The following is a 288,358-nucleotide window of genomic DNA, read 5'->3' as shown; positions in this document are numbered from 1 at the left end:
TTGTCATTCAATGAATTCTCTAAAATCCTGTCTTTTAAGTAACATGGAGTTTAATCTCCATCTATACATTCTTGGTGGGATGTCCTCTAGCTCTATTGCCAATAACTGGGGTGAGTGGTCCGATAATAGTCTAGCTTTATATTCCGTTTTCCTAACTCTCCCTTGAATGTGGGCTGATAACAGGAATAGATCTATCCTTGAGTATGTTTTATGTCTACCCGAATAATATGAATATTCCTTTTCCTTTGGGTGTTGTTTCCTCCATATATCCAAAAGTTGCATTTCTTGCATCGATTTAATTATAAATTTGGTTACTTTGTTCTTTCTGTTAGTTTTTTTTCCAGTTTTATCCATGTTTGAGTCCAAATTAAGGTTAAAATCCCCTCCTATTAGTATGTTCCCTTGCGTATCTGCTATCTTCAAAAAGATATCTTGCATAAATTTTTGATCTTCTTCATTAGGTGAATATACATTGAGTAAATTCCAAAATTCTGAATATATCTGACATTTTATCATTACATATCTCCCTGCTGGATCTATTATTTCCTCTTCTATTTTGATTGGTACATTTTTATTGATTAATATAGCTACTCCTCTGGCTTTTGAATTATATGATGCTGCTGTTACATGTCCTATCCAATCTCTCTTTAATTTCTTGTGTTCCATTTCAGTTAGATGTGTTTCTTGTACGAATGCTATATCAATTTTTTCTTTTTTCAGTAAATTTAACAGTTTCTTCCTTTTGATTTGGTTATGTATTCCATTAATATTTAAAGTCATATAGTTCAACATAGCCATTTCATACTTTGTTTATCTTTCCTTTCCGTTTCCTCATCACCACCTTCCCTTCTTATCCATTTCTGCTTTTTTTTTTGAACACATAAGACAACATTTCTAAAACATAAAATATTTCCACTATTCTCATATCTAAAATTCCTTTAACCCCAATAGTCCCTCCCCTTTCTGAGTTGCCCTTTGTCCCTTGTCGGGCAACCACATCTCCCCTCTCCATTTGGATTTGCGAATTCACTTGCAAGCGTCAACTGATTTCACAGTGACTGTTATTCTTCCCCACCCAGCCCCCCCCACAAAAGATTTTAATCTTCATATATAACAAAGGTCACTCTCTTAATTCCCTCCTTACTTCCTTTCTTCCCTTTCTTTCCCTTCTTAGTTCTTACTTATACTCTATTTTTTATATATATAGTTTGTTGTCATTTTTGTTCTTGTTACATCTCTTCATCTCTCTGTCTGTTTTGTAGTTGTTCTGAAAATTTTCGTGCTTTTTCCGGATCCGAGAATAACTATTTTAAGTACCGCTGGGTATTATAACATAAATTTATAACCTTTTTTCCATAGGGTCCATAGGGTTGTTTTTGCTGCATTAAACTCCTTCCTCTTCTTCAGGAGTTCAAAACTTATATCTGGGTAGAAAAAATTTTTTTGACCCTTGTATTCCAGTGGTTTTTTTGTCTTCTCTTATTATTTTCATTGCCTTCTCCAATATATTTTCTCTTGTTGTATATCTTAGGAATTTTACTAGAATGGATCTTGGTTTTTGTTGTGGTTGTGGTTTAGGGGCTAATGTTCTGTGTGCCCTTTCTATTTCCATTTCTTCCTGTAATTCTGGTCTTCCTAGGACTCTGGGGATCCATTCCTTTATAAATTCTTTCATATTCTTGCTTTCTTCATCTTCCTTAAGGCCCACTATCATTATATTGTTTCTTCTATTATAATTTTCCATTATATCTATCTTCTGAGCTAACAGCTCCTGTGTTTCTTTAACTTTTTTATCAGATTCTTCTAATTTCTTTTTTAAGTCATCTACTTCCATTTCTATGGCTGTTTCTCGTTCCACCTTGTCTACTCTTTTTCCTGTATCTGTCATGATCATCTCTAATCTATTCACTTTTTCTTCTGTACTTTTTATTCTTCTTTTTATTTCACTGAATTCTTGTGACTGCCATTCTTTTACTGATTCCATATATTCTTTAAAAAAAAATATCCATGTACTTTCCCTTCCCTTCATCTTCCTTTTCTCTGTGTTCTTCCTCCTCTTCTTCTGAGTCCACTCCAGGATCTGTGTCCTTTACCTCTGTCTCTTCTGGTTTTCTTGTTGGGTTGGTTATTTTATTTTGTTGGGTATTTTTGTTCTTCTTATTTTTATTAAAAGTGTCTTGATGTTGGTCTTCTTCCTCTGGGTTAGTCATCTGTTGTTTATTTTATTTTCTATTTTTATTCTCTTCCTTCTTCTCGTTATTTTCTATGTTTTCCTGTTGAGAGTCTTGGTGTTGTGTTGTAGTTGTCTGTTTCAGCTGTGGAGATTTACTCCTCAGCTGGTCCCCCCTCCCATCGGTGTTGTTTTTGTCTCACGCATGTGCGGTGGCGCACTTTTGTTTGGCTCCGTGAGCCATTTTTGTAGTCCTGAGTTTGGGGTTTCCACTGACCTCAGGGAGCGGGCTTCTCTCTCCACGGCGGGCCTCCTCGTACCGGTAAGGCCTTCACCTTCCTCCTCCGACGTCCTTCCTCCTTCTTTTCTTCCCGTTGTTTTTGGTTTTTTCTTTGCTGCCATTTTCTCCACACTTTCACTTTCATTTTGTTATGGTTTCTATGTTTGTGCCTTTGTTTTTTCTCTATCTTTTTTTCACTTTTCTGGAGAGGGCTGAAGTTCCCCTACCGGCCACTACTCCATCACGTGACTCCCGGCAGAAGTTATAGTTGATGCATTGGTGATCATATACCAAAATTCCTTGGATTCTGGGCAGGTCCCGGCACACTGGAAGACAGCAAATGTCACGCTACTTTTTAAGAAGGGATGTAGGCAGAAGACTGGAAATTATCGGCTAATTAGCTTGACGTCTATGGTTGGAAAAATGCTTGAAGCCGTCATTAAAGATGAAATAGAGAAACTTTTGGAACGCAAGGGTTCAATCAGGCAGACGCAGCATGGTTTTAGAAAGGGAAGATCTTGTTTGACAAACTTGTTAGGATTCTTTGAGGATATAATGGGTGCGGTGGATAGAGGAGAATAGGTTGATGTTGTATATTTGGATTTCCAGAAAGCGTTTGATAAGGTGCCGCACAAGAGACTTATCAGTAAGTTACAGGAAAGTGGAGTCTGGGGAAGTATATTGGCCTGGATTGAAAATTGGTTGTCTGACAGGAGGCAGAGAGTCGGGATAAATGGGAGTTTTTCAGGTTGGCAGAGAGTGGTAAGTGGGGTGCCGCAGGGGTCAGTGTTAGGCCCACAACTGTTCATCATTTACATTGATGACTTGGAGGAGGGGACAAAATGTGGTGTAGCCAAGTTTGCAGATGACACCAAATTGAGTGGAAGAGCAAATTGTAATGAGGATGTGGAGAGTCTGCAGAGGGATATAGTTAAGCTGGATGAGTGGGCAAAGGTCTGGCAGATGGAGTACAATGTTAGTAAGTGTGAGGTTATCCACTTTGGCAAGAAAAATAAAAGAGCTGAATATTATTTAAAGGGTGAAAAACTACAGCATGCTGTTGTGCAGAGGGACTTGGGAGTGCTTGTGCATGAATCACAAAAAGTTAGGTTGTAGGTGCAGCAGGTTATTAAGAAGGAAAATGGAATGTTGGCCTTCATCGCTAGAGGAATTGAATTCAGGAGTAGGGAGGTAATGTTGCAACTGTATAAGGTACTGGTGAGACCGCACCTGGAGTACTGTGTCCAGTTCTGGTCTCCATATTTGAGGAAGGATATACTGGCTTTGGAGACGGTCCAGAGGAGGTTTACTAGGTTGATCCCTGGGATGAAGGGATTGACTTATGATGAAAGATTAAATCATCTAGGATTATATTCGCTTGAGTTCAGAAGAATGAGAGGAGATCTTAAAGAAACATTTAGGATTATGAAGGGTATGGATAGGATAGATGTAGGAAGGTTTTTTGAGCTGGCCGGGGAAACTAAAATGAGAGGACACAGTCTCAAGATTCAGGGGAGTAGATTTAGGACAGAGATGATGAAAAATAGTTTTTCCCAGAGAGTAGTGAATGTTTGGAATTCTCTAACCAGGGAAGTGGTTGAGGCTGCCTCATTAAACATATTTAAAATTCGGTTAGATAAATTTTTACATGATAGAGGAATTAGGGGATATGGGGAGAAGGCAGGTAGGTGGAGTTGTCATAAATTAGATCAGCCATGATCGTATTGAATGGCGGAGCAGGCTCGATGGGCCATTTTTGGCCTACTCCTGTTCCTACTTCCTATGTTCCTATGCCTTGGCCCCATGCTGCTTGTCAATGGCTGGTTTAAGAAACCTAATATAATATTTATAAGTTTGCCAACAAGACAAGTGTATGGAGGATACAAGCTTCAAGACAATTTGGATGTGAATACACAGAACAGGCCCTTTATTCACAATGTTGTGCTGACCTTTTATCTCACCTACACAATAAATCCAAGCTTTCCCTCCTTCGGAGCCCACATCCCCCCATTTTTCCATCCATGAGCCCATCAAGGAGACTCTTAAATTCCCCTATTGTATCAACTGCAAGCACTACTCCTGACAGTGCATTCCAGACACCCTCCACTCTCTGCAAATAAAACAACATAGCTCTGACATCTCACTTCAACGCTCCTCCACTACCCTTAAACCAGTGTCTTCTGGTATTGATCATTGCTGCCCTGGGGAAAAAGGTATTGGCTTTCCCCCCTATCTATGCCACTCATAATCTTATAAACCTCTATTAAGTCGTCTCTTATTTTCTATCACTCCAAAGAAATGAGCCCCAGTTCTCCAATCCAGGCAGCATCTTGGTAAATCTCTGCACCCTCTCTAAAGTTTCCACGTCCTTCCTGTAACGAGGTGACCAGAACTCAATGTTCTAAGTGTGATCTAACCAGAGTTTTATAGAGCTGCAACATTACCTCGCAACTCTTGAACTTAATGCCCAAGTAACTTCTTAACTACCCTATCAACTTTTGATAGGTTTTGAGGAATCTATGGGCTTAGCTCCCAAGATCCCTCTGTTCTTCCACGCTACTAAGAATTCTGCCATTAGCCTTGTACTCTGGCTTCAGGTTTGATCTTCCAAAGTGTGTCACCTCACACTCTTCTGGATTGAACTCCATCTGTCACTTCTCTCCCCATCTTTGCATCTTGTCTCTATCCCATTATAGCCTATGACGGCCCCACTGTGCTATCCACAGTACCTCCAACCTTCATGTCGTCGGCAAACATACTAACCCACCCCTCCACTTACTCATACAAGTCATTTATAAAGATCACAAAGGACAAGGGTTCAACGTATTGTCAGAGAGCTTACATTACATCATATTATAACCTTGAGATTCTTTTTCCTGCTGCCCAGGCAGAATTTCTACTTATCAATAGTGTAAATTGTATGGAAGAGAAAGATACGCATACAAAAGAGAGAAATGTAAACCAAGAAATAAATGCAAACAAACTGCAAATACAGAAAATAAATATTCAGTATTTTTATATTCAGTGGAAAGTAAGTCTTTAAATGAGTCTGAGTCTTGTTGAGGAGTCTGATGGTGGAGGGGTAGCAGCTGTTCCTGAACCTGATGGTGCGAGTCTTGTGGTACCTACACCTCTTTCCTGATGGCAGCAGTGAGAATAGGGCATGTCCTGGGTGGCATGGATCCTTGATTGCTGCTGCTCTCCTGCAGTAGTGTTCCACATTGATTTTCACAATGGTAAGGAGAGTTTTGCCTCTGATATCCTGGGCTGTGTTTGTTATCTTTTGCAGGGTTTTCTGCTCAGGAGTATCAGTGGCTCATACCAGGCCATGATGCAGCTGGTCAACACACGTTCCACTACACAACTGTAGACATTTGCCGAGGTTTCTGATGTCATACTGAACCTCCGCCAACTCCTAAGGAAGTAGAGGCACTGACATGCTTTCTTCATGATGCCTTTAGTGTGTTGGATCCAGGAAAGATCCACCGAGAGAGTGACTCCCAGGAACCTAAGCTCTTTCTCTCCACCTCTGATCCCTCAATGATTACTGGATTGTACACCTCTGGTTTTTTCCTTCCTAAAACCTCCAGTCAGCTTCTTGGCTTTGGTGACGTTGAATGAGAAAAGCCACATTTTCAGTCTCTCTCCTATATTCTGACTTATTGTCCCTTTTCATATAGTTCCCTACTGTGGTATCATCAGGAATTTGTAAATGGCGTGGCTGTTGTAGTGAGCCACACAGTCGTTGGTGTAAAGGAAGTAGAACAGAGCACCACAAGTCACCAACCGTCAGTCAGAATACTCTTCATCTACAACCACCCTTGCCCTCTGAATCCACACAGTCACATTTCCATGGATCCCATGCCTCAAGATTTTCTGGATGAGCCTACCAAGGGGAACCTTGTCAAATTCCTTACTGAAATCCATATACAGCACATCCACTCCTCTACCTTCACCAAACTGTTGTCACCTGCTTGAAGAACTCAATTAGTTTCATGGGGCATGGCCTACCCCTGACAAAGCCATGTAGGCTTTCTCTAAGAAGACGATGTTTCTTCAAATACTCATAAATCTTGTCCCCAAAAATCCTCTCCAATAGTTTGCTGACATAAAGCTCACTGGTCTATAATTCATCGAATTCTCCCCATTACCTTTCTTGAAACACAGAGCAACATTTGCCACCGTTCACTCATCTTGCCAGGGAGGGCGCAGATCATCGTTAACACCTCAGCAGCCTCTTCTCTCATTTCCTGTAGTAACCTGGAATGCATCATGTCCAGCTCTGAGAACTACATATCCTTTTTCAGAAGCTCCAACATTACTGCTTTGGTTGAGAGGGCAAATACATGGCAGATGCAGTATAACATGGATAATTAGGAACATGTCCACTTGGAGAGGGAAACCAACAAGACAAATAGCTCTTGAATAAATTGGGAAACATCGATGCACAAAGTGGCCATAAGACATAGAAGAGGAATTAGCCAATTCTGAAGATGCACCCAATATTTACCTGGGTGTCCATTTGCACGAGTCAAAATGCAGATGAAGCAAGCAGTTGAGATGGCAAAAGGTATTTTGACTTTCATTGAAAGAGGATCGAAGCATCTGATCAAAATTATTCTAAGACCAACGCCTAAACAATGCAGTTTTAGGCGCTTTCCTAAGATGTTTGTCACAGTGAGTGTAAGGATTGCAGGACTGCCATCAGGACAGATTGGTTCGACTGGACCTGTATGTTCTGGGGTTTAGGGAATCCGAGGTGAATTTGCCACAGGGCTTGGACTGGCGCAGCGTGGAGAGCACGTTTACTGTGTCTGGGATGTCAGGACAAGTGGTAAGATACTTAGGAATGAGACGAAAATTTTTTTTCATCTCGAGAGTGGTCCACCTATGGAATTCTCTGCCAGATGCAGAGTTAAAAGGAGGCAGACGGATTTGTAGGTATGAAAGCATCTGGGGTATGAGCAGGAACAGTGTGGAGTGGTGAGTGCAGTGGTTAGCACAATGCTATTACAGCGCCAGTGACCCTGGTTCGAACCGCATGCTGTCTGTGAGGAGTTTTATGTTCGCCCCATGACCTGTGTGGGTTTCATTGCAGAGATGTACAGAGGTAGAAGGTTAATTGGTCGCAAGGGTGGCATGGGCCAGAAGGGCCTGTTACTGTGCTGTATCTCTAAAATTAAATAAATGAAAGCATATGGCATTAAGACAGCTGATGATCTACTATTTTGTTCAATGATGGAGCAAACTCAAAGACATGAATCAGCTACTCCAGCTTGATGTGTGGTTTGCATTGGTTTGCTCATTAAAGAAAGGGTGTAAATTAATTGAAAGCAGTTCAAGGAGCGGGTGGGGGAGTGGGTGGTGAGACTGAGGGGACAGTTGATGACAAGGTGGAGACGTTTTATATTTGAAGCATTGATTAATGTGGAGCCACTGCAGCTCATCAGCACCCAGATTTGGACAGTGTCGCTCGAGCCGAACAGTGGGGAAACACGTTTGATCCTGACCTCAGGTGCTGGCTGGGTGAAGTGTATTTTCCCTGCCTCGGAATGGATTTCTTCTGGGTGGTCCAATTTCCTCCCATATCCCAAAGGTTGACTAGTGACGATCAATTACCCTGAGCGTGTAGGTGGATGGCAGCAGATTCGAGAGGAGTTGAGGACGTGAGAGGCTATGGAATACAGGGAAATTTGGGGAATGAGCTTCATGAAATTTCACTGAGCTGGCATAGACGATTAAAGAATGGCCTCCTTCTGTGTCATCAGGAAATATAAAACGCAAAGTGTACTTGAGTGGTTGATACCATTTGCAGTGTCCAAACAATGTGGAAGATGGTGTAGGATCTTGCTCTCCATTTACTTTCTTTTTTGTTTGTTGTTGTAGCTGGAATGTGAAAACTATCAACTCAAGGTGACCACCCAGAAGCAAGCTGAACAAATTCAAGCCCTGCAAAGTAAAATTCAAGGTACTGAGGATTAAAATTGGCTTTTCAAGTTGGAAAATTCTTGCTGATCGAGGAAGCAGGTACATTTTTGGAAGTTCAGGCCTTTGAGGGCCATGGGGAACTGGCACAGAAGCCTGGGGCAGGTGAGCCATGGTCACGTTGAATGGCAGGCTGCACTTGAGGGGGCAGAGTAATCTATATTTTTCTTGTGGACTGATGGCCAAATCTCTCTGACCATTAACATTTTTAACTAATTTTCTCACTTAATGAAAAACTCCCCCTCCCTCTGCTATTTCTCTTGCCGAAGCAAACTCTCAAATTTCATATTTTACTCCTTGAGCTATCTCCATGTTCGTTTGTGTAACCAGTCTATATTTATTTGAAATATTGAGTCTCTATCACAACTCATGGCTACCTGGCAGTGCATTGTCACCCAGCTTGGCTATATGGGACTTGGTTCCTTGATGTAAGCCACTAAACTGGATTGTTAATAGTCACAGTGGTACACCACAGACTGAAGAGTCCTTCAGCTCCTCTGAGTCTGCATCAATCACCAATTTACATCAATCCTATTTTGTTTTCATCCTTGTCAAATCTCTCCCCCAGTTTCCATTGCTCACCCACACACCAGGGGTGATTTACAATGGCTGCTCAACCCACCAACTGGCACGTTTCCAGGATGTGGGATGAAACCGAAGCACTGGGAGGAGCCCCATGCAGTCAGAGAGGGAAGATGTGAACTCCACATCGTGCCAGAGGCTGGGATTGAGCCCAGCACATTGGTCTGTGAGGCAATAACTATACTGGCTGCAGCACGGTGCTGCCAGAAGCTGAGATTTCAGCTCTAGTTCCTGCCTCTCCAAAGTGGTACACATTCCCAACCCAAAAACAAGCTCTTTCCCATCTCTAATCTTTCCCTTCATGCTCCAATGATCTTTCTCCCACCCAATCTTGGTTAACAATCTTTAGCTATCACCTTAACATCTAAATACACCAGTTCACTCTTATCCATTCTGTTAATCACACTGAATATAAAATGGTCAAACACAATTTCCATTGCATAAAAATGTGGAGAAGTTATCTTTAACATGTTTTTGAGTGTCCTCTTATTTTTTTCTGCAATATGAAATGTGTTTTCAACAACTGATTTGTGACATTGATGTAGTGGAACCAAGTGCGTTACCTATATTTTATCCGACCGTATAAAGTGAAGAAAGTAAATCACAAAAATCGGCAGACGCTGTGGTCGAAGTAAAAGTCACCAAATGCTGGAGAAGCTCAGCAGGTCCAACAGTGTCCGTCATGTAGCAAAGGCAGGGATACATCACCGACGTTTCAGGCTGAGCCCTTCATCAGAGTATGGGAAAATGCAGGCAGGTATCCGAATAAAAAAAGTGGGGGGGGGGGTGGCAAAGGCAGGAGATGATGGGTGGAGAAAGGAGGGAGGGAACAGCAGCGATGAAAGGGAGGAGGGATGGCTGGGTTGGTAGAAGAACTGGAGACAGGAAAAGGAGGAGGAAAGAAAAACAAGCAGGATTAATGGAAAGGAGTTTAGTCAACGGTCATGCCATCTGGCTGGAGGAAGCCCAGACGGAAAATAAGGTGGTGTTCCTCCAATTTGCAGGTGGTCAGGGTGGGACAGTACACAAGGGCCGTGGACAGACATGTGAGTGTGGGAGTGTGACCCAGAATTGAAATGGTTGGCCACTGGTTGGCAAACGGAGTGGAGGTGCTGAGCAAAGCGCTCTCCCAGTCTGCGACCAGTCTCTCCAATGCCAGAAAGGATGCACCAGATGCAGGAAATAAGTTCTCTGGATATGCAAGTGAAGTGTTGCTTCACTTGAAAGGCCTATTTGGGTCCCCGAACTGTAGTGAGGGAGGAGGTCTGGGTGCAAGTGTTGCACCTCCTGCGGACACAGGGGAAGGTGTCAGGGGGTGATGGGTGGGGGGAATGAGGACACGAGGGAATCAGGGAGGGTGCGATTCCTGCGGAAGGCCGGGAGGGGAGGAGAAGGAAAAATGTGTCTTGTGGTGGGATCCAGTGGATAGTGCCAGAAATTTCAGTGGATAATATGTTGGATGCGGAGGCTGGTGGGGTGATAGGTGAAGATGAGGGGGATTCTATTTTTGTTGTGTCTGGGGGAAAAGGGGGCCAGGGCAGATGAGCACGAAATGCAGGTGAGGGCTGAGTTGATAGTGGTGGAGGAGAAGCCACATTTGTGGAAGAAGGTAGACATTTCATAAGATCTGGACTGGAAGACCTCATCTTAGGAACAGATGCGATGGAAATGGAGAAATTGAGAGAAGGGAATAGAATCCTTGCAGGGGACAGGATGTGAGCAAGTGTAGTCTGGGCAATTGTGGGAGTTGGAGGGCTTGTAGTATATGTAGGTGGACCGATCAGGTTTTGAGGTGGAGAGGCAGAAAGGCATGTTGGTGGGGCTTTTTATGATGTCCAGAGGTCTATTCTTCACTTCCTCTGCCCAGTTGGAGTGGAGATTGAACTCTTCCACCATCCGATTCACAGCCCCTGAAGCTTCAGTTCTCAATAACAGGATCTCAACTTAGTTAATAAAGTACCAAAGAATATCAATGTATGTCAGCTGACATGAACATTGCTGCATTTGGTTGATCTAAGAAATGTTTAATCTTGGGGTTTAATATTTGACTGCTTTCCATAATATATCACTGTTTCACTAAATGACTCATGGACAACCAGTGATCGATTTACAACTCTGAAATGTAATTCAGTAACTAGGGATTAACAGGCAGGAATGTTAATTTTAAATTGGTCTAATCAGATATTGTTGACCTATTAGATGAGTTGAAGGCCGAGACAGATAATGTTTTTTTTTATTTTGCAAAAAGGAAAATGAGCTAAGGGTCGGATTTCCCTTCACCTGTCAGATTACAAGAATCATGGCCAGGAATTCCTCTCCCCACTTTTGCAAACCCAAACAAGTTTGTTTTTAAACCGTTGCTAATTCCGGACTGATGCCATCAAAATTAGCTTTGCCCCAATTTAGGATTAAATGTACCAGTCCTATCTTATTCCATAATTATTCTAAAAGTATAGAATTCTTGTCACTGGTCCCAAAATGTTTCCCTTACTACACTTCAATCACTTTCCTTGCCTCCTTTCTCAATAGGAGGTCTAGTGTTGCCCCTTCTCTGGTAGGACCATCTACATATTTCCTGAATACACTGGCTGCCATATCACCTAATCCCTTAGCTCTGTGGCAGTCCCAGTCAGTGTTAGGGACAGTCCCAGACTATTAGAATCCTCCCAGACTGATAAGGTATCTGTGATCTCCCTACATATTTGCTCCTCTGAATGCCACTGGCTAGTTGGGGATCCTACAGTAGAATTCCATCAAAGTGAAAGTCCCCTTCTTATTTCCTACATTCCACCATTTAGCCTTGTTGAATATCTCCAGGAATAACCTCTTTCAGTCCTTCCTCACCCAAATTGAAACCCAGTCCTCCAACCCACTCCTACTACCGTCACCTCTATCTTGTCTGAAACACATGTACCCATCGCTCAACCATGTTTCTGCAATAGCTAGAATATCCCATGTGGGTGTTCTGTTTGCTGAGTTCATCTGCCTAACCTGACAGGCTTCCTGCATTAAAATGAATGCTGTTTCATCTATCAAGCCTCCCTCACTTCCTGTCCTGCCTTCTGAACTTATTTGTTCTACCTTCTATATTTACCTCAACATTCTCATCCACTTCAATAGTGCTTTGGTCCTTCTCCCACCCCTGCTCCCCACACCCCCCCAAAACCCTTCGCAAGTTAGTGCAATCAAAATTCTTGCAAGAATTCTTAGACTCAATCATCCAAGTAATACCTCCAATCAACGGTGAAGGAGGAACTGCCAAAGTCCCAATGCAAGAAAGTGGCATTGCCAATGGGTACTCTTGTCAGTAATGGCATTGTTTTTGTGTTGAACAGACTTCCAGTGCAAAAGGCCGGTGACTGATATGGTTGAAGTTTCTGGGGCCTCTCCCCTGCCACCAACTCCTCGGCCCCTCACTTCACTCGAGAAGCCTGACCAGGCTGTGAAGTTGACAGCGGAAGGCGGGAAGGAGCCACATCAAGAGGGGAGCAACCAGCCACTGTGCAGGGCACCAGCTGAAGGAGGCAGCCCAGGCAGGGCAGTACATCGAGGCGCCTGCACCCCCACCCAAGCAGCAGCAGTCCCTTGTGGTGGGGAGCAGGGGATCTGGCTCCTCGAAAGCGAGCTTCGGGCATTGGCAGACAACTCGGAGTTTGAAGGAGCAAGGATCGAGCACCTTGAGCTGCAGAGGGGAGCTAAAGAGACCCAGAAGTCGACATGGGTCCACCAGAGTGGGTGGGTCCCATCATGTGCCACTCAGAAGGTTTTGTCCGAACTCGACGCCAGGTTCACCTCTAACAAGAGGAATGTACCGAACCTCCAGCTCCCCACTGGATTGGCTTCCAAACTGCCCTCACCTCCCTTGTCCAGAGCCAAGCCCACTGCACCCACTTTACTGACCTTGGCAGCCAAGGAAGGCAGTGCAGGCACGAGTATGACCCTGCCCAAGGTCAGGACACCTCGGGGACCAAGGGACAGCATCCAGCTGGCAAAGAAGCACTACAGTCAGCCACAAGCTGGCACCGAGGTCTTCAACCATGTGGTTTCCATTGACATCTCTTCCTTCAAGCCTGTGGTCTCCCCACCACAAGCTGTTCAGGTGCAGGAGACAGACATTGACGAGGTGCCCGAACAGATGGAGACAGAAGATTGCGAGGCCACTCCCCAGAAGGAGCTCTCCCATCCTGACCCACCTTGTGTGTTGAGGAAGGCACTTGATACTGAGTGTGCCAAGCATGTCTCTGCCAGCAGTCCACCACCACCACCGCTCCATCGCTTCCCTTCGTGGGTAAGATTAAGGTTACTCTTGTGCAACCTTCATGAACTCTCCCCATAAAATAGTCCCCTCACTATCTCAGGCTATCAAGGCCTACCAGGATAAACTCTCTCTAATTTTACCATTACCCAGTGTAATATTACTCTGTTTATTTTTTCGACAGGTATAAGAGAGCCTTATCGTCCATATTTTATATTTTCTGAAAACAGAGGCCATTCAGCCCATTGAGTCTATTGTTGACTCTGACCATCCCATCAGTCCAATTCCCCCACTTCTTAATAACTTCTTCTCCCTCACATCTCATTAACCTCCCAGATTCTACATCTCACCAATACCCTGGGAGCAATTAACAACAGCCAATTATCCTACCAATTCACAGCCTTTGGGATGTATGAGGAAACCTCAGTCCCTGAGGAAGCTCGCACAGTAACAGGGAGAATGTGCAAATTCCAGAGGGACCCAGACCACTGGAGTTAGGACACAGTGGTATGAACAGTGGGCCATCCTTGAATCCCCTGCAACCTTGTGGGGCTTTATTTACCCTTTCACCCCAGTGCAACAGGTCCATGTTTACCATCCTAGCTAATGGCAATCTTTTGCCCATCCTCTCTGGGTAACAGGGCTCAACATCTCAATCCCATTTATCTCCTCTTCCCCACATCTTCCCAGTTAAATAGGGCACTAATCCCCATCTGCAAACCAATAAATTAAATTCTCTTCACCGCACACCCCGACTACAGAAAGACTAATAATCTGGCATGCTCTGAACCTTGGAGGTACCAGGCTAGCAGATTTTTTAGATTAACAGATGATATTTTATTAATACTCCAAAAAAACTCTTAAATTCACAATTTTCCATAATGTTATACAGTACCATTTCAGTGTCTTTCAACCAGGTGAATTTAAAGGGCATGGGGAACCAGGGTCCTGGCAAGAGGTCAGAAAATGGGGTGCAGGAACCCGGTGAGTGTTGCAGGAACTGGGGTTGGGGTGGGGGAACTGGGGTCCTGTAAAGCGGTTAGAGTGGGGGAACCTGCTAACCCACAGCAACACAGGCAATGAGTTCCAAAGTTGAAGACCTTCACAACAGCCCACCCACATCATTATCAGGACCAGGGGGTCAGTGATCTGGTTCCTTGGTTTAAACAACTATCTGGATCCACGAATGTAAACCGCTTCTTCCAAAAAGCAGGAAAAGAACAATTTGTGGAATGACATGTCTGAGCTTTCTATTTTGTTCCTGTCAAGGCTCATTATTATGCCGATGATCCAAGGTTTCCGGCTCACAACAGCACAGCCAGTCCAGGCAAGCCTCACTTGTACTTAATGAGCAGAGTCAGCTCAAAGAACAAGAGAGCTTACACATACATGAGACACTGAATGCAGAATGGTGTATCTTGCAAAGCAAAAGCAAGCGTCAACAAACGCGACATGGTTTGCTCCTATCTGGAGAGTAATTTCACTCTGCACACAGACGGGGTGCAGAATAGTGAAATTGTGGAACTTGGAGTGACTGACAAGCAGCAGAAAAATGAAAAATTGCTCCTCCAGCTTGTATTTATGTGTAAAAAAAAAGGGCAGGGACATGTGAGGCTGCGAAGGGGTGATCTGCTGGGGCAAGTTAAGCAGCATCTATGGAGGCAACAGGATGTGGAAAGGCCCAGTTTCGTACAGAGTACCTGGTCTTTTCGGTTGCGTTTCAGTTGTTGGAATGACCTTTCTCTGTGAACACACGGTGTCATTCTCAGCAAATAGAATGGAATTCCTACCTTCCTGCAGACGATAGCTGTCTCCCCATCTGCAGAGTGTAGATGTCATCTCTCCTATTTGGGCAGCAGGGGGGCTACTGTCTCTGCCCTTCCAACCCCCAGCTACAGAGCAGAGCGGGGAGCCCTCTCCCACCCCAGCTGCGGAGTGGGGGCTAGTTTTTCCCACCCCCTACAGGGTGTGGAATCCCCTCTGTGGGATTCTGTCTGTAAAGTGACAGGTTCCAGTGATTGGGATAGCTATTCCCTGCTGACTCAAGGACCACCTCACGGCATATGGACTGCTTTGTCTACATTTGTGGAACAGTTTATACAGATTGAAAATCCTATGTCTATATCCTGAGTCCACATAGGACTGTGGTGACTGTGCATGCAGGCAGTGTGGGATGACTTCTCTGAAAGTGTAATGTCTTATCTCAGCAGGTAGAACACCGTGCCACTCTTTGTGCATTGGCTTGTCTTTGCATGTAGAATAGATTAAATGTATCATGTTGCATTTATCTTGCCTTGTTGCATACTGAATGGTTGTTTCTCTGGACAGAATCTTTCTTAGAATTGAGGCCTTGATTGTGTGGATGGCCAGAGGCTTTTTCCCAGGGGTGAAATGACCAACGCAAGGAGGGTATAGTTTTAAGGTGCTTGGGTAAGCATGGGATATAAGAGGTACGTTTTTCCACACAGAGCTGGGAGCATGGAATGCGCTGCCGGCTGCAGTGGTGGAGACAGGTACAATGGGATCTTTCAAGAGACTGTTAGGTTCGTGGAACTGAGCAAAACGGAGGGAAATTCTAGGCAATTGTTAGAGGAGGTTATTAGGTTGGCATGACCCTGTAGGCCAAAGGGCCTGCACTGTGCAGTAGATTTCTATGTTTGGCTCAGTGTGGAGAATGGTGTAATTTTGTATGTGGCATAGCTTTATCCTGTGGGTTGTATCCCTGTAAAATGTAATGCATTGCATTTAAACAGTGACTGGCATCTCTCTGTGTTGTGTAACATCCCTTGATATGGAGCCGCCCATCTCTGATGAGGGATGTGTTTACCTTTCAAAGCTGATGTAAAGCGATCTCCCCTGACCCAGTTCACTGTGTATTGTGTGTCTGTGCGCTGGGGAAAATGCTGGGGAGTGCCTGACTCGTGTTGAGCTGCCCAGCTTGCTATGTTGACAACATTATAGACTCCCTGGCTCTCCTGGGGCATTCAGAGTGCCTCACTGCCCCGTGGATGGGCCAAGGGAGTGATTGTGGAGAAGATTCCAAGGTTGGTGTCTCCCTTTGAGCTTGATGGTGCCTAAATAGCTAGTTTGCTCATTGTGAACTCCAATGAATATAATGTTAAAGTGGCCAAATAATCTGCTGTTGTAATTTAGAGATACAGCACAGTAACAGACCCTTCTGGTCCATGTCATCCAAATACACCCATGTGTATGCATTTTGAGGGTGGGAAGACACCGGAGAACCTGGAGAAATCCCACGCAGGTCACAGGGAGAACGTACAAACTCAGTGACAGTCACAGATTTGAAATGGGGTCGTTGGCACTATGATACCTTGGTACTAACCACCACACTAACGGTATCACCTTACCCTGCCCTGGTGTGAGATAATAGGCATTTTACAATCACTGGCTAGGGCAAATGAGGGCTATGTTTAAAATGGCACCTCTGACAGTCTGGCATTCATTTGGTATCAAGTAGCGAGCAAGCAGGTCTCATGATGGCTCTGCAGATACTCCTCTTCGCTCACACTGTGCTAGTTTAGGTGAGTCGTTTCACTGGGGATGGAGGATGGAGCCCCAATATTTGTTCTCACATGTGAGCCTTTCCCTTGCCTTTGCAGGAGGGTCGAATCTATGCCCTGGCAAAGTCGGGGATGAGGATGTCAGAAGTGACCTTTGGAGCTGGTTCCTTGAAGAGATGTAAGTGTGTTTGTCTATGTCTGTGTGATGTTGCACACACAGCGTTGTGGTGGTTTCCTGGAGGGCAGCTTCGACTGTGGTTCAGTCCTTTATCATAAAGGCCAGTCTTTTTTTTTGTCTTTAATGAAGCCTACCTTTGAGCCCCAACCTACAAGCATAGGGGATGTAATATAGGAATGGATGAGTTCAGAGCTGCTCACAACCTTAAGATACTCCAAAGAGCTCAGCAGCTAATAAATTGCTTTTAAACTGTGACCACTGGAGATGCAGCAACAAGTCACCTGATAGACCGTATTTAGGAACAACTAAGTAATGGGCATGAGAGATGGTCTGCTTGATTATTTACAAATAATCTGACAGGATCTTTGTCATTTATGTGGCAGGGTTGTCGATGCCTCAGAATGCCTCGTCTGAGATTTGGCTTGAAATAGTGCACAGAGTTCAGCCTCGTGTATTTTCTGGCATGTCTGGAGCAGGGCTCAAACAGACTCTACCCAGTGAGCCACAGCAGGTCCTGATTTCACACATGCTCAAAGTCAGCAATGTACTTACTAGTCAGGATGGTGTGCTGAAGCAAACAAAAGCTGACGTGTTTGTGCTTCACTCATTTCATCCATGTGCCCCTATACCTGGGTACATGAACTCGCTCTGTCTCTCAGTATGTTGGCGTCACCCTAATGCATGTACCTATGAGTTTCCCTTGGGTAGAACATCTGAGATTGACCTAGGGTCCTCAGTAGTTAAAAACTAACTTACCAGAAACTACGAGACAAACCCAGGAGAAAAATCTGTTCAGACATATTCTTTGAAAACTTGTTTATTATCCATTCTGGAAATGTTTAAAGGAACAGTTGAATTTGAGATGCTATATGATTGGACCTCAAGGTCTGTATCCAGGCAGAGTTGGTGTTGGGGAAGTCTAGATCAAGGGGTCAAAGTCAAAGGTGAAGGGTAAGGGGAAGTCATTTAAGACTGAGATGAGGAGAATTTTCTTCAATCAGAGAGTTATGAACTTGTGGAACTCCCTGCCACAGAAAGTTGTTGGGGCCACTTCATTGGATGTATTCAAAAGGGAATTAGATGTGGTGCTTTGGCTAAAATGAGCAAGAGGTATGGAGAGGGCAGGAGTAGGGTACTGAGATTTCATGACCAGATAGTATTGAAGAATGGTGCAAGGTTGAAGGGCTGAATGGCCTTCTCCAGCTATTTTCAATGATTCTATGTGACCAGATGCAGAGGCCTCCTTTGAATGGGGTTGCAGAATGAAGGGCCTGCACTTGTCTGGCCAGGATCATTTGTTTGGTTAAATGGAAGACCACTTTGGCCGTGTGCGTCCCGGACAGTACTGGAGCTATCCCGGGGAGCAGGAGGTCTCTGCTCGTCAGGGCTCCACTCGAGCGCTGCGGCCTACGTCCCAGATCAGAGGGAAAGCTTTCCCCCTCTGATTAACCCAAGGTATGCAGGTAGCACTCACTGGTAAATCCTCACTGACTTAGTTTCAAAGCCCTGAATAAACAGAAGGATGAGAGATGGGAACTGGAACTGCATGGAAAATAGGAGACAGCAGTAAAAGATCAAGGGCTGTGCGACCCAACCCACATTTTCATTGGGTGTTATTTCTGTCCTGCGGCTATTTTCAGCTGGAATAGATAATTTTGTGGTATGTTATGCTCTCCACCCAGTTTGGGAGGGAAGAGCCTTTATAATCCAAGATCAACTTCCATCATGTGTAGATGTTGCTGTCATTATCCCAGTTCACAACCATGATGGAGAGGGATGATTACACCCCCTTGGAAGGTACTAAATGAATGGGAATATACAATCCTCCAGCTAATGTGCCTTTCTCCAAGCCTCCCAGCTTCCTGTGGTTTCAATTCAACCTTTGAAATAGCCAGTGAGTCCTTTCTTGAATGCTGACAGGATGGGGTCCAATGACAGCATCTAACCTTGACTGGGATTTTAACTCTGGGTTGGTCGGGAAAGGACCTACAGCAGAAAGAGTTCACCCCACTCGTGAGGGCATAGGGGTCCAAACAATAGATTTATTTTTACTTTCTTTCATCTGTGTCAGGAACAGCAAGAAAAGTAAGAAAGCTTTTTGCTCCCAAGTGCTGTGTCTCCCTCTACTGGAGGTTCATATTTCCTGCTGTAGGAGAACTAAGGTTTCCTCTTTCAAAATGAGGGGCAGCCCATTTAAGACAGAGTTGAGAATTTCCTTCAATTCAAGTAATTTCACCTCTGGCACTCTTCTTCGAAGGACAGTGGAAGCAGTCTTCGAGTGTTGAGGCGGCAGGAGTGCTCGAAGCGAATCCACAGACGCTCAATGACTCTGAAGGAACTCTTTTGCTTTTCTTTTTCTTGCTGTAAAGGGCACCGGGCAATGCTAATAGCAACTCTTTGTCTGCCTTGCGGAAATTTCCTGTAATATTACATTATTACGACAATAAATGAATCTTGAAAAGGTCCCACTTCAGCCTCATCATGATCCCTTCTCACTGCTCCCTTCAGGAATAAGGTGCAGAACCTCCAGGTTCATGATCTGCCTGTGTTATCCAAACCATACACTATTCCAAGAGCACCTGACTCAGTGTATTTTTTTGCGATTATCTATTGAATAACTATCTACCCTTTTTTCTCTTGTGGCACAGTGTGATAATTTAATTTGTGTAGTTTGGTAATGTATCTTGCAGATTCAGCAAGGTACTTGTGCATATGTTAATAAACTCATTGTCATCAAATAAACTTTCATAGCAAGAGTAGATAGAACTACTCAAAGGTTGAAAGGTCACAGGAGGTAGGTGGGAACATGTTTATTTAAAAATGGGCAGGTTTGAGGAGCAGTGTAGTCTACCCCGGCAGCTCTCTTCTTGTGCTCTGGCTGGTGTGTTAGTATGTCCTTGCTCAAGGGTCCTACAGAATGCCAGCAGTTCCGACACTGCTGGATGTGACTTGCCTTCCTTTCGGACTGCATTGCCACTCTTGCCCCCCAAATGGAACTCACAAAACACCAGCCTGCCTTTCCCTGCCCAGGTTTACTTTTTAAAAATGGCAGTTTGCTTTACACTGCTCTTGCCTGGTATGGAAGTTTGGGAATTGGATTGGAGACCTTACCACCTGTCCCATTCCTCCCTAATTAGCACTAGTGATGAGACCAAGCCCACTTTTATTTTAGGGGTGTCTCCTGAATGTTAAAAAGCACTCACCTAGTCCTGGCTTTGTCCTTGCTTCATTGTGGGAACTATGTTGCCATCACTGTAAATTGGACCCAAGTTTGAGTCATGATTGAGGCTACCCCACCCACCTTCTGACTTCTCCACAGGCAAAGGGGCCAAAGAAACTTTGCAAAAGGCCCTTGGAGCAGTAGGGATGAACTTGATAGCTTGCAAATTTGTTCAGGGTGCCCACCTTGCCCGCCCTCAGAGCATGCCAAACTTCAAGGCTCCCCAGTGGGGCTGCTTGGCTCAGTAATTCGATGAGCCTGTATCCATGTAAACGCAAAGGGGCCCTGGCAGGGCGCCTATTGACTGATGGATCAAAATAAGTTGGTCAGGTGTTCAGGTCATGTCAGCAAGTAGGACGAACCTGGCCCGGGCATGCAGCTCCTTATTCTTGTATTAACCTCCTCCATGTTTCATTTTCCAGTGTCAAACCTTCCTGCAAGTATCACATCTGGCCCCTTTACTCACCTCATCTACAAGAACGTGACTGTTCCTGTCTACAGCACTTTGAAAGGGGTAAGAATGATGATTGATTTTGATTAAGCTGTAGGTCAGGTACAAGCCTCAGAACTGAGTGGTCTTTCCCAAGCCCATATCCTTTGCACCGTGGAAATGTGCAGCACACAGGAGCAGCTTTGTGAGGCCAAATGTTGTTTCAATTTGTAGGGGTCCCTAAACTTTTCAAACCATCAACCCCTTCATGGAATCTGTGCTACCTCATCGACCCCCAGGCATGGACTCCTTGGGGTAGTTGTGAAGTGACAGTGGTGGGGGGAGGGTGGGGGGGAGAGAGGTTGGTGGGGGTGCCATGCCGGATTTCTTTTGGGGGTGGAGTAGCTCCATCAGTCCTTTGCTCTCTAAGAGGCCGAAGCCAAATACAACGTGGCAGCCACCAAGGCCACATCTGCCATAGGCACTATTTTCAAAAGTTTAATCGCCCCCCCCAGACCCTGCCGTTTATCAACTCCCTTTCGACCCCCTGGGTTGTCCCATCGACCTCCAGGAATCATTATCGACCACTTTGGATACCCTTAACTTAGAGGTACAGACCAGAAGGCCCTTATGGTCCACAAGCCTGCACTGCCCAAATACATCATGACCAATTGACCCACTAACCTCATACGTCTTGAGAAAGTGAAAGGAAACCAGATAACCTGGAGGAAACCTATGCAGACATGGGGATAACATACAAACTCCCTACAGTGGTGGATTCAAACCTGGGTCACTGGTGCAGTAATAGTCTTGCTCTGAGTGCTATGCTTTCTCACTTATAAGCAGAAAATGCTGGGAAACACTTAGCAGGTCTGACAGCATCTGTGGACTGCAAACTTTTGTCAGAATTGGGAAAAGGAAGACACAAGTTATAGGCAGTGATGGATCGGAAAATGAGAATGTCAGTGGGCGAGGCAGGGTTTCTGTATAAAGCCACCGTCGATGAGACATTCTGATGGATAGGTCATGAGGGTATTGGAGGGATAGAGAACACCACCAAAAGGATGAGCATTTGAGAGCATCCAGCTGGCTGGGCCGTGTCAGTGAAGAGTTGTTCTCACAGGTGACCAACACTGGTCAGTTCTGATTCCTCAGTGAAAGTGAATTGTTGGAAATAGTTGAATGTGATTTCAAGAAGGTGGTTTCTTGCTCAGACTGTGTCATTACCACAGTGCAGGTGGTCATGGGAAGGCCAGAGTAGATTGGCTCTCTCAATTAACGGCATTCCAGGCAAGGTTGTCGACCACTGCTGCTGATTGTATAGGTGGCTGTCTTCTACATCTGCTGTTGTCCTTGTGGCTGAGAAAAGAGTTAACATGGGCCACACACCTGAAACACCCATGGAGTTGATTTGTTCGTTGCTACATCTACCAAGATATAATGAGAAGCTTTGATTTGCATGTTATCCAGACAAGACAACTTGTACAGTACAGCATTACGCAAGCCCTTTGGCCCTTAACGTTATGTAAACTTACGAGAAAATCTAACCCTTTTTTCTCTCACAGCCCATAACCCCCTATTTTTCTAACATCGATGAACCTATCTAAGATGCTTTTACATGTCTCTATTGTACCAGCCTCCACACCACTCCAGGCAATGCATTCCAGGCATCTACCACTCCCCGTATTTATTTTTAAAAAAACCTACTCACTTTAAATAGAGATCTTCTGGTATTGGCCACTGCCACTCTGGGGGAAAAAGGTGCTAGCTGTCCACACTATCTAGGTCTCTCATAACCTCTATGAAGTTGCCTCTCATCCTTCATCACTCCAAAGAGAAAAGCCCCAGCTTATTGAACCTTTCAATAATAAACAAAAATGCAGGGATTTGTGTTACAATAAATGAATCCTCATGGTCCTAGTGCTTGTCATCCCAAGGCCAGGAGCCAAGGCCCAGACAAGTTGATGGGTCATCCCAAGGCCAGGAGCTAAAGCCCAGACAAGTCAGTGTGTCATCTCAAGGCCAGGAGCTAAGGCCCAGACAAGTCAGTGTGTCATCCCAAGGTCAGGAGCTAAGGCTCAGACAAGTCAGTGTGTCATCCCAAGGTCAGGAGCTAAGGCTCAGACAAGTCGGTGTGTCATCCCAAGGCCAAGGAGCTAAGGCCCAGACAAGTTGGTGTGTGATAGACATCATTGTTGTTGAAAGTAGTGTTGTCTTTATCTCGATGGAATTTTACAGAAAGCCACGCTGATCAGCAACATTCCCTTCCCTGATGAGTCCTCGGGATCTGACGATGACAGCAGTTCCCAAGCCAGTTTCCGGACATCCACTGCAGGATCTGAGTCAAGGAAAACCAATGGCCCTGGGAGCCCCCGAGCCGTGAAAAGAGGTGGGTGATCGACAAGAACTGGAGTCCTTGGTGAATGAGATTTCTTTCTTTATCATTGTCTTCCTTGAGGTGTTGCAGCAAATCAGAAAACTCAAGTGCAACACCTGCACCCATGTCTCCTCCCTCGCCATCATTCAGGGTCCCAGTCAGTCATTCCAAGTGAGGCAACACTTTATCTGCAAATCTGTATGGGTCATTTACTGCATCCAGTATTACTGGTATAAACTCCTCTATCAGGGAGAGTGGACACAGATTGAGGGATCGCTTTGTGGAGTACCTTCCCTCCATCCACCACAACAGCCACAATCTCTCACTGACCAGCAACTTAATTGCAATTCCCATTTCCACATCATCATGTCTGTCATCAACTGCCAGGTTGAAACCACACACAAATTGGAAGAACAGTTCCTTCTACAGTGGCTCCCCTCTTATTCACCGTTTCAGTCAACCACGGTCCAAAACTGATCTGACTGCCCCGGTCTCTCCTCACAGCCCTGTAACAGACCCAACTAATCCCACTGCTTAGCACTCTCCCCACAGCCTGTATTGGTCCCCACACTGATCGCACTGCCCGCTCTCTCCCCACAGCCCATATCGGTCCCCACACTGATCGCAATGCCCCGCTCTCTTCCTTCAGCCCCGTGTCAGTCTCCACACTGATCCCACTGCCCCACTCTCTGCCCACAGCTCTGTGTCAGTCCCCAAACTGATCCCACTGCCCCACTCTCTGTCCACAGCCCCGTGTCGGTCCCCACACTGATCCCACTGCTCCACTTTCTGCCCACAGCCCTGAGTCGGTCCCCAAGCTGATCCCACTGCCTGCCCCACTCTCTGCCCACAGCTCTGTGTCGGTCTCCATACTGATCCCACTGCCCCGTTCTCTGCCCACAGCCCCATGTTGGTGCCCACAGCCTCGTGTTGGTCCCCACACTGATCCCTACTTAAATAAAAGTTTACAGCTACACTATAATATCCCATATAGCTTTTCTAAGCATGTAATATGGTGTTCACATAACATCCATATCACATAACACCCAATTTCACAGAACGTAGAATGGATGTTAAGTGGCACGTACCCTGTATAGGGTTTGGTACTATCTGTGGTTTCAGGCATCTGCTGGGGGTCTTGGAACATACCCCCCCAGATAAGGGGGGGAACTACTATATTCTGTCTTGGCAGTCTGCAACTAGGCAGTATCAACATCGACTTGTCCAACATCCAGTAATCTTCCCCGTTGTTTTCTCAACCACCCTCCCTCCCATCTTGCTTTCTCTTAAATTTAGACCAATTCTTCCTCCTTCCCTTTCCCCTCCCGCACCCTCTCTACCTGCCCATCACCCACACCTTTCTTCCTACTCCTCCCCACCCCCTTCCCTTCCTCCTTCAGAGTGCACCTTCCTCAGCCCTCTGCCTCTTCCTCCTATCACCTCCTAGCTTCTTGGTTTTATTCCCTTCATCCATCCCTCCCCACTAGCTATATTCGCCTATCACTAGCCTGCTCATGCTCTTCCCCCTTCCTCCCCCCCATGGACCTTTTTATTTGGGCTTCTGCCTCTTGCTTGCTCTTCCTGATGAACAGTTTCAGCCTGCTATGTAAACTGTCCATTGTCTTCCACTAATGCTGCCTAACCCACTGAGTTCCTCCAGGCTTTTGTGCATTGGTTCAGAAAATGCATTAACCAGTCTGTAAAACAGGGACATCTGGATGACCTAACGCAATGCAAGATAGGGAGCACAAACCTTCAACCAGTACAAGACTGTATAATTTCCTACATCAGTTATATCTTACACCACAAAAATTGAATAGGTTGAAATCAGACTTATCAGATCAATGTTTCAGATGTGGTGAAGAAATAGGAGCTTTTTTTACATTCAACTTGGTCCTGTTCCAAGGTAAGACCTTTTCAATTGGCATTACCAAATTTTTTGGAACAAGTTACAGGTGTTGTATTTCTGCAAAATCTAGATTTATTTTTATTAGGAAATACTAAAGGAACAAAACCTAAATTAAAATTGTCAATATATCAATTAGATTTTGTTAAAATTGCATCAGCGGTGACAAGAAAGTGTATTGCAGTTACTTGGCAATCAGATATGCATTTGAGTATGGAATGATGGAATGTAGAAATTCAAAATCGTATCCCTTTAGAAAAAAATTATATGTAATTTAAGAAATAAAAATGTGTGTTTCTACAAATTTGGCACCCATATACCCAAACATTATGTTAGCTTCCTGTACCTACAAACCCATGAGAAATCTCCTCTAGAGTGTATTAAAAGATTTTGGTAAAGTAGGTATGTTGGAAGACATTTCTATGTGCAATGCTGAAAGCATCTTTTTTTCCTTCGATATAATTGTAGCGAGGTCACTATGGCTACAGGTAGGTTATAGCTCTTGGTTATAGCCCCAAGGCTGTAGCTCAAATAGATTGTATTCAACACTGAGTTTGTTCAGTGGCAGCTCTGCCTTTTATAGTCTGCTTGGCCGCGTCACCACCAGGGCGTGGCTTGAACAGGTCAGCTGCCGATTGGTTATATAGTTGCCCGGGCCCTGAGTGGGCCCCCTGAAATCCACCGACAGTGATTGAACAGTTTCACCACTCTGCCGGCAACCTATGGAAACAGACTTTTCAGCTCGCACGATGCTTTGCCGGTCACTGCGTTCGAAAGCCATTTCCTGTGTTGCCTCGAGACGTGGGCCGCTACATAACTATATTTTATTCTCATAATGATTATTCTGAGGGTGGGGAGGTGATTTTTCAGGAGGGGAGGGCTTTATTATCATCATGTCTGTACTTTTAGATTGTTAGTTGTTTCTCTTTTGTATTAATATGTTGGGAATTGATCATACATGTTTGGGAAAATTTTTTAACTAAAATATCTTTTTAAAAAGCCAGTACAAGACCACTGCTCTGGTGGATCATGGGTGTTGTTAGATAATGTCGGAGGGCAGGTTGGGAAAGTGTTTAAAAAGGCAAACAGCATCCTGGCCTTCATAAACGCTGCATTTGCCTTTTAACTCTGTACCCTGCAGGAAGTGCACAGAAGGCATGGTGTTCATTAAGTACTGTTAGGGTCACAAGTAGAGTAATGTCTCCAGCACTTTCGAGAAACTAAAACATTTTGATGAGGATGCAGAAAAACAAATACTGAAATAATTTCAAGTGCTGTGGAACTTCTGTTATGTGGGTCTGCTTCCTGAACTGCTGTCGTTCATGTGACCAAGGACTGAACTATCCCAAAGGAAGTTGAACATTGTAGGGTATTGTGTAATAAGTGCAGCGTTTAGACTCCACCCCCCATTCCCAGGACTGGAAACACTGGGATGGTTCTTCTTGGTACAGAAGAAGTTGAGTGGGTGAGTAATACTTGCAATCAAGAAGGATGGAGGTCAAATGGACAGAAACTGTTCCTACTGGTGGACAAAGAATGAGGTGACTGGCAAAAAAGAGTCTAAAGTTACAAGAAGGGATGTTTAATGCACAACACCCCAGTTAAGAAACGGATTATACTGGCTGAGATATGATGAAGGGAGACTCTATGGGAGCATGCCAAAGGCAGCTGGATTAGTGACTAACATAGCAATGGGGAAAGGTGGATAAGAATGTGGGACTAGCTGAATACCACCTGCTTAGAGCCAGGGGGGACACAATGGGCTGAATGTTCATTTTCTATGCTATAATCTGTGATTCCTGAACCAAGCTGATTGCTGGGTTGCCTGGGAAACATCACAGAAGCTCCAAGAGATGAATGGTGGGCATACCTTTTATGGCAGAAGATGGTCCAGTAATGGAGAGACTCCTGCAAGAAGGATATGGTTATGAGAGGAGGTGAATGTGAAACTGCTCTAACAATCTTTGGACAGGACGAATCCTCTTCATACGTTGCTATCCCTGCAATAGCTTCCCAAACCCTTGGGTCCCTCTGTGTGTACCTGGATAGGATACAAGAAATAGGTGCAGGAGTCGGCTATCGAGCCCATCAAGCATATTCTGCCATTCATCAAGACCATGGCTGATCTGATTGTAGGCTCAGCCCCACCTACCTGCCTTTTCCCCACAACCATTAATTCCCCCACTATGCAAAAAATCTTATCTATCTGTGTCTTAAATATATTTAATGAAGTGGCCTTTATTGCTTCCTTGGGCAGAGAATTTCAGATTCACTGCTCTAGGAAATGTAGTTCCTCCTCAGCTCCATCCTAATTATTTCCCTGAATCTTGAGGCTATGTCCCCTAGTTCTGGTCTCACCCACCAGTGGATACAACTCTTCTGCCTCTATCTCACCTATTACTTTCATTACTTTATATGTTTCCATAAGATCCCCACTCATTCTTCTAAACTCCAATGAGTATAGTTCCAGGAGACTTACTGTCTCCTCATTGGCTAATCCCCTCAACACATTGAACCTTCTCTGCTCTGCCTCCAAGGGCAGTAAGTAAGATGGGGATTCACACTGTCTCTCTCCCCACAGGTGTCTCCATGTCCTCTGTTAGCTCAGAAAGTGATTACGCCATCCCTCCAGATGCCTGTTCCGTGGACAGCGATTATTCCGAGCCCGAGCACAAGCTCCTCAGAACCTGTTCGGTCTACTCCACGGAGAGCAACTGCAATGTAAGTGTGTGGACTTCTCTCTCCCAGTGCAATGGGGACCCTGAATGGAGAATCAATGATTAGCTGAAATTATCACATAATCATAATATTAATCCACTTGTCCATGCATCATCTATGGTCCTTCTCAGTCCCGATAAGTCACTTCACTAGGAACTTTATCGTGGCTGTTCCAAACCTGAATACACCCTAACAGATGAAAATGAAAGCCATTTTGCATACAGACTGTAACTTTTTTTTATAATTTTTTATTTTTCACACCATAAATCACATTAACCATGATACACATTTTTTCCTTTTCACACATATACAATGTCATTTTCTCCCCCCCCCTCCCCACCTCCCCCCTCCCGTCCATTTAAGGTATAAAATCTAGGATACATTAAACCAGTCAGACAATGTTGTCATTCAATAAAAATACACCAGAAATTCCACTGAGTCCATTCTTTTCATTTCCTTTTCCCTCCGTTAACTTAGGTAGTGATTGTCCCCGGTAGGTTTTCGCTATTGTGTTTAATATAAGGCTCCCATATTTGTTCGAATATTTCAATATTATTTCTTAAACTATATGTTATTTTTTCTAATGGAATACATTTATTCATTTCTATATACCATTGTTGTATTTTCAAATTATCTTCCAATTTCCAGGTTGACATAATACATTTTTTTGCTACGGCTAGAGCTATCTTAACAAATCTTTTTTGTGCATCCTCCAAATCAATTCCAAATTCTTTGTTTTTTATGTTACTTAGGAGAAAGATCTCTGGATTCTTTTGTATATTGTTTTCTGTTATTTTATTTAATATCTGATTGAGATCTTCCCAAAATTTTTCTACTTTTTCACATGTCCAGATTGCATGAATTGTTGTTCCCATTTCTTTTTTACATCGAAAACATCTATCAGATACTGTTGGGTCCCATTTATTTAACTTTTGAGGTGTAATGTATAGCCTGTGTATCCAATTATATTGTATCATGCGTAACCTCGTATTTATTGTATTTCTCATCGTTCCAGAGCATAACTTCTCCCATGTTTCCTTTTTTATCTTTATATTTAAATCCTGTTCCCATTTTTGTTTAGTTTTACCATTTGTTTCCTCATTCTCCTTTTCTTGCAGTTTAATATACATATTTGTTATAAATCTTTTGATTATCATTGTATCTGTAATCACATATTCAAAGTTACTTCCCTCTGGCAAACTCAAACTGCTTCCTAATTTATCCTTCAAGTAGGATCTCAATTGGTAATATGCCAGTGCTGTATCTTGAGTTATATTGTATTTATCTTTCATTTGTTCAAAGGATAATAATCTATTTCCTGAAAAACAATTTTCTATTCTTTTAATCCCTTTTTTCTCCCATTCTCTAAAGAAAAGGTTATCTATTGTAAAAGGGAGTAACTTGTTTTGCGTCAATATTAGTTTTGGTAATTGATAATTTGTTTTATTTCTTTCTACATGAATCTTCTTCCAAATATTGAGTAGATGATGTGATACTGGAGAACTTCTATGTTGTACCAATTTTTCATCCCATTTATATAATATGTGTTCAGGTGTCTTTTCCCCTATTTTATCTAATTCTAATCTAGTCCAATCTGGCTTTTCCCTTGTTTGATAAAAATCTGATAGGTATCTTAATTGTGCGGCTCTATAATAATTTTTAAAGTTTGGCAGTTGTAAGCCTCCTTGTTTATACCATTCTGTTAATTTATCTAGTGCTATCCTCGGTTTCCCCCCTCTCCATAAAAATTTCCTTATTATTTTCTTTAACTCCTTGAAGAATTTCTCTGTCAGTTGTATTGGCAATGCCTGAAATAGGTATAATATCCTTGGAAAAATGTTCATTTTAATACAGTTTATCCTTCCTATTAGTGTTAATGGTAAATCTTTCCAATGCTCTAAATCATCCTGTAATTTTTTCATTAGAGGATAATAATTGAGTTTATATAGTTGGCCGAGATTTTTGTTTATTTGTACACCTAGGTATCTTATTGCTTGCATTTGCCATCTAAATGGTGATTCTTTCTTAAATTTTGAGAAATCCGCATCATTCATAGGCATTGCTTCACTTTTATTTATGTTGATCTTGTAACCCGACACTTCTCCGTATTCCTTCAATTTCTTATATAATTCTTTTATTGATAGTTCTGGTTCTGTTAAGTATACTATAAGATCATCCGCAAATAAACTGATTTCAGTTTATTTCTACTCTGTCTAAGACCTTCTCTGTGTCTAAAGCAACTGCTACTGTAGGTGCTTTATTCCCTTCTACTGCATGAATTAAGTTAATAAATTTACAAATATTGTCTGTTGTGCGTCTTTTTTTGATAAATCCAGTTTGGTCTAGATTTACCATTTTCGGTACATACTCTGCTAATCTGTTTGCTAATAATTTAGCTATTATCTTATAATCTGTGTTAAGTAAAGATATTGGTCTATATGACGCTGGATGAGTGGATCTTTCCCTTGCTTTAGTATTACTGTAATTATTGCTGTTTTACATGAATCTGGTAAGCTTTGCGTTTTATCAATCTGGTTGATTACTTCCAGGAGGGGCGGAATTAATAAGTCTTTAAATGTTTTATAGAATTCTATTGGGAATCCATCCTCTCCTGGTGTCTTATTATTTGGTAATTTTTTTATTATCTCTTGTATTTCTACTATTCCAAATGGCTCTGTTAATTTATTTTGTTCCTCTATTTGTAGTTTTGGTAGTTCAATTTTAGTTAGAAATTCATCTATATTCCCTTATTTCCCTTCGTTTTCAGTTCGGTATAATTGTTCATAGAATTCTCTAAAGTTTTCCTTAATTTCTTTTGGATTATATGTAATTTGTTTATCTTTTTTCCTTGATGCCAATACCATTTTCTTAGCTTGTTCTGTCTTAAGCTGCCATGCTAGGATTTTGTGCGTTTTTTCACCTAGTTCATAATATTTCTGTTTTGTCTTCATTATATTTTTCTCCACCTTATATGTTTGTAGTGTTTCATATTTTATTTTTTTATCCGCCAATTCTCTTTTAGTTATATCTTCCTTCATTACTAATTCTTTTTCTATATTTACTATTTCCCTTTCCAACTGCTCTGTTTCCTGATTATAGTCCTTCTTCATCTTGGTTACATAACTTATTATTTGCCCTCTAATGAATGCTTTCATTGCATCCCATAGTATAAACTTATCTTTCACTGATTTCATATTTATTTCAAAGTACATTTTAATTTGTTTTTCAATAAATTCTCTAAAATCCTGCCTTTTAAGTAACATAGGGTTTAATCTCCATCTATACATTCTTGGAGGGATGTCCTCTAAATTTACTGTCAATATTAAGGGTGAATGGTCCGATAGTATTCTAGCTTTATATTCTGTTTTTTTTACTCTATCTTGTATACGAGCTGATAACAAAAATAGGTCTATTCTTGAGTATGTTTTATGTCTAGCCGAGTAATATGAATACTCCTTTTCCTTTGGGTGTTGTTTCCTCCATATATCCAAAAGTTGCATTTCTTCCATCGATTTAATTATAAATTTGATTACTTTGTTCTTTCTGTTAATTTTTTTCCCAGTTTTGTCCATATTTGAATCCAAATTCAGGTTGAAATCCCCTCCTATTAATATGTTCCCTTGCGTATCTGCTATCTTCAAAAAGATATCTTGCATAAACTTTTGATCATCTTCGTTAGGTGAATATACATTGAGTAGATTCTAAAACTCCGAATATATCTGACATTTTATCATTACATATCTCCCTGCTGGATCTATTATTCAGACTGTAACTTTAAGGGAGGTGGTGTGAATAGTGTGGTTTAAACCAAAGTGATGTGTTTCCCCATACTAATTACCAATGTGCTTCACAGCAGAGATAACAAACCACACTGATGCCCAGGTTCCAAAAGAGATTTTAGGCAGGTAATCAACACTACAGTCCTAGATATATTCAGGGGACAAAAGGCAGAGGGTTTTGGAAGGGAATTCTAGAGCTTGGTCCCCAGTCAACCAAAAGAACATCCAGCAATGGTGGAACAACCGGGACTAGATATGCTCACTATTGAAGTCATCTATGTGAGGCTCTGCCTCAAGAAGGCAGCTGGCATCATAAAGAGCCCCCATCACCCTGGTCACCTTCTCTTCTCACTGCTTCCTTCAGGTAGAAGGAACAGAAGCTTGAAGTTCAGTGAGGCACTGCCTCAAGAAGGCAGCTGGCATCATAAAGATCCCCATCACCCTGGTCACCTTCTCTTCTCACTGCTCCCTTTTTAATTTAAAAAAAATTTTTTCACATATGAACCATCTTAATCAAAATACACACAAACATTTCTCTCTTGAATATACAGTGTCATTTTCTCCTTCCCACTCCCCTCCAAACCCATCAAAGGTTCAACATATACAATACAATAAACCCATTAAACAATGTCATCACACAATGAAAATAAACAAGAAAATTGTGTCATCTACTTTTACACACTGGGTCAGTTCATTTCGTCTTCTTCTCATTCTATCCTTTTAGGGGGTGGAGGTCCGTGGTAGGCCCTCTCTGTTGTGTTCCATGTACGGTTCCCAAATTTGTTCAAATAATGTGACTTTATTTTTTTAATTATATGTTATTTTTTCCAATGGAATACATTTATTCATTTCCATGTACCATTGCTGTACTCTCAGGCTCTCTTCTGATTTCCAAGTTGACATTATACATTTTTTTGCTATAGCTAAGACTATCATAATAAATCTTTTTTGTGCTTCAGCCAGTTTGAGGCCTAATTCTTTACTTCTTATATTACTTAGAAGAAAGATCTCTGGATTTTTTGGTATGTTGCTTTATGTGATTTTATTTAATACCTGATTTAGATCTTGCCAAAACCTTTTCATTTTCTCACATGCCCAAATTGCATGTACTGTTGTTCCCGTTTCCTCCTTACAGCAAAACCATCTATCTGATAATGTTGGATCCCATTTATTTAACTTTTGGGGTGTGATATATAGCCTGTGTAACCAATTATATTGTATCATGTGTAACCTCGTATTTATTATATTTCTCATAGTTCCGGAACATAACTTTTCCCATATTTCATTTTTTATCTTTATGTTTAGATCTTTTTCCCACTTTTGTTTGGGTTTATAGCTTATTTCATCATTTTCTTTCTCTTGCAGCTTGATGTACATGTTTGTTATAAATCTTTTAATTATCATTGTGTCTGTAATCATATTCAAAGCTGCTTCCCTCTGGTAATCTCAGTCTGCTTCCCAATTTGTCCTTTAAGTAGGTTTTCAGTTGGTGGTATGCAAACATTGTATCATTAGTTATTCCATATTTGTACTTTATTTGTTTAAATGAAAATGAATTATTTCCCAAAAAACAATTTTCTATTCTTTTAATTCCTTTTCTCTCCCATTCTCTAAAGGAAAGGTTATCTATTGTGAAAGGGATTAGTTGTTTTTGCGTTAATAATAATTTTGGTAGTTGATAATTTCTTTTTTTCCTTTCTACGTGAATCTTCTTCCAAATGTTGAGCAGATGGTATAGTACTGGTGAACTTCAATATTGCACCAGTTTTTCATCCCACTTATAAAGTGTTCTGGTACCTTTGCCCCTATTTTATCTAGCTCTATCTTGGTCCAATCTGGTTTTTCCCTTGTTTGATAAAAATCTGATAGACATCTTAATTGTGTTGCTCTATAATAATTTTATAATCAGCCAGCTCCCCACCATGATTACCAGCCCCCCCACATCTCCATCGGGCACACAAAACTCAAAACGGTCAACCAGTTTACCTATCTCGGCTGCACCATTTCATCAGATGCAAGGATCGACAATGAGATAGACAACAGACTCGCCAAGGCAAATAGCGCCTTTGGAAGACTACACAAAAGAGTCTGGAAAAACAACCAACTGAAAAACCTCACAAAGATAAGCGTATACAGAGCCGTTGTCATACCCACACTCCTGTTCGGCTCCGAATCATGGGTCCTTTACCGACATCACCTACGGCTCCTAGAACGCATCCACCAGCGCTGTCTCCGCTCCATCCTCAACATCCATTGGAGCGCTTACATCCCTAACGTCGAAGTACTCGAGATGGCAGAGGTCGACAGCATCGAGTCCACGCTGCTGAAGATCCAGCTGCGCTGGATGGGTCACGTCTCCAGAATGGAGGACCATCGCCTTCCCAAGATCGTGTTATATGGCGAGCTCTCCACTGGCCACCGTGACAGTGGTGCACCAAAGAAAAGGTACAAGGACTGCCTAAAGAAATCTCTTGGTGCCTGCCACATTGACCACCGCCAGTGGGCTGATATCGCCTCAAACCGTGCATCTTGGCGCCTCACAGTTTGGCGGGCAGCAACCTCCTTTGAAGAAGACCGCAGAGCCTACCTCACTGACAAAAGGCAAAGGAGGAAAAACCCAACACCCAACCCCAACCCACCAATTTTCCCCTGCAACCGCTGCAATCGTGTCTGCCTGTCCCGCATCGGACTTGTCAGCCACAAACGAGCCTGCAGCTGACGTGGACTTTTTACCCCCTCCATAAATCTTCGTCCGCGAAGCCAAGCCAAAGATAATAATTTTTAAAGCTTGGTAGCTGCAAACCACCTTGTTTGTATCATTCTGTTAATTTCTCTAGTGCTATCCTCGGTTTCCCCCCTTTCCATAAGAATTTCCTTATTATTCTCTTTAGTTCATTGAAGAATTTCTCTGTTAAGGGAATTGGTAAAGATTGAAATAGGTATTGTATCCTTGGGAAGATATTCATTTTAATGCAATTTACCCTTCCTATCAATGTTAGTGGTAAATCTTTCCAATGTTCTAAGTCATCTTGTAATTTCTTCATTAATGTTTGATAATTTAATTTCTTTAAATGGCCTAGATTATTATCTAGTCTAATACCTAGGTATCGGATTGCTTGTGTTTGTCATTTAAATGGTGATTCTTTTTTAAACTTTGTGTAATCCGCATTATTCATTGGCATCGCTTCACTTTTATTTGCATTGATCTTGTACCCCGATATTTCTCCATATTCCTTTCATTTCTTATGTCATTCTTTTATTGATAATTCTGGTTCTGTTAAGTATATTATGATGTCATCTGCAAATAGACTGATTTTATATTCCTTCTCTTTTATTTTTATCCCTTTTATTTTATTTTCTGTTCTTATCAGTTCTGCCAATGGTTCTATTGCTAAAGCGAACAGTGAGGGAGATAGTGGACATCCCTGCCCAGTTCATCTGCTTAATTTAAATTGATTCGATGTATATCCATTTACTGTCACCTTCACCATTGGACCCTTGTATAATGCTTTAATCCAATTAATATATTTCTCTGGTAGGTTAAACCTCTGTAATACTTTGAATAAATAATTGCATTTTACCCTGTCAAAGGCTTTCTCTGCATCTAAAGCAGCCACTGTTGGTGTCTTATTTCCTTGTACTGCATGGATTTTATCTTCACATTATAATAAAGCTCCCCTTCTTCTCTTTTTCTTTCTTTTTAAACCCTCTTCTTTTTTTATCACCCCCCCCTTCTCCTTTACTTCCCTTTTCTTCCCTCTAGTTCTTACTTGTACATTATTTTTACATCTTTATATGTAGTTTGTTGTCATTCTTTGTTCTTGTTACATCTCTTCATCTCTCTTTCTGTCTTGGAGGCGTTCTGCAAATTCTCGTGCTTGCTCCAGATTCGAGAACAGTCTGTTTTGCTATTTTAAGCACCGCTGGATATTTTAACATAAATTTATAGCCTTTTTTCCATAGGATCAATTTTGCTGCGTTAAACTCCTTGCTCTTCTTTAGAAGCTCAAAACTTGTGTCTGGGTAGAAAAATTTTTTTTGACCTTTGTACTCCAGTGGTTTTTTGTCTTCTCTAATTTTATTCAATGCCTTCTCCAATATATTTTCTCTTGTCGTGTATCTCAGAAATTTTACGAAAAGGGATCTTGGTTTTTGTTGTGACTGTGGTTTTGGGGCTAATGTTCTGTGTGCCCTTTCTATTTCCATTCCTTCCTGCATTTCTGGCATTCCCAGGACCTTTGGGATCCATTCTTTTACAAATTCTTTCATATCTTTGCCTTCTTCATCCTCCTTAAGGCCCATTATCTTTATATTATTTCGCCTACTATAGTTTTCCATTATATCCATCTTCTGAGCTAACAACTCCTGTGTTTCTTGAACTTTTTTGTCACTTTCTTCCAATTTTCTTTTTAAGTCGTTCACTTCCATTTCTACCACCATTACATGTTCTTCCACATTTTCTAATCCTTTCCCTACATCTGTTATGACCAGCTCTATTTTACTACTTTTTCTTCTGTACTTTTCATTTCACTAAATTCTAGTGTCAACCATTCTTTTAATGCTTTCATTTGTTCTTGAAATTTTTAAAAATCTATGTACTGTCCATTCATTTTACCTCCTATTCCTCTGTGCAGAGCTTGGTGCTCTTCTTCTTCTGTGTCTGCTCTTGGGTTTGTGTCTTCAATTTTCTTCCTTATATCTGTGTCTCTTCTGACTTTCTTGTTGAGCTGCTTGTCTCAGTTTGTTGGGGTATTTTTTTTTCATGGTTTCTTGATATTGGTCCTTTTCTTCTGGGCTGGTTGTCTGTTGTGTCTCCTGCTTCCGTTTTTCTTTCTCACCCCTCCTTTTCCCGTTGCTTTCTTTATCTTCCAGCGGGGAGCCCTACTGTCGGGCATCTCTCAGCTGTTCGTGCTTTGGAGTTTCACTTCTCAGCTGGTCCCCCCTCCCGTCAGTGTTCTCCTTGTCATGCGCAGTTGTGCACCTTTGGCTCAGTGAACCATTTTTGCAGTCCCGTGGTCGGTGGGTCGCGACCCTGAGGGGTCTCCACTAACTTTGGGGAACGGGCTCCTCTTTCCATGGCGGGTCCCTGCTTTTTCGTGCAGGTAAGGCCTTCACCTTTCTCTTCCAGCGTCTTTCTTTTTTTCCCCATTGTTTTTGGTTTTTCTTTCTTAGGTGCCATTTTCTCCACACCTTTATCTTTTATTTGTTGTGTTTTGTGTGTCTGCGGCTTTGCTTTTTCTTCACTTTTTCTTCTTTTCTGGAGAAGCTGGTATTCTCCTACCGGCCACTACTCCATCATGTGACTCCTCCTTCTCACTGCTCCCTTCAGGCAGAAGGTACAGAAACCTGCGTCCAGCATCTCCAAGCTCAAGATTCCAGCATTTGATCTTCCATTCTTAGTTGGCAAATGGACCTACCCCTCACACCTTGGGACACCAAGACTACCTTTGTCTCACCCTCTGGCCAGTTCTCTGGCAATGTCTGGGCCTTTGGAGAACGGCACGCTGCCTCAATAGACTACCTGACCCAGGCATTGTTGTATTGGTTGTAGGAACCTTTGGAAAAGTCTGGGTACTTGCTAAAGATGGGAGGCCGGGTAAGAACATGGAAAAGACGATGGTTCATGCTGAGGAACAGCGAGATCCTGTACTACAAGTCACCTGTAAGTAACCTGGTCATCAGCATCAGGACGCATCAAGAGCTCTAGTCATGGATCCAAATTTTTGCTGACTTACTGATCCCTGGAACTGTGCTGTTTTCCAGAGCGATGTAATCCGTAAGCCCCAAGGCCAGATTGAGCTTGGTTCCTCCTGTCGTGTTGTGCGTGGAGAGGGAGCACAGACATTCCAGGTGAGGACACACACTGACTACCGTCAATGCCATTGTCCGTGCCCTTCCCTGCCCCTTGCTGAGAGGAAGCGCACACCCCCTCGTTCAGCTCTGCTGCACCAATGACCTCTCGCACGCCGTTCCTCACAATACTTCCGTCGTCCTGTACAAATAAGATCATCTGCTCATATCTCCTCTAACTGGTAGGTGTCCTGCGTGGCCCCTCCACCTACTCCTGACACATCCACTGTAAAGATCCCCACCACTCTCAGCCTTCAGTTCCAGCTCTGCCTTGCTTTCTCCACCACAAAGTCTGGTGTGGTGCCTGTAGGTACTTGCATGCCTCCCTCACCATCCTCCTTCACAACTCCAGCTCTCCCACCAAGTGTTTGCTTGTCCATCCTTGCCTCTCCTAGTGTGGCTGTCCGTGTTTGCCTGATCACATCCATTTGAAATGCCCTGGTGTATTCACCAGATGTCGCAGTGTTGCTTTATTTCACTGTAAGAAAGAGATGCAAATGTTTAATTCTTAGTTTGGTTGCTGGAGAATAATAAGCCAAGAGTTTGCCGCATGGTTAACTAATTTGAACTAATTTCAATGGAATAAAAATTTATGCAGCACTGGATGGGGCATGCTCTGGTTTTGTACAAAACCCCAGGGATTGGATATTCCACTATGTGCATGACCCAAGGTGAGGAAACTCGAAAGGCTCTCTCCCATGATCTAACACCATTGTGAGTGGTGGAGGTTTACAGAGTCAGTGTTTAGACCAGAGCAACGATTCACACTTTATTTTTTACACTTAGGATTTTATGGCCCCCCCCCCCCCCCCCGCCTTCCTGTGAAGCAGCCTAGTTTAGTTGATTTCATCCATGCTTCTCCCCTACCGACTACATTAAAAAAAGGTACAATTTTTACTGTGATGGAGCAGTTTTTAACGAAGCCCAATAGCGTTAACTGTGCAATGTAGCCCAAGAAGGTTGAGAACCACTGCTTTAGATACAATCGTTACTGAAATATTTTGCTTTAGCAAAATTGTCATTGGCCCATTTCCTTTGGAGTTGTGAAACCGTGCACATAATGAGTCAATGAGGTACGATTAACACAATGGTTTTTAAACATTTTATTCCCATCCACATCCCACCTTAAGCAATCTCTTACTAACCACAGAGCACCGATGGCATAGGGAATACTTAAAGTGGTGTGTGAGTGGAAAGAAAAAGGTTGAGAACCATTTGTCTAAAGTCATATATCCAACATGACTTTTGCAAATGCTAAGTGTGCACAAATACCGTTTCAAACTCTGAATATTCCAATTCCATTTGTAAATCAACCCTCCACTATCCTGCAGAGTTCCCAAAAGTGCATGCTCCCCACTGAGAACTTGGGCTTCTTCAACATGCAGAGGAGCCTCCCTGTGACAGGAGGAGTAGAGGGAGGCCCCCATGATGATCTCTTGTGGTTCTGTCTGCCATAGCTGGTGACGGAGAGCAGGACGTACTATCTAACAGCAGACTCCCCCAACATCCTGGAGGAGTGGATCCGCGTGCTCCAGAACATCCTGAAAGTACAGCTGGCCAGCCCGGCCGGCACGCGGGGTGAGTGGAAGCCATCCGTCCGAGGATGGCTGACCAAGGTAAGGGATTAACCTACCCCCTCCCCCAACCCCCACTGCCTTGTATCCTTGGATGAGGTGAGCTGAAGGACCTGGTTTCATGCTGTAAAACTCTGATTCCAAACACTCAGCAGGTCAGGCAGCATCTGTGGAGAGTCATGTTTCGGATTGACGATCCTCCTTCAGATCGAATGAAAAGTTACCAGCCTAAATTCTTAACTTTTCTCTCTCCACTGATGTTACCAGAACTGCTAAATGTTTCTGGCAATTTTAATTTTATTTAATTTTCTAGCATCTAAAGGGTTTTTTCCCTCTGGTAGAATTATTTGCAAAGAAAATCAAATAGCATAAATCAGGCTGATGGAGGTTCATTCCAGTGACCCCCTGTCCTGCTCCACCTTTACACATAGCTTCTTGACCTGGGGGAGAGCACCCTTGCATCTCTGAATTTGGTAACTTCTTGGCAATCTCAGCAAAGGCACGATTGTGACAAGCATGCGTTGCCTTAATTCAAAGCCCAGGGCCTCCGTCCTGCTAGGGTCTCGACTCAACAGCAGCTTCGAGCATTTATCTGGTTCACTGGGTTTCCCAAGGTTCAGGAGAGGACACTTTGAAACTGGCACAGGTTCAAAAGCAGCGTTTGGGCAGCAAAGTCAATTCAGCAAGTTGGACTGCTGCCAAGTCAGAAGAACGTGCCAACCCCCACCCCCTCCTTCCCTCTCTGAGATGAGTTTCACATTAACAGTGTGCTTCCTATGTGCATAGCAGGTCTCTCCCACATGGATTCTCCTGCTGGAACCTTGGCACCACCTCCCCCAACAAACCCTGGTCCAGGTGCGGAGTTAACTATTTGTTACCAAGAGGCACGTCACTCTCTTTTCTGCACGGCTCTTTTCATGCATGCTCAGGTGCATCCCATGGCTGTCCAGAGTTGTGGAAAATAGCTGTTCAGTAAGATCACACTTCCCCACATTCCTGCTCTCTCCCCGTACTCTTGATGACTTTGGTGGCATGGTTGGTGATGCAACTAGTGCAACCCCTTTACAGCACCAGCACTCGGGACCTGGGTTCGAATCCTGCACTGTCTGTAAGGAGTTTGTATGTACACCCTGTGTCTGCATGGGTTTTCCCCGGGAGTTTCAGTTTCCTCCCACCGTTCGAAACGTACTGGGGTTGTAAGTTAATTGGGGGTAAATTGGGTAGCATGAACTTGTGGGCATGAACTTGTATGTCTTTAAAAGAAATTAGAAAAAATTGTTCCACCTTTTCTTTAATTCTGTCCTGTGATGAGCACCATTGCTTTCTGTGATGGACAATTCCTGTGTCCATTTCCTTCTGAGTGAAGATTTCAGATTTATTGTCAGAGTACATACATGGCTTCACATACAACCCTGGCATTCTTTGTCCTGCCAGTGAGGCAGAATTACCACTTGTAGTGCAAAAAACTTGTACTCAATTCACACATGTAAACAAATAAAGAAATTTATCAAACTGCAATACAAAGAGAACAATATCAATAAAGTGGAAAAGTAAGGGTCCTTAAATGAGTTACTGATTGAGTTTGTTGTTGAGGAGTCTGATAGTGGAGGGGAATCAGAATTTATTGTCATGAACAAGTCACAAAATTCGTGGTTTTACAGCAGCCTCACAGGCAAACATTCATATAAACCACCTGACAAAAAAAATGTACGAAAAGTCAAGGTAAGGCAGTATCTTTGGTTCATTATTTAGGAATCTGATGGCAGTGGGGAAGAAGCTGTCCTTGTGCAGCTAAGTCCTCATCTTTAGGCTTCTGTACTTTTTCCCTGAGTGAAGAGGGCATGGCCTGGGTGATGGGGGTCTTGAGGATAGAGGCTGCTTTCTTAAGACACCACCTCTTGTAGATGTCCTCGATGGAGTGAAGTCTGGTGCCCTTGATGTCACCGGTCAATTTATCAACCCTCTAGAGTTTTTTCTTGTCCTGAGCATTGGCATCTCTGTACCAGACAGCGATGCAACTGGCTAGAATGCTCTCTACGGTACACTTGTAGAAGTTTTCAAGAGTCTTTGGTGATTTAATGAATCTCCTTAAACACCTCACAAAGTATAGCCATTGGTGAGCATTCTTCAGATTGCATCAACATGAAGACTCCAGGACAAATTCTCAGATGTTGACACCCAGGAATCGGAATCTGAAGAGGGGACATTGGTTCCAATTCATACTGTCTGTGGTCTTGCAATGAGGAAGTCAAGGATCCAGTTTTAAAGGTGGGTGCAGATGCCCAGAGTTTGGAACTTCTTGACCAGCACTGAGGGAATAATGATATTGAAGTCTGAGTTATGGTCAATGAAGAGTAGCCATATGTGTGAGTTGCTGTTTTCAAGGTGATCCAGAGCTGAGTGGAGAGTCACCGATATTGCATCTGCTGTGGAGGGATTGTGACGATAGACGAATTGCAGTGGGTCAAGATCTTTGTTTAGGTGCGTATTAATTCTGTCCATGACCAACCTCTCAAAGCATTTCATCACAGTAGATGTGAGTCTACTGGGTAATAGTCATTGAGGCAGCTCACTCTGCTCTTGGGCACTGGGAACCTTTGACTACTGCAATGAGAGGTTGAAAATGTCTGTAAACACTCTGACTAGTTGGTTGACACAGATTTTCAGTACCCTGCCAGGTACGCCATCAGGGCCTGACGGCTTGTGAGGGCTCACTCTCATTAATGATGTTCTGACGTCGGCATCAGACAATTCTCACAGGTCCTCAGCCTTTACAGGGATTCTCAGGCCCTGTTGGGTTCTTCTCAAAACAGACATTGAAGGTGTTCAGCTCATCGGGTAGTAAAGCATCACAGCCATCTATGGTGTTCACCCTCACATTGTAGGCTGCAATGGCCTGCACTCCCTGCCCTAACTGGTGTGTATCTGTTTCTGACTCTCAAGCTTGCTCCAGAATTGCCACTCTGATGGAGAGAGAACCTTCTGCAGGTCGTACCTAGACTCGTAGAGATTTGGATCCCTGGCTTTAAACACCCTTGATCTCGCCATCAGCAGGTTGCGAGTCCTCTGATTCATCCAAGGTTTCTGATTGGGGAACACCAGTATTTGCACGTAGGCATGCACTCCTCCACGCAGGTCTTGATGAAGTCAGTGACACATGTTGCATATTCCTTCAAGTCTAAGGATGAGTACTTGAATATGCCCCAGTTCACCAATTTAAAGCAGTCTTCAGATGCTCCTCCGCCTCCCTTTCACCGTCTTCTAGTGTTGTGGTCCTCAGTCTCTGCTTATACGTCAGGAATAGAAGTACAGCCAGATGACCAGATTTGCCGAAGCATGGTCGTGGTGTGGCTCGGTAGACATTCTTCATGGTGGTGTAGCAGTGATTGAAGCTGTTCCTGAATCTGGTGGTGTGAGTTTTGTGTCACTCCGTATTGTGACATTTGACTCCTCATTCGATGGAAATGTTGTCCTCACACCCAGTCTGTTGAAGTTGGTAGGCCTACATTCTTGTGAATTCCAGTGAATATAGGCTTTCCTAATAATTCAGCAGCCTTGCCATTCCAGGAGCCAGCCTTCATTGTACTCCCTCTTTGGCAAATGCATTCTATCTTGGGTAAGAAAACTATAGTTGTGTACGATATTCCAGATCTCACCAAAATCTCCTTTAATTTCATTTGGCCTGGACTTCCAATGCCACAGGGACAGCATTTTGCAAAGTAAAGTGTAGTTGAGGAATACGAAACGGAATCTCTTTTCCTTCACCCGTGCCCTGTTGGTAGGTTGCTGTACAGTCCCCTAGCAGGTTAAAATATTGATCCAATTGCAGACATCCAGGGGTCAAGCCTGCCTGTTTTGGAATTGGTTTATTTTGTCAGAGTTGTTAATGCAGCTCAGTCCATAAGGCAAACAATCTCCACCTCCCCTCCAACTAACACTTCCCACGGACTCAGAAAAAAGAGCAGCCAACTTATTAAAAAACTCCTCCCACCCTGCCTACTCTCCTGTCCGGAAGAAGATTCACGAGCGTGAGATCATGCACCACCAGATTCAAGGGTGGTTTCTTTCCTGCCATTATTAGACTCCTGAATAAACCTCACCAATAATTTTGGCTTTGCTCTGTATTTACTGATCATTCTCTGCACTGTTGTTAACTGGGTTAAGCAGCTGGGCTGTTCCCAAAGCTGAACTTTCTCACTGTACCTCAGTACACAGAACAATCAAATCCAACTGAATGTCACCATCAAAGGTGGCCCACACATTTACCCCAAATACTGATAGTTTATTGTTCTTCATGTGTCTTACAGGTGAGACATGGCTATTCCAAGCTGGTCTGGTGCTCCCTCATAGGGAAGATGTTCTACTACTTCCGGAATCAAGATGACAAGGTATTTAAAGACTACCAGCAAAATGACCCACAAATGCACTTGAGTCAAATGAGTGAGGGACAAGTGGGTTCAGACTGCCCCTTCTTTGTGCTGAAATCTGAACGATCCTCCTGAGGCAACTCTGGACTGCTGGCAGATACAAGGAGGCAGCTCGAATGTATCAGCCACATGTGCCTAATTGGGAGTAAGGACAACAAATCATTTGCAGAGCGACACCAAGGCCAACCCATCCTTTACATCTTTTCAATACTGTTAAAACAGTGATGTGAAGAGTGGAGTGGTGGATGCTAAACAAGCCCTTCCACCCACCAAGTTCACAATGGTGATTGCAAGGGGGTGGGGAACCTGGTGCCAGGACATGGAGCTTCCCTCTTCTGTGCTGATAAGAGTATCGCACCTTCAGCTGAACACTACTGTGCTGTGAGGCACACAAGGAAGGAGATGGATTTTGTCTTGAATGTTCTCTGTCATTGTTTAGTTCCCCCTGGGTCATCTGAAGATCAAAGAGGCAAAAGTTGAAGAGGTGGACCGCTCCTGTGACTCTGACGAAGATTATGAGGCAGGAGGTCGAGGGTTCCTCTCCTCCCACTTTACCCTGGTTATTCATCCAAAAGATCAAAGTCCCACCTACCTGCTGATTGGAACAAAACAGGAAAAGGTGAGAGGTCATTTGGCAAGGTGGATTTACCTCAGTTCATCCCCAGACATGTTCAGGGTGGGGAAGGAGACCTTTGCCAAAAGAAAGGTGTGTTTTGCCAATGATACAAAACGGACAGAAGGGCCATGGTTGAGATGAGGGCACTGTGACTTAATGGGATGTAGGTAGATGGAATGGCAGAAAATGGGCAAATGTGTGAAAGTGTCAGGCCGTACATTTCAGTAAAGGCAGATTATCTGAATGGTGGTGGACCGGTCCATCAAGTAGTTAGCTGCATTCAATGAAAAGCAGTAGAAGATTAGAGTAAAAACACAAAGCTGGAGAAACTCAGCAGGTCAAATTGAAGATTAGAAATGGGTACATTTTGTTGCAACTGTGCATACACTTACCTAAAGTAAGACACAATGACATTGGAGGCAGTACAAAGGAGATTTTCCAGGCTAATTCATGCATTAAGGAGGTTGTGCAACCAAGAGAGACTAAATAGTTTGGGACTGTATTTCTTGGAGTTTGGAAGAAAGGGATGATCTCATTCAAATATAATAGATCCTAAGGGGGCTTGGCAGAGTTGTTGTTGGGATGTATTCATGAGTGGGAGAGTCTCAAACAGGGGGACAGAACAACAAGACAAGAGGCCAATCATTTAAAAGAGGTACTATGTAGAAGTTGGGACACAGCCCATTTGACGATCAGGACCAGCAATCCTTCTCCATTATCTGATCTCATCTGGAATGTATTATCATTAACTCTGAACTTGACCACTTTCAGCTAGTTCCTGTATTTAGCACCCACTAAGTCTGTGCTGTTCCACCAAATTTAAGCCTGGGAGAAGCAGTAAAACCCAACTGCTGGCCCACTCTGGTGGAGAGTCATTGATTAAAGCATGGAGTGGTCACCCAGAAGAGGACACAGGCACAGTTGATGGAGGTGATTCAGCTTCAACTCACAGCTTCAGGGACTGGGTTCGATCCTGACCTCCGGTGCTGTCTGACCAGACCAGTTCATGTTGTTGTCTGTCCTGGTGTTGGCAAACACTCGACCAAGCAGTACCTTTCTCTGGAAGGTTGTGGAAGACGGGCCTCTTACGGCATTTGAGAAGTAACCTCTTGTGAAAGGTTACAGACCTAGTGCTGGTGAATGGGATTAATATGGATGGGTACTTGACAGTCTGCATGGATGTAATGGGCTGAAGGGCCTGTTTGTGTCCTATGTGGTTCACTTCACCCTAATCTTTCATTACTTGTGATTTTTAACTGAATACCAGCTGGAAACCTAGATGTATGAGGTTTGAACTTGTATAATTTGAGTGACACAGTGGTATTTGTGCATTCTTCCTGTGACCCCATGGGTTTTCTCTGAGTGCTCCAGATTCCTCCCACATTCCAAAGATGTGCGGGTCAACAAATTATTTGACCCCTAAATTATCCTGAGCATGTGGGTAAGTGGGAGAATCTGGCGGAGTTGATTGGGCATGTGAGGAGAATAAAATGGGATTAATGGAAGTGGGTGGTCTATGGTTAGCATGGACTCAGAGGGCGGACGGGCCTGTTTCTTTTTAATTTAGAGATACAGCATGGTAACAGTCCCTTCTGGCCCTGGAACCCATGACACCCAAATAACCAACAACTCCCAGTACATTTTGAAGACCCGGAGGAAACCCTCATGGACAAGGGGAGGATGTACAAACTCCTTAGAGACGGTGCTGGATTTGAACCCAGGTCACTGGCACTCTAATAGTATTGTGCTAACCGTCTGCCACAGTTGTGTTATTATTATTTGGGACATGTACAGGACCCTGAATTTCTAATCCAAATCCCACCATGTAGTCTGCCCCTTGACTGGCCAGACCCACACTCTGTGAGACTGGATTATGTATCGCCCATGCCTCCTACCACTCCTGTGTTACCTCTCCGCAGGACACCTGGCTGTACCATCTCACCGTGGCCGCTGGAAGCAACCATTCTAAAGTAGGTACAGAGTATGAGCAGCTCATAGAAAGACTACTGGATGTCGACGGACAGTCAAGTGAGTGTGACACAGAGAGACTCCGGATCAACACCGAACCAGGGTCTGAGTGTGTGTGCATGGATTACCAAGTGGTGCTCCAGTGAAACTCCGAAAATCCACAGTCTGATTGCTCTTATACCATAGCAACTGGCTCAATGGATCCCATTTCCCACACTCCCATTAAACTTACCAGGTGATGTTTCCCATCTTCACTTTAATCACATTGTGGCTCTGATTCCTACACCCATATGTAACACCAGAGTCCCGTTTCCCACACTCCCTGTAAACACACTGGGGTCCCATTTCCACACTCCCTTGATACACACTCTGCTTCCATTTCCTGCGTTTTCTTTAAACTTAATGGGGTCTTATTTTTCTGCACTCCCTTCAAATTTACAAGGAATCATTGCTTGTTAAGTGTAAAGAGAGAACAGGGAATAAGACCCAGCTGCTCCAAATAAGCAAACAGCTGATTTTCAGAGTTCCACTGGAAAGTTTATTATAATACTGTGTAACATCAGAAAGTGAATTTAAAAGTGTCAGGTTATTAATATCCAATAGACTGGAGAAAGGACTCAGGCCTTCTTTACCTCCTAAGGATGCTGCGATACCGGCTGAGTTCCTCCAGCATTTCTGCATTTTTACAACAAATGCAGTGTTTGCAGACATTCGTGTTTTACATTTTAACCAAAATTCCAAATGTGTTGGATCATTGGAGATTTCTATCCAATGCATAACCTCCCTCAGTTCCTTAGAATTACGAAAAGCTTTTTTGGTGGGTAGGTTGTAAACGTTAAAAAAATGTTATCACGTGAAAGAATTCAAGGAAGCCTCTTACAGTGCCAGCTACACCTGTCTTTTTGTTGGCTATGTGGAGCAATCCATGTTGCCAACCCTCGCAGGCAAGGCTCCTCAACTACATTGACAGTTACATTGGTGCTGCCTCCTGCACCTACGATGAGCTCATCAGGGCCAGTGCCAAGTGGGAGGACATTCGTAGATATTGTCCCCCCCAAATGAATTATTGTACCCCTCCACCCCAGCACTACCGTCAGCACACGATATAAGCACGTGCACTTGTGTGACTGTGGCGCACGGAGGTTCATAACAGGTAAGGCACCCCCTTCCCCTGCTGAGAGTTTTCAAACATCATTTTATGCCACCATATGGTTTACCCTAATGCCCTCCAATTAGACTTGTTCTGACATTGACCCTAGAGTTCATTAACTTTATCCACTTTGACATCAACTTGCACCCTGCCCTCATTTACTTGGTCCATCTCTGGCAACTTTTCTCAATCTCTTGGTTTCCATTTCAGAGACAAACTGTAAATTGACATCTTTTATAAACCAGACTCATCCTGACTACACCACTTCCCACCCAGCATCTTGTAGAGGATTCTGTTCCTTTCCTGCAGTTCCTACATTTCTGCCACATCATCTCCCAGGGTGAGGTCTTCCATTCCAGGACATTTGAGATGCTCTTCTTTTAAAAAAAAAAGACACAGCTTTCCCTCTATGGTGATGAACTTAAGCCTTTACCCATATCTCCTCTATTTCCCACACATCTGTCCTGATCCCTTTCGCACCCCCATCCCCGACCCCAGATGTAATAACATCAGGATTCACCTTGTCCACACTTACGTCCTCACCTACCACCCCATCATCCTCTGTATGTGACATATTTCCACTACCTACAACAAAATCCCACTACCAGACACATCTTCCTCTTCCCTGTCTCTCTGCTTTCTGAAGGGACTGCTCCCTTGTCTACTGATCCTTTCCCACTAATCTCCCCCTTGATACCTGCCACAATTTTGACTAATTGGGGCCCTAATTAGTCCTTCCAAGTGAAGCAACCCTTGTGAATCTGCAAGAGTCATTAATTGCATCTAGTGCTCCCATTGTGGCCTTCTCTACATCAGGGAGACCAGAGGTTGATTGGGGGATCGTTTTGTGGAGCAACTTCGCTCTGTCTGTTGCAACAGCAAAGGCCTCCCAGTGACCATCCATTTCAATTCCACATCAAATTCCCACACTGACAGTCTGTCCTTTGCCTCGTGAACTGCCTGGCTGAGGCCACATGTAAATACGAGGATCAACATGTTGCATTCCATCTTGGCAGTCTCCAGCCAGACGGCATCAAAATTGGCTCTTCCAATTTGTGGTAACCCTCTCCCAGCTTTCCCTCATCAAAACATTCTATGTGTTTTAGAGGGAGAGGAGTGGATTGTTTCACCAACGTGATACGTGACCTGGGATTTCATCTGATTCTTCTGTTCCATCTCCACCGCCGCCCCCAACAACTGGCAGGGCAACTGAAGGAATAACTTCTGCTTAAGATCAACATGGCAGATTGCTGGGTAGGGGTGACAGATCAAGAAACCTCTAGAATCCCCGCTACCCAGCAATCTGCCACGTGGGTCTTAAGCAGGAGTTATTTCTTCAGCAGTCCGCACTCATATTAGTCGTACAGGCTTGCTCACAAACTTCTACAAGAAGCTTCCAGAGAAGGGATCATTGGTGTGGTGATGAAGGCCATTCAACCCTTCCAGCCTGTGATTATGGCTGATCATGTGACTTCAATACCCTATTCCTCCATACTCCTTGATTATGGGCTACATCCAACCCCCCCCCCCCCCTTTTTGATTAGTGCTGGTAATGCAACTCTTTGTTTCAAAAAGCAATCTGTTGGAAGAGCTCAGCAGGCCAGGCAGCCTTCGAGCAAGAAATGGAATGGGCAACCTTTGGGGTTAGAACCCTTTATCAGCATTAACAAAGGGTCTGAACCAAAACATCAGCCATTCTTTTTATTTTAGATTTAAATTTAGACATACAGCATAGTAACAGGTCATTTCAGCCCATTCCACCCAATTTACATCCAATTTATCTACATTTTGAATGGTGGGAGGAAACCAGAGCCCCCGGGGAAAACCCATGCAGACATAGGGAGAACATACTATCTCCTTACAGACAGCGTGGGATTCAAACCCTGGCCTTGATTACTGGGGCTGTAAAGGTGTTGATCTAACCACTACACCAACCATGCCACTTGTAAATACAAGGAACAACACCTTGAATCTCATCTTATCACTGGTCAATCTGCTGTCTTCCTCCAACATATTTTATTTTGCTCCAGACTGAGATCACAAAGAGCAGGGGTCTCAGTACAGATCCTGATAGAACATCATTGGTCACTGACCTCCAGTCAGGATTCACACCATCCATGACTACCCTCTGCCCTTTGTGGGCCAGCCAATTCCAAATCCATGCATAGATCCCATGCTTCATGATTCTCTGGATGAGCCTACTATAGGAAACCTTGTCAAATGCCTCACTAAAATCTATAAAAATGCATAAGATTATGTGGGGCATAGACAGAGTGGACAGCCACCAACTTTTTCCTAAGGTGGCAATGGCCTATTCCAGACGACATCTATTTAAGGTGAGTGGAGGAAAGTCTAGGGGAGATGTCAGAGGCAAGTTTTTTTGCACAGAGCCTGCTGGGTACCTTGAAAAAATGCACTGCCAGGGGTGATCGTGGAGGCTGGGGAGATTTAAAAGACTTAAATGGACGTAAGAAAGGGTTATGGGCTTTGAGGGAAGGAAGGGTTAGATTGATTGTGGAGTAGGTTTATATCAGTCAGCATGACGTTGTGGGCTGAAGTGTTTGTACTGCTCCATGATCCAGATTCCAGCATCTGCAGTCTCCTGTGTCTCCAAGACCTCCCCCTGTTTCAAATGCAGTAGATTCAGGGCAGATCTGTGCATGCAGAGTGAATGTAGTATGGGACTGAAGCCCCTTGCCTTATTGCCTGCAGACTCTCCAATCTGGAAGCACCCTGTCCTATGCTGTAGTAAAGACGGCATCGTCTCTGCCCTCACCACCCTTCCCTCTGATGCACTGCAGACAGAAGCACTGAAACTGTTCAAGGTAAAAGCTTTGCACACTCTCATGCCTTTGATTGGTTAGGATATAATTAGTTATTGTGATTTGTTTTTAGTGCTCTCACTCAAGATGCTCCTTTTTGTTAAAGCTGATGTTCCTTATAGTTCGATGTTTTGGTGCAATGTGATTTGCCTCTCATTGTCTTCCACCCTTTTCCCTACCAACATCCCCAATTTCTATAGATGCATCATAGGAAGTATTCTGTCTTGTTACCAACCCAATCATATTCTCTTCTCCCCCTCCCATCAATTAGAAGATAACATGGGTTTAAAAAACACAAACCTCCAGATTCAAGGACAGTTTCTTCCCCGTGATTATCAGAGTATTGAATGGACCCCTCACGAGTAAGATGATGCAGCTTTTACACTGTTTTAACAGAGGTTTTACTCTGATGCCTTGTTTTGTTTCCCACTATCTCTTTAACTTAAGTGTGGGTGGATAGCATCCAAAACTAAGTTTATTTTGTTGAATCTCGGGACATGTGACAATAAGCAATTCAATTTAATTGTATTATGTGGTCCCCTGAACCCCACTGGCTGCAGCTTTAAGTCTCTCCATGGCTGGGTGCCTTTCGTGTCTGACCTCCTCCAAGCTGGCAGCAATCCACACACCTTGGCCTACCCAGGCAGTTCCCAGGCTCTGGCCATCACCTCACCCATCCAGTGGTTCCCTCCATTATCCCCTTTGATTTTCCACTCCCTCTTCTCCTCTGGAATCCTTCCAACAAGTTTGATGGAGGAGATGCGGGGGTGGGATGGCTGGGAATTGTCACATGATAGGGCAGTGTATCATAGGATCTGCAGTTTCTCAGCGGCCACCTACATCTCTACGGTCCTTGGAATGGGGCACCACACTAATGATGTTACATGCCTAGAACCCCTGGCCCATCACCACAATCCTCAGGTGGTCACTTACCAAGCCTATTCACTATCTCGACAACAGCGCTTTGTACCCTCAAAGTGTTATGATGTAAGAGTTTATTGTCATATAGATAAGTACAATAAAAAGTGCGCCAAAATTCTTGCTGCAGCCAGAACACTAACTACAATGGTGTAAATTAGATTACACAAATAAATGTTCACAGTTCTAGTTATTGTAAAAAAAAATTGATATTTCAATGGTGCAGGCAGACCATTTGGTCATCTCAGAGTAGTGTATGGTCAGGGTTAGGGCAGTATGTGGAGGTTCAAGTTTAAAAGCTGATACAGGTAGTCCTTAACTTACAACCATGCTCCATTGTATCTTGAAATGGACATACATCAGAAATTCACTGTATCTGTTTTATCATCAAATACAACATAATGGTCACCAGCCAGCTCTCATGAGAGGTTGGCTACCCCCTGCCATAGGCGCTATTTTCCATAGATTGGCCCTTACTTTCGCCTGTAAAAGCGTAATTTTTATATTTACATATTTAAAAAAAAAATTCAATAGACAATAGGAGCTGGAGTAGGCCCTTCGGCCCGTCGAGCCAGCACCACCAATTTTACAGATCATGGCTGATCATTACCATTAGTACCCCTTTCCAGCCTTATCCCCATAACCCTTAACTCCTTTGCCCACTAGAGTCTTATCTAACTCTCTTTTGAACATAATCAGCGAATCTGCCTCTACCACCCTCTGTGGCAGAGCATTCCACAGATTCACACTTCTCTGGGTAAAAAAATGTTTTCTCATCTCTGTCCTAAAGGGCCTACCCTGTATTCTTAAACTATGCCCTCTAGTCCTCGTCTCCCCCATCATTGGGAACAAGTAATTCGACTTCACCCTGTCTATCCCCCTGATAATTTTGTATACCTCAATCATGTCCCCCCTCATCCTTCTAAACTCCATCGGATACAAGTCCAGTTTTTCTAGCCTTTCAGCATGTACGGATGGCCATAAATTGCATAGGTTGTAAGTCTGGGACTACCTGTAGAAAGAAACTGTTCTTGAACATGGTGGTGCTGGACTTCAGCTGCTGCACCTTCTGCTGCGAGAGGTTGTGACCAGGGTGATGGGGTTCATTTTGGATGTTGGCTGCCTTCTTGAGGCAGTGTCTCACATACCTGACTTCAATGGAAGAAAGGGTGAAGCCCGTGATGAATTTAGTGAGGTTTGCCACTTTCTGTAGCCCTCTGCATTCCTGGACACTTGAGTTTCCAAAGCAGGCTGTGATGGAGCCAGTCAATGTACTTTCCACAGTGCACCTGGTGAAGTGGGGTGACATTGAAAAATGTGAGTTGCCAGTACTGCACAACCCAGCAGGTGCCATGCAGGACACCTGTATATGTGTTTAATACACAAACATCACCCAGTGCAAATGTGCCCAAGTGCATGACCTTCTATCTGGCCGGGTTCGGTCGCCCCCACTTCTGGCCGGGTTCGGTCGCCCCCACTTCTGGCCGGGTTCAGTCGCCCCCACTTCTGGCCGGGTTCGGTCGCCCCCACTTCTGGCCGGGTTCGGTCGCCCCCACTTCTGGCCGGGTTCGGTCGCCCCCACTTCTGGCCGGGTTCGGTCGCCCCCACTTCTGGCCGGGTTCGGTCGCCCCCACTTCTGGCCGGGTTCGGTCGCCCCCACTTCTGGCCGGGTTCGGTCGCCCCCACTTCTGGCCGGGTTCGGTCGCCCCCACTTCTGGCCGGGTTCGGTCGCCCCCACATCTGGCCGGGTTCGGTCGCCCCCACTTCTGGCCGGGTTCGGTCGCCCCCACTTCTGGCCGGGTTCGGTCGCCCCCACTTCTGGCCGGGTGCGGTCATTCCCCCCCACCTCACACCCGTCCGGCCGGGTGCGGTCATTCCCCCCCACCTCACACCCGTCCGGCCGGGTGTGGTCATTCCCCCCCACCTCACACCCGTCCGGCCGGGTGCGGTCATTCCCCCCCACCTCACACCCGTCCGGCCGGGTGCGGTCATTCCCCCCCCCCCACCCGGATTTGGTCACCGTCACCCCCCCATCCACCCATGGGTTCGGTCACTCCCCCCCCCCCCCCCCATCCACCCGGGTTCGGTCATCCACGCCCCCCAATCTGGATTCGTGTCTTGTTTGAATGTTCCTCCCAAGTGTGATCTACAATCTGTTTTGATGCCTGGACACTGAGTAACGTGCAGCACCCCTTGTGTTCTTTCCCCACAGTCATGCCAACTGTTCATCAATGTGCTGGTGGAAGTACCTTCAATTGACTACCACGTGTCACTGGCTCAGAACGCCCTGCAGGTCTGCTTGACGCACACAGAGCTCCAGAATGAAATCTACTGCCAGTTTATTAAACAGACCAGCAACAGGCAACCTCACAACTTCTCCGTCATACAGGTAACCATCTTCTGAGGCAAGTCACGTCTCTATTTGTCCTTACAGAGTGGAATTAGAGCAAGTTTGATCTTGCTGCATTTGTCCTGCAGTTATCCTGCTGAGCAGTGGTGTTACAAGGAATAAATAATGGGCTTAGTTTGCGTTACTAGGTTGAAGGAAATATGGAGGGATGCTTGCATTTTATCTTCATAGTATTCTGGGACTCTTCTTCAATGCACTCATCATTCACATCTCACTAAATCTTATTTAGTTACTTCTATTGAATTTGTGATGTTCAATTGAACCTATTTGAGCTTCAGCATTGATCCTAAGCTGTGTCATTGATTCTGTGTCTTCTTGCTCCCTGGTCAGTGCTGGCAGCTCCTGGCTCTGTGTGTCGCCCTTTTCCTTCCCCAACATCACTTCCTGTGGTATCTCAAGCTTCACCTCCAGCGCCATGCAGACCCCAGGTAGGAGACTTCTGAATCTTGGAGCAAAGCTGTAGGGTGGGATTCTGTGTTTGAAAAATGAACTGAGGAACCGCTTCCCACTGGTGTGGGGTTGACGAACATTGTCTCTTTCTGACATCATGATGCTTCTGTCTTTTGTTTAAAGTGTTGCTGTCCCATAGATTGTCCCCACCACCTCCCAGTGAGATACCTGGCAGGAACGGATAGGCAAGGTCTCTTCTGATGCCAGTGTATCACCACCATTCATCCTCATTTGGAGAATGGGAAACTATCACTGAGCTCAATCATGTCTACCATACTTCTCTGAGCATGGGGAATCTCTAGAACTCTCTGCCTCTGAGGGTGGTGGAGACTGGACTAGTGCTTCAAACTGATAGGTATTTGAAAGGTGGAGGAACTGAGGGTTATGGGTAACTGGCACAGAAGAGGCCAGCCATGGTGATTCTGATGGTAGGGCCAGCTTAAGTGCTAAGTGATCTACACCTGCATCTTGTGAGATGGCTGACCCCAGTTTTCGTTCCATCTCTTATCAACTTGATCAAGACTACCAAGCATCCATGCTTAGTTTGGAATTCAAACACACCCCTCAGATATGTCACAACTTGGATTCAGAATAAGGCACCCCTTCATTGAAAGGCCCAGTTAATTCTGAGGCAACAACTCTATCCTCCAGGGTACAGTGTTAGTATAACAGTCTGTTTACCAATCTAGTATTCCAGAGACCTAAAGCAACCACCTATCTGTGTGACTATCATGGTTGGCTCTTCACTGCCTTCATGAAGAGGCTTCTGAACTGCTCAGTATTATGAAGCCACACAAAATGATGGAGAGACAAAGGCAGCTGGGCCAAGAGCTGCGTATATTCTCTGATAGCTTGTGAGACAAATGTTTAACTTGACCTTCCTGGGGTTAAGGCAAGTAATGATCACACATCTTGTCCACATCCTGGAGTGAATAATTAGATAGATCTGTCAGACCAAGTGCAATCAGTCAGGCGTGGAAGGGCTTTGGGAAGTGGAGCCCTGTCTGAAACCAACCATTAATCTGCTCTGGACTGAGCCAACAACTAATCTCACAAGATAAAACTCCACTTAGAATCAGCGAACATGACACCACAGAAACAGGCCCTGCAGCCCATCTAGTCTGTGCCATTGACCTGCACCCGAACCATAGTCCTCCATACCCCTCCATCCACATGCCTATCTAATCTTCTCTTAAATGTCAAAATCAAACCTGCACTCACCATTTCTACTAGCAGCTTGTTCCACACTCTCACTGCCCTCTGAGTGAAGTTCCCCCAAATGATCCCCTTAAACATTTCACCTTTCACTCTTAACCAGTGGAGAAAGCCTGTTTGCATTTACCCTGCCTACATCCCTCATAATGTTTCCATTTTCTGACGTGCCTGGGAATGAAGTCCTGACCTATTCAACCTATAACTCAGTTCCTCAAATCCCAGCAAAATCTTTGTTATTGATAGCTTTCCCATAGATAGGTGACCTAGCTTTCAGAACTAGGTTTGGATTGAGGCTTGATATGCTGAATTGTTTGTTTTACATGCTATCGGGGCAAGTCATCATATGCGTAGAACAATGAGTATGCAGGAATAAAAGCAAGAGCGTTACAATAAAATAAAAGTGCAGATTATTGTGTCACATTAGACAAAAGTGCAGAGTATATTGTTATAAACTGTGCAAGATATCATATTATGCTCATGGGAGGTCTGCACAAGAGCCTGATTACAGCAGGAAAGATTCTTGTGGATCATTTGTATGAAGGGAAGAGAGTGCAAATGGGATGGGTGTGTCCTTTAAAATATTGGCTGCTTTCCCAAGGCAGCTGAAGGTCAGAGAGCTTTGTTCACATGATGTCCTGAGCTACGTTTACAACTCTGCTACTTCTTGTGGCTTTGGGCAGGGCTGTTCCCATACCACACTGGTCTTTGGGTCTACATTGGTGAGGGAGCTGAGTGAAGCTCTCAAAGCCTCATTGGGATGAAATAACTCAGTGACAAAGTGAGGAGACTCCTCCCTCAGTCTGTGGTGGATCTCGGCTCTGGGTTAAAGTGATAGAAGTGAGGGGTTTAGCCACCATCTCCATCTCATTCTGATGTGCCACCTCCAAGGAGAAAATGCCTGACGTGAACATTAAATTAAAACCTTAATATCTTTTTGTGACCGAGGGCATGAGTTGACTGCAGTTGAACAAAGCCCCAGACAGTAATCTGTTGGCACTTCCCTCCATCTCCCCTTCCCCCCAACCCCGGTCTCAGGACGGAGATAGGGAAATACTCCATTTACTGCCAGAGGTCAGTGGAGCGCACGCTGCAGAACGGGGATCGTGAAGCCAAGCCATCCCGGATGGAGATAATGTCGATCCTCCTGCGAAACCCTTATCATCACTCTCTGCCATTCAGTATCCCTGTCCATTTTATGAATGGGACTTACCAGGTTGGTTTTAATTTTATTTTAAATTTTTAAAATATTTAAATTTAGACACACAGTACAGTAACAGGCTATTTTGGCCTACGAGCCCAATTATACCCAATTGACTCGCAGGACGTCTCGAATGGTGAGAGGAAACCGGAGCGTCTGAGGGAAAACCACGCAGACACAGGCAGAATGCACAAGCTCCTTACAGACAGCGCGGGATTCGAACCCAGTCCTGATCGCTGGCACTGTAACAGCAATGCGCAAACTGATGTGTGCCAACCACAGAGAAACATGCTCCTCATGAACAAACCAATCACATTCCCAAGACCTCTCCACAAGTAGGGATGTGGCCTCACAATCAATATTAGGCTTGCAAAAGAATATTTAATATAAATACCCCTTAATAATGCAATGCACTCCATAAGGCATAAAATTAAATTCAACAACAAAATTAATAATGAAGTGAGTCCCCCAGCACATAAAATGGCCCACAGGTTCAACTTAAGAATCAGTAAATCATGAATATGTCATGTGTGTCAAGGTAACTTGTGTTTGATTTTTGTTGCTGGGCATTCCAGCCAGGATGATGAATCATCCCCAGGGAACTCTTTGAGTGGTTTGTTTCCTTTGAGAGCCCAGAGCTTTCTTTTCAAAGTTGGGGAAAAACCACCTCTGAGAAAGTCAATGCCCTGGTTGTCTGTGGAAAACAATGTGCCCTTTTGCTTTATTCACACTTGCATGAATTAAGCCAGAGCCCTTCCAAGCTGCTCCCATCCATGTAGTTATCCAAGCGTTTCTTTTTATTTATTTATTTATTTAATTTTTTATTTTTCACACCATAAATCACATTAGCCATGATTATGGATGGAATCCCCCCAGAAGTCAGGAAGGCTGGCGGCAAAACTCTGCATGCCAAACTGCATGAGTTTTTCGGGCTTTGTTGGGACCAAGGTAAACTGCCTCAGGATCTTCGTGATGCCACCATCATCACCCTGTACAAAAACAAAGGCGAGAAATCAGACTGCTCAAACTACAGGGGAATCACGTTGCTCTCCATTGCAGGCAAAATCTTCGCTAGGATTCTACTAAATAGAATAATACCTAGTGTCGCCGAGAATATTCTCCCAGAATCACAGTGCGGCTTTCGCGCAAACAGAGGAACCACTGACATGGTCTTTGCCCTCAGACAGCTCCAAGAAAAGTGCAGAGAACAAAACAAAGGACTCTACATCACCTTTGTTGACCTCACCAAAGCCTTCGACACCGTGAGCAGGAAAGGGCTTTGGCAAATACTAGAGCGCATCGGATGTCCCCCAAAGTTCCTCAACATGATTATCCAACTGCACGAAAACCAACAAGGTCGGGTCAGATACAGCAATGAGCTCTCTGAACCCTTCTCCATTAACAATGGCGTGAAACAAGGCTGTGTTCTCGCACCAACCCTCTTTTCAATCTTCTTCAGCATGATGCTGAACCAAGCCATGAAAGACCCCAACAATGAAGACGCTGTTTACATCCGGTACCGCACGGATGGCAGTCTCTTCAATCTGAGGCGCCTGCAAGCTCACACCAAGACACAAGAGAAACTTGTCCGTGAACTACTCTTTGCAGATGATGCCGCTTTAGTTGCCCATTCAGAGCCAGCTCTTCAGCGCTTGACGTCCTGCTTTGCGGAAACTGCCAAAATGTTTGGCCTGGAAGTCAGCCTGAAGAAAACTGAGGTCCTCCATCAGCCAGCTCCCCACCATGACTACCAGCCCCCCCACATCTCCATCGGGCACACAAAACTCAAAACGGTCAACCAGTTTACCTATCTCGGCTGCACCATTTCATCAGATGCAAGGATCGACAATGAGATAGACAACAGACTCGCCAAGGCAAATAGCACCTTTGGAAGACTACACAAAAGAGTCTGGAAAAACAACCAACTGAAAAACCTCACAAAGATAAGCGTATACAGAGCCGTTGTCATGCCCACACTCCTGTTCGGCTCCGAATCATGGGTCCTCTACCGACACCACCTACGGCTCCTAGAACGCTTCCACCAGCGTTGTCTCCGCTCCATCCTCAACATCCATTGGAGCGCTTTCATCCCTAACGTCGAAGTACTCGAGATGGCAGAGGTCGACAGCATCGAGTCCACGCTGCTGAAGATCCAGCTGCGCTGGGTGGGTCACGTCTCCAGAATGGAGGACCATCGCCTTCCCAAGATCGTGTTATATGGCGAGCTCTCCACTGGCCACCGTGACAGAGGTGCACCAAAGAAAAGGTACAAGGACTGCCTAAAGAAATCTCTTGGTGCCTGCCACATTGGCCACCGCCAGTGGGCTGATAACGCCTCAAACCGTGCATCTTGGCGCCTCACAGTTTGGCGGGCAGCAACCTCCTTTGAAGAAGACTGCAGAGCCCACCTCACTGACAAAAGGCAAAGGAGGAAAAACCCAACACCCAACCCCAACCAACCAATTTTCCCTTGCAACTGCTGCAATCGTGTCTGCCTGTCCCGCATCGGACTTGTCAGCCACAAACGAGCCTGCAGCTGACGTGGACTTTTTACCCCCTCCATAAATCTTCGTCCGCGAAGCCAAGCCAAGAGAGAAGAGACACTTTTTCTTTTTCACGCATATACAGTGACTTTTTCTCCCCCCCCCTCCCTCCTCCCAGGCCACCCCCCCACCCCCCTCCCTCTCATCCATTTTAGGTATACAATCTAGGTTGCATTAAACCAGTCAGACAAAGTTGTCATTCAACAAAAATACACCAGAAATTCTACTGAGTCCATTCTTTTCTTTCCTTCTCCTTCCATCAACTTAGGTAATGTTTGTCCCCGGTAGGTTTTCGCTATTGTATTTAATGTAAGGCTCCCATATTTGTTCGAATATTTCAATATTATTTCTTAAACTATATGTTATTTTTTCTAATGGAATACATTTATTCATTTCTATATACCATTGTTGTATTTTCAAATTATCTTCCAATTTCCAGGTTGACATAACACATTTTTTTGCTACGGCTAGGGCTATCTTAACAAATCTTTTTTGTGCATCCTCCAAATCAATTCCAAATTCTTTGTTTTTTATGTAACTTAGGAGAAAGATCTCTGGATTCTTTGGTATATTGTTTTCTGTTATTTTATTTAATATCTGATTGAGATCATCCCAAAATTTTTCTACTCTCTCACATGTCCAGATTGCATGAATTGTTGTTCCCATTTCTTTTTTACATCAAAAACATCTATCAGATACTGTTGGGTCCCATTTATTTAACTTTTGCGGTGTAATGTATAGTCTGTGTAACCAATTATATTGTATCATACGTAGCCTCGTATTTATTGTATTTCTCATCGTTCTAGAACATAATTTCTCCCATGTTTCCTTTTTTATCTTTATATTTAAATCTTGTTCCCATTTTAGTTTAGTTTTACCATTTGTTTCCTCATTCTCCTTTTCTTGCAGTTTAATATACATATTTGTTATAAATCTTTTGATTAACATTGTATCTGTAATCACATATTCAAGGTTACTTCCCTCTGGTAAACTCAAATTGCTTCCTAATTTATCCTTCAAGTAGGATCTCAGTTGGTAATATGCCAGCGCTGTATCTCCAGTTATATTGTACTTATCTCTCATTTGTTCAAAGGATAAGAGTCTACTTCCTGAAAAACAATTTTCTATTCTTTTAATCCCTTTTTTTTCCATTCTCTAAAGGAAAGGTTATCTATTGTAAAAGGGAGTAACTTATTTTGTGTCAATATTAGTTTTGGTAATTGATAATTTGTTTTATTTCTTTCTACATGAATCTTCTTCCAAATATTGAGGAGATGATGTAGTACTGGAGAAGGTCTATGTTGTACCAATTTTTCGTCCCATTTATATAATATGTGTTCAGGTATCTTTTCCCCTATTTTATCTAATTCTAATCTCGTCCATTCTGGTTTTTCCCTTGTTTGATAAAAATCTGATAGGTATCTTAATTGTGCGGCTCTATAATAATTTTTGAAGTTTGGCAATTGTAAGCCTCCTTGTTTATACCATTCTGTTAATTTATCTAGTGCTATCCTCGGTTTCCCCCCTCTCCATAAAAATTTCCTTATTATTTTCTTTAACTCTTTGAAGAATTTTTCTGTCAGTTGTATTGGCAATGCCTGAAATAAGTATAATATCCTTGGAAAAATATTCATTTTAATACAGTTTATCCTTCCTATCAGTGTTAGTGGTAGATCTTTCCAATGCTCTAAATCGTCCTGTAATTTTTTCATTAGTGGATTGTAATTGAGTTTATATAATTGGCCTAGATTTTTGTTTATTTGTACACCTAGGTATCTTATTGCCTGCATTTGCCATCTGAATGGAGATTCCTTCTTAAATTTTGAGAAATCCGCATTATTCATAGGCATTGCTTCACTTTTATTTACGTTTATCTTGTAACCCGACACTTCTCCATATTCCTTCAATTTCTTATATAATTCTTTTATTGATAGTTCTGGTTCTGTTAAGTACACTATAACATCATCCGCAAATAGACTGATTTTATATTCCCTGTCTTTTATTTTTATTCCTTTTATATTATTATCTATTCTTATCAATTCTGCTAGTGGTTCTATAGCTAGCGCAAACAATAAAGGTGATAGTGGGCATCCCTGCCGCGTTGACCTGCTTAAGTTAAATTGCTTTGATACATGTCCATTTACTGTCACTTTCGCTTACGGTCCCTTATATAATGCTTTAATCCAATTAATATACTTCTCCGGTAAACTGAATTTTTGCAATACTTTGAACAAATAATTCCATTCTACTCTGTCGAAGGCCTTCTCTGCGTCTAAAGCAACTGCTACTGTAGGTGCTTTATTTCTTTCTACTGCATGAATTAAGTTAATAAATTTACAAATATTGTCTGTTGTGCGTCTTTTTTTGATAAATCCAGTTTGGTCTAAATTTACCATTTTCGGTACCTGTTCTGCTAATCTGTTTGCTAATAGTTTAGCTATTATCTTATAATCTGTGTTTAGCAAAGATATTGGTCTATATGACGCTGGTGAGAGTGGATCTTTCCCTTGTTTTAGTATTACTGTAATTATTGCTGTTTTACATGAATCTGGTAAGCTTTGTGTTTCATCAATCTGGTTGATTACATCCAGGAGGGGCGGTATTAATAAGTCTTTAAATGTTTTGTAGAATTCTATTGGAAATCCATCCTCTCCTGGTGTCTTATTATTTGGTAATTTTTTTATTATCTCTTGTATTTCTACTGTTCCAAATGGTTCTGTTAATTTATTTTGTTCCTCTATTTGTAGTTTTGGTAGTTCAATTTTAGTCAAAAATTCATCTATTTTCCCTTCTTTCCCTTCGTTTTCAGCTCGGTATAATTGTTCATAGAATTCCCTAAAGTTTTCCTTAATTTCTTTTGGATTATATGTAATTTGTTTGTCTTTTTTCCTTGATGCCAATACCATTTTCTTAGCTTGTTCTGTCTTAAGCTGCCATGCTAGGATTTTGTGCGTTTTTTCACCTAGTTCATAATATTTCTGTTTTGTCTTCATTATATTCTTCTCTACCTTATATGTTTGTAATGTTTCATATTTTATTTTTTTGTCCGCCAATTCTCTTCTTTTAGTTGTATCTTCCTTCATTGCTAATTTTTTTTCCATGTTTACTATTTCCCTTTCCAACTGCTCTGTTTCCTGATTATAGTCCTTCTTCATCTTGGTTACATAACTTATTATTTGCCCTCTAATGAATGCTTTCATTGCGTCCCATAGTATAAACTTATCTTCCACTGATTCCGTATTTACTTCAAAATACATTTTTAATTGTTTTTCAATAAATTCTCTAAAATCCTGTCTTTTAAGTAGCATGGGGTTTAATCTCCATCTATACATTCTTGGAGGGATGTCCTCTAGCTTTACTGTCAATATTAAGGGTGAATGGTCCGATAGCATTATCGCTTTATATTCTGTTTTTCTTACTCTATCCTGCATACTAGCTGATAACAAAAATAGGTCTATTTTATGTCTAGCCGAGTAGTATGAGTATTCCTTTTCTTTTGGGTTTTGTTTCCTCCATATGTCCACAAGTTTCATTTCTTGCATTGATTTAATTATAAATTTGGTTACTTTGTTCTTCCTGTTAATTTTTTTCCCCGTTTTATCCATATTTGGATCCAAATTCAGGTTGGAATCCCCTCCTATTAGTATGTTCCCTTGCGTATTAGCTACCTTCAAAAAGATATCTTGCATAAACTTTTGATCTTCTTCGTTAGGTGAATATACATTAAGTAGATTCCAAAACTCCGAATATATCTGACATTTTATCGTAACATATCTCCCTGCTGGATCTATTATTTCCTCTTCTATTTTAAATGGCACATTTTTACTAATTAATATAGCCACTCCTCTTGCTTTTGAATTATACGATGCTGCTGTTACATGTCCTACCCAATCTCTCTTTAATTTCTTGTGCTCCAATTCAGTTAAGTGTGTTTCCTGGACGAATGCTATATCAATTTTTTCCTTTTTCAGTAAATTTAGTAGTTTCTTCCTTTTAATTTGGTTATGTATTCCATTAATATTTAAAGTCATATAGTTCAGCGTAGCCATTTTATATTTTGTTTATCTTCTCTTTCCGTTTTTCCATCATTACCTTTCCTCCTTTTCCATTTCTGTTTTCTTATTTTCAACTCTTTATAAGACAACATTCCTACAACATCCAACATTTTCCTTATTCTCCTATTTATATCTTCTTTATCCCCAATCTCCCCTTCCCCTCCTGAGTTGTCCTTTATCCCTTGTCGGACAACCACATCTCCCCTCTCCATTTGGGTTTGCGAATCCACTCGCAAGCGTCAACTGATTTTGCAGTGACCGCTATTTCCCCCCACCCAGCCCCCCCCAGAAAAGATTTCACTTTTCATATGTAACAAAGGTCACTCTTTTAATTCCCTCCTTATTCTCTCTATTCCATTACCTTCCCTTATTAATTCTTGTCTATACTATCTATATTTTCCTCTAAGTACAGATGCATTCACGTATGCACATTGTCTCTATTCACTCTTATACCTCTTTACCCGCATACATATCAATCGTGATCATTTTTACTCTCATTACCCGTCTTCATCCCTCAGTCTATTTTTGTCTTTACCCACATACATATCAATCGTGATCATTTTTACTCTCATTACCCGTCTTCATCCTTCAGTCTATTTTTGTAATTGTTCTGCAAATTTTCGTGCTTCTTCTGGATCCGAGAATAGTCTGTTTTGTTGTCCTGGAATAAATATTTTCAATACCGCTGGATGCTTTAGTATAAATTTATATCCTTTCTTCCATAAAATCGCCTTTGCTGTATTGAACTCTTTTCTCTTCTTTAGGAGTTCAAAACTTATATCTGGGTAAATGAAGATTTTTTGCCCTTTATACTCCAGTGGTTTGTTGGCCTCTCTTACTTTTTCCATTGTCTTCTCCAGTACCTTTTCTCTTGTAGTATATCTTAGGAATTTTACTAAAATAGATCTTGGTTTTTGTTGTGGTTGTGGTTTAGAGGCCAATGCTCTATGTGCCCTTTCTATTTCCATTTCTTGCTATAGTTCTGGACATCCTAGGGTCTTAGGGATCCAATCTTTTATAAACTCCCTCATATTCTTGCCTTCTTCATCTTCCTTAAGGCCCACTATCTTTATGTTATTTCTTCTGTTATAATTTTCCATTATATCTATTTTTTGAGCTAGTAGTTCTTGTGTCTCTTTAGTTTTTTTATTAGATTCCTCCTATTTCTTTTTTAAGTCTTCTATCTCCATTTCTGCTGCTACTCTCCGCTCTTCCATCTTGTCCATTTTCTTTCCCATTTCTGTTAAGGTCATATCTATTTTATTCATTTTCTCTTCTGTGTTGTTTATTCTTCTTCTTAAATCATTAAATTCCTGTGTTTGCCATTCTTTAAATGACTCCATGTATCCTCTAACAAGAGAAAGTATATCCTTTATCTTGCCTTTCCCTTCTTCTTCTATTTCACTGTACTCTTCCTCTTCTTCTTCCTCTGGGTTGGCCATCTGTTGTTTCTTTGTTGCCCTTTTCTTCTCTTCTTTCTTGTTTCCATTGTCTTCTGTGGTCTCTTCTTGCTGCAGGTGTTCTGCAGCTGTCGTTGCCGGCTGTGGAGATCGACTCCCCAGCTGGTCCCCCCTCCCGTCGGTGTGTTTTTTTTCATGCGCGGTTGCACACTTTTACTCGGCTCAGCGAGCCATTTTTGTAGTCCTATTTCTACCGACCTGAGGAAGCGGGCTTCTCTCTCCACAGCGGGCCTCTTCGGACAGGTAAGGTCTCCTTCTTCCTCCGTTGTCTTCTCTTCTTACCGTTGATTTTGATTTTTCTTTTTTTGTCGCCATCTTCTTTCCACCTTTATACTCACTTTTCTTTAACTTTTATTTCTGTGCCTTTGTAATTTCTCTTGTTTTTCCCGACTTTTCTGGAGAGGGCTGAAGTTCACCGTCCGGCCACTACTCCATCCCGTGACTCCTCCTCCAAGCGTTTCTTGAAGGAAGCCAACATACCTGCTTTGGCTACTTTATCTAGCAGGTTGTTCCATGTATGCACCATCTTCAGAGAAATACAGTAGGAAAACAGGCACTTCACCCCTCCTGGTCCTCACTGAATACAACCACTCATACACACCAATCCTGCATTAATCTCATCCCATTCTCCCCGTGCTCTCACAATTTTTCCTTATTTCTACCACTAATCTGCACACTGGGGACAGTCTGCGGTGTTTGGTTACCCTCGCACATCTTTGGGTTATGGGAGGAATCTGGACCTTCTGTGGGGAACCCACGCAATCAGAGGGAGAGTGTGCAAATTCCATGCAGGCAGCACCACCGATATCTGAGCCGGGCCCATGGAGCAGAGAGCAGCAGGTCTTCTTGCCATGTCACTCTGGTGCCAATGGTAATCTGTTGGCTGGCTTCTTACTAGAAGAGCTGTTCCCTTGATGATGAGCAGATGGTTTTTTTGTGAGCACACATTGGGAAAGGGTTTATTTAATTTTTACGTTTAGATGTACAGCACTGTAATAGGGCCATTTCAGCCACAAGTCCGTGTCGCCAAATTTACACCCAATTAACCTACAACTCCCATACATTTTGAATGGTGGGAGGAAACCAGAGTCCCTGGGGAAAACCCACACAGACATGGGGAGAACAAAAAAACTCCTTGCTGACAGTGCAGGATTCGAACCTCGGTCCCGATCGCTGGTGCTGTAAAGGCATTGTGCTAACTGCTACACCAACCATGCAGCAGATAAGTCCCTGCTTCACATCACCACTTGGTGCCATGGTAGGGGCTCATGTCATTGTCAGGGCAGCCCTCAGTCCTTTACAGTTGTGCCACCTAGCTCCTTGTGCACAGAAGTGGCTGAGGCCTCCGAGTCAGCCAGGCACTGATCATCTACGAAGGAGTAAATCACAAAAAGATCGTGTGTTTGATATTTGACAGTAGACATTTCAGCCAGAGTTAAGAAACCTGTTTGGGGAATTCTAAGTGATTTGTCTCAGTTTAAAAATCTAGAGATTTCAGTTCAAAGTTTGACCAAAATTACTTGTAAGAAGGTCAAACTCCTATTTGCTTGAGAGGTGGTCATTATTTGGGTTGTGCACCACTGGCAGGCTGTTCCTAAAGTCCAGATGTTGGGAGGATGCATGCCCCAGTCATTAATCCATTGCTTAAGAGGTGGTAGTTGATTGGGTTGTGCACCACTGGCAGGTTGTTCCTAGAGTCCAGATGTTGGGAGGATGCGTGCCCCAGTCATTGATCCATTGCTTGAGAGGTGGTCATTGATTGGGTTGTGCACCACTGGCAGGCAGTTCCTAGAGTCCAGACGTTGGGAAGATGTGTGCCAGTTATTGATGCATTGCAAAGAATTTTAGATGACAGCCTCCCCTCCACTCACTAGCTGCTGTTTACCCAGGTTGTGGGGTTTGATGGTTCCACCACTGTCGAAGAATTCCTCCACACATTGAACCAGGAGATAGGGATGCGCAAACCATCCCACTCAGGATTCGCCATCTTCACAGATGATCCATCGGGAAAGGACCTGGAGCACTGTCTACAAGGCACCATGAAGGTGAGCCAGCGGATATATCAGGCAGGTCGGTCATCAGAGGTGCTTGGCTACCACCAAGGTAGCCCCTTCACATCACATCACTCCCAATTCCAACTTGTAGAGGTCTCAAAAACGAAGTCCACATACATCTCCACATTCCTATCCAGAACTGATACATCCCACACTCCTCTATCAATATATCCCCACATCCTCATTATGATGCCCTCAAGAGAACATCCTATCTCATATGGCAACAAAGATGCTTGCTACAGACCTCACCATGATGCTCCGAGTTCCCCCTGGCCGTGACGCTCCAATACACCCCTCGCTGTGATCCTAATAACATCCTCCTCCACTCACTGTAACATATGAATTGTCCCTTTTAACACCGATACACCTGCACCCTTCACTTTAATGCTGTAATACACTCACACCCCTTCCTGTGAACACTGATACACCACATACTGTGATATTGGTACACACTGCTCCACTCACTGTAACACTGATGTACCCTGCTCCCCTCATTATTACACTAATACACCCCACACTGTGACACTTGTATCCACCTCTACACACACCGCGACCTTGATGCACCCTACACTGTGGCCCTGATGCATCCTGCTCCCCTCACCATAACATATGAATTATCCTTTGATCTTGTTACACCTCACACTGTGACAAGGGTACACCCTGCTCCCCTCACTGTGACACTGGTACACCTGCTCCCCTCACTATGACACTAGTACATCCCGCTCCCCTCACTGTGACACTGGTACACCTCACACTGTGACACTGGTATACCCTGCTCCCCTCACTGTGACACTGGTACACCTGCTCCCCTCACTGTGACACTGGTACACCTGCTCCCCTCACTGTGACACTGGTACACCCCGCTCCCCTCACTGTGACACTGGTACACCCCGCTCCCCTCACTGTGACACTGGTACACCCCGCTCCCCTCACCGTGACACTGGTACACCCCGCTCCCCTCACCGTGACACTGGTACACCCCGCTCCCCTCACCGTGACACTGCTACACCCCGCTCCCCTCACCGTGACACTGCTACACCCCGCTCCCCTCACCGTGACACTGGTACACCCCGCTCCCCTCACCGTGCCACTGCTACTCCCCGCTCCCCTCACCGCGACACTGCTACACCCCGCTCCCCTCACCGCGACACTGCTACACCCCACTCCCCTCACCGTGACACTGCTACACCCCGCTCCCCTCACCGCGACACTGCTACACCCCGCTCCCCTCACCGCGACACTGCTACACCCCGCTCCCCTCACCGCGACACTGCTACACCCCGCTCCCCTCACCGCGACACTGCTACACCCCGCTCCCCTCACCGCGACACTGCTACACCCCGCTCCCCTCACCGCGACACTGCTACACCCCGCTCCCCTCACTTCGACACTGCTACACCCCGCTCCCCTCACCGCGACACTCTGACTCTGACAATCTATTGCATTGAGTTGCAACACTTCGGTGTACGTTTTGTGTTAATCTGAAAGAATATGATGAAATAGTTTGGTGTTACCCAGTGCCTGTCTTGTAATTATTAATTATAATTATTTTTTGGAAGATTTGTGATGTCATTTCTAAATGGGAACAAGCCCTGAAAGAACTCCACCCTGGGAAATATGAGAGCAATCGAATAGTGAGGCTGATGTACAAGAGCCGGTAAGACCACTGACTGAACCCCACTTGCCTGCTTGGTCCAACACCAAGATTTGAGCGTTTCACCCAGTCTTCTCCCCAGGAATTTGTTGTGATCAATAGTTTGCGGATCAAATATTGCCACCCCATAATTGCACGTTATTGTGAACCCCAGTACCATCGAAGATATATTAGCCCTTCGCCAGGGAGATAAAGCCCATCTGTAGCTGAGCATGCTAAGGACAGCCAGATTCGAATCACCTTCCTGTTTTAGACCTAGCACCTTTTGAAAGGGTATCCTACTCAGGCCATTGCCCATCACTGGGAACCCAGCTCTCCATGTTCTCCTTTCTGTAATTAGCTCCTCTCCAGTCCACGAATCTCCCCAACCCACAACCCTCCTTCACCCCCTCCAACCCACTCATTACTAGAACTGCTCCTGACTCTAACCCACAACCCCCCCCCCCCGCCTCTCAATTGCACCTGGGCACAGTCAATGACCCTGCAATCCCATCCCATGAGCTTTGGAAATGGCCACATCTGGCCAATGGGGATCTTCCCAGAGGAGGGTTGGGTGCAGGGGGGCTGGGTCAGATTGGCCATGATTGAATGGCAGGATAGACTTGAGGGGCTGAGTGGTCAACTACTCCTGTATATTGTATACCTGCCTATTCTGACCCTTTGCATGCTTGCCAATAGTGTAATGCAAGAGGGAATGTGTCTGCAGGAGTGAGAATGAATGAAGGGCATGGAACAAAGCTCTGCCCAACCATCAGCAGGTATCATCACTGGGCTTCACCTTCTGGCCCAAAGAACATTACAGCTTTTAAGATAAAGCATCATCTTAGTGGCCTGACCCAAGAGGTGAGATATAAAAGCAGTCCTTTGTTTTGATTCTTGCAAAAGACTCTGACCACATCATCTCCTCATCCCCCTGAAACCTTCTTTCTGACGTACACCATGTCTCCCAACCCACTGAAACCTGATGACCACCCTGTCTCCCCGATCCACTGAAACCTATCTGAAGAACACCCTGTCTCCAAACCCACTGAAACTTTCTATCTGATGTACACTCTGATTCCCAACCCTCTGAAATCTTCTGACAACCACCCTGTCTCCCTGACCCACTGAAACCTTCTGATGACCACCCTGTCTCCCCAACCCATTGAAACCTTCTATCTGACCTACGCCCTGTCTCCCCGACCCACTGAAATCTTCTGTCTGACGTACACCCTGTCTCCCAACCCACTGAAATCTTCTGATGACCACCCTGTCTCCCTGACCCACTGAAACCTTCTGTCTGTCTTACACCCTGTCTCCCTGTTCCATGAAACCTTCTGTCTGATGACCATCCCATTTCCCCATGATGACCACTGTCACACTGAAGATTCAAGATTCCTTTATTGCCATGTGATGGTACAGGACATGTGATATTACACAAAATTGCCTTCTGCCTGCTGTAAGGCAGACAAAGAGTCGCCATTAGTGTTGCCATGGGTCGTTTACAGTAAGAAAAGGGAAGCAAAAGAGAGTTCCTTCAGAGAGCTGAGAGTCCATAGATTTACCTCCAGTGCTCCCGCAGCCTCTGCAGTTGCAGAGACTCCTATTTGATTCATCAACAACCCAAGCTCCAGATCCAAAGCTCTGACACGAACAGGAAGCCTTCAGAACCCAAGGCCCTCTGAGAGCCCTTCTTGCCCTCAGTACCCTCTTGAATCCCTGGTTCCGAAACCTGATACTATGAACCAGTATCCACCAGCCCTCAGCCCATGTGCATCCCCTGACCATAAACCACCTGCAATTAGCGTGAGCTGAACCCCTGCAGTGGTTCACTGCCTTGATGACCATCCTGTAGGGTTGTCTCTTGTGCTCTTCCTTCCCAACAGTGGGTTTTCTCCCCATTTCTGGTGCCCTGCGCTGGTCCACTGCTCCCCCAGAGTCTGCAACCCCTTGTGGCCACTGCTATCTTGAGCTCAGACTAGTGGTTGTAGGGCTTTAGTTTAAAAGCAGTGTCGTCATTTAACAGGATGTTGGTATTAGGACTGGGCAGTTGAATCCTTCGGAGCAAGGCTGCATCTCCGCTCTCTCAGGTCCACACTAGCGACAGTGCTGCCATTACAGCATCTCTGGCAGCGCCGCCATTTTTTCCCCCCCAGCCTTCTGTCTCACAACCAGCCCATTTCTCAGACCCACTGCAAGGCCTGTCCAAAGCAGCTGATGAGATTCTCTTTCCAAACTATTGAGGTGTCCACTATTTCCTGTTTTCCTTGATGCCCACTGACTCGGGTGGACCTGATGTCCACTGACTTGGGTGGACCAGGGGACCTCAATGCCACATTCGCCCAAAAGCTAGCTTCATATAGGGCTTCATCAGGACCCCATCCCACAAACTATACAAACCAGCCAATTATCTTTCTTATGTGCTCAACCCACCCCCTAGTGGCCACACGATGACATAGACACAATTCCCCGTCAGTGCTGGAGGACACTGCTCATTCACTAGGGAGCCTGAAATTTCCTCCACTGGTCACTGTGAGAGACTCCACTGTAATGTCACAGGATCTTCCCCATTTCTCTGCATTGGATCCAGGGATCAGCCACTTTTACTGATTGGCCAATAGCGACCATATTCAAGTTTATTATCATCTGACAATACGTACACAACCAGACAAAATAGTGTTTCTCCGGACCACGGTGCACAAACAATACACAGCACAAAATAATCACATATAAACAAAGATATAATATATAAAAATAAATATATATAAGAATATTTACTAAGTTGCAGAATACTGTTCATCAATCTCATAGCCTGTGGAAAGAAGCTATTTCCCAGCCTGTCAGTTCTGATTCTGATGCTCCTGTATCTCCTTCCTGATGGTAACAGGTCAATAATACTGTGTGCTGGATGGAAGGGGTCCACAGTAATTCTGTGAGCCCTATTAAAGCAATGCTCCTGGTGAATGTCACCAATAAAGCAATGGGAGACCCCAGTAGTCTTCGGGCTGTATTGATGCAAGTTCCAATCCCACCTTGGCAAATGGGTTATAATATAATAATAACAATTACAGCACGGAAACAGGCCATTAGGCCCTTCTAGTCCGCACCGAACCAAACACCCCTTTCTAATCCCACCTCCCTGCACAATGCCCATAACCCTCCATCTTCCTCTCATCCATATACCTGTCCAACCTTTTCTTAAATAATACAATTGACTCCGCCGCCACTATTTCTCCCGGAAGATCATTCCACACAGCTACCACTCTCTGAGTAAAGAAGTTCCCCCTCATGTTACCTCTAAACCTCTGCCCCTTAATTCTTAACTCATGTCCTCTTGTTTTAATCTTTCCTCCTCTTAACGGAAATAGTCTATCCACATCCACTCTGTCTATCCCTTTCATAATCTTAAATACTTCTATCAAATCCCCTCTCAACCTTCTACGCTCCAAAGAATAAAGACCCAATCTGTCCAATCTCTCCCCATACTCCAGATGCTTAAACCCAGGCAACATTCTGGTAAACCTTCTCTGCACTCTCTCCACTTTGTTTATATCCTTCCTATAATTAGGCGACCAGAACTGCACACAGAACTCCAAATTAGGCCGCACCAACGTCTTATACAATCTCAACATCACCTCCCAACTCCTATATTCCATGCAATGATTGATAAAGGCCAGCATACTAAAAGCCTTCTTCACCACCCTATTCACGTGAGTTTCTACCTTCAGGGAACGATGTACCGTCACTCCTAAATCTTTCTGCTCTTCTGTATTCCTCAATGCTCTCCCATTTACCACATATGTCCTATTCTGATTCTTCTTACCAAAATGAAGCACCTCACACTTATCAGCATTAAATTCCATCTGCCATTTTTCAGCCCACTTTTCTAAGCAGCCCAAATCCCTCTGCAATCCTAGAAAACCTTCTTCATTATCCACTATTCCACCTATCTTAGTATCGTCTGCATATTTACTAATCCAATTCACCACCCCATCATCTAGATCATTAATGTATATAACGAACAACAATGGGCCCAATACAGATCCTTGAGGCACACCACTGGTCACCGGCCTCCAACCTGACAGACAATTATCCACTACCACTCTCTGGCCTCTCCCTTTCAGCCAATGTTCAATCCATTTGACTATCTCAAAATTTATACCTAAAGACTGCACCTTCCTAACTAACCTTCCATGTGGTACCTTATCGAAGGCCTTACTGAAGTCCATATAGACAACATCCACTGCGCTACCCTCATCCACATTCCTAGTCACCTCTTCAAAAAATTCAATCAGATTGGTCAAACATGACCTTCCTCCCACAAATCCATGTTGAGTACTCCTGATCAGACCCTGTCTATCCAGATGTTTATAAGTACTATCTCTAAGAATTTTCTCCATTAATTTACCTACCACAGACGTCAAACTTACAGGCCGTAAGTTTAGTAACTTGTATAAATGGGGAATTTATCTTTTTTAAAATTTAGACATACAGCATGGCAACAGGCCATTTCAGCCCATGAGCCCATGCCACCCAATTACACCTAATTGACCTACAGCCCCCGGTACCTTTTGAAGGGTTGGAGGAAAGCGAAGCCCCTGGAGAAAACCCATGCATACACAAGGAGAACATCCAACCTCCTTACAGACAGCATGGGATTCAAACCATGGTCCCGATCGCTGGCGCTGTAAAGGTGTTGTGCTAACCACTGCACTAACTGTGCTGCACGAAAAAAATAAAAGGCCATTCACAGTAAAAGTGACCATGATACGACCGATTGTTGTCCAAAGCCTGTCTGGTTTTGTGATGTCTTGCTGGGAAGCAGGGATATCCTTACCCGGTCGGTGTCTCTGAACCCACCATCCGTTCTGGTGCAGACTGATGTCAGTGCTCCAGGAATCTCCAGAGCTGCCCATCTCTCGTGTGTTAGCATGTGCAATGCCCGCGTTTTGTATGGAGCACACTGACCTGATCATTCTGCACAGACTGTATTTCAGAGCTCAGATGAAAGGCGAAACAGAACGGGAGCGCCTCCTGCTGACTTATCAGGTGAACAATGAGGTGGTGAATGGCCGTTTCCCTGTCAGTAAGGATCTGGCATTGGAGGTGTCTGCGTTAATGGCACAGGTCAGTGAGGGTGAATGGGACAACTGACTAGGAAGCAGCGATGCTGGCGTCTGTTCAAAGGGTATTTACATCCAGTTCAAGGCAATAATTAGAGTTAAACAAGGAGTTTGCAGATGTTGGGCAAAAAGGGCCATACACAAAGTGCTGGAGGAACATAGTAGGTCAGACAGTATCCAAGGAGAGCAATAGGCAAATGACGTTTCAAGCTGAAAACCGATCATCAGGAATGTCTAATGTTAGTCAAATGTGAATTGGGTTGGGAGGAGCACAGGCTTGTAGGTGGGGGGGGGGGGCTGCAAGTGGGAGGAGGTGATAGGGGTCGGAGGGCTGACAAAGATGCTCTCTAATGGGAGGAAGGAAGCTGTGAATGAGGGATAGGGGAAGGGAAGGATTTGGAGGGATGAGGGAAAACGAGAGAACGGGGGGGGGGGACATCAGACATTGGAGAACAATTAGAGTCCCTTAACTCCCCAGCACTGCATTAAGGAGGGCCCTCTAACTATCTTCCCACACTAGATCCAATTCCAAGGTTGGGGTAATCCTTTCTATTCTGCAACATACACCCCTACTGACCACTTTCACCTTTTCTCATTCCATCTTCATCTCATTCACTGTCCCCCTCTGCAACTCTCAAGGTCACATAGCGTCATCCATTCCTGTTCCTGTTCCCGTCTCACCAGCTGTGTGTTCCCTCTCAACTCCTTATCTTTAACCTAAAACCATTTACGGAGCAGAAACAGGCCATGTTGGCCTTTCGAGTCCGCACCGGTTCACTGATTTTGTGCGCCCTCTTCAGGCATTGGTGATTTTAAGTGTAGTGTATCTTTGAGAATTTTAACATCTATCCATAGGTACTGTACTTTGGATGTGAAATCTCATATTAAAATATTCAAAAACATTGGCTGTGTGGGCCTCCCCCTCACTGATCTTGTTCCTGCATCTTGTATAATGTCGCCTCCTGTAATCATGCACACATTCTCAGCCCCCTTCCCCTCCCTCACTCCTCTAACCGCCCCCCCAGTCCTTTATCGTTTTGCTAAATTTTCCCTCATTACCACATCAGTCTGCTTAGGTTCTCACACTCTTCTTGTCCCCATGGTAACATGATGTGCAGTGTCATTACAAAGGATTTAATTTTCCCCCATTCTATCCTGATTTCCATTGCCAGACCATGTTTGGCAAGTGCACCACTGGTTGCAGATGGCAATGCGCTGCCTGATTGATGTTCTGCACAGATAGGCCACAAGCTCTGTTTGAGCAGAGGTGCTGTGTCTTGTTTACTCTGGATCTCTTCCTTTTCTGAAGGCCTTACTCAAGAGCAGAAGGTGCTCCTGCCCTCAATGGCCCAGCTACATACACTCTAATCTCAGGGGACCATGCTCTTAAACATGTGATCTGTGGCTCCATCTTGAATACCCACTGGCCATGTACTAAAGAGGTTCCCACAGCAATGGTGCTTGGAGATCATGGACTCTGATCCAGTAACAATGATTGGTGTAAGGGGTGGTGGTTCAGGGATATATTTGTGATTCAGAATGAAGTGCATATTGTGGAGATGAGTATGGAGGTGCAGTGACCCCCATCTATCTGATATCACAATCCTCCTGGCAGGTCTGGTTGAGGAAAGTGCTGCAGAATGTAGCACTGCGGTGTGTCCGGTCCATGGTAGAACCTCAGTGAGATGCTGAGGGAGGTGACGGCCATTCTAGGTGACCAGTGAGGTTTTACATTTTAATTTTTAAAAACTTTGACGTGCAGCACGGTAACAAGCTCAATTAATAACCTACATCCCCTGGTGTGCTTTGGAGGGTGGGAGGAAACTGGAGCCCCCTGGGGAAAACCCACGCAGACACAGGGAGGATGTACAAACTCCTTACAGACAGCGCCGGATTTGACCCCCAGTCCTGATCACTGGTGCTGTAACAGCGTTGCGCTAACCGCGTTGCCCATTTGTGACACAATACTTGCTTTCTGCAGGTGGAGTATGGAGATCTTGCTCGGCCTGCCCCTTCCAGTCCTGGGGGAAGCTCCCACACTAAGATGCAACAGTTTCTGCAGCAGGTTCTGGAGAAATTCTACCCCAAACACTACAGACAAGCTTGCAACCCCGAGCAGCTCAAGTAAGGCTTGCCTCTTCTTCCTGTCCCTTTCAGCTGCAGTCCATTAGCAAGTAGAATGAAAACCAGGACTGCCAGGCTCTGAGATTGATGAACAGTATCCTGCAACCAAGTAAATTATCCCAAAATAGTTATGTATATTTACAGTAAAACCTCTGTTATTTAGAATTTAAGCAACCAGTAAAAGAAATCACAGAAAAATACGGATTTAAAATTGGTGCATCTCACCATTAGTTCGACAATCGCGCAATCTCAAGCAACCAGAATTTCACTTATCCGGCATCAACAATTTCCATAGGTACCAGATACCAAGGGTTTTACTGTATTTTAAATTATATTTTTGTGTATATATGTGAATATAATGTGTATGTATATGCACCATGGTTTGTTTGGTTGTATATACAGTCAAAGGATAATAATTTGATCAGTAAGTGGTGTATAATGGGACATCTCTGACCTCCAGTGACTTGGTGAGCAATGGTCTAAAATCATGATTATTTAAATTTGCTGCTCATGGAAGAAGGAGATTGGTTGGGGTTTTGGATGGAGTTTAAGGATGTATTCCTCAAGAATAACTCACTGGCTATATTCAGGCCCTCAACAATTACGAATAATGCATCAATGATGGTGCTACTAGAATCCGTCAGGTAGCAGCATGACATCACTGAGCTGGATTATGCGAGTGGCAAATGGGGACAGATGCTTTCAACCCCAATGCTTGTGATGTCAACTGTTTCGGAACAAAGGCCACGTAGAGACAATTGCTGTAAAAATCTCATTGAAAGGTCGAAACTTCTTGCTGAGTGGATACAAATCCTTCCTTTGGTTGATCTGGTTAGTACTAGGGGGTCATGGTACCAAAGGGGCCAGTGGTTAAGGACTGGGATGAGGATAAATTTTTTCCACCTTCAGTATTCTCCCCAGAAAAGGCCATGGAAGGTCAGTTCCATTCAAGAATACATTCAAGATTGGAGCCAGTAGATTTTTGGCTGTTCGGTGATTAAGGAATGTGGGGATAGTGGTGCTGAGGTAAAATTGCATGATTGAACAGTCAGCAGGGGCTGAATGATTCACTCTTATTTCTTGTGTAATGAACTTAAAAATTGAGGAACATTGAAGTTGCAAGAAGATTTAGGAGTCTACATAAACAGGCAATTAAAATATACCATATATACTCGGGTAATAGTTGATCACATGTAAAAGTCCACCCCTTTTTAGCCCAGAAATTGCGTGTTTTCCATATGTCTCATGTAAAAGTCAATTTTCCCCCCCTTTTATTTTTGGTCTCAAACGCCTGCCCATCTGAACTCCCGCCGCCCTGACTGCACACCCTTCCCTTGGTTGCCTGCCCATCCGAATGCCCAATGCCACAACTGCACACCCTCACCTTGGCCTCCTGCCCATCTGGGCTCCCGATGCCCCGACTGTGCACCCTCACCTTGGCTGCCCATCATCTGAGCTCCTAACACTGCAACCGTGCACCCCTGCCTCAGCCACCCACCCATCCAAGCTCCCAATCCCTTGACTGCACACCCTCGCCTTGGCTGCCCACTCATCCGAGCTCCCAATGCCCAAGCACGCACCCTCGCTTCGGCCACCCACCCAGCGAGCTCCCGACACCCCCAACACAGACTTTCTACCTGGTCCCAGCTCTCCGAGCTCCTGACGCCTTAAACAACGTAGGTACCTACCTTAGTCAAAAGTAGTATCTGTGTAAAAGTCAACCCCCCAAATTTGACCTGAAAGATTCATCCACAAAACTCAACTATTTAACAAGAATATATGGTAGTGGTTGGATATAAAAATAATCAAAAGACTCGGGTCTTAGACTTTACAACTACAATGTAAAAGGGATTGTTTTTTAATCAAAGGCCAAGTGGAATTGTGTATGGTTCAAGGTCAGGGACCTACACCTAGGGAACCGTACATCAAACTTGGAAGGACAGCTCCTGGAATTAGATTAAGAAAACAAATTATATTGCTGATCTTGCGTCCCTCTAAGAGGTGACTTCTTTCGAGCCAAAGAGTTTTACAGCACAGAAACAGGACCTTTGGCCCAACTTGTCCAGTCAGTCCAAGTTGTCTACCTGGGCCTGGCCCATATCCCTCTGAACCTTTCCTATCCATATATCTGTCTGAATGCCTTTTGAAGGTTGTAATTGCAGCTACCTCGACCACTTCCTCTGGCAGCTTGTCCATGTACCCACTAGACTCTGTGTGAAGAGGTGTCCCTTGAGTCTCTTTTTAAATTTTTGGATTTAAAAAAAGTTGATGGATAATGGGAGAGAAACTATTTCTACTAGGGCAAAGGAAATGATTTAATATTATGTCCTTTTATTTTCTTATAATATAATGGAGGCCATTCACACAGTCATGACTATGGCAGCTCTTGGTGCAGTCCTATCAATCCCGTTCTCCCATACATTTCTCCATTGACTTATCCTCTTCAGCATGTGCCCATTAATATCCTCTGTTTTGTCTGCCATCCACCTACACGTACTGTCATGCATTAACATACCAACCTATCTTCCCTTGGGATGTGGGTGCACTCGGAGGGTGCCCACATGGTGACAGAGAATGTGCAAACTTCCCAAGGACTGCACCAGAGTCAGGATCAAGCTCAGGTGACAGGACATGTGAGGCAGTGACACTGCCTGTAGCAACACTGTGCCCCCTCACAACCAGAGCCTGGTTATTCAGTCAGGAAATGCTCAGATACACGAGACCCTCTCCTGCAAAAAGCACATGATGTTAATTAAATTAATACTTTTAAATCTGACATTAATAGACTGCCATTCAAGGGTAATAAGGAAAATGGAACCAAGCCAGGGGAGTGGACTTGACATACAGTCCCACGATGATATTATTTGATGCTTAAGAGAATTGAGGAGTTATTCTGTCCAATATCAAATTAGGGTTCTGTCCTCGGTATGCAGGTATATAGCTGTTTAAAGAGAGCAATGAAGGTAGAGAGTGTAGTGCATAGACCATTTAGGACGCCTACCTTCATTGGCCGAGGCATTGAATCCAAGTGTTGGGACATCACATTGAAGCTGAGCAATACATTGGTGAGGTCGCACTTGGAATATTGTGCAGTGTTGGTCCCCTATTGTATTATAAAGTTGGAAAGAGCACATAAGAGGTTTACACAATTGTAGCCAGAATTAGGGAAATATGAATAACGGAAGAATTCAGCATCTGAAGTTGGAATCCGAGGGCCAAACCCATCGGGACCATTGCCTGAAGAGGGCGCACAAAATCAGTGAACCGGTGCGGAGTTGGAAGGCCAACATGGCCTGTTTCCGCTCCGTAAATGGTTATATGGTGAGAGACTGGGAAAATTAGGACGTTTCCTTAGAGCATAGGAGGTTGAGAGGGGATCTTAACGAGTTCTATAAAATCATGAGGGGCATTGATAAGGTGAATGGAGATGGTCTGTTTCTTAGAATGGAAAATTAAAGATGAGAGAATATGATTACAGTGAAACCCTGTTATAGCATGATAGTTTGGGTCCAAAAACAGCAGGGTCGCAATAAGGTGGGGTTTAAATAAATCGCTGTAGTTACAGTTGAAATGAAAACTCAAATTAATTTTTAGTAAACCAACGGTCCCCACTCCCGGCGGCAGCTTGAGGTCTATATTTGCTTCTAGCGGCAGCCTGAGCCCAATGGCTCATTGTGTTATAACTGGATTTGCATTAAATCGGGGAACATTAAATCGGGGTTCCACTGTATAAGGTGAGGGGATAGGATTTAGAAGGGACCTGGGGGAGATAGTTTTTCACCCCAAGGACGATGGACACATGGAAGAAGCTGTCAGACAAAGTGGTGTAGGTGGCTACATTAGATTCCTTTAAGAACCACGTGGATTGGATGGGAGGGGATTGGAGGAGCAGGAGCCTAATGTGGACAAGTGGGACTAAAGCAATAGACTACATTAGTTGGCTCAGATAAGCTGGGCCTGCAAACCAACCTTCTGAGATTCATGCACAAAGTATTTCCTCTGGTGGAGGAATGAGAACATGTGTCAGAATCTTAAGAGCTGGTTGGTTCAGGAGTGAAATTGGGAAACATTGTGGGGAAACCCCTTCCCAAATGGACCGAGGAACTGTGGTTGGAGGGGGTATTTCAAGACTGATAGGGAGATTTTGTGGAGGATATGTGGAATAAAATGGGAAGAATATGGAGATGCTGGTCAACCAAAACCCACCTAAAGGTTGGGGCATCCTGGAGGAGCCTGTCAATTTATTCCTGCTCCTAGTGTTCCTGATGGCCCAGGAGTGTGAGAAAATTAAACCATGCAGCCTCTAATCAAGCCCCTCATTGGGCAGTATTGCTATAAGGGAGAGTGACAGTTTACCCATGAGGGCCATATAGGACAGAATCAGGCCCTTCAGCCCATTGTGACTTTGGTAGCCCATTTACACTCTTCCCATTTTATTCTCCCTACAGTCCCATCATTCTTCTGCACACTTGGAGCAATTTACCAGAACTAGTTAATCTCCCAACCAAGGAAAAACTCACACAGTCACAGGATGAATGTGCAGACTCCACACAGACAGCACCAGAGGTCAGGATCACACTCCGGTCACTGGATCTGGGAGGCAGTGATTTTTCAGTTATGTCACTGTGCTTCCCATCAGAAATATGAATCACAACCCTCCAAGTTTGTAGTCAACATTACTAAGATAAGTTTTAGTTCTGAATTTATTTTATTATTTCAATTTGAATTCCCCATCTGTATGGTGGGGTTTGAACTCTGGTCTCAGTAGTCCAGAACTCTGACACTAAAGCCAATATCTTAACAGCTACACTATCCATTCATCACCAGGAGAGTGTGGATGTTGTGTGTGTTTGTAAATCCACAGCTGAACAATTTAAATTACTGCTACAATGATTTCCTTTGAAACACTGCGTATCTTGTTTCACAAAGGCGACTGTGTGACAGATTGGCCACTAAGTGGATGTTACTGGGAGGCTGCAGTGGAGCTGACTGTGTGCGCATCTACCTGACCGTGGGCCGGAAATGGTCATTCTTTGGAGCAAAACTCTTTGCCGCCAAGGTAAGGTAAAATGGGGACAACACTGGGAGGCTCAAGGCAGTGCTGGCATGATGCATTGTTGAGGGATTGAGGTGCTGCTTGTTCACATACTCCCCTTTATCACAACAGACTACCATCACCCCTAAAGCCTGACTCGGCCATCTGGTACTGACACGGTTATTGATGCATTTGCCAGTGTCTAATAGTGTGTATAAAAGATTCTGCTATCTATCTTTACACATCACAGTGAAGCCTTATTGACCTACAGAGGTCCCCTGACTAGCAGTGCCTCAAATTTACCTCATTTTCCAACTCTCTATGGTCTTACTCATTCCTATCTCAGTAATATTCAACACCTGTACCAGGCACAACAGATTCATCAGCCTCGTCCTTCACTCTAACAGGAATATGTGTGCCTGAACTCTCCCTATCTCTCTTTTAAAAGCATCCCACCTGTCAGATGTCCCTTTTCCTTCACTCTAACAGGAATATGTGTGCCTGAACTCTCCCTATCTCTCTTTTAAAAGCATCCCACCTGTCAGATGTCCCTTTTCCTGCAAACAGGTCTCCCAATCAACCTTTGAAATATCTGCTGACTACCGAAACAAATGGCACAGTTCAAGATTTCTACCTGAAGAAGACTAGTCCTGTCTTTCTCCATAACTATTTTGATTGCTGTTCAGGATGAAGGGGTCACCTGTTTTATATAGAGATTAGTTGATTTTTTTTTTTTTGCATGGTCTTCCTCAAAAGTCAGTGGAATTTTGATGTTCAACCGTTCTTACAGTAGAGATAGAATCTTTTTTTAAATTTTTTTTAATTTTTTATTTTTCACACCATAAATCACATTAGCCATGATATACACTTTTTCTTTTTCACACATATACAGTGACTTTTTCTCCCCCCCCCCCTCCCTCCTCCCAAGCCACCCCCCCACCCCCCCCTCTCATCCATTTTAGGTATACAATCTAGGTTGCATTAAACCAGTCAGACAATGTTGTCATTCAACAAAAATACACCAGAAATTCTACTGAGTCCATTCTTTTCTTTCCTTCTCCTTCCATCAACTTAAGTAATGTTTGTCCCCGGTAGGTTTTCGCTATTGTATTTAATGTAAGGCTCCCATACTTGTTCGTATATTTCAATATTATTTCTTAAACTATATGTTATTTTTTCTAATGGAATACATTTATTCATTTCTATATACCATTGTTGTATTTTCAAATTATCTTCCAATTTCCAGGTTGACATAATACATTTTTTTGCTACGGCTAGGGCTATCTTAAATCTTTTTTGTGCATCCTCCAAATCGATTCCAAATTCTTTGTTTTTTATGTTACTTAGGAGAAAGATCTCTGGATTCTTTGGTATATTGTTTTCTGTTATTTTATTTAATATCTGATTGAGATCATCCCAAAATTTTTCTACTCTCTCACATGTCCAGATTGCATGAATTGTTGTTCCCATTTCTTTTTTACATCGAAAACATCTATCAAGCAAAAGGATGAAATGTTAATGGATTGTGGAGTTGAGGCTGAAAAACAAGACTGCTTCTCAGGGAAGGAGCAGAGTCATTGCGGGGGGGGTGGGGGGGGAGATGTGGGGGGGGTGGGGTGGTAGTGATCAGATGTCCTGCAATGACCCTGGCCCTTTGTTCACAAGATGCTCTGACCTCCCAAATGCATACAAAGAAATTATTTCCATTCCTATCTCGATAAATTGTGCAGCATACTTCAGGCATCGAGAGATGCCTTAATTCTACCTGATGTGCTTTTAGAGAGTCCCAATTAGTCTTGCCCTCAGCACTCTTTCCCCACTGGCCTTAGAATTATTTTTCTTTCTCAAAGTCAGCACAGTGATGCAGTTAGTGGGATTGCTTCTGCAGCTGAACACTGGTGCAATCCTGACCTTGGGAGCTGTCCATGTGGAGTTTATAATTCCTCCTCCCCCCCTCTTGAGTATTCCAGTTTGCTCCCACGTGACGAAGATGTGTGGGTCAGTGATTGGCCGCTGCTCGTAGGGTGGATAAGAAGCAGGAGAATGAGGCGGTGGGTCATGGGAATGTGAGGGGGGATAAATTGCAGGGAACTGTGGGGTAATCGGAATGCTGTGAGAGCTGGCATAGACTCACTGGGCCTATTGGCCTATCTGGGGCATGAGAAAGAAAAGGCTAAGTTTAATTTATTTGTTGCATTAAAGTTATACCATGAGAAGGGTTCTTCCATGAACAGGCTATCTCTAGTATTCATATAGTCATGTAAAGAGCACAACTTACAAAGTGATAGTTACAATGCCAAGAAAGGGCAGCGCGAGAGCATTGTTGTGGAGTTCATTCAGGAGCCTGATGGCTGCAGGGAAGAAATTACCTTTAAGCCTGTTGGTGCGTGTTTTCATACTCTTCCCTAACCCCTGTGCCCCCAACTCCCCCATTGATGTGTCTGAAGAGGACGTGCAAAATCATTGAGAACCTCTTCCACACAGCATCTTTCAGGTGCTCATGTTGGGGAAGAGATATGAGAGTATCAGAGCCAGCACCACCAGGCTGAGGAACAGCTTCTTCCCACAGGCAGTGAGAATGCTGAACAACCAAAGGAACTAATCACACTAACCATCCAAGATTCTCATTTGTACAAAATAATATTTATTTATTTTTATAGATATAATACTTGTCTTGCATAGACATTATTAGTCTGTATGTCTGGTTATGTGTCTGCATGTTTTTGTACTGAGGACACAGTTGGGTTGTACTTGTACAATCAGATGACCATAAACTTGACTCTTGAGCTTTTTCCCCCAAAGGCAGGAGGGAGAAGAGGGTGTGTCTGGGGTATGATGGGTCCTTCAGTATGTTAGCTGCCTTTCCTGGTCAGGGGGTTGAAGCTGCATTTCCACCTTCTGTAGTTTCTTCTATCTCAAGCAGAGCAGCCCCCATACCACACTGTGATGCATCCAGCAGGTATGCTTTGGATGGTCACCTGTAGAAGTTCTTGAGGAACAAAGAGAGACATGTCGAACTTCCTTCATCTTCTGATAAAGTAAAGATGTTAATGTATTTTCTTGACCGTCACCTTTATGTGTTTATCCCAGGTCAGGTTACTCCGAAGAACTTAAAGCTATCTACTCTTTGGACAGGGGGTGAACTCTACCACCTTTCCTAAAGTCGATGCTCAGCTCCTCTATGGCTTGCTGATGTAGAGTGAGAAGTTGTTACCTTGGTACCTTGGCAATCTCTTTCCTGTATTCTGTCTCCTCATTGTAATTTGATACCCAGCCCATTACTGTGGTATTGCCAACAAATTTGAAAATTGAGATAGAACAGTATTTATTTGAACAGTTATGGGTGTAGTTGAGGATGGAATATACATCCTTGAGGAGTGGGTCTTGAGTGTGATCGTGGAGAAAATGTTGTGAACCATCTTCACTGATTGAATTCTGTTGCCGGGGAGGGGGTTGTTGAGGCATGTATCCTGAAGTTTTTGGGAATGAGTTTCCAAGGAACTACCAGGGACAAGCATGGCGACCAGGTCTCTGGCATGTTCTGGTCTAGTGGCTAAGAAGATAAGGGAGGAGAAGAGGTGAGCTGTAGTGATAGGGGATTACATACTAAGGGGACAGATAAGAGGATCTGTGGAAGGGATCGAGAATGGTGTGTTCCCTCCTTGGTGCCAGCGTCTGAGATATCCCAGACGGCGTTCACGGCATTTTCATGGTGAGAAACCAGATGTTGTGGTCCATGTGGGGATGAGGGTGATGAGGTCCTTTCAAGAGAGTTCGAGGGGTTAGGTGCTGAGTTGAAGGGCAGGCCCTCCAGGGTTGTGACCTCAGGAATGCTACCTGTACCTCATGCCAGTGAGGTTAGTAATAGGGGGATAATGCAGCCTAACACATGACTAAAGAGATGGTTCAGGAGGGAGGGTTTCAGGTTTTTGGATCATTTGACTTCCTTCAGAGAAGGTGGGACCTATTCTGACAAGACAGCTTGCATCTAAACTGGAATGGGAACTAATATCCTTGCAGGAAGGTTTGCTAGTGCTGCTCTAGGGCATTTAAATTAGATTTGCAGGGGGAGGGGAACCAGAGTAGTAGAGCAGATAGGGAAGGAAAATATGAAGTGAAGATTACAGATAAGGTCAGAAGTCAAAGGGTGGTGAAAATGTTCTCAGGAGCATCTGTTTCAATGTAAGTATTGTAGGAAAGGCAGACGAGCTTAGAGTGTGGAGTGGCACGTGGAATTATGACATTGTTACTATTAGTGAAACTTGGTTGCAGGAGGGGTGGACTGGCAGCTCAATGTTCTGGGCTTGCGTTGTTTCAGATGCGATGAAAGGGGGAGGCGTGGCATTATTCATCAGGGAAAATATCACAGCTGTGCTCAGGCAGGACAGACCAGAGGGCTTGTCTACTGAGGCTAGAATGGGTGGAACTGATGAACAGGAAAGGTATGACCACACTTATAAACTGCCCAATAGTCAGTGAGAATTGGAGGAACAAATCTGTAGAGAGATAGCAGACAGCTGCAGGAAACAAAGTTGTGATAGTAGAGATTTTATGAGGGGAGATTTCATAGAGTTTACAAAATTATGAGGGGTGTAGACAGAGTAAATGTTGGTAGGCTCTTTGCACTAAGATACTAACCAGATGGGTTAAGGTTGAAAGGGGAAAAGTTTAGGGGAAACATTAGGGGGAACTTCTTCACACAGAGAGTAGTGGGAGTTTGGAACAAGCTACCAGCTGAAGTGGTGAATGCAGGCTCAATTTTAACATTTAAGAAGAATTTGGACAGGTGCATGGATGGGAGGGTATGGCGGGCTATGGACTGGGTGCAGGTCAGTGAGACTAGGTAGAATAATAGTTCAACACAGACTAGAAGGGCAGAAGGGCCTGTTTTTGTACTGTAATGTTCTATGGAACTACGATACTGAAGGAACAGCTGCAGTCTTTGGAGAGTTGTCTAACATGGGCGTCCTCGGAAGCCAGGTGTTTCTGAGTGGAGATCTCGGAAGAATGGCCTCTGTGAGGATCAGTTTGGCCAGTGGCCAAGTTGAAGTGGGTCAAGGCTGGCTGGGAAACCAGAGTTAATACAGGCCATGACCAGCCTCCCAATGCATTTCCCCTGATGATGGATGTCAGAATCGCTGATCTTTAGTCATTTAGGCCTGATGTTTTACTTTCTTTCGGTGTGATGGTGGCCTGTTTCAGGATGAGAAATAAACACATTTTCAATTGACTTTCAGGTACCCCAATCCAAATCCTAAAAACTCACCAGGTCTAGGCAGCCATCACCCACCAATTTACACCTCATTCATTCTATTTTATTCCTTCCTGCATTACCAACAATTCCCCCAGATTCTTCCACTCATCCACACATTGGGGTCAACTCACAGCTGCCAATGAACCTACCAACCCATGTATCTTTGAGATGGAGGTAGAAACCAGAGCAGCCAGGGAAAACCTGCACAGTCATGGGGAGAATGTGCACACTCCACACAGACAGCACCTCAGATCAGCATTGAATCTGGGTTGCTGTGCCACCCCAAAACTCTTAATGTAAAACAACCCTCCTCACCTCACTCTCTTTTGCCAAATTGCCTCCCAGGTGAACAATTCCAGCCTCTCATGTCTCTGTCCAACTGGTCCCTTGATGCTGGTATTATTCCAGCCTCACCAAGGACTTGACATCTTTCCTCCAGGACACCGACTGTCAATGCAAGACCTGGCAAGAGGTTGTAATCATTCACCATATCTTCAGATTGTTGGAGGTAGCAACAGCTCTATCTGAGTAACTGTAATTTTACAAACAATGGCCTTCATTGTCCGTTCTTTTCCATTCCCTCAAAATTTTTTTGAACAAAATCTCAACCACTGTGGGTCTGAGGAAGTGCCAACAGGAAACAATTCTCTCAGGCTGGCCTTTTGTAAAGCTCATTTGCTGGTACATACAATGGGTTTGGAATTACTACCCTAACCAAAAAAAATGAAATGATGGGCCTCAGGGTTGATCTGCAAAATGTCTCCACTCTGATGACTGAGGTTTTTAATGGCTCTCTGTGAATGTGAGGCTCTGTCCAATCACTGTTTGGGTTTTCTCCTTTCAGCCAATTGCACCTTCACCACTTGAAGAGAAGCCTGTTTGGTTAGCTGTGAATGAAGATGGTATCAGCATACTGGAGTGCTGTACAATGGTAAGTCTCCACAAAAGATTTACTCAAATCTCTTGCAAGTTGGCCATGGGAGAGAGTATTCCACACAGTTGTACAACACATTGTTCCCACAACAGTTCAAACCTTCCATTCCATTTCTCCTCTACTTTTCCCTTGGAGGCTTTGCAGCTTTGAGCAGAGATCCAAATATGAATTGGGTACATAGGTCCTGTAACAATTACAATCACCTATGACTGTTAATTGCATGCCAGATTCTTTTTGTTAATGCAGAACTGGGCAACACTTTATTTGGTCTATTATTTGCTAGTGGGCCTTGAGGCCATGACTGTTCATATCTGATCTAGTCCTAGCCTGGTTCATTTAAATCAGATTTTAAAAGACCAGCCTGTGTTAGAATATGAATCACTGACTTCCTCTCACCCCTTCCGTCCAAAGCCTATTCTTGTTCTTGCATTATCTACTGTCAGGCGAACATTTTGAAGTTTAGACTTTGTTAATGAGGTTACCTTAAATACCAAGATGTCTGAGGACTTTGCCATTTCTGACAGAAAATTGTCTCTGGGTTGCTTGCAGCATCTTGTGCTAAATTACTCCTTCCTGTCCATCATGACCTTTGGAGGCTATCGTGATGACTTTATGATTGTTGTCAGCAAGCCCACGGACGGAACTCCAGCAAAGATCGCCGCAGAGAAGCTAGTGTTTGCCATGGCAAAGCCTAAGGTAAGCAGTTGTGGATCACAGAGTTTTGTCATTGAATGACAGCATCCTCTCCAAGCATGGATCAACACAGGAGGAGGTATTTGGCCCATTGTTCCCTATGCTGGCTGGTTGAGAGTATTATTGCTCATGAGAGTATTAGCTTTTGAAATATTTCTCAATTTCTCTCTTAAAGGCTATTTTCTTTTATCACTCATACAAACAGTGCATTCCAAACAGTTTTTTTTTAAGGTCTCATCTCTTTACTTTTGACAATTATTTTAAATTTGGGCCTGAAGCTTTTGCAGTAGAAACCAGTCCACCAACTTCTCTAAACACCTCATTCGTTTTGAACATATCTCACAAATCTTCCCTTAATCAGCAGATCTCTCACCTACAGAGCCCTTCATCCCTGGAACCATCACAGTTCATCTCCTCTGCACACTCTTGATGGCCACGTGTTTCCTGAAGGGCAGTACCTCAAATTTAGACACAATTCTCCACAGAGCTGGTAACACCTTAACACTTGTGGAATTTGAGGCTGATTAATCAAATCAACGGGGCCAAAAGTGAGCTGTGAAAGATGATCCCTTGGAACAATTTTCAACTTTGTGTGGCTGGACTTCATCATCCAGTAACTATTGACTTGGTCTGAAACCAGCTACAATGTTGATGATTTACAAATGTCAGAAAGGTGTTGGAATGGTGTCGATCACAAACACCGTGGCAGATTTCCTTACCACAGACATCCTAACAATTTGCCATTTGGCTTCCCTCTCTTTAAATTGAATATCACAGAAATAGTGCAAACTGTGACCACCTCAGAATTGGAATCCTGCAACCTTTCAACTACCTTGCTATCAGTCCTATTTGGTTTGGGCTGGTAAACTCCTGCTGTTCTCACTAAATATAGTGGCTAAGGTTTCCCAGTTGTAATGTTGAAAGCATTTCAGTAAATTATCTGCCATGGTCATTAAAGGACGACCTGTGGTGGTGTTTCTGAGCACTAGTTATCTGCCTGTGTCACAGTGACCCGATGGTCACCCCTTGCCTTGCCTCAATTGTCCTTGCAGAGTAAGTTGTGAAATCCCAGGCTCAGGAGATGACTAGAGTAATACTGTGATGTTGTTATCCTATTTCCAAACTATTTGACTCCCTGCTAAGAAGTCCAAGAGGGAGAATTTTGTCTAATTTTGCATTGATTTCCAGTGCTTAGTTAGAAATCATGGCCAATTGTTGTTTAGGGGTATTTCTTGATAACACCACATCAACCAAAAAGTTAGGGGTGGGATGTGCTGACTCTTGTCTGTGGTGCATCAAAGGCTAATAACCACAGTCAGAGGAAAGCTAAAAGACTGCACACAAACAAACACACCAACATCTCCTGATAGCAGTAGAATAATTTCTGCAGAAAAAAGTGAGTGGAGGATGTGCATAAACAGCATGTAAGACAGTCCTGTGTAGCACTATGGTCACAGAACAATGGGGCAAGCAGATGTCCCTGCACTGCTTTCCTTAAGCCCCAAGCATCAAATATGCTTCAGGTAGGCTCCATGGAGTAGTATGTCCACAGTAAGAATGCACTGACCCTGGGGCAGGAGCATGCACCAGAATAATGTTGTGGCTAAGTTAAATGGACATATTGAATTACTGTATTCATTGAAGTATAGAGTTTGTGTGCAAGTCTGATCAAGGTATTTAATATGTGGGATGCGTTTCATGGGAATAAATTATTGGATGACAAATCAAGAGTAAAGGGGTTGGACATTAGAAGCAACCTATTCTGGACTAAAAGCAGAATAGAATATTTTCCACACACTGGGCTACAAATCCATTAGGCTATATTTACTGGGACAATTGAAACTTGCTCAGCCAAGATCAGTAATAGCTTTGCACAAAGGGTGTGGAATAAGGGTGGAAAGATGCAATTTGCGTGGTGATTAGCTGTGATTAAATTAAAAGACATTGCAAGCTTGGTGGGCTCCTGTCCTTGCACTTTTGATGATCACTCAAAGGGCTCAGCAAGGAGCAGGGTCTAAGTTGGCATTCTGGGCCAGTCCCATTTGCCTCTGTTTGGTCTGTATCATTAACATAACAATTTTATTACAGCACGGAAACAGGCCATTAGGCCCTTCTAGTCCGCACCGAACCAAACACCCCTTTCTAGTCCCACCTCCCTGCACAATGCCCATAACCCTCCATCTTCTTCTCATCCATATACCTGTCCAACCTTTTCTTAAATAATACAATTGACTCCGCCGCCACTATTTCTCCCGGAAGATGATTCCACACAGCTACCACTCTCTGAGTAAAGAAGTTCCCCCTCATGTTACCTCTAAACCTCTGCCCCTTAATTCTTAACCCATGTCCTCTTGTTTTAATCTTTCCTCCTCTTAACGGAAATAGTCTATCCACATCCATTCTGTCTATCCCTTTCATAATCTTAAATACTTCTATCAAATCCCCTCTCAACCTTCTACGCTCCAAAGAATAAAGACCCAATCTGTCCAATCTCTCCCCATACTCCAGATGCTTAAACCCAGGCAACATTCTGGTAAACCTTCTCTGCACTCTTTCCACTCTGTTTATATCCTTCCTATAATTAGGCGACCAGAACTGCACACAGAACTCCAAATTAGGCCGCACCAACGTCTTATACAATCTCAACATCACCTCCCAACTCCTATATTCCATGCAATGATTGATAAAGGCCAGCATACTAAAAGCCTTCTTCACCACCCTATTCACGTGAGTTTCTACCTTCAGGGAACGATGTACCGTTACTCCTAAATCTTTCTGCTCTTCTGTATTCCTCAATGCTCTCCCATTTACCACATATGTCCTATTTTGATTCTTCTTACCAAAATGAAGCACCTCACACTTATCAGCATTAAATTCCATCTGCCATTTTTCAGCCCACTTTTCTAAGCAGCCCAAATCCCTCTGCAATCCTTGAAAACCTTCTTCATTATCCACTATTCCACCTATCTTAGTATCGTCTGCATATTTACTAATCCAATTCACCACCCCATCATCTAGATTCTAAATTATTTCTATCCATATATCTGTGTAAATGCCTTTTGAACATTTTAATTATACCCAGTTCTATAGCTTCCTCTGGCATCCATTTCCAGATATGAATCACCCTCTGAGTGAAAATATTGCACTGAGGGACCCTCTGCCTTCTCACCATCAACCCTCTGCCTTCTCACCATCAACCTCTGCCTTCTCACCATCAACCTCTGCCTTCTCACCATCAACCTCTGCCTTCTCACCATCAACCTCTGCCTTCTCACCATCAACCTCTGCCTTCTCACCATCAACCTCTGCCTTCTAGTTATAGGGTTGTCCATCTTGGGGAAAGAGATAGTTAGCATACAGGAAATTAGCATCTAATTTTTCAAGGAGATTTCCACCCTGGTTTGTTCTGTGGTTGTGTTCCCAGATCCTGGAGCTGACTTTGATGCTTGCCAGCTACATCAACTACAGCAGTTGTCCTTCACTGGCCAACCTGACCAGTTCACCACCGACAACCTTCTCCAGCAAGAAACTGTGGGAGATGGACAGCAAACACTTTCCAAGCATGACGCGGACCACGCAAGGCCCTACCCTGCTCTGAGACCCTTTGGTTGACCAGTGGCCAAAGACACAGAGCTGTTCCCAATCCATCAGAGGACAAACCACTTGGACAGTTCAAATGGTGCATGGTTCACCGCCACATCTGAACTTAGTTGCGGTTATGTGTATTTATATGCTCAAATAGTATTTAGACTTTTTTTTAATGGATGCTTCAGGTACCTCCTTAGCCCATCATTATTGATTGGGTTCACAAGACCTGGGCTGCTTGAGGACACTGATGCTGAGCCTGGTCCACATTATAGCAAACTGGGACACTAAAGGCTGCTTGGATGGATGCCATCCATTGAACAGAGTGCCCTTCCATTTGGGAAGGTTTCCTTGTATCAGGAAGAGCCCTTCTTGAGGGCCCAGTCCACCCTATTGCATTCATTCCATGCCTGAGCAATCTGCCAACCCTATCCAAATCTCTCCCAAGGACAACGGGTTGATATGCCAACGCCCAAGTTAACATGCACATTGTGCTGCTGCTGTATTATTTTTGAGTCAGAGACTATAAGGTCCCAGCAGGAACTGGAAATCTATGGAAGACAACAAAAAAATAAGCAGTGGTTGCTCCAGGGGTAAACACCTACTGCTTGTGGAAAGCACACTGACCTCCTGTGCTCCAATGACTAAATTGCTAGCACAGTCACTGAAAGTAGTCCCAGAAACTGCACAGTATCACCACATTCTAGTCAAGATGTAGGGCGCATGTTGATTTATAACCATGAGGGATAATTAGGAAGGGAAGGAACTATTGAGAGAAGATTCTGAAGCGACAAGTGATTACTCCAAGGGGCTGCCTTTTAGGGTTTTTGGAATAATCTGCCAGCCCCTTGTCAAAGTCCCACACCCCCTTAGCAGCACTTCATGCAACAAGCACGTCAATGTTGACATACGTCGTTGAGTACAAAGGGTACTGGAGCGACCCTTAAAGTAGAGAGGGTGCCAACAACACAGTGAAAGCACTTCAGAGAGCGGCTGCTAAAATCAAAAGCTTGGTTGGCCATGAATAATTGTATATAATGCAGCAACTGGGGCCTTAAATCAGTATCTGTATTGGGTTTAATCATTGGAAAGCAAAGTCACCTGGGGTTTGGTGGCAGAGACCGTCATGTGTCCAACATTATCTGATGGTTTTGCCCCTCAAGTCGCTGGAGGCAAAACATCACCCCTGAACATTGCAGCTGCTACTGCCCAATGAAGAGCACCTGCTCGCAGCATATGGCAGTGGGATATGGTGCCAGGTGATGAATGATGGCTGGTTCAAGGAATCACTATCGTCTTGCTATTTGCAGTGGCTAGCACGATACTTTGGAGAGATTTTTTTTTAAACAGGACACACCTGCAATTGAGGCCTTACCCCTCCAGTGTTGGAGACCCAAGGCTGGTACTGCATCAAGGCTTCCGCTTCTACATAGAGTTTTATCCTTCATGCCTAGATCCCTTTGTTTCACAGACTGTCATTGTCACTTAACAGGGGAAAATTACAGCAATTACAGAGGGAAAGGTTTCGAAAAAAAAAATTCAATTTCTCTCAGGTTTGCAAAAGTGCACGTGATGTCTATCTCTCCCCCACTCCCTGTGTTCAGGAAGTAGGAGAAAGGTGTGCTGGTTCACCTCCTTCCCTTGCAAAGATTGTTTACAAATATGAGACTACCTCAAGGGCAACTAGAGCCTCAGTGTCCTTAATTATTGAACCAGTTCTAACAATAAGCAGCATTCATAACCAGACCCAGCTCACGAATCTCCCCGCAGTAATGCAAATTTAAAATTCTGACTTCTTGGCTGCTATCCCAGCAGCCATGACTCAATCTTTAACACCGTCACCTCTTTTGCATTTTCCTTTGAGTCACACTCCTTTGTCAAACTGAAGGAGTACTGTACTATTTGGGGTGGGGGGGGTGGTGAGATGTTAAACAATGGTAACACCTTCACTCAGACAACTCCCCAGACACTATTTGGAACACTATCCAATATTTACTGTACAACCTCCAGGCTCCGATAGCTCACTGGTTAGAGCACTGGTCTTGTAAACCAGGGGTTGTGAATTCTTTCCTCGCTGGGGCCTCATTTCTGTGAGGGGCGTTGGACAAAGTGGGTGACTCAGTCTTCCTTACGGTAGACAAAGTTGAAGAATTTCACGTATGTTACATTCTAAATGTAGTATTACCTGACAATAATGGAACCTTTGACTTTTATCTCTACTTACCACATTGCAGTTTATGGGATTTCAGTGTTTACAAATTGGCTGCTGAGTTTTACCTTAAATTTACAATTACTACATTTCAGAAGTACATTGTGGGCTGTGAAGTGCACTGAGGCATTCCTGAAGTCTGTTTTGATAAAAAGCTTTTTGTTTTATCAGTGATTTTACTGGGTTTCTGGGTCACACAAGGAATTGGGCTGCGATAAAGGATAAAGGCTGCGATAAAACTCACGGGGAAGAAAGAGAATTTCCCATTCACACTGTGCTTTTCACATGCTCAAGAAATCTGGAAAGCAAGGCCTTTGAAGTGCAAAAATGCTACTGTTTCAATGATCCCTGTTTTGTTCTCCTGTGAAGAACATGGGTAGTAGCAACCACTAAAAGCTTTGAACAACCAATGTCAACAATAAAGACTGGACCATTAGAAAATAAATGACCCCCGCCCACTCTAACCAGTTGCAATCTCAATAAAGCCACCTCCACTCAACATATGTCGTCATTTCCACAAATTTCCTATATATCCGGGTCAGGTTTTTACTAATGGAATAACAATTTGTTTAGAGTTATATGCCACTTAAGACCTGTGCCCTGAGTCAGACTAAGCCTGATCGAAATATTGTGCTGCCTGAAAATCTGAATTGGAACCTATGATTTACATTACAGGTTGAGTACTCCTTATCTGAAATGCTTGGGACCAGATGTTTTTCGGTTTTTGGGTTTTTTTTTGGTTTTTGGAATAATGGAACTGAACAGCACAGTAGCATCAGCAGAATACCTGTACCAGCGGTTCAACAACAAACAACAGCAGGGTCTTTGAGCAGAGACATGAGGCCACACGTGGAAAATTCACATGAAATAATGTTGAGTACTTACCAAAGAAACTTGATCTCTGCTTACAAAAGACCACCACCTCCCCACTGCTGCTGCCAGTCCCCACTCCTGCCCAGGAGCCCGAGGCGACTTCTTCAATGCGGACGATACTCCACCCGATGTTGAGGATGGAGTCGCCGACTCTGGCTGCAGCCAATGCTCATGACTTGGACCCAACTCTGTTTGGCATCTTCCCAGGCAGAGGCAAAGATTTGGGTTTTTACTGTTATTCTAATTGAACCGGCACCAGCAGAGCTTCAGAGCCCCATGTGGGCAAGTCTGGTGTTGAATTTTTTTCCACTTGTGATGTCACGTCAGTGCTGAAAATTGGTTTTTTTTTTGGTTTTGGATCTTTTTAACGTTTGGATCTTCGGATAAGGGGTATTTGACCGGTACAGAGAGGAGTAATTTTGGCATGTATGTTCCTACAAAATAGGTTTTAAATTTAGACATCACTTTTTCTGCCCACTTAAGAGTTTGCAGGTTAAGAACAGCTGCAAAAGGGTGAAACCAAACAGGGCCATTAATAACTTTACTGGCCATTTAAGTATCTGGATTAGACTAAAGAATGGAAATGTATGTGCATCTTCTCAGGAACCAACCACAAACAAGTTTTATATGGCTATGAGACAAGAGCCACTAGTGGAAGGTGCAGAGAGAAGAGATAAACAGCCAGCCTGCTTCCTCTTCCGCAAAGATACACTGGGGGTGAATCGGGTCCAAGAGGACTGACTCCTGATATCTCTTGGAAAAATCAAAAGCAGTTCACAAAATTTGGAATTGTGACCGTTACAAGGGCAAAATCAGCAGCCAATTTGCTACACGGCTGAAATTCCATGCAAATAGACCAGATGAGTGGCAACTCTCCCTCCCTCCCTCAACACAAACTAGAAATGGACAGGATTGTTTTCTAGTTTTGCTGTTTGCCACTTTTGGCAATAGCTGGGAGGGAAGTGGGTGAACTCCTAACACTGTGCCAAATTCTGTGGTTTTTCTCCACTACAGTTTGTACTGTGGCTGGTTGAAATACAGAAAGAATCGTCTCAAAATACACCAGAGCATCAGGCAGTTTGACTTGAACTTTGTGGTGTTGATAGCAGGGAAGAAGTGTGATTTGTGACAACTTGCCATGGTCAAGTACTTGGTCTGAATGTTGGCATTTATCCTTTCTGTTCTCTCTGGTCCCAGAATGAACAGGGATCTAAGGCACCTGCCTGTTTTTGCTCCTAGCTTGACAAAGGACCCAAGCCCAAAATGTTGGCTAACATCGACCATATAGATTAGCGGTTCTCAACCTTTTTTTTCGCCACCTTAAGTAATCTCTTGCTAACCACAGAGCATCTATGGCATAGGACATGCGGAGTTTCTACAGCACATTTTGTGTATTGCATGGGATCTCATGAAGATGCCTCCTAGTATTCAACAGCTCAGGTGCTCCTCAAAAATCACCGTCAAGCTGGAATCCTAGGAAGTGGAGGCTGCCACTGATGCAAACCCTAGAGTGGGGGGGGAGGTATAGCCTACTTTCCAGGATTTTGGAGGGACCTTGTTTTATCAAGCCTTACCGAACTGGTGGGAAATTGACCTAATCAGTCTCCACTGATCCAGCCTTCTCCCTTCCCATGTGAAGCGAAGTTGTTGGGTGGGCTATATGCTGAGGTGGAAATGTTATAATGTGCCCATAATCCCAGGGCAAGGTCTATCAAGCAATACTGAATTATCCAACTTGTACATCATTGGGCCAGAGGAGTAAGCCGATTCTGGCTGGTTTCAAACCTCCCTGAAGCCTGCCTGCTGCAGTCAAGCAGAGGCTGTCCCAGCATACTAACAAGTTGTATTTTGATGTGCAAGGAAACTTTTCTGACATTGTAGCTTCAGCCTTTTAGTCAGCCACATTTACAGGTAATGGTGGGAAAGCTAACGGCAGCATTGTGAAGTACGACTCGATCACGGCTGGCTAACTGCTCACTGTCACCATTACTTTTCTGCAGCCTCATCTCCATCTCCTGTGCCAGGGAGGATCTGACCGATGAAGGCCAGGCTGGCAATTCCTTCACTACAGCTGGAGATAACTTGCACTCCCAATCCACACCAAACTTGCAGAGTCCAATGGACCTCTTAGTCTGAAGATAGGTATGAGATCTGGTGATAGAACACCGTTCTCTCTAGTTATTGGGAGTATAAACACGGCACATTTTGTGGCCTAAATTGAATACTTGAACATGATGGGGCAAATCCATTTCTGAGTGGTTTTATCCAATGTATGGTACCTTTTTATTCCAAATGTTGAAGTGAACTGTTAAGATTTTCTCACTTGTTAAAAGTTTGCTTTTATGCTGGAATATCCTCCTCCCTCCATGACTCATGGAAAAAATAAAGTGATACCAGAACTATCCCCAAGTATTTTTTTTTAAATCATCTGTAGCAAATCTATGCATCCCTGTTAAAAATAGTCTGTAGTTACCAAGCACAGAGAAGAGACAATGGTATCTCAGGCTTTAAGAAATTCACTGCAGATATGCCCTTAATAATAGATCCCTCAAAAATATGGCATTGTGGCGAACTGTGCCACTCCATTATCAAACCAGTGTCTGTAGGTGCACCCCCCCCCCACAAGTGGCTGGGGGTCACAAAGAACTCGTGTGACTTCAGAGGTCGGGTGATTGTGATAGCACCAACTGTAATTATTTAAACTTCTGCAAAGATTCCATTAAACCGTTCTGTTGGTTCAGTTCACAGGCAACTTCTTTTGTGCTTTATTCACTTCACCACTCACTACACTGGTGACCCCGATAGTCCAAACGACATTTTGGACCTTGCAACCATAAGACTGGTTCGAGCAGGCCAAGGCCCAGTTCCATCTATGCCAGATTACTGCTGACTGGATCAAGACACCGTGGAATGTATTGTCAATTTCTTATGCCAGCTTCCAGCCAACAACTTGTATGAAGCCATCAAAGTCCTGCTCATACATATTTTCGGCCTTTCCTGACACAACAGAGCAGCACAACTTCTCCATATGGAAGGCCTGGATGGCCACAAGCCCTGTCTGCTTTTTGAGCAACTTTTTCTTGAGCAAATGCCAGAAGACATCTGTTTGCTGCTAGCAGACGAAGACTTTAACAACCTCCTTCACTTAGGAGCTGTGGCATGCTAAGCAGCATGGTAGACTTTCAGTTGGGCATGTAGCAGTGCCTCACCAAAGGGAATGAACCCTGCCTGCTCCCGTCAGACTTGACCAGACAGCTCAGACAAAGCAGTAGTGCTGTTACCATCAGAGATGGGGGAGCTGCAGCCCGCTGCTGCCGTCCACCCTGCATGCATCTGGGAAATGCTGAGCCCGGTTGTCGATAGTGGCTGTGATGGCCGGCCATAAGAACAACTTCCTTTTCCTCAGTGATCAACAATCAGGCCATCAGTTCTTGGTCAACACTGGAGCGGAGGTTAGTGTGCTTCCCTCCTCCAGCCAAGATGTACATTCAAGAAAGAAGGGCCCTCCTCTAATGGCCACCAACAACAGCAGTCACAGACAATTCCATTCAATTTCAGCTTGTCGAAGTTCAGCTGGTCCTTCACCATTGTATCACAGCCACTCCTGGGAGCTGATTTTTTGTAAGCACACTCCTAGTAGATCTCAAAGGTTGCCAACTAGTTAATTCGAAGACTTTCGAGACCCTCGCCTTGCACCCAGCAGCACTGCCCACACATTGTTTTGGCTCAGTGACACTCTCAGAATCCCCCAGCATTATTACTCCACAATTCTCAATGGGCCAACTAAAACATGAATTGCAGCACCACATTCTGACTTGAGGACATTCCCTTCATACTCTTAACATGCAGGCTACCTCTGGATAAATTGCAGTTGGTTATATATGAATTCCAATATATGAAAGAAATGGGGATTGTTTGCTGCTCTGACAGCCCTTGGTCATCACTGCTTCATAGGGTACTTTTTTTTTGTAATTATTTATTGCACTACGAACCATATCAACCAATATATTTACAGATGCATCTCTTTAAATATTCACAGTGACATTTTCTCTTTTTTCTCCCTTCCCCCTTTCCACCCCCTTTCAAAAACAGTAAATATTGGACATATAAAATAAAACAATATCTTTATACAAAAGGAATACAAACAAAAAAGACGCATCATCCACATTCACATTAAATGTGATCGTGTTTATCTTATCATTTTAGGTGGTAGCCCACCTCACTGACAAAAGGCAAAGGAGGAAAAACCCAACACCCAACCCCAACCAACCAATTTTCCCCTGCAACCGCGTCTGCCTGTCCCGCATCGGACTTGTCAGCCACAAACGAGCCTGCAGCTGACGTGGACTTTTTACCCCCTCCATAAATCTTCGTCCGCGAAGCCAAGCCAAAGAAAAGAAGTCCTAGGCCTGCTCCTTCTGTTATGTTCCATATATGGTTATACACTTAAACTTGGTTATATATTCCATTAATGTTTATAGTCCTATGGTCCAATGTTTATTTTATTTTCACTTCTTTTCCACCTCTTCACCACCTCCATCCCCTTTTTCTTCATTACTGTTTTTTTAAGTTTTCTTTTTTTAATCTCAATGTATGACAACACATTTAAGACATGAAATACCCCAACAATTCCCACAAGCAATAACCCTTTAGCCCCAAATGAATCTCCCCTCCTTGGATTGCCTCCTGTCCCTTGACAGCAACCACATCTCCCCTTTCCATTCGGTTTGCGAACTTACTCGCAAGTGTCAACCGATTTCGCAGTGACCATTATTCTTCCCCCCCCCCCAGCGAACACCATTTTCCTATACTTATAACAAAGCTCTCTCTCTCTCTTTATTTCCTTCTTCCCTTTCTCTTATCCATCTTTATATATACATTATCTTTACTTTATATTTTTGTATATTTTCTTGCTGGTTACCCTTCTTGTCACTCCTCCTCCTCTCCTGCAAATGTTCAGCAAATTCTTGGGCTTTTCTTTTGGTTCGAGAACATTCTATTCCGTTCCCTTTGAGTACCGCTGGATGTCTTAATACAAAGTTATACTCTTTCTTCCATAGATTGTTTTCACCGTGTTGAATTCCTTCCTCTTTAAAAGTTCGAAGCTTATGCCCAGTTAAAAAAAAATTTTTGTCCCTTATGGGGACAAAATGGCTTATTGTCTTCTCTAATCTTCTTTCTTGCCTGCTCCAGTATGTTTTATCTTGTCGTATTTCTTAGAAATTTTACCAATATGTATCTCGGTTTTTGATATGGTGGCAGTTTCGGTACTAGCACTCTATGCGCCCTTTCGATTTCTATTTCTTCATGTGAATCTGTTGTTCCCAGCACCTTTGGGATCCATCCTTTTATAAATTCCTTCATATTTGACCCTTTTTTGCCTTCTTTCAGCCCAATTATTTTTATGTTGTTTCGCCTACTGTAGTTTTCCAAAACGTCAATTTTTTGTGACAATAAATCTTGTCTAATTTTTTTCCCGCTCTCTTCCAACTTCCCTCATAAATCATTTATCTCCATTTCTACAGCAGCTTTTCGTTCATCCACATTTTCTACTCTTTTCCCTATTTCAGTCATGGCCAACTCTAAGCTTTGCATTCTATCTTCAGCTCTTTTCATTTTTCTTTTGATTGAACTAAATTCTAATGATAGCCATTCTTTTAATGACCTCAATTGTTCTTCGAAAAAGGCTTTATCTAAACTTTCTATTTTACCTTCTTCTTTCCTTTGAAATTCTTGGTCTTCTTCTGTGTTTGTATCTATGTCTGCGTCATCTTTTTTGTGTCTTTGTATCTTCATCCTTCTCTGGTGAGCTGCTTCTATCCTTGCTAGGCCTCCAGCTGGTGTCTCCTGTTGTTAGGCCTCCAGCCGCAGCTCGACCCATTGTTGGGCCTCCCGCCGCAGGTCGACCCGCTGCTTGCCGACCCACTGCTGGGCCTCCTGTTGCAGGTCGTCCCGTTGCCGCTCACCCTTTTCCAGCCCTTTATTCTCACCACTCTTCTTTCTTGCATGCTTCCCCCAGCCAAACGCCCCGAAACTGGGCATCTCTCAGCTGGCTGCTCCGCAGCTGGCCGCTCCCCAGCCGATTTCCCCCTCTTGCCGACGTTAACCTTTTCTTTTACTTGTGCACATGCGCAGTTGCGCACCTCTTCTTGGCTCTGAGAGCCATTTTTGGAGTCCGCTGATCAGGAGGACACCGCTCCCCTGGGGACTCACCAACACCGGAGATCGGCCGCTCCTCTCCATGGTGGGTCTCTGCTCCGATGTGCCGGTAAGGCCTTCTTTCTTCCCCAGTGATTTTCCTTCTTCTCTCTTCTCTGTAACATTATCTTTCTCTTCCTGCATTTTATGTTTATTGAGCTCTGCTTTTTCACACTTTTTTCTTTTCTCTGGAGAGGGCTGTTTCCACCCGACCAACCACTACTCCATCACTTGACTCCTCCCCCTTCTTATGGTACTTAAGGCGCCTGGAGAGTGGATACCTTGTGGGGACTATCGGCATCTGAAGGACATCACTGCAGCAGATCTCTTTCCAGTTCATATACAGGATTTCTCTGCGATCCTTCACAGTGCTAGGATTTTCTCCAAAATTGACCTGGTGCCCGGAACCATCAGATCCCAGTTCACCTGGATGACATTCCTAATACTTCCTTGATTACCCTTTTTGGGCTATTTGAGTTCCTCTATATGCCTTTCGGTTTAAAAAGCGCAGCTCAGACATTTCAATGCCTAATGGACACAGTGACCCAGGGCCTGGATTTCATATTTGTTTATTTGGACGACATCTTTATAACCAGCCACTTGTGACAGCAGGCACGAGGCCCATCTCCGTCAAATATGTCAGTGGCTGGATGACAATGGATTAGTGATCAGTTTGGCCTCACATCAATCAATTTCCTTGACCACCGCATCAATCAGCACAGAGCGGTTCCAAGGTCTATCCAAAGTCAAGGCCACCTGCAAATTGTCAAGACCCTCTACCACTAAAGGGCTGCAGGAGTTTGTTGGAATGACTAACTTTTACCAGCTGCAGCCAAAATTATACAGCCGCTTTTCGAACTCTTATCTGGACATCCCAAGGAACTGAAATGGAATGACGAGACTGCCAAAGGAGCACCAGTGAGACCCACTATGCTCATGTTCCCGAGGGTTGACGTGCCAATGTTCTGACGGTGGATGCATCAGACGCTGCGGTAGGCAAGGTCCTGGAGCAGTTCATCAATGGCACCTGGAAACCCCGGGTTTCTTTAGTCATCATTTGAGACCACCGGAGCTTTTGACATACATCATTTTCGCTATTTCCTAGAGGGCAGAAGGTTCATGGTCTACACTGATCACATTAACTTTCACCTTCACTAAGATGTCAGATCCATGGCTGACACAATAAAAACTCTCCTACATTTCAGAGTTTACGACTATGATAAAGCACATCGCGGGGAAGAGAAATCGAGTTGCTGACACCACTATCACTTCTCTCCATTCGCCTGCTCTTGGTATAGATGACTCGGCTTTGGCAGTAGCCCAGTAGGAAGATGAAGAGATGGCCACGTATCACACTGACATATCAGGACTGAAATTGGAGGATGTACGTTTTGGTCCAGCAGATGCCCCCCCTACTTTGCAACATATCCACCGGCCCACCGTACCTGCTGTGTGGCGACATCGGGTGTTTGATGCCATATACAATTTGTCTCACCCTTCGATTAGGATGACAACAAAGCTTGTGGAAGACAAATTCATGTGGCTCGGCCTGCACCAGCAAGTCGGCGCAAATGCCGGACCTCAAAAGTTCAGTGCCACACCAAAGCCCCACTACAGGTTTTTGCACTCACAGCACAGGTTTGATCATATCCACGTGAATATCGTTGGCCCGTTGACCCTGTCCAAGGCCACTACTCACCTCTTCACAATAGTAGACAGGTTCATGAGATGGCCAGAGGTTGTCCCGCTCTCCGACCCCTCCACCTCAGCTTGTGCGAGAGCCCTCATCTTCAATTGGATAGTGCATTTTGGAGTACCCATGCATATCTCCTCTGACAGAGCTCAGTTTACATCCGGGTTATGGACAAGAATCACAGAGTTACTGAGCACCCAGCAGCATCCGTCAATTGCCTATCATCCCCAGTCCAATGGCTTAGTGAAACATTTTCACCGTCATATGAAAACTGCTCTCATGGCATGTCTTAAGGGACCAGATTGGATAGATGAATTACCTTGGGTACTTTACTGTATCCATACCGCACCGAAGGAAGATCTAGCTACAATCTCCGCAGTATTGATTTATGGAGCCCCCCTAACAGGCCCGAGGGATTAATTCCGGCAGCATGAATCTCCCACTTTGGTACTCACATGTTTAAGGGAGAAGGTGGGTACGCTGGTGCCTATCCCGGCCACCCGGCTTGGGTCTACGGCTTTATACATTCTGCCTGAAGTCAAGGACTGGTTTTATCTATTCCTGCACAGGAATGCACACAGGACGCCATTGCAATGGCCATAGGAAGGTCCTTTCATGGTGGTACGGAATGATGGCTCTACGTTTGTTATAGACATTGGTGGCAGGCAAGAAACTGTTTTGACAATCACCTTAAGCCGGCACATTTGGACCTGCAGGTGGCATGCCCCCAATGCAGGGGGCGTCCGCCAACCATTCTAGCCGTATAAGTGAGACTGCGGTATCACCTCCGAACTCCGGTTCTGAGCGGGGGTGGGGGGGTTATGTGGCAAACTGTGCCACTCCATTATCAAACCAGCATCCGTAGTTGCAGGCCCCCACAGGATCAGGTGTTCCCGGTGGCCGAGGGGGCACAAGGAACTCTGGGAGGCGCGTGATTTCAGATGTCGGGTAATTGTGATAGCGCCACCTGTAATTATTTAAACACCTGCAAAGATTCCATTAAACAGTTCTGTTGGTTCAGCTCACAGACAAATTCTGTTCTGCTTTACTCACTGCACCACTTGGTACAGCATTATAAAAGGCAGGGTTTTTAAACATTAGTGTGCAGGTAGTAAAAGATTATTCATGGTCAGTGCCATGTTTCCCGATTTAAACTTCTTCAGCCATGATAAGTCCATGCACCTGAATTACTTCAGTGAACAGAACTTTCATGAAGGATGGAGTTGAGACAGATCAGACCAACACAGCAGGGATGGTACATGGTTAAGGATCTGAGGAGTATTGTAAAGCAGAGGGATTTGGGAGTGCAGGTGCATATTAAGTTGAGAGGGATGACACAGGTAGATAAGGTAGTCAATAAAGGGATGACACAGGTAGATAAGGTAGTCAATAAAGGCTTTTGTCTCATTGGCCTTCAGCAGTCAAGAGTATTGAATATAGAAGTTGGTGAGGCCCCATTTGGAGTTTTGTGTTCAGTTATCATCACCGTGCTACATGAAAGGTGTCAAGTTGGAGAGGGTGCAGAGATTTATGAGGATGTTGCCAGGAGAGGTTGAGCAGGCTAGGGCTTTTTTTCTTGGAGCACAGGAGGATGAGAGGTGGTCTCATGGAGGCGTACAAAATAATGATAGAGATAGATTGTACGAGTGTCTTTTGCCCAGAGAAGGGAAATTGAAAACCAGAAGTGAGTAATTTAATTGTCACCTTGAAGGGTTACACTTTTTACAAAGGCTGGTGGGTACTGGGTATACAGAACAAACTGCTGGAGGAGGTGTTTGAGGCAGGTACTATTGCAAAGTTTAAGAAAGATTTGGACAAATACATGGATAGGAGAGGTTCTGAGGGATAATGGGCCAAAAGCAGGCATGTATGAGTATTGAGTGAAATGTTTTTGTCACTCCATTCCATCCCAAACTAGCGTCAAGCTTTTATTTCCACTCTTTTGATTGCATTTGCCATCCAAAAGGATGCAATATCCAAGAAACTCTCAATCAAATGACCAGGAACCACCTATCAGCAAAATGAGAATGTTCCTGTACAGCACTGGCAGATGGATTGGAATGCTGAGGGCAGAAAGGGACTTGATGACTGGCCACATGGTAAGGATTCCCCCATTGAAACAGGTGCATCTCGTACCCAATATCGTCAAAATAGAAGAGCACGGCAAACTAACTTTGCAATGCAGCAGCATACATGGTGACAAATAAGCACACTGCTCATCAACACAAAGCAGATGCACAAATCACATTGTCAATGGATATGCTTGGTAATATCACGTGGCTACTCCTCAGTCCAGCTGGACCCCCTTCTCCAACCTGGTGAGGTGTTGCATTCAGAACCATAGCCCATCCTTTATGAGTGGAACCAGGGAGGGGTAACTAGAGAAGATGAACCTTGAATAACCTTGTAATAACCTTGTAATTATCCTTCAGTGAGAGGCTTAAGCTTAGTAGGAGTGCAAGTTGTCTATACTGGCAAGACAGGGTAGTGTTGAGGTTATCTCTCTGTCTTAAAATTGATATTTTTTTTTCCCCCACAGATTGCCTCTCTGCAGGTTCCTTTCTTCCACAGCATGTTGCCATGGGGCAGTGTGCCTTTAAAGAGCTGATGGTACTCAACTAAGTGGAGGCAGCTGATTAGAATTTTGCATGGCAAATCACAACTTATAGAGGTTGGGCTTCCTGGGTGGAAACTAGTTTATCAATGCCCTCTTATCTTTGACCTATTTTAGTATTTTTTTTGGCGGGTAGGGCTTGTTGACAATAAAACTAGATATTTTAACACACTAACAATCATGAGATTGTAGTGGCGGCTACACAGCTAACTGAAGGATCGGACAACCAGACGGGTTGAGGTGAGTGAGCAAAAACATTTATTGCAGGCGGTGACCCTCTCCTCTTTATTACCCATTTTCCCTCTCCTTTCTCAGTCCAGAAGCAGAGTTGACTCAAAACATCAGCCATCCATTTTTCTTCATCAACACTGCTTGATCCACTGAGTTCTTCTAGTAGTTTGTTATTCCATATTTCAGCATCTACAGCCTCTTGTGAACTCCATTTAACAATTACAGCACAGAAACAGGCCAGTTCAGCCCTTCAACCCATCTAGTCCATGCTGAACACCGTCTCCAACCTCGTCTCATTGACCCACATCCACCCCATAACTTTCCATACCTCTCTTGTCCATGTACCTATCCAACATTTCATTAAATATTAAAATTGAGTCTGCATCTACCACCTTGGCTGAAAGCTCATTCCATACATCTGCCACCCTATGAGTGAAGAAATGCCTCCTCAGGTTTCCTCTATACTTTTCCCCCTTCAATCTATGTCCATGTCCCTTTGTTTGAATCTTCCCCACTCTCAATGGAAAAAGCCTGTCCTCATAATTTTTAAATACCTCCATCAAATCACCTCTCAATCTTCTATGCTCCAGGGAATGAAGTCCTAAACTGTTTAACCTTTCCCTGTAACTCAAATCTTGAAACCCAGGCAACATTCTTGTAAATCTTCTCTGAACTCTCTCTCTCTATTTTATTGATATCCTTACTATAATTCAGCGACCAAAACTGCACACAGTAAAATATTCCAAATTTGGCCTTACCAGTGCCCTATACAATATCAACATGACATCCCAACTCCCGTATTTTATGAAGGTCAATGTACCAAAACCTTTCTTCACCACACTATCTACATGTAATTCCACTTTGTGAATTATGTACCAGAAATCCTAAATCCCTTTGTTCTACTTCACTCCTAAACTGTCCACCAGTTAACATGTATGATCTTTAATGATTATTCCTACCAAAATATAGCACAAACTCCATCTATCAGCCACTCCTCTAACTGGCCTACGTTCCACTGCAAGCTTTGAAAACCTTCTCACGGTCCACACCACCATCAATCTTCGTATCATCTGCATACTTACTAATCTATTTACCACCCTATCACACCTCACACACACACACACAAACAACAATGGACCCAGTACTGATCCAAGGCACACCCTCCTCCAATTTGACAAACAATTTTCGACCACTACTTTCTGGCATCTCCCATCCAACCATTGTTGAATCTATTTCACTTCTTCAACATTAATACCTAATGATTGAACCTTCCATTACTAACTTCTTATGCAGAACGCTGCCCATAAAGACACAAGGCTGCCCATAAAGACACAAGGCTGCCCATAAAGACACAAGGCTGCCCATAAAGACACAAGGCTGCCCATAAAGACACAAGGCTGCCCATAAAGACACAAGGCTGCCCATAAAGACACAAGGCTGCCCATAAAGACACAAGGCTGCCCATAAAGACACAAGGCTGCCCATAAAGACACAAGGCTGCCCATAAAGACACAAGGCTGCCCATAAAGACACAAGGCTGCCCATAAAGACACAAGGCTGCCCATAAAGACACAAGGCTGCCCATAAAGACACAAGGCTGCCCATAAAGACACAAGGCTGCCCATAAAGACACAAGGCTGCCCATAAAGACACAAGGCTGCCCATAAAGACACAAGGCTGCCCATAAAGACACAAGGCTGCCCATAAAGACACAAGGCTGCCCATAAAGACACAAGGCTGCCCATAAAGACACAAGGCTGCCCATAAAGACACAAGGCTGCCCATAAAGACACAAGGCTGCCCATAAAGACACAAGGCTGCCCATAAAGACACAAGGCTGCCCATAAAGACACAAGGCTGCCCATAAAGACACAAGGCTGCCCATAAAGACACAAGGCTGCCCATAAAGACACAAGGCTGCCCATAAAGACACAAGGCTGCCCATAAAGACACAAGGCTGCCCATAAAGACACAAGGCTGCCCATAAAGACACAAGGCTGCCCATAAAGACACAAGGCTGCCCATAAAGACACAAGGCTGCCCATAAAGACACAAGGCTGCCCATAAAGACACAAGGCTGCCCATAAAGACACAAGGCTGCCCATAAAGACACAAGGCTGCCCATAAAGACACAAGGCTGCCCATAAAGACACAAGGCTGCCCATAAAGACACAAGGCTGCCCATAAAGACACAAGGCTGCCCATAAAGACACAAGGCTGCCCATAAAGACACAAGGCTGCCCATAAAGACACAAGGCTGCCCATAAAGACACAAGGCTGCCCATAAAGACACAAGGCTGCCCATAAAGACACAAGGCTGCCCATAAAGACACAAGGCTGCCCATAAAGACACAAGGCTGCCCATAAAGACACAAGGCTGCCCATAAAGACACAAGGCTGCCCATAAAGACACAAGGCTGCCCATAAAGACACAAGGCTGCCCATAAAGACGGTCACCCAGGTACCTGCCTCCCAAATAATAGGGGAGACCGCCTCCCTGACAGTCTTGATTGCCATGACCTTTTCCTCCCTCAAGACCTGCAATTCATCCATCATCAGCACTAGCTCCCTAACTCAGGTTGTAAGGAGCTACAGCTGAATGTACCTTTTGCAACCAGAGCAAACCACTGCCCTAGCTGACTCAATTATCTAAATTTAATTAAAGGTTTTAAACTATCTCACCTGGCCTTACCTCTCTGTTAGCAAGCAAGCTCTTTCTCAGCCTCTGCTTCACTTGGCCACTCACTCACTGGACTGCTTCTTTAGCTACCCCTCCTTTTATTGAACCTTGCCAATTAACTCAATTACCAAATAAATCACTCATCACAAATCAAAACTCAGCTTAACCCTTTGACTTCTGCGGCTTTTTTTAAACTGTCCTCCAACTACTCGTTACTCACCAAGCACTTGCAACACCTCCAACTGCAAATGACTGATAGATACTCATCTATTAACATTTCCATTCACATTTAGAGATAGAATATAACTTTCTAAACTTCCTACCAGAAAACACTGACACTTCAAATGTTTATTCTAAACTCCATTGATGTGCAGGTGATTTACACAAAGCTGTTTGAAAGAGCCTGGATCTCAGTTTTGTTTCATCTTGAAACTGAGTTCACTGCAGTCTAGAAATCATAGACTTCAGAAAATTTACACACAGAATTATGCAATCACTTCCAATGTTGCATCTTTCAGGTCATGAGGGAACCCAGTTTAGTAGGTGCTCCATTATCAACAGCAGAAAACACAATGTCATCACAGCGCAGATTGACGATTCTTCAATTTATTTAACATGGCTGTATACGGTGATTAAAGTACAATTAACATTTAGAGCTCAGTCAGAGACCCATTTGTATGTAGAATATCAGATTTAAAATTCAGTTTCCATAACTCCTCACAACATAGGAGACCAATCAGCCCATAATCCAATTTGCCTCCCACAACATTCCCATTCCTCCCAACTCCAATAACCTATTCCTTCTAACATTCTCATCATTCCTAATCACCTTCCACCCACTTGCATTCAGGGATAATTTACAGTGGTCAAAAAACTCACCAATCAGCACATCCTTTGAATGAGGAAATGACAGCACCCAAGGTAAACTCGTATAGTCATAGGGAGAACATGCAAACTCCACATGGGCAGCACCAGGTAGGATCCAACTAAAGGGGCATTGGAACTGTGAGGCCGCAGCTCCACCTTCTGCATCACTGCCAGTAATAAAACAGCCTTAAAATAAAGCTCCGCCATCAGCACCCCAATTATGACAACAATAATTTGATACAAATCAAAAAAATTAAACACAAATAGATGGAAGATTAGGCATAATTCTCCATAAAGGAATCAGCTTTGTTTAGGAGGACATGACGTTGGCTCAATCTCCATAGCAGGTAAATATTGAAGTCCTATTTAATCTTTTAGGATGACATCCATGATCATGTAGCAGTACTTCACCTAAGAAAGCTGCTCTGTGTTTAACTCAGCCAATATGTGTGACATCAACTGCTGTACTTTCTACTGCTGCTACATTCCAGAAGCATTTCTTTGGCTGTAAAGTGCTTTAGCATGTCTTGAGAGCACAAGGGAAGTCCTTTTTTTAAATTATTGGCACTGGCAAAAAAATCCTTTGGTCAATCACCCGCTTTTCACCTTCATATTCAATGTTTTGCAGAATTCTCAAAGTAAAAAAAGTCCTTCACAATGTATCCCAATAATGAACATGGACATTCTGGTCACCAGAATGGATGACAATGGATGATTTATATTTGTGATTCATTCAGCTTCCTTCATTAAATCTTCAAAGCCTTGCTGCTAGTTGGTTGCATGTTATTTGTTGCAAATATTTTAAACATGTATTTTTAAAATGTATTCTTTGATCTAGGTCCAAGTCTGAAAGACAAAATTCCACATTATTCTCTTGTAGAGAAGGTTGTCAAACACGTGCTTACATTTATCTATACAAAATTGTTATTTTGTCTCTCCATCCCTTTTCATGGTCTCCTGACTGAGATAGAGTTCAGTGAACACCAGCAGCCCTCAACTCTCCTATACAAAATGGACACCAAAGATGGCCAATGGCTGTATTAGGTACAGTCAAGCCAGTCCAAGCTTCACTCAGGACCATTCCAAGCTTCACTCAGGACCATTCCACAGAGTATTCCTGCTACACAATACAACACTGAGGATTCTAGCAAGTGTATTTTAAAGCATTTCAGGATGGATCTCTTTCAATAACTTCAGTTTTCCAGTTGCATTTGACTTAACTTTAACCTCAATGTGTACTTTCTTCCTCTTAATGGTAAACACCTGCTTGATTGTAGCAGGGGAATAATTAGGTAATCCAATTAATAGATAATTGATATTCACCATCAATAATCACAACTAATTCATCTTTGGAATTTTGCCCAAAAGATCACACCGATTTAGCAAATGCACCAAATCCAGTTCCCACAGAATACTAAGTTCAGGATTTTGAAGTGTGTGATGTAGACATTAGGTGAAGTGGAGCAAAGAGAGGCTGCTCTTGTTCTGGATCCCTACTGACTGAGTTAACCGAGTAGAGATGTTGCAGGGCATCTCAAACCCATGGATTACAGTCTGTGTCATGTGTGAACTCCACAACACTTTCCATTATCTTGGAGTTCCCAGACTGCTGTAGAGTATATTGCTTCCAGGGTGATTCAATGAAGTGGTTGTTACCGATCATAACTTCAACAGTAGAGTAGTAATAGTTCTTTTTGAAAGAGAAAGAGGGAAAGAGTTTGGCCAATGTTAGAAGTCAAAGACCCCGACACAACCTCACCAAAGGCCAGCATCAGCATGGGGAAGATCAAAGGGAAGGTGTGGGAATAAATTGGGGATTACGAAAGACAAAAGCAAAGATAGTGCAGGTGCAAGGGAAATTACAGGGGTCAAAGAGCAGAGAAGTTAGGAAAGTTCGCAAAGATCCTATGGCTGAACAGGTCATCGGAAACTCTCAGCAGGCGAAGCATCTAGTGGGAAATCATATTTCAGAGACTTGTACAGAAAGGGATAATAGAGCAGAAATCATGTATTTTGGCAAGTTGGAGTATAGTTTGACTACCTGACCGGAGCCTTAGGGAATCCAACTACAAATGTTGGGCTTAGGGATATTTAAAAAAATCATTTTTGTCCTTAGGCTCAAGTCAGGTTTGGACTGACCACAGTCAGATCAGGTTCTAATTTTTTTCTCCAAACAGATCTCTGTGTTGAAAGTCCAGATGAGCGAGGAATTGGAGAAGGACTGGGGTGAGTGTGGCAAAACCAGTCTTGAAAGGGACATGCCAGTAAAACAAGGCTCAGTCAGCAGGTTATCCAAGCAGAGGTTGCCTTTCAGCCAAATTCATTTTGTGAAATTAATTTTCTCCCCAGCCTTCTACTTTGTCTAAACCTTAGCTCTAAGAACTTAGCCCATTGCCAACTCTTGGTGGACTCAGACAGCTCACATATTCATACAAGTTCATAATGAGAGCACAGGAAGCTGATAATTGTAAGGTAGTTGGTTAAGTTCAATCAAGGTACCAATTATTTTACTTAATCATTTCCACACAGCCCTGCACCAAATATTAACTGAGAATGTACAGGAACCAACAACAAAAATTATTGGAGAGAATACATAAGGGATACGATTATATACATTTGGAAAGGCATTATCAGATTCTGTACAGTTAGCTTTGAGTGAGGCAGGCCATATCTAACAAATTTGATTGAGGTTTTTGAGGAGGTGACAAAGATACTTGATAAGAGTAGAGCAGTGGATGTTGTCTATAAGGCATTTGACAAGGTCCCTCTGGTAAGTTGATACAGATGCATGGGATCCACAGTGAATTAGTAGTTTGTATTCAGAATTGGCTGGTTCAGAGAAGACAAGAAGGAAGTGGTGGAAGGATGTTATTCTAGATGGTGACCCGTGACCACTGGTGTTCCACAGGGATCAGTGGTGGGATCCCTTTTGTTTGTGATGTGAATAAATAACTTGGATGGAAAAGTTGGTGGGTTAGTAAGTGTGCATTTGATACAAAGATCAGTAGAGCTGTGGACAGTGTAGAGGGCCATCAAGAAATACAAAAGGAAATAGATCAGTTTCAGATAATTGGCAAAGAAATGGCAGATGGAGTTTAATGCAGACAAGTGTGAGGTGCTGCATTTGGAAAATCAAATATCAGGGGAGAGTACAATTAATGGTAGGTGTCTTAAAAGCACTGATAAGCTGAGGGATCTGGGGGTTCAAGTCCATAACACTTTGAAAGTGGCACGGAAGCAGATAGGATGGTAAAGTATGGTATGCTTGCATTAATTGGTTCATAAAAGTAAGGAAGTCATGCTGCAGCCATATAAACCTTTGGACAGGCCACTTCTGGTTGCCTTATTACAGGAAAGATGTATGGAAAAGATTTACCGGGATATTGCCTGGTTTAGAAGGTATGAGCTATGGAGAAAGCTTGGACAAACTTGGAATGTTTTCTCTGAAGTATTGGAGGCTCAGGGATAACCTGATTGGTTATAAAGTTGATAGGGTAGACCATCAGAATATTTTTCAGTTAAAATATCACATACTAGAGGATGTGTTTAAAGTGATGGTGGGTGGGGGGCGGGGGGTAGTTTGAAGGAGATGGAGATGGCAGCATATTTTTAAACACAGAGTGATAGGTAGCTGGAACAGGCTGGCAGTAGTGGTTGAAACAGATGTGATCGTAGCATTAAGAGGCCTCTGGAGAGGAGATACATATCATTTACAAGCAGCAGTGTAGATGTACTTGGGTATCATGTCCAGCACACATGGGTGGACTGAGGGGCCTGCTCCTGTGCCATACTATTTTATGTAATATTACCTGGAAGCACAAGGTGTTATCGACATCAACAAGTTTACTGCTCAATCCGCGTCTGCTGTAAGATTTCCTGGCAGCTTCTGTACACCTGAGACAGGCAGTCCAGTCGTGGCTTTGCACTCTTGAAGCAAAAAAGATGAATCCATTAAAGAAACATGGATTTTTTTCAATGGCCATTCAGCTCTTTGTGCCCCTACCATTCAACATCTTGCAGCTCATTCTGTCTTAATATCATATATCCACTTTCTCCCATAAAACATAAAAAGATATGGGACGAGAAAGCCACCTCCCTTTGTAGCATATTCAGCGCCTTAGCCTTCAGTAGTATGAAATTCCACTGGTTCACACCAATCAGGGTACACAAAGAGTAATAATGAAAGATCACCAACAAAATGAGACAAACATCTAGAGGCAGACTGAGCAAGAAAGAAATTTTAAATATAAATGTACAGCATGGTAACAGGCCATTCCAGCCCACAAACCCATGACCCCTAAATACACCAATTTGAAGGGTGGAAGGAAACCGGAGCACCCAGAGGAAAACCACACAGACACAGAAAGAATGTACTCCTTTCAAACAGAACCATGTGAAAGAGATGTTGAGTCAGATCTACAAGAGAGAATGGTGCAAAACATCTTTGTCATCTCACAGTTGACTGATTGCAGTATTCATTTGAAAGGCCTATAATTTTGGCAGTACAGCAGCCACAACTGAGACAACTGGATGACAAAAACCATCAGGACAGAAGAATGTGATTAACTTGTTCCTGTGTCTATTCCTAGCACTGAAGATGGGGAAGTGGCACTCAATTTTTAGAGCAAGGAATTGGAAAACTAGCCTCAGTATCCAACGTATCACCTTCTGCAATTTCTGCCACCTACAATGTGATCCCACCAGCAGATACATCTTCCCTTCCCAATCCACCTTCTGCAGGGACCGCTCCCTCCGTGACTTCCTCGTCCACTCATCCCTTCCTATTAATTACCCCCTTGGTACCTGACCTTCTGACCACATGAAGTGCTACATTGGCACCCACACCTCTTCCCTCACCACTAATCAAGGCCCCTAACAGTCCTTCCAAGTGAAGCAACACTCCCTTGTGAATCTGCCAGGGTTAGTTACTGCATCTGGTGTTCCTATTGTAGACATCTCTACATTGGAGAGACTGGACGCATACTGGGAGATCAGTTCTCTGAGCACCTATTGTCTGCAACAATAGTAGAGGTCTCCTAGTGGCCAACCATTTCAATTCCCCATGCCCCACGCCTCCGCCGACATGTCTGTCCATGGCCTCACACTGTCAAACTAAAATCACCCATAAAATGGAGGAAGAACACTTAATGTTCCATCTGGGCACTCTCCTATCAAATGGCATTAAAATTGAGTTGTCCAGTTTCCATTAGGCTACTCCCTGCATCATTCTTCCCCATCTCTCTGTCTCCTTTCTTCCAGCTCTTCAGCCCCTTCCCTCCATTCAGAGAGCTATCCCCTTCCCCTATCACTCTTTAGCATTTTTTCTCGTGTCCTTCCACCCATATCCACCTATCTCGCCTGTGGGCCTGTGCTCCTCCACCTCCCCCTCCCTCCACCATTTTATTCAGATGCCTGCCTGCTTTTTGCTCATACCTCGATGAAGGGTTCAGGCCCAAAATGTTGGTTATGTATCTTTGTCTCTGCTACATGCTCAGTGGTTAAGCACTGGTCTTGTAAACTAGGGGTTGCGAATTTGTTCCTTGCTGGGCCCTCATTTCTGTGAGGGGCGCTGGACAAAGTGGCAACTCTGTCTTCCTGACTGTAGACAAAGTTGAAGAATTTCATGCAAGTTACATTCTAAATGTAGTATTACGTGACAATAATGGAACCCTTACCTTTATAAGGAACGCTGCCTGACTTGCTGAGTTTCTCCAGCATTTTTATGCAAGCAAAAAATGAATTGAATTGTTTGATGTCATGTATCCCAAATTACCATGGAAAGTGTTGTTTTATGTGTTATCCAGACAAGTACAGCAGATAGTGCAATAATTAAAAAAATTGTCAATTTTAGCAATTTCAACAAGTCAAAAAGTGCAGCGTATCATGTTCGTAAGAAAGAATTCAGGGTATAGAGAAAACTACAGAGAAATCCATTTGATCAAAACCAGCAGGAAATAAACTATCCTTGAATTTGGTGTATTTAAGCTCATTTATTTTTTGTCTGACAGACAAACGAGGTGGGGGTGGAAGGTGTCCTATAATAGCAGCTTTCCTGAGGCTGCAGGAGATGTCGAGATGTAGTCACTATCAGTGGAGGGGAGATTGGTTACATAATTGCTTGAGCTATATTCACAACTGGGGGAGTAGACGCAATTCACAATTCACACAATGTGATTTTACTGTAATTTACCTGGAACACTGGCACCACCTCTGACACCCCTCTGGGGCTCTCTGGGTCAATCAGTAGTATGCATAAGTAGTAGATAACCTTCTGCTGCAAGTGAAAATAATACACAGTAGTTTCCTCATTCATTCCCACTCCCCCACCCCCCCAAAAAAAAGACTGCAAGACTATTTTTTATTTTATCCTTGGGATGTGGGCAACACTAGAATTGCAAGTATTTGCTGGCCATATTCCCTGAGAAAGTATTGGTGAAACATATTGCATCCATCCAGGATAGTGACCTCCATCCTTGCGCAAAACAGATACATAGCATGGTTCAGGGACAAAGGAAATGGACCACTCAGCACAGAATACTCTGCCTTTGATGTGCTCTTAATACTAAGATATTTACGTGGGTAGTACAGTTGGGTTTCTGACCACTGGTGACCACAAGTCTCCATTTCCTATATCTGAAACAGTTACAGTGGGAGATTCAACACTGATTATGACAATGACACACATGTAGGTTGTTCCTAGTGGAAAACAATAGCATTTCACAGCTGAAGTCCAGGTCTTGTTGCATTTGGTCATTAACTTCTTCAACATTTGTCTGACTGTAACTTGTATAGATCAGCCTGTGAAAATGTGATCAAACATTCCATTTCTGACATTATAGCAGAGATATAATCAGTGGTTAGGCAGCCTTACGGAATTTCTGGGGTTATTACGATCGGCCTCCATAAACCATAACCAATGTTTTGATGAAACGTGGACCATTCTTTTTCTCCCACTGAGTTTCTCAGGCAGATTCCAGCATCTGCAGTCTATGACTGCACAACCATTTGTCTTTATGCCAGTAGGAAACCACCAATGGAGAGTTATCCTTTATTATCATTAATCTGTTTCATCATTCTTTGCTGGATCTCTCAACAACCACTAGATAATTATCCTGATAACAATTAACTTGCTTCAAGTCCACCTTGATGTCAAAGAGAGGTCTGTCCATGACACATGGAGTTCCAACATTGGTACCACAACAGTGTTCAAGTTGTCATTATTTAATTATGATCCCAACTCCATATCTACTCCTGGATGGAGCTTCTCAATATGAGCTTCAAATTAAAAGGCAGGAACCTTTCCGGAGAACAGCTTAGGGTCATTGTCCACACTCAGAAACCAAAACATCAACCAAGCTTCCTTGCGCAGATATTGCCACAAAATGTCAGTAGCTTGGCTTTAGTTTGTTTTCATCAGCAATTTTACTTTAAAATGGCAAAGTACAGTTGAAAGTCATTCAGCCCATTAAGTCAGTGCTAGCTCCTTGAAGGAGCAATTCAATTAGTCCCACTCTCCTCAATATCTCCTCAAGAATCTGCAAGGTTCTCAAGTATACGTAACCATATAACCATTACATCACAGAAACAGGCCAATTTGGCCCTTCTAGTCCACACTGATCCAAGTACCCTCCTCTAATCCCACTTACCAGCACTCTGCCCATATCCCTCCATTCCCCTCCCATCCATATACTTAACCAACTCTTTCTTAAATGAAAAAATTGACCCTGCCTCCACCACCTTTCCCAGAAGCCCATTCCACATAGTAACCACTCTCTGAGTAAAGTTCCCCCTCATGTTACTCCTAAACCTTTGCCTGTCAACTCTCAACCCATGACCTCTTGTATCCATCTCTCCTACTCTCAATGGGAAAAGCCTTTCCACATCAACTCTATCTATCCCTTTCATTATCTTAAACACCTCTATCAAATCTCCTCTCAGCCTTCTACGTTCCAAGGAATAAAGACCTAATTTGCTCAATTTCTCCTTGTATTCCAGATGCTGAAACCCATGCAACATTTTTGTTAATCTTCTCTTTACTCTCTCTATCTTGTTAATATCCTTCCTATAAATCGGTGACCAGAACTGCACACAGTACTCTAAATTTGGCCTCACCAATGCCTTATACTGCAATTCCTTTTGGGTTTTCACAGGTAATTAATTTCCATTTTATTTAAAAAAAAAAGTACTTGCAATTAACAATCAAGTTATGAGGTTGGACATACAAAACTTTCCATTTTATGTCTCTGGTATTTGGGGAAAAAAAATGGTATTGTCACCTCCTACACTTCATTCTGTCTCCTTTCTGACATTCTTAAAAAAAAAATTGCCTTCCTGCCTCTTCTTCCAGCCCCATCTGTCACCTTCTACTCTATATTTCCAAACTTCAGGGCCTTTCCTTCCACTTTTTTAGTCTTACGTTGATTTATTTACTCAATAATTATTTTTAACGAATATCTTTAGCAACACTAACTCTTTTTGTAATTACTTAATTTAAAAATCTCAATTCAAAGACATTCACTTAATTTAAATTGAATACCAAACTACTAAGAATGCAGTAAATACTCAGAAAATTAGGCAGCATTCTGTGGAGTTCTACACCCATTGACATTTCAAATTAAGGACCTTTTGACAGAATTGGCAAAAATTCAAAGAATTTTTTTAGCATAACCAAGTACAATGAAGTATCTGGGGCTGCTGAATGATCACTTTCTTATAACCATATAACCATTACATCACGGAAACAGGCCAATTTGGCCCTTCTAGTCCACACTGATCCAAGTACCCTCCTCTAATCCCATTTATCAGCACTCTGCCCATATCCCTCCATCCCCCTCCCATCCATATACTTATCCAACTCTTTCTTAAATGAAAAAATTGACCCTGCCTCCACCACCTTTCCCAGAAGCCCATTCCACATAGTAACCACTCTCTGAGTAAAGTTCCCCCTCATGTTACTCCTAAACCTTTGCCTGTCAACTCTCAACCCATGACCTCTTGTATCCATCTCTCCTACTCTCAATGGGAAAAGCCTTTCCACATCAACTCATTCTATCCCTCTCATTATCTTAAACATCTCTATCAAATCTCCTACATTCCAAGGAATAAAGACTTAATTTGCTCAATTTCTCCTTGTATTGCAGATGCTGAAACCCAGGCAACATTTTTGTTAATCTTCTCTGTATTCTATCTTGTTAATATCCTTCCTATAAATCGGTGACCAGAACTGCACACAGTACACTAAATTTGGCCTCACCAATGCCTTGTACAGTTTCATCATTACTTCTGAACTCCTATATATGCACAGATTTATATAGGCCAGTATACCAAAAGGCCTTCTTCACCACCCTATCCACATGTGCTCCTACCTTCAGGGAACAATGTAGCATTATTCCTAGATCTTTCTGCTCCACTGCATTTATCACATATGTCTTGCTTTGATTATTCTTTCCAAAATGAAGCACCTCACACTTATCAGCATTAAACTCCATCTGCCATCTTTCTGCCCACTCCTCTAAGCAGTTTAAATCCCTCTGCAATCTTTGCAAACCCTCTTCATCATCCACAGTTCCCCCTTTTTTAGTATCATCTGCATATTTACTAATCCAATTTACTGCCCCATCCTCCAGATCATTAATATATATGACAAACACCAATGGTCCCAATACCGAACCCTGAGATACACCGCTTGTCACCAGCCTCCATCCTGACAAACAATTATCTACTACTACTCTCTGGCACCTTCCTTCCAGCCACTGTTGAATCCATTTGACTATCTCCAAATTAATATCCAAGGACTTAGCCTTCCTAACTAACCTCCCATGCAGAACCTTATCGAAGGCCTTACTGAAGTCCATATAGACAACATCCACTGCTCTACCCTCATCAACATTCCTAGTCACCTCTTCAAAAAATTCAACAAGATTGGTCAAACACGACCTTCCACGCACAAATCCGTGTTGAGTGTCCCTGATCAGACCCTGTCCCTCCATATACTTATATATACTATCTCTAAGAACATTTTCCATCAATTTACCTACCATAGACATCAAACTTACAGGCCGACAATTGCTAGGGTTGCTCCTCGAACCCTTTTTAAACAAAAGAACCACATGCGCAACACACCAATCCTCCGGCACTATACCTGTCTCTAATGACATTTGAAAAATCATTGCCAGAGCCTCCACTATTTCCTCACTAACTTCTCTCAAGGTCCTGGGGAAAATCCTGTAAGGACTTGGAGACTTATCCACCTTTATATGTTTCAAAAGCTCCAGTACTACCTCTTTCTTAAACACTAGAGTCTCCATATATACCCCCTTTGCTTCCTTTACCCTGCACAGTTCAATGTCCTTCTACTCAGTAAATACTCCCCCATCTCTTTTGGCTCCACACACATTTGTCCTTTATGATTCTCTATTGGACCAATTTTATCTCTCACTTTCCTTTTGCTATTTAGATATTTGTAGAAACCCTTTGGATTTATTTTCACCCTGCTTGCTATAGCCACCTCATAACTTCTTTTAGCTTTTATAATTTCTTTCTTAAGATTCTTTTTACATTCAATAAAGTACCCAAACATCTCCTTTTTTTCCCTGTTTCTTATATTTATTGTAGAACTCCCTCTTTTTTCGAACCAAGTTTCCAATATCCCTTGAGAACCATGGCTCTCTCAAACTTTTGACCTTACCTTTCAACCAGGTATATAAAGATTTTGTACTTTTAACATCTCTCCTTTAAAAGACCTCCATTTCTCTATTACACCCTTCCCAGAAAACAAATTGTCCCAATCCACCCCTTGTACATCCTTTCGCATCTCCTCAAACCTAGCTTTTCCCCACTCAAAAGCCTCAACTCTGGGCCCAGACCCTATCCTTTTCCATAATTACCTTGAAGTTAATGGCACTGTGATCACTGGATCCGAAGTGCTCTCCCACACATACCTCTGTCATCTGACCCATCTCATTCCCCAACAGTAAATCCAACACAGCTCCCTCTCTAGTTGGTACCTCCACGTATTGATGTACAAAGCTATCCTGCACACATTTTACAAACTCCAACCCATCCAGCCCTTTCACGGAATGGGTTTTCCAATCATTATTCGGAAAATTAAAATCCCCCACAATCACTACCCTGTGCTTATTACAAATATCTGCTATCTTCCTACTAATTTGTTCCTCTTATTCGCATTCCCCATTCAGTGGTCTATAATACACCCCTATAATTGTAACTTCCCCTTTCCCATTCCTCAATTCCACCCAAATAGCCTCCCTGGACAAGCCTTCTTTTCTATCGTACCTAAGCACCGCTGTAATATTTTCTCTAACAAGTTGTGCAACCCCACCCCTTCTTGCCCACCCCCCCCATCCCCCTGCTGGTTCTATCACAGCTAAAGCAACTAAATCCAGGAATATTTAGCTGCCAGTCACATCCCTCCTGTAACCATGTTTCACTAATCGCTACCACGTCATACTTCCAAGTGTCAATCCATACCTTCAGCTCATCCACCTTCTTTACAATGCTCCTAGCATTAAAATATATGTATTTTAGAGATTTCCCACTTTTTACTTTTTGTACGCCCCTATCTTTACCAACAGCTCTCTTATGATCTTTTGCAATCGACCTCTGTCCATCTTTATATAGAGCATCCCCCTTTTCTATCACCTTTCTTTCCCCCTCTCAAACACTGTCTACAAGCTTTCTCTGATTGCACTCTAACCTTCTCCTTGCTGTTCTCCTTCATTTAGTTCCCTCCCCCCAGCCATTCTAGTTTAAAGTCTCTTGAGTAACCCTAGCAAACGTCCCCACCAGAATCCTAGTCCCCCTGGGGTTCAAATGCAACCCATCCTTTTTGTACAGGTCACACCTACCCCAAAAATGGTTCCAGTGATCCACAAACTTGAATCCCTGCCCTTTGCTCCACCCCTTCAGCCATGGTTTGCTTGCATCAAGGAAACTGGGCAGTTGCTACCTCCCCGATGAGGTAGCTCACAGCAGTGCTGTTACTTTATCTCTCCACATATCCTGCCTTCTCAGCCGAGACTTTGCAGCATTTTCAACACCCAAACAAAATTATAAAATTGCATAAGCACAAACGGCAATTTGACCCAACTCGGCTACTTGCACAGCAATCTTTTCCCATTTCCCTGTAATTTTACCTCTATGGCTGTAAACTAACTCTACAACCCTATCTTGAAAAGTATTCTAAATCAGAACCATTCAATGCATAGAAGTGTTTTTTTTAATCAAGTTGCCTTTTGTCTGTTTACCAATCTACACCTTCTGATCACTGATCCTTCAAATACAATATCAAATCTTCTCCAAGCTTTCTCTACTCTGAGAACAGCACTAGGTCCACAATTCACCTCTGCTATCATTATGGTGAAACTTTTCTGTATCCTATCCAAGGGGTGCAGGCGAAGGCACTTAGCAGACTGCAGATGCCAGGATCTGAAGCTAAGCACAATCTGCTGGAGGAACTCAGTGGGTTGAGCAGCAATGGGAGAAAAAGAATGGCTGCTGCTTTGAGCTGAAACATCAACTATTCTTTTTCTCCCACTGATGCTGCTTGATCCACTGAACTCCTCCACCAGATTGCATTTGGCTATGTTTTACACATGTATAAATTCCTGTATTTTACACTTTATTCAATCCAGGATTTTAAGTATTTTTCCAACTGCTCTGTTAATATTTTCTATCACCTTCAAAGAAATGTCTACGATCAGACCCACATTTTGAATCCCCTTTATAAATGACCTTGATAAAGAGGCGGAAGGATGGATCGGTAAGTTTGTGGATGATACGAAGGTTGGAGGAGCTGAAGGTTGTATGTTACAAAAGGATATGGACAGGATGCAAAGTTGGGCAGAAAAGTGGCAGATGGATTTCAATCCGGATAAGTGTGAGGTGATGCATTTTGGAAGGATAAACAAGAGGCTGAGTATAGGGTTAATGGTCGGTTACTGAAAAGTGTGGATGAACAGGGGGACCTTGGAGTGCAAATCATACATCCCTCAAGGTTGCCACACAGGTGGATAGGATAGTTAAGAAGACTTATGGGATGCCGGGATTCATTAATAGGGGATTGAATTCAAGAATCAAGAGGTCATGCTGCAATTCTACAAATCTCTGGTGAGACCACACTTGGAGTATTGTGTACAGTTCTGGTCACCTCATTACAGGAAGGATGTGGAAACTATGGAGAGGCTGCAGAGGAGATTTACCAGGATGTTGCCTGGACCAGAAAATAAGTATGATGAGGCAAGGTTGGTACAGCTGGGACTTTTATCTTTGGAGCATAGAAGGATGAGAGGAGACTTAATAGAGGTCTACAAGATTATGAGAGGCATACTTAGGGTGAATAGCCAGTGCCTTTTTCCCAGGGCAGGAATAGCAAACACCAGAGGACATGTGTACAAAATTAAGGGAGAAAAGTTTAGGGGAGACATCAGGGGTAAAGTATGTTTATATATATATATATATATATATATATATATATAAACACAGAGAGTTGTGGGTGCCTGGAATGCCTTGTCGGGGACAGTGGTGGAGGCTGAAACATTAGGGGCATTTAAAGACTCATAGGCACATGGATGGAAGTAAAATAAAATTGCCGACTGGCCCATTCCAGGGTGGAGGAATACCTGCTGAAGGTCACACCGAGGTTTGGCAAAGCCAACGTGAAGCTCCTGTGGGGAAGGACCACCATCTAGAGCAGTCACTCTTAACAGGGGCCATACACCCCCTCCCCAGGGCAACAACAGATTTAAGGACAGAAATCATAGCGTATTTTTGTTTTTTTATGTAGTCGTTAGGGGAGAAATATGGAGCAGGGGAGATTGAAATAAGAGGACACAAGTTGAGGGTAAGGGGGCGAAATTTTAGGAGAAACATTAGAGGATAATTCTTCACTCAGAGAGTGGTGTCTGAATGGAATAATCTTCCAGAGGAAATAGTTGAGGCAGAGTCAATTCTTTCATTTAAGAGGAGGCTGGATATATACATGGATAAGAGGGGGTTGGAGGGTTATGGGCAGAGAATAGGCAGGAGGAGCTAGCGGAGTTGTTTGAGTAAACTGGCGTGGACTTGTAGGACCGAGATGGCCTGTTTCCATGCCATAAACTGTTATGGGGTTATGTAAAGTGTTACAGGTAGGAAGGGTTTAGTACTTTTTTAAGGAATATATGGGTTGGTACAACATCGGGGGCTGAAGGGCCTGTACTGTATTGTTCTATGTTCGAAACATGCATCATTTTGCTAGGGCAGGTTGTACCTCTTTAATCTGGTGACATTGAGACCTGGCCATTAGAAAATGACCCCTAAGGGAACCCCCTGCGTAAACTTATCAAAGGTAGAACAAAGCTTAAAACAGGAAATAATATTGTGGGTGGCACGATTAGCGTAGCAGTTAGCGCAACGCCTTTACAGCGCCAGCAGTCAGGACTGGGATTCGAGTCCCACACTGTCCGTAAAAGAGTTTGCACTAACGGCGTCAGATTCAAATGTGGCGGACCATGGGAGATGCCAGAGCACAAAGCGCCACAACCTGTATTGCCCTCACTCAAATTTCTTGATAAAATACATAATCCAAGGTTAATTAACTAGCATCTGACACAAGTGTGCCAACCTTTAAGAAACTGCATGAACTTCAATACCTCCTTCCTCGTTGCTTAAGTATGAAGTGATCTATATATTTCAAGATTGTGCCTTGTAATCCTCTATCATATTGAATGTCAGGGAACACTGATGTACACCTTCTTCTGGTCTGGAAGTACAGGAACTCACCAAAGCTCTCAATTGTATAGTAAATTTTTGCTCCTATTACCATTACAATCTTATATACTTATGTTGACAAATTTAATATGGATTCTTATTTTAAAGGAACACACACAACAGCACTCCACTGTCTCCATATTCTGTCAAAATACAACTCATGCAACTACACAAATTTAATCAATCCTTTATAGATTCAGCCTGTCTCTCCTTTATCAATCCACACTTATTCAAGTTAAGTTTCTCCCTATTTATTACACAACCATGTCATAGAAATGCTTTTAGGTCCAAAGGATCATTCTTTTTCTTCCAGATTTGTTTAGTTCAGCCATTCTCAACAAGGGTCCTACATCCCCTTGGGGGCCAGAGCACATTAATTAAAAGCCTTGTTTTCTTTTTACCTCATGTAACATTTTTTGAAAAGATTTTTAATTATTCAATAGAAGTATGGAAGAAACCAAAATTTACCTCATGTAACATTTTTTGAAAAGATTTTTAATTATTTAATAGAAGTATGGAAGAAACCAAAATTTTACTTCAAGGGGAAGGGTGCTCATAAACTTGGAGCAGAGTCCTAAGGGCACCATAGCCAAAAAAAAGGTTGAGAATGCCTGGTTATTTTATTCTTCTCCTTCCGTTAAGCATTTGCAATGTGTAAAGATGGTCTCAGGAAAGCATTAAAGATCCAGTTAAAATTCCACAACTACACTCACCAATCTCATGAAGGATTTACTCAAATGTCAAACTTCCAATTGTTGTCTTTATAGATTTTCAACTTATTACTTTTCTTCACTTACCATATAAAAGCCTTCATTGATCACAATATCTTTCACTTTCTTCATCTCAATGAAGTTCACGTGCTCTCTCCCCGAAGCAAACAAGGTGTTCATCTGGACACCGACTGACCCAATAATCATCATCGACTCCTGATCAACTTTACAGAAGTGGAGGTACAGAATCATCCCAAGGAGAGTAATGATAATAGTGGCTGAGAGCACAGATGTGTTCTGCATGAAGCAATTCCCAAAATGAAATGTCAGTTATGTTTCTGTAAACACATTGCAATATCCAATATAAACTCCACTCCCATCTGCTCACATACTTTGGTCTGGTCAGGCCCATTTTCTACTCCATGCATTTTAATAAAGAGCATATTTTCTAACATTCTGTCATTTCAGAGCAAGAAATTTAATGCATTTCTCTTGAAGATTTTGGCCTGTTCCAATGTTCTTAATGCAAAAAAAAACCTTGTTAAAATGTTAAAGATAGAATACTACAACTTAAATGTACAAATGGGTTGTACATATGTAAAGGCGGTCTTCTTTTTGGATGCTGGTGAGGGTACATTTGGGACATTGTGTACAGTTTTTGGCTTCTTACCCAAAATAACGGTGAGGTGGGGGAGGTGGGGGGGAAAGGAGAGGGCTGATTGCAGCATAGGTTCACCTCACTGATTCCTGGGATGGCAGGGCCCTTGGAAGAGGCCAGATCCATGTATATAGGACTAATTGATCCAAAGTTCAGTGAAGTGCCAGGGAATCTCATTGAGAGATACCACATACCAAAAGAGCTAGAAAGACTGCTAGCATAAAAGATAATCCCCCGGCTAAGTGGTCATAGTCTCTGGTTACTGGGTAAGACTGAGCACTGAGTTGAGGAGAAATACACTGAAGACCAAAGGGACTGTAGATACTGGTATCTAGAAAACAATGCTGGAAGAACTCAACAGTCAAGCCACATCTGTGAAGGCAAAAGGTATAAGCCATTGTTTTGAGTTGAGCCCCTGCATCAGGTCTAAGGGGTAAAAAGAGATTGCTAGTTATGGCAGTAAAAAGGGTAGTGAGACAAAGGTTAATAGGTAATAGGTGGAACTAGATAATGAAGTGGTTGATGAATGAATGGAACCATTTGGGGAGAGGGATGAAAAAGATTCTCAGGGATGTATGTGATGCCATGTTTGTAAAAGGATAAAAGGAAAAGGGCGATAGTCATAGGGGATTCAATGGTTAGGAGGACAGAGGTTTTTGTGGACGCGATAAAGAAAACCAGATGGTGGTTTGCCTCCCTGGTGCCAGGGTCCGGAATGTGACTATGCACGTTCAGATCATTCTAAAAGGGGAGGGTAAGGAGCCTGAGGTTGTGATACATGTTGGTACCAATGATGTTGGAAGAAATGAGGAAGTGGTCCTGCAGAATGAGTATAGGGAGCTTAAAAGGAGGACCAATAACGGGGTAATCTCTGGATTGCTTCCTGTGCCACGTGACAGTGAGGGCAAAAATAGAATTAGGTGGAGGTTAAACACATGGCTAAAGGGGTGGAGTAAGAGATAGGGTTTCAAGTTCGTGGACCACTGGGACCTTTTTTGGGGAAGATGGGTCCTATACTGTAATGATGGGTTACATCTTAATCGCAGAGGGACCAGTCTCCTGGCGGGGGCATTTGCTAGGGCTGTCAGGTGAGATTTAAACTAGTATGGTTGGGGACAGGGTTTCAAGTTAGGCAGGACAGCTGGGAGAGGGTTTGTAGGCTAAAGAAAGAGACAAGTTTAAATAATTTGAGGGAGGAACAGCAGGAAGTAGTAAAAATGTTGTAGCGAAAATTGTGAGAATAGTAGAGAGGAGGATATGCAGAAGGTAGGATGTAGGAGATCCCTGAGATGTATTTATTTTAACGCGAGGAGCGTAGTAAGGAAGTTGGATGATCTAAAGGTGTGGATTGACATGTGGCATTATGATGTTGTGGCCATTTGCAAGATGTGGTTGAAGGTTGTGACTGACAGTTGAATGTTCCAGGATTTTGCTGCTTTAGATGTGACAGAGTTAGTGGATTAAGAGGGGGAGGTGTGGCATTACTTGTCAGGGAGGATATTACAGAAATGCTGAGGCAAGATAGACTGGAGGGCTCGTCGAGGGAGGCAGTGTGAGTAGAGCTAAAAAATAAGAAGGGTGAGGTTACTATTATGGGGGTATATTATAGGCCTCCAAATGGGGAAAGGGAACAAGAAGAGCAAATGTGTAAGGAAATAGATGAGATATGCAGTAGAAGTAGGGTGGTGTTGGTTGGGGATTTCAATTTTCTAAACATAGATTGGCAGTCAGTAAAAGGACAGGATGGCTTAGTATTTATGCATTGTGTTCAGGATTGCTTTTTGCAGGAATATGTTGAGACTCCAACTAGAGGGGGACCGGTGTTTGATCTGTTGTTTGGGAATGTAATAGGGCAGGTGATGGAGGTAAACGTTGGAGAGAACTTCGGATCCAGTGATCACGGGTCCATTAGCTTTAGCTTAATGATGGAAAGGGATAGGTTGGGTCTGAGGTTGAAGGTCTTCGAGTGGTGGAAGGTCAGATTTGGAGAAATGAGAAGGGATTTGCAGAGTTGTGTGGGCTGATCTTTTTGCCGGAAAGGATGTAGAGGAAATTTGGGGGGCATTTAGGGGTGAGATTTTGAGAGTACAGGATCTTTAAGTTCCAGTCCAGCCGAAAGGGAAGACTAAAAGTTCGAGGGAGCTGTGGTTTGCTGGTGAAATTAAAAAGTTGGTTCGGGACAAGAGGGAAGCCTATACCAAATATAAAAAACAAGGGATTGAGGAAATGTATGATCATTACTTAGATTGCAGGAAGAACCTTAAGAGAGAAATTAGAAAGGCAAAAAGAAGATATGAGGTGTCCATAGCTAATAAGGCGAAAGTAAATCCTAAGTGTTTTTACAGATATGTGAACAGTAAAAGGAGGGTTAAGGACAGAATAGGTCCACTGAATAATGGGACCGGTGAACTATGTCAGGAACCGTATGAGATGGGAGAAATACTGAACAATTTTTTCTCGTCTGTCTTCTTTGGCTTGGCTTCGCGGACGAAGATTTATGGAGGGGCAATGTCCACGTCAGCTGCAGGCTCGTTTGTGGCTGACAAGTCCAATGTGGGACAGGCAGACACGTTTGCAGCGGTTGCAAGGGAAAATTGGTTGGTTGGAGTTGGGTGTTGGGTTTTTCCTCCTTTGTCTTTTGTCAGTGAGGTGGGCTCTGTGGTCTTCTTCAAAGGAGGTTGCTGCCCGCCAAACTGTGAGGCGCCAAGATGCACGGTTTGAGGCGATATCAGCCCACTAGCAGTGGTCAATGTGGCAGGCACCAAGAGATTTCTTTAGGCAGTCCTTGTACCTCTTCTTTGGTGCACCTCTGTCACGGTGGCCAGTGGAGAGCTCGCCATATAATACGATCTTGGGAAGGCGATGGTCCTCCATTCTGGAGACGTGACCTACCCAGCGCAGTTGGATCTTCAGCAGCGTGGATTCGATGCTGTCAGCCTCTGCCATCTCGAGTACTTCGATGTTAGGGATGAAGTCGCTCCAATGAATGTTGAGGATGGAGCGGAGACAACGCTGGTGGAAGCGTTCTAGGAGCCCTAGGTGATGCCGGTAGAGGACCCATGATTCGGAGCCGAACAGGAGTGTGGGTATGACAATGGCTCTGTATATGCTAATCTTTGTGAGGTTTTTCAGTTAGTTGTTTTTCCAGACTCTTTTGTGTAGTCTTCCAAAGGCGCTGTCTGTTGTCTATCTCGTTGTCAATCCTTGTATCCGATGAAATGGTGTTCACAGGGGAAAGGGACAATGGACTATAAGAGATAAAGAGAGGCAAAGGGCTTAGTTATGGAGAGGATAGGGATTACTAAAGTGAGGGTTTTGGATCTTCTAGGTCAATTAAGGTGGATAAGTCTCCTGGTCCTGATGGGATTTTTCCCAGGACTTTAAGGGAGGTCAGGGAACAAATAGCTGGGCATTAACAGTGATTTTTCAAAGATCACTGGAGGAGGGGGTGGAGCCACAAGATTGGAGGGTTGCAAATGTAGTTCCGTTGTTCAAAAAAGGCATTAGATGTAGGCCAAGTAATTATCGGCCAGTAAGTTTGACTTCGGTGGTGGGGAAGGCTATGGAGGGTATTCTTTGAGATAGTATATACACATATCTGGATAGGCAGGGATTGATTAGGGGCACCCAGCATGGGTTTGTAAAAGGAAAGTCATGTTTGACGAACCTTATTGAGTTTTTTGAGGAAGTGACAAAAAAGGTGGATGAAGGTAGAGCGGTTGATGTGATCTATTTGGATTTTAGTAAGGCTTTTGATAAGGTTCCGCATGGAAGGTTAATAAGGAAGGTTCAGTCACTAGGAATTAGTAGAGAGATTCAGATGGGTTCAGAGGTGGCTGGGAGATAGACAGCAGAGAGTCATGGTGGACAACTGTATTTCAGGTTGGAAGCCTGTGACAAGCGAGGTGCCTCAGAGATTGGTGCTGGGTCCCTTGTTTATCATTTATATTAATGATTTAGAGGAGGGTGTGGTTAACTGGGTAAGCAAATATACAAATGATACAAAAATAGGGGGAGTGGTGGATAGTGAGGTAGATTTTCTTGGATTACAGAAGGATTTGGTTTGTTTGGAAGAGTGGGCTGAAAGATGGCAGTTGGAATTCAATGTAGACAAATGTGAAGTGTTGCATTTCGGTAAAAATAACCAGAATAGGACATATACAGTTAAGGGGAAGGCATTGAGGCATGCAGAGGAGCAGAGGGTTGTGGGGGTTACGGTACAGAGTTAACTGAAGGTGGATTCCCATATAGACATGGTGGTTAAGAAGGCATATGGTATGCTGGCCTTCATAAATCATAGTATAGAGTATAGGAGCTGGGAGGTGATGCTGGAGCTGTTTAAGGCATTGATGAGGCCAGGTTTGGAGTACTGTGCTCATTTCTGGTCTCCAAATTATAAAAGGATATAGATAAGGTGGAGAGGGTGCAGAGAAGGTTTAGAAGGATGTTGCCTGGCTTACAGCATCTGGATTACAGGGAGAGATTAAGGAGATTGGGACTTTATTCATTGGAACGTAGACGACTGAGAGGGGTTTTAAAAATTATGAAAGGAATAGATAGACTAGACATAAACAGACTCTTTCCCTTGAGGGCAGGGGAGGTTGGAACAAGAGGCCATGAGTTAAGTGTAAGGGGGCAAAACTTTAGGAGAAATATTAGAGGTAGCTTTTTCACTCAGCGAATGGTGGCAGAATGGAATGAACTTCCGAATGAGATAGTTGCAGCAGGGTCCCTTCTGTCATTTAAGAGAAGGTTGGATGTGTACATGGAGGTGAGGGGGAGAGAGAGCGGGAGGTTTGAGCTTGTGGAGTTGTTCTAGTGAACCAGTGCGAACTTGAAGGGCCAACAATGGGCTGTTTCCGCACTGTAAATGGTTATATGGTTATACTCTGACAATAAAATTGAATTTGAACAAAGAGAAATGTGTGCATGTGTGCTTGTGTCAGAAAATTCAATGTTCGCGCAATTGGGCTGCTGACTAGCAATGCAGAATACGAGATGGTGTCCTTCCAATTAGCGTTTGGTCTTTCCATTATCAGTGGAGAAACCCAAGGTCATTGTGATCTCACCCACAGGGACATATTTGCTAACCCTTCATTAAAGCCTCAAAACATGAGCAGAGACTGACCTTCCCCATTCCATACCATCACTCATCTGGATTTTCACAAGACAGTCCACAAGAGCTCATTGCAGGACTGTGGTGCAGTTATTACCCTTGCTGCTTCATAGCTCCAAAGACCTAGTATCAGTCCTCACCTCAGGTATTGTGACCAAGTGGGTTTGGGTTTGTGCCCACATTCCAATAATGTGCCAGCAGATTAATTGGCTACTATAAGCTACACAGTGTTGGAAAGAGGCAAACAAATCAAAGGAGATCTAATGGGTCAGTGCCAAACAATAATGGTTAAACGGAAAAGAATTTAGTGTCAATGGAACTGATGATATTATCCTTTTGGGACGTGCCATGGACACAATAGACTCCTTGTGTCATAAGCAAGCATTTGTTCCATCCCTCCCTGTAGCAGATTAGCATGGCTCACCTGTCTCTTACCCAGGCACTGCCCTCCTTCACAGCATACCCAGCCTCAGAAAGTACTGTCCACTGCCAGTGTTGCCCATTACGAGCCTTGCTCGAACAAAAGGGTGAAGCTATCATTTCCTAATCGTTGCAATCTAAAGCTGCTGTCAACTCTCGGGGAAAGTGGGGAGAATCCAGGCGTTGACTGACAAGCTCCCGGGACCAGCAACTATCAATCACATCGGATAGCGAGACGTCATCCCGTTCAACCAATCGATGGGCACGTCTTCCTCATTCCGACCTCGACTCACGTGATTACCTGCGTGATGTAAAAGATGGAATATGCGACCAGCCAGATGAAGGCTGTGTGTCCAAGGACAGAGCGGAGCGACAGCTTCGGAGAGATGACAGTAAATTCGCGGCACAGCGGAGAGTGGTGCTTCTGATCGAAGATAACGTCGCGGCCATTATTGTCCTGGTACTGCGCCGCCATTTTTTCGGAAGCCCGGCTCCGTTGCCACGTGACGTCAGGGCGACGCATGGGGAGGGAGCCTGTGGTCACGTGACCCCGAGTTGCTCCTGCTCTTTCACTGAGGCGTAGTCTTATTTTAAAAAAAAAGGACATCGCAATTGGCATGTGTTTCACTGACAAGATCATCGGTTACTGCTCTCCCCGTTAGTCCATGAGAAAGTGATGGTGAACCACTGCTGCTGATCTTTGGGGAAGGTGCTCCCAGTGCTGTGAGCGAGGATACATTCCTAATGTACATCCCTGATCTGGATCAGAAACATTATACAATATTTAAAAGTGTGCTGACAGTACACCAGGTAGGATTACAAGTTGGGACCTGTATTGATGATCTAGAATAGATTCAAGATTGTTTTATTATCATGTAATAAAACATATGTAATATCACACAAAATTGCATTAGAATGCCTCAAAGATTCACCATCAGCAGAAATTGCCTGCCACCCTTTACAGTCAGATAACAAAACAAAAGAGTCCCTTCAGAGTCACTGAGTGTCCATGGATTTTCCTCTGGTGCTCCCATAGCTTCTGTGGCCACACAGACTTCATTCCAAACCATCAGCAACTCAAGCTCCAGGTGCAAACCATTGACACAATCAGCACCCAATGCCTCTTTTACATCCCAGTTCTGATACCTGGTATCAGTTTGGCCTGTCTCGAGCAGTCTGCATCCTTGGTTGAGACCCGTTTGACCGAAAGTTGGCGCCAGCCCGCATCCTGCATGGGTTTCTCGCCTCTTGTCACCAACAGCCTGCCACCTATGTGTTCTTCAGTCACAGAGCCCCTCACTGGTTTGCCACCGTGGTCATCTCTGCTTCTCAAAGATGAAGAAATTGGATGTAAACAAATCATGGCAGAGGTGGGAGTCAGACTTAGGAATAACGATTGATGAGTGTTGTTGGTCCAACCTGTGTCGGGTCAGCATGACTGCAATCATTAATGTGCAGTACAGGCTGGTACATACAACTTTCTACACCAGCTGTACCTGAATAAATCTAAACCAGAATTGTCAGGCAATGCTTCAGATGTGGCATAGAGACAGGAACCTTTGTGCACGCAACCTGGATATGTACCAAGGTGAGACCTTTCTGGGTGGAACTAGGCCAAGTCCTAGAAAAAAATTATAGGTAAAGAATTCCCACAGGACCCAGAGTTGTTCCTGTTGGGAAACATAATGGACGCAAGTCTGACAATGAACCTGTCCAAATTTCAAATCCAATTCATAATGATCACATTGGCAGTGGCCAGAAAGTGCATAGCGGCTACATAGAAATCCAACTCCTGGCTAAAAATTACTCACTGGAACACAGAAATGAAAAGCTGTGTTCCCATGGAGAAAATTACTTAAAAGAAAAAAGTACAACACTTTTTTTGAAAATTTGGCAACCATACTTCAATTCCATAGGAGCACAATTATAGTGTGGGCCATCGTGCCTCCCCACCCTACCTTCCCTGTCTATCCCTCAATCAGTTGGGGGGGGGGGGGTTCCATTCCATCCCAACCAGCAAAAGTCAAGAGAACAGTCTGAGCACTGCCCACCATGTCATGACAAATCCATAAAACTCTGATGTATGTTTTATACCTTTGTGGTGAGTGTCTTGAATGTCATGTGTAACTGTGGTTGGTTAAGTGTTAAATGTTGAGGGTGAAGGAGGTGGGGAGGGAGGGGGTGAAAAGATCTTGAACTCTGCAGAAAACTTTGTATAAAACTGATAATTGTAGTCAATGCTGATACTGTTAACATTGACATTGAATATCTTGATAACTGAGTTTAAGTTTGGAAAATCATAAATATTTGCACATGACTCTATTGGGTGGCAGTGTGAGCTGTGAGGAAGATTCCAAGAGGATACAGGGTGACTTGGATTTTGAGAGTGGGGAAGTAGATGGCAGATGCAGTGTTATGTAAATAAATCATGATGAAAAATTAGGAAAAGGGAAGATGCAATAAGACCTGGATGGGTATCATGGTCCATCAGACATTTTAGGTTAGAATGCAGGTACAATAGGTGGTGAAAAAAAGAGGATGGTGGCCTTTATTGTGAAAGGTTTTGGATCTTCTTGAAGTTGTATTGAGTCTCAGTGAGGCCACACTTTGAGGATGGTGTTGAGTTTTGTTCCTATTCTTGAAGGACAAAGATTCACCAGGGTTATTCCTGGGAAGGCAGGACTGATATCTGAAGAAAGACTAGCACTGTACTCATTGGACTTTAGAAAAATGAAAGGGGACCTCAGTGAGACACAAAATTCTGGCAGGACTAGGTAGATTAGATGCAGGAAGAACATTCCTGATGTTGGGGATGTCCAGAACAAAGGGTCACTGTTTAAGAATATGGAGTAAGCATTTAGGAATGTGGAGAAACCTTTTTATTCAGAGAGTTGTGAACTTGCAAAACTCCCAAATAATGAAATTGATCATTGTGGAAGGAAGATTAGTGATTTTAAATCTTAATTAAAAAAATAATTTTGACATACAGTGGAGTAACAGGCATTTTGGCCCACGAATCCATGCCACCCAATTTCCCGACAATCTCTGGTACATTTCGAACAGTGGGAGGAAACTGGAGCCCCCGGGGAAAACCCATGCAGACTCCTTACAGTCAGCACTAGATTCAAACCCTGGTCCTGATTGCTGACGCTGTAACAGCATTGCGCTAACCACTACACCAACCATGCTGCAACAACTGAACATATTTTGGGCAAGAACACTGCCCGAGGGACCAGGGCTGGAATAATTGACATTTAACAACCTTTGTGCAGAGTGTGCATAAAACAATTGTGATTTCTCTTTGAATTTGATTTTGTCCAGGGCTCCTTGATGCTATCCCAAATCAAATGATACTTGAATGTCAGGTGCATTCACTCAACACACTTTTGGACTGCAAATCTTTGTTCCATGTTTGATCCTTGACTGAAAGATCAACTTTGTTTCGAACCCCATCAATATTGTAAGCACTCAGTAGGTATCAGTGAGCAAGTTACATTGGACAACAAATTTTTTCAAAAGGTTTGCTTCCTAAAAAAAAATTGGGGATTATGATAAGACAACTTCAAGATGAACACAAAGATAATTTCAGATTTGCTGCATCATGTAAGAAGTTGGAGAAACATTAAATTAACTTTTATTGAATTTAGCAGGTTTAATCAGATAATGATGCTGAAACATTGTGTTAGTTCAACCGACCCAAAAATGTTTTGCTGCTGATTTCTGTTTGTACTCAGCATCTGATGCCTCTCGTGTCAGTGTCCAATAATAGTCAGCCAGCATTGATGGACTCCAGTTGCCCTGATACCTCTTTCCCATGGTTGCGATGCCTTGGTGAAACCTTTCACTCTGTTCATCACTAACTGCGCCAAGATCAGCAAGTCCAAGTGAGAATGCAGAAAATGAATTTTCTTTTTTTTTTTTTTTTTTTTTTTTTTTTTTTTTTTTTTTTTTTTTTTTTTTTACTTTGCAATATGTTCTTTACAGAAAATGAATTTTCAATGACACACTGCACTTCATGGCTTTGCATGTTCGAAGTAGAATTAAAATGCGACAGGAAATCACAAAAATAGGTTATATATAAAACAGTACATGATAGGAAAATGTTACGGTGATTTTTGTGATCAACAGCCCAAAATCCATAAAATACACCCAAAAGTATTGAGGAAGCAATCTTCATTGTCCAGACAGCAATCACTTTGACAACCATCTGCAAATTCATTTAGTAACTGTTTATTGTTGAACATGGAACTTGGATCCACAGTAGTCTGTACTCTCCTCAGATTTTCTGACATTGGTTTCATTTGCTGGGCTGCATGACATTAAAGGCTTGGTATTCACATGGAATGAAACACACATACGGTTTACCCCATTATTTTCATTGACATTTGCCTGGCAGTGCTACAATCCCATATTTGTGCAATGTTTGGTCTCCAAAATGACTTGCTTTTCCTTCTTCCATTGTGTTGGGATTTTGGGTTCTGCTCATTTAATCTTCAGCTTCTTTTCTGCTAGGGATCTGGTGTCATGACTGGCTCATCCTACTTTTCTTCATCCTTCACACGAGAATCTTAGGCAGCTTGTGTGCCATTGCGTACAGAGCTTGGCACATTACAAGCACAAAACTTCTTCCCTCTGCATAAAGATGAAAAATCTTTTTTGTGGGTAGACAGGAAAATCTGCAGATGCTGGGGTTCAGTGCAATACAGAAAAGTGCTGGAGAAACTCAGCAGATCATGCACCATCTATAGGAAGTAAAAAGCAGTCAATGTTTCAGCCCTGAGCCCTTCCTTAGGAGGGTTCTTTTTGTATTTGTACCATTCTTCCTCCTGCCATTTCAAATTTTTAGCAAATTATTTCTTTCATTTTTACCTGTTTGACTGCCAGTGTTTCTCTCATGTAAGTACCCTTGATCCTGCATCTGAAATTTGACATACAAATTTGTTGCAGATCAAAGGATCCCTCTGATCTCCAAAATTAGTATTTGCAGCTAGAAAATAAGAAATAGGAGGAGGAGTCGGCCATCCAACTGTTCGAGCCTTCTCCGCCATTCAGTGATATCATGGCTGATCTGATGATAGGCTATCTACCTTTTCCCCATTCTCTTCATTTCCCCTACTATGCAAAAATCTATCCAACCTTGTCTTAAACAGCAACTTAACCACATCTGCAAATTCATTTAGCAGCTGCTTTTTGTTGAATATAGAACTTGGTTCCACAGAAGTCTGGACTTTCCTCAGATTCTCTGACATCACTTTCATTTGTACATGGAATAAATTACACATACTATTTTCCCCATATTTTCATGTACAGTACTGAAATCCCATGTTTGGTCTCCAAAAGCAGGCAACTTAATTCATAAAACAGTATCAAATGTTTCCCATCTGAACTGGCATCTCTTGAAAATATCGAATCTGTTCTTTGTCTCCAAGCCCATAGAGTTGCAGTAATTGTGAAAAGTTTAGAGAGCCTCTTGAACTGTACTCGTTGGAAGCCCGATTACCTGGAGCTGGATGACCAACCAGCTTCATCATCATCTTAGTTTCCTTAACATTTTGTTGTCATAAAATAAAACAGATGTAATATTACACAAAATTGCCTTTGATCTCCCATAAGGCAAAGATTCATCATCAGCAGAAATTTCCCAGCACACCTTACAGTCAGAGAGAGAAGCAAAAGTTAGTCCCTTCAGAGTCACTGGGTTCATGGATGTCCCTCCAGCACTCCCGCAGCCTTTGCAGCCACTCAGACTCCAGTCCAAACCATCAGCAACCTGAGCTCCAGGTACAAGCCTCCAATACGATCAGGAAGCCTTCAGCAGCCTCAGCATCCCAGTTCCAAGACCTGGTACCACTTCAGCTAGTCTCCAGCAGACCGCAGCCTGGTGTGAGTCCTTTGATTGCAGTCGGTAGCAGCCCACAGCCTGCGTGGGTCCCTCGCCTTGAGTCACCAACATCTTGCTGACTGTGTATTCTTCAGCCACTGAACCCCTGCCCCCCACCCCGGTCTGCTGTTGTGGTCACCATCCTGTAGGATCATCTCCTCTGCTTCTCCTTCTCAAATGCACTCCTCATTTTATGGTATCTCACACCAGTCCTCTGCTTCCCTTGAATTTGTAACCCCTCAAGGCCACTACCGAACACTCTCGGCTTCCTCCTCTCCGTGAGTCTGCACCAGATATCAATGATTTTCTCCCATTAGGTTGTACACCAGAAGTAGTAGTTCCAATCATTTGTCTGAAAAATTACCACCTGCTTTCTCTCTGGGGTTCACAAGATCACAAGCATTCTCCCACTCGGCCTCACTCCCTGTATCTCTTGATGCCATGTCTAATCAAATACCTGTCAATCTCTGCCTTAAATACAGCCAACGGCCTCTCACAACCACCTGTGGCAATTTCACCGACTCACAGCCCCCTGGCTAAAGAAAATTTTCTGCATCTGTTTTAAATTGATGCCCTTTTATCCTGAAGTTGTGCCATCTTGTCCTAGACTCCCCTACCATGGGAAGGAATCTTGCCACATTTACTTTGTCCAGGCCTTTCAGCATTTGAAATGTCTCCGAGGTTCCCCAACGAGTACAGTTCAAACATTCCTCATATGCTAACCCTTTCATTCCCAGTATCATTCTCATGAATTTCCTCTGGACCCTCTCCAAAGCTAGCACGTCTTTCCTCAAATAAGGCACCCAAAATAGTACACAGTACTCCAGATCAGGTTTCATCCAGTGCCCTATAGAGTTTCAACATTACGTCCCTGCTGTTATAAGCTCTTCCTTTAGATAGGAATGCCAACATTGCATTTGGCTTCTTCACCACCAACTCAACCTGAAGGTCAATCTTTACCGTATCCTGCATGAGGACTCCTAAGTCCCTTTGCACATCCAAATTTTGAATTTTCTCACCATCTAAATAACAGTCTGCCTGTCTATTTCTAGCATAGTGCATGACTGTACACTTTCCAACATTTCATTTGTCACCTTTTTTGCCCATTCTCCTAATTTATCCAAGTCTCTTTGCAGCCATTCCATATTCTCAGCACCACTAGTTCTACCATCTATTTTGGTGTCATCTACAAATTTAGCCACAATGCCATCTATTCCATAATCCTAATCATTCATATACAATGTAAAAAGAAGCAGCCCCAAAACCGACCCCTTTGGAACACCACTGATAACCAGTCGCTAACTAGAATAGGATTCCTTTATTCCTACTCTCTGTTTCCTGCCGACCAGCCAATGCTCTATCCATGCTAGTATCCTTCCTGTAATTCCATGGGCTCTCATCCTGTTTGGCAGCCTCACATGTGGCACCTTGTCAAAAGCCTTTTGAAAGTTCAAATACACAACATTCACTGCTTCTCCCCAGTTTATCCTACTTGCTATCTCTTGAAAAAAAAAATTGCAAAACATTTGTCAATCATGATTTTCCTGTAAGGAAACAATGGTGACTTAGGCCTATCTTTCCATGCATGTCTAGGTATCCTGTAACCTCATCCTTGACAATCAACTCCAACAGCTTCCAAACCACTGATAGGTCTATAATTTCCTTTCTGCTGCCTCACTTCCTTTTTAAACAGTAGAGTTTGCAATCCTCCAGTCCACTGGAATATCCCAGAATCCATCACTTTCTGGAAGATCATTACTAATGTCTCCACAATCTCTACAGCTTCAAAACCCAAGGGTGCATTCTATCTGGTCCGGGAGACTCAAGAGAATTTGGCCAGTTTCTCTCTCTTTTTTATTTTTTTTATTTTTTATTTTTCACACCATAAACCACATTAACCATGATACATACTTTTTCCTTTTCAAATATATACAGTGCCCTTTTCTCCGCCCCCCCCCTCCCATCCCACCCTCCCTACCACCCCCTCCCGTCCATTTAAAGTACAAAATCTAGGATACATTAAACCAGTCAAACAATGTTGTCATTCAATAAAAATAAACAAGAAATTCCACTGAGTCAATTCTTTTCATTTCCTTCTCCTTTCGTTAATTTAGGTAGTGAATGTCCCCGGTAGGTTTTCGCTATTGTGTTTCATGTAAGGCTCCCATATTTGTTCAAATATTTCAATATTATTTCTTAAACTATATGTTATTTTTTCTAATGGAATACATTTATTCATTTCTATATACCATTGTTGTATTTTCAAATTATCTTCCGGTTTCCAGGTTGACATAATACATTTTTTTGCTACGGCTAGAGCTATCTTAACAAATCTTTTTTGTGCATCATCCAAATCAATTCCAAATTCTTTGTTTTTTATGTTACTTAGGAGGAAGATCTCTGGATTCTTTAGTATATTGTTTTCTGTAATTTTATTTAATATTTGGTTTAGATCTTCCCAAAATGTTTCTACTTTCTCACATGTCCAGATTGCATGAATTGTTGTTCCCATTTCTTTTTTTACATCGAAAACATCTATCAGATACTGTTGGGTCCCATTTATTTAACTTTTGAGATGTAATGTATAGCCTGTGTATCCAGTTATATTGTATCATACGTAACCTCGTATTTATGGTATTTCTCATCGTTCCAGAACATAACTTCTCCCATGTTTCCTTTTTTATCTTTATATTTAAATCTTGTTCCCATTTTTGTTTAGTTTTACCATTTGTTTCCTCATTCTCCTTTTCTTGCAGTTTAATATACATATAAATCTTTTGATTATCATTGTATCTGTAATCACATATTCAAAGTTACTTCCCTCTGGTAAACTCAGACTGCTTCCTAATTTGTCCTTCAAGTAGGATCTCAATTGGTAATATGCCAGCACTGTATCTTGAGTTATATTGTATTTATCTTTCATTTGTTCATTTGTTCCTGAAAAACAATTTTCTATTCTTTTGATCCCTTTTTTCTCCCATTCTCTAAAGGAAAGGTTATCTATTGTAAAAGGGAGTAACTTGTTTTGCGTCAATATTAGTTTTGGTAATTGATAATTTGTTTTATTTCTTTCTACATGAATCTTCTTCCAAATATTGAGTAGATGATGTAATACTGGAGAACTTCTATATTGTACCAATTTTTCATCCCATTTATATAATATGTGTTCAGGTATCTTTTCCCCTATTTTATCTAATTCTAATCTAGTCCAATCTGGCTTTTCCCTTGTTTGATAAAAATCTGATAGGTATCTTAATTGTGCGGCTCTATAATAATTTTTAAAGTTTGGCAGTTGTAAGCCTCCTTGTTTATACCATTCTGTTAATTTATCTCGTGCTATCCTCGGTTTCCCCCCTTTCCATTAAAATTTCCTTATTATTTTCTTTAACTCCTTGAAGAATTTCTCTGTCAGGTGTATTGGCAATGCCTGAAATAGGTATAATATCCTTGGAAAAATGTTCATTTTATTACAGTTTATCCTTCCTATTAGTGTTAGTGGTAAATCTTTCCAATGCTCTAAATCATCCTGTAATTTTTTCATTAGTGGATAATAATTGAGTTTATATAGTTGGCCGAGGTTTTATTTATTTGTATACCTAGGTATCTTATTGCTTGCACTTGCCATCTGAATGGTGATTCCTTCTTAAATTTTGAGAAATCTGCATTATTCATAGGCATTGCTTCACTTTTATTCACGTTAATCTTGTAACCCGATACTTCTCCATATTCCTTCAATTTCTTGTATAATTCTTTAATTGATAGTTCTGGTTCTGTTAAGTATACTATAACATCAACCGCAAATAAACTGATTTTATATTCCTTGTCTTTTATTTTTATCCCTTTTATATTATTTTCTGTTCTTATCAATTCTGCTAGTGGTTCTATAGCTCTTCTTTGGCTTGGCTTCGCGGACGAAGATTTATGGAGGGGGTAAAAAGTCCACGTCAGCTGCAGGCTCGTTTGTGGCTGACAAGTCCGATGCGGGACAGGCAGACACGATTGCAGCGGTTGCAAGGGAAAATTGGTTGGTTGGGGTTGGGTGTTGGGTTTTTCCTCCTTTGCCTTTTGTCAGTGAGGTGGGCTCTGCGGTCTTCTTCAAAGGAGGTTGCTGCCCGCCAAACTGTGAGGCGCCAAGATGCACGGTTTGAGGCGTTATCAGCCCACTTGCGGTGGTCAATGTGGCAGGCACCAAGAGATTTCTTTAGGCAGTCCTTGTACCTTTTCTTTGGTGCACCTCTGTCACGGTGGCCAGTGGAGAGCTCGCCATATAACACGATCTTGGGAAGGCGATGGTCCTCCATTCTGGAGACGTGACCCATCCAGCGCAGCTGGATCTTCAGCAGCAGGTTCTATAGCTAACGCGAACAATAAAGGTGATAGTGGGCAGTGTTGACCTGCTTAAGTTAAATTGCTTTGATACATATCCATTGACTGTCACTTTCGCTAACGGTCCCTTATATAATGCTTTAATCCAATTAATATACTTCTCTGGTAAACTGAATTTTTGCAATACTTTGAATAAATAATTCCATTCTACTCTGTCAAAGGCCTTCTCTGCGTCTAAAGCAACTGCTACTGTTGGCGCTTTACTCCCTTCTACTGCATGAACTAAGTTAATAAATTTACAAATATTGTCTGTTGTGCGTCTTTTTTTAATAAATCCAGTTTGGCCTAGATTTACCATTTTCGGTACATACTCTGCTAATCTGTTTGCTAATAGTTTAGCTATTATCTTATAATCTGTGTTAAGTAAAGATATTGGTCTATATGACACTGGTGCGAGTGGATCTTTCCCTTGCTTTAGTATTACTGTAATTATTGCTGTTTTACATGAATCTGGTAAGCTTTGTGTTTTATCAATCTGGTTGATTACTTCCAGGAGGGGAGGAATTAATAAATCTTTAAATGTTTTATAGAATTCTATTGGGAATCCATCCTCTCCTGGTGTCTTATTATTTGGTAATTTTTTTATTATCTCTTGTATTTCTACTATTCCAAATGGTTCTGTTAATTTATTTTGTTCCTCTATTTGTAGTTTTGGTAGTTCAATTTTAGTTAGAAATTCATCTATTTTCCCTTCTTTCCCTTCGTTTTCAGTTTGGTATAATTGTTCATAGAATTCTCTAAAGTTTTCCTTGATCTCCTTTGGATTATATGTGATTTGTTTGTCTTTTTTCCTTGATGCCAATACCATTTTCTTAGCTTGTTGTGCGTTTTTTCCCCTAGTTCATAATATTTGTTTTGTCTTCATTATATTCTTCTCCATCTTATATGTTTGTAGTGTTTCATATTTATTTTTTTATCTGCCAATTCTCTTCTTTTAGTTGCATCTTCCTTCATTGCTAATTCTTTTTCTATATTTACTATTTCCCTTTCCAACTGCTCTGTTTCCTGATTATAGTCCTTCTTCATATTGGTTACATAACTTATTATTTGCCCTCTAATGAACGCTTTCATTGCGTCCCATAGTATAAACTTATCTTTCACTGATTCCGTGTTTATTTCAAAATACATTTTAATTTGTCTTTCAATGAATTCTCTAAAATCCTGCCTTTTGAGTAACATGGAGTTTAATCTCCATCTATACATTCTTGGAGGGATGTCCTCTAACTTTATTGTCAATATTAAGGGTGAATGGTCCGATAATATTCTTGCTTTATATTCTGTTTTTCTTACTCTATCTTGCATACGAGCTGATAACAAAAATAGGTCTATTCTTGAGTATGTTTTATGTCTAGCCGAGTAATATGAATATTCCTTTTCCTTTGGGTGTTGTTTCCTCCATATATCCAAAAGTTGCATTTCTTCCATCGATTTAATTATAAATTTGGTTACTTTGTTCTTTCTGTTAATTTTTTTCCCCGTTTTGTCCATATTTGAATCCAAATTCAGGTTGAAATCCCCTCCTATTAATATGTTCCCTTGCGTATCTGCTATCTTCAAAAAAATATCTTGCATAAACTTTTGATCTTCTTCGTTAGGTGAATATACATTGAGTAGATTCCAAAACTCCGAATATATCTGACATTTTATCATTACATATCTCCCTGCTGGATCTATTATTTCCTCTTCTATTTTAATTGGCACATTTTTACTAATTAATATAGCTACCCCTCTTGCTTTTGAATTATACGACGCTGCTGTTACGTGTCCTACCCAATCTCTCTTTAATTTCTTGTGCTCCAATTCAGTTAAATGTGTTTCTTGCACAAATGCTACATCAATTTTTTCTTTTTTCAGTAAATTTAGCAGTTTCTTCCTTTTAATTTGGTTATGTATTCCATTAATATTTAAAGTCATATAGTTCAGCGTAGCCATTTTATACTTTGTTTATCTTCCCTTTCCGTTTCTCCATCATTACCTTTCCTTCTTATCCATTTCTGCTTTCTTGTTTTGAACACTTTATAAGACAACATTGGCCAGTTTCTCTCTAATGCAGGGGTGTCAAACTCAAATTCACGGAGGGCCAAAATTAAAAACTTGGACTAAGTCGAGGGCCGAACTAAATATTTATTGAAAATTTTCAACAGCATCTGCATGTTTTCTCTTCTTTCAACATATGTAATGTTAAACTTTAGGATATAACTTTAGGAGGATAATGTTACAGGTCAGGAGTAGGTAGCTCAAGTTCACCCTTTGCTTGACCTGAGGGAAACCTATTTGGTCCCTGTGGAGATGTAGTCAGCATTCACAGGCTGTGTCCATTTTGGCCTGCATCAGGACTCAGCATTTCCTGCTCACTCCTCAGGCTCTAGGCCTCTATTCACCCTCGACCCACCATCCCTCTACCTGACCAGTCCTTTACCCAACCTCTACTCACCCCTCACTCCACTCGCTCTGCCTCTACCCACCCCATCCTATACACGCCCCTCTACTGCCTTTCCCCTCAACCTGTTCCTCCCTCTACCCGTCTCTCACCCTCTAATCACCCCTACCCTACTTGCCCTGCCTCTCCCCTTTTACCTCTTCCCTATCCACCCCTCCTTCTACTCATCCCTCCCTCTAACTGCCCCTCGCACCACCATAACTTCCCCTGCCCATTACTCCTCACCTACACCCTCTGCCCACCCCTGCTTACCCACCCACTCAGGCCCAGCGCGCTGCCGATCAGCCTTTGTGGACAGCCACCATCTCTCTCTTCATGTGCAGGGCCGAACCTGCCGTCCCTGGGGTCCACGCGGGTGCAAGCGCTGAAGGCCGTGGCGACCGGGAGAAGTGCGCTCACGCTGTGGAAGGGCCGTCCGGTGCCAGTCGCGCGGGGCTCGCGCTGCCCAGGGGCCGTGCGCAGCCTGCCATGCCCGTCGCGCCAACAGGAAATCACAGGCGCTCGCCCATCCGCCGCACCGCTCGACAGGTGGGAGAAGTGACTGGTTGTGCGGGGAGCCTTCCAACTGGCTTGCCGGCTGATGACATCGACAGACTTCTCGTGTTACAATTTCTCATGTTACAATAGGGAAGGATGTGCAATGAAGGGGGAGGATGGTGGGGGTGACATTACCAAAAAACAGCATCGGCTCTCGCTGCAGGGCGGGCCACCTCTAATACATTTTTGAAATGATCTTGCGGGCCAAATATAATGGCCCGCGGGCCAGAGTTTGACGTATGCTCTAATGGAACTGTAAATTCATTTACTCCACTGAAATACCAACACATCGGACGTTATCTTCTCCTTTTCAGATTTCACAGTGAACTCAATCATATTGTGGTCACTGTCTCCTTCAGGTCCCTTTACCTTAAGCTCTCTAATCACCTCTGGTTCATTACACAGCACCCAATCCAAAACAGCCAATCCTCTGATGGGCTCATCAACGAGCTGCTCCAAAAAGCCATCCTGTAGGCTTTCCACAAACTCTCTTTCCTGAGGTTCCCATACTGACCTGACTTTCCCAATCTACTTTCATGTTAAAATCTCCCATGATTATCATAATGTTGTCTTTCTAATTGCCTTTTCTATTTCCATTTGTATTTTGTAGTCCACATCCTGGCTGCTGTTTGGAGACTTGCATAAATATAAATGCCATTAGGGTCCCTTTACCATACCTTAACCCATAAGGATTCTATCTCTTCTGATCCTCTTTCATTTCTTTTCAATGATTTAATATTGTTGCTTACTAGCAGAGCCCCACTACCCCCTCTGCCTACCCTTCTGGTACACAGTGGATGTTCAGCTCCCAATGACATCAATCCTTGAGCCACAACATCATACCTTCCAATCTGTAGCTGACTGCAAGATTATCCACCTTGTTTCTAATGCTGCATGCATTTAAGTTCTTCAGACCAGATGCTGAATGCACTGTGTCTCTGTCATCCTTCGACTACTATTTTGTCTCATCACCTGCCTCTCATCCTTACTGCACACTATGATTTACTGCTGTTTCCCCCTTCATCAGGCCTAACCCTCTGGTTCCCACCCCCCTGCCAAATTAGTTTAAACCCTCTCTAACAGCTAAATTAATCCTGCCCGCCAGGATATTGGTCCCCTTTGGGTTCAGGTGTTACCCATCCTGTTTTTTTAAATAGGTCGTACCATCCCCAAAGGAGATCGCAATAATCCAAGAATCTGGAACTTGCACCAGGTTCTCAACCATGCATTGTTTCTCACTGGTATCCAATCAAACAGGTTGGCACTCCATTTCTAGAAAATGAAATCTTGACGTCCATGACAAGAGATCAGGGTTGTAACCAAAAATCACACCAAAATCATAGCATGCTTAAACCTCATTCTAACATTATGTTGTGGTATGCAATACCTAATAGCTTTCTTACTTTAAGTAAACTATTACATTGGCAAGCCAAATAATATGTTTATTTCTGAGCTACTCACAAGCTTGCAAAGTGTTCATCCTCCATTTTGGGATGGTCCTACATCTCTTGTAGGAAGGGAAGTGGTAATGGAAGAAGATGGTGACATCCACCATGTCCATGATTGCAAAGAACTTAAGGAAGACTGATTCACCTCAGTCGTGAAGGACATTATTTATGATCCATTCTGACACTTTAATGCAGTGGTTGGAAAGACTTAAACATAACAGTGTTGGAAACAGGCTGTATTTTGGGAGAAAACACATCCAAAGAATTTGGAGAAAGCAAATTTGGAGAAAGCTCTCACAACCTCTTGCTCCCCAATGATGTACTACCAATGAAGTATTCTGGTGCAATCATTATCGAACTATTGGAATGTAGGAATCATGGGCGCCAATTTAACATTGTACTTAATACACTATTAATTATAATAGACAAAAGAGCTATTTATAATGGAACATGATATGAGCTACAAGTGGAATACAAAACTAATTAGTGCAATTATAAGAGTAATTATATTGGATCATCATACCAATTAAATTGGCATTATGCTACTAATTACAGTGAAATGTGCTGTCAATTACAACAATGCAGTATAGTGAAATTCAGCTCTTAATTATAAAGCAGTGTACACAATGCTGAAGAGTTTGAAAACATGCACCACCAGATTCAAGGACAATTTCTTCCCTGCTATTATCAGACTACTGAATGGACCTCAAAGGCAGCGATGATGCCATTGAACTGTTTTGACAGAACATTTTCTCCCTGTAATCCTACACTGCACATTTGGTTAATTCAGCACTACTCCAGAATTGGTTGACTTGCCTGGATAGCACACAAAGCTTTTCCCCCTGAATTTCAGTACTTATGACAATACATTTAACCACGTGTCGCAGTGTTCACTGATCCTGTGTCATCACATCTCTCCATTTCTATGGCAAGAGGGTCATTGGAATCAGATATGAAAGCACATTTTGCTTCCTATTGCAAGTGTTGCAGATCAAGTCACATTTGAGAAATTGCCATTGCTGATTGGGTGTATTCCTGGAAGTTTCATCCTGCCTCAATCTGCCTCATGTGGTCTCACCTTGGTCCTCATATGCCACCTCTCCATGACATTGGAACAATCAGAGTCCCAAGTGATTTAATGTTGAATGTTATTCAAATTGTCTTAATTTCCCACTTTTGATACACATCCCAATGAAAAAAACCTAACAAAAAGGGAAAGAAACAAATTGTTTAAACTCTTTTCTACACGTTTATAGCAATGTTCTGCAGACTGAGGAGTGATTTTAACAAAAAGCCTTTTGGAAAAGCACAAATTTTTAAAATCATCAGGTCAACCAGTCACACCATTGTTGCAGATGACCACAAGACATTGGGGCAGAAATAGGCTATTCAGCCCATCAAGTCTGCCCCATCATTTAATCATGAACTGATCCATTTTTTCACTTGCACCACTGCACAGTCTTTTTTTCATGACCTTTGATGCCCTGGCTCATCAAGAATCTATCAATCTCCCAATGACTCGGCCTCCACAACTGCCCGTGGCAACAAATTTTACAGATTTACTACCCTCTGAGTAAAGAAATCCTCCCTATCTCTGTTCTAAACAGATGCCTTTCAATCCTGAAGTTGGGCCCTCTTGTACTAGACCAGTAGTTCTCAACCTTTATCGGTCTAAGGCCCACTTAGCTTCCAGCCTAATATGTCATGGCCCAATAGTGGCAATATCTAGCAATAATATCAAGTCAAACACAGCTCTGTAAGAAACACATCTTTATCTAATTTAAAGTATTTTATTTAAAATTTTTTAAAGACCCACATGGAAACACGTTGTGGCCCACCAGCGATGCCATGAACAAGACTCCCATTATGGGAAACAATCTTTCTACCTCTACTCTGTCCTTCCTTTTCAACATACAAAATGTTTCAATGAGATACCCCCTCATTCTCCTAAATTCCAATGAAGTCAGGACAAGAGCTGTCAAGCACTCCTCATATAACCCCTTCATTCTCAGAATCATCCTTGTGAACCTCCTCTGAAAACTCTCAAACATCAGTATATCCTTTGAGAAGCCCAAAACTGCTCACAATACTCGAAGTGAGGTCTCACCACTGGCTTATAAAGCCTCAACATCACATTCCTGCTAATATTCTATTCAAATGGATGTGAATAAATTATACATGCTTGTACTCTATGCAAAATTCCTGGATAACAGCCCTCAGTATCTTGTCCTTTTCAAATTTCAAAAAAGCCATCTCACCCACATCTTAATGGTTATAAACCTTCAGGGTACACCTCAAAGGTCTATGTTATCAGCCTTTGGAGTACATTTCTTCAATATTAACTTCTATTTAAAGTAACATTAGACCTTGTATACCACGCACTAGCATTAAATAAAAGGAGCCAATGTCTTAGTTTTATTGAAGAACATTGAAGGGAAAAGTCCCTACAAAAGAAATCTACCCTCTGAATTGTTTCATTAAAACTATTCAGAGATATGAGTTTTTGGTTGGAGTGGGATCTTGGAAGCTCATTAAGTGCAAATTTATAAATTAGAAAGACTGGTTGAAATGCATCATAGGTATTTTGGTACAGAGTACTCATACAAAGGAATCAAAAGGTTATACATGGAGGAAATAATGTTCTGAGGTGCGTCTATTTCTATGCAAGATGTATTGTAGGAAAGGCAAATGAGCTTAGTGTGTGTATTGGCTCATGAAATTATGACATCGTGGCCATTAACATCGTGGTCATCTGCAACAATGGTGTGACTGACTATGCCAGTCAGATATCGAGTTCCTCCAGACTCTTGGTTGAGGGAGGGGCAAGACTGGCATCTTAAATTTCTGGGGTTTCAGTGTTTCAGGCATGATAGGGAAAATGCCATAGCAGTGTTCATACAGAAGAGACGAGAGGGCTTGACTACTGAGGCTATATGGGAAAAACTGAAGAATGGAAAGGTATGACCACCTTAATGGAATTGCATTATTGACCACCCAATAGTCAGTAAGAATTGGAGGAGCAAATCTGGAGGGAGAGGGAGATCTGCAGGAAAGAAAGTTGGCTTTAACTTTTACATATTGACTGGGACTCCCACACTGTAAAAAGTCCAGATGGTTTTCCAAATGTGTTCAGGGAAGTTTTCTATATCAATATATAGAGGTACTAACTAGAGAGAGTGCAATACTGGATCTGTTGTGGAATGAAGCAGGACAGGTGACAGAAGTGTGTGTAGGGGAACAAACTTGGGCCCAGTGATTATAATGCCATTAGTTTCAAGATAATTATGGATAAGGATAGATCTGGTCTTCGGGTTGAGATTCTCAATTGGAGAAAGGCCAATTTTGAGGAAATGAGAAAGGATCAAGAAAGCATTGGTTGTTTTTTGGCAAGGATGTGCTTGATAAGTGGGAGACCTTCAAAGCTGAAATTTTGAGAGTATGTTTGTATGTTTCAGGATTAAAAGGAAAAGTTAACAAACATGGGGAGCCTTTGCTCTCGAGGGTCATTGGGGATAGGAAAAGAAAGGAAGTGTATAGGCAACAAAGGAGAAAATGATGTACTTAAGAAGTATAAAAAGCAAGAAAAAAAAAACAAGAACAAAATCAGAAGGGCTGAAAGAAGACAGCATTGCTTTGACAGGCAAGATGAGGGAAAATTCTAAAAGTTCTGTAGGTATATTAACGCAAAAGGATAGTAAGGGACAAAATTGGTCCTCTTGAAGATAGGAGTGGTTGCTATATATGGAATCAATAGAGATGGGGAGATTTAAATTGGGTTTTTGCATCTGTATTACTCAGGAAACTGACACAGGATCTCTCAAAATGAGGCAAACAAGCAGTGAGGTCATGGAACAGATCAAAGAAGAGGAGGGGCCTGCTGTCCTAAAGCAAATAAAGGTGGACGAATCCCCAGAGCCTGACAAAATATTTCCCCCAGACCTCAAGGGAGGCCAGAGTAGAAATTGCAGGGGAACCTTGCAGATATATTTAACATGTCCTTACCCATGAGTGAAGTGCCAGAAGATTAGAGGGTAGGTCATGTCATTCAGTTATTGAAAAAAAGCTGTAATAATAATCTGGGCCATTTTAGGGATGTGAGCCTGACAGCAGCAATGGGTAACTTATTGGAAGGTGCTTTAAGAAATCAGTTATACAAGTATTTGGATAGACAGGAACTGATTGGGGCTAGCCTGGTTGGTAATGCTTAAGAGTTTTTCGAGGAAGTTACCAGAAAAATTTGATGAAGGAAAGGCTGTGGATGTTATCTATATGGACTTTAGCAAAGCCTTTGATAAGATGCCACATGGGAGGTTTGTCAGGAAGGTTCAGTTACTCAGTGTTCATGGTGAGGTAGTAAACGAATTAAACATTCACTTTATGGGAAAAGCCAGAGAGTGGTAGTGGATGATTGCCTCTGACTGGAGGCCTATGACTAGTAGTATGCCTCAGTTATCAATGCTGGGTCCACTGTTGTTTGTCATCTACATCAATGATCTGGATGATGTGATAAATTGGATCAGCAAGTTTGCAGATGACAAAAAGATTGGCAGTGTAGTGGATAGTAAGGAAGGTTTTCAAAGCTTGCAGAGAAATCTGGACCAGCTGCAAAATAGGCTGCAAAATGGCAGATTGAATTTAATGCACACAAATGTGAGGTGTTCCACTTTGGAGGGCAAACCATGGTAGGATATACACTATAAACAGCTGAATTGGTACATGTAGGCTCAATTTTGACACTTAAGAAAAATGTGGACAGGTACATGGACAGGAAGCGTATGGAGGGATATGGTATGGATTCAGGTTAGAGAGACTGGGCAGTTAAACAGTTCAGTACAGACTCAAAGGGCCAAAGTACCTGCTCTTTGGTTCCATAAGAGTGAGGATGGTATTCATTGTAGCAAAAAAAATTCTGAAACTGAAAACACACATCTGAAGAAGTTAATGACATTAAGCATTCACAAATCAAAGAATACCTTTACTATGCCAGTCAGATATCAAGTTCCTCCAGACTCTTCATTTCAGATACTGAGACTCCCTTCAACCATTATTCATGTTTCCCTCAATTAATCAATTTATAATCTGACATGCCACTTTATCTTATCTCCACTCATTAATTTATAGACCATCTTTGGCAACACTGGTATTTAAGCCATTTCATGAATCATGAATTTGTAATCAGAAACTGACTATGCAGTGAGCTGGGATTGTTGGAATTCCAAGCACAATGACTGGTAGTTACGTGACTTTGCAGTTCAAAGTCAATGATAGATATTTTATTTATGAAAAGTAAAATACTGACTACACTGTTGTACGAGATGCCAGCTGATACAGGTGAGTACCGGCAGTGATTTATTGTCTGTTAACTGAATCAACAATGGTTAATTATTAGCAAGATGCTACTAGAGAATAGAAAAGTTTCTACCCATTTCAGGGATTGGTTCCTTTATTGTCATGTAGACAATAAGAGATGACCCCTAAGTATACTTGCAGAAGAACCTTTCTCATGGTGGAATTGCATTATTGACCACCCAATAGTCAGTAAGAATTGGAGGAGCAACAATGGTTCCATTATCTGGAATTCAAGCAACTGGCAAAAAAAAAAATCACAAATAGGTAGAAAATATGGGTGTTTAAAATTGGGGACCCCCCAGTGGTTAGTTTGCCAATCCATGCAACGTGCAATCTCAAACAAATGGCAAATTTACTTTTCCGGTATCTACCAATCCCTGTAGGTGTCAGATATTGGTTTTTTTTTTAAAAAAAAAACTGTACAGTACTTGGTATCTTTTTGACAAATGAACTTAAACTTAATTGAACCACTTATGGGTCTGACTAAACTTCCTGTAGCCAACCATGTTGATTCTTTATGGCATTCGCACCTCCTCCATTGACAAGGTGAAGCCAAATGTAAATACATTCTTATTCCTTCTGGACAGCCTTAAACCTCATGGTTTTAGGTAACCCTCCTCCTCTACCTAGTTGCACTGTTTACAGTTCTTTACCTACTGTGTTCTTATTTTTCTCTCAAATCCATCCCCCCCACCCCCATGGTCTCACCATCTCCCACACCTACTGCCCAATACCCTGTCACCTCTTGGTCCCTCCCCAGCCTCATTTGCCCCCTTCATGTACATGATATCACCCCTTCTTATTTTACTCTCAATAAAGGGTCCTGACCTAAAACACTGACTGATCACTTCTATGCATGGATGCTGTCTGACCTACTGAGTCCCTCCAGCAGCTCATTGTTTGCTCAAGATTCCAGCATCTGTATTTCTTGTGTTTCTCAAATATATGTTGATGGTTGCAATGCATTTTGTGAAACTTGGAGGATATAAAAAAATGATAAATAATATTCTTTCTTCCTTGGCATAAAAGCCAGCTGACTTCAAGAGCTGTTTGTTACCAATACACAAACTGATTGCAGCCTGCAATCCCTTCCCCTCCTCTCATTCCTTCCTGTCAGCTGACAAACACCTCAACCAGATGAACTACTAAAACTCCAATAATCCAGCATGCATGGGACCTTTTTTTCCTCTCCTAGTGGTGCCAGGTAAGCAGTTTTCCTAGTTATTGGATGTTACCCTTTCATGCCCAAACACACCTTTATTTCACCTTTTATTTCTACATGTTATACAGCAGCAGAATAAATGTCAGGTGGGCTGGGTGATCTTAAAGGGAGTGGGAAACAAACAAGTTCTCCAGATCTTAGCTCTGATTACAAAGTCACCAATGTTTTGGATCCCCATTCTGGCTCACAATTCAGATCCTGGCTCTGGCTGCACTCTGGGTCACGGTAAAAACACAATGCTGGAGAAACTCTGCAGGTTGGTGTCCTTTATATAGCAAAGGTAAAAATACATTACTGATGTTTCAGGCTGAGCCCTTTGTTAGTAGGCATTCAAATAAAAGTGGGGGGGGGGGGTGGGAAGGTGTAGCTACAAAGGCAGGAGGTCATAGGTGGAGAAGGGAGGGATGGAACAGCAGCAAGCAAGACTGAGCCCTTTGTCAGTAGGCATTCAAATAAAAGTCGGGGGGGGGGGGGAAGGTGTAGCTACAAAGGCAGGAGGTCATAGGTGGAGAAGGGAGGGAGGGGACAGCAGCAAGCAAGACTGAGCCCTTTGTCAGTAGGCATTCAAATAAAAGTGGGGGGGGGTGGGAAGGTGTAGCTACAAAGGCAGGAGGTCATAGGTGGAGAAGGGAGGGACGGAACAGCAACAAGCATGGGGTGGAGGGATGGCTGGGTGAATAGAGAGGGAAGAAAGGAGGAAAGCAGGTTACCAGAAATTGGAAAAGTCAACATTAATGCCATCTGGCTGGAGCGTGCCCAGATGGAAAATCAGATGTTGTACCTCCAATTTACGGATGGTATTGGTGATAGTACACAAGGCCATGGAGAGACATGAGTATGGGAGTGGGACTTAGAACTGAAATGGTTAGCTACTGGGAAATCTGTGTCACTGGTGTGGACAGAGCAAAGATGCTCAGCGAAGCAATCTCCCTGTCTGCACCCAGTCTCTTGTGTAGAGAAAAGCATACCTTGATGAAGGGCTCAAACCTGAAACATTAGTTATTTATTTTTACTGTTGCTATATAAAGGAAACTGCTTGAACTGCTGAGTTTCTCCAGCTTTGTTTTGACTTCAACCATGCTGTCTACTGATGTTCATGTTCACTGCTTGTACTCTGGGTCAACTACACCCCACCACTCATGTTCTGGACTAATAAATGAGCCAGACACCAGGCCATCGAGATCTTCGGATGCTGGATTATCAGAGATTTTCTGACAAGAGATTAACCTCATGGCCAAAATTATTGTGGCTTTAATCACCCACCCAATAAAAGCAAACTTTAAAATACTTTAATTCAAATAAAAAAAACTTTGCAATTAAAACAATGCAGTAAATAATAGTTCTTATTCAATAAATGATTGATTTTTTTTTAATTGACTGGAATTCTTTTGGATTTGAATCCTGCTAAAACTATTTAACCTCCAGGAGTTCAATCCATGTGTAGTAAATCAAGGCACAGCTGAGGGGTTTGGCCTCAGAGTCATTTCATTATTGCACTGCTTGTAAATTTTTCCATGGTTTCCAGCCATTAAAAATGGATAATGACTTCGTCTTCCAGCTGTCTATGGTTCGTCTCTCTCATTGAGCTATCCCCAACGTCTTCGATCAAACTCAGAGGGGCGGTCACATAACGATAGTCAGCAGTGTCCAAAACAACAGGAGCTTCCATATTGTGTGAACTGTGGTGGACTTCCCAACAGGTAATGCTGCGACCAGGATTACACTCGAAAGCACCTGCCCCATTCTGTAGGTTCATATAGAAAGGCTGGCATTGCTCTGTGGCAGGGGAAAGGCCCATTGAGATGTTTTCCAGTGACTCTCTCAAGGTTTCAAAAGTGGGCCTGAGTTTGGGCTCAGTGTGCCAGCAGCTGTGCATGAGGTGGTACCTGTCTCAAAACAAAGGTTAAAGGCTCTTGTTAATGGGGATTTGGCTGGAGAAAGATGCTTCCTTTCATGTTCCCGTGAAGTATCACCCAGGTGACTTAAGAGCATTCATTCAGTCACTGTCATTCCAAAAGATCAAATGTTATCTGCACCCCCTCCAATTCTTTACCCAATTAAAATGAAAAGTGATCAATTATCAGTTCATTCCCAGTCTTAAACATTGGTGGGTGGGAGGGGGGGGGGGGGGGTGCAGTCTAGATATTGGCAACCTTTTCTTTGCATCAGTCATTCCAAAGTTCACCCTTGAAATATTTGGCACTAATTTTAAATTTCCCTCAGACTGAACCTTTACTGTAGGAAATAATTTCTCTTCATCTTTCCATCTTAAGTCCTGCAATAATCTCAAACACTGTAGTTGGGGGACCCCCCCTAATCTTCATTCAGGGGAATATAAGTACACTGCCATGTGACTACACTCCCATGTGTTCCTGGCCAGGTTCCCTCTTTACAGTGCCCACTAACTGGTCCCCCCATCACAATTCCTCTTGCCCAGTTCACCCAACATCTTTGTGTTTTCTGAACTACCTCATCTCCTGGTTGCACCTTTTTGAACATTTTCCACAGTATAATCCATCCCTAGCTTTATGAATTCCTCCAGACCCATTATTCCTCGGATTACAGAGCCCTGCCAATTCTGCCCAGGATACTCTTCACATTAAAATCACTCAACTGTCAAGTCTCAACTCCCACACTCCTATAATATCTCATTCACTTACTGAACCTCCTCACTGTTCCTTCCTCTAAGATGCACCTTGGAATCTACATCTTTGCTCAAAATTTTGGACATTAATTTCATAATGTGGCTTGGATACAGCTCAAATTAGAAAACATTCTAGGGAGAGAGAACAATGGGACCAGTAGGGTTGGTATTAGACTAGAACTTGCCATTTCTGTCCATCTTTATTGTGGCTCAGTTTTTCTTTTTCTCCTTCTATCATCTGGCCTGCTGGGCATGTCCCAGTCTCTCTCACCATTTAACATCAGATTACACAGACCAAAAAGCTTGATATCGTCCCATTTCCCCATATGGTCCCATCTTAAAGATGTTCCATTTGTTCTCCCCATCTTCACTGCTACTGAAACCTTGCTTGTTTTTTTGGTGCTTCACAGTTCCCAAAATGCTCCAGGCCCTGAATGTTAACTGTAAATATACTGCCTTAACTGCTGCGATTTTCCAACAATTTGTGTTTTTATTTAAACTCAGAACATAGTGGAAAGGCAGCTGGACTCTGGGACAGACCTCTCATTACCACACTGATGGCATCCATGCACTATTTCACCGGAACCTTTTCTCTCTAACACACCTTGATTATTATTGCACTACCTACTGCACAAATGTATGGGCCGACTTGACTGGATAGCACGCAAAACAAGCATTTCACTGTACCTCTGTACACAACAACATAAACCATTAAATTTTACAAGTGAGATACAAAGTCTTCAGCCCACAACATTCATGCTGACCATTTTTGCCCTTTTTAGAAGTGGAGTGAGGATCCAGGGTTTTCTGTTTTTATTGTACCTGAGCTGGTTTCACAAGGTAAAATGGCCTTCTGCAAAAATCAACCCCAACTGATCAGTCACCTGGTTTAACATCTTGTTACGTAGTTTGGTGTCACTTGACAAGGTGAGGCCTAACTTCAGGTGATCCAACTGTTATGTTACACTGCCCCATTTTACAAAGCAAGTTGTTCCTGCCCCCTTTATTGAACAGCAAGAACTAAATCCAACTGCAACTTTAGTTCCTAGCACTGTCAACTTCTCTAGCCTGGCAACCTCAAACTTCCACAAATTTTTTCTTTTTAAAAAAAAATAGTGGAACATCCCAAGGAACTTCACAAGTACAATTACCGAACAGTTAATAGAGGTGACCATCCAATTGAGATTAAGGTTAAAAGGGCACCTGAAAGGAAAATGTGAGACAGATTTAGTAGGTAATTTTTGGATCTGAAGGCCTCAATTGCTGACGGCAGAGAAATCAAATGCATTGCAAAATAGGAGGAGCTTGCCGTTCCCTGCAAGACGTTACAGGGTTGGGGAGGGGTATGCCATGGAGATGTTTAAAAGCAGGCATCAGGATTTTAAAATCCAGTGTTGGCTTGTCTGGGAGCTCACAGCAAGTCCAAGGCTGGTGGGTGTACAGGATGAGGTGAGCTAGGAATGAGGTAGAGCTCAAGGACTGTACTCACAAGTCTTCAGTGCAGTTTGGGGGTTGTTTCAATCTCTGCCCAGATATGAGGTAGTCGTAGAGCTCTGCATTCTCAACCCCTGGGTAGGGGGTCTGACCTCTTGCTGCTATTTCCCACATGGTCACCCCAAATGACCACTGAAATTAAAATAAAGAACGTACAGTTAATTGGAGAAAACATTTGCTCTGAGTTCGCCAGCTTAATCCATCAGGCCCAATAATAGCTTTTTGCATTGTAACTCAATACATGTGACAATAAACTTAACTCTAAATTTGAAAGATCAGCCAGCAACAATCTCAGAAGAGAGGACCAGGCATCATGGACAACTCCTGCTCCAATTTATGTCCTTAAAGATCACAGTGATTTAGTCTCAGACTGCACCTGACCAATGTGATAGGTGTGGCTTATATACAAATACACGGAATTTATACATTACCACATCACTGTGAACGGTGTAAACATTATCTGCTAAACTCTCCAGCGCAATCCATTTCACGGGCAGCTTGCTCATGCTCCCTTGTCTATAGTAGTCTCCACTATACAGCTTCCGAGATAAACCAAAGTCCGCCACACACACACGCATATCTTGATCCAGCCTGGAGAAAGCATTAATAAATGCACAATGACGACTGGTCTGCTTTTATATTGAGGCTTACTTTCACAACACATACAGATAGTATTAACATTTAATTTTCATTTATAGTTCAGGTCAGTAGCATCTGGCTCTAAATTCCATTTTAAAGATGAGCACAAATGCTGGGGGGTGTAGGGCTTACACCCTCAAATGAAGGGCAAATTAACATCCTGCTCAAGGTGGCGCTGGACGGAGGACAGGGGGCTAAAAGGCTGCACTGTCCAGCCTAAAACAGGGTTTCCAGCACACCCCCCCCCCCCCCCCACCAGGTCCAGTGACGGCATTCCATGCCTGGGGGTCGATGAGGGATCACGTAGTCCCTGAAGGGGGAGTCGATGGTTTGGGTACTCCTGCAATAAACATTCAATTCAACTTAGCTCCACACATTCGGCTATCAATAGTAGCTTATGCCCTCTGTTTCCCATCAGGCACAGCTCTGCTCCATGCTACTCACCCAAAGCTCGCTCCCCTCTGCCGCTCGGGCTCAAAGCGACCAACTAGGTGGACGAGGATGTTATCTTCAATGTCACCATTATCCCATCAACTAGAGTTTTCATCAAACCCATTCAATAAATGCTTACTTACATGCAATTGCGTGTGGCCAGATCCCTGTGGATGAAGTTCTTGCTGCTCAAGTACTCCATTCCCTTGGCAATGTCAACCATAAAATTCAATAGCGTTTGAAAAGGTATTTCCTTCAAAAGGACAAGAGAGATTATCAACTCACAGAGAGAAAAAACACCCAAGGAATACAAGGACAAGGGGAGGTGGGGAAGGAAAGATGGACAATGAGGGGGTAGAGGTGATAGAATAAACCAGTGACGTAGGCATGAGAGAGTTGCAATAGTGCCAACCATCCAACAGGAGAATTGGAGAAAAAGGGTCTGAATGAACGGACAGGTGAGAAGATATTGAGAAGGATGAACAAAGATAAAATTAATAGATCAGATCTTCAGCCTCTGTGGTTTTATTTTTGGTTTTAATTAGAGTGTGAATACAAAAGAGTAAGTTCAAGAGGTAATGGCAAAGAATGGAACCTGGGATCCAGAAGTTACAACCATCTGTTTGCAATCTGGAGGTTCCAGTGATAGGACGACAGAGTTTTTCCACAGAAGGGACCATTTCCAGTGTTGCACGTGTGCCTCGGAAACTATCTGTTAATTAGTCTGTTTTGATGAATACTTGTTCAATCCCGTTCTCCCTGTGTCTGCACAAGTTTCCTCTGGCTGTCCCAGTTACCCTCCATATTCCATAAAATATACAAGCTGGCGGGCCAATTGATCACTAAATTGCAGGGTTGTACAGTGCATGATTGGCAGAACCTGGGCGAGCTCTGGGGATGGGGACTGGGGTGAGAATAAAATAGGTTTAAGGTAGGACAAGGGTAAAAATAGGTGCTTGATGATCAGTGTGGACTGGATGGGTAGAAGGGTCTGTTTGTGCTGGATCTTTCAATAACTGTGGAGAAAGGTAAGTGGATCAAAACAACCAAGAAGTTGAGTTGAGTTGAAAGATGACTTGAGATGGCATGGATAAAGGAGGACTGAGAGTTAAATAACAGAATTGAATTTGTGTTGGGAGCAATCAATTTTGGTTGGTAAATTGGTGAGAGGGAGTGGTTGAGAAAAAAAGAGGAAGAGTACAAGTGGATGAGGATTTCAACAGCGCAGAAGGAGTGTGCAGACTGGACAGCAAGTGACTAGATTGTGAAGAGAACTGTCCAGCACACTAGGCCACTGAATAAGATATGGTATCACCAGTTGGGGGCAGCAGAAGGCCAAGATGGTAAAGTACAGGTAAAGAGATTGCCAAATGGAAAGAGGTAGAAAGCAAGGAGATCCAACAAGGGGTGATAAACTAGGGCAGAAAGAGAGAGGGATTTAAATGTTGCACAAATTAGAATGTTCCTAAATACAGTTGATGGATAGAATGTCTGGAGCTAGAGTTGCTAGTTCCTGATCTTACTATTTCAGCTTGGTTGTAACTGAAGAATATATTGCTTGTCCACGTTTCTCAGTTTAATTGTGTATTTGTAAGAGAAAGGATGTGGGAAGCAATCTCAAAGAGGCAGAAGCAGGCAAATAACCATTAGTTTCACCCAACCTTCTCTTTTGTTAACAGTTGATTTCATGATGAACTCATTTAACATTTCAGTCAAGAACACCAACTTCACAACAATATTCAGCTGGTTTATTTTATTTTGGGAATGAAACTTACGTCATATTTGACACAGTGAAGGCAGCGTGAAGAATTCAGTCTATAGAATGAACTCATTTACAGTCTGCAAGTTACCATACCTGGTGAGTGGGTGTAGAAGGTGTCATTTCCTTTAAACAAAGGAAAATAATTGTAACCCTCTCCATTTTCCTCTGTTAATGGAAGTGTTGGTTCCTGGTTCTGTACACACAGATCATCTTCTGGTATAGGCTTAGGGTTAGTTAACATAGCTACAATCCAGGGATGCATGAACCTGGAACTATTCCTGCTGTGTTTCTTCAAAGGGTGATATTCTAGGTGGGTTCCTCAATGAGGCCTTGGACCAGAATCCCCTCCCTAAATTATGTAACAGTGCAATGCACACTACATCAACCAGTTCTACTGTATTCATCTTTAACGATATGTTACGCTCAAGAGTAAATAGGCAACAGGGTTGGCCTTTGAAGTAGCAGCACTGACTTACAACAGGTTGGTCTCCGAGCCTGGAGAGGACTAGGTAGGTGCGAAGGTCTCCATGCTTCATGAAAGGTAGCAGCACCATGGGCACAGGAAGCCGTCGATGCGGTCGACTCAGGAGACTCACTCCTAAGAAGTGTGGCAGTGCCGAAGGGGAGAGGAAAAAAAACCAGTGACTTGAGATCACCCCACAGAAATGCTGATTGCACCTGTCCCAATGTGTTAGCACCAACTGAGTGGAGCGTTAAACAACATTTGATCCTTGGGAGCAACGTTGAAACCATATGAAAGACCGCTCTCGAATTCCTGAGAAATGCTCGTCACCAAGCAGCTCAGACCTTGTGCACAAACACAGAATATGCCTGCAGCGTCCCATTGGCTCTCCAGTGGAGCACCGTCTGCCCTTCAGTTTACCTGCTGAGTTTCTCCAGCACTTGTGTGCATTTCACCACAGTTTCCTGTTTAACTGCATTCAGTTATGCTTGGCTAAACCTGTGCCAGTATGGCAACATAGTGTTCAACAGAGGAGACTAACTGCAGGAAGTCAGCAGTACCCAACATATTTGATTTAATTAAATTTAATTTTAAAAAAATTTAAACATATAGCACAGTAACAGGCCATTTCGGCCCACGAGTCCATGCTGCCCAATTTACACCCAATTAACCTACACCTTTAGTATGTTTTGAATGGTGGGAGGAAACCAGAACCCCCGGGGAAAACCCATGCAGACACAGGGAGAACATACAAACTCCTTACATTCAGCATGGGATTCGAACCCAGATCTCAATCACTGGTGCTGTAAAGGCATTGTGCTAACTGCAACACCAACCGTGTTGGCCACAGTTTAATTTCTACAGATTCCACAGAATTAATTCTATTCCCTTTGAGTTTTTTTTTGGTTTAAGAGTCATTGTCATAGAGACAGCATGGAAACAGACCTTTCGGCCCACCTTATCCTTACTGACCATTAACCACACATTTACACTGATTTTGTCTTTATTCCCCTTAATTCTCCCCAGATTTCTCCACTCACCTACATACTCGGTGCAATTTACCATGCCCAGTAAACCCATTCATCTTTGGGATATGGGAGGAAACCACAGCACTTAGAGGAAACCCACGCAGTCACAGGGAGAAGGTGCAAACTCCACACACACAGCACCAGAGGTCAGGATTGAACCCTGGTCACTGGGGTTGTGAGAATGCAACTTATACCAGCTGTGCCACTGTGCTATCCTTAAGCATTTTTGTTAACCTTTAGAATTTTTTAACAATTTAAAATTAAAAAATTAACTTTTTTTTTTAAACCTATGCTTTGACTTACCAATATTTATTTATAAACTTTTACTCCAATGCCATGGAGTCCTTATACCTTTTTTTAATTTATGTTTCACTACAATGAATAGCACACAAGGGAATAACCTGCACTTCATGACCTATAATACATTTCATACAGTCTCAGAATCTTACAGTACAGAAACGTGTCCTTTGGCTCATTACATCCATGCTGACCTTTGAGCTCATTCACACTAATCCCATTTAACTATATTAGGTCTGTAACTTCTGTGCCTTGCCTATTTACAGTATGTGTGTGTCTAAATGCCTCTAACATTGTAATGTATCTGATTCTATCACCTTCTTTGGCAGCACCAGATATCAACCACTCTGTGTTTTCAAAAAAAAGCATCAATCACCCGCTTACGCCAATCCAATATTAATCCCATTGCTCGCTTTCTCTCCTTTCAACTTGCCACTCACCACACACTAGCAGCCAATCGATCTACTAACCAACCCATACGTCATTTGGGATGTGGGAAAAAGCAGAGCACCCAGGGGAAATCCACGTGGTCATAGGCAGAACCTGCAAACTCCAAGGTGCGCCCAAGCTCAGGATTGAACCTGGGTCACTGGAGTTGTGGGATAGCAGGTCTACCAGCTGCCCTAAAATTTATAGAGGCAGATAACAGTGGCAGAACATAGTTAATTTAAATTTAGACATACGACATAGTAATAGGCCCTTTTGGCCCATGAGTCCATGCCACCCAATTGACCGACACCCCCGGTAGGTTTTGAAAAGTGGGAGGAAATCAGAGCCCCCGGGGAAAACCCACGGAGACACAGGGAGAATATTCAAACTCCTTCCAGACAGCGCGGAGATTCGAACCCCAGTCCTGATCACTGACCATGCTACCTGCTCTTTTTTTTGTTACTGTGATTGGGAACAAATGCCTGATTGGCTTGGATAGAAACAATTATGTTTTAGATATTAAAAGGGAATTGAATAAATAACTTTGCATGCTCATGGAGAAATGGTGGGAGTAACTGGATCGCTCTTGTCAGGAACCAACAGAGTAGTGCTAGATCAAATGGCCTCTGTGCTGTGTGCTTCAGTACTGTACAAGCAGGATATCCAGCAGCCACAGTGGGTTTGAACAGATGAAACTGCAACAGGTCTGGGTGAAGGTGGGTTACTGCAGAAGAGCGTCTCCCTTCAGTTCCTGCACCTCATTCCAGTCCCTGTAACCAAACAGGGTTTCTGAAATTCTGATGGGTAACCAAAAGGAGAACTTATCGGCTCTTCTCCATTGGGACTGGGACTTTTCCCAGTACTCACCACCTTCTCATACCATCAGCCAGATGTTCTGCCTTCTGAGTCACAGCTACCAGAGGCCCCCATTTGCAGTGCTTACTCTTTACATAGAATTTCTCTTAGAGTGACACCGTTGTGTCCTCACAGCTCCAGGTTTGATCCTGACCTCCCTACTGCTGTGCGTGGCATGTGGGTTTTCTCTGGTTTCTTCCCATATCCCAAAGGTCGAAGGGTTGCAGGTTTATTGGCCACTGTAAACTGCCCCTAGTGTGTAAAATCGAAGAGGAGTAAGTAGGAATGTGGGGAGAGTAAAATGGACTTGATGCAGTTTGGTGTTTGTGGTCAATATCGACTCAGTGGGCCAAATGGCTTTTGTCGGGGCTAACACATCTCTATATCCCTACTCAGAATGAACAAACTAAATGAAGGCAGAGCAAGGTTAAAAACACAAATAAAATCAAACACCCCAGACAATTAAAAAAATATTATATTCTTCGAAATATCAGAAATAATGCAGTGGAATAGATTATCCAAAAGTTTGTGAAAATCCATAGGCATCCTCCACAGCATTTTTCTTGTCATCCAGGGCATGGGTGAGGCAATTCTGCAGGGGTGATGAGTAATGAAATCGTGCGTAGTATCAGGCCCTGATCCCTATTCACGAGCTTCCTTCCCTCCCCCCAATGCCAACTCTTCCCTTTAGCAGCGGAGTATCTCAGGAATTGATCGTTAGATCTCCAAATCTTCTGCTGTGAGTAAACTCAGGTGAGAAAATGTGGGGGTGCGAGAAAACTTTCCATCTGCAGTTCTTGTGGTTTCCCATCTTACTTCATCACATAGATAGTAAAGTATTGCAGATGGGAGAAGTCTTTTTTTGACAGACAGTCAAAAAATCCTTTGAGTGCATGGAGAGTCAGATCACTTCAAACCAGTGTGGCTGCATGGGTGAAGAAGAGTAAAATTTCATGTGACATGGCTGCATTCAACCAGGGCGAAATGGGAGCAGCATAATTGGTGCAGAACATCATATGACATGGCTGCATTCAACAGGGTTGGTAACACGAAGCATCCCCTCAAGCAGGTTAAGTACCTGAACACCAGATGATGCTGTTTTCCAACCACCCACCATATTCTCTATACACTCTCACCCCTAGCTCACTCACCAATAATTTTAATGACATTGGGATGGTTGAATTCCTTCATGCAGGCTGCCTCGCGCAGGAATTCCTCATTGTCTCCGAGTGCACTGATTTCAGCTGTGTGTGAGAGCGAGTAGAGGATAGATATGAGCCTGCTCTATCATTCAGTGCATGGTGCCCATACAATGCCTTTTACCCACCTCCTTATCCTTGTTGATGAAAATACTTTCAATTTCAGATTTGAAAATTCTGATTGAGCTCCAACCTTCGCACCATATACAGAATGGGTGGCAGATTTTACTCAGCACATAATGTTTTTTTCTGGTCTGGGTTATCACATCTGCTGCTGCATCCACAAGGCCGGGAATGACGCGGTTACCGTGAGGAGGTCATTGTATAAATGCAGTCAAGGGAGGAATGAGCCAGGGTCAGGAAAGCCTCAGAGTGCATCTCACTCTAGGACTGTATTCCCATCTGGGTAAATGGTGTGCGTGAAGGTTTTTCTGGGGAGCTGAACCAGAGTAGAGTCTAGTGAGTGGCCCAGCAGTATATGGAGCGAGGAGCAAGAGTCCAAGGGTAATAGTGATGGGGAATCAATAATGAATGATAGGCAGGAGGCTGTTCTGCAGCTGCAGATGTGTTGTCTCACTGATCTGGGTTTAAGGATGTCGCAGAACGGTTTGGGGTTATCCTCAAGGACAGGGTATAATGGCAGAGGTCATGGTTAGGAGGTGAGAATCCTGCTGGAGGGGGTTGGGGAGAATGCACATCCTCCCAGAGGGAAGAACAAGAGCTAAGGAAGAGAGAATGTTGAGGAAATAGGATGAGTAGGAATCCAGCTGTGGGGGAGGGGATGGGGAGGTGGGGGGGGGAAAGAGAATGGGAGGTGGGAAAAGTGCAGGAGGGGAGAGCATATCCAAGCAGGAGCAGCTGAAAACTGCCACTGGTTGATATCGTAGGAGGTTGAAGAGTTTTAAAAAAAATATATTGCCGGAGGGACTCAGCAATTCAGGCAGCATCTCTGGAGGGAAATTGACAGCCAACCTTTCGGCTTTAAGAGCAGGTTTAAGACTAGCAGGAGATGTAGGATAGGGGGGCCAAACGGTCTCTTCCCACCCCACCTTTGAGACTGAGAGGTATGGTGAGGTCCCTTGGATGGAACTCCATCACATCTGTACAGTAGGACAAATCATATCAGGAGAAGGTACCCAGAGGTCATCCCCCCCCATTCGGACTGATCCCTTTGCCCAGATCTGATCAGGCGTTGCACTCACTTTTCAGCATTTTCACGGCCAACTTTTGAGTGGACCCATCCTCCATCTTTAAATAAGCTTCCTTGACGGAGCCAAACTCCCCTGGAAATCAAAAATGGAATCAACTGTTGGCAAAGCAGAGAACAATAGTATCGATAATTTGACCTATACTGGCCTAAATTTAAGTTACAGTTACAAAAAATATAAAGCGAGGAGGTCATGCTACATTTGGATTAAGCCTTGGTTAGGCCACAGTTGGGGTATTATGCACAGATCTAGTCCACACACCATTGGAAGAGGGTGCAAAGGAGATACACCAGGATGTTGCCTTGGGTAGAGCATCTTTACGATGGCCAAACCACAGCGTTACGCTCCAAGCAAAACACATTGAAGTGCGGTCACATGACTAAGTGCCGTAATTAACAATAAGATTATGGCCTGGTGTTCTGATGATATTGCGGTGGGATAAATGTTGACAAGGACGGAGGAAACCGCTGTTGCACCTTGGACATAGAGACCTGCTTATCCACAGAGGGCTCAACCTGTACTTCATTGATGCCATGTGAAAAAGAAGGCATACCATGGGACAGTACTTAATGTGCTGTATTGAGACGTAATCGTTGTGGCAGAGGAGAGGCCAACTTAGCCAATGCCACACATTTGCAGGGCCACTGGGACAGTGTTAGATACCCCCAAATCACTGCAGTGGGACCTGCACACACAACCTTCCAGCATCTGTTACATAGCATTAATGCCAAAACATAGAATGACTGAATGCAGGGCATCAAAAGGTGAGAAGGGAAAGACAGAAGAAAGCAACAGGACAATATCATGAATGAACACCAAATAAAAACTGCAAATGATATACAAAAAAAATTCAGTGGCTTCAGTCCCAAAACATTGACTAACAATTTACTGCCTGACTTGCTGAGTTCCTCCGATTCTTTGTCTGCTCGAGATCCTAGCATCCTCAGCTTTTGTGTTTCTCTAATGTTACATTGGGTCTCACATCAGCTCCATATAGTCTCACACCTTCCTGTTGTATTTTTGTGAGTTTCAAGGTCTTCAAGGAGCAATTGAAAGAAATGTCTGCACAGGCTCTCCCCTCCCAACAACGCACTGGAAGATATTAGCCGAGCAAGAACAGTCATGTATAAACCAAAAGGGTAGATAACCATAAGATCAACAGATTTACTAACCTCTTCCCAGTGTCCGACCCAGTTCAAGCCGCTTCTCGTGGATGAAAATATCTTCCAGTTTCTGCTTCAAAGCATCACTAATTCCCAAAGTGTCAACTGCATTTAGACAACAACATGAATTTACCAAGATGCTGCCTGGATTGGAGAACACATCATATGAAGCAAAGTTGACAGAGCTCAGGCTTTTCTCTTTGGAGTGAAGAAGGGTGAGAGGTGACTGTAGTATATACCAGAGGATATCAGAGAGTAGTGGATGCATGGAATGGCTGCCGTCAACTGTGGTGGAGGTGGGTATGATAGGACCTTTTAAGAATTGAGAAAAATAGAGGGATATGGAGGGTTATGGAGTAGGGAAATTCTACGCAACTGTTAGAGTATCTTATTAGGGTCTACACAACACTGTAGGCTGAAGGGCCTGTATTGTAGATTTCTATGTTCTATCTGTTTAAGGTGAGTGGGAAAAGTTTAGGGGAAATATCAGAGTTTTTTTAAAAACAAAACGTGGTGTGGTGGGTATCTGGAATGCATTGCTGGACATGGTGGTGGAGGCTGGTACAATAGGGTCATTTAAGTACATGGATGTAAGAAAAATGGAGGGTGATGGGTGTGAGATTGGGAAGGATTAGCTTGCCGTGGATTAAGTTTACGTAGGTCGGCTCAACACCATGAGCCGAAGAACCTGTACTACATTGCAATGTAAATTACTGAGTGCAGAGCTCCAGGGAACCACAGATTGGTGATGGAAAAGTTACTCCAGGAGTTTCTGACAAACCAGATTGACCTGCATTTGCAGTAAGAAATGATTAAGGCTTTGTGAGTGGGTAATTGTGAAAAGGTTACTAAGAGGATTAGCAGGGCATGACAGAAAACCTCATCTCCAAGGAGTTAAACATGGCTTTGGTCCAGGTCCTGTAAGGTGAGATCACATGGGATCCAGGGTGAGCTGGTCGATGGATACAAAATCCATCTGCAGTACACTAGTGGGGCAACATGGTTAGCATGATGCGGTAACAGCACCAGTGACCCAGGTTCGAATCCATCACTGCCTGTAAGGAGTGTGTAAGGAGTGTGTACATTCTCTCTGTGCCCATGTGGGTTTCCTCGAGGTGCTCTGGTGTCCACCCACTCTGTAACAGGAGGTTAGTGGGTTAATTGGTCAGTGTGTATTTGGGCAGCGTGCGCATGAGACAGAAGGCCATGTTACAGTGCATTGGCTTGGTGATGGGAGTCAGAGGGTAGTAGTGGAGTGGTGTGCCACAGGGATCAGTGCTGAGTCCCTTGTTGTTTGTAATTTATATTAACGATTTGGATGAGAGTGTATACGTGAGTTTGTAGATGGCACTAAAATAGGGGGTGTGGTGGACAGCGACAAAAATTGTCTCAGGTTAGGATAGCATCTGCATCATCTGGGAAATTAGGGCAAAGGAATAACAACTGGAATTAGACTGACAAGTTGGAACAAGATGTTTTAAGGTGAGAAACATCTGGAAAATGGGATGTTTTTAGAAGTGTATTGACAAAGAGTCCAGGACATGCATATTCCTGTTAAGAGTGAAAGGTGAGACATGCAATGGATGACAAGGGAGATTCAGGCTCTGGTCAAGAGTGAAAAAAAAAAAGGCTTGGGGGTAGTTACTAGTGGTTGGGACAGGAGCTAGCGCTGGGAGATAACCCCCAAGAGATTTTATGAGTACTTAAAGGGAAAAAGGGCAACAATAAGAAAAAAAAAGGACCCTCAGGAATTAATACAGAGCCACATGAGCCTGACAAGATCATCAATGCATACTTCTGGGTTTTTTTTTACTGTGGAGAAACAGGAGGACTGGGGAATTTGGGGCAGTCAGTGGTAATGTCTTGAGAGCAGTCAACATGATGGATGAAGAGGAGCTGGAGGTCCCAGTGTGTGTGAAGGTAGACAAACCTCCCTAGCCTGATCAGATATATCCAATTGTGGGAAGCTAGAGGAAACTACGGGTGTCCTGGCTGAGATTTTTGAGCTATTATTAAGTACAGGTGAGATGCCAGAAGATTGGCAAATGTTGTGCCTCTATTCAAGAGGGGCTTCAGGGATAAAGCAGGGAACTACAGCCCAGTGAGCCAACATCTGTGGTTAGTAAGTTACCAAAGAGTATTAAAGGGAGAAAGTATACATGCACTTAGATGAACAAGGGCTGATTAGGGATAGGCTGTACAGTTTTGAAAGTGGGAGGTCATGTCTCATAAATCTGATAGAATTTTTTATGAAGCTATGACCAAGAAGATTGAGAAGGGCAGAGCTGTAGATGTATATATGGATTTCAGCAAGGCATTCAATAAAAGTTTGCAAGGTAGGGTGCTCTGGAAAATTAAATAACATGGGATGCATGGTGATGTAGCAAAATGGATAGAAAATTGGCTTCATGCAAACAAACTGAGGGTGATGGTGGATGTTTGATTCTGAGACCAGAGTCCTGTGGCTAGTGGTGTGCCCTGGGGGGTGGGGAGGTCGTCGCTGGGCCCATTGCTGTTTGTTGTTTACAATGATTTAGATGAAAATACATAACATGCAGATGACACTAAATGTGTCTGGCTTTGACGATAGTGAAAATGGATGCAGAGGATGTAGGTTTAAGGTGGTGGGGGGGTGGGGAAAGGGTTTGACAGAAATCTGGTTATGTTTTTACACAGAGGGTGGTGAGTATATGCAACAGGATACCAGAAGCATGTGTTATTACAATGCTTAAGAAACACTTGGGTGGATACATAGATAGGATAGATTTAGTGGGATTTGGGCCAATTGCAGACAGAGTGGATTAGTGTTGGTGGGACATTATGGTTGGGAAGGGGGCTATTTCCACACTGAATGGCTAAGTGAAAAATGTTGCATTTTGGGAAGTTAAACTAGGACCGGACTTACACAGGGTCCTGGGGAGTTTGTAGAATACAGTACAGAGACCTTGGAGTACAAGAATATCATTCCCCGAAAGAGATAATAGGTAAGCTAATTGGTGAAGGAGGCATGTGGTATGCTTGCCTTCATTAGATGGGGCATTGAGCACATGAGTTAGGGCGTCAGCAGTGTAATGCGTCAATGAGACTGCACCTGGATATTGTGCAGTTCTGTCGCATGACTACAGGAAGTTTGATCGAGTAGAGAAACGATTCACAAGTTTGTTGCTGGGAGGCTTAAGTTATGAGGAGAGGTTAGAACTGTTCTTCCCAAAGCAGAGCAGGGTGAGGGGGTGATTTTATGGACGTTTATAAAATCATGAGGGGTAGAAACAAGGTGGATAGTCAGTGTGTTTTTCCTTGGGTAAGGGAGTCTAGAACGTTGAAGCTAAAAGGAGAAAAATCTAAAGGGGACCTGAGACCAAGTTTTACCACAAAGATGGTGGGGACATGGGAGGAACTGGTAGATGAAGGCATGTGGAACCAATTCAGGTAGGCAACCTAGGTGGCAGGCCTGTTTCTGTGCTCGACAACTCCAAAATAACCAAATGCACTTTACCAGGGCAAGTAAAATGTACAAGAGGAAGTACAATATTTTATTCATCTTGTTGCTTGCTAACTGAAAATAATTTTCCTCAGCACAGAGCTGACTAACTGAAATCAGTGTCTTAAAAATATTAAACTATTACAATTCATCTCATTCTAAAGTTAGATTTTCTAGCAACACAATGTTACAATCACCTCAATCAAACTTTCTGTTTTGTATTAGTGGATTATTTCCACCTTGAACCAATCATAGTGGCTCCAACAGCTCTCGAATTGGTGGCTTCCATATAGATTAAAATTCCTCAGAGCATGACTCTAACACAATAGATATTGCCTATTCTAGGTTGCATTGCTTTAACAATATGATAAATGCAACAGATGGTTCCGCTTCTTGTATTTCACACTAAGGGAAGCAAATGTGTGGAACAGACTGCCGCACAGTCAGTGGAGGCGGATCACGTCAGCAACTTCAAGATAGGGGCTGCATTTAAATCTGAGAAAATGGAAGAGGTACAAAAGAAAGATAAAAATTGCAGACAGCAACGTGTGTGTACATGTGTTGAACACACCCACTCCAATATGTACGTTGTTTTCACCCAAGCACCAAAATAATCCTTGGGGCTTGACTTGTGTATGCAGTTCCCCCCCAAAAAATACTAGTTTGATGCTTCCAACATTAACTTTGGACCTCTAGTTCACTACTCACAGCTTTAGTTGAACAATGGTTAATATAACATTCTTGTAACATTGAGGAATCCCAACCAGATCTCTAAAAGAAATGTTCACTTATTTCCCCCAGTTTTATTCCAATGAAGAGTTCAATTCTTTTCCCAAAATTTGTCTCCATCATTCTTCCTGCTCCAGATCATATTGATGTATAATAAGATTTCTTCTCATCTTTTAACCATCATCTTGTGCCAGTTTCCATTGGTTACTGATGCCTCTGTATGGACATATGTTGGCATCAATCTTAAGGGGTCATACAAACACATGAATTGGAAGTCGGAATAGGCCACTCCATACATCAAGCCCGCTCTGCTATTTAATCAAGGTATGCAAATTGGATTGTAACCTCAGTCACATTTCTTCCACTTCCTTCATCTCCTTTGCTGTCAAGGATCAGGCTACATCCACTATAAACATATTCAAAGATTCTAGAATTGCCCTTTAGAGGGATCATTCTGTCCACAATCCTTCTGTCAAGATCTCTCAGGACTGTGGTGTGTGGAAGTGAAGCATCAACCGACAAGTTCACAGAGAGTTTGAATCCAATGTTAAATGGTTTGGTGGGGCAGATATTGAGAAGCAACGTCATCTGCTGGAGAATCCAGAACCTCGGGGATTACCCCCCCAACACAAAACCTCTCCCTTCTATCGAATCCATCTCCACTTCCCTTTGCCGTGGAAAAGCAGCTAACATATCTCATCCCACCCTGCCTCACTCTCTTTACTCCCCTCCAGACAGGAAAATAAATTAATATGTACATTATCATGTACCACAAGATTCAGAGTTTATTTCCCACTCTTATCAGATTCCTGAATGAACCTCACATCAGTAAAATACTGCCTTTGCTCTGTACCAACTGATATCTCTCTTTCATGCATTACTTGTACTGTAAATGAGATGTCTAACTGATCTGTTCACAAAACAACCTCTACCATCACATCCTGGTTTATGTGGCAATGAATTTGAATGTAAATAACCTTAAAATTGTGGGAATCAGGAAGCATTTTTTCCCCAGATAGTTAGAATACAACCCTCATCTCCAAAGGTTTCAATGCTGGATAACAATAGGTTTTTGGTTGGAACTCCATTGACTTGCATTATATAAAGATACTGTACTTAAGGATATGGAGGCAAGATGGGTAATGGTCTAGTTTACCCATGGACCAGAATGAATGGGCTAAACAACATATTTTGGTTCCCATGCTGTAAATTGGTTACAGTGACTCTGAAGGTCTATTGGGCGTGATGTTTCTGCATTAGTTTGCCCACAATATTTATTCCAGCAAAAGAATCAAATAACCATGAAACTCACGTACATGTTGCCTCAATACGCATTGCTCCCCTACGGTTGTAGCTTCTTCCTGCTCTGTACTGTACTACCTGGCTCACTCCACTGGGTGCAGAAGCCGAAGCAAAGGCAACTCTGCGGGAGGAATGGCTTGAGAAGTTAGTACTGGCATCACAACATACAATTTTTTTTTTTTTTTTTTTAAAAACAACAGTATGGTAAGAAGGCCCTTCCAGCTGATGACAGCAATGCTGCCCAATTACATCCAATTAATCTTCTAACCACATAGGTTTTCAGAGGGTGGGAGGAAACCACAGCACCAGGGGAAACCCATGCAGGTCACGGGGAGAATGTACAAACTCCTTACAGATAGCACTGCATTCAAACCCAGGCTGCTGGCACTGTGATAGTGTTGCGCCAACCACGCTGTCCTGCAATGCAGCATACTGAACGAGTGTGGGAATCCCAAAGTCATACCTACAAGAGCCATTCCTTGCCTAAAACCACTCATGTCCCCATCATAAGGTCACTTGGGGTTATTTTGTGCTCACAGCTATGATGTCCATCGATGAGTTTCCCCATATTTCGTTGTAAACAGTCTCTTTGATCACTTTTATAAGGCTGCTGCCTAGGATCTATTTTAAATTAGATATACAGCACGCTAACAGGCCATTTCGGCCCACGATCCCATGCTGCCCAATTACATCCAGATCTCCAACCCCCGGTACATTTTGAATGATTGGAGGAAACCAGAGCCCCCAGGGAAAACCCATGCAGACACGGGGAGAATGTATAAACTCCTTACAGACAGTGTGGTATTCGAACCTCAGGCCCAATCACTGGCGCTGTAAAGGCATTGCGCTGATACACTAACCGTACTGCCCCAATCTTTAGAACACATTCTACCTACCTACAGTATCTCATAAGTGGAATCTCTCAGAGAAGGGCAAAGAAGAAATGTTTTGAAAATATATCCAAAAAAATATTTAAGCATCATTTTAATTAAATATACAAATGGAAGCTCTACTCATTTTGTCCAGATTAATAAGCGGGGAGAAAACCAGTTCTTCGTGAAGAGTGATAAAAGATGGGAATTGATCAACGACTGGGTTCTCAAGCAAGCTCGGCCGCCCAGTTACACTTGTGTGTCAGAGAGGGGAAGAATGGAGCTGGGGAGATGTGCCAAGGCAATGAAAAATTTATCAGAGGGGAGTAGCCCGAAGCTCTTCACAAGGGAACCATTTGCAAAGTCGGACACTGGTCTACTCAACTCCTGGATGATGCTGGGAGCAGAAGGAGAGATTGGATAGGCTGGACTATTTTCTCTAGGGTGAAGGAGGTTGAGGAGTAACCTCAAAGAGGTTTATTACATTATGAGGGCCATAGATAGGATAGATGGTCAGTGTCTTTTTCCCCAGAGTAGGGAAGTCTAAAACTAAAGAATCTCAGCTAAAGATGAGAGAGGAAAGATTTAAATGGGATCTGAGGGCAAGTTTTTCCACACAGAAGGTTGTAAAAATATGGAATGAGATACCAGAGGAAGTGGTAGAGGTAGGTACAATTACAATGTTTAAAATACACTTGAAAGTTACATAAATGGGGAAGGTTTAGAGGGAATGTGGGCAAAATGAGAAGAAATAGAATTAGCTGAGATAGGCACTTTGGTCAGCATGGACGAGTTGGGCCAAAAGGCTGGTTTCTGTGGTGTGTAGCTCCAGGAATCTAAGATGGTAAAGTACCTGATCAGGAGTAGGGTAGTGAGATGAGCTTCGAGGAACATCTTCAAAGGAGATGGATGAGCTGAAAGGTTTACAAAGGAATTCTGAAGCTCAGGGTATATATCCCTGCCATTGGTAACATGATGAAAATGAAGCCACAACTGCCCACTTACCCAAACTGCATCTCCTTTTTCCGGATGTGGTACACAACAAGGAGGACGCTGATAAGAGTTAAGACTGCACACAGGATGCCAATCACCAAAGGCGCCCATGAGATCCGTGGCTGTCGTCGCCTGGACTCTAAAAGAAATGAAACCTCTGATGGATGTTTACAAAATTCTGAGAGGCAAAGCTCGGGTAGACAGTCCAGATCACTTACAAATAAAGAAAATTACAGTCCAGATCTTTTGCAAAAAAGATGCATTTAAGATGGGGGGGTGGGGGGGGGGAAAAGAGGGCAGAAGGGAGTTTAAAGGAGATGTGCAGAGCAATTTCGCCCCCCCCCCCCCCCCAACACATAACAACAGATGTCTGGAAAGGGCTGCCAAGGTAGTAGTTGATAGTATCATTTAAGAGGCTTCAAAATGAGATGAGAAGGGAGAGATATGGATCATGAGCAGGCAAAAGAGGATTCCATCCAGTAGAAGCTTGTAGATTCTCACACAGTGTAGCCCCTTTAGCTACACATCTGTTCACCACTAAATTCCTCACACCAGTAGATCTGCTCAACCTGGTGATCAGTAGTTACAATAATTCTTTCTAGCAGTAGATCTCTAGAAGAAATTTTCTTCTAGCCTTAAATCCCCCAAACAGTTGATCCCTACTTCTCTCAAGGAATAGATCTGCCTTCTCGATAAATTCCTTTTGCCAGAATCTCCTCTTTCAATAATATCTCTTCTGACAATAGAAATACAGAACCAGGAATTGGCTATTTTCCCTTTTGACCTGCTCCACCATTTAATTCAATCACAGCTCACTCTCTACTGCAGCATCATCCTCCTGCTCTCTCCCAAGATCTCTTCACAACTTATTTGACTACAAACTTGTCTGCTTCCTTCCTAATCTTATCCTTGACAAGTCAACAAATTCCTGGGCAACAGATTCACTAACCTCTTCATGAAGAAAATTCTCCTCGACTTCAGTATTCTGTGACTGTGACCCCTGTTCTAGATCCCACCTGGTCCCAATCAGGGAAGGTCTCTGACTGCATAATTGCCAAAGTTGTATCCTTATTCAAAACAGACTTTAGGGAGAAACATAGCAATTAGACTTTAATTAAGGGTAGAATTTGCAGTCACCTGGACAAGTGCAGATTAATTAGACAAAGCTGGCATGGCCTGGTTAAAGACATGTCCAATTAACCAATAAAGGGTTTTTTCTTGCTAAGAATAACCAAGAGATTAAGGATGGAAATATGGGTGATGTGATAGATATGACTTTCAAAAGGTGCCAATAGTAGGTTTAATGTCAAGATTGAAGGCCTTGGAGTGTAAGTGCAATGGCAGCATGGGTAGAAAATAGGGCAAATAACAGGAAACCGAGTGTTGAGAAGTTGTTAGAATGGAGACCACTGTTTAATGGTGGAGTTCATCACGACCTGGTACTAGGGCCACTGCTTTGCTTAATTTACCTGAATGATTTGGACCCAGGCAGGCTTCGTAGATGTCATGAAACATGGAGGGTGCCCTTCTTCTTCATTGCTGCATGATAAATATGTGTGTGAGTTTGGGGTGGGGTCTGTAGGGGTACTGGAGAGGTGCTCAGCATAAACATCTCAGGGGTCAGTCCTAACCTCTTTGTGTAAATGCCAAATTATTACAGTGCACTTTGTTAGTCTGCAGCCCTATCCGACCATCGGAAGGTGCTTCCGTTACCTTGCTCCTGGGCTAACAGAAGTGCTGGTGTGCTCCATGGGCTCCTACCACCGGCGGTCCGTGCACACACTCGGAATGAATGCTTCTCGGAAGGATCAATGGAGCGTAAGATAGCCTGGGTTCCTGCATCAACTGGGATCTCCTGTAAAGAAATGCAAAGCTTCTCATTATTCTCCAGCAAAGGTGTAAACACAATATTTATAACCACAGCATAGGATTCACAAGCCCCTCTGACAAAATTGGACAGAAATGGTTCCACACAGAACAGAATTTTCTGCACCAGTCTTTAGTTCTCACATATAGACTTCATCTATCACCAAATGACAGTCCAACCCATAGCATCGAACAGACTTCCTGGAGACTAATGATATGATTCACAAAGCTCGGCAATCCTTTTTAGTTCTCAAAGGGCCATTATTCCTGGCCGATACTGTAATTCATTCTTTTATCTCCTCCTGCCATGGGCAAACAGTTTCATGCAGGTTTGGTATGAGGTATAGAATCACTGAGTTATAGAAATGTGCCAGCATTTCTGTCCAATGTGTATCAGAACCAAGTGAATCAAAGAATGGATTTGCATTCTGTACAGGAAGGCGATTATAACTCTGCATTCAAAACTGGTGCACTTTTAGTTAACAAACTAGATTTTGTGCTTCTAATCACAATTATTGTTGGATGGAAAGTAACAGAGCAAAATACAGACCGGGTCAGAATGTATTTAATTGGTGGCAGAAGATTAGTGAAGGAGTTCTGGGGATTAAACAAGGCCTGGATGGAAGTGAGAGTGATAGAGCTGGATGAACAGATTGGAAATGGTAGTGACTTCATTTTAGTTTAAAACTGAGGAAAGGCATTCATTTCCTGGTCAGTCAAATCCTCAAAGATCTGGCTTTGTTATGGTTAGTAGAGCCCATAGCTCCAGAGATATGGCATCAATCCTGACCTCTGACACTCTACAGGTGGAATCTGCATGTCCTTTCTGTGTCTGTCCCTTCAGGGGTGCTGCGGATTCCTCCCACATCCCAAGCATGTCTGGGTTGGTAAGCAAATTACCCCAGTGTATAGGTGAATAGTGTAAGCTGGGGGAGGGGAAGCTGATGAAAATGTGGGGAAAATAAATGGGTTAGGGTTGGATTAGTGAAAAACTGGATTAGTGTGGAGCCTGTTTCCATCCTGTATCTCACTCTGATTCTATGACTCTATCAATTAAGATTATATTCACTAAATTCTGTAAGATTATGAAGATAATCAGAATTTGCAGAAACCTACAAAATTCTAACAGAACTGCACAGCCTAAACATCTCAGGACCAGGGACCACAGATCTCCAGAGAATGGGGAATCTGTGGAGTTCTTGACCACAAAAAGCAGTTGAAGCCCAAATCGTTAAGTACAGGTATCCCCAACCCCCCCCCAGCGTTGTTCGAAAGTTCGCCTTATGCCACTTTGCTTTTATGGAAGTTCTACATTAGTACTTTTTTCGTTAACCGAAAGAAATCCGAAGAGGAATTTTACTTTTACAAAAAAAGGCAAAAAGTGAAAATAGCGTTCAGCGGGCTGTCGGGAGAGCATTGAGCAGTGGGGTCAGTGTGGGGACTGATAACGGGCTGTTGGGAGAGTGTGGGGCAGTGGGGTCAGTGTGGGGACTGATAGCGGGCTGTCGGGAGAGCATGGAGCAGTGGGGTCAGTGTGGGGACTGTTAGCGGGCTGTTGGGAGAACGCAGGACGGTGGAGTCTGTGTGGGGACTGATAGCGGGCTGGCGGGAGAGTGCAGGACAGTGGAGACTGTTAGCTAATAACTTTCCCACCCTGTTTAAAAATTGTCCGCTATTGCTAGCACTTTCTCACTGCCCCTTATTAAAGGTTTATATAGCTTGGCACAACAACAACAGGGGCTGAAGTGCTCATACTGTGCTGTACATAAAGTTTAATCATGTTATAATTAGGCATGATTAATTTTGTACAAATATAAGATCATAATATATTGATCAGGATTTAGGGTAGGTCCACCATCACTCGATGCCTCACCAGTAGAAGGTAGAACAGTCCTAAACCCAGGAATGGCTCCTTGCAAGTATGAAAGCGTTCATTGTCCCAGTTAGGAGTGGTCAAGAGTGAAAAGCCAAACCCCCATTCCTATTCCAGGACACTGAACGGCCAATTTAGTGGGACACAAGTGCGAAAGGGGCTCATGTCTTGAAAATGCTCAGAGAATGTGCCTCTGCAGCCCACTTGGGATGTTCTCCACCCTCTGAGTAAAGGCATTTCCTTTCATCTGCCCTGAATGGATGGCCCCCTATTCCAAAGCTCTGACCTTGGTTCTGGAAACTCCAGCCAAGGGAAACATTAACTCCACATCTACCCTGTGTCCAGATGTAGGAACGGCAGTCTGAACCCGAGCTCCAGGAATGGCACACTGTCTGAATTCTCATCATTACACAATTATCCATGTTTCAATCTCTTCCTTCCAAATTCGAGACATTGTACACCTAGTTTAAGTAAGCTCATTCGACAGACTTCCCAAGGAATCTTCACTGACCAGAGCCAGTCACAATATTCCACCTGCTGACTGCCCAAGGCCCTATACAAATGGGGCAAAACAGAGCTTCTTGTCCTTTTTGGGGGCTTTTACTCTGAACTGATCTGTACTTTATTCCTCATGTCTCTCAAGCATGTCCCTTCAAGATCATAAAGTCCATGTTTCTTTGAAGATAAAAGAGACTGCAAATGCTGGAAACTGGAACAAAAAAATGCCAGAAAAACAGCGGGTTGGACAGTTCGAGTCCTAATGAAGGATCTCAAACTGAAATGTTAACAACCACCTTTTGACTCAGCAGATGATACTTGATCTAAATTCTTTTCTTTTCTTTTGTTTTAAGATTCGTTGATTTTCTTTCAAATACAGTTCTGGTGAAAGGTATTTAAAGGGTTATACATAGACCTTCCTATAGATTTGTGAGCCTTTACAAGCAAACTAAAGTAAATAAATCATGTGTATTTCTGTGCACGATAATAAAGGAACCTTGAACTTTAAAGGTAAAGTAAACCAAGGAGGATAAAGGGGTGATCTCATCGAAGAATGCAGAATTATGAGGCAACTATATCAGGTGAACACGCAGTCTTTTGCCCAGAGTAGGGGAATTGGGAACCAGAGGCTTGACTCCAGTGGATTTTTGCAATTCTCCTTCAAATGTTGAGAATGAAGTTTGTAGGTTATGAGAATGATTTGCGAGTTAAAGAATTGAAAGGTTGTGTTTATTAATCAGGGCAGTAAGGTGCTGGCTTGAAGTTATTAGTAACTGGGAGCTTGTGATAAAGAGATGTGGCTGAGGATTAGGCAAAGTAACAGGTATTGAGGATTCAAAGGAGCAGAAGTCAGGAAAACGGTGCGAGTTCATTCAGAATTATTGCCTGGAGACTTTGGGGATGGTGCTTCATTAAAAAAAATCAAAAACTCTTCATAAATGAATGATGGATAATTAAATCAAAGGAAAAATGGCCATTCAGAAAGACAATACAAATGGCCAATTGTTTAACAGAAACAAAATGTAATTGAATCATAGCATCATGCAGCACAGAACAGGCCCTTCGGCCCAACTTGTCCATGGCAACCAAGTTTGTATTCTGCGCCAGTTCTGTTTGCCTGCATTTGGTCCACACCATTCTCAGCTCTTCCTATCCATATATCTCTACAAATGTCTTTTGAATGTCAAAACTACACCAATTCTATTATTTCCTCTGACAGCTTGTTCCAAATACCCTCTGAGTGAAAAGGTTGCCCCATTAGATACTTCATATATCTATCTCTCACCTGGAACCTACGCCCTTCAATTTTATAATCTATTCTAGAAAATAGACTGTGAGCATTCACTTATCCATAGAACTCATGATTTTATAAACTACAAGGTTAGTGGTTTTCAAACTTTTTCTTTCCACTCACATACCTTAAGTAATCCCTATGCATAGATGCACTGTGATTCGTAATAGATTATTTAAGGTGGTATGTGGATGGAAAGAAAAAGTTTGAAGACCACTGTTTTAATCGTACCTAATTGATTTGTTATGTGAATGGTTTCATAACTCCAAAGGAAATGGGCCAATGACAATTTTTCTCAAGCAAAATATTTCCGTAACAATTGGGTCTAGAGCAGTGATTCTCAACCTTCCCTTCCCACTCACATACCACCTTAAGCAATCCTTTACTAATCACAGAGCACCGATGGCATAGGGATTAAAGTGGTATGTGGGCAGAAAGAAAAAGTTTGAAAACCACTGTTTTAATCGTACCTAATTGACTCATTATGTGCACGGTTTCATAACGGAAATGGACCAATGACAATTTTTCTCAAGCAAAATATTTCAGTAACAAATGGGTCTAGAGCAGTGGTTCTCAACCTTTCCACTCACATCCCACCTTAAGTAATCTGCTTGAGATCCTAGCAAATACAACTTTTCTGTTTCACCATCTACAAAAGGTTCACTGAAAAATAGACACTGCTTAACTTGGGTAAACAAGGAGTCTGCAAATGCTGAGAACCTATAGCAGCACACAGTGCTGGTGGAACTCAGGAAGGATGGTAAGTTTGCTGCCTTGAGAATATGACACTGTTTAAATAACAACAGGAAATACAGTTCCAATACATTCAAAAGAAGCAATATCTATGAACAGCCACCTTTTTCCCCTCTTGCCTGCTCCATTCCACGATGTATCCAAGAAGAACGCCGTGCATATCCCTCGCAGCCACTTTGTTCCATTTTATCACCAATGATGAGCCATTGTAGGAGTACGTCACATTTCTGGGAGAGGCACTTGGAGCTGTGAGGAAAACAGACCGCATGTCATTGGAGTGTTGTTCCATCCTTATTCTCTATCACCGCATTTTCAATACACACAAAGTGAACTTGAACTTGAGTGATCCCACTCACATCGTACAACAGAAACGCTGCTGGTGCAATATCAATGAGAGGATCAAATTCTTCCCCAAGAGTTTGCGTGATTGCAGCAACAATAACAAACACCTGTGGTGATCCCAGATCTGCATAATGTGAACTCATTAATATGAGTTCACATTAGTTTTCCTCAGTTAACTTGCAACACCTTTTCCATTCTTAATCTCTGGTGCAGCACTTGCAGGCAGGTCCAGTATCCTTGACCTTGCTGGGAACATCTCTGGCTGTTCCCAGTTCATTGACTGCATGGATTTAGTTCCCTGCTTATGGGACCCACTCTCATCAGCTTTTTAAAAAATATTTATTTGTTCACAGGCTCTGGGCAATGCTGCTAGGACTGGCACTTGTTACTCATCCCCAACTGCCCTGTGAATGGACGTTCGCTGGGTCATGTGACAAGGGTGAACTTCGAGTTACCTGGGCCAGAGTTTGGAGGCCAGTTTTATTTCCCTGGAAGGCACCAGTGGACCATATGAGTTTTTAACACCAGTTGTGTAGACCCCCAGTGGCACAGCTGGTAGAGCCAGTGCCTCACAGATCCCAGCTTCTGTCTGTTCAGAGTTTGCACATTCTCCCTGTGACCTTGTGGGATTCCCCTCCCCCCACCCCATGCCAGTTGCTCTGCTTTCCTCCCACATCCAAAATATGTGAGTTGATAGATCAATTGTCCACCATAAATTGTTCTCAGTCTGTAGGTGGGTAGAAGAATTTTATTTGATTTTTTTTAATTTTAGAGAGGGGTGTTCTTGTCCATGAGCCTGCACTGCCCTTTACACCCAAGTGACCAATTAATATACCAACCTGTATATTTCTGGAGAGTGGGAGGAAAGCGGAGCACCTGAAGAAAACCCACACAGGTCATAGGGAGAACATACAAACTCCCTACAGACTGCGCTGGATTCAAATCCGGATCACTGGCGCTGTAATAGCATTGCGTGAACTGCTACCCTGGGGGCAGAATCTGGGGAAAGTTGAAGGTAAAATGGGGAGAATGAGACTCGTGCAAATGGGTTCTTGACATAGAGTGGAACTCAATGGGTGCTGTCTGACTTTCTATTACCAGGACCTACTTTATATTGCAGATTGGTTTATTTCCTGAAACTTACTGCAGTGGGATTCAAACTCACACCTCTGTGGCCTGTGGATACCAGAGCAATAATGTGATTTCAGGAGGCAGTGACATGATCAAGATTGGAAGAAACCAGTGACCTAAAGAATTCCAACTTCCCCTTGTTCTGGACGATCACATCACCTCCTTCAGACGTGTGGAAGTGTGTCCACTCGCTGAACTCCGAAGGGCCGGCTTCGTTGCTGCATCTGAGCCGAACGGCACAGGATGTGAATGGACTCAGTCCTCTGACTGTGTAGCTGTATGGCGGCACCGGGAAGGTCACCTCGTGGGAGACGGTCGCATTTGAACTCGCATTGACCTTGTTGGAATCAAAAACCTGGAGGATCAGACAGCAAGATATACAGACAAATTTAAATAAAATAACAAATTATTTATGATCAGCTTGTGCTTAAAATGGATCAGAATCAACCTTGTACACTGAGACTCAGATATACAGAAAAAGGCAAAGGTTCACATTGATAGTGAAATCTTGTTGACTCCAGCCTGACATTGCAAAACTGCTGAATATTACCTAGTACTGATCCAGGAACCAAGACATATTATCTGGAGGAATAGGTAAGAGGGAACCAAAGGATATAATGACTGGGACTTTGATATAATGCCGCAAAATAATATTATTAAGCAAAATGAGACCGTATCAGAAAGGGGTTATCATAATGTCATGGATTGAGAGGAGAACACAAAGGATGTTTCTGCAGTATGCTGGGTCAAGTAGGCTACAATAAGATGCAACACCACCAGACTTTCACAACCTTATTCAAAGATTTGAATTGAGGGAATTGTGTACATTATATCCAAGTTTTTACCCAGGGGGCCTGGATTGCATTGTCAGGGGTAGTGGTGGAGGCTTGTACAATAGGAACATTCAAACTCCCATCATATCTACACTGTCCCAGTCTCCAGAACCAACTCCCTCCATATCTACATTGTTCCAGTCTCAAAATCCAACTCCCACCATATCTCTACTGTCCAGGTCTCCAAAACCAATTCCCACCATATCTATAAGGTCCCAGTCTCCTGAACCAACTCCCACCATACCTACACTGTCCCATTCTTCAGAACCAACTCCCTCCATATCTTCACTGTTCCGGTCTCCAAATCCAACTCCCACCATATCTACACTATCCCATTCTCCAGAATCAACTCCCACCATATCTACACTGTCCCGGTCTCCAGAACCAATTCCCACCACACCAAAAAAGACACTGGAGAAACTCAGCAGACCTTGCCGCATCCATAGGAGGTAAAGATACATAAGGAAATTTTTGACCCCAGGGTTGGCACCAGAATATATGTTGGAGGGGGGCATTAGCGAGTTAGAGGGGGGCAGGGACTGACCTGTTGATGGAAGGTGTAAGGGGTGGGGTGGTGGTGTTGCCAGGGTCTGACCCATCGACAGGAGTGGGGGGGAGAGGGGGAAGGGTACTAGCAGGAGCCTTCCTGTTAATGAGGCTATCCCTCCCTCGTGGGATAGGAGAGCACTTTTTTTTATTGCATCAAGCATCAATAAACACTACGTACGCTTGATGCATGCCAATGACACAGCCAGGGGCGGGTGGAGAGTCGCTAATGTGCATCAACCTAGGCGCTATAGATGCTACTTACAAGGGAGGGAGTGGGCAATTCTGACAGCCAGGCACGGTCGTGATCATGGGGTGGGGGTCACAGCACCTTGTTTGGGGGGGCAATGCCTGCGTGTGCCCCCACTTGGTGCTGACCCTTTTTGGGCCTGAGCCTTTCTTCAAGATATGAGCAAAAAGCAGGTAGGCCCCTCCATAAAAGGGTTGGGGGAGAAGGGCAGGTGAGGAGTACAGGCCAACAAAGGTTGAAAATGGGACATAGATAGGAGGACAGGAAGGGTGAGAATTGATCGGGGAGGGGATGACACTGTGAATGCAGAACTGGATGAAAAGAGACAGAGGAAAGTGAGAGAAAGAGAAAGAGCAAAGGAGAAATCGGGATGGAGAAAGGGGAGAGATGGGGGGGAGGGGAAATTAACAGAAACCGGAGAAATCAATGTTAATGCCATCAGGTTGGAAGGTGCCCAAACAGAATATGAGGTGTTACTCTTTCAATTTGCAGATGGACTCGGATCTGGCAGTGCATGAGATCATGGACGGACATGTCGACATGGGAATGGGGCAGGGAATTGAAATGAGTGGCCACTATTGCAGCAAAGGTGCTCAACAAAACAATATGCCAGTCTGGATCCAGTCTCTCCGATGGAAAAGAGGCCACAACGGGGGCATCGGATGCTAAGGATGACCCCTGCACATTCACATGTTAAGTATTGCTTCACTTGGAAGGACTGTTTGGAACCCCAAATGGTGGTGAAGGAGGTGTGGGCACAGGTGTAGCATTTCTTGAGGTCATGGGGGTTCATCCGTTGTCGTTGATGAAGACCTCGATACCACTAGTCACTTTAAGATTGGATGCAATGTGCCTGAAGATGACTGGTCAAGAGAATTCGGGCACGGAATGCCCTGGCACATGTTGAGCAGATGTGTAGGCATAGCAGTTGTTGCACTGATGTCTCTGGACTTCAGGAGTGCACTTTGCTTCATAAGCTTGACAACCCTGGTAGATAAGGCCTCGCCAGGTGGGACAGTTTTGTGCCTGCGTTTCCCAAGTGGTCATGATTATGTCATGACATCAGGGAGGTCTTTAGTGTGTCTTTGTAACGTTTCTTCTGCCCTCTACGAGAGCTTCTACCAGCAGAGAATTTCCCAAAAAAGAACTGCTTGGTTATGCGCTCATCCGGCATACAGACGACATGAACTTCCCACTGGGTCTGTGCTCTCATCAGCAGTGTGTGGACTGATGATAGACTTGCTCCAGAGTGGGCTTCAGGATCTGGTACTTCATCTTGTTATCTGATGTCTAATATTCTGCGAAGACAAGTCTTGCCTGCCCTCGATACACAGACCACATTTCTCAGGCCTACAGATGGGCAGTGAGTACCACGGCTCTGCAGACCTTCAGTTTTGTTGCTAGACTGATTCCTCGATGTTCCCATACAGTGGAATGTATGGGTGTAGGTCCCTGCAAAAGTCAGACTATACTGATCTTCAGAACCAACCCCCACTATACCAAAATTTCCAGTCTCCAGAACCAGCTCCCACCACTGTCTGCACTATCTACACTGTCCTGATATTCAGTACTGGTCCAACAACACGTCAATAATCTATTCTAAACTCCATCTGTAATTTGAATGCATTAGGTCAAGTTAAACAGGTTTCAAAATGTAATCTCCTGAGTAAAATAACAAGAGATTAATATTTCCCATATTTTTGTTTTTATCCTTTAATTGAAGAATAGCAACAGAAAAAAACCCATTTACAATCTGGTCTTGCATAATCTATGTATTTTCTCAGTATGAATCATCTCCATTTTATTGATATACAAACTATCCTGCAGTGTTTAAGCAGCTCTGTGCACATCCTACCCTGTAATTTCCCCTTCATTCTTCACCCGCACCTTCAGGAGTTACTCCGCAACAAATCAATCCAACAAGGTGTTGAATTGAGAGAATCTGGAGGTCATAGGAAGTCTCATTTGGTTGACTAAAATGCTATTTTAAGGTTTCCTGACCTCAGGATATGGGACCTGCCCCTGAGCTGTTTTTAGACGACTCCTGGATCATCTGCTTTTTCTTGTAACGAATGAAAACTCTTCCCACTCCCCACAAGGTGAGTGAAGACAGGAGTCTGTTGAGGGCACAGTGAGTAGGCAGGTCTGACACCCACTATGCACTTTTGTCCCATCTCCTCAGTGTTGCCCCTCCATATCGAAGCACTAAGGTTTGCAAGCTGGGACTCCATATGAATAAAAGATTTGAAGCAGGAGTTGACCATTGGGCCCTTTTGTGCCTACTCCAACCTTTAGTCCAATCACAGTTGATCTCTTAGCTCAGTGCCACTTTCCATCACTAACCCTTATATCCCTTAATAACAGATAATTTTTTTGATTTCTGCCCGACTCAACAACTGAGCTCCTTCAGCCCTCTTAGAACTTAATAATTAGGAGCAGGAGTCATCCATCTGGCTCATCAAGCCTGCTCTGCCATTCAATAAAATGATGGCTTTATCTGGCCATGGACTAGGTTTCACAGATTCCCCCTATTTCTTGATACCCTTAATTACCCTACTATTCAAAAATATATATTTATGTGTCTCAAGTGCATTTAATGAGGCAATCCCAACTGCTGGAAGGATCTGTGCTCTCGGTTAATTACTTATTTTTCCCAGATACTTCCTTCTGCTTTATTTGTTCAGTCTGCCATTCTTAGTGCCCCATTTACAAATTGGAACATGCTTCTTTCTGGGGAAGGTATCCACTAGGTATGACACTGTCCTTCACCATCACCACGAGCCCACCACTTCTCACTTGTAGAGGGGGATAGATTTGTGACATTCAAAAGACATTGAAGATATTTAGACAGGTAGATGGATGCGGACCAAACATATGCAAATGGGACTACACTTAGATAAGAGCTGGAGAAACTCAGAAGATCTCACAGTATCCATAGGAGACAAAGATATATAACCATAGTCCTTGCTGTTTCATTGGGCAGAGAATTCCACAGATTCACTGCTCTTTAAGAGAAGCAGTTCCTCCTCATCTATATCTTAAATCTACTCCCCTGAATCTTGAGATGAAGAATTCCAAAGATTCAGCACCCTTTGGCTGAATAGAATTTTTAAAAATTCTCTATAGATTTTGACCTCAGGTTCTAGATACCCAATCAGGAGAAATATCATGAGGAAGGGATCCTGGAATACAGATACATAATTCCTGAAGGTGGCATCACAGGTAGACAGGATTGTAAAGAGAGCTTTTGGCATCTTGGCCATCATAAATCAAAGTATTGAATACATGAGTTAGGATGTAATGGTGAAGTTGTATAAGACATTGGTGAGACCAAATTTGGAGTATTGTGTGCAGTTCTGGTCACCTAACTACAGGAAAGATATCATTAAGGTAGAAAGAGTATAGAGAAGATTTACCAGGATGTTGCTGGGTCTTCAGGAGTTGAGTTACAGGGAAAAATTAAACAGGTTAGGACTTTACTCCTTGGAGCACAGAACAATAAAGAAAGATTTGATAGAGGTCTACAAATTATGAGGGGTATAGACAGAGTAAATACAAGTAGGTTCTTTCCACGGATTGGGAGAGATAAATATATGGCTTTAGGGTGAAAGGGGAAAGGTTTAAGGGGAGCATTATGGGGAACTTCTTCACTCAGAGAGTGGTGTGAATGTGGAACAAGATACCATCTAACATGGTAAATGCAGGCTCACTCTTAAGTTTTAAGAATAAATTGGATAGATACATGGATGGGAGAGGTCTGGAGGATTATGGAATGGGTTCAGATCAGTGGGACTACCGAATTGATGTTTTGCACAGATTAGGAAGGGCCAAATGGCCTGTTTTCTGTGCTGTTGTGTTCAATAGTTCATCTGCTCCAACAAATCCCTAAGGAATGTTACATATTTTAATGAGTTCACCTTGATCTCTAATCCAAGGCCCGACATAACTTTGGTAAGCAAGGAGGCCCACTGTCATTATAATAAATATCAGAGAACATTGGCATATTCTGCTTAGTCCCTTGTCGGAGTGTAATCCCGCCACTCAAATAAGTGATCTGCTGAACCAGTGTTTGAACTCCCTCAATCATAGAGCTGTAGTAGATGTTGCATTTTTGGATTTCAGCAAGGAATTCAATAAGGTTCTACACAGTAGACCGGTCTAGAAAGTTATATCGCATAGGATCCAAGGTGAGATAGCAGAATGAATGGAAAATTGACTTTACGAAAGAAAGGTGATGGTGTTTTATGGACTGTAGGTCTGTGACTAGCTGAGTGCTTCAGGGTTCGATGTTGCGACCATTCATGAAGAACTTTCTGCAATTGGGCAGAGGAACAGCTGATGGAATTTCACACAGAGAATTGTGAGATGTTGCAATTCACTACGCAGTGAATGGAGAAGATCTGGGATGTGCTAAAGAGCAGATGGAACTGGCAGCATAGATATATAATATAAGGAGGTTACCAGGGCTTGGAGGCCGAAGCTATCTGAAGTGGTTGAGTAGACTAGGGCATTATTCCATGGAGTGCTGGAGGATGAGGAATGCATGAAATCATGAGAGGAATGGATCAGGTGAATGCCCAGAGCCTTTAACCCAGAGTAAGGGAATCAATGGCCAGAAGACTAGCGGGGTTGGGGGGGGGGGGGGAAAGAGATTTAATAGCACCCTAAGGTGTGATTTTTATTTTACATAGAGGATGGTGGGTGTATGGAATGGACTACCGGTGAAGGTAGTTGAGGCAGTTACTACTGCAATATTTAGGGAAAAAATTGGATGGATATGTGGCTATGATATATTTAAAGGAATATAGACCAAATGCAGACAGGTGGGGCAAGAGAGGTTGGGAGCTTTTGCTCGGCATGGGCAAGTTGAGTCGAAGGGCCTGTTTGCATGTTGTATGATGCAATAACTCGAGGACTCTAGCATCTTTGCTTGGATGGGGAGAAACCTAATCTATTCACAATATTCCAGGTAAGATCTCACCAGTGCCCATGATAAAGCAGTGAAGCAAATATTGACTCTTGTATTCATTGTAATAAAGGTCATTGCAGCCTTTGCCTCCCTTAACACGGTACATGCTCTATCTGCATGTTAATGATAAACGTGTAGGATACCCAGATCACTGGATACACCAATTCCTTTCATTCTTGCTCATGTAATATAAAATGCATAGGCTCAGATCATTGTGCATTATATTCCAGCTGCCATTCATCATCATAACCTGTCCACATCCACCTCAAAGGGACACAAGAGAGACTGGAATCTGGAGGGTAAAAAAATAAACATGCTGGAGTAACTCAGCAGGTCAAGCAGCATCATGTGGGGGAAAGGAATGGTCGATATTTCAGGCTGGAACCCTTACTCAAGTCTTAGTAAAGGGTTCCAGCCAGAAACGTCAACCTTTCTTTTTCTCCCACTGACGGTGCTTGACCTGTTGAGTTCCTCCAGTGGGTTGGTTTTTTTGGGTTGCTCCACTTTCCAAGAAAGCCTCTCCGTGTCTTTCTCACAGCACACACTGTTGCCAACTCTATATTCTCCTTATCCAGACCACTGACAAGGGTCATAACCATTGGGTCCCCAATGAAGGGAGCTCCAAACTTGAACAGTTGTCTGGAGCTTCAGAGTTAAAGAATGTGCATTTCTTTAACTCAAAGTCATATTTGATTTTAAGTACGACTTTATTGGATTTTTCCCCTTGAAGAGAGAGCTTAGGGAGGAGCTCTGGAGGACATTTAAGCCACCTGAGGAAATGTTAAGAGGTGCAGAAATGGATCCAGGAGTCAATCACACAATCTCTCTGGCCAGCTCCTAAACCTTTGGATTCCTCAACTCAGTCAGACTCAGTTTTAAATATTAAAACCCTGTTGCCTTTACTCTGAACCAACTATAACTCGGCACTTTTGTCTTATGATGTACAAGATGACTACTGGTCTGCTCGCAAAATAACCTCTATCGCTGCATTTTGATGGATGTGACAATAAACTTGAACTTGAATCCACTGAAGCTCAACAGTTGTCAGGGTTCGGGAGCTCTACAGAATCCCAATCCTCTAATTCTGGCCAGAAGTTTTTTTTACATTAAAATCTTCAATGCTGGAAATCTGGAATAAAAACAGAAAAGGCCAGAAACAGTCAACCGGCCAGGCAACATCTACGGAGGGAGAAACAGGGAGGAGATATGGACACAGGATAAAAGTCTGGTGATTTTGTCAGAACTAGTCAGGGGCCCTGTCTCCTACCTCCCGGCTCTCCAAGCACATTCTTGGTTTTTGATCTTTTAATCCTGATAAAATGTTTTCATGTTTCTATGGCATGTCCTCTAATGAGAATAAGGCACATTTTAATTCGTCTTAGAGTCACTTTATGCTCTCTTATACTCTGGAATTAATTATCCAAATATATTCTGTCTTTGTGGTTTTCCTGCCAATAGGACCAACCATAACATTTTCACTAGTAAACTCCATCCACCAGTGGCCTGGGTTCTTGGTGTTGCCAGGCAATATCTTTTGTTGTCACTCATTGAATATGAGATTAAATCACTGTTCTGGGTGTTGGTCCTGCACAATTGTAGCAAGATTCCTGTGACATTTTCTCCAACCTATTTGCAATAAAGGCCAACATGCCAATTGTTCTAATGACTAGCTAATTTCCTGTTATTGTAATAACCCAATCCACGAATATTAACATTTGGCAGTCACCCTCCACTTTTTATACTTCTTACCATTTTTATAAATACTTTTACATCTTCCCAGATTATACACCAGATGCTGTCTAATTGGCCCAGGCAGTACTTGTGCCCTGGGTTATACACAGGGTCACAATTTGAAATGCTGACCATACTTTGACCTCCTCAAACGTGGTTTCATCTGCTGAATTCCTCCAGTAGTTTGTTTTTTTTTTGCTTCAGATTCCAGATCACAGGTCTTACCCAGATAGCGATTACCAAGCAAATTCAGTGGCATTGCAGAATGCCATCATCAGTGCAGGTTTTATAGTAAAACATTGATTTAAAAGCCTTGCAATATTACAGCTCAGACTTCGTGTCCCCATTAATGTTTCCAAATGTGGTTGTCGACTCATTTATGATTAAAGCTTCAAGAGAAAATTGGAGCTTTGGATTTTTGTTGCTTTGCCATATTCCCCTTAGGAAAATGTAGCAGCCCAGGGTGATTATGTTCAACCAATGACAGTTTTGGCAACCTCATTGTACAAGAAATGGGGACATGGCTTCCTTCCCAAGCTCTTCAGAGAAGATCATCTGTCTCTCAATGAACTGGAGCCCAGCAAACAAGTTTACTCCCATGTGTTCCAAGGTGCAGCAAGGAGGTTCCTTTTGGGAGAAATCCAGTGAGTCAACCCATTTATAGTCCTGCAGTTAACAATATGATGCAGATTATGGAATAATGGAGTGACAGAAAGGAGGGGTAGGGAAGAAGAGCGATTGTGGAGTTCGTGACGAAAAAAATCAGCTGGCAAAATGTCACCTTGCTCCAGCATCACCTTGAACTCTAACATACAGGGAATTAAATTAAACACACCATCACCTGGCAATGTACAGAAAATGAAAATGTACAATTTAAAAGATTAATTCCAATCACAAATCATTTGATAACTGCATAAAATTGAAATACTTAGCCATAAACAGGGGTTAAAGTACAGAGACTGATTTCAGTTTATTTTGCAGTCTTTTTTTGAGTTACACACATCAGAACACTTCTTCCTATAGAAACCACGACTACACTAGTTGCCAAGCAACAATGACCAATGCTTGCGCTGGTGCTGGTAAATGAGTAAATAACTTCAGCAAAATAAAACGTAGACTGGTATTTCAGTCAGTGTTGCTGAATGTGAGTCTCACAGCCAGAATGAGACATTGATCCAGGTTCTTAAACTAAACCTCTTCATATTGGCTTTCCTTAGGGCCACAACAGGACTATCCACATCTGGCCTTGGTAGTCCCCTCCACAGCTCGCTGTGCTGTCTCCATCCACTGCTGAAGGATCCATGCTCTCGGTTAATGATTTATTTTTTGCAGACACTTCCTTCCGCTTTATCTGCTCAGTCCACCATTCCTAGCACCCTATTTACAAATTGTTTTCGCTGCAACATGCTTCTCTCTGGGGGAGATATCCATGAGACAAGACACTGTCCTTCACCATCACCTCTTCTCACTTGTAGAGGTGGATACAATTGCAACTTTGAAAAGAGATTGAAGATATTTAGACAGGTAACTAGATAGGTTGAGGGGCCTAGGCCAAACACATGTAGAGCTGGAAAAACTCAGTAGGTCTCACAGTGTCCATTTGAGGCAAAGATATATATTTGGATCTGAGCCCTTCCTCAGGACAAACTTGGTTAGCATGGACAAGTCAGGCTGAAGGGTCCATTTCCATGCTATGAAACTCACTGAACCCTGGGTGAGTAATTATCTTTTGCTCATCTCTCCTCTAAGCATTCTTCCAACAACTTTAAATCTATCTTCTCTGCTTTTTGACCTCTGCTAAGGGAAATATATCTTTTCTGTTGATCCTCCCAGGTCCCCTTAATGTCACACACTTCAATTAAGTTTTCCTTTATACTCGTCGGTTCCAAATAAATAATTACAGCCCACCCGGTTGTGTCCCATTACTACAACATTCAAAGCCTGATTGCATCCTTCTAAATCTTCCATCCATGCTCTTCACACAACCACATGCAGTCGTATTTAAGAAAGTATAACCAGTGCTGTAAACAGTTCCAACTCTCACAGTCCATGCCTTAGAAACCTATTCTTTGTTTATCATCTGACTGACCAGACCTTCCACGTTTAAAGATCTGTAAGCATAAACTTCAAGATCCCAGTGGACCTTCAGAGTGGTCAAAATCCTCCCACGTTTTGTCTTTTCCCTTGCTTTGTTGCTCTTCCCCATTTGCATCACCACACGCATCTTTATATTAAAGTCCATTGCCATTTTCCTGGTCAGATTGCGAGGCCACTTCTATCTTCTTGCAGTATAAAGCTTGCCTTCTGATTGTCAATCACATATATAAAATGAACCTGCAAATGTTTTTAATACACTGGTATTTAGATATGGTTATGTCTAAATCACTCATTTAAATATTACAAGCTGCATAGAGTCAAGCACCAAGCCCAGTCACTAAAAACTCAGATCAACCACCACCCTTCACTTCAGCCACACTGACCATTGGATTTCTTGGGCTTATTTTGTTTTCAAGCAGCCTGCCATGTGGGATTTTGTCAAAAGGCTTGCTAAAATCTCAGTAGATTACGTTAAATGTACTACACAAATGTGCTGGAGAAACTCAGCATGTCACACACCATCTTTTGGAAGTAAAGGGCAATCAATGTTTCAGGCCTGGGTCCTTTGTCAAGGTATGAGCAAAGAGCAGGCATGTGCCTGATTAGGGGGGGAGGGAGGAGAGGAGGTAGGAAAGGGCAGAGTGAGGTGCACAGGCATAGGAGAATATAGGTGGGAGGGTAAGAAAGGGAAAAGCTAAGAACTGATATGGGGAGGTGCAGATTATTTTGTTGCATCCCTTCTCCATGCATTGGTTACTCCATTGTATCCTCTCCATCTGCGTTCAGGTTACCCTGTTGTATCCTCTATCTCCGTGTGGAGGTTACTTTGTTGTATCTTCTGTCTCCATGTTCAGGTTACTCTGTTACATCCTCTGTCTCTGTGTGCAGGTTACTGTGACATTGTCTCCATGTGCAGGTTTCTTTGTTGTATTCTCTGTCTCCGTGTTCAGGTTACTCCGTTTCATTCCTTGCCTCCATGTGCACATTACCTTGTGGCTCCCTAATAGGCCACATTTTACTCTTTCTCACCAAACCAAGTTTTTAAAAAAATGTTAGCAGCATTTTTTACATAGCCCTCAGTTTGTTTTCCCATGTTCCTCTCAATTAGATCTTTAAACCTCCGATATTATTCTGGGTGTTATGCTCCTATTTTCTGGCATAACATTCTTTTCTTTCCTTTCTCACAGATTTGACAGTCCAACTCTTATTCATGATGAGAACTTTGAATCACTTTCAAGCCATGTGAAATAGATCATCTCAATTAATTACTTTTACATCTATTTTACACCTGTCCTTTTCCACAACTATGCCAAATCTAACTGAGATTTGATCTCAGCTACTGATTCTCCCACCTAATTCCCTAACACTAAATCCAGAAATATCCCCCATCCCACCCTGTTGGACTGGATAATTCTGTTCTCCTGAATTTAAATGCTCTACCCTCTATCCCATTTAGCCAAACTCTATACCCATAATCAGGAGAAATGAAATCACCCAAACCGATTTTGCGCTGTCAGAAAACATGCATAGATCTGCTCTTTCATCTCGCTTGGATCTCATCTATATCCTCACCACTCTCTGTTCTCTAATTCAACCCATGAAGCCTCACCTGATGACCCATCTCATCTCCCCTGATTGCTGCTTTCACCAATGTTGCCACCACCTCGCCTCGTCTATCCCCTTCTCTGTGGCCAAGAACATTAGGCTGCTATTCCTGCCCGCTTTATGTCATGGTTCAGCAATATTTTCAGGTGACCTTCTGTAGAATAGATTCACTCAGTCCCTTCCTTCCATTTAGATGTATGCTGATAGACACACATTCCTTTCTTCTGTATTTTCTAGGTTTTGTTTTACCTGCCTCCCAAACTCTCTCCTTAAGTGCCCACCTTCTATTCCAGCTCTTTTTTTTATTTTCCAACTCTGCAATGAAGTGGCTTAAACCCCATCCAAAAATTCCATGGGCTTCTATAAAAAGACCATTGGGGGGAGGATGGGCTTTTGATTGCAATGTGTCACTGCTTAAAATGATAACCCGGTTACCTGAGCTGTACAGTTGTGAAGTTCCGAGAAGCCATTAAAGGTGACAACCCAGGAGATGCTGACACTGTTGGAGGTCTGGTTCTCGATCCTCAGCTTGGTGGGCTTGTCTGGTGGAACTGAAGAATAAATTGATCAACAGTTGGCTGACAGACAGAGAACTCTTTGTCCCTTCCTCTCCCCACCCCAAAAACTGCAAAAATCACCTCTGCCTGAAATGTTCAGAACATCCCTCGGACAAAGACTTTAAACAACACGATGCAGCAAACTGGCAGCATGTAGCTAACAGAATAAGAGGGTCCATTGTGTGTGTTGTGGGATTTGTGGCTGAATGCCCTATCACGTTGTTGTTCTGGAGTCAGCACGAGTGAATGACATCTGAAGCATGTGATCAGAAAACTTTTCCCAGTCTGAAAACCCTCCATTATTCAGCAGTAAGTACCATAAACTGCAAAAGGGCACTGAAAAGGGGAGGGAAGAGGAGCTCTGGCAATGTGAAAGGTGGGGGGGGGGGGGAAATAAAGAAAATGAATGAATCAATCAATGAATGAGTGGTGCAGGGGAGCTTAAGAGAGTCCATCCACTGAACACGTGGAGAGTGTTGTGGGGGTGGGGGAGGGGGAGGGGGTGGTGGAGATGTTAAGAGTGCCGGGGGGAGGTGTATGTGAGAGGAGTGGCTGTGTCAAAGGCTGGTGCAGGCAGGGAGAGGCCAATGTCCAGTCTTGAGACAGGACAGTGACTGGATCTGACCCAAAGCTCAAAGTTTAGATTTATTGTCACAGTACATAGAGGGCATCACATACAACCCTGAGATTCTTTTTTCTGTGGGCCAGGCAGAATTACCACTTATCGGTAACTGCAAACTGTATTCACGAAGAAAGATATGTATACCAAAGAGAGAACTCTAAACAATTGACAATGCAAATAAAGAAGAAAAAAATACAGTCACAAATAACACTGGGCAATAAAGATTTTGCTTCCTGAACACTTTCGGGTGGGTATTTTATGAATTTTGGGTTGCTGGTCACAAAATTCACCTAAAATGATCCTATCACGAACTGTTTTTAGATATAACCAATTTAGTGATGTCCTGTCATATTTTAAGTCTGCTGGTATATTGCCCATAAAGCAAGCTGTTTTGGTCAGTTCAAGCATGCCTGGGCATACACACAGTGCATGGTGCTATGCAAATGCTGTCTTAGGCCTGAGCATTCTTAGTCAGGATAGAAGCAGAGAGGGTATAAATGCAGTTCACATACACAGATGCTGTACATTACATTGATATAAATTGAGCGCATATTGATGCACATGTTCTTCAGGCAAGAGCAGAGCGAGTGTACTTAGCAACGGCATTTATTGTCTTCAGGAAGATTTAGTATAACAGAAATACCTCGTCAATGCCACAACAGCTGCGATACATTCTGTTACCTTTGTGGCGAGTATACACTTAAGGCTCAAAGACACAGCATGACTGCACTTAGTAAGAAAGCCTATGAGCTCTACTTTGGTTGTAAAATTGGTGACTAAGACAAACCCTGGGCTCCTCACATTTGTTGTGCAACATGTGCAGTCAATCTGAGAGCTTGGCTCAGCATCATTATGGTTTTAAACATGTTAAACTCAATAAAAGCTAATTTAATGTTTCTCCAACTTCCTATGTAATACAGCAAAACTGAAATTATCTTTCTGTTCAATTTAAAGCTGCCTATCATAATCCTCTATTTTTCAGGAAGCAAACCTTTTTAAAAAAACTTGCTGTCCAGTGTAATGTGCAAATAAAGACCTTAAATGAGTCTCTGAATGTCTTTGCTCAGGAGTCTGATGGTTGTTCCTGAACACGGTGGTGCGAGTCTTGCGGCACCTGTGCCTCTTCCCTGATGGTACCAGTGAGAACAGAGCATGTCCTGGTGGTGTGGATACTTGACGATTGCTGTTACTCTCTGTCAGCAGTGTTCTTTCTCAATAGTGGGGTGACTATGAGACATCGGAGCAGAAATAGGCCTTTTGGCCTATTGAGATTGCTCCACCATTTAATCATGAGCTGATCCATTTTCCCACTCAGCCCCACTGCCTGGCCTTCTCCCCAAAATCTTTGATGCCCTGGCTAATCAAGAACCTGTTAATCTCGGCCTTAAATACACCCAATGACTTGGCCTCCACAATGCATGTGGCAACAAATTCTACAGATTTACCACCCTCTGGGCCTTGACATGCTTTCTTCATGGTGACATTGGTGTCCATGAAAAGCCATCCCAGATAGTGACTCCCAGGAATTTAAATTTGCTCATCTCCACCTGATTTCTCGGTGACCACTTGATCGTACACCTCTGGTTTTCCCTTCCTCAAGTCTACAATCACCTCCTTGGATTTGGTGACTGAACATTGCTGTTAGTGCATCGTTCAGCCACGTTTTCAATCTCCCTGCAGTACGCTGACTCACCACCCCGTGGACTCGTAGAATGGAGCAACAGACATGCCAGATTCCCATCAGGAAGCAGTGTTATTTCTGATACAATATGATTTGCCTTTTAACATTAATATTAATGTTAAAGTTAAATGCTACAATTGTCATTAAACTTAAGCTTTCTGCACATTTTTGTTTGCGGATCCAAGCTTTTCAATGCATCACTGCACACATGACAAAAAACAATTCGATTCAACTCACAGCTCAATGCAACAAAAGAATGAGGTACAGGAGGAGTATAGAAGGACGAATGGGAACAAAGAAATGAATTAAGAGAAGGAGAGGAAGGGAATGAGAAGGATAAATTAAGGAAAGAACGGAGGAATAGGAGGAAAGAGATTTTTGGGAAACAGGGAAAGATGAAGGAGGTAGACGTCCAGTCAGATATAAACCTACAGCCCTAACTAGACCTGAATGGAGCCCAAGGACCTTCAGTTAATCGGGTCCCATCAGGTAAGGCAAAGTTGCAAGGCAATAAAGTGAGGTGAAATGGAGTGGAAAGGAAGAAGGTCATTTTTCTGAGGAGAATGAAGGGAGATTTGAAGGAAGGGCTTGAATGAAAATTTAAGGAAGGAGAAGTAGGAAAATTGCAAAATGACAAAAATATGAGCAACACTATTAACACAGAGCAAACCATCTCTAGGTGCTTAGGGGAACAATCTTTGATGCCAGGTCCATGAATTAGATGTTAAAGCCAGCAACACAAAGCTTGGTCAAAAAGGAGGAGCATCCAAGACGGCATTTGGGAAGGAATTCCAGAGTTTAACTGCCAATGGCCAAGTGATGAAAGTCATCCAGAACTGGGGGGGTGGGGGGGGGGGGGGAAGCTCAGAAATGCCCTGAATGTTGGAGGAATTTAAATAGGAAGGTGTTTTAAGTGAGAGTATGGAGGAATCTGGATGATATTTTTCAAACTAATGTAGTACTGAACTATTTAATATCGTTTGGATTGCACAATGATAGTGCAGGGAGTGCAGCAAACCCCTCAAGCGACCCAGGTTTGATTCTGACCTCTGGTGCTGCCTGTGTGGAGTTTGCACATTCTCCCTGTAACCACATGAGCTTCCCCTGGGTGCTCATGTGGTTGCTCTCACAGCCCAGAGACATGTTCGCTGCCTTGCTCATTGGCTATTGTAAATGATCTCTCCTATAGTGGGCGAGGTGGTGAGGCGTTCATTGTGAACAGACAGTTGCAAGAGAATAGATTTCCATGAAATAAATGGGGAATGGAATTGATGAGATTGCTCTGAAAAGTAGACTCAATGGCCCTGTTTTATGTGGTTATGAAATATTGTGCCAGGCATTAGAACAGGACAGTACAAGTTCAAATAAAAGCAGCAGAGTTGGGAGAGTAGAAAATGGAAGTTTATTTATTCAAAGTATTACAGAGGTTCAACCTACCAGAGAAATACATTAATTGGATTAAAGCATTATACAAGGGTCCAATGGCGAAGGTGACAGTAAATGGATATATATCAAAGCAATTTAAATTAAGCTGGTCAACTAGGCAGGGATGTCCACTATCTCCCTCACTGTTCGCATTAGCTATAGAACCACTGGCAGAACTGATAAGAACAGAAAATAAAATAAGAGGGATAAAAATAAAAGAGAAGGAATATAAAATCAGTCTATTTGCAGATGACATCATAGTATACTTAACAGAACCTGAAATATCAATAAAAGAATTACATAAGAAATTGAAGGAATATGGAGAAGTATCGGGGTACAAGATCAACGCAAATAAAAGTGAAGCGATGCCAATGAGTAATGCGGATTTCACGAAGTTTAAGAATCACCATTTAGATGGCAAACACAAGCAATCCGATACCTAGGTATTAGACTAGATAATAATCTAGGCCATCTATACAAATTAAATTATCAGCCATTAATGAAGAAATTACAAGATGACTTAGATCAGTGGAAAGATTTACCACTAACACTGATAGGAAGGGTAAATTGCATTATCTTCCCAAGGATACAATACCTATTTCAATCGATACCAATTCAGCTAACAGAGAAATTCTTCAAGGAGCTAAAGAAAATAATAAGGAAATTCTTATGGAAAGGGGGGAAACCAAGGATAGCGCTGGATAAATTAACAGAATGGTACAAACAAGAGGGCTTACAGCTACCAAACTTTAAGAATTATTATAGAGCAGCACAATTAAGATACCTATCAGATTTTTGTCAAATAAGGAAAAAAACAGATTGGACCAGATTAGAGCTAGATAAAATAGGGGAGAAGGTACCTGAACATATACTATATAAGTGGGATGAAAAGCTGGTGCAACATGGGAATTCACCAGTACTGCACCATCTGCTCAACATTTGGAAGAAGATTCACGTAGAAAGGAAAAAAACAAATTATCAATTACCAAAATTAATATTGACGCTAAATCAACTAATCCCCTTCACAATAGATAACCTTTCTTTTAGAGAATGGGAGAGAAAAGGGATCAAAAGAATAGAAAATTGTTTTTCAGGAAATAAATTATTATCTTTTGAACAAATGAAGTGCAAATATGGTATAACTCACGATACAATGTTTGCATACCACCAACTGAAAACCTACTTGAAGGACAAATTGTGAACCAGGCTGAGGTTACCAGAAGGAAGCAATTTTGAATATGTGATTACAGACACAATGATAATTAAAAGATTTATAACAAACATATACATCAAACTGCAAGAGAAAGAGAACGAAGAAATATGCTGTTAACCCAAACAAAAATGGGAATAAGATCGAAACATAAAGAATGAAACATGGGAAAAGCTATGCTCCGGAACTATGAGAAATACAATAAACATGAGGTTACGCATGATACAATATAATTGGTTACACGGGCTATACACCATGCCCCAAAAGTTAAATAAATGGGACCCAACAGTATCAGACAGATGTTTTTGTTGTAAGAAGGAAACGGGAACAACAGTACATGCAATTTGGGCATGTGAGAAAGTGGAAAAGTTTTGGGAAGATCTAAACCAGGTATTAAATAAAATCACAAAAAGCAACATACCAAAAAATCCAGAGATCTCTCTTCTAAGTAATATAAGAAGTAAAAAACTTGGACTCGATTTGGATGGAGCACAAAAAAGATTTATTATGATAGCCTTAGCTGTAGCAAAAAAATGTATTATGTCAACCTGGAAATTAGAAAATAACCTGAGAATACAGCAATGGTACATAGAAATGAATAAATATATTCCATTGGGAAAAAAAATAACATATAATTTAAGAAATAACATCACAGTATTCGAACAACCGTACATGGAACACAACAGAGAAGTCCTACCGCGGACCTCCACCACCTAAAATGACGGAGAAGGAGACGAAATGAACTGACCCAGTGTGTAAAAGTAGAAGACACAAATTTCTTGTTTATTTTCATTGTGTGATGACATTGTTTAATGGGTTTAATGTATCATATAGGTTGAACGTTGAGTGGGTGGGGAGGGGGGGTGAAGGAGGGAGGGGGGAAAAGGGGAGAAAATGACACTGTGTATATTCAAGAGGGAAATGTTTGTGTGTATTTTGGTCAGTATGGTTCATAGTGTGAAAAATAAAAAAAATTAAAAAAAAAGAAAATGGAAATTGGACCAGGAACATAAAAGTGATCAAATGAAGAACACAATGATGGGCTTTAGCAGTGGGACAGATGGGAATTGGAGAAAGTGTGACCTTGAACTTACCTTTGACATTGACGGTCGCTGTCCTGGAGACGGAAACACCCTTTACATTATGTGCTTCGCAAGTGAAGGTTGTCAGACTTTTAATTCCTGAGGACAATAATGAGAGCGAGGGAGGAGAGGAGGAGAAGGCGAGTACAAAAGAGAGGGAAAGATAGAGAGGGTGAGGGGGAGAGAGAGAGAAAAGTGTTACACTCCAGTGACCCAAGGCAGCCAGTTCCCTGTCCCAGTGACAAAACTGAGAAGGTAAAAAGATAGAAAGACTCATGCAATTTGGTGGTGAGAATGGAATAGCTAATTAGAAGCAGGAGGGGCCTGCTTCACCTTGCAATCCTGCCCTACATTCAATAAGATCAAGAATGATCTGATGGGAGCCTCAACTCTGCATTCATGTCTCATCCATAATCTTTCACCCCATTGCTTATAAAAACATTACAGCACAGAACAGGGCCTTTGCGTTAACTTTGTGCCTACTCCACAACAATCTAACCCTTTCCTACTTCACAGCTCATAACTCTATTTATCAATCAGTAAGGAGTTTGTACATTCTCCCGGAGTCTGAGTGGGTTTCCTCTGGGTGCTCCAGTTTCCGTCCACACTTCAAAACTTATCAGGGCTATTGGCCAATTGGTTGTAATTAGGTGGCATGGGCTCTTGTTACCATGCTGAATGTCTAAATAAAATTAAAAAAAAAATTTAAAAATCAAGAACCTATCAACCTCTGTTTTAAATATACCCAGTGACCTGGCCTCCACAGCCAACAATTGATTCACCACACTCTGGCTGAAGAAACTTCTCCTCATCTCTGTTCTAAAGGGAAGACCTTTTATTCTGAGGCTGCACCCTCTGGTCCCAGACTCTTCCACTAATGGAAACATCTTCTCCAGATCTACTCTATCTGGTCTTTTCAATATTTGGTTCGTTTTGACAAGATCCTCTCCTCATCCTTCCATTAAATGTTCCTCATATGTTAACCCTCTCAGCCCTGTGAACATTTTCGTAAACCTCCTATGGACCTTCTCCAAAGCCAACACTTCCTTCCTTAGATATGGAGCTCATAATTCTGCTTACAACACTCCAAATGAGGTCTAAGCAAAGCCTTTCAAACCCTCAGCATAACATCTTTGCCTTTATATTCCATTCCTCTCAAAATGAATGCTAACGTTGCATTTCCCTTTCTTATGACTGACTCAACCTGCAAGATGGGAGCCCTGTACCAAGACTCCCAAGTCCCTTTGGGCCTCCACTTTCTGAATGTTCTCCCCATTTAGAAAATACCCACCCCTCCACCTATCTTTATTTCATCCTCAAACTTAGAACAGTCATATTCAACATATATACTTGGAGAGTGAGTGGAGGTGGGACAGAAAAACTACCCTTCCTGAAGTGAATCACTGTTAAATAATCTGGAAATCTCTTTTATAAGCTATCCATGTTGCTCAGTTACTTTGTCTGGGTTCACATCATTCAATATTTAAATTGTCTAGATAAGGTGTCAACCTGTGTCTCTCAATCAGAACCATGCTTCTCTCAAACGCAGGAATGCACTAGGTTGATATGAGTGTGTGTCTGCTCATGTTCCACACCTCTGCATATTTCTCCTCAGAGGCAGAAAAGATCTCCAGATTCCGACACTGACGTGACTGATGGACTGGGAGCAAGTCCCTGCAAGAAATCTCAAGAAACCCAGGAGCTGTCACAACCCAGAGAAATTCCTCCAAGCACACACCCCTTCGTGCCTCTGGACCAGCAGGGGAGGAAATGGAAGAGTAGGAAATTGATCAATGCTTTCCTTCCACTGAAAAGCCAATGGGCATATTACCTTAGAAACCCATTTAAATATGAGCAGTAACACATGTATCATATTGTAGGTCAAAATTATGCTACAGAGTTCAGAAAAGATGTTACTGATGTTTTCTGGCTGAAGTAATGACAAGAACAAGACTCCCCTTTAGCTGAGGAAATGAGAGTGGAATGTAAAATGCAGCTGATGTCACATCCACCTGGACAGAACCTGCAGTTCCAGTCAGACTGGGGCACCGCAGGTAAAATGCCAAAGTTCTCAGAGACAACACTACCCCTCCACTCAGGTCAGTGCTGGCATTCTTCCATGGGCTGCCAGTAACACAAGGTAATTCTCAAAGTGTCAACATACAAACGCTTAAGAGAAAGGCTTCAGAGAGAAATCAGGAGATTCCTTCAGCAGACAGGAGAATCCTAACAGATTCTCTAAATGTACTCAGAGCAAAAGGGTAACCTGGGAGGAGATAATAGGACCCTTAGAGATCATAGAGGTCATTGATGTATGGAGCCGCAGGAGATGAGCAAGGTTTTAAATCACACATGTCAAACTCTGGCCCGCGGGCCAAATTTGGCCCGCGATATAATTATATTTGGCCCGCAAGATCATTTCAAAAATGTATTAGAGGTGGCCTGCCCTGCAGCGAGATCCGATGCTGTTTTTTGGTAATGTCACCCCCACCATCCTCCCCCTTCATTGCACATCCTTCCCCATTGTAACACGAGCAATTGTAACACGAGAAGTCTGTCGATGTCATCAGCCGGCAAGCCAGTTGGAAGGCTCCCCGCACAACCAGTCACTTCTCCCACCTGTCGAGCGGTGCGGCGGATGGGCGAGCGCCTGTGATTTCCTGTCGGCGCGACGGACATGGCAGGCTGCGCACGGCCCCCGGGCAGCGCGAGCCCCGCGCGACTGGCACCGGATGGCCCTTCCACAGCGCGAGCGCACTTCTCCCGGTCGCCACGGCCTTCAGCGCTTGCACCCGCGCGGACCCCAGGGACGGCTGGTTCGGCCCTGCACGTGAAGAGAGAGATGATGGCTGTCCGCAAAGGCTGATCAGCAGCGCACTGGGCCTGAGTGAGTGGGTAAGCAGGGATGGGCAGAGGGTGTAGGTGAGGAGTAATGGGCAGGGGAAGTTATGGTGGTGCGAGGGGCAGTTAGAGGGAGGGATGAGTAGAAGGAGGGGTGGATATGGAAGAGGTAAAAGGGGAGGGGCAGGGCAAGTAGGGGAGGGGTGATTAGAGGGTGAGAGACGGTAGAGGGAGGAACAGGTTGAGGGGAGAGGCAGTAGAGGGGCGTGTATAGAATGGGGTGGGTAGAGGCAGAGCGAGTGGAGTGAGGGGTGAGTAGAGGTTGGGTAAAGGACTGGTCAGGTAGAGGGATGGTGGGTCGAGGGTGAATAGAGGCCTAGAGCCTGAGGAGTGAGCAGGAAATGCTGAGTCCTGATGCAGGCCAAAATGGACACAGCCTGTGAATGCTGACTACATCTCCACAGGGACCAAATAGGTTTCCCTCAGGTCAAGCAAAGGGTGAACTTGAGCTACCTACTCCTGACCTGTAACATTATCCTCCTTAAGTTATATCCTAAAGTTTAACATTACATATGTTGAAAGAAGAGAAAACATGCAGATGTTGTTGAAAATTTTCAATAAATATTTAGTTCGGCCCTCGACTTAGTCCAAGTTTTTAATTTTGGCCCTCCGTGAATTTGAGTTTGACACCCCTGTTTTAAATGAATATTTCTTGTATGTATTTACTGTGGACAAGGTTATGGAAGCTGGGGAATTCAGGGAAGAAAACAATGATGCCTTGAAACATCCACAATACAAGAAAGGAGGTGCATAAAGTTAGAAAGTGATAAATCCTGAGGTCTTGTTTGAGCAGATCCTAGGAGGCTAGGGGAACAAGTTGCTGGGGCCCTGCCAGAGATGTTTGTATCATCATTAGCCATGGGAGAGCTACTGGAAAAGTGGACCATAGCTAATGATGTGCTTTTATTTAAGAAAGACTGCGAGGACAAGCCGACTCCGAGTCAGAGAGAATAACATCAATGGTGGGAAAGTTACCAAACGGTATTCTGAGATACACGATTGACCTGCATTTGGAAAGCCAAGGACTGATTAGAAATAGCCAGCTTTTTGCTTCATGTCTCTCAAATTTGATTGAGAATGTTGAAGTGGTGAGCAAGGGGATTGACAAGGGCAAAGAGAGAAATATTGTTGATGTGGACTTTACAATTCCTTTGACAAGCCGGCTGGTCCAGAAGGTTAAATCACATAGGATCCAGAGTGAACTAGCCAATTGGGTTGGACCAAGGAGTTGGAAGGTGGTAGTGGAGGGTTGTTTTTCAGATTGGAGGCCTGTAACCAGCAGTGTTCCATGGGGATCATTCCTGCATTTACTAATCATTAACAACGAGGTCAACATAGATTGTAGATTGGTGGCTTGAAGGACAATGAAGATGGTTAAGATTACTCAGGATTCAGATCAACTGGTGAAGAGGACCATGGAATTTAACTCAGATCAGTGCAAGGAATTATATTTGGGAAGTTCAACCATGGCAGGACTTACACAGCAAGTGCAGGGTCGTGAAGAATTTTGTAGAATAGAGACCCAGGAATACCTTCACATAGCTCCCTGCAAGTGGCAACACAAAGGAATAGGTGGGTTGGCACGCTTGCCTTCGTCAGTCAGGACGTTGAGTACAAGAATTGGGACGTCCTGTCATAACTGTACAAGACATTGTGAGAGCAAACGAGGAGTTTATCTGCAGTTCTGTTCGACTAAGGATGTCATTAAACTGGAAAAGATGCAGCAAAGATTTATGTTATGCACAAAAGTGGTGGAGAAACTCCGCAGGAAGTAAAGGCTAACCAACATTTCAGGCCTGGGTCCTTCTTCAAGATGTGAGCGAAAAACAGGCAGGTGAAAGGTTGGGAGAATGGGGAGAGGAGAGGAGGGAGGAAGGTGCAGGGTGAGGAGTTTGGGTTAATAGGTAAGAGGTCATAGGTGGATACAGGTGGGATGGTAGAGAAAAAGCTGACGAGTGATTGGGGGAGAGGGTAACTCTCTGATCGGGGAAGGAAGGGAAAGGGATGGAGGAAAGGGCAGAAAAGATTCACAAGGAGATTACCATGACTAGATGATGAGAGCTGAGAGGATTCAGTACCTATCGATACTCATCCCATTGACCAGCCTTCAATGCCTTGACCACTCAAGTGCTCACCCAGATAATTTTTAAATATTGTGGGAGGACCTGTCTCGGGCTGTACAGCCTAGATTGCAACTATCCTCTGGCTGGTAAAAGAATTTTCCTAAGATTCACCCCATATCTTATTCCTTGCCTTGACTTTCTGGTTTTAGACAGCTCTGTAATGGGGAAAATATTCCCACTATCCACTCTATCTATGCCCATCATAATTTTATATACCTTTTGCAGGTACCCCGCCCCAGCCTCCTCCACTCCAGCCCATCCATGCTCCCCTCATAAATGAAATGTCCCATCCCAGACAACTCTGTGGTGGATCCTCTCTGCACCCTCTCAAATGTAATCACATTTTTCCTTCTGACAGTCCGATATCAATTCTCTGATGTACTCCAAATGATTGGGGCTGTGATACAATTAGAGATCGACGTTAATGTCCCTTACCTGCAGCTGTATTTTATCAAAGGGATCTTGAATGGTCCATTACCAGCAACGACATAATTAGCTTCCTTTATTATCATGTGCACAATACTGTATATATTTATTTAAATTTTTACTTTAAATTTAATTTTTTAAATATTTACACATACAGCACAGTAACAGGCCTTTTCAGCCCACAAGCCCGTGCTACCCAATTTACACCCAATTAATCTACACCTCTGATATGTTTTGAACAATGGGAGGAAACCAGAGCACCCGGAGGTATCCCACACAGACATGGGGAGAACGTACAAACTCCTTACAGACAGCGTGGAATTTGAACCCTAGTCCCGATCGCTGGCGCTGAAACAACATAGCACTAAATGCTGCCCCAACCGTGCCACCCTGAAAAACATACAAAAAGTATGCTTTCCTTTGTTTGCCCTGTAATGACACAAAAAGAGACACCACTAGTTTAGCACCACTGATCAGACAAGAAAGAAAGCGAAAATAGAGTCCCTTCAGAGTCACAGAGTATCCATGGATCCCGCCACCTCCTCCGATATTGCCACACGTCATTTTTCCACGGGCTTTACCTTTAACAGTGAGTACAGAAGGGGATTCTTTCCACCCATCTTCAACTAAGACCCCGGCAATCTTCCATAAAATCTCCGTAGGCTCTGGACGACCAGTGGCAGCACATGTTAAATTAAAGGGTGCATCTTTAAATACGTACATGTCCTGTGGCTGCTCTGTGAAGTATGGCAAGCCTAGTTAAGAAAATACAGATAATGTTATGAAGCCAGATCAAGTGTTTAAATCCTAACTAGATCCTCTTCCCCCATCTGCATAAATTATTAGTCTCTCCATTTGGGTTAGCTAGTAACTCCGAGTAGTTTCCAGTTAACAAAAAAACTGCAGTTTACCAGACTAGTTCTCCCAAAATATCACCGATCTACACCAAGCCTGTAATGTCAATTATTCTAAAACCTATAAACTAGATATTACCCTCAGCCCTGCACAATTATAACTTGTTCATCATTTCTGAAATGTAAATGACCCTAAATCCCAGACATAAACGCTGCAACCACTGTTATTCTAAACCCTGTGCAAATAGTCTTGATATCAGCCTGCAGTCTCCAATTTCATCCAACACAATTGTCCTCAATGAAGACACAGAGATCATTGTTACCCTGAACCCTAATTATCCTCGAAGCAGACCCTGCAATGACTGTAATCCTAAATATTTTCAATTTTCCTAGTTAAGGATCAATGAATTTGAAACTTGTAACAGGAACACAGATACACTGAGTATAATCTCTGTAAGGCCAAATGTGACATACTAATTCTGCAATCTGAAATGCTACGCAAAGGTGACCCAATGGCCATAATACTTTGGGTATTGTCCCATCCCCTCCCTGTGTTTTCTTCAATCGATCAAGTGTCCCTTGATAACCTTTCCTACCTTCTACCGTTAAAAAAGCCTTCTTTGAAGTGATGGCCACTCCTTTCACATTCGCCTGGCACCAATACCAGCCCATGTCCGTCTGCTGTACTCTCCTCAACCTATAATAGAGATACAGAATCTCTAGTAAGACTGAGGAAACTTGAAAAAAACCAAATGACCTTTGCACTCATGTTAAAGGAAAACCACTCATTTAATTCAATGGGAGTCCAGGCACCTAGTACGTGCATTCCTCAGCCACACTGATGGTATCTGTGGAGGAATGGGTCATGGACCACACAGAGCAGGAAAGGTCCAAGTTCAACCTGCAGAGGGATGATTCAAAGGCAACACATTGGGGATGCAGGTCAGACAGTATCTGTGAGGACAGAACCAACATTTCAGGGAGGGTCTTCATCGTGAATCCCAGCAAAGGCAGTGAGAGCAGCACAACCAGGCTAAAAATGAAAATTTTTTATAAAATGCAGATGCTGGAGATCTGAAATAAAGCAGGAAAATATAAGAAACAGACTTCAAATTTCAAACATTCTCTGCTTTTGTTTCAGCCTCAAAATGATGTCGACAGATTGTGGCTTCTCTCTGGTGACACGCAGTGAGAACCTCGCCCTGCACCAAAGTAGAAAAGCTTCTCAAAATGCCTTCACATGAAAAGGTCTAGGAAAGAATATATCAAAAGTAACATTTTAGTGTCGATGGAAAACATTCAAGCACAGGTAAAGGTAAAGGTTCCATTATTGTCACGTTATACAGGTACACAATCCTTTATCTGGACATCTACAATCTAGAAAGCTCTAAAAACCAGCAAGTGGGGAGAGAGACGGCAGTGTGAGTCGGATGGGCGAGGGGGAGAGACCGGCAGCGCGAGTCAGGCGGGCAAGAGATCAGCAGTGCGAGTCGGGTGGGCGAGGGGGGTGGGGGTGGGGGGGGGAGACCAGCAGGGTGAGTTGGGCAGGCAAGGGGTGGGGAGAAGACGCCAGCTTGACTGGAAGTGGATGGGGGGTGGATACAGCAGCACGATTCGGGTAGGCTTAAATTTGGCTTTCCAAAATCCGAAATTCAGAACACACTGTCCCCCAAGGATTCTGGATAAAGGATTGTGTATCTGTACTACATTTAGAATGCAACATATGTGAGATTCTTTAACTTTGTCTACTGTGAGGAAGGCAGAGAGTTGCGACTTTGTCCAGCACCCCTCACAAAAACCTGCAGCACCTGGTGTTACTAGGCAATCTCCCCTCCACATACTGACCAGGCCTGACTGCTTAGCTTTCGAGATCAGACAATCCCAGGCGTACTCAGGCTATTAGGTGCTGTTGAACTCCCTTGAGAAACCTATCCTATTGGTGGAATTGCTGTGAGGGGTTTACTTGCAGGAGCAAGAATTGTGTGTAGAATTTCAGGGCAAAAGGAAAGCCACTTGTGCAGAGACTCACCACATTCATCAAGGCATTTTACAGTGAAAGGACATTGGAGGTGTAGAGAAACACAAGAACTGCAGATGCTGGTATCTTGAGGGAACAAAATGAGATTAGAGGGACTCAGTGAATCAGGCAGCATTCAGGACTGCATTCTATCCACATTCAGGACAGAATCTCAAAAAAGGGTCCTGACCCAAAACGTTGACTGACCACTTCTCCCCATGGACGCTGCTTGACCTGCTGAGTCTATCCATCTTCTTTTTGAAGAGAAGTTCAATGCATAAAAAGCAGCAGGCAATCCTGTTCTGTATGGGGCCCTGCAATGCCCAGGTGAGTTGTTCTGGTATAACATGGCAGAAGGGTGAGCATGGCCAAGATGCTCCAAAGGGCAATCCCATTTCTTTTTCAAAACAGCAGCTTTGGAACATGGACATTTGAGAAGGGACCTGGAAGATGTCCCTCAAGCCTCTCCACCATCTGAAGAGCACCTTGCTCATCCTGACTTGATCCACTTTCTAGCTCAATCCTCATTCCCTCGGAGGGCCAAAGTCCATCAGTCCCAGTCTTGAATAAACTCTGGACCTTTCTGAGGAGGAAAGTTCCACATCTCTGCCTAAAATTCTCACCCCAAGTAATGGATGCTTTAATGCTAACACAATGACCCCCAGTTCTGAGTTTTTGGTTGGAAGAAGCAAAGGGAAACCATCGAAGCCTGTCGAAATCTCTGAGAATGGTGTGACCTTTACAAAGGCCAAATTTAACATTCAAGCGTACACTTAAACCTTTGGAATGTACGCCATACATAACTTTCTGATTCAGGTGCAGTTGCATTCATTATGTTTTATCCTTTTTTATACACAAAAATGCTGGAGAAACTCAGCCAGTCATGCAATAATCTGGTATCATACTTTGACGAAGGGTTCAGGCCTGAACCAATGGTTATATTTCTTTGCTTTGAAGAAGCTGCAACCCCTGATGAGTTTCTCAGTGTTTTTGTGTATTAAACTACAATCACAGCAAGTGCAGACTTCCTTGTTTAACTGTATTCAGTGGCTGTATTATTAACTGAGTGTGGACAGCACAATAAGATGGAGATGAAGTGTTGCTACTCAACAGCACCATCATTTACTGCTTTCAGTCAAAGAAGAGAAAAATAGCAGAAACAAATTATCCTCCTTAATCATACACTGGAGCCACCTCAGGAAGCACTGGGCTCCCTAGAATCAGCATGTTACATCTACTTAGCATGTCTCTCATCCACCTGAGAATTCACATTGGATTAGCAATCACAAGCTTGCATAATTTCACCCATCTGACGCTGTGGCATATGGTTTGATCCGTGCCTTTAGAATTGGCAAGGTCACAATTAGCTGAGGACCATTCAGAACATGGTCTTCTCACCATAAAATCCCCTCAGGTTCCCTCACTGTGACTCAACCTGACATGGGCTGCTTTACATTAATGCAGAGGTTTTCACAACCTCACTGTTTCTTAGAAGGGAAACTCCCTGACCAATGTGTGCATAGCAATGTCCAACCTACAGCAAAGAAGCAAATGCTAAAATAATCTATTTCAGTCTTAATAATGGGAGGGATGGCCAGGAAACCAATGAGATTTTGCATACAAAAATATGAGGGGTATAGATAGAAAAATGCAAGCAGACTTTTTCTACTGAGGATAGGAGAGATAAGAAGATATTGGTTAAGGGTGAAAGGTAAAATGTTTCAAGGGAACATCAGGAGGAACTTCTCCATGAAGAGACTGTTGAGAGATGAAACGAGCTGCCTGCTGAAGTGGTGAATGCGAGCTCAATTTTGACATTTAAGACAAGTACATGGATGGGAGAGGTATGGAGGGCTATGGTCTGGGTGCAGGTCATTGGGATAAAGCAGAATAACAGAATAGTAGTTCAGCCTGTGTTGTAGCTTTCAAATGATCTATCTCTGTCGCCCTTCTCTTTAATGTTGATGTGAGATCTTCTGCATCTGCATGAGGGCAGAGAACACCTGAGTTTAAAGGTCTTGTCGCTTGGTCAGCACCTCTGTCAGTGCACATCATCAGACTATTACCTTGTTTTGGGCTCACATCTCTGGTGTAAGATAGAGCCATAGAATCATCCAGAATGGAAACAGTTCCTTTGGCCCAACTTGTTCATGCCAACCAAAACATCCCACCCACACTGGTCCCTCTAAACCCATCCGATCCATGTATCCATCCAAATTCTTCTTAAACATTGCAGCCTGTTCCATACATCTGCCACCCTCTTTTTGAAAATGTTACCCCTCAGGTCCCTGTTATTATCTCTCATTTCCCCCCCTCCCATCTCAAACCTCCACCCTCTGGTTACCGATTCGCCTCTCCATCCCAGGTTGGCAGCATTACCTGATGGCGCTCAGCACCTCGTCCTCACCGAGGGGTACACTGGTAAAATCAGCATTATGCAGCTCCTTCCCATCCTTCAGCCAATGGATAGTGGGCAAGCTGGGCACCCCCTTCAACTGGCATCGCATCTGGGTGGTCAGTCCAAGTGAAATGGTGTGATTGGCAGGGCCAACCACAAAGTCCAGCCCTGGTAAAGGGAAAAAGAAGGAATAAGAATGGGCTTGCAAAGGATTTTCCATGTAATATAGGGCATAACAACTAATTTAAATCAATTTAAAGAGTGGATGTCTCCACCCATGTGGAAATAATTATTGGCCTCAACACAAGATCTGCTAAGTGATGTAATTCTACTGGTTAACAGTCAGTCATACACAGGGCGATGCTTTTAGACATGATGAAAACAGCAAGACCTCCAGCCATTAGCTTTCAAGTCTTGTTCCAAACTAAAATGCAAACATGATCACTCCGTTCAAAATGGAGCGAGGGAATAAACTGAACACGATATATCAAGAAGATCAGCAGGTGTAAAGCTGGCATAAAAGCCACACACAGAATATCTGAAATAAAAACAGGAAATGTCCAGCATGTCAAGCAGTATATATGCAGAGATAGAAATAGTCATCGTCTCAAGTCGATGACCAAAAGGTGAGGCCTGTTCTGTTAACTATTTACGGCCCTTTTTGTTTTCACTCGCAGCATTGATCCCTAAGTACTCACTCCGTTGTAATCTTTCACCAATGTGAAAATTGCAGGTTGATAAACTGACATCACATCAAGTTTGACGAAGTAGCAGAGAGGGTTGGATGAGGGTGGTGTGGTTGATGTTACAAATATGAGTTTTTGAAAGTTTAGTAAAGCTATACATAATCGGCTTGTTAGCAAAACTAAAATGCATAAAACTAGCAGTGACTATGTGGAAAGAAAATTGGAAAAAGGAGAATACTGATGTATGAATGATTTTTGATTGAGAACATAGAATATTACAGCACAGTACAGACCCTCCAGCCCACAATGTTGTGCACTGACCTATATCAACTACTTAACAATTTAAATCTTCCCTACCTCACATCCATAACCCCAAAATTTTCTTGTATCCATGTGCCTGTTTAAGAGTCTTTGAAATATTCCCGTGGTACCAGCACTACCCCCAGCAATGGATTCCAGATGCCCATTATTCTCTGTGTAAAAAAAAACAGCCCTGACATCGCCCCTAAACTTTCAATGCCTCTCATAATCTTGTCAACCTCTATTAAGTCTCATCCTTTTAGGCTTCAAAGAGAAAAGCCCTAGTTAACCTTGCCTCAAAAGGCTCATTCTCCAATCCAGGCAACATTCTGGTAAATCTTCTCTGTACTCTCACCGATGCTTCCACATCTTTCCTGAAATGTGGTGACTAGAACTGAACACAATATCACAAATGCAGTCTAACCAGAGTTTTATTAAGCTGCAAGGTTACCTCATGACTCTTGAACTCAGTTCCCCAACTACTGAATGCTGGCGTACCATAAACCTTGTTAACTACCCTGTCAACTTGTATGGCAATTTATGGATTTAGACTGCAAGGTCCCTCTGTTCTTCCACACCGTTAAGAGTCCTGCCATTAACCATATATTCCACCTTCAAGTGTGACCTTCCAAATTGCATCAGTTCACACTTATCCAGATTGAGGTCCATCTGCCATTCTTCACTCAACTCTGCATCCTCTCACTATCCTGTTGTAACCTACAACAACTTTCTATACTATCCATAACACCTCCAACCTTCATGTCATCTGCAAACTTACTGACCCATCCTTCCACTTCTTTGTCCTGGTCATTTATAAAAATCACAAAGAGCAGGGGTCCCAGAACAGATCGAACTCCACTTGTCACTGATCTCCAGGCAGAACATACTTCATCTACTGCTACCCTCTGCTTTCTGCTGACAAGCCAATTCTGAATCCACTCAGCCAAGGTTCCCTGGATCCCATGCATCATGGGCTTATGAATGAGTCTACAGTGGGAGACTTCTCAAATACCTTACTAAAATCCATATAAACCACATCTACTGCCCAACCTTCATCAATTTCTTTTGTCACTTCCTTAAAAAACTTATTTAGTCTTGTAAAGCACCTCACAAAGCCATGCTGACTATCCCTGAGAAGAAAGTTTAGTAAAGCTATACATAATCAGCTTCACAAAGCCATGCTGACTATCCCTGAGAAGACTTTGCTTCTCTAGATGCTTGTAAATCCTGTCCCTAAGAATCCTCTCCAATAGTTTTCCCACCACTGATGTCAGAGTCATTGGTCTATAATTCCCAGGATTCTCCTGATTACCCTTTTAAACAAAGGGACTTCATTTGCTATTTTCCAATCCATTGGTACCTCCCCTGTGGCCAGGGAGGGCACAAAGATCATTCCCAATGCCCCAGCAATCTCTTCCTGTAATAACCTGGGGCATATCTCATCCAGTTTCAGGAATTTATTAATCCAAAAAAAATATTTAGAAGATCCAGCACTTTCTCTTTCTTAACCTCAATGTGCTCTAGCACATAAGCTTGTTCTACAGTGATTTCACATTGAGCAAGGCTCCTCTCTCTCTGGTGAACAATGAAGAAAGTACTCATTTAGGACCTCCCCTACTTCCAGACATGTGATATCTCCTTTATCCTTAAGTGGCCCTGCTTTCACTCCAGTCATTCTTCTGTTCTTCAAGTGTGCGTAGAACAGCTTAGGGTTTTCTTTAATCCTATTTGCCAAGGCAAAAAGGAATGATTGGACTGGTATTTCCTGGGGAATAGTTTGGAGACCATTGCTTTTTTTATATATATATATATATATATATATATATTTATGAATTTAGGAATACAGGGTGTCATTTTAAGATTTGAACTAAAGAAAAAAAATGGCAGTAATAGGACGCATGAGAGCGGGGAGTGGAAACACAGCACTGCTCACCAGGGTCTTATCGCCTCGTTCTGATGCTGAAGGTTCTGTTCAGGTTTTAAATGGTCTGTTAAAGGAACTGACGATACTTTAAAAAAAAAATCCTACAACCACAAAGGTCTGTGCTGGGCAGAGGGCCACAAGGGGAGCAGTGAAACAGTGCAGGGCACTGAAGGTGGGGAGGACACACCAACTCACCCCCCCCCCCCCACATTGAGGAGGAGGAGAAGCATAGGAGATGGCCCTGCAGTTTGATGACCATGGCAGAGACCAGCGATGGGCTTAGCAGCTGAAGGACCCACACAGGCTGTGGGCAGTTGGCTACTTGTGGTCGAAAGACCCACACTGGCTGTTGGCTGCTGGAACTGGGTTATGGGTACCGGGATTCAAGAGGGCCCTGAGGTCAAGAAGGGCTCCCAAAGGGCTTTGGGTGCTGAAGGCTTCCTGATCGTATCATGGCAACTCTCTGTTTCCCTTACACAGAGAAAAGTTGAAGCATATAATGTATTATTGGAAAAGTTGAAGCATATAATGTATTATTGGATATGGTAAACTAATCATTGGATATGGATATGGTAAACTAATCATAACTTCAAAAGGATATAGATCAGTAAGGTATATGGTGGATGAAATTTAACAGCAACAAATGCGGGAGAGGGTAGTAGAAAGAAATCTAAATGGTAGAATCTCAGACACATTGTGGTTATAGAATTGAGTCTCTTTTTGTACTCCAGTCACTAAGACTCACAGAAATACAGAAAGCACCCGGACACCAGGCCTTTTGGAGACATGTTCAAAAGCAAAGAGGTTACTATACAAGTTATAGTTTTAGCTAAGTATTGACTACAATCTGGACACAGGGTGTAGATGAGACTTACTACACTGCTATCAATCAAGGAGAGTGGAGAAAATGGTATTGTTCTCTTTAAGGAAAAGGGGAGACTTGAAGGGACATATTTAAAATTGTCAGAGGTCTTCCTATAAAGTCTGGAGAAACTACTTCCAAGAAGGGTTATAACCAAGCAACTCAAGGTAATTGGCACAGAATATGAATGGAATTGTTTATTGTCATGTCTACCAAGATACACTGAAAGCTTTGTTTTACGAGATGTCCAGGCAAGTAAATCAATACTTAAATCTCACAATCTTCTTTCTTTCTTTTCTTTGGCTTGGCTTCGCGGACGAAGATTTATGGAGGGGGTAAAAAGTCCACGTCAGCTGCAGGCTCGTTTGTGGCTGACAAGTCCGATGCGGGACAGGCAGACACGATTGCAGCGGTTGCAAGGGAAAATTGGTTGGTTGGGGTTGGGTGTTGGGTTTTTCCTCCTTTGCCTTTTGTCAGTGAGGTGGGCTCTGCGGTACCAAGTTTAGTATTACAGAAAAAAAAGTCAGTTAAAACAGCAAAGAACATCATTACTTTACTAATGAGAGGTTAATTCAAGAGTCTGATAGTAGCAGGGAAGAAACTGTCAGTGAATCTGGTGGTGTTCGTTTTCAAACTCATAACTTCTGCCTGATGGGAAGGGAAGGGTGGGTGGCATGGTCCTTTAACATGCTGGCAGCTCTCCTCAAGGCAGCAGGAAGGGTCAACGGAGTTGATAGATGGGAGGGATGGCCTGAGCCGCATTTACAACTCTCTGTAGATTCATGTGGCCTTGGGCAGTGCAGATGCTGTACCGAGCTGTGATGCAGTGAAACATGAAAGTCTCCAGAGCTGTGATTGTAGTAAAAACATAGAAATGCATTAGAACTCAGCAGGTCATGCAGCATCCATAGTAGGTAAAGATATTTCTCCAATGTTTTAGGCCTGGGTCCTTCTTCAAAGTATGAGCTATGATGAATCTGGACAAGATGACATCTTTCATAAAGCAGGCAAAGGACTGAAGGCCCCTGTGCCTCATTCACGGTTGTCTCATTCATCAAAGGGGAGGCAATGATGGCTATTTAGCTAAGGAATTACACCAGAGTGGGAGAGGAAAGTACTGAGTGGGGTGCACTAGGGATTAGTATTGGAATCAATTCAGTGCCTAATTTGCACAGATGACTGGAATACTGCTGCAAAGGTACTTCTAGTTGATGATTACTCGAAATATAGTGGTGATACTAGTGATCAGACCTGATCTGTGTGTGGCCCACGCTGTGTGCTAATGGCACTTAGGTGAATAAATTTGATAGGAGAGGCGTCAAACGTGGGTTGCCATCTCCCCTGATTCCTTTTCATGTGGGTCTAATAGACATTGAAAAATGCAGCCCAGTCTTCTAAAATCAAAATGTCGCAGATCCTGAAAATCTGAAATGCAAATGGAAAACACTGGGATACTCAGAAGGTCATGTGGCATTAGCGGAGAGAGAAAGAGAGTTAATATTTCAAGTCAGTGATGTAGATGAGGTTATTGGCTTAAAATGTTCATGCTGGGTCCCTCTCTGAGGAACCTTTTATATTGAAATTTGAATTGTTTTGTTATCCAATGTATCAAAATATAGTAAAAAGCTTCATTCCAGGCAAGTCAGCTCATACAGCAAAATTCAAAGTTCAGATTTATTGTCAGACACAACCCTGAGACTCCTTTACCTGCGGGCCAGGCAGAATTTCTACTTAGAGGTAATCCAATAAGAAAAAAGTATGCATGCAAAAGAGAGAAATGTAAACTAATTGAACTTATTACTGAAAAAATATTCAGTAATAAATAATGCGCAAAGTAAGAATCCTTAAATGATTGAACTTGTTGTTGAGGAATCTGATGGTGGAGGGGGAGCAGCTGTTCCTAAACCTGGTGGTGCGAGTCCTGTGGCATCGATACCTCTTACCTGATGGCAGCAGCAAGAACAGAGCATGTGCTGGGTGGTGTGGATCCATGTTGATTGCTGCTGCTCTCTGATGGCAGCATTCCCTGTAGATTTCCTCGATGGTGGGAAGAGTTTTGCCAGTGATGTGCTGGCCTGTGTCCATTACCTTTTGCAGGGCTTTCTGCTCATGGGTATTGGTGCCCCCATACCAGCCCGTGATGCAGCCAGTCAGCACACTTTCCACTACACATCTGTCGAGGTTTTTCAAGATTTTCGTCGTCTTATTGAACCTCCACCAACTGCTGAGGAACTAGAGGCGCTGACGTGCTTTCTTCATGATGACAGTCGTGTGTTGGATCCAGGAAAGGACCTCCGAGATAGTGTCTCCTTAGGAATTTAAATTTGCTCCCCCTCTCCACCTCTGATTCCCCAGTGATCACACAGGTCTAGTTTTCTCAAAGTCCGCAATCAGCTCTTTGGTTTTGGTGACATTGAGTGTGAGGTTGTTGTTGGTGCATCATTCAGCCACGTTTTCAGTCTCCCTCCTGTATGCCGACTCATCGACCCTTTTCATACAGCCTGCCACCGTGGTATCGCCAACAAATTTATAGATGTGCAGATAATGGAATAATAACAAATAAACTAAGTTATTTGTTAGGGAGTGAAAGATGCTCTAAAAGCTACAACTGAAAGTCATGTTTCATGTCAAGTCAAAATTCAGCTAACAAAGTAAGGGCCATATCATTGGAGATCATAGATCAGGATGGTAAGCAGAGATGAGATGAAAGTATATTGTTATACACAGAAATACAATGTACGGATGCACCAAAATTCTCAGTGCTAGACCACTGGTCTTGTAAGCCAAGGGTTGCAAGTTTGTTCCTCACTTAGGCCTCATTTCTGTGAGAAGCGCTTGACAAAGTAGGCAAAAGTTAAGGAATTTCATACGTTACATTCTAAATATAGTGTTATGTGACAATAATGGAGCCTTTACCTTTCTTGCTACTGCCAAGCAAGTACGTATGAAACACAAACTACAATAGTATCACTGAAGCTTCCACAAAATACCAAAATAGAAAAAGACATAATAAATGTAAAAGCATAGTTAAATAAATATTCACAGTTGCAGTTAGTGCAAGAAAAAATGTGATGTTCCAGAAGTGCAGACAGATCTAGTCCGGGACTAGTTTATGGTGAGGGTTATGGTCGATTCAAGAGCATGATATTTCTTGGAATTTAAAACTATTTTTGAACCTGGAGATGCTGAACCTCATGCTTCTGTACCTTCTGTCTGGAGGGAGCAGAGAGAAGAGGGCATTACCAGGGTAATTAGGAAAACAGAGAAGTCAGAAAATCCTCCAATGAATTAAGGGAAGAATGCTCACTTTCCAAATGGAAAATCAGAGTATTTTGCAATGAATTGGATGTCTTAGGCAACCAGTGGGAGAATGAAGAAGGAGCAGATTGACAAAGGAAGGCATACTACAAAACTTGCAATGCACAAATGTGCTGGTGAGACTCAGCAGGCCAGCCCACGTCCATAGGAAGCAAAAGGTGATCAACCTTTTGAGCCTGGGCCCAGACCTCCTTGTTTAACTTTATGCCATGAAACCTTCTGGCAGGTTTGGCAACTCGTTCCGAATGCACTACTAAGCCAGTTGCCACATGGGAGGTTTATTCTGCATCACGGCTGCTTGGTGTCAGATCTGGGACCAGGGTGCAGTCCTCCTGGAGCTCACCAGAATGCTGCTCCAGCACCTCTGTAAACTCTTCAAATGAGAGAGATGTGATTGTAGATTTGAGAGAACATTCCTCTCCCAACAAGTTTTAGAATTTAAGTTGGAATATTGTCTGCTCCCCAACTTTCCATTTGGCACACAGGCATTAGTGAATCAGGAATGGTGGTGAGGCCAGACTGCAAGTTGGGGGATTGATTGGCGGATACTCTCTACTGTCCCTCTACTCCAACATGTGTGAGGACACTGCAGTCCCACTAACTCACGCAATACTTACACAAATAGGGACATTGCCTTCTGGTTGGGGCCGCACGGCAAGGTCCAGCAACGGAGGCTTTGATATCCCATCTGACCTACATTTTATCCCCTCTATCAATTCAGCTGTGCTCGCCACTTACAGAATGGATCAAACTGATAACAGTATTCCATTCAAAATTAGCCCTAAATAGAAATTATACTTTTTAATTTCTCAGCAGTTGTTGGAGAGGAGGGGCCTTTGGCTGAGGTCAAAGTTGTACTGGTGAGTTTAGAGAGAGAAATAAATGGGAAACAGGGAGAGGGGAGAGACAAGGGATGAGGGAGGGGTGGAGAAAGGCACTGGATAGAGAGGGATGGGATAGATAGAAGCACAGGACTCGGAATAGAGTCAAAATCTATGATAGCTTTAGCTGCAGCAAAAAAATGTATAATGTCAACCTGGAAATCAGAAGATAGCCTGAGAATACAGCAATGGTACATAGAAATGAATAAATGTATTCCATTGGAAAAAATAACATATAATTTAAGAAATAACATCACAGTATTCAAACAAATTTGGGAACTGTACATGGAACACAACGGAGAAGTCCTACCGCGGACCTTCACCACCTAAAATGATAGAATGAGAAGACGATGAAATGAACTGACCCAGTGTGTAACAGTAAATGACACAATTTTTTTTGTTTATTTTCATTGTGTGATGACATTGTTTAGTGGGTTTAATGTATTGTATATATTGAACGTTTAGTGGGTGGGGAGGGGGGTGGGAAGGAGGGAGAGAAGGGAGGGGAGAAAATGACACTGTGTATATTCAAGAGGGAAATGTTTCTGTATTTTGGTCAATATGGTTCATAGTGTGAAAAATTAATTTAAATAAAAATAGTCGAAATCGGGGGCGGTGTGTGTGTGTGTGTGTGTGTGTGTGTGTGTGTGTGTGTGTGTGTGTGTGTGTGTGTGTGTGTGTGTGTGTGTGTCTGTGTGTGTGTGTGTGTGTGTGTGTGTGTGTGTGTGTGTGTGTGTGTGTGTGCGCGCGTGCGTGGGAAAGATAGAGAAAGAAGGACCTGGGAGAGAAAGCACTGAGTGATAAGGAGACCCAGGAGAGTGAGAAGGATAAATCGTCAAGGAGTTTAAAGACAGTGAGAGAGGAACCCCAGGAGAGAGAAATATGAAATAAAAAGAGAGAGTCCTGGGAAAGAGGGAAACGAGGGAGATAGATCAATAGACCTTGAATAGTATAAGACTTGGGTTAGAGGAGATCAGAGGAGATACATGGGATGGAGTGAGACCCAGGATATAGATAAAATAAGCTTTGGGACAAGAAAGAGAGGAAGAGAGAGAGAGAGATCGAGGATTGAAAGGGAGAGGGAGATTTCTAGAGAGACCCAAATCAGGTGGGGGGAGAGGGGGCGAGGGAAGATAAGAATGAACATAAGCTGCTTTCAGGTGGAATTGCCTGGAGAATGCGGCTCTGGAGCAGGCTGTGGGTGTCTGCGAAGGGATGTTCAGGTGGCAGCGCTGAAGGCGGTGTTCTGCCACCTGTAGGGTCTGAAGCGGGGAGAGGGGACGCAGAGCAAACAACAGCTCCTGAGTCCGTCCGGGGAGGGGCAGCTGTCTTACATCTAGTCTCCCCGCTGCCTGACAGCCCCCCCAGTGCGGGACTGCGGGGCTGGGATGGCTGGCGGGAGACTGCTGGGCTGGTGTGGCCGGTGGGGGATTACGGGGCTGAAGCAGCCGGCAGGGGACTACGGGGCTGGGGTGGCCGGCGTGGGACTACGAGTTTCAACTGTTCATTGTGTTCGGCGCTGATGTGGGGGCCGAGGTGCCTGAACCCGTACTGAGCTACACTATTTTAAAGCCTAATTTTCAAATGATCCAGCGCTACTGCTGATGGAGAGGTCAGCGTCCGACTGCTGAAACGTGACGGAAATCTGTCACGTTTTTCGTGCTGAAGCGAATCCGAGGAGGTTAACATTTCCCTTCCACTGTCCCCTCACAGCCCCGTAGTCCCTCACCGGCCGCCCAAGCCCCGAAGTCCCACATCGGGGGACTGTCAGGCAGTGGGGAGAGTAGTTGTCATTAGCGGGGAGGGTAGCCGTCACCAGCGGGGAGGGTGGTTGTTAGCGGGTCACCAGCTGACTACCAACAGCCTGCCCGCTGCTAGGCACTTGAAAGCTGCTATCAGGTTTCATGGGGGATTCTCGGAGCAGGATATTATACCTACAGGAGAAGGGTTAGGTAGGTAAACCTCCTGGCCAGGTTCCTCACTTTCAGGTGACCACCCAACAGCCGCATAGGAGTACAATAGGCTGCTTTACAGTCGGGTATTGTGGCCACCTGAAAGTGGATATAGTGAGAGAGAGGGGCAAATCCAGGTTGGAGGGATTTGGATACCCAGCCTAGATAGATGCAAGAAATGCAGGAAAGAAAGTGATAGATGTGGAATAGAAACAATGAGAGTTGTGACCTGAGGGTTTGGGTGGAGGAAGAAAGAATGACCTGAAAAGCAAGAGGAAGGAACAAAACGAAACAGATTTCCAAGAGGGAATCCACACAGAGAGAAAAAATAAGCAGGACAGACATAAAGAGAGAGAGAAACTCATCATGTGGAGAGATAGGACAAACTCAAGGTATATGCAGAAAAAGAGATGGCATTTTGATGAGAGAAACAAGTGAGAGACCTGAGAAAGCAAGGGCCAGAGACATGACACATTTTGGAGATTAGACAATCCTTTCCTACCAGAACTGCAGATAGATAGTGAGTGCAACCGTGCAGTACTTTGTCATATTAAATTAGGCTTAATTATACCAGTTATACACTAAAATGTAGTGATCAGCTATAATCTTGTAAATGTCTTATCTATCACTATATTTCTGTGGAGCTCTGGAATTCATATATTTACTTCATCTTCGTTTAGTGCTTGACATTATAAAAAGCCTGTGTGTGTGTGTGTGTGTGTGTGTGTGTGTGTGTGTGTGTGTGTGTGTGTGTGTGTGTGTGTGTGTGTGTGTGTGTGTGTGTGTGTGTGTGTGTGTGTATGAGTGTGTTGTACCTGCTCATTTCATGTACTGGGCAACTCCTTTCCCCTTTCATGGAATGAACAGGAACATATATTGGGTGTCACATATATAGAAAGAGGATATTGGAAATGGCAGGCATTTTGTCAGCTCCGGCACCTAAAAAATTAGCACTGCACCGTCATAGACCTGGATAGAGGCTCCCTCATGCTGTGAATCCACTGAACAATCGACAGCATCGAGTCCATGCTGCTGAAGATCCAGCTGTGCTGGGTGGGTCACGTCTCCAGAATGGAGGACCATCGCCTTCCCAAGATCGTGTTATATGGCGAGCTCTCCACTGGCCACCGTGACAGAGGTGCACCAAAGAAAAGGTACAAGGACTGCCTAAAGAAATCTCTTGGTGCCTGCCACATTGACCACCGCCAGTGGGCTGATATCGCCTCAAACCGTGCATCTTGGCGCCTCACAGTTTGGCAGGCAGCAACCTCCTTTGAAGAAGACCGCAGAGCCCACCTCACTGACAAAAGGCAAAGGAGGAAAAACCCAACACCCAACCCCAACCAACCAATTTTCCCCTGCAGCCGCTGCAACCGTGTCTGCCTGTCCCGCATCGGACTTGTCAGCCACAAACAAGCCTGCAGCTGACGTGGACTTTTACCCCCTCCATAAATCTTCGTCCGCGAAGCCAAGACAAAGAAAGAAGACAAGGGGGCACTAGCACACTGCCAGTAGCCGAACCACTATCAACAGCTGCCATCAACAATCACCACCTCCTTGGGTGTGAGGAACACACCCACTGCATAATTTGTTCTTCCTGTGTAGGCATTTTGGAAACCAGGCTTGAAGGCAAATTCCTTAATTCAGTGAAAGGCTGGAGTTACAAGCACACTTTGATTTCCAAACTAACATCATGGTTGAAGTTTAAAAAAATACAGATACATGCATCTGAGTTCTAATCTGACCGACTGGTCATCTCTCGAAATGGACACAAGTCAGTAGTATGTTAGCATGGCATGTAGAAGTCGTAAATCAAGACATTTAATCAAATTTTCAATTCCAAATCGAGCATCTTCCTCGGCTTCTTGCCAGATCTATCAGCAGGGGATGGGTTTTTCCTCTTCCTCGCCATCTTCTTTGGCAAGCTTACCACTCTTACCGAAAGGCAACCAAGAGATGGTCACTGTGGAACACATGCAGCCATCACTTTTTTTCCAGTCGAATGTACGGATGTATAACACATAAGGTGGCTTTCCATCAAAACTCAGTGGGTGGCTGAAGATGAAAGTGATGTTTTTCAGCAATTAAATGCCTTCTCTGTTACTTATTGTCTAAAATTCTATTGATCTTACTAAGGTTGGCATTTTACTTAACATCAACTAATCCAATTTCTGTTAACCCCCCTCCTCCATTCTCCTTTCCTCTAACTCCCCACCCACTTCATTCAGAGAACTGCCCCCTCCACCTATTCTCAGCTTTTTTTCTCTTCAACCCTCCCACCAATATCCACCTATTACCATTTACCCATCACCCTGTTCTCCTACCCTTTCCTCCCCCTTACATTCCAAAATATTTCTACATAGTTATATTATAATTTTAAGTATATATTATTGTTTTGTGCTATGTACGTGTGTCCACCGTGGTCCAGAGAAACATTGTAAATGTACAGCCAGCGGATGATAAACGAACTGAAATGAATTTGAAGAATTTGGGGGGAGATGGAGGGAAAGAGGGAGAAATGAAATGGGATTCATGTTAGATTAGTGTGGCTCTACTTTCCGGGAAGCTGAAGGAAATTCAGCAGGTCATAGAGGTCCATTATTAACTTTTACAGACACCATGGAAAGTATCCCGTCAAGATACATTATAGCTTGGGAAATCACCGAAAGAAACTGTGAAATGAGCTCAGTTCATTGTGTAAAACAACCTCCACTTGATCATATCTGTCTATACTCACTGCAGCCTCAGGAAAGCTGCCAGTGTATTAAACAACCCATCCCTCTCCGGACACGCTCTTATCTATCCTCTCTGATCCAATGGGTAGAAGATATAAGAGCCTGAACACTCAACCTCTAAATTCAAGGACAGTTTCCTGCTGTCATCAAACTCCTGAACTAACTTCTCATTGGTAAAAGATGATGCTCCTGCACTGTTTGAACCATACTTTTCTCTATGCCCTGCGCTTTGCCTTTGTAACACTATAATTGTGCACTCTTTGATTCATTGTAACACTGTACCCTGCATAGTTACTTTATTAAACCCTTTTCACTTGTACTTAAGTATAACATGACTTGCCTGGATTGTACACCAAACAAAGCTTTTCACCATATCTCAGTAAACATGACAACAAGCAATTCAATTAACAAACATGTGCTTGGTGGTCAGTATGTACCCAGTGGGCTAAATGGCCTGTTTCTAATTCACTGTCACCATAATTGTATGAACAGGCCACAGGAAACCTGGGTGAGGGCTCTTTTTCCTCTCTCTCTAGACTGGAGCACCAAGGTAAACTTTGAATCTGCAATCTTATTGAATTCTTTATTTATTGCATCAGCTCAAGGAGAAAAAAAAGAGACTAAATCCTACCACGAAAAATATTTCCTGGTATTTACTGCTACTTAAAACCTTGGAGAGAGACTGAATGGTCTCTCCAAGATTGTGCCACTATAATTATTAAAATGTAAACCTTCAACCTTGCTTAGAGGAAGGGATTAGAATTTATCTTTTTTTTGTTAGGTTCTATTGTATCATTATGTTTGTGCGATTGTACTTCTGAATTTCTACAATAATGACATTATCATAATTTTTTAAACTAGTTTTGTAGCACATTTCATAATTGTAGTGTTCACTTTTTTTATTGAATAAATATCAATAAAAATATTTTTAAAAGAAAGAAAAGAATAGTTAGCATGCCTTGATACGCAGTCACAAGAGACTTTGGCAGAAAACCAGTTTTTGCTTGACAGTCCTACAGCTCCTTGTCAGAGTGCAAGCTGCTGTGAGAGTTTGGATGATCAGAAATCAGAAAGGTGCATTACATTGCATTGCCAATCACCTGATGAATCTACATAGCATGGGTCTGGAGCAGGGCAGAAATGGAAACAAGGTGCAAATTAAGACAAAGAATGCCTTAGGACTAGGAAGTGGGTCAGGGTCAGAGAACAAAGAAAGGACATAAGGTGGGGGAGGAGGGGGAAATGTGAAACAGGATAAGATAGAATATTGTAGCTAAACTGCAGGCATACGAGGGGAGAGATCCGATCGAAGGCAGGGAATGAAGTGAGTTAAAGACAAGAGATGATACACATTATGCATAGATGTGAGTGAATTAGAGGCAGTGAGATCATAGAGTTATACAGTGTGGATTAAGGCCTTATGGCCCAACTTGCCCACACCAACCCATGTCTCACCAACACTAGTACGACCTCTGAAGATTGACCCATTTTTAAACCCATCCCATCCTTGTATCTGTCCATTTTTTTTTCTTAAAAATTATAATTGTTGAAGTTTAATATCATCTGGCTGTAAATGTACAACTGGACAAAACGGCATTTTTCCGTATCACACTGCACACATAGTCACACAAAATACATTTCTCGCACAGCACCTAATAATTACACGAACTTGTAAAAATATAATATAAATATTCTGGAATAATTTATTCAGATTCATTTATAAGAGACCCAAGGTTACAGAATACCATTCATCAATCACACAGTCTTTGGGAAGAAGCCTGGCAGTCCTGATTTTGATGCTCCTGTCTGCACATCCTTCCTGACGGTAGTAGGTCAAAGATACTTTGTGATGGACGGTAGGGATACTTAATGACACTCTCAGTCGTGCTCCTGTAAAATGTTACCAAGATGTGAGACAGCAGCCTTGCCATCCCCAACCTCCTTAAGTCTAGACACTGCTGCACCTTCCTGATTAATGAGGTGTGTTTTTCCCTGTGGCATCACATCATTGCAGAGTGATATTAATGTGGCATTAGGTCACTGCAGTGATGTCACTATTATATATTGTCACGGTGGCATCAAGGAACACAGAGTGCTATCACGGTGACATCATGTCACTACAGAGGGATATCATCGTGACATCAGGGAACGCAGAGTGATATCACTGTGACATCATCTCATTGCTGTGATGTCACCGTGGCAGTAAGGAACACAGAGTGATATCACTGTGACATCATGTCATTGCCGTGATGTTACCGTGGCAGTAAGGCACGCAGAGTGATATCACTGTGACATCATGTCATTGCAGAGTGATGTCACCGTGGCAGCCAGGAACGCAGAGTGACATCACTGTGACATTGTGTCACTACAGAGGGATGTGACTGACATCATATCACAGCAGTGATATCAGGGTGACATTATGTCACTACAGAGGGATACCATCGTGACATCAGGGAAGGCAGAGTGCTATGAGTGTGACGCCATGTCCCTGTAGAGTGAAATTCACTGCAGCCATGACAATATCATGACGATGTGACATCACAGGTGTGATGAGCTCCTCTGTATTGCCAGTGTGATGGGATCTCAGAGTGGTGCAAGGCCCCTGCAACAAATTCTGAAATCTCTCTCCCAGGCGCTTGATCAATTGCGCCCAACGCGTTTTCCTGCCCTGGCTGGCCCGCTGCTCGCTTCCCGCCGGAGACGATGAGTGTGGTCTTGCGGGGTGAAGCGGATGCCCGGGGTCACGCTTGCCCCTGGGCTGGGGCTGCATTGGTGGCGATGACTTCCCCCCGGGCATCGGGACACCGCGGGGAGGAAACCGCCTCTCAGCAAAGCAGATGCACAAAGAAGCGCTGACCGTGTCAAAGTTGGGAAAACTTCTGGTCCTCCCCACAAACTTTCTCCTCGCCACGTCCCTCCCCAACCTCACCCGCACACCCCAACCCCCCCACCTCCCCTCCAGCCCGCTTACCCCAGGTGAGGCGGAGCAGGAAGGCGATGGCGAGACACGGTCCCACAATCATCCAGATACTTCAGCCCGGCTTCAGGTGGAGTCGGGGATGTCGCCGGTGACCGGGTCGGATTCGGGCGCCGTTCTACACCCTCGCCGCAACGTAAGCTCTCGGCCGGGGCGAACTGAGCTTCATCGCCCCGCTTCAGAAGCCTTCGTCGAACCGGCACCTCGGTGTCGCCAGCCACCTAAGACTGGGCAGGAGGAGGAGGAGGAGATCGAGGGACCTCCCATCGGTTGTCTCTATGGATTCCCGACCAGGAAACGAGGAGGAGTTTAAGCCTCCAGGAAGAAGTCAATTCAGCTCCTGCACGTTGACTTGTACTGGGCTGCGAGCGGCTGCTCCCTCCCTGTTCCAGTTTGCCCAGAGCACCGGATCCAGCGAGGCAGATCAACGCTGGAAGCCTCCGCTCCGGGTGCAAGTCGGCTGCTGACACAGAGCGCGACGAATGGATAACTAGCCTATGTCATTGGCTGGAATCAGGTCAAAGGCTTCAGATGTGTAACAGAGCATTGGACACAAGGGAATGGGTTAAAAGCTGAAATCTAATCGAGGGATCCGGATGATTTATATTCAGAATATAAATCTCGAGCTCGAGTGAGGAATAGCCCAAATTCGCATTAAAAGGAGACACGGGACTGCAGAAGCTGGTATCGGGGCAAAAGAAAATCAAGGTAACTCAGAGGATCGAGACCTTGCGTCTGAACTGAGAGGTAGCCAGTGTAAAGAGCGGAGGGCGAGGGCAAGAGCTGGGTCCAGGGTGGGAACGGATGATGAGCCAGGTGTGGGAGGGAAGGTCGGACATCGTGACGGAGGCTGGGAAGTGATGGGTGTGGGTGATGATGGAATCTGGTCAGATAGTGAGTGGGACCAGGCCAGGGATAATGGGCGGGTGGAAGTCATGATAGGGGATAAGAGTACCAGTGGGAAGAGTTTGTGGGTGATGGGAGATTCAGATTGATGGTCACTGAGATTCTTTTTTTCCCTGCAGGCGCAGCAGAATTACCACTAATTGGTAGTGCAAAAAAATAAACTCTACTCAGCGTAAATCATGAAACAAAGAACTATGAACAGATAATGAATGTAAACAAACTGACGGTGCAATACAGAGAGAACAAAAAGAAAACCAATAAAATGCAGGAGAGAGTCCTTAAATGAGGCCCTGATTGAGTGTGTCATTGAGAAGTCTGATGGTGGAGGGGTAGCAGCTGTTCCTGAACCTGGTGGTGCCAGTTTTGTAGCACCAATGCCCCTTTCCTGATGGCAGCAGCGAGAACAGACTGCTGCTGCATTCTTAATCGTGGGAAAGGTTTTGTCTGTGATGTCCTGGCCTGTGTCCACTATCTATTGGAGGGCTTTACACTCAGGGGTATTGGTGTCCCCATACCAGGCCTTGATGCAGCCAGTCAGCATATTTTTCACCACCTCTGCCGAATTTTCCCAGGGTTTTCAGTGATATATAAAACCTCCACAAATTCCTGAAGAGGCTCCGACGTGCTTTCTTCATGAGGTCATTGGTGTGTTGGGTCCAGGAAAGATCCTCTGAAATAGTGACTCCCAAGAACTTACATTTTCTCACCCTCTCCAGCTTTGATTACCCCGACGATCATGGATTGTAAACCTCTGGCTTTTCTTTCCTGAAGTCAACAATCAGCTCCTTAGTTTTGGTGACATTGAGTGCAAGGATGTTGTTGGTACATCATTCGGCCAAATTTTCCATCTCCCTCCTGTATGCCGACTCATCCCCTTCCTTTATACAACCCACTACCGTAGTATTGTCAGCAAATCTGTAGATGGTGTCATGTTGTTTCGAGCCACACAGTCTTAGGTGTAAAGTGAGTAGAGCAGAGGGCTAAAAACACAGCCCTATGGTGCTTCGGTTCCAGTGGAAATTGTGGAGGAGATGTTCTTACCAATCCTCACTGATGATGGTCTGGAGGTGAGGAAATCCATGATCCAATTACACAGTGGGGTGTTAACCCCCAGGTCCTGGAGTTTGCTGATCAATTTTGAGGGGATGATGGTGTTAAATGCCAAACTGTAGTCGATAAAGCTGTTCAGGTGTTCTAGGGCTTTGTGTCGAGTCAGTGAGATGGCATCTGTCATAGTCGACCTGTTTCTACAATAGGTGAATTGGAGCAGATCAATGTTGTCGCTCGGACAGGAACTGATCTGCTTCATCACCAGCCTTTCAAAACACTTCATTTTTAAATATAATTTTTTATTTAATACTTCATTGCGAACCACAATAGTAATAATATATACAAATATTCAGCATTAAAATATACACAGCGATATTTTCATTTTTCCCCCCACCCCCTATAACTTGAGGCCAGAAATGAAAGAAAAAAAGATATAAACATAAGAAGAACAGAAAAAAGGAAATGAAAAAGAAATTGTGTCATCCAATATTTCATATTTAATTATTTTTATAATTGTAACTTATCATGTCAAGAAATGGAGGTCTGAAATTGGCTGTTTCTAATATTATGTATGGTTCCCAAATTTGTTCAAATAAAGCATATTTGTCTTTTAGATTATAGGTAATTTTTTCGAATAGAATACACTTGTTCATTTCTATGTACCACTGTTGTATTTTTAAGGTTGCTTCCTTTTTCCAAGTTATCATTATGCACTTTTTTGCTGCGAGTGCAATCAGAACAAATCTTTTTTGAGCCCTGTCTAATTTTAGACCTAATTCTTTATCTTTTATGTTGTTTCACTGGAAGATTTTTTGGTCTTTTGGTATCCTATTTTTTGTAATTCTATTTAATATTAGGTTTAAATCCTCCCCAAAAATTTTCAATTTTGTACATGTCCAAATTGTATGTATTGCTGTTCCAATTTATTGTTTACAATGGAAGCAACTGTCCAATATTGTGGACTCCATTCTTTTAAATTTGAGGTGTAACATGTAGTCTATGTAGCCAATTGTATCATATGAAACCGAGTATTTATTGTATTAATCATGGTCCCTGCACATAGTTCCTTCCATGTTTAATTCTTTATTCGTATATTTAAATCTTTTTCCCAACCTTGTTTGGGTTTATATATTGCTTCATCATTTTCCTTGTATTGCAATTTGCTTATGTGTTTGTAATAAATTAATAAATTTACAGACATTATCTGTCGCTCTTCTATTTTTAACAAATCCTGTCTGATCTAGTGTCACTAATTTTGGTACACAGTCTGTTAATCTATTCGCTAGTAATTTTGCTATTAATTTATAATATGTATTTAGTAAAGATATTGGTGGAATTAATAGATTATTGAATACCTTATAAAACTCTGTAGTGAATCCATCTTCACCTGGCGCTTTATTATTTGGTAATTTCATTAGTGTATAATTTATCTCTGTAATTGTCAGGGGCTTTAGTAATTTATTTTGATCTTCCAATTGTAATTGGAGTAATTCAATGTTTGACAAAAACTCATCTATTTTGTCATTCTTCCCTGGGTTTGCAGTTTAATACAATTGCTTATAATTTTTTTAAAAATTTCCATTAATCTCTAATGTTTATCCTCCTTCCTTGATGCTGTGATAGTTCTTGTTGCTTGCTCTGTTTTTAGTTGCCAAGCAAATATTTTGTGGGTTTTACCTCCTAATTCATAATATCTTTGCTTTGTTTTCGTAATGTTTTTCTCCACTTTGTATGTTTGCAATGTATCATATTTTAATTTTTTCTGTCAATTCTCTTTTTCTCTATATTTTCCCTTCTCATTAAATCTTTCTCTACAGTTACTATCTCTTTTTCCAACTGTTCCATTTCCTGATCATATTCTTTTTAAATCTTGGTTGTGTAACTAATTATCTGTCCCCTAATAAAGCCCTTCATTGTGTCCCATAATATAAATGAGTCTGTTACCAAATTTGCATTTGTCTCGAAATATATTTTAATTTGTTGTCAAAAGTCTTGCCTTTTTAACAATATGGGGTTTAGCCTCCATCTATATGTTTTTGGTGGAATATCCTCTAAGGCACACATGTCAAACTCTGGCCCGCGGACCAAATTTGGCCAGCAATATAATTATATTTGGCCCGCAAGATCATTTCAAAAATGTATTAGAGGTGGCCCGCCCTGCAGCGAGAGCTGATGCTGTTTTTTGGTAATGTCACCCCCACCATCCTCCCCCTTCATTGCACATCCTTCCCCATTGTAACACGAGCAATTGTAACACGAGAAGTCTGTCAATGTCATCAGCCGGCAAGCCAGTTGGAAGGCTCCCCGCACAACCAGTCACTTCTCCCACCTGTCGAGCGGTGCGGCGGATTGGCAAGTGCCTGTGATTTCCTGTCGGCGCAACGGACATGGCAGGCTGTGCACGGCCCCCGGGCAGCGTGAGCCCCGCGTGACTGGCACCGGACGGCCCTTCCACAGCGCGAGCACACTTCTCCCGGTCGCCACGGCCTTCAGCGCTTGCACCCGCGCGGACACCAGGGACGGCTTGTTCGGCCCTGCACGTGAAGAGAGATGGTGGCTGTCCGCAAAGGCTGATCGGCAGCGCGCTGGGCCTGAGTGGGTGGGTAAGCAGGTGTGGGCAGAGGGTGTAGGTGAGGAGTAATGGGCAGGGGAAGTTATGGTGGTGCGAGGGGCAGTTAGAGGGAGGGATGAGTAGAAGGAGGGGTGGATAGGGAAGAGATAGAAGGGGAGGGGCAGGGCGAGTAGGGGAGGGGTGATTAGAGAGTGAGAGACAGGTAGAGGGAGGAACAGGTTGAGGGGAGAGGCAGTAGAGGGGCGTGTATAGGATGGGGTGGGTAGAGGCAGAGCGAGTGGAGTGAGGGGTGAGTAGAGGTTGGGTAAAGGACTGGTCAGGTAGAGGGATGGTGAGTCGAGGGTGAATAGAGGCCTAGAACCTGAGGAGTGAGCAGGAAATGCTGAGTCCTGATGCAGGCCAAAATGGACACAGCCTGTGAATGCTGACTACATCTCCACAGGGACCAAATAGGTTTCCCTCAGGTCAAGCAAAGGGTGAACTTGAGCTACCTACTCCTGACCTGTAACATTATCCTCCTAAAGTTATATCCTAAAGTTTAACATTACATATGTTAAAAGAAGAGAAAACATGCAGATGTTGTTGAAAATTTTCAATAAGTATTTAGTTCGGCCCTCGACTTAGTCCAAGTTTTTAATTTTGGCCTTCCGTGAATTTGAGTTTGACACCCCTGCTCTAAGGCAATTATCAATAACAAGGATGAGTGGTCTGACAAACTCTCCCTTGAATCTGAGCTGACAACAAGAACACATCAATCCTAGAATAGGTGTATGTTGTTTGAATAATATGAATAATCTCTTTCTTTTAGATGTTGTTTTCTCCATATATCAATCATCTTCATATCATGCATTGAGTTCAATGTAAATTTAGCTGCTTTATATTTTTATAATAGTCTTCCAGGTTTTATCTATTGATGGGTCATGGTTAAAATTAAAGTCTCCCCCTAGTAAAATGTGTATTTGCCATCTTTTAAAAAATGACCTGCATGAATTCCTGATCATCTTCATTAGGTGCATAAATGTTCAACAAGTTCCAAGATTGTGAATAAATCTGGCACATCATCAATTCATATCTACCCGCTGGGTCTGTTATTGCTTTCTTTATCTTAATTGGCAGATTCTTATTAACTAATATAGTAACTCCCCTGGCTTTTGAATTGTACGATGATGGCACTACTTGACCTACCCAGTCTCTCTTCAGTTTGAAATGTTCTAACTCAGTTAACTCAGTTTCTTGTATAAATGCTATATCCATTTTCTCCTTTTTAAGTAGTCAGTTACTTATTTCTCTTTATTTGATTGTGAATTCCATTAATATTAATAGTGATATAGTTCAATGTATTCATTTTACCCATCCATTTTCACCTTTTCAACCCCTCTATCTCCCTTCATCTAAAATTACTCTTTATTATACGCTATGATACAACTAGTAGGAAAATAACAAAAACCATAAGAAAATCAAAGAATACTATTAAAGAAAACAAATTAAATTCCCCCTTTACTGAGATGCCCTTGCCCATCCTCCCCCATCCCCAGCGTTCCCCCAGAATATTGTTATATTCTTAAAAATATAACGAAGCCTTTTTTTAAAACCTCTTTTTTCTTAAATGTCTGTACTCAAACTATTAACATTCAAACTTATTTATATACATTACCTTAACAGTCCTTTTATTATTTTCTTTACTCCTCTTTTTGTTGCTTATTGCCAATTGGTCTGCAAAGTGACGAGCTTCTTCTGCATCTGAAACAGTCTATTTTTCCCATCAGGGATGAATATATTCAACACTGTTGGATGCCGTAGCACAAAGTTTAACCTTTTTTCCATAGTGCAGTTTTTGTTAAATTAAACTCCTTTTGTTTCTTTAAAAGTTTGAAGCTTATATCTGGATAAAAAAATTTTTTTTTTCCACATTGTACTCCAGTGGTTCCTTATTTTCTTTCACTCTTTTTCTTCCCAATTCCAATATTTTCTCTCTTGTGTATCGAGGTAGTTTTATTAGTATGGATCACAGTTTCTGCAATGGCTGCGGCTTTGGCGCCAATGCTCTTTCAATTTCTTCTTGGAGTTCTTTTACTCCCAAGATCTGTGGGATCCATCTTTTTATAAATCCTTTTATATCTGCCCCTTCTTCAACTTCTTTCAGGCCCACTATTTTTATATTATTATGTCTGCTAAAATTCTCTAAAATGTCAATTTTTGGGCTATTAAGTCATGTGTCTTCTTAATCTCTTTATTTCTATCTTCAAACTTTTCTCTTAACTCATTCGCCTCCATTTCCACACCTATCACTCTGTCTTCCACTTCATCACTTTGTTTTCTCATTTCTGCCATAGCATTCTCCATTCTTTGTATTTTTACATCAGTTTTTTTGCATTTTTTTTTAATAGTACTGAACTCAGCCATTATTGTTTCCATTAGAATCTTTATTTTACTGTCAAAGTATTCCTTATCTACCATCTATGTCTGTTTTTTTTACCTTGTATGTCTTTATCTTTTGCATGATCTTCTTTCTCTTGTTCCATTTCTTGGCTCTGTGTTGATCTTGCTTCTATCATTGCCTTCTCCGCAGTTTCTCCCATTACAGGGTCAGCGTCTTGCTGTCAGCGTCCGTTCCCTTTGCCGTCCTTTTTAGTAGGCGTACCACGCATATGCACGCTGGCATCTTTTTCAGGCTCCGCAAGCCAATGTTCCAGACCGCCCCGGGGGACACCGCCGCTGAGTTACCGGCTTTGCAGTTTGGGCCATCCTCTTCAGGAGAGCTCCCTGTTCACAGACTCCAGTAAGGCCTTCCCCTTTATTTTCTGCTGATTTCTTCATCTCTTCTTTGCTTGCTGTTGCAGTCTATTCCTTCTTTGGAGCCATCCTCAGGTTCTTCTTATACTTTTTATCTTGCAACCTTTTTATGTTTTACTTCTATGCCTTGATTTACTACCTTTTTTTAAACTTTCTCTGTGGAGGGCTGGTTTTCCTTAACCAGCCACTAATCCATCATGTAACCACCTCAACACTTCATCATGTTGATGCAAGTGCTACTGTTCGATAGTTGTTAAGGCAGGTTACTAAACTCTTCTTGGGCACAAGTATGATTGTCACTTATTTGAAACAGGTGGGTACCACACCCTGCTGGAGTGAGATGTTGAAGATATCAGTGAAATCTTTGGTAAGTTGGTCAGCACTGATTATTAATATTCGGCCAGGTTCTCCATCCAGGCTAGATGCTTTCCTTGGATTCACTCTCCTGAAGGCAGCACTCACCTCATTCTCATATGGACAGGAAGGGATCATCAGGGGACATGGGGGTGCGGAGGGGTGGTTCTTTGCTGTTACTGTCATCAAATCAGATGTAGAAGGTGTTGTGTCCTCTGTGAGAGAAGCTTTGCCATCTGCAACTTCACCGGATTTTGTTTTGTAACAGGTTATGGCATTTAGCACCTGCTACAGCTTTCGGGCATCCCTTGCTGTTTTCATTTTCATCCGGAATCTCCACTTCGCCCAGGAGATTGCTAGGGGAAAGGGGTAACAGGGAGCCAGGGGGAGGAGGCTTTGGAATAAAGGAGGTGTGAGTGCGAGAACCTGGGCTGATAAGAAGGAGAAATAAAGCGAGGGGTTGTGGATTACTTGGTCAGATAGGTAAGTACAATGTTTAAATGCCAAAAAAATTCTTACTTGTTCCAGCCAAATAGGTAATGATAAGAAAACCAACTCCAATAGTTTGCATTAAATTATTGTATGGGAAGAAATAATAAATAATAAATGTTCACAATTACAACAGTGTAAGAAAACAGCTGGTGCTTTTTTTTTGTGTGGGACTGCCTGTGAAAGCTGGTGGCAAGCAGTCTGGCCACTCACTTGTGAGGCTCTGAGTTATCCCTTCCTGTTAGAAGCTGCGGTCTTCCCCTTCCCTTCAACTGCAGAGTGCAGGAGCCAGGCACCACCACTGAGCTTGTAACCACAGAGAAATCTGATAAATAGTAAGTTTCTTGTCATATACATTTGTTCAATGTACATGTGCACCGACATTCTTACTTGCTGCAGCTGAATAGGTATTTTGTGTAAAAATAAACAACTAAGAACATCTAAAATACAACTATAATAAAATACTTAATTGAATTAAAAAGAGGCAATAAATGCAAAGAAAAAGATAGTTAATATTCAGTTAGCCATCGCAAACAAAGTGAGCAATGGTGCGGGTAGTCCTTTTGTGGTGTCAGAGCAGTCCCTGATGATTGCAACAAGGGGAAGCTCAAGAGCCTGTGCGCCTGAAACTGTTCTTGAGCCTTAAGGTGCTGCTCTACAGACTTCTGTACCTTCTGCGAAAATAGGTTGTGGCCATGTTAATAGGGTCTTTTATGATGTCGGCTGCTTTCTTGAGGCAGAACCTCACATAGATGCATTCAATGGATGACAGGCCAGTACTTGTGATCAACCTGGCTAAGTTTGTTACCTTCTGGAGCCTTCTGCGTTCCTGAGCAATCAAATTGCCCAACAAGGCTGTGTTGCAATTAATCCACAGAGCACCTCTAAAAGTTCGAATGAGTATTCAACAACATGCCAAATCTCCTCAGATTCCTGAGAAAGTAGAGGAGTTAGTGTGCCTTCTTCACAGTTCCCTTGAAGTGCTGGCTCCAGGAGAGCTCCTCTGAAACTTGAAGGCTCTAACATTCTAGGCTGAGGGGAGATTTGTGCCACCAAATAAAGAAGGGGAAAGACAACAGGTTCCAATGGGCTAGTGAAAGCCTAGAGTCTCACATCTCAATGGTGAGTGGCCAGAGGTGGTAATGAGGAAACTATTGGATCGAAGCAATCCATCAACACCAGACCCCAACAATGGTCATGCTCAACAGGGCTGAGCGAGGTGCAGCCCGGAGCTCCACAGTCCAGCTCTGAGCTCAGTCAGCCTGCCTAACATCAGCCTGTTCACATTGAGCCATGGGAGAGATCCAAGTGCCAGGCACAGGAGTGTCCTGTACTAGGAAGAACAGAGTTAACACTAGGCTCCCATTACAGCAGCATTGTCAGTCCCATCTCTCTCTGTGCATAAAAAGCTGTAGAAGACACCGTTCAACACCAAGTCAATTACTGGTCTCATTCCTGAGATTGCATCATGAGCTCCAAGCAAGGTATCAGTATAACCAAGGGGTTTGGATGATTTATGCCTGCTGATTCATAGCTAGATGAATGTGCATTAATAAGTAGGCTACAATCCAATCTAGGAGTTTAGAATAGGTTTATATATTATCAATAGCCCATTTGGAGTTACTGCCCAGAACTTAATCAAATACTTCAGGTAATTTTGATATTGCACATTGCTTCCTTGTTACAAGCTGGAATCCAATTAGAAAATGATGGTTCATATGCGAAATAATGGAAAAATGAGTGATGAATCTTGATTGAAATATAAAAACTGCAAAGAATGACTAAAGGATTAATAAGACTATGAGGCAAAGCTGACTAGAAATGTGAAAATAGATATAATGAGTCTTCAGATATTTAAAGATGAAAATAATTAACTGAGCCAGAGTTCTTCAGAAAGTAAGTAAGTGTGGGGCATTAAAGGAAACCAAGGCAGGTGATTCAATGTGTATTTTGCACTGGTCTTCAGAAGTGAGCATGGAAATAATATCCTGAAAATGGCTGTAAGTGAGGATTTGAAAGAGAGAGGGGACTCAGGAAAATGACAACGGCCAGAGAGGGAGCAGTGAGGAAATTGCAGGAGCTGCAGTTTGACATATCTTTGGGTCTGATGGACTTCATCCCAGGGTCTTAAAAGTGGATGGAAAGTTAGTTATAAATTTCCAAAATTCTAATTCAGGAAACCTTCTGCTTGATTGGAAAATGCCAACTGTAACCCTTCCATTCATAAAGGGAATGAAATCAAAAGAAACCGAAGCAGGAATAGGCCACCTGGACCGTTGAGCTTGCACCACCATTCAATATCATAGCTCCATAAAACTTAATTCACCTATTCTTCAAATTCTATTTCCTGCATACATTTAATGAGCAGGCCTCTACTGCTTCGTTGGGCAGAGAATTCCATATATTCACTACTCTTTGGGAAAAGCATTTCCCACTTATCTGTGTCATAAATTGACACACCCAAATCCTGAAACTATGTTGCTCAGTTCTAGTCTCACCTGCCAATCTGAACAACCTCCCGGCTCTTAGCATATCTGCTTCTTTCTATCAAATTCTCATCCTTACAAACTCCAATGACAGCAAAGCTCAAAATAGTTATTGTAACGTCTGTCGAAAAGAAAATGTTAGAAACTATTATTGAAGGCATTATATAAGAGGCCCATTTGAAAACTTAAGGATAATCAAGCAAAGTCACCATGGTTTTGTGAAATGGAAATCAGGTTCAGTAATTTATTGGAATTCCTTGAAGAAATAACATACTCCAGCTAAGGGAGAACTACAATATTTAGCCATCTCGAGTACTTCGATATTGGAGATGAAGTCGCTCCAATGAAGGTTTCTAGGAGCCGTAGGTGATGCCGGTAGAGGACCCATGATTCGGAGCCAAACAGGAGTGTGGATATGACAACGGCTCTGTATACGCTAATCTTTGAGGTTTTTCAGTTGGTTGTTTTTCCAGACTCTTTTGTGTAGTCTTCCAAAGGCGCTATTTGCCTTGGCGAGTCTGTTGTCTATCTCGTTGTCGATCCTTGCATCCGATGAAATGGTGCAGCCGAGATGCGTAAACTGGTTGACCGTTTTGAGTTTTGTGTGCCCGATGGAGATGTGGGGGGGGGGGGGCTGGTAGTCATGGTGGGGAGCTGGCTGATGGAGGACCTCAGTTTTCTTCAGGCTGACTTGAGTTGCAAAAGGCAGTGAGTGGAGGTGGAATCTCAGCATTTTACAAATTTAGATGCATGAAGGCATCAAAGGTATAATCACTACATTTGCTAATGGCACGAAGGAAAGCATGCAGTAAAGAAGACAAATCAAAGCCACTTTGGATATAGGTAGGTTAATAACTGAACAAAGATTTGGCAAATGGGGAGATTATGAAATTGTCCTTTTTGATAGGATTATATTAAAAAAAATGTTATCCAAACAGTGAGAGATTTCACAGCTCTGAGATGGAGAGGGGTGTGCTTCCTAAATGCATGATTCATGGCTAGTAACTAGGTAATCAGGGAAGCAAACAGAATGCTATCATTCCTTGCTCGGGAAATTGAGTACAAAAGCAGGATTACCTTTCAGTCACACAGGGTATTGGTGAGCACTTCTGGAGTACTGTGTATTTAAGGAAAGATGCTATTGCATTGCAGGTGAAGGTTTACCAGATGAATTTCTGCAATAAGATTAGGCTTGTATCTGCCGAAGTTCAAAAGAGTGAGAGGGCATGACTGAAATGTGTCAGACTACCTGAAGCATTTGACAGGATGGATGCAAGAAGTTTTTTTTGTGAATGGAATGAAAACTGTGGGGGGGGGGGGGGGGGCATCATTGTTTCAAATAAGTGATTGCCCATGAAAGATTAATCTGATCTCTTGGAGGAAGTATTTTAAACATTTTTTCCCCCCAAAGGCAGTGAAACATTTTTAATTTTTTTTTTAAACGGAAGAGACAGTCAGATCCTTTACAAGGTAAATAAGAAAAACTGCAGATGTACAGTACACAAAAGTACTGGAGAAAGTCAGCAAGTCATGGAGCAGCCATGGAAGGCAGTAAAAGGCAGTCAAGATTTTGGCCCTGAGCCCTTCATCAGGAGTGTTGAGGAGACAGGGGAGTAAGTGTAGATGAGGCACTTCTGAAGAAGGGCTCAGGCCCGAAAATGCCGATGACTTTGCTCTTACTACATTTTTATTCCAGGTTGCAAGTTAATTGAGAGATTCAGATAGATTTCACAAAGAACAATGTACATATGGGAACTTCTTACAGGATGGAGACCAAGTAAGGGTTACAGAGTTCAATACAGAATTTTCAGTGTGTGAGAGCAAGAACCAGAAAAAATTAAGTAATTCAATCCACCTTTCTTGGAACACAGAATCATCTGCATATTCAATGCCCTGAAATTGAGGATGACTTGCTACAGTAAGATGAAGAGTGGAAGATGCATGCACAAGATTTATTATGACATGGGGTGGCTGTTGATTTACAGCTACTAAACTGACAGTAAAGTGAAGTCTTGGTCCAATGGCAAGGGATTCTCTATTGCATGGACTATAACATATATGTGGACGCACATACCGAGGACTACTAAAACACTAACCATATCCTCTACGTAAATAACATATATTCTAACCAATGCTGCTGAGGTTCTTGTGTGTGAGGTTATAGAATACTGAATGCCTATGTTTTCCTTCTGCGGCAAGTTTTTAATGAGAACAGCAATCAAAATTCATGTTGAAGGAAGCGATAATTCCAAGTGTAGCTAGGTTGGAATCTGATTGAGACATACAATTTATTTTATCTATAATAGGTACTGAGAGCAAAGATTACATTTCACTCTTTTAAATAACATCTCCAGCTATAATACTGAGCCTCTGACAGAGTTTGATAATGAACATTGCAACATTTCCTCAGATTCACCAGAAGGATACAAAAAAGGTTGATGAATATCTTTCAAGTGCTTGGGAAAATACTGCTCTGGCTATGTTGGAACTGTATTCATCAAGAATTATATCAGTTTGGAATTAGTTGTAGCTTATTTGAGACCCTGGGGTGATTGAAAGATGTCAGGATTGTGATTTGCATTGGATGTGATGGAAATCCAGATTAACATTATGCAGATTTGAGATTCCAGATGTGCTTTTGCAACACGTAACCTGATCTGACATAACTATCTCAAGTTTTGACACTAAGCAGGATCTCAATTGCAAATGGTACAGAATTGTAGTTGACAAAAGTCAGATCTGTTCTCTCTGTGCTCCACAAGAGACTGCAGATGCTCAAATAGAGTTACACAGTGTAGAAACAAGCCCTTCAGCCCAATTTACCGACATCGACCAAAATGTCCCACCCACACTTATCACATCTGCTCATATCCCTCTAAAGCTATCTGTCCATTTTTTCTTACATTTTGCAATAGTACCTCCCTTAACCACTCCTACGGCAGCCCACTAACCACCCTCTGTGGAAGTTACCCCTTGGGTTCCTGCTAAATCTCCTCCCCATCACTCTAAAAATATGGCCTCTGATTATCGATTCCCCTATTCTGGACAAAAGACTCTGATTTCAACAGATCGATTCCTCATGATTTTGTCCACCTCTATGATTCACCCATCATCCTCCTGTGCTCCAAGGAACATAAAAAATAGAAACAGGTGTAGGCCATCCTACCTACCTGCCTTAATTCCCTGATTATGTAAAAATCTATCCAACTCTGTCTTAAATATAGTTACTGAAGTAGCATCCACTGATTCAATGGGCAGTAAATTCCACAGATGCAGCACCCTCTGGGAAAAACAGTTCCTCCTTATTTCCATCCTAAATCTACTACCCTGAATCTTGAGGCCATGTCTTCCTCCATCAATGGAAAAAACTTACCGACTTCTATATATCTATGACTTTCAAGAAAAATGTCCTGCCCTGATCAACATTTCCCTATAGTCAGGCCCCCAACTCCTGGAATCCAGAGCAAAATAAAAATCTATCTGCAGAAGGAACTCAGTGGGTTGAACAGAATCAGTGGTTGAAAAGGTATCAGCGATGTTTCAGACGAGAACCCGTCATTGAGATGTCCTGATGAAGGATTTTGATCAATAATGTTGACAATTATTTTTCTCCTACTGATGCTACTCGACCGGTTGAGTTCCTCTAGCAGGTTGTTTTTTTGCTCTTTGCAGGATATATGATTAGCTCTTGATAGTTGTTTGATTCGTCCAGCAGAAAGAAGCCTATGGATAGGAAAGGGCATATTCCAGACCAATACTCACTGTGATCATAACAAAGGATTATTGCAGACGATTCTTCATTGGTGAAGTTTGCCCATAAGGAAGGGGCAGATAGTCATTTTCCAGCATGGCTCACTTTTTTGGAATACCAAACAGAGTCATATGTAATTTGTTTGCTTGGTAGGAGCAGAAAATGCCTTTTACATCCATGGGGCAATCCAGGCCTGTAAAATCATTTCAGTGTTGTGACCTGCATTGAGATTAATATTGGAATACACAGGCCATTCAGCCCATTGTACTGCACTGGACTTTGAAACAGCTACTCAACTTTCCCTGCCTTTCAATGGAATTCCACAAATACATTTCCCACATTTATTTATCCAATTATGTTTTTAATTGTGTTAAATTTAATCTATTACTCTTTCAAGCAATTTATTCAAACTTGTATGGTATCCCTGCTTTAAAATGCTCCTAGTGAAATTAAGCCAACAGTGTGGAAAATGCTGCAGCTACCTTTGTACACAAGGTCCCACACACAAAAAAAAGCAATGAGATAGATTACCAGATCATCAGATTCACTAATGTTGTTTGAGGGAAAGAATATTGGAACAGTACACAGAGGAGAATACATCATGATGCGAAGTATTTTGTGTGTGACTAGTAAAGCACTCAGTACTTTGATTTTATGTCTCATCCCAAAGACACCACCTCCAACAGTGGAACATTCCCTCACTGTTTTACTGAAATGTCAAGCTAGATTACATGCTCATTCTCTACTAGAGTAGGATTTTAACCCGCAATCTTCTGACTCAGAGACAAGAGTGCAGCCCCAGAGCCCTGGTTTGTATTTAAATATTCTTCTTCTTTGGAAGGAGGTTTGAAACTGAGAAGGGGAGTTGTAAAGGAATGCAACCAGGAGCTCAGGATGGCCACTGTGGTCAGAGTGCAGATACTCCAAGTCTGCATTGCCTCACCAATGTAGAGGCCATACCTAATGCTATTTCAACCCCTCTTCCCACTTCCACACGAATTTATAATTCCTTGACCTTTTCTGCCAGAGTGAGGCCCCACATAAACTGAAGGAGCAACATTTTATATTCCACCTGGGCAGTCTACTGCCCTCTGGTATGAACATAGAATTTTCCAATTTCAGGTGACGAGACCCCTCTCTCTTATTCTAGTCCACTTTCACTCTTCCCTCTCCCCACACTCCTGGCCAGATTCCTCCTCCTCCCCCTCATGGTTCCATCCTTTTCTACTCACATTTCTCCCACTGATGCTACTCCATGTGCTGACTTTCTGCAGATTTTCTTTCCCCCCCACCCCATAGGTTGCACAAATGTTTCTGCATCAATCTTTTCACACAGAGGGTGAAAGGTATTTGGAATGAATTGCCAAAGGAAATGGTAGAGGTGGATACATTCAAAGTACACTTGGATAGGTGCATGCACAGGAAAGGCTTAGAGCAGTGGTTTCCAACCTTTTACTTTCCACTCATACCACTTTAAGTTTTCCCTATGCCATAAGTGTTCTGTGATTAGTAAGGGATTGCTTAAGGTGGTATGTGAGTGGGAAGGGAAGGTTGAGAATCACTGCTCTAAACCCAATTGTTACTGAAATATTTTGCTTGAGAAAAATTGTCATTGGCCCATTTTCTTTGGAGTTATGAAACTGTGCACTTAACGAATCAATTTGGAATGATTAAAACAGTGGTTTTCAAACTTTTTCTTTCCACCCACATACCACCTTACAGGTGAGGTGAGACCTCAGGCTGCCCGTCAGGAGCAGGGACCTTGGCTCCCAGGCGGGATTGGGAATGGCGGTGGGGAGGTGTTGGGGATCGGCGACTTCGTGGGGAGATGAAGTGGCTCGATGACAGCTGATACAAGTATTCTGATGTGACTGGGCTGCTTCGGAAAAAAATTCTGAATATCTGTAAAATCTGCTTAACTGAGATAGGTCAAGACCCAAGCATTTCAGATATTAGCTGCCTGGAACAGGCTGTTAGAGATTGTGGGAGAAACAGATATGATATAGCATTTGAGAGGCTTTTAAATGCATGAATAATTCGGGAATGGAGGGAAAAAACCCCCACATGAAACCAGAATAGATTTAGTTTAATTTGGGCGTCATGTTCAGTGCAAATATCAAGGCCTCAAAGGCCTGTCCCTGTGTTGTCCTATTCTACATTCTGCAGCAGAGAGCTTATTGGCAAGTTCCTGACCTTACAACCAGATTTATTTATCATCGTTTACGCTTTCTTCCTAAGAGTTATCAAATTTGAAGGGTTAGTTGAGCACCTTTCAAGATTGTTATTTTGTTCTTGACCTCTGACCAGTTGTTTAATCCTGTAGCAGATAAGTCAGCTCTGAATTTCTCTCAGAAAAATCTGTCTTCACTGACATGCATTTGTGAGAACAAAAAAATTGATAGGTGTGAAAAGACCAAGTGGACCACTAAAGCACTGTCATTACAGCTCTCCACCCCTCATTACAACAGCTGATGACAGCTGGAGTATCATGGCAAGGAATCTAAAACTGTTTGAAAAGTCTTTGATCTGAAATTTTTATTCTTGTTTCTCACACCACAGATGCTGCCTGACTTTGAGTGGTTCCAGCATATATTGTTTTCCATTTTTGATTCAGATTTCTGATGTGCAATTTTCTTCAGATTTCTGACGTGCAACCTTTTCGGCTGTGTCCAGCGATGCTGCTCTAATATGAATCACTTCAACTCAGAATCAAAGGTGACTTTTTTCCACCCACTACTGTGGGTTCTGAGGTGGCTGACAAGGACCTTCAGAAGGTGCTTGAAGGGGTGGGCAGTCTGGGAGGTGACACACTCCTTCTGCTAATTGCACTGAGCTTTTGTAATTTGGGACCCAACAATGGGAATGTAGATTTGGAAGAGGGCATTCATTTTTCCTGTCAGTCAGTTTGGAGGATTTTGCAAAGATATCATGGATGGCAACTCTCTTGTATTCTGAGCTTCCTGTGTAAGTAGTCCATGTCTCAGAAGTGTTTGGGAGAGGAAATATCAGTGCTGCTTTAATAGACTTAGTTTAGAAATCTCAGTCTTCAAACTCTTTTTCTCAGATGGTTGGGATGGCACATTAAAAGCCAATGTCTTAAGCTAGGAATCTTTCTCAACCTGACTTACCTTTTGCTATAGTTACCATATCATCAACCCTATTTCCCAACTGGGGGCTAAAATTAAATACAGCACTATATAATTTTGTCCTAAATGAGTCTGAATGACCAGCATCTTATAGAGGTCAAAATTATTTCCTTGTATGTAATTCTTCTAATATAAATTCATTTATTACTGCCTTCAATAGGTTCTCTAGATGAGTCTTAAACATTGTGACCTGTTCAGAAAAATACCAACAACTTTTTCTCCTAACTATTTTATGCTCCTTACAATGATGTGTATGGTGCTGAGTCTTCCAGTATGTAATAAAACATATTTATTGGAGTTAAGTGCAATATCAGACTTTAGTCCACTCACCTGGCACAACTCAACCTCTGAATTTATCTGCAACCTTCTATTGTCTTAACATTGCACTGATTTTGGTATCTTCAAATTCATTTCCAAATGCCCATCATTTCTAGGTCATTAACGAAGACCAAATCCCAGGAGTCAGGGTACTACTAGTACAGCATGATCTTCAGATGTAACCTGGTGTAAGAACCCTCACTAAAAGCTTTCTTCATCCCAATGTTTCCTCCCATAATTTTCCTCCCATACTTTGCTCATAAACAAGTTCACTTCTAATGTTCTGGAAGAGATATTTCTGATTATTTGCTCATTTTCCAAAAACAGCCAGGTAGAAAACAATTAGGTCAGAATAAAGACAGAGCCAAGATAACCTCTCTCAACATCAGAAGGAGATGTTTACTGACTTCATGAGAGGGGGCATAGAACTCACCACTGTCCACATTAACATTGCTGAAGTGGATGGAATAGATAGATCTAATTTCTTAGGAATATACATCTGCAATGACCTGACCTGGTCATGTTGACAATGGTCAAAAAAGCACACCAACACCTATTTACCAGTACTTAGAACAACAATGAGGTTTGGCATGTTCCCCTTTTCCTTCAACAACTTATACAGGTGTACCATCAAAAGCATATTTGCATCGTGGGATGGGCTCTGCTGTGCTCATTAGGAGAAGAAGCTGCAGAAAATAGTGAACGCAGATCAGAACAGGAGTTACCTTTGATAATGAAGTAATACTACGAGTTCAGGTCAGCTTTATATAGCATATAGCCCAAGAAAGCTACTGTCCAAGTAACACCTACATTTAAAACAATTTCAAATGGGACTTCACACTTCATAATCCCAAATATAAATTCAGCATTTAAGACTGATCTTTTCTGCTCATAAGGGTGGCACGGTTGGCGTAGCAATTAGCACAACACCTTTACAGCACCAGTGATCGGGACCAGAGTGGATTTCGAATTGTACATTCCCCCCGTGTCTGTGTGGGTTTTCCATGGGGGCTCTGGTTTCCTTCCACCATTCAAAATGTACTGGGAGTGTAGGTTAAATGAGCTGTAAAATGGGCGGTACAGACTAGTGGGCCGAAATGGTCCGTTACCGTGCAGTTAGTCTAAATTAAATTTAAATTAAAAAAAATTTAAGTTGAAAACTTAGGAGCTCTGATCCTCCAGATTTTCTCACACAATAAATTAAATTCAAGAGCCCTCAGGTTGTGCAGATGATGCACCTTTAAAAGGCAAGACCCTTTTCTCACTACAGTAAAATAAGGCAAGATGCTGCAATAATACAACTTTGTCGAGTGCTTCTTCTGGTTTACTGTGAGTAACATTACGTGAGGTCGATTAGAAGTTATTATTTTGATTGATAGACTGCTGACTGGGACAGTTTGCATTTCAATGACCATGTGAGAAAGTTAACCTACCAGTAATTAGCCTCATAGTTCTCCCCAGCTGTACCAAATGAACACTTACATGTACAATCACAGAAGAAAATACAGAATGAGTATACAGTAACATGGTGCCAATAGTTGCAGCTTTACATCGGATATATCTGTGCTGTAGAACTCCATTATAATGCAAACCTCCTATTTAAATAACTAGCACTGGGAAGGTATTTTTATATGCCATTTGTTTTTTTTTAATTCTAAGTAATAAAACACTAACGAGTAGACTGATCAACAGACCTGAATGATGATGCCACGTTGATAATAGAGGATTCTTTGCTGTTACAGTAATATTCTTTCTGATACTTTAGCAGATTATTTCACTTTTTATCAAAGCACAACATTCAGGATTTTGCTTTGCAGCTGTTATTTCTCTAGGATTTAAGAATGTCCTAATAGATACCAAGGCACTTCACAAAAAAAGTACATGCCTTACGAAGTTAATACGAGATATTTCCACAATGCAGGACTGGTTTCTGGATGGAGGAGACAAGTGGCCAAGCTTGGTCTCTGAGGGATGCTGGGAGACAGGACTATCTGTAAAAATCATTGAATGCTCTGGCAATGATCAGCCTCCTGACTTCACTGGTTCCGGCTCCTATTTCATACAACTTAGCATCCCGTAGAAAGCGACCCATGGGGTAATCATTGATGTAGCCATTGCCACCTGCAAACCCAAGGATAAGTGGATTAATCACTACATTAGACCCAAATAGCAATGCCCATATTCAATAGGTTCTGATAGTTTCACAATGCTCTTGGTGAGACCCAGTTTCCCCAAATACTCCATCAGCTCGCAAGGCAAGACAATTAAAACCATTCTGAAAGTAGGGCCATACCATAATACCTCAGGGTGCAGTGGTTTATAGAAATCTGGAGGTCTGTACTAGTAACTAAGAGAGACAAAGTTCATGTTCTGCTGAGGCAGTTTGGGAACTTGTAAAAAAAAACGCTTAGAATATTATTAAATTCTGCCCAATTCCCTCAAAATCAAGTCAACTAGATTTGGATTCAATTGTCTTAAAGAGTGAGAGGGATCTAGTGGGAAACTGACAGGCCAGATGCAGTGAGGCAGTTTCCCCTGGCCACTGGAGAAACAGGTAAAGGAAGGCTCCATAGCCAGCTGTCACAGACTCTGGATTTGGGGGCAATAAATTTTAAACTCTGATGAAGAAAAAATGCTTCTCTCGGGGGTGTTGAACTTCCAGAATTCATTACCAGAGAGGACATGTTGTCGAATATATTTAAGGAGTGAGATACATTTTCCAATGCATAGGGAGAGTGTGGGAATATGGTACAAGGTTGACCAGCAATGATCATACTGAATGCTGAAGCAATCTTTGAAAGCTAAATGGCTCATCTTGTTTCTATGTTCTATATTACTCTGGGAAACATGCCATTTGTTCTTACCTAGAGGCTTAACTGCTCTGTGCTGTAGACTAGAAAAGCATTTAATTGATTGCAATGGCCAGCAGTTGCTTTATTAAAACAAGCATGCTTTTATGAAGATCCCATATTATTTTCATTCTTTGACCCCTAAAATTCAGTTTATTAACATTTGCACATTTCATACAAGTTAGAGTTTAAAATAATCAGTTAGTAGTTTAACGACACAATCCCAAGACTTCAAATGTGGTCCCGTTCAATCAATATTATACTCTTTCAACACATTGATTGGGTATACCAGAGAATATCAACAACAAAACTAAAATTAAGAATTCAAAACAGAATTAAACTGGTACTGAAGAATCATTGCGGTGTGGCGGGGCACATCTCTGTGAGCGAGCTGGCACGTTTATACCGCCGCGCTGGCAGGGGCAGCTGCAGAAGATGGCGCCATCAAGGCTTACTTACTGCCTCGTGGATTAGGCCACAGCTCGTGCCCCGGGCCACATGATGATGTCACCGCTGTGTGGGATGGATCTCCCGTTGACCTTAAAGGGGCGCACGTGAAATTCAAATAAACAGTTCTACTGGAACCCCCACCAAGTTCAGTGGTGTGTTTTCTGTGTTGTTGTAGCCGCTACATTGATCACTTTGCAAATTAGCCACTTACTCCAAAAGGTTCAATATCCCTTAAGAAAAATCTAATGATCTCAGCTCTGCAACTTCTAAACTGCATTTCAATTGGCAGTATTCCAGATAACTATAGGTGCCTAACCTTTTAAGGTATCATTGTGACCAGACCCCTGCCATGGTTTGGAATCTTCTGGAATTTGGAATTATTTTGATCCCTTTAAGCAAAAGCCTCGCTCCAAGTCTCCGCCACCCACCCCCTGGCCGTCCATCACTCCCGGCTGTCCGTCTGTCAACCCGTCCCCCAGACTATTTTGCGCCCTAAGACAGGTTGAGTGTGGTGGGATGGGGGGGGGGTTGGTGGTGCTGAACAGGAGGCGACAGGGTGGCTTGGGAGCTCAGCCAAAAAGGCAGCCAGCGTTAGCTGCTTGGAACCGGCAGCCAACTGGCATCGAAGGCCAGACACGAGGTGCAGAACTGAAGGAGGACCAGGCCATTGGGGCGTTGGAGCCGAGCACCAGTGGCTTTCAGGTGTTCCACCAGCTTGTTGGGCTGGTCCTCAGGCATTCCTCAGCAGAACAACACCATCTGTCACGCGCCCACCCCCCCCCCCCGCCACATCTAACTCCTGACGCAGCAGCAGAGGTGCAGTAATGCTGCTGCAGTGAGTGCCACACTGAATCATGGTTACAGCTCAATGTGGGAGCAATGGTTGTCTTCGTTACCCATAAACCCCCACGCAGCTGGAACCACTCTGCCAGCACCAGAGTGGTTCCAGTTGCATGGGGGAATTATGGGTAAGGAAGACAGCCATGGCTCCTGCATTGAGCCAGCTGCCCCCTGGTTCTCTCCCACTGGGTGCTGGGGGCTGAGAGTCACCTTTCTACCAAAGGTATGAGTGGGGCGGGGACAAAGGGGACTTGGTGGGGGTGGGGGGGGGATGTCTCCCTCTGAAAACAGATAATTTATTACGGAAAATTAATGTTACTTGCGTGTAATGTCATCTACCAAAATAAGTGCCAGTGTTTGGAATCCCGGATAAAATGTTAGGCGTTGTACTAGCTTTACTATTGCGATGGTTTCTCCCCCACAGAGATTTAGCATTTAAAGAGCACTCACCCAGACACTGAATTCCATCCAGGGCGACTTTGGTAGCTGTCTCTGCAGCATAAAGAATTACACCTGCACAATCCTGCAGAAGGAAGCAGATTTAAATGAGATCCTACATCTGGAGACACTGGAGGTCTCCAGTCTTATTCAATGCTGCCTCATTGTCCCGACCAAACTTAATGTATCTTTCTCAGTTTAAACAGTGCGAAGAAACAAAGCACTTGCGTTTATTACTCTGAAAGTTCAATTTATGTGATACCACCACCACTGGGGAGTGAGTCTTCAATTTACAAATCCATTTTTTGCTTTGAGAAATAGAAAGCCACCTCCTCATGTCTGTGGGGGTTCCAGTTTCTTTCCACTGTTCGAAACGTGTCAGGGGTGTGTAGGTTAATTGGGTGTAAATTGGGTGGCATGACTTGTGGGCTGAAATGGCCTGTTACTGTGCTGTCAAAAATTAAATTTAAAATACCCATGATATATTTTAGTCAGCCTTTCCCATTTACAAAACTGCATTTAATAAAATGATTTCCATGAAGGCATCCCTTTTCTCAACCAAGGAGTGGCTGTGACACTTTTCAAGACCTTGAGACATCATTAAAGCATTTTACAATCAATAATGGTTTTGAAGTGCTGGCATAATTGTCACGTTGGAAAAATAATAGCCAATTTTCTTACATCAAGCATTGTGACAGTGGTCAGAGAATCAACTTAAGTGTTGATTTTTGAAGCATTGACCAAGATGACATGAACATGAAGAAATTAGAAGGGTAAACATGTTAAAAACCAATCCTGTTCCTCAAGCAATCTGGAGAAATGCTGAGTGGATAATTATAACTACCAATCATAATTTCCTGTACACAACACTCCCCTACACAGTATTACATTTTTACTTCCTTGCCTGGAGACCATGGAAAGGAAGCAACAAAGAACGAGTTGGTGAGAAGCATAAAGATAAATATATGTCTGGTGTGAGAAACAATGAAAGCAGAACAGTCTGCAAGATTTCATCTGCAAAGTGAAAAAGACCCACTATTATTCTCGATAAAAGATGTGAACATTTAGAAGTGCTGCTTCACATATCAGCACCCATCTACAGCTGATTTTTCTGCTGCCATTATGAATGAAAGGCTTTTAAAAACTATTTCCTATGCTTTTTGGAAAGCTTTCTAAGTAGACTTCAATTTAAAGATATCAAGAGTACATAAGAAATTTGTCCTAACTTCTCTTGGAGAGCTTGTCAACCTGAAAAGCTTTCACACCCAGGGGCAGAAAGGGACACCATCATCAAAAACCTGGATTAATAATGAAAGATACAGGGACAGCAACAATTGCTCAGGCACAATGGGCTATACTACCTCCTATTCTGTAACCTTATCGTAGAACTCTACAACAGAGAAACAGGCGCTTTGCCCCATCTCGTCTGTGCTGAACTATTATTCTAACTAGTAAAACAGTAAACTGGCCCCCTGGCACTTTTTCCTGTGCCAACACCTCCTCCCGGGCCCCAAATTGGCCTTTCAAGTGAAGCAACACTTCCCTTGTGTCTTTGCAGGACTGATTTACTGCATCCAGTACTCCCTTTGTGGCCTTCAGAGAGACTGAGCACAAATTGAGAGATCGCTTCACTGAGCACCTTCGCTCTGTCCACACCAGTGACAGGGATCTCCCAGTGGGTAACCATTTCACTTGTGTCACACTCCCACACCCACATGTCTGACCATACTGTCCCACCAAGACCACCTATAAATTGGAGGAACACCACCTGATTTTCCATCTGGGGACTCTTCAGCTAAGTAGCATCAACATCAACTTTTCCTGTTTCTGCTAACCTGCTCTTTTCTTCCCCCTCCCCATTTCCCTTCCTAGTTCTCCTCTCTCCCTTCATCTAGCCATCCCTCCTCCCCTTGATCTTTGCTCTCTTCTCCACCTGTCACCTTCTCCACCTTGTGACCACCCCTCTTTTGTTTGGACACCTGCCCACATTTTCCCCATAAGATGAAGGGCCCAGTGTACTTTATTCAACAAAGGTATTTTTATCTTTGCTATATAAAGAACACTGCTTGACCCGCTGAGTTTCTCCAGCTTTGTGTTTTTATTATTCTACCTAGTTCTATTGATCATCACCTAGACAACAGCCCTCCATATCCCTTCCATCTACGTACCTATCCAAATTTTTTCTGATGTCAAAATCAAGACCACATTCACCACTTTAGCTGGCACACCCTCACCAAGCTCTATGCAAGGAAGTTCCCCTAATGTTCCCAATAAACGTTTCTCCTTTCACAACGAACTCAGGTCCTCCATCCAGTTCTTGTCTCACCTAACCTGGCATTTTCTAAACTAGTAAAGTCTGCAGCCTGAAATGCTGGTTATGTATCTTTGTCTTTGCTGTACCTGTATAAAGTCGAATAATGGGTCCTCTACCGGCATCACCTACGGTTCCTAGAACGCTTCCACCAGTGTTGTCTCCGCTCCATCCTCAACATTCATTGGAGCGACTTCATCACCAACATCGAAGTACTCGAAATGGCAGAGGCCGACAGCATCGAATCCACGCTGCTGAAGATTCAACTGCGTTGGGTAGGTCACGTCTCCAGAATGGAGGACCATCGCCTTCCCAAGATCGTGTTATATAGCGAGCTCTCCACTGGCCACCGAGACAGAGGTGCACCAAAGAAGAGGTACAAGGACTGCCTAAAGAAATCTCTTGGTGCCTGCCACATTGACCACTGCCAGTGGGCTGATATCGCCTCAAACCGTGCATCTTGGCGCCTCACAGTTCGGCAGGCAGCAACCTCCTTTGAAGAAGACCGCAGAGCCCACCTCACTGACAAAAGACAAAGAAGGAAAAACCCAACACCCAGCCCCAACCAACCAATTTTCCCTTGCAACCGCTGCAACTGTGTCTGCCTGTCCCGCATCGGACTTGTCAGCCACAAACGAGCCTGCAGCTGACGTGGACATTATCCCTCCATAAATCTTCGTCCGCGAAGCCAAGCCAAAGAAGAGACCTGTATAAAGTATTCTATTTGACTTGCTGTTTCCCCAGCATTGTATTTTTACTAAAAAAAAGCATACTACTTGGGTTTTTTATCCAGCCCTTAAATAGTGTTTTTTCTCTTTGTTGTAATAAATTGTAATGCCTAATGTCAAGATCATTAGACATAATGGTAGGTGGAAGATGTGGAGGAGTGTAGTCATTCAATAAGTATAGAGAACACAATGTTAGAAGTGTTGATTTGGGTTGAAACAGGTGTCAATAAATTCTGGTCAACACATCAGCATAAAGCAATCCCAGATCTGATATGGCATTGTTCGATCCAAAAAAATTGTCCATTGCCTTCCCACAATATATCTGAATTTAAAAAAGAGACAATCACCATTATGATGTCCCCTCATCAACCTTCCAGTGGATCAGACTCCAAAATGAAAGCTAATTAGAACGGAATTCAAGATGATTTTACGGCACACCTCATGGAAATGAGATTAAAACTGTTTAAAATCTCCACAAACAATAGCTCAGGAAACCATCAAAAGATTAGTCTGGGATTAGTCTGTTATCAAGAATTAGTGCAAATTTCTTTTATATTACTATATATTATATTTTTCTTATATATAAACTTCTTTGGGGGTGGGGGGTTAAGGGGGGGCGAATGCAGGGAGAGGAAAGGGAGGGATTATAACCATCATGTAATGATTGCAACCTTCTTAAATTTAAATATCTATTATTCTATGTTAATTGTTTATTAATTACATGTACAGAGAAGTTTTAAATAAAATATTAAAAAGAAAAGAATTTGTGCAAATTATTTAGAAAGGTTGATCTGCCATGTTTTTATTGAGGGCAATGTTGCATATAAAACAGAACTGAAAGACAGGTTCTACAGCTCTCCACACCCTCACCTTTGCACTCATGTGGCCCACGTCACAGGCTCTTGCCACATTGTACACATACTGTCTGCATGCACTCAGACGTGTATACATGTCAGCCATCTTGCCTTGTAAAAGCTGCAATAGAACAAAGAGTGAGAGTCACAAAATACAGATTAGAAATAATCAAATTGAAGAGGTAATCTCAGGGCAATTCAACACAATTCTACCATAGGAAGAATTGAGGGAAGCTGAGTTCCAGCTGACACAGCAATACAAAGAAAAGAGCTCTCGATATTAAACAAACAATGGTCAGTATTCAAATGTTAGGTTTGCCTTTTAAACATACTCCAGGATCTTAACTGAAATTAAGGGCCCATTTTGGAATTATTACCCCTGGAGAATATTTACATTGTGCTTCTTTAGTTGAGCACCCCCAGGTGTTTCACAGGAACTTTACCAGTTGGAAATGAACACCAAGAAATGTTGCATAAACTAAGCAAAAGCTTGCTCAAAGAGTAGATTTTAAAAAGATTTGATAATGAAGAGATAAGATGCAAATAGTTAAACAGCAAATTCATTACACCATAACATCTCTTACTAAGCTCCATTCCTACCATTATAATTTCTCCACTGAAGAGGAACCCAATGACAGTGTGTTTGCCTTCATCAGTCTGTATTGAGTACAGGAGCAAGGATATCACATTACAACTGTACAAGATGTTGGTGAGACCACACTTGGATCAGTTTTAATCACCAAGCTACAGGAAAGATATAGTTAAACTGGGAAGGTGCAGAAAAAATTCACAAGAATGTTTCCAGAACTCGAGGCCTTGAATTATGAAGGAGAGGTTGGATATGTTGGGACATTTCTTCCTGGAGTACAGGTTAAGGGGGTCCTTACAGAGATTTATAAAATCATGAGGGGCATAGATAGGTAGCCTTCCCCACACCCCCTCAGATTAGGTGAATTTAAAACTATAGAGGGCATAGTTCTGAAAGGAGAAAGATTTAAAAAGGTAATTTTTTTTTTTTACACAGGTGGTTGGTATATGGAACAAACTGCTAGAGGTGGTAGAATCAAGAACAATTTGTGATGGTTAAAAGGCATTTAGACAGGTGCATGGAAAGGAAAGGCTGAAAGAGATATGGCCCAAATGCATAAAAATTGGGGCTAGCGTGGTCAGCAGAGATAAATTGAGCTAAATGGCCTGTTTTCCTGATAGAGAACTCTATCACTGATTCTTGCAGCTCTTCAAAACAGATTTTCTTCATAATGCCATCTCTGCTCTCCAGGCCATTGCTTTATCACTTGGAATAGTTCAACATCAGCTTTACTAATTGGCAGCACTTTATCACTCAAGGTCAAAAGGATGTTGCTCGTCTTCCAAGTGCAAGACCTGTCCCAATTAATTGAAAAGGGTAAAGTGATTTTATTTTAAATGATCATATCCAATTACATTAAGGATTCTTGCAGAACCTCACCTGAAACTCTCCAATCTTCTTGCCAAAAGCCTCTCGAACATGCAAGTAAGGAATGGCATTGTCTAGGACTGCCTGCATGATGCTGCAAGTGAATCACAAGAAACTCATACCAAAATCAAATCTAATGCTCTATTCAACCCCATTTCTTCCCAGATCTCATTGTCTTGAAACTCCGTTGCCTTTGTCCAGCTTTCTACTACTGTCTGCTCACATTACAAACCACATTTTATTATGGAATCTACTTCAATACCTTTCTCATCTCCAAGGAGGTCAATGCCTTTGGCCTTGACTTTTCATACAAGTTCTTCATTGAAGAGAGAGAGGTGGGAATGCATTCCAAGTCAAAGAAATCTGTAACAAAATTTCATGCATTCGGCCTTGGCTCCATGGGCAGTACTCTTCACCTTTGAAGGTCCCATTCGAGACAAGAAGTCACATTATCAAAGCAAATAATTAAATGCAGCGCAGATATTGTAACAAGGACAGCCACATCCCTCTGATTACCAAAAGAGTTATAAAACAGGGCCTTCCATCTGCAAGAGTTTGGGATGTGGGAGGAAACGAAAACCCCCAGAGCACCTGTGCAGCCACAGGGAGAAGATGAAATCTGCACAGAATCAGCACTAGAGGGCAGGATAGACCCTGGGTCTGTGGAGCTGTGAGGCAGCAAGTCTACTAGTTGCACCACTCTGCTAGCTACGTCCTTTTCTATAAAAGAAATCTTCCTTCCGACGTTTCCCAAAATAAATAATTTTGAACTTTTCAAATAATATTCCATTTATCATGTATTGCCAACACACTTACCCCATCAATATCACTTTACAATCTCCTAACAACTTCCTCATAGCTGTTTTCCCATTTGGAATTGTATCATCAAAAAATTTGGATCTAATACATTCAGTACTCTTACCGAAACCATGATTCAGATTTTAAAGAGATCCAAGTACAAACCCTTGGAGGACCCTAACCAATCAATCTAAAAATGAGCTTGTATTCCAGTCACTCAACCTGTTTTTGGCTATGGCCCCCTGAGGACTGCTCAAAATTTATGGGCTCCTTCCCTGTGAAGCAGTCCAGTTTAGTTGGTTTCTTCTGTACTTCTCTCCTTCCGACTACATAGAAAAATAAAAGATTTTATGATTTCAGTCCGAGGCCCGCCCTTAAATGTGCTGTGGCCCTTCGGGGGGGAGAGGTGGGGGGGGTGGGGCTTATGGCCCCCATTCAGAATGGCTGCTCTTGACAACCATTGTACAAAACTTCACATTAGTGGAAATCGGGCCTGCAACTGAATTCAACCATCACAAGTCATTAATGGTTAACACCCCCTGTCCTAGATAGCAGACATATCCCATTGCTGGCCAAGAATATTTATTGTTGTTAGCCGTGTAGCAAGAACACCCATGAACTTTTTTGAGAATACTGCCTCGGAATCTGAGGAGCCAGGCTTTATTTGGTTTAACATTTTACCTGACAGGTGGCACCACTGACAGCCTTCATACCACATAAACAGTGGATTACAGGCTGTTGCACTCCAACAAAATAGTCCGCATAATTTTTCTGTAACATGAAGCTGCATGAACTGCACATACACCAAGAAACACGAGGTGAAAAAAATAATCTTTAGCTCCTCCCCCCATTAAAAAATCCATGAGAACAAATTTTATTCCATTTCTCAAATTTTTGGGTAGTGATTTTACCATCAATGTTCTGGGGTTAATTAATTTCTGCCTATTGCAGATGACACGACTGTCTGCAGCCTCCTGCACCATTGTACAAAAGCCTAATCTACACTTAAGGAACAGCACCTCATCTTCTATCAAGACTTCTAGACACAACACTGAATTCAATCATTTCAGGTAACTCATTTTCTCAGTGTGTATCAAAACAGATCAGTTCTGTAGCTGGCATCAATCTGCAATACTGACTCCGTTTTCCTCTCCCCACCTGTACTGCATTACACAGCTTTTACATGTTCATTTGTTTGTGTTCTCACACCCTTTTTTAACCTATTAGCCAGAGAACTTTATCAACATCTTATTCCCACTGTAATCCATCTTTACCTAATCAGATACGTTTCTTTTGTACAATCCGCCCCTTCTTACTCTCTCTGCAAGATAAAGGCAACTTGTTTTCTCTTCCTGCCATTTCTGAAGAGGGTTCTTCCACTTGAGGAATCTTCCTTACAAGAGGTTAACTCTTTTTACTAAATGTTTCCAGCATTTTGTAATTTAAAATAAACCCTTATTTTGGGAGCATTGTATTCCTTTTCCTATAATGCAAAGTATATTTCAATAAAAAGGTGTATTTACATATGGAGCTTTCCATGACCTTGGGTTCTCCCAAAGCAATCAAGTATTCTTGATATGTACCAATTGTTGAATTGTTGGTTGAGTATAAATATCAATTCAGAAACCAGCATAGAATGCTTATTTAAATTCATGTCATGGGGATCTTTAATGCCCACTTGAGGATCAGATTGGCCTGAAATACAGTACAATCTAAAAGATGGCAACTCTTGGTAGCCGTACATTAATGCTGTACTTGAATTTCTGCCTTTTTACACATCCAGTTCAGTGAGAAAAGAGCCACTGGTGATAAGCAAAATGCCCAATTATATGTCTTTATGTTTACATTACTTGACATCTCACTTTGTTGCACATGCATTATTCACTCAAACAATGCCAGATTGCACAAACAATGATAGCCTTGGAACTTTACTCCAGCCTGAATCTTAGTTTTAAGAAATTAGCAGGGAAGATTGGGGCAGAAGAGATGGGAAGTGTTGGCTGTTTTCAACACAGTGGTCATGCTTCCTACAATCAGTGTAGCTTGGATCATTCTTGGAGTAATTACATGCAGAAAGTATTGCTTAACAGACCTATCGTAATATTCTCAAACAAACAAAAATGTAAATGGTACCATTGTCACCATCAATCTGAACTCAATTCTGAACTTTGGTGCTGCCTGTTGGGTGTTTGCAAATTCTTCCCATCACCGCACAAGTTTCCCTGAGTATTCCATTTTCCTTCCACATTTCAAAGGTGCATTGGTTGGTGAGTTAATTGACAATGTAAATCATCCCTAGTATAGGTGGATGGTCAGAGAAAGTGGGCAGGGGGGACAATTAATGGGCATGCTGGATAGAACAAGTTACAGGGAAACAAACTGGAGACTGGCCCTGATAGGAATGTTCAGTAAATCAGCATAAACTCAATGGTCTAAGTCATAACGAGAATATGGAATCCAAAAATCACAAGCTTCTGACCTCAAATGCCATGATCAAAAGATTTGTGTAATCGTGTATAGTATTTCATGTTAAAACATCAATTATTGCTAAGTGGATATCTTATATGATCTATGGAAAGGGGCAGAAGTAATTCCTTACCCTAGAGGGCCACCAGCCAGCACCAGCCGCTCCAAGTCCAGACCACTCATCAGCACATAAACACCTTTGTTCAGTTCTCCCAGGATGTTGCTGACTGAAAGCATTAAACGATAGACAACATGCAGCTTTCCACATCACATCTTTTTAAAAGTAGGCTTGGCTCAGAAGTGTGGCTGTATAACTGATGAAAGGCACTCAACTATAGTCTAATGGAGATTTCTTCACCCTTCACCATAGAGAAAGCCGATGCACTATTTCATTGCTTGGGAGGCCCAGGAACCCAACCATTCTTGGCAAGAGTATACTGGATGTTACAGGTCACAGGACCTCTGCTAAAGTGATTCACTCTGGTACTGTCCCAAATCCTCAGGAGGCCATTGTATAAAGTGGACTGAATCATTGGCATTCGAGCCAAAAGAAGATGAGATTTCAACTATATTTTAACAACATGCACAAGCACAGAAGGGGACCACTCACACACATCAGCTTCATTAATTATATTCAACTGACAGCCATGTCTTTGGCCAACCTTCTCTGCTTTGTACTGCATATGAGCTAATGGGCAGTGGCTCCTCTTCTCTTTAAGATTCGATTACTTACTACATCATCACAAACTTGAGCATAAAACAGGCCGAGCACTAATGAAGCAAACTCTGACAATATCTGTAAGATTTCCTTTTAAGCCATATGACTGAGGACGTACAGCCCATTTTGTCTTTGCCAGCTTTAGATAAGTGATTAATTATTCCCTCCTAAGCAAATTATCTTCTTTCCAAGTACACATTCAATTCCCTTTCAAAAGTTTCCAAATATGAAGTGGCTTCGCCCACTCTTTCAGGCACATATTCCAGGTCACCAATAATAAGGTTCAAATACAGAACAGTTCAAATACCTGGCACTTTGCAGTCCTCAAAGATTAGCTCACATGTATTTGAGCCTCTCATTCCCAATTTGTCAAGTTTTTGAGCCGTACTGAATCCAGGCATACCCTTCAAAAAAAACAAAACATTTCATCAAGGACACCATCAATTATGCTGGTAACAGATTTATTGTTAACCACAAAACATTCTGCTTTGTTCTCAAACCTGATCTGCCTTTTCCTATAGTGCAAAGCATATTTCAATAAAAAGGTGTATTTACATATGGAACTTTCCATGACCTTGGGTTCTCCCAAAGCAATCAAGTATTCTTGATATGAACCAATTGTTGAATTGTTGGTTGAGTATAAACATCAATTCAGAAAGCATAGAATGCTTATTTAAATTCATGTCATGGGGATCTTTAATGCCCACTTGAGGATCAGATTGGCCTGAAATACAGTACAATCTAAAAGATGGCAACTCTTGGTAGCCGTGTATCCATGTATCCATAATCTGCCATCACAACACTTGGGCATCTGTATTCTCTTGTCTTTAGAAGCTTGTGAATTGCTTTACCCAGAAAAGGTATTTGAATATTCAGAGGTGCCTTGTTATTTATAGTGTGCTTCCAGTGTAAATATGTAATTCAAAAGGAACTAAATGATGGAAGTAAACAATTTCACAGTAGTTATTGAAACTGTACTGAATCACATGCTGTTACCTTTGTTGTTATGCGTATACAAACTTGATTACTTTGAGATTGAGAGTCTCCAAACAGAATGCCTGCTTGCCATGCAAAATAATGACTTTTTGCATCTTTACTGGGTTCACTTTCCACCACAGATCTCATATCTGTTGACCACTCCATGTGAGAATCCCTGATCTACACAATCAACGATTCCTCAGGTGATTCCCAATTTGCCATGTGCAGCTTTGCCTTCACAGAATAGCACCTGAGAATGATTCACTCTTGAAAAACAAGTGAAAATTTAACATACTGACAAGCTCAGTTACTGAACAAAAATTCTGAAATAAAACCTTGGACCTTTATGTGAAATAGAAAATAATTGTGTTTTACAAGTTGTGATATAAATATGTAACTGTCGATGGACAGCTGGCCCGTTCCCCATTGGTGACTCGCTCCCTGGTAACTCCTCCCCTTGTGACCCTGGAATAAAGGTCAACCTCCCTCTCCATGTCTTCAGTTAAGCACTTGGAATCGGGCCAGCTACAAGTCTAAAGTATAATGAAGCCTATCGTTCCTCACTCTACGGCTTTGGAGTTATTGAAAGAGCCCATCACAAGAATCCCATGTCCATTGTGGGTCCATTGCACAGTTAGTAAGAGTTGGTGCTTCATGGTACCAACAATCTAATTACAACAATACCTCCTGTGTTGTGCAGCCTCAGCACAGTCTTCTGTTACACCCCACATTGCAAAGAAGTGTGGGTTGGTAGGTTAATCAGCCACTGTAAGTTGCCTCTTGAGTGTGGAGGTGAGAGGGAGAATCTGGGTGACTTGAGAATGTGAGGAAAATAAATTACAGGGAAAACTTGTGGGGGAATGGAATTTGTCTGTGAACACACAAAGACTCGATGGATGAATAGCCCCCTATGCTGCAAGGTAATGTGGAAGATTCTAATGAGAAATGAATAAACCGTTACCTTCTCAACAATGAAAGAGGTGATGCCATGAGATGGCGGCTTGGCATTAATGTTTGTCTTGGCATAAACAATCAAAACATCTGCATCAGGTCCATTGGTAATCCAGAACTTGCTGCCATTGAGGATGTAAAAATCACCTTTTTAAAAAAAAAGCAAAAATGACACAGAGGTCAAGAGATGATAGAATTAGAATGATTACTGAAGTAGGTCTTTAGCAATTTTACCTTCTATGCTTTTTTAAAACTGCACAAATGCCAAAAGAAATCTTCTCCCTAGAAATAGACCCGATTTGACCACCAGAATAAGGAAGAATCACTGCACATACCCACATCCTCTAATGCTGCCAGCATCCAAATATGACACAAGGCCTGTCTTCAGGAGAGTGATTCCAAGGAAAGCATCTGGTCCAGACGAGGTACCTGAACAAGTACTGAAAATCTGTGCTGTCCAATTTGCCAATGTATTCATAGATATCCTCATCATCTCACTCTGACAGGGAGTGACTCTCAATAGTTTTAAATAGGCCTCGATCATACCAGTGCCAAGAAGAGTGTGGTAACCTGCCTAAATGACCATTGACCAGAGGTATTCATCACCACAATAACTAAGGGTTTTGAGAGGCTGGTGTTGAAGCATATTAGCTCCTGTGTGATCCATTCCAATTTGCCGACCATCTCAGTGGCTCTACACAAATCTCTGGAACACCTGGACAGCAAAGATGCATACATCAGGATGCTCTTTATTGCCTACAGTTTGGGATTCAATACCATCCTGGAGGACCATTCCTGGACCCAGCACACCAACATCTTCATGAATTCAGAATTTCAGATTTATTGTCAGAGGACAAATATCATATACAACCCTGATATTCTTTTTCCTGTGGGCACACAAGAATTACAATTAATTGTAGTGCAAAGAAAACTGTTCAGTGTATATGTGTAAACAAAGAACTGCAAACAGACAATGAATACAAACAAACTGAAACGTAGAGAGAATAAAAATGAAAATCAATAAAGTGCACAAGTAAGAGTCCTTCAATGAGTCCCTGATTGAGTTTGTTGTTGAGAAGTTTGATGATGGAGAGGCAGTAGGTGTTCCTGAACCTGGTGGTGCGAGTCTTGTGGCACCTATACCTCTTTCCTGATGGTAGCAGCGAGAACAGAGTGTGTGCTGGGCGGTGTGGGTCTTTGATGATTGCTGTTGCTCTCTGACGGCAGTGTTCCCTGTAGATATAATCAATAGTGGGGAGGGTTTTGCTTGTAATGTCCTCCACTACTTTTGGAGGGCTTTATGCTCAGGGGTATTGGTGTCCCCATGCCAAACCGTGATGCGGCTGGTCAGCACACTTTCCACCACACATATGAAGAAATTTGCCAGGGTTTCTGGTAACATACCAAACCTCTGCAAATTCCTGAGGAAGTAGAGGCACTGACGTGCTTTCTTCACAATGCCATTGGTGTGTTTGACCCAGGAAAGATCCTGAGATAGTGACTCCCAAGTACTTAAATTTATTCACCCTCTCCACCTCTGATCCCCCAATGATCACTGGATTGTACACCTCTGGCTTTCCTTTCCTGAAGACAACAATCAGCTTCTTATTTTTGGTGACATTGAATTCAAGGTTGTTGTTGGTACACCATTTGGCCAAGTTTTCGATCTCTATCCTGTATGCTAACTCATCCCCTTCCTTTATACAACTCACTACTGAGGTATCGCCGGCAAATTAGTAGATGGTATTATTGTCGTACCAAGCCACACAGTCATAGGTGTAAAATGAGTAGGCCAGGGGGCTAAGAACACAACCCAGTACTGATGGAGATTATGGATAAGATGTTCTTAGCAATCTTCATTGATTGTGGTCTGGAGGTGAGGAAATCCATGATCCAATTACACAGTGGAATGCTAACTCCCAGGTCTTAGAGTTTGCCGTTCAGTTTTGAGGGGATGATGGTGTTAAATTCTGAACTGTATTCAATAAAGAGCATCCTGATGTATGCCACTTTGCTGTCCAGGTGTTCCAGAGCTTTATGTAGAGCCAGTAAGATGGCATCTGCCACAGACCTGTTATAACAAAAGGTGAACTGGAATGTATCCATGAAACTGCTTAGACATGAGCTGATATGAAGGAAGCATCAGGAGCTTGCAGAGGTTCGGTACTGCATTGGAAACCTTGGCAGACTTGTAGTAGAAGTCAAGGCCTGGTATGGGGATAATAATATCTGTGAGCAAAAAGTCCTTCAAAAGGTAGTGGACACAACCCAGTCCATCACAGGCAAAACTCTGCCCACAATTAATAAAATCTATGCTGAATGCACAGCGATCATCAAGGATCCACACCACCCAGATATTTTCTTGCCTCTGCCATCAGGAAAGATGCATCAGTGCCACAACATTCACACCACCAGATTCAGGAACAGTTGTTAACCTTCCACTTTCAGACTCAGAGACTCAATTAAGAACACTTACTTTGTACATATTACAGAATAATTTTTCTGTATTTGTACAGTGTGTTTCAATTTTTTCCTTAGTTTACGTTTCCCTCTTGTTAACATCTTCTTAAGTACAGTTTACACTGGCAATAAGCAGAAATTCTGCGTGGCTGCAAGAAAAATCTCAGGGTTGTATATGATGTCAGGTATGTACTCTTACAATAAATGTGAACTTGACTGTAAGTAGCATAGTGGCACAGCTAGTATGGATACTACCTTTCAGCTCTGGCAACCTCCAGAGCTCTCTACATTCTTCCCATGACTGCAGGTTTCTTCTGGGTGCTATGATTTCTGCCCATATCCCAAAAGAACGTAGGTTAATAAGTAAATTGGCTGCTGTAAATAGCACTGGAAGTAGAGGCAAGTCTTAGAATCTGGGGGAGTGGATGGGAAGGTAAGGAAAATAAAAATGTAATTTGAGTGGGATCATTATAAATGGATGGTTGATTAGTTACACACTTGATAGGCTGACAAGCCTATTCTGATGCTGTGCAACTCCATGAGAACTTCCACTGTTTCATTTCTCTGTTTAGGCACTCAAAAATTAAATTTGTGGGGGTCTGAACCATTTATCAGATTTGGTACTCTCAATCTCTCCTCAAAGACTAACCTCCTCATCACTGGAATCAACCTAGTGAGCTCCTCTGCACCACCTCCAAAGCCAGTATGTCTATGTCTCAAGTAAGGAGACAAGAACGGCATGCAGTTCCACAGGTGCAGCCTCACCAGTACCGTTACAGTAGAACCACCCTGCTCTTAAATTCAATCCTTCTAGCAATGAAGGCCACCTTTTCTTTCGCCTTCTTGATTACCTGCTGCGCCCGCAAAACAACCTTTTGTAATTCATGCACAAGCACTCAAAGTCCCTCAGCATAACAGCATGCTGAAATTTTTCACTATTTAAATAATAATTATAAATATAACAAAACAATATTATCATTAATAATAATAAAATAATAATGATTTTCACTGGAGTTTATATCTTCAATATTTCATTCCAGCAGGGTGTGGTAGCCACCTGATTCAAACAGGCATTAATCATTCTGGTGTCTAAGAAGAGTGTAGTAACCTGCCTTAGTGATTCTCAGCCAGTAGCACTTACATCAACTGTGATGAAGTGTTTTGAAAGGCTGGTGTTGAAGCATATTAGCTCCTGTCTGATCAGTGACATGGATTCATTCCAGTTCGTTTAACGTAACAACAGATCTACAGAGGATGCCATCTCACTGGCTTTACACAAAGCCCTGGAACACCTGGACAGTAAAGATATATTAATCAGGATGTTCTTTATTGACTACAGTTCGACCCTTAACACCACCATCCCCTCAAAATTGATCAGCAAACTCCAAGACCTGGGACTCTACACCCCACTGTGTAATTGGATCATTGATTTCCTCCCCTCCAGACCACAATCAGTGAGGATTGGGAAGAACATCTCCTCTACAATCTCCATCAGTACTGGAGCACCACATTCTTAGCCCCTGTTCAACTCACTTTACACCTCCGACTGTGGGACTCGGTATGGCAACAACACAATCTACAAATGTGCTGACAATACCACAGTAGTGAGTTGTATAAAGAATGACGATGAGTCAGCATACAGGAGGGAGATAGAAAACTTGGCTGAATGTGCTCCAACAATGTCACCAAAACTAAGGAGCTGATTGTTGACTTCAGGAAAGCCAGAGGTGTGCAATCCAGTAATCATTGGGAGATAAGAGATGGAAAGGATGAGCAAATTCAAGTTCTTGGGAGTCACTATCTTGGAGGATCTTTCCTGGACCCAACACACTAAAGGCATTGTGAAGAAAGCACATCAGAGCCTCTTAATTCCTCAGGAGTTTGCGGAGGTTTGGCATAACACCAGAAACCCTGGCAAATTGTGTGGTAGAAAGTATGTTGACCAGCTGCATCACAGTCTGGATTGGGGACACCAATATCCCTGAGCGTAAAGCCCTGCAAAAAGTAGTGGACACAGCCCAGGATATCACAGGCAAAACCATTCCCACTATTGAGAACACCTAATGCTTCTGTCGGAGAGCAGCAGCAATCATCAAGGATCCACACCACTCAGCACATACTCTGATCTCACTTCTGCCATCAGGAAAGAGATATAGGTGCCACAAGACTCACTCCACCAGGTTCAGGAACAGCTGCTCCCCCTCCACCATCAGACTCCTCAACAACAAACTCAATCAGGGACTCTTACTTGTGCACTTTATTGATTTTTAAAAATTCTCTCTGTATTGCATAGTTTGTTTACATTCATCATCTGTTTACAATTCTTCATTTGTTTACATGTATACACTGTACAGTATTTTTGAACTATCATTCTACCTCGCCTGCAGAAAAGGAATCAAAGGGCTGTATATGATGTCATGCATGCACTCTGTCAATAAATCTGAAATCTGAAGATGTAATGGAGAGGTATCAGCAGTGGGAAGTGGATGTTTGGCACAAGCCATGCAGGTTTCCCCATTACTCTCTGGTTACCACTTGGCACAGTGCCAAATAAAATCAACTTTGATAAAAGTAACTTAAATCCTATTTAAATTTCATAAGTGCCACACAATAAAGAGAAATACATCGCAATAAAGAGAAATATATAGTGGCAGGCTTTTTTTTAATGCTATTAATTTAGGGAAGTGTTAAAAGAGCACAGACATAACTTGTATTGCTATTTTAGTTTCATTCTTCTGGATTCAATTTAAATGTAGATGCCAAAAGACAGTAATCAAAACACTTTGTCTAGCATCTGTGGTACTGTTCATAATACCATCATTTCCACATACCTTTCTTGTCTGCCCTCATTTTCATTGCGACAACATCCGATCCCGCATTCGTTTCGCTCATCGCGAGAGCTCCCACTTGATCACCACTGATTAGCTGAAGAGAGAAAATTAATTACTCAGCTTTCCAATCAATTGGAGTCAGGTGTCAACCATATTGTAGGAAACACTTATGAAATATAACAAAAGTAATTTACAGTTGCAGTGGGTGAAACAGGTGATGCCTTAAAGACTTTCCTTCACTTGCTGTTTAGCTGACAAATGTGGAAAACTACCCAGATATATTGTGCCCACAAATTGGTCAAACGCAGGAAAATGGGACTGGCTTAAGTGGACGAGTTGGGCAGAGAGAATATGTTAATGGTAAAAGGAAAGCGAGAGACAAAATTGGTCCCTTAGAGAATCAGAGCGGAAAACTGTGTGTGGAGCCTAGAGAAATGGGGGAGATATTGAACAGTTTCTTTTCTTCTTCAAGGAGAAGGATATTGGGATATGTGAGATAAAAAAAGCAAATTGGGTAAATATGGAGAATATAGTGATTATGAAAGATGTAGTGTTAGGGCTTTTGAGGAATATAAAGGTGGATAAGTCTCCGGGACCAGACGGGATCTTCCCCAGGACATTAAGAGAAGTAAAGGAGGAAATAGCAGAGGCTCTGACGGTAATTTTCCAAATGTCATTAGAGATGGGGATAATGCCGGAGGATTGGCGTATTGCGCATGTGGTTCCGTTATTTAAAAAGGGTTCAAGGAGGAAGCCTGGCAATTATCGGCCTGTAAGTTTGATGTCTGTGGTAGGTAAATTAATGGAGAAAGTTCTTAGAGATAGTACTTATAAATATCTGGATAGACAGGGTCTGATCAGGAGCACTCAACACGGATTTGTGGGCGGAAGGTCCTGTTTGACCAATCTGATTGAATTTTTTGAAGAGGTGACTAGGAATGTGGATGAGGGTAGCGGGGTGGATGTTGTCTATATGGACTTCAGTAAGGCCTTCGATAAGGTACCACATGGAAGGTTAGTTAGGAAGGTGCAGTCTTTAGGTATAAATTTTGAGATAGTCAAATGGATTGAACATTGGCTGAAAGGGAGAGGCCAGAGAGTGGTAGTGGAAAATTGTCTGTCAGGTTGGAGGCCGGTGACCAGTGGTGTGCCTCAGGGATCTGTATTGGGCCCATTGTTGTTCGTTATATACATTAATGATCTAGATGATGGGGTGGTGAATTGGATTAGTAAATATGCAGACGATACTAAGATAGGTGGAATAGTGGATAATGAAGAAGGTTTTCAAGGATTGCAGAGGGATTTGGGCTGCTTAGAAAAGTGGGCTGAAAAATGGCAGATGGAATTTAATGCTGATAAGTGTGAGGTGCTTCATTTTGGTAAGAAGAATCAGAACAGGACATACGTAGTAAATGGGAGAGCATTGATGAATACAGAAGAGCAGAAGGATTTAGGAGTAACGGTACATCGTTCCCTGAAGGTAGAAACTCATGTGAATAGGGTGGTAAAAAAGGCTTTTAGTATGCTGGCCTTTATCAACCATTGCATGGAATATAGGAGTTGGGAAGTGATGTTGAGATTGTATAAGGCGTTGGTGCGGCCTAATTTAGAGTTCTGTGTGCAGTTCTGGTCGCCTAATTAAAGGAAGGATATAAACAGAGTGGAGAGAGTGCAGAGAAGATTTACCAGAATGCTACCTGGGTTTAAGCATCTAGAGTACAGGGAGAGATTGGGCAGATTAAGTCTTTATTCTTTGGAGCATAGAAGGTTGAGAGGGGACTTGATAGAGGTATTTAAGATTATGAAAGGGATAGACAGAGTGGATGTGGATAGACTATTTCCGTTAAGAGTAGGAGAGATTGAAACAAGAGGACATGAGTTAAGAGGCAGAGGTTTAGAGGTAACATGAGGGGGAACTTCTTTACTCAGAGAGTGGTAGCGGTGTGGAATGAGCTTCCGGGAGAAATAGTGGCGGTAGAGTCAATTTTATTATTTAAGAAAAAGCTGGACAGGTATATGGATGAGAAGAAGGTGGAGGGTTATGGTCATTGTGCAGGTAGGTAGGACTAGAGAGGAGTGTTTAGTTCGGTGCGGACTAGAAGGGCCTAATGGCCTGTTTCCGTGCTGTAATTGTTATGTTATGTTATAACAGTTTCTATGCTATAAAGCTCTATGACAAAAAGCAGCACAATCTCAATCCAGCCCAAATACCGGTCTATCTTTAATCATTAAAGATAGGAAGGTACTGTATCAAATAGCACTTCCTCATCAGTCGCCTGCTCACTGATGCCCAGATTATAGTTTGACAGGACCACTCTGCTGCAGACCCCAATGCAACCATAATCTAAACATGAACCAAGGAGTTAAATTCAAGAGTTGAGATGAGAGTAACACCCTTTAACATCAAAGATTTTTGTTAAAAGTGAAAGGGGAGAAATCACACCAAAAGTTGGGGTTCTAGTTTGCACAAAGGAAAGAGGTATGGTAATTTAAAATTGATCAGAGTTACAGCTCCTTCACCACCAATTCCATGCTGATCATCAACTATCCACCTATACTCATCACATTTTCCTGCACTTGGTTGAAGGCTCAGAAGTCCCTCAGGTCTGAGGTCAAATACTTTCAGTAGCTTCATCATGGCATATTCACTGATGACTGTGTAATGTTAGACTTCATTCACAATCCTCAAGGTAAAAAAATGGTTCAGCAGGATCTAGACAATATTCATGCAAAGGGGGTGAAAAGAAACAAATAGTGCTCACATCAATGAGCCAGGCAATAACAAGATGGAGGTCAAATACTGACCCCTGGCCAAGTCATCCTGACAGTTATCATTGATCAGTAACCCATATAGCCTAGTGGTTTCAATAGCAGGTCAAAGTTTGGGTATCCTGCAGCAAGCAACAAGCCTCCCAATTCCCAAAAATCTTACAACCATCTACAAGGCATGTCAGGAGTTTAATGGAATACACTTCTTTTGCGTAGATGAATGCCACACCAAAAATACTAAAGCAGTTCAACACCTTTCAGGACAAAGTAACCCAGTCGATTTTCCACCTTGCTGCCACCACACTAAACATTCATTTCCTCCAGCGGCAGCACTCAGTGGCCGCAGCATGCCATCAACAAATGCTCTTCTGTATTTAACAGGATTATTCCTATAGCACCGTCTACCATGGATAAGGGCTGCAGGTATAAAGGGAACACCTCCACATGGATACTTCTCTCAGGTCACAGATCATTCTGATTTGGAAATACATTGTTGTTCTTTCATTATTTTGTCTAAATCTTGGAACTCCTGCCGCATTGGCACAGTAGTAGCACCTTCATTAAAAAGTACAATAGGACTTCATGAAGTTAGCTTTCCCACTTTTTTGCCAAGAGGAATTGGAAATGGTCAATATGTTCTGGCCTTTCTAGCAATCCCCATATCTTGAAAAGTGAATAAGTATAAAATATATCTATTAGTTAATTAGAATTTGTGTCACTGTAAGCTGCCAAATTCAGAAACATTTATCCTATTTTATAGGTTGATAGCCTTCTTGAAAATGTTGCTAGCTTGTTGCTCCACTGAGATTGAACCTCGCTAACCACATTATCTTATTTTTGAAATCAACATGAAATGGAGATATTCTGGGTATACGGATGATTTTTAAAAAAATTTACTGCTTTGTAGAAGCTGCTTCCAGCCATTGAAACTCGTGTCGCCAAATTTGGAGGGTGGGAGGAAAAACCACGCAGACCATGGGGAGAACGTTCCATTATGGAAAGACATCTATTATATCTGCTTGCTTCGTCTTTATAATGAAGTTAATAACAGCTGGCTTTTGATTCTGCATGCATTGCTAGTCCACCAAGACTGATGGTAAACTATTATTAAAGTTAGACTGCATCATCCTGTTATCATTACCCTTTCAGATTGGCATCTCTCCCGAAATGAACGTGGGTACTGTCTACTAACTCCTATAAGATCACTAAATGGGATGGCAGTTTTAATAAAAATGAGACCAGTCACTAATTTATCATCATTATTGAACCAACCTTGCAGCAGTTGCATTATTTCTTATGCTCTCATGACACTCAAGTGATAGAAGCCTTGATCGCAGCACCACTTTTCAGTACCAACCCCATATATATTCTTAACTGTCAACGCTCTGTTGCATTTTGGGTACAAAATGTCAAAGATGTAGAGTATCGGTAAAGAAATGTCTTCTCATTTTTGTCTAGAATGAGACTGTCACTTTGGATCTAGACATGTCAGCCAGGGGAAACATCCATTTCTCATTTACCCTGTCAAGCCAATAAATAATTCTGCACCTTTCAATGAGATCACTCCTCAATCAGTGCATGTTGATAGGAAAGCAGCATCAAATGTTTGTTTACAAGAGGCAAAATTGAGTCAGGAGGACATGTAGAGGAGGCAGTCATGCATCTCAATCCTTGCTACCACACAATGGAGCCAAGATGAATGGGCTTAATATTAGACAAACACAAATTATCTGTTGGCTGTTCCACTGATACCACTTCAAAGGAACTTGAGCCTGCTATTAAACAGCAAGGAGACAGTGCAGTGTTGCATCTAGTAGAGCTGCACACAGTTCCAATCAGAACCTTGGGTTTGTTGTCAGCGTACAACTTCTTTCTGCGACAACATGGGTTTCCTCTGGGTGCTCCAATACCCTCTCACATCCCAAAACACACTATCGGACAATATAAATTTCCATGAATATGTAAATGTGTGGTAGAATCTGGCAGGAGATGATGGGGCTGTGCAGATGGATGGGTGAGGATGGAGCTGGTATAAACCAGATTAAGTGGACTGAAGGGCCTGTTTCCTGCTGTAACTCTCTTACGAGTTTTAACAGTCCCCTCAGAATTTGAACTTAAAGGAGCACTGAATTGGATCCCTCAGTGGAGCTTTCCCTTTCAGTAGTGAAAGGGTCGTTTCAAATGAGACTGGAATAATTAGCATCGTCTAGTCATTTAAGCAAACAAGGCTATAAATTTAAAGAGGAAAAAGGCCATAGAAACAAAATAGTTAATTGGGCAACACTAAACAAAACATGATGGCCTGAAAGATTAATTGGAATGGTGCAGCAAGAAAATGTGGAGTTGATGGGCATGTGAAAGAGGCTGCAAGGAATGGGAATCAGGATGGACCTGATGAGCTAAATGGCTTTCTTTTGTGATAAAACATGGTGAAAAGTAAACCTTCTGGATATGCTACTAATAAGACAACCCAATTAATGGGATAGAGAAAAGTGGATATTGTGACCAATATCAGAAACTAACTATTCCAGGTCATTTCACATTGAGCAAAACAAATGAATTGGATAAGAGTGAGAGGATGGCACAGTGATAAAAACGGAGACTGAAATGAACAGAAAGAAGAATCAGCATGTAGTTAAGAGATAATGTGGGAAGAAACACTGGTAGGAGTAGATGGTAGGATTCTATAACTGTATCTGCATTGTTGAAAATGATTCATCAAGTAACAATATGGTAATTTTCTGCATTACCTTGGGTAAATATTGTTTCTTCTGATCTTCATTGCCATTTCTCACCAGCTGATTGATGCACAGGTTAGAATGAGCGCCGTAACTGAGACCAACAGCAGCAGAGGCTCGGGTTATTTCCTCCATAACAAGGATATGATCCAGGTATCCACCTGCAGCTCCTCCATACTCCACTGTAAGACACCATGGGGTTACATAAACAGGATGTCCACTCTACATGTACAATCAGATGAAACACCATTTCTCAGGACCATAGTGCATGCACATACAATACACCACACATAATAATCACACATGTACATAAAGATACAATTTAAAATAAAAATATGAATTTTTTCGGATGATTTACTTTCATTTTATCTGATCACGTTCATTATTACTTCATCCTATCAATGACTTGAACGGCTCCGAATTATCCTCTAAAATGGACCATTAAACCACAGTTGTATTAAATCTCTACATTACTGCAGGTCGAGATAATAGCAATATCAGCACATTTTTATGTAATAGACAATAAATGCCACCCCTTCCACAGCACCCATAAATTAATGGAAATGTTGAGGTGCAGTTGGACAGTTGCAGTCAGTCTTACTGCTTTTCATTGTGTTAAAGACTAGTCACTGGGCACTTATTCAGCCTCACTCACCTCAGATGCACAGGCAAATTTAGTCCAAAACACCAGAACATTTCAAGAGTTAAAAATTAATTTCACCAAATCTTCTTTTCTTAAATTCATGACAAATTAATAAGCCTGTTAGTTATATTTGACTCTGCTTCCAGTATGCTACCAGGCTCTGCAGTGTAATCATAATATTCACCAAATAAAAAGACTTTTCTCCTTTTTTTCACCTGTTGCAGGTGCAGCAGGTTATTAAGAAGGCAAATGGAATGTTGGCCTTCATCGCTAGAGGAATTGAATTCAGGAGTAGGGAGGTAATGTTGCAACTGTATAAGGTACTGGTGAGACCGCACCTGGAGTACTGTGTCCAGTTCTGGTCTCCATATTTGAGGAAGGATATACTGGCTTTGGAGACGGTCCAGAGGAGGTTCACTAGGTTGATCCCTGGGATGAAGGGGTTGACTTATGATGAAAGATTATATCATCTAGGATGTTTTTCGCTCGTTCAGAAGAATGAGAGGAGATCTTATAGAAACATATAGGATTATGAAGGGTATGGATAGGATAGATGTAGGAAGGTTTTTTGAGCTGGCCGGGGAAACTAAAATGAGAGGACACAGTCTCAAGATTCAGGGGAGTAGATTTAGGACAGAAATGAGGAAAAATAGTTTTTCCCAGAGAGTAGTGAATGTTTGGAATTCTCTATCCAGGGAAGTAGTTGAGGCTGCTTCATTAAACATATTTAAAATTCGGTTAGGTAAATTTTTACATGATAGAGAAATTAGGGGATATGGGGAGAAGGCAGGTAGGTGGAGTTAGGTCATAAATTAGATCAGCCATGATCGTATTGAATGGCGGAGCAGGCTCGATGGGCCATTTTTGGCCTACTCCTGTTCCTACTTCTTATGTTTCATTTCTTTTGTGTGGCAGAGCCACTGGATAGCATCATGAAAGTGTCAGCTAGCTCTTAATTGCTTTGCTATGAACTATGCTGTCTTGGCTAACTCTAACTTGATATTATAACCATCCTTTTAATTTTTCAATCACCACACAACGCTCTTTAAACTGTTATTCAGCTTTTTAAAAGCTTAAATACTGTCTAATCTTAACACATTAACTTTACTAATGAAAGGGTGCATCATGGACCATTTTTTTCAATGATGGTCACTGCCCACAAAATGAAGTTCTTACACCTGTTTGTAATGTTATCATATCTTCAAAAACTCTCAAAGCTCCTCACACAGCAATTTAACATTCTCATACTTTCATACTACAAAAGAGGCTGCCACTCAACACCTCTATTCCACCTCACATCCATACTATTCCCCCATTTATTCCCATTTATCCCATTTATTCCCCTTGTATCACTTGTCCATTGGTTCTGCTGATTCTTATTTACCAGCATTAAAGGTAATTTATTGGGAGTCATTTAATCCACCAACCTGCATTCTTTTCAAACAATAGGACTTAAGACAACAAATACGACAGACCCTTTGGTTTGAACAAATGACTACTTCAACATTTTAGCAGTGGCTGTTTATTTGTTGCGGGGCATCTTCAGTCAGTGCAATAGGACTCTCACGATTCACAAGAAGGCCAGGCATTGTTCAACTTAGCATTTCATTCAAAGAATTCCAGTTCACAATGTGGCACTCCTAGATTTGGACTGAAGCATTAGCCAAAACTGTGTTTAAAAGCCCTTGTGTCTGATTAGGTATCTCATTAACATCATAATCTGTAAGGGCTGCTTTGTCAAGCATATGCTAAATATCCCACCACCAGCTAAAATTGCTGCTCTGTAAAGCATAGTTGAACAATAGGTACTGAGGCCGTTAGAACCCACCAGGTGCAGTGATCCCAAGAACTCCAAGATCACCAAGCTGCTTCCAAAATGCCTGAATATCAAAAGGAGGAAATAAATCAAATTGAGATGAACATTTTAACAATGAAATCCAAACCACAAGATACACTCCTCCAATAATTCAGCATGCTCGGGATTTGTAGATTAGCAGATTTTACAGACGATTGGATTTACTGATGTCAATAGCAAGACATTTATTTAATTCACTTTTTATATCCAATTTAGTTGAATGCCAAAAATGCTTGCGTGTTGACTGCTTTCTCAAAATAGCACCACCCTGCTGTAGCGCATTGGGGGCAGTCTTAAATTGAAGGATAACCAGTTTTACAGCCTGAGGTGGAAAACTAGGCAAAAAAAAATTGGTTCAGCACAGACTAGAAGGGCTGAAGGGGACTGTTTCTGCACTGTAATGTTCTATGGTTCCATGAAAAAGAGGAACTCTTCTTCATAAAATGGGAATATCTTTTATAAAATGGGGGTAAGGGGAGAAGAGTATCTCCAGAAAACAATGAAAGGAACATAGATTAAAACCAATGTATTTTTTTAAAATATAAACACAGCCACTGCATTGAGGAAATTATTTCCAATTTCCTGGAACGCAGTTCGTGTAAAAAGATCAGAATGGGAATGAGGACTCATGGCACTTTACTTCCTCGACCCCTAGTCATTTTCACAGATCGCCTGCGGTCTAAACTGAACTGCAGGTGATCCGTGAACAATGGGCTAATGAATAGGACGTCCAGCCTATAAAAATACTGCACTTCAGGTATTCTGTCTAAACTTGCGGTGTGATAGAGATATTTGGAGGTTTGGTCGTTCCTGTGTGAACGGCCACTCCCGGAGGGTGGGGAGACGCTTCAGAACGGAAAAAAAAAATCATGCACGTTCGATGTAAAAAAACCAATTGAAATAGGGCATTAAGGTGAGCAGGACACCACCTCGAAAGGGAGCGCATCAAATAGGGTGGGGTGGGGGTAGGGGGGGCCTAAGAATGCCTTCATAAAATGGTGCAGGGCGATGAGAAGATTTATTTCTTGAAATGATGAACAAAGAGTAGGCTACCTCCATGGGTTTCAGCAAGAGTGGCAAGAAAATATTTAGATCTTAGAAGACAATAGCTCACATTTTTCTTCCACCAAAAAGCATTGGTAACTGGATTTATAGTTATTACTATAGAAAGGATCAGCGCAAGGTATGCTAGATTGAAAAATAAAGATGTAGAAGGATTTTTGTTTTATCACATGCAGATATGAATCAATGGAATTGTGTAACAGTTGCAGAATGAAAGCCAAAGCATTCCAAGCCAATATTTACCACAATGTAACATTTGGTTCTTTTCCTGAGCAGTTTTAATACTTTATGGGATTACATTGATGTATACTTTTAAACTTTCAGATAGAAATCAGTGTCTTATAGACAAGGATCTGAGCCACATATAATGTCACATTTACCCTCAACTCAGGAAAATCATTCTTCTGGTCGATTTCCTGGGCCTTGGGAAGGAGGTGATCCTGGCAGAATTTCTGAACCATTTGTCGAAGCTATTTAGAAGAGATAAAATAACATAACAACGTAGTTATTACTTAAAAGTTAATGGATAGTTTCCTTTATTCATCCATTCAGACAGAAAGTTCTAGCTGGCAGTATCACAATAACATAAATGGAAGAGAAATACAGCAGGTTACACAGAACCACACAGATAGTGTATGCTGTCGATTACACTATCATCTGTACCATTTGAGTATTAAGGGTAGTCATCTGCATACAGCAAGGAAAATCTTATAGACTGAAATGCTGCATGCAGATGACTACCCTTAATACTCAAATGGTACAGATGATAGTGTAATCGACAGCATAACAGACCAGTTCTCCAGAGACAAAAGAAACAATGTGTTTGTCACTTGCTGATAATATAAAACTTGATGGAATTGTGAGTAGGGAGGAGGAGGATGCAAAGAGGCTTCAAGAGAACACTTGACAAGCAGTGTGAGTGGGCAAGAACACGGCAGAAGCAATGTAACATGGAGAATGTGACGTTATCCCATTTGATGCTCAAAACAGAGAAGCAGCGCGATTTCTAAATGATGAGAGATTGGGAAATGCTGGTTTGCAGAAGGATCTAGATGTCCTCGTACACAAGTCATTAAAAACAAATGTGAAGATGCTGCAAATGTCACGGTTAGCACTGCAGTTTGCACAACACTATTGCAGTGCCAGTTATCCAGGTTCAAATCAGGCATCGTTTGTATGTGTCTGCCCTCCGGTTTCCTCCCATTCTTCCAAAATGTACGGGGGCTGTAAGTTAATTGGGGTATTTGAGCAGCACAGACTCGTGGGCTGGAAGGGCCTGTTACCATGCTGTAAATGTTAAATTTGAAGTAAAAACTTTTATAAAGATGTGATTTGTATTATGAGTGGATATGAAAACAGGAAAAATGTCTAATTGAAATTATGTGGGGCTTTGCTTTGATTGCACCTGGATACTGTGTACAATTTTAGTCATCTTTACTGGTCCCAGAGCGAGTACAGCAGAAATTTACTAAATCTGTTCTAGGAATGGTGGGTTTGCCACACGAAGACAGATTGAGCTGTCTAGGTCAGAATTGTCCAGTTTAGAGGAACAACATTCTAAAAGGTCTCTGCAGACTGCAAGCAGGGAGGATATTCCCCCTGTTGATAAGTCTAGAATCAGATATCACAGTCAGGAAATGGAGGAGGCCATTTTGGACCAAGATGAAATTTCTTTATTCAGATTATGAATAATCTTTGGAATTTACTACTCCAGAAGGCCGAGAATGCTCAATTATTGAATATATTCAAGATTAATACAGATCAATAGATTTCTGGACTTTAAAGGAATTAAGGGAGATGAAGACAGTGCTATAAAAAGGAGCAAGATCAATCATGTCCTTGACAAATGGCAAGACAGACTCAAAGTCCAAATGAATTTTTAGTTAACCATACTTTCCTTTAACCAAGATAAGAAAATGGTGATAGGAGGAAGAGTTTGAGGGCAAATTTCCATATCCTTACTTGTTATGAACTCCACTAGATTTTCTTACCTGTTGAAGACATGAAAGGAATATTTCTTGAATAGGACACCTAAAAACAGCAATGAAACAGTTCACTCTAATGGCGGCAAAGAAGTGGTGGGGGGGGGGGGCAGGGTGAACAGCAGGAGACCAAGGTGAAGAAAACTGTTTCAGAATCTCTACAAACCAAAACAATACTACTGTGGACAAGAAAACTCAAATCAGCAATCTCAGATATACAATCTCACTGATGAATCAAAATCATTTAGTAACTCTTACAATCAACTTGTGGACACTGGAATCACAGTAGACACGATGAAATAACTACACAAGGCGTTTCTAGAGTGAATCAAACAGATTTACGCTTTATCACCCGCACGACCTTTTAAAATCCAGAATCATGCGCTCGACACGCGCTGACATCATCACAAACTGACATTACACGGCCGGTTTGATGCCTACTTGGAGTTATAGTGCTATACCCCATCCCTCCCGCCACCCCCCCCACCCCTCCAGAACCGGCAGAAAAGTTTGTCTGTCTTTTAGGTTGTTGAACTCTGCGATGGACTGTTGACTACAATAGTGGGGAAAATTTGTCCACATGGGCTGGTTTAAGCCTGTCAATAGTGAAAGACTGTGGCTTCCCTCCAATGTCCAAAATACAGGTCGACTTAGTTTGTCTGAGTATCCTATAAGGTCCTTTGTAGGGCTTCTGTAAAGGTTGACCAAGTGTTCCCCTTTGGATGAAGACATATTCACAGTTTTTGAGGTCTTCAGGCACAAAAGAAGTGTTCTCCAGGTGATAATGGTGGTATAGAGATCCATTTTCCTACGGTCTCCCTTAGCCTGCAGTTCCTTAGGATTATTGCTGGAGCTGGAATAGGGGATGAACTTCCCTGGAACCACCAATAGTGTGCCGTACACGAGCTCCACAGATGAGGCTTGGAGGTCCTCCTTTGGAGTTGTTCTAATGCCCAGTAATACCCAGGGCAGCTCATCAGCCCAGTTCGGGCCCTCTCACTGAGTCATCAAGGGTGACTTGAGATGTTGATGAAATCTTTCCACCATTCCATTGGCCTGGGAATGATAGGCATTCGTATGATGAATTGTTGTACTGAGCAAGTGAGACAAGGCCATCCACAGTGAGGAAGTAAATTGTGGTCCTCTATCTGAAGTAACAATCACTAGTAAATCAAAACGATACACCCAGGAACTGAAGAACGCTCTGGCCCAAGTGTCTGTAGCAGCATTTACCCTAGGCATGGCCTCGGGCCATCACGCAAACCTATTACTGTAAAAAAAAAATGGCATCTTCTTGAAACAGGAAACAGACCAACGATGTCCTTGTGGACATGAGCAAAATGCTGAATAACTCCTGGGAAGGACTGTAGTGGTGCCTTAGTATGCCATTGAATGTTTGTTTTTTGGCAGGCAGTGCAGGACCTCACCATTTGTGCAACGTCTTCTTTAAAACCGTGCCACACGAATGGTTAATCTAATTGATGGATGTGAGAGACCATGCACATCCAAATACTCAATATTTCCATGATGCCGGAGCTACTGGGTATGGGTGTTCTGTTGATATATCAAGAGGAGAAGTTTGCTATTAACTCCAAACTGTACATCTTTCAACTGAAGTTTCGTGATCGCAGTCTGATATCCATTCGTCTCATGACCATGTTCTTGGGCTACGGCCAAGCTGTGTAGTCAATACCTTGATCTGCAGAAGAAATCTTGAATGGAGCAGAGCGGGAAAGTGCATCAGCTACTACATTGTCTTTTCTGGAAATAAGCAGTTTTTTTGTGGAGAATTCTGAAATGAATGATAATTGCCATTGTTGTCGAGCTGACCAGGGCTCTGTGACCTTGGAAAATGCAAATGTTAAGGGCTTGTAGTTGACGTACGTGGTAAAATCTCTGCCCTCCAAAAAATAATGGAAGTGTTGAATAGATAAGTAAATGGCCAAAAGCTCCTTATCTAAAGTACTGTATTTCTTCTCTGCTTCACGAAGATGGCAACTGAAGAATGGTAACAGCTTCCATTGCCCTTTGACATACTAATCAAGTGCACCTCCTACAGCCATACTGGAAGCACCTGTACAAAGGGCGGTGTCTACATTTAAAATTGGGTAGCTAAGCATAGTGGCATAAGTCAGCAAATCTTTCATCTTCAAGAAGGCATCGTTTCCTTCTTCAGTCCAATGGATGGTTCTGGCATTTCTGGACAGTAAATCGAAAGGATTCATGATCTGAACTGCTACCGGAAGAAACCGACAGTAAAAACTTACCATTCCCAAGAATTTCTGCAGGCTTTCAAATGTAGCAGGCCTTGAGTACATGGTAATGGTCTCAACTTTGGTTGGGAGTAGAGTCATAACTTTCTGAGTAATCCTATGCCCAAAGAAATCAATCATTTCTTGTCCAAAAACACATTTATCCAGATTGATGGTCAGTAAAAACTTTTGAAGATGAATAAAAAGTGTTTGAAGATGTTCCAAATGTTCTTCCTTAATCCCACTGGCCACTAAAATGTTGTTGAGGTAAATGAAGATATTGGTCATACCATGTCCTAAAGCTTCCATCACCCATTGAAATGATTGAGCAGCATTCTTTAATCCATTAGTGGGAAGAGACGAGTGCACAAGGGAGTGATCACTACAGAAAGCAGAGGGAGAGGGGAGAATGTGCATAGTGGAGGGTTCTCATTGGAGCTCATGGCAATTGAAGAGAATAACATGCTGAATGGAGGGAGATGAGGATAATGGGAACCCTAACACTGTTATGTTGGTGGGGACGGGATGGGGAAATGGAGCAAGAGCACATCCTTAGGTAATGGAGGGATAAGAGGTATCTGAGATGGACCAAATGAATATAAGGGCAGGGTGAAAATTGGTGGTAATTGATAAAAATTGATGAGCTCATCTTAGGAACAGGACACAGCACTAACGTAATTGTCAGTGCAGTGGAGAAAGTATCTCTTGTGTTCTACCAAGGATTTATTTTTCCCTCTCTTTACTCTTAGTCATCTTCTTTCCCTTGGCAACATCATCCAGAACAAAGCTTGGTTGCTCAACCCAAGCCAATTGAATCTGACAAAAAGTAATCAGTTAAACTCTCAACTGTAAAATGGCCCTTTGATCATATTTTCTTTGACCCATTTTAAACAACTTCTATGAAACCTCTTGATATTGTAAGAAATAAATAAAACTAATTTGGCCAAATTTTGCCTCTACTCTTCATATTAATAGATTATGGCCTTTGAAATACTAAATTCTTTACCCTATTTCCCACAGCTGGAAGTTAGAAAAATGGAGATAACCAAGTCAGCTATGAAATACTATTGAAGAGGGTTAAAAACTACCAAGGGCATGGTTCAGAAAGAAGCAATTTTTCAAAACTTGATAAGAAGCTGGAGAATCTTGTGGTACCTACCTATCAAGCAGGTGATCTTCAGAAGAATGCACACCAAGCAAAATATATCTGAAGAGATGATCTCATGCAGATAGTTAACAGGTGACCAGAAGTACTCCTGTTCATGCATCCAACTTCTTTTAATTGGACCACTGAGTTGAGGATTGTAATTAAACTGACCAAATTTGCCCACCTCCTGAAGGTCCTCAAGGAAGGATTTCCAAGAACACAGAGGCCAGAGACACAGGAGAGAGAAAAAGGGAGCAAATATGGGAACTTTCTTGAGTATTAAGCTTCAACCTGAAGCCCTGATCTGTACAAGAAGACAACTTTGAAGTATCAATTACCACAAATTATAAAGAAATTTCAACTGCCTATCTGACCAAGTCCAATGGGCTACATTATAATTGGCTCTTAATAAAGCTATAAACTGTCTATTATTCATCATTTCTTTGAGTAATCTGTAATCCCCAAGATTTTTAAAAAACTATTAGGATACTTTAAAAGCAGAGAAAACCAGAGCAGCAATATACCATTCAGTCTTTTGAGCCTGCTCCACCATTCAACGTCATGACTCCAATACTATCTTCCTGCATTCTCTCAATTACCCTTGATGCCTTGTGGGATGAGAATTCTATTTCCTACTTTAAAAAATTCAACGGCATCCTCTATAGCTTTCTCTGGTAGGGAATTCCACATGTTCACCAACTCTCAGTGAAGAAATTTCTTCATATCTCCATTTTTATCATCTAAACCTCAACACAATGCACACCCAGTTTTATTGTATCAGCAAAGTTAGGAGCATTACATTGATGTGTTTTGTGACCAGCTGGAGCCCAAGATGTTTGTCAGAGCAAACTATAGAAATGGATAAAATTACCACATTCAAGACTTTTGGACAGATATATAAATAGGAATGAGTTATAAGGATATGGATCAATTGTGAGAAAATGGGACTAGCCCAGAATGGCAACTTAGTCAGCATGGACTAGTTGGGTCGAAGGGCCTGTTGCATGCTGAATCGCTCTATGACACTTTCACACTGATCCCAGCAGTACCCGATTGGTCACTCCAGCACCTGACAAAAACAGATGTATTTCTAGATTAAAGCTGCTGGGTAAATACAAGTTATTATCGTCAAAATTATTTCTGAAGGCAATAACATGACGGATTGCACATTTACTCGAGCTGGCTCTGCCACGTCCACTTTGAGTCGTGGAACAAGAGGGGATCATCAAGTGACACAGTGTGAGCCTTCAAAGGGAAACAAAGGAAGAGTCATAGTGAGTCAATGGCCAATCTTGTTCATGTGGGAAATGTGCCTTTCACAGGAATATTCAGACACAAGAGACCAGCTCTGAGGTTTGACCACATGTGTCAAAAGGGTGGGCTCAAAGTTTCTTGACTCAATTGGAAGAGGGGAAAAATTTAAAATAACAGAACACTAATCTCAAACAAAGTTCTTATCATTTTTGAAATATTTATTTAAAGTACTAATATAGTTAATTTTCATTACCAGTATATTGTTTAATAAAGTTGAAATTTAAAGCAGAATCTTAAACAATTATAAGCTCTCCGTTTGGTTAATACAGAGCCAACAGTACACTAAAAATGATGTTCAAAGTCATCTCACTGTTGTCAAAACACCAGTGCCCTAGAAGAGGAGAAAAAACCTATAATGCCTGAAAAGCAGAGCAAACTATTCACTTACACAACTTTTCAGTTTACCACTTGGCTCTCCCAATCCATTATTTCATGTGAAGGATCAGAATATGATAGCAGATGATGACAACTAACTGTAGTTTTTTTTAAAATTTACTTCTAAAAATGTACAACTTACTCAAAAGTTTTTTTTTAATGCAAAAATTGGAATATCCACTTAATACTTGGTGAACTTTATACTAATCTAGCCCTTATTTTGGCAAAACATGCTGTGATTGGAAAACAAAAGTCTACCAGTGCTGGAAGAAGTTGACAATGATGGCATAGAGACCAAAAGGATCCAGGATTGGGAGAAGGGAGAAGAAGAATCCAGTGAGAACATGGAGGTGGAAGGGGGATGGATCCCCTTCTCTTTGGTATTATCTCCCTCCAACCCCATCTCCACACTTGATTTTTCTCTTCCCCCTCCACCACCAAACCCCAGCCCCCTCCCTATGTCCACACTGAATATGTTCGCTGTTTTACTCACCCTTCTCCTCCCTCCCATCTCCACTGGATTTTTCCACCATCTTACCCCCACTCCCTTCCCAACCAGCATCACATTCTCTTCTTGTCATATTCCATCACTGGAAGCCTTTGTCTTCTAATAATCCATTCTACCCTGAACAACCAGGGTGACACATTTAGCATAGCAGTAAGTGCAGCATTATTACAGTACCAGCAACCTGGATTCAAATCCAGTGCTGTCTGTAAGGAGTTTGTACTGTGACAGATTGTTATATTTTATATAGATATGTTTTATGGGAGATAAATTGTAGCAAGTTTTTTTAGTGTAGGTCATATACAAACACTTCAAAACAGATCTCATTTAAAATGCCAGAGCTCTGTTCAAGTCAGACAGTTCAGGCTCCGGGTACCTTTGCAAGAATGCCTAGACATAAACAGACTCTTTCCCTTAAGGGCAGGGGAGGTTGGAACAAGAGGCCATGAGTTAAGGGTAAGGGGGCAAAACTTTAGGAGAAATATTAGAGGTAGCTTTTTCACTCAGCGAGTGGTGGCAGAATGGAATGAACTTCCGAATGAGATAGTTGCAGCAGGGTCCCTTCTGTCATTTAAGAAAAGGGGGGTGAGGGGGAGAGAGAGCGGGAGGTTTGAGCTAGTGGAGTTGTTTTAGTGAACCAGTGCGGACTTGAAGGGCCGACAATGGCCTGTTTCTGCACCGTAAATGGTTATATGGTTATAAAGACTTCACATGTAGATGTTAATTGGACATGCTGTGGAGTAACGGATTATTGTTTTGGAAAGCAACCGATGAACGAACTTGGAAGATTAGATCCGGAGCCGCAGTCTGTCTGAGTGCAGTTGGCTGTTCTAAGAGGGTCATGTGGTTTTTCTCAGAGAGAGAGAGAAAATTCAGTTCTACAGGTAGCAGCAGCAGCTGGGACCGGAACATGACAAGCTGGTGGAAAAACCCCATTTTGAAGAAGGATTGTAAGTTCTTGGTTTAGCCTGGTCAAAGCCCTTGTGGTCCATACAATCAGAGAGGACTGGGTGCATAATGTTTCACTTGAAATAACATAAACAAAAAGGAACTCTGTGGTGACCTGAAAGAGGTTATCATCTGGAAAACCCTGAGGGGGCAAGTTTCTACGGCAAACACTGAAGTGGCTGATCTTCAGGAATCAGTTGTGTGTGTCCAACGAGCAACAAATGTGTCTTTGAAAACCAACAAGAATCTTCCATTTACTTTTCAAGCACCAAAGCCTGGTGAAATTCATAAATGTTAAATTTTGTGCACAGTATAAGAATTGCCTGCATCAATGAACTTGGAGGAGTGAGAAGTGAGATTGGACTGTGAATCAAAGAACTTTTCTAACCTTACAGACATTACATACACGTGTGCTTAGAATTAGAAGGGGGTTGTTAGGTTAAGAGTAATAAGTTAACATTTGATCCTGTTTTCATGTTTAAAGATTAGTAAAAGCAACTTTTGTTTAAGTAACCATTCGTCTTGGTGAATTTCTATTGCTGCTGGATTTTTGGGGTCCTCTGGGCTCATAACATTTCATTCTCCCAAGTACACATGGGTTTCCTCTGGGTGCTCTGGTTTCCTTCTATTGTTCAAAATGTATGGGGGTTCCAGGTTAATTGGAGTACTTGGATAGCACAGGTTCTTGGCCAAAAGGGCCTAATTCTGTGCTGCATGTCTAAATTAGACCTCCTTCATTTCTGTTGTCTCTTTTATTTAAAGTTGGCATCTAGCAATCTACAGTCTCTGTCCATCCGATTTCACCTCAACCTGGTTTTCCAATCCAATAGGGCTCGTGTCCCACCCCACCCTCATTGGCTTCTCTACATCTCTCCCATCTTGATTAAGGCTTTAGCTCAAAATGTCATCCATTATTTACATCCCACTGATGATGCCCGACTCACTGAGTTCTTCTCACAGAGTGTGTTTCGCTTCAGATTTCAGCATCCTGGGTCTCCTTTTTTGAAAAGATCCCTTTTGATGTATTTGTGCGATCAGACCGATTCTGTAACTGTATATTCTGGAAAGGTTTTCAATACTTGTCCAAGAAATCATATAATCCTTAGCAGGGTGGTCAATAGCCATTTATACTGATTTAAATATAACAATTATTTGGGAATTGAGAGAATCTATAATTTACTGATTGAAAGATTTAGAGGCAGAAACTCACCATACTTTAGTTGTGTCTGGGTGCTCCAACCTACAAGGCTAAAGATTAATGTTGGAAAATGGGATTAACCTCAATAGTTCATTTGTATTCAGCAATGGACTCAGTGGGGTCCTGTACAATACACAACATGAATTGTTTAATCATATATTTCACATAAGCTTCTTCTTTGCTCCTAGTTATCTTTCAATTTTAATTAGTTTCTAAACCAATCATCACTAATGATTAGTTGCCAGTCAGAATCAGTTACCTAGTTCTATTTAACGGTCATTGACCCGAAAGGTTATTTATTAGAGCTCTCCATTGTTACTACCTGATCTGATGAGCATTTTTCTCCCACTCCCTTCTTCTCATTTTCTCTTTAACAGTTCAATATCTTTGACCTGAATATGCAAACTATTTCCCATGGCATATCTAGGGAAAATAGCATCTATGGTAAGCATTGAAATTACGCCCCCCCCCCATTAAAACAATTACTTCAACCCTTTTCCCTGCAACCATCCCTCACCACTGCCACGCCATCCACCCACTTTGCCTTCCCTACCTGTCCTCTCCGCAATGTGCTCCTCGTCCGAGGAAAAAATGGGACAGAACAGCCACCTGGAATAAACATCTGACTTCCAACAGCAAAGCCCACATCCTGATAGGTGGAACTCTGCCCATTCCTTAAACAAACCCCAACCTCTCCACTGACTTGGATATCCTGCAGAAGCACGGAGCAGACTTGAGGATGGGTCACGGGAGTCTCAGCGGGACATGTCTTAATCATCCAGCCTTGGCAGCAACAATGCTGGAACCATCTTCAGACCTATTGGAGAACCTCCCTCTGTCCTTGAATGGTCATCCCACTGAGCACCTTCCAGCCAGGGGTGGCAGTGCAGGCAGGGTTCCAGCACCACCACCCCCTCTTTTCTCTCAGCTCTCGGGAGGAAGCTTCTCAGCCCACCCAGGGCAGGAAACTGCACTCAGCCAACAGATAAACAGACAGAGAGAGAGAGAGAGACAGACAGACAGAATTAGATGCCGGGCTTACTCAGTGGGGGACAAGGCGAGGACAGTGACACCCCCTTCAAGTGGCACCCAGGGCACATACCCTGGCTGTCATACACGAGATATGCTTATGACTCTAGATGCTACCCAATTTGCAGAGTGTTCACAGCATTTTTTGTTTGTTTGTTGTGTTACGAGCCCAGAGGACCCATAAACGCAGCAGGAATAGATATTCACCAAGACAAATAGTGACTTAAACAAAAGTTGCTTCTAATTATCTTTAAACATGAAAACAGAATCACACTTTAACTTAACTAATCTAACTTAACCCCCTTCTAATTCTAAGTGCATGTGTATGTAATGTGTGTGTAAGTTCAGAAAGGTTTTTTGGCTCACAGCCCAATCTCACTTCTCGCTCCTCCAAGTTCATTGATGCAGATAATTCTTATACTGTGCACAGAATTTAGCATATATAAAGTTCACCCGGCTCTGGTGCTTGAAAGATAAATGATTACAGCTCAAGAAGGTTCTTGTAGGTTTTCAGAGAGAGATTTGTTGTTCCAGAACATCTACAACTGATGTACTTCTATCAGTCACCTCAGGGTCTTGCTGACAAAACTTGCCCCTTCAGGGTTCTCCAGATGATAACCTCTTTCTTTCAGGTCACCAGAGTTCCTTTTTGTTTCTCTTATTCCGTGAAACATCATGCAGCCTTTTGCATGAACCATTGACCAGGCGTCCTTCAAAAGGCTTTCCACAAGCTTGCCAGCTTGTCCTGTTCTAGTCCCAGCTACTGTTACTGACTGTAACACTGCAGAACTGATCTCTTTGTGTCTCTCTCTCTTCGAGAGAAAGCCTGTTTGACTCTCACTGCTTGCAAAACCACATGACCTTCTTAGAACAAGTTCTCTTTCAGACAATCTGTGGCTCCAAAAAGATTTTTCATCTGTTGCCTTTTGTAAACAACAATTCATTAGTGAAGTCTCTTGGGCACTCTCCAAAGCTCTTGCAAAAGTTGTGGAGCTGATATGTCCAGCATTAGCAGAGCTCCAGTATTACAAATAAGATCTGTTTTAAAGTGTTTGTAAGTAATCTACTCTAACAAACCTTTCCCAATTTATCTCCCAAAAACATTTATATACTCTTTCAATTGCTATTTCAGATTTCCAGCAGTTTTGTTTTAATTTTCATTTTCTGGTTAGTGGCTAGACACTGATTAGCTGACAAGTCAATCTATAATTACAAATTAATCTCAGCCATCTGTTTCATGGCTTGCTTTTCTTTTGATGCCTATTAACAGTTTCTGGTTAGTTAGTGGCTTACCTTGTTTAGTTAGTTCATGGTTAACATGTCTCTGGTTAGCTAGTGGCTCACCTTGTTTGGTTAGTTTGTGTTTACCTGTCTCTGGTTAGCTAGCGGCTCGCTGTTTGGTTATTTCGTGGTAACCAGGGGTGCAGTGCTGCTGGAGCTCACTGGAGCACCACTCCAGCATCTCTGTAAAGGATCAACTTCTCCATGAATGAGGGAGATGTGATTGTAGATTTGAGAGAACATTTCTCTCCCAACAAGTTTTAGAATTTAAAACTGCTCCCCAACTTTCCATTTGGCATTAGTGAATCAGGAATGGAGATGAGGCCAGACTGCAAGTTGAGGGAATGATTGGTGGATATTCCCTATTGCCCTGTGCTTCAATGTACACGAGCGAAGACACTGCGGTCCCGTTAAATCTCACGATGCTTATACAGAGAGAGATGTTACCATTTGGATGAGGCTGCACAGTAATGTCCTGGCAGTAGAGGCTCTGATATCCTGTTTTGTCTGTGTTTCGATTGACTCTATCAATCCAGCTGCGCGCGTCACTTACAGAATGGATCAAATCGATGAGTATTCCATTCAAATTTAGCCCTCAAGTAGAAATTATATATTTTTTATTTCTCTGCAATTATCAGAGAGGAGATGACTTTGGCTGGGGTCAAAGTGGTACTGGTGAGTTTATAGAGAGACCCGGGAAAAAGAGAGAGACCTATTGGAGAGCCTCCCTCTGTCCCGCGGGGCGGGTCGTGGGGGGGAAGAAAGGCACTGGATAAAGAGTAGGAGAGAGAGAAGCATGGGATAGAACCACAGGACAGAGAGAGACTCGGAATACAGAGTAGAAATTGAGAGAGAGAGAGAGAGTGAGTGCGCGAGAGAGAGCGTGTGTGTAAACCTGCAAATAGACCAAGGATCAAGGAGAGGTAGAAAAAGATCTGGGAGAAAAAGTACTGAGTGATAAGGAGTGAGAAAGATAAATCAACAAGGTGTTTAAGGACAGTGAGAGAGACTTTGGATAGAGTGATGCAGGACAGAGTGAGGAACCCAGGAGTGAGAAATATGAAACAGAGAGAGTCTTGTGATAGGGGAAACTAAGGAGTGTTTGGTTAGCGAGTGGTAACCTTCCTCTGGTTAGGGAGTGGTAACTGGTCTCTGGTTAGCGAGTGGTTACCTGCATCTGCTCCTCGCTCAGCCCGTTCACCACGTCATCAATAGCAGGCAGGCTGCTCACATGCTTGAGACCGAGCACTCGGACCCCAAGCTGCAGCCCAGCAGCCGCCCCACGCCGGCTTTGTGGAAGTAAGCGCCCACAGAACGCACGGAGAGCAGCCATCACCATAGACCCTTGACCCAAACCACGAACAAAGTCACTCCGACTCCAAAATGCAATTCCGGCTGCAGGTCACGCGCGTTAACATCATTTCCGGCGACCGATCGCCATGGTGATGGATGCGACAACGGTCAGTTCCGGGCCAGGCAGTGGCACCGAGGCACGGCCATGTGAACAGGTAACTCCAGCCATCAGAAGCAGAGTGGCAGCAACACTGAAGTTCTTGGAGATTCCATTTGGCTCATCTTCAATAAATTAAAGCACCGGTTACATGGAACTTCCGATGGTTTTACACGCACTAACCGGCCACCCTGGGACCCTAGTTCCCCCACTCTCCCAATCCCTGTTCCCCCACTCTCTCAAAACCTGTTCCCGCCCTCCCCCAATCCCTGTTCCCCCACTTTCCCAATCCCTGTTCCCCCACTTTCCCAATCCCTGTTCCCACCCTCCCCAATCCGTTCCCCCACTCCCAATCCCTGTTCCCCCACACTCCCAATCCCAGTCCCACTCTCCCAATCCCTGTTCCCCCACTCCCAAACTCTGTTCCCCCACTTTCCAATCCCTGTTCCCCCACTCTCCCAAAACCTGTTCCCACCCTCCCCCAATCCCTGTTCCCCCACTTTCCCAATCCCTGTTCCCACCCTCCCCAATCCCTGTTTCCCCACACTCCCAATCCCAGTCCCACTCTCCCAATCCCAGTTCCCCCCTCTCCCAATCCCTGTTCCCCCACTCCCAATCCCTGTTCCCCCACTCCCAATCCCTGTTCCCCCACTCCCAATCCCTGTTCCCCCACTCCCAATCCCTGTTCCCCCACACTCCCAATCCCAGTCCCACTCTCCCAATCCCAGTCCCACTCTCCCAATCCCAGTTCCCCCACTCCCAATCCCTGTTCCCCCACTCCCAATCCCTGTTCCCCCACTCCCAATCCCTGTTCCCCCACTTTCCCAATCCCTGTTCCCCCACTTTCCCAATCCCTGTTCCCACCCTCCCCAATCCGTTCCCCCACTCCCAATCCCTGTTCCCCCACACTCCCAATCCCAGTCCCACTCTCCCAATCCCTGTTCCCCCACTCCCAAACTCTGTTCCCCCACTTTCCAATCCCTGTTCCCCCACTCTCCCAAAACCTGTTCCCACCCTCCCCCAATCCCTGTTCCCCCACTTTCCCAATCCCTGTTCCCACCCTCCCCAATCCCTGTTTCCCCATTCTTCCAATCCCTGTTCCCCCACACTCCCAATCCCAGTCCCACTCTCCCAATCCCAGTTCCCCCACTCTCCCAATCCCTGTTCCCCCACTCCCAATCCCTGTTCCCCCACTCCCAATCCCTGTTCCCCCACTCCCAATCCCTGTTCCCCCACTCCCAATCCCTGTTCCCCCACTCCCAATCCCTGTTCCCCCACACTCCCAATCCCAGTCCCACTCTCCCAATCCCAGTTCCCCCACTCTCCCAATCCCTGTTCCCCCACTCTCCCAATCCCTGTTCCCCCACTCCCAATCCCTGTTCCCCCACTTTCCCAATCCCTGTTCCCCCACTTTCCCAATCCCTGTTCCCACCCTCCCCAATCCGTTCCCCCACTCCCAATCCCTGTTCCCCCACACTCCCAATCCCAGTCCCACTCTCCCAATCCCTGTTCCCCCACTCCCAAACTCTGTTCCCCCACTTTCCAATCCCTGTTCCCCCACTCTCCCAAAACCTGTTCCCACCCTCCCCCAATCCCTGTTCCCCCACTTTCCCAATCCCTGTTCCCACCCTCCCCAATCCCTGTTTCCCCATTCTTCCAATCCCTGTTCCCCCACACTCCCAATCCCAGTCCCACTCTCCCAATCCCAGTTCCCCCACTCTCCCAATCCCTGTTCCCCCACTCCCAATCCCTGTTCCCCCACTCTTCCAATCCCTGTTCCCCCACTCCCAATCCCTGTTTCCCCACTCCAAATCCCTGTTCCCCCACTCTCCCAATCCCTGTTTCCCCACTCTTCCAATCCCTGTTCTCCCAATCTCTGTTCCCCCACACTCCCAATCCCAGTCCCACTCTCCCAATCCCTGTCCCACCACTCTCCCAATCCCTGTTCCCCCACTCTTCCAATCCCTGTTCCCACCCTCCCCCAATCCCTGTTCCCACCCTCCCCCAATCCCTCTTCCCACCCTCCCCAATCCCTGTTCCCCCACTCTTCCAATCCCTGTTCTCCCAATCCCTGTTCTCCCAATCCCTGTTTCCCCACTCTCCCAATCCCTGTTCCCCCACTCTTCCAATCTCTGTTCCCCCACTCTCCCAATCCCTGTTCCCCCACTCTCCCAATCCCTGTTCCCCCACTCTCCCAATCCCTGTTCCCCCACTCTCCCAATCCCTGTTCCCCCACTCTCCCAATCCCTGTTCCCCCACTCTCCCAATCCGTTCCCCCACTCTCCCAATCCCTGTTCCCCCACTCTCCCAATCCCTGT

General features: G+C 42.9%; 4 protein-coding genes and 2 long non-coding RNA genes across 9 annotated transcripts in view; 3 read left to right on the top strand and 3 right to left on the bottom strand.

The window, feature by feature from the left end:
• plekhh1 (pleckstrin homology domain containing, family H (with MyTH4 domain) member 1) overlaps nt 1–96,319 on the top strand; it is a 144,523-nt gene extending 48,204 nt beyond the window's left edge. The window contains exons 6-29 of one of the 2 annotated variants that reach the window (XM_069917177.1): nt 8,337–8,418; nt 12,353–13,305; nt 16,893–16,971; nt 20,614–20,705; nt 22,860–23,010; nt 27,486–27,625; nt 36,953–37,063; nt 37,165–37,251; nt 38,709–38,867; nt 43,133–43,213; nt 43,692–43,871; nt 45,788–45,896; nt 49,699–49,811; nt 52,939–53,115; nt 53,467–53,564; nt 55,837–56,014; nt 65,947–66,102; nt 67,671–67,768; nt 72,730–72,871; nt 74,849–74,991; nt 79,921–80,050; nt 86,125–86,211; nt 86,764–86,910; nt 90,332–96,319. In XM_069917177.1, coding sequence (XP_069773278.1) covers nt 8,337–8,418; nt 12,353–13,305; nt 16,893–16,971; nt 20,614–20,705; nt 22,860–23,010; nt 27,486–27,625; nt 36,953–37,063; nt 37,165–37,251; nt 38,709–38,867; nt 43,133–43,213; nt 43,692–43,871; nt 45,788–45,896; nt 49,699–49,811; nt 52,939–53,115; nt 53,467–53,564; nt 55,837–56,014; nt 65,947–66,102; nt 67,671–67,768; nt 72,730–72,871; nt 74,849–74,991; nt 79,921–80,050; nt 86,125–86,211; nt 86,764–86,910; nt 90,332–90,505 — 3,867 coding nt within the window. In that variant the 3' untranslated portion in view covers nt 90,506–96,319. Of the gene's footprint in view, nt 1–8,336; nt 8,419–12,352; nt 13,306–16,892; nt 16,972–20,613; nt 20,706–22,859; nt 23,011–27,485; nt 27,626–36,952; nt 37,064–37,164; nt 37,252–38,708; nt 38,868–43,132; nt 43,214–43,691; nt 43,872–45,787; nt 45,897–49,698; nt 49,812–52,938; nt 53,116–53,466; nt 53,565–55,836; nt 56,015–65,946; nt 66,103–67,670; nt 67,769–68,443; nt 68,899–72,729; nt 72,872–74,848; nt 74,992–79,920; nt 80,051–86,124; nt 86,212–86,763; nt 86,911–90,331 lie in introns of those variants that run through there. The other variant, XM_069917178.1, reaches the window with a different exon arrangement.
• Nucleotides 96,320–107,580: 11,261 nt separating this feature from the next.
• Nucleotides 107,581–130,044, bottom strand: pigh (phosphatidylinositol glycan anchor biosynthesis, class H). 2 transcript variants are annotated; one of them, XM_069915269.1, is made up of 5 exons: nt 129,832–130,044; nt 123,424–123,633; nt 114,048–114,131; nt 111,667–111,784; nt 107,581–108,703 (listed from the first exon to the last, which is right to left on the bottom strand). In XM_069915269.1, the coding sequence occupies exons 1-4, from the start codon at nt 130,003–130,005 to the stop codon at nt 111,701–111,703; spliced, it is 552 nt and encodes a 183-aa protein (XP_069771370.1). In that variant the 5' UTR covers nt 130,006–130,044; the 3' UTR covers nt 107,581–108,703; nt 111,667–111,700. The 2 variants fall into 2 exon arrangements, with proteins under 2 accessions (XP_069771370.1, XP_069771371.1); XM_069915270.1 differs by lacking the exon at nt 114,048–114,131.
• A 22,022-nt stretch (nt 130,045–152,066) lies between these two features.
• On the bottom strand, nt 152,067–224,807 carry tyro3 (TYRO3 protein tyrosine kinase). 2 transcript variants are annotated; one of them, XM_069917173.1, is made up of 19 exons: nt 224,494–224,807; nt 208,846–209,032; nt 205,046–205,146; nt 204,177–204,350; nt 198,158–198,244; nt 192,004–192,119; nt 179,697–179,892; nt 178,168–178,310; nt 173,497–173,638; nt 171,796–171,922; nt 169,933–170,039; nt 164,416–164,511; nt 163,238–163,318; nt 161,988–162,080; nt 158,241–158,362; nt 156,146–156,255; nt 155,363–155,522; nt 154,927–155,063; nt 152,067–152,679 (listed from the first exon to the last, which is right to left on the bottom strand). In XM_069917173.1, the coding sequence occupies exons 1-19, from the start codon at nt 224,543–224,545 to the stop codon at nt 152,322–152,324; spliced, it is 2,589 nt and encodes an 862-aa protein (XP_069773274.1). In that variant the 5' UTR covers nt 224,546–224,807; the 3' UTR covers nt 152,067–152,321. The 2 variants fall into 2 exon arrangements, with proteins under 2 accessions (XP_069773274.1, XP_069773275.1); XM_069917174.1 differs by lacking the exon at nt 198,158–198,244.
• Nucleotides 221,955–278,102, top strand: LOC138753781 (uncharacterized). The gene is made up of 4 exons (XR_011351428.1): nt 221,955–222,072; nt 252,114–252,239; nt 254,040–254,158; nt 277,814–278,102. It is a non-coding gene; the product is annotated as an uncharacterized lncRNA (long non-coding RNA).
• LOC138753780 (uncharacterized) lies at nt 223,902–225,688 on the top strand. Its single transcript, XR_011351426.1, has 2 exons — nt 223,902–225,207; nt 225,525–225,688. It is a non-coding gene; the product is annotated as an uncharacterized lncRNA (long non-coding RNA).
• On the bottom strand, nt 242,744–285,995 carry ivd (isovaleryl-CoA dehydrogenase). The gene is made up of 12 exons (XM_069917175.1): nt 285,762–285,995; nt 272,940–273,029; nt 271,471–271,522; nt 269,012–269,181; nt 263,493–263,586; nt 258,212–258,348; nt 256,580–256,676; nt 255,688–255,781; nt 252,303–252,384; nt 250,851–250,955; nt 246,954–247,026; nt 242,744–244,485 (listed from the first exon to the last, which is right to left on the bottom strand). Exons 1-12 carry the CDS (start codon nt 285,927–285,929, stop codon nt 244,352–244,354), a joined length of 1,296 nt encoding a protein of 431 aa, XP_069773276.1. The 5' UTR covers nt 285,930–285,995; the 3' UTR covers nt 242,744–244,351.
• Nucleotides 285,996–288,358: the final 2,363 nt, after the last annotated feature.

Source organism: Narcine bancroftii, chromosome 2 (genome assembly GCF_036971445.1).
Source record: "Narcine bancroftii isolate sNarBan1 chromosome 2, sNarBan1.hap1, whole genome shotgun sequence".
In the NCBI taxonomy this organism is placed as follows: Eukaryota; Metazoa; Chordata; class Chondrichthyes; order Torpediniformes; family Narcinidae; genus Narcine; species Narcine bancroftii.
This window is presented reverse-complemented; position numbering and strand designations above follow the sequence as displayed.

Bases quoted from the DNA above. Each gene is read 5' to 3' on its own strand.
- pigh (XM_069915269.1), bottom strand. From the start codon at position 130,005: ATGGCGGCGCAGTACCAGGACAATAATGGCCGCGACGTTATCTTCGAT. The intron at 114,132-123,423 runs GTAAGTGAAGAA...TTTCACTTGCAG, and splicing joins TCAATGAAGGCTTTTATATG to CAGAAGGTTATCTACTACTT. The intron at 111,785-114,047 runs GTAAATTACAGT...TTTTGCTTCAAG, and splicing joins AGGTGGTGCCAGTGTTCCAG to AGTGCAAAGCCACGACTGGA.
- tyro3 (XM_069917173.1), bottom strand. From the start codon at position 224,545: ATGATTGTGGGACCGTGTCTCGCCATCGCCTTCCTGCTCCGCCTCACC. The intron at 158,363-161,987 runs GTGAGTGAGCTA...CACACTTCTTAG, and splicing joins CAATGTCATTAAAATTATTG to GAGTGAGTCTCCTGAGTCGA. The intron at 156,256-158,240 runs GTAAGTCAGTGC...GTCCTTTTGAAG, and splicing joins GGCTCGGAGACCAACCTGTT to GAAATACCTTTTCAAACGCT.
- ivd (XM_069917175.1), bottom strand. From the start codon at position 285,929: ATGGTGATGGCTGCTCTCCGTGCGTTCTGTGGGCGCTTACTTCCACAA. The intron at 263,587-269,011 runs GTAATGCAGAAA...TTCTCTCTTCAG, and splicing joins AGAAACAATATTTACCCAAG to CTAATCAGTGGTGATCAAGT. The intron at 255,782-256,579 runs GTATTTGAACTG...TAATGCTTTCAG, and splicing joins TGAGGACTGCAAAGTGCCAG to TCAGCAACATCCTGGGAGAA.